At 40.6% G+C, this 288,358-nt stretch overlaps 4 protein-coding genes across 11 annotated transcripts in view; 2 read left to right on the top strand and 2 right to left on the bottom strand.

Annotated features, from left to right (window-relative positions):
* LOC139169065 (perilipin-3-like) overlaps nucleotides 1-27,018 on the bottom strand; it is a 46,664-nt gene extending 19,646 nt beyond the window's left edge. For 2 of the 4 annotated variants that reach the window (XM_070754867.1, XM_070754864.1), the window contains exons 1-5: nucleotides 24,689-24,779; nucleotides 22,268-22,410; nucleotides 14,267-14,350; nucleotides 3,695-3,780; nucleotides 2,832-3,027 (exon numbers count right to left, since the gene is read on the bottom strand). In XM_070754867.1, the coding sequence (XP_070610968.1) occupies nucleotides 2,832-3,027; nucleotides 3,695-3,780; nucleotides 14,267-14,315 (331 nt within the window). In that variant the 5' untranslated portion in view covers nucleotides 14,316-14,350; nucleotides 22,268-22,410; nucleotides 24,689-24,779. Of the gene's footprint in view, nucleotides 1-2,831; nucleotides 3,028-3,694; nucleotides 3,781-14,266; nucleotides 14,351-21,900; nucleotides 22,032-22,267; nucleotides 22,411-24,688; nucleotides 24,780-26,946 lie in introns of those variants that run through there. The other 2 variants (XM_070754865.1, XM_070754866.1) reach the window with 2 other exon arrangements.
* Nucleotides 27,019-27,136: 118 nt separating this feature from the next.
* On the top strand, nucleotides 27,137-39,028 carry LOC139169824 (perilipin-3-like). Its single transcript, XM_070756506.1, has 8 exons — nucleotides 27,137-27,318; nucleotides 28,248-28,320; nucleotides 30,312-30,507; nucleotides 32,365-32,447; nucleotides 33,699-33,897; nucleotides 34,132-34,319; nucleotides 36,486-36,539; nucleotides 38,311-39,028. Coding segments are annotated over exons 1-8 (1,197 nt in total). The 5' UTR covers nucleotides 27,137-27,316; the 3' UTR covers nucleotides 38,713-39,028.
* Nucleotides 39,029-58,052: 19,024 nt separating this feature from the next.
* On the bottom strand, nucleotides 58,053-193,027 carry RERG (RAS like estrogen regulated growth inhibitor). 2 transcript variants are annotated; one of them, XM_070754869.1, is made up of 5 exons: nucleotides 192,945-193,027; nucleotides 176,690-176,872; nucleotides 80,085-80,141; nucleotides 65,934-66,007; nucleotides 58,053-61,159 (listed from the first exon to the last, which is right to left on the bottom strand). In XM_070754869.1, the coding sequence occupies exons 2-5, from the start codon at nucleotides 176,748-176,750 to the stop codon at nucleotides 60,752-60,754; spliced, it is 600 nt and encodes a 199-aa protein (XP_070610970.1). In that variant the 5' UTR covers nucleotides 176,751-176,872; nucleotides 192,945-193,027; the 3' UTR covers nucleotides 58,053-60,751. The 2 variants fall into 2 exon arrangements, with proteins under 2 accessions (XP_070610970.1, XP_070610969.1); XM_070754868.1 differs by lacking the exon at nucleotides 192,945-193,027 and adding an exon at nucleotides 191,439-191,791.
* Nucleotides 193,028-215,103: 22,076 nt separating this feature from the next.
* The window catches only part of PTPRO (protein tyrosine phosphatase receptor type O), a 164,349-nt gene continuing 91,094 nt past the window's right edge, over nucleotides 215,104-288,358 (top strand). For 2 of the 4 annotated variants that reach the window (XM_070754275.1, XM_070754276.1), the window contains exon 1: nucleotides 215,879-216,028. In XM_070754275.1, the coding sequence (XP_070610376.1) occupies nucleotides 215,942-216,028 (87 nt within the window). In that variant the 5' untranslated portion in view covers nucleotides 215,879-215,941. Of the gene's footprint in view, nucleotides 216,029-288,358 lie in introns of all 4 variants that reach the window. The other 2 variants (XM_070754277.1, XM_070754278.1) reach the window with 2 other exon arrangements.

Below are 288,358 nucleotides of genomic sequence, written 5' to 3' on the forward strand. Positions count from 1 at the left end.
GCTTAACTGATTATAATGTTGAAAGCAAGATCTTAGAACAAAGAAGGATTTGTGGTTGAATTGTTCTGCAAGTGTTTTATATTGTGAATTTGAACTAAAGCAAAGATAGGCGTCAAAAGATTCAAATTTTCTAAGTTTATTTCAATCCGGCCATAAGGCCCTCATAGGGGGATTTTACACTTGTTTGTACATACGTGTTCAAAAGAATAGGAATAGGCTCAAAGTAGCTAGCTTTGAAGAACCACTGATGCCTCAAATCTCTGAGTAATGGATTCCTGGAAAATCTGAGGTTTATCATCACGAGATGAATATTTAAAGTAAGAAATTCTGCCTCACTCAACTTTCTTAGTAAGCCAGCTATTGTTTCTAGAGGGATTTTACACAATGAATATATTGTAGAGCTACACTGTTGAACATGCCTTGAAAATGATTTGGAAGATGGGCTTTAGATCCCAAGTGAGCACAGAATCTCTCCTGGGATTCATTAAAGCAGCTCAGTACAGTGGTACCTCTACTTAAGAACTTAATTATTTCTGTGACCAGGTTCTTAAGTAGAAAAGTTTGTAAGTAGAAGCAATTTTTTCCCATAGGAATCAATGTAAAAGCAAATAATGCATGCAAAACCATTAGGAAAGAAATAAAAGCTTGGGATTTGGGTGGGAGGAGGAGGAGGAAGAAGAGGAGGAGGACAGTCGCTGCTGAAGGAAGAAGATGAGGTGGGAGGAATAAAAAAAATCCAAAACTTTAAGACTTAAAAAAAAAAGAGGGACTTTGAGGCGGCGAGGAGGAGCACCTGCCTCCCATACACCCGGCACGAGGCTGCCTCCCATACACTGTGCCAGAGAGAGAAACCCAGGCAGGAGAGGGGGGAACCTCCCGTCCTTTGACCGAAAAGCACCCCCTTTTGCCTTTCCGTGCCCCGACGCTCTGGGAGGCAACCTCATGCCGGGTTTGTGGGAGGCAGCGTGAAGGAGTCACCACAGCGAAGTGGTTTATTCCCTCTCCAAGCGCCCAGAGAAAGGAAAATGCTTTGTTCGCTCTGGACTGATAAAGCCTCCTTGAGTGCCACCAAAAGGCTCCTCTGGCAGTCCAGAAAAGCCCGAGATGGCCAGGATTAAAGGGGGAATGGCAGGAAACTGGCCAGGCCTTTGTGCCGCTCTCAAATTTCCTGGGAAATGTTTCCGGGCTCGGGTTCTTAAGTAGAAAATGGTTCTTAAGAAGAGGCAAAAAAATCTTGAACACCCAGTTCTTATCTAGAAAAGTTCTTAAGTAGAGGCGTTCTTAGGTAGAGGCACCACTGTATCTTGTAATCTTCTATGCAGATACGAAGAATAATACTGCTGCTTTAAAGAACTCACTCACTGAAGTTTCACTCTTAATCTAAGGCACCTCTTTTTTTTACATTCACACACATGCTACAAAAGAAGCCGAGTTTCTTTAACAAAGACATTTTAAGGCCTTCACCGCAGTTTCTTCTCTTCTAATTTTTTTAAGGTCCCTCAAAAATCCAGAGGGATTGGTGAAATAGTAAAGAAAACCCCAGTGTAACAAATACCTACTCTTTTGCCTATTTTTAATTTTTTTCCTTTTTTTTTACCTTTTTTCTTTTATAATTTTTATGGTTTTAATAATTGTTGTTCTTTGCTTTGTGGTACCCTGCCCAGAATCCCTTGTTGGTGAGATGGGCAGCCACAGAAAAATACACAAATAAGCCAATTTTACTCTTGTCCAGGAGACACAACTGGATATTACAGTTTGAATCCTACCTAAAACTCTTCTTACTATCTGTAGATCTCTTTGTAGGAGGAGGTCAGGATGGTTGCCATTCGGAAGCAACATTTGGTGATTTGATTTACACCACCAGAGGTTTTTTTTAAAAAAAAATAATAATAGAGGAGGATATTTTTGTTACCTAAAGCTTCAGGGCAGGATGCCAGGAAATTTATTAACCATTTTGCTTCGGTACATCAGTTAAATCTACTGGCAGTTTTATGGTATTTCAGTGTGTCGAAACATATTATAATCGCTCCGTATGAAGGGAGTGGTGTTTGACTTTTATGAGGAATCATTCGCCGACCAAAAAAGACCTCTTTCCATTCTTGAATGAATTCCAAAGTACAGTAATACCTCGTCTTACGAACCTAATTGGTTCCCGGGGGAGGTTCGTAAGATGAAAAGTTCGTAAGACGAAACATTGTTTCCCATAGGAAACAACGTAAAATCAATTAATCTGTGCAACGAAAAAAAAAACCCGCAAAAAAACGCCGCCGCCCAGCTGTCACCTTTTGAAACAGCCGGGGGACTTCTCAGCGTCCTCCTGAACCTGAACGCCAAACCCGAACTTCCGTGTTCGGCGTTCGGGAGGCCGCTGAGAAGCCCCCCGGCTGTTTTAAAAGGTGACAGCCGGGCGGTGGGGCTTCTCAGTGGCCTCCCGAACCCGAACTTTTGCCGAACTTCTGGGTTCGGCATTTGGGAGGCCGCCGAGAAGCCCCGCCGCCTGGCTGTCATCTTTTGAAACAGCCAGGGGGCTTCTCGGCGGCCTCCCGAATGCCGAACCCGGAAGTTCGGGTTTGGCGTTTGGGTTCAGGAGGACGCTGAGAAGCCCCCCAGCTGTTTCAAAAAGCGACAGCTGGGCGGCGGGGCTTCTCGGCGGCGGCGGCGACTTCGTAAGAAGGAAAAAGTTCGTAAGAAGAGGCAAAAATTTTCTGAACCCTGGGTTCACATCTCGGGTTGTTCGTAAGACAAGGGGTTCGTATCATGAGGTACCACTGTACTATAGCCAATAGTATACCCAATAGAAATGCCAAATTTTCTGTGATTATTTTACTCACGTTGAGGTTCAAGACTGTTCAGAAGCGGTTGCGCCCGGCTAACAGCAGCACCTGTGAGAGTTTTCACACCTTTCTCTGCCCCATCGCACACAGTTTGAAGGTAGGAGTTTTTTCGCTTAATGGAGGTGTAGTTTGAAGAAACCAAGTCACAGACGGAGCAAACCAAGGGCAGGCTGCCGACTCTCTTCAAGATATTCTGATATCAAAACCAAGAGAAACCACATCACTGATGCATTCCCGATTGATTAAAAAGCAATGTTGAGATTCAGAAGTTGAATTTTTTTCCTTTTTTTCCTGTTTTTCCAATTTTTTCTAATTCTTTTTTCTTTTCTTTTTTGCTTTGTTTGTATGCCATTTGTTCCTTATAAATAGTGGTGGGGGTGGAGATTTGGTTTGAATGTAGCAAATAGATTGGGTGGCTATGTTTTAATGATTTGATTGGTTGGTGGAATCACATTTAGTTGAAGGATTGACATGGTGATGATTATGATATGTTTTTTTGTTTAGGGCTGGTTTCAATGTGATTCCACCAAACAATCAAATCATTAAAACATAGCCACCCAATCTATTTGCTACATTCAAACCAAATCTCCACCCCCACCACTATTTATAAGGAACAAATGGCAGTTGCAAACGAACTATATTTACAGCAGCACGAAGCTTACAACTTCAGCCTGATGATGGTGAATGTGATTTCACCGAAACGTCGCATAGACATGCAAAATATTACACGGGGCAAAACCCGAACTCAGAACAATGTACATACATATACCCGTGAAAATCTACGAAACACACACACACACACACACACACACACACACACACATATAGAGAGAGAGAGTCAAAAAAATTGGATTTGCTACCTCCTCTTCAAGGCTTTCGTCAGAGGTGTCTGAAGACATGGCTCCTTGGTCTGGTTTTGCGGAAGACATGATAGCTTCTCTGGCCACTGGAAAGGAAGGTAAAGTGTTATCTAAAATGAGAAGTAAGGGTCATATAATAGCAGTCAATTGGTCCAAAAGCAGAAGACAAATGCGACCTTCTCAGTCTAATGATGAAAAAAAATCTATCCATATATTTGCATTCCAACTATGAAACCTACTGGCTAACTTTGAGTTGTTTGCTACAATTCATTCTGAACCAGCTTAGAGGACTGTTCTGAACATAGAACGAGGAACGGCTGAGGAAACAAATTTCATTGCATTGAGCCTCTTGCAGGAATAGTATGTAGCAAATAAGGGGGAAAATATTCCAATAGCTTTGCTTTTTCATTCTGTCCATAGTTGAAAATAAAACATTTCTGACACTGCTGAATTCATAGCTATTGTACTTCCCTTCTTCTTTTGAATATTAGGAAGTCCAATGCGGCTTTTTAGAAAAAGATCCTTGAACTCATCTGTTTGGAACCCATACCGCATCTCCGACATTAACACCCTTGAAAATGTCCAAAGATACTTCACCAGAAGAGCCCTTCACTCCTCCACTCGAAACAGTGAATTTAGACTTACAATCCTGGGTTTAGAAAGCTTACAACTACAACACCTTAAACATGACCTAAGTATTGCCCACAAGATCATATGCTACAATGTCCTGCCTGTCAATGATCATTTTAGCTTCAACCACAACAACACAAGAGCACACAACAGATTCAAACTTAATATTAAGCGCTCCAAACTTGACTGTAAAAAATACGACTTTAGTAATCAAGTTGTCGAAGCGTGGAACTCATTACTAGACTCCGTAATGTCATCCCCTAACCCCCAACATTTTACCCTTAGACTATCCACGGTTGACCTCTCCAGATTCCTAAGAGGTCAGTAAGGGGCGTGCAGAAGTGCACTAGAGTGCCTTCCGTCCCCTGTCCTATTGTCTCTCCTATATCTCCTATATCTTCTATCTCTATATCTTTTGTTCTATTCTTTCTTTGATATATTTTATTCCTATATTTTCTCTTCTTTTCTTTCTTTGATATATTTTACTTCGAGTGTATCCTCTATAACCTTCATTGTGTATTATTGTGTTTTGGACAAAATAAATAAAGTAAAGTAAAGTAAAGTAAAGTAAAGTAAAGTAAAGTAAAGTAAAGTAAAGTAAAGTAAAATATAAAGTAAAATATAAAATAAATAAAATAATAAAATAAAATAAAATAAAATAAAATAATAAAATAAAATAAAATAAAATAATAAAATAAAATAAAATAAAATAAAATAAAATAATAAAATAAAATAAAATAAAATAAAATAAAATATAAAATAAAAAATAAAATAAAATAAAATAAAATAAAATAAAATAAAATAAAATAATAAAATAAAATAAAATAAAATAAAATAAAATAAAATAAAAAATAAAAAATAAAATAAAATAAAATAAAATAAAATAAAATATAAAATAAAATATAAAATAAAATATAAAATAAAATAAAATAAAATAAAATAAAATAATAAAATAAAATAAAATAAAATAAAATAAAATAAAATGAAATGAAATGAAATGAAATGAAATGAAATAAAATAAAATAAAATAAAATAAAATAAAATAAAATAAAATAAAATAAAATAAAATAAAATAAAATAAAATAAAATAAAATAAAATAAAATAAAATAAAATAAAATAAAATAAAATAAAATAAAATAAAATAAAATAAAATAAAATAAAATAAATAAAATAATGTCACCAACCTTTTGGGCATTGGGGACTGGTTCTTTGGAAAACAATTAATCCACAGATCATGTGTGTATGTTGATGGTGCTGGTTTCACATGCTACCAAGATCCTGCCCAGTAATGTGTTGCAACTGGTATGGCTGGGATCAGGGTTCTGGCAGTGGAAATGGAGATGTGCATGGATCTCCATGCCCCCAACATGAGCATGCACGCTCCCGCATGAGTTCTCTAGAACTGGTAGTGGGAATTTCCCCCCGCTTGCTGAACTGGCAGCGATGGCCGCTGGCCACACCCTTGAACCAGCTCTCTCGGTGGCGCCATATGCCCTGCCATCTTGTTTTTATGTTTCAGTGCTTATACAGAAGCTGGGTTTTTGGCAGTGCGCATGGCGGCACAGGAGGAAGTGAACCAGCAGCGAGGCAAGTGAGAACGCACCCATGTTAGTGGGTTTGCTGGCCAAGGGGGTACAGTGAAGGGCTGCTCTTCTTACCTGCTACCGGAGCTCCCTCGGAGGCCTGCACGGGTGTGCCCATTAGTCGTGCGCATGTCTAGCAGCGAAGACATGCACAGCATGAGATTTCGGCTATTTTCGCCAATATTATTGCTTCCGTGCATGTTCAGAAGCAAAAAATTGGCAGAAATAACCGAAATTTTGCTTTATTTCACGCCCTCCTGCACGATTTGGCTTGTTGCATATGTGCAGAAGCCAAATCTTGCATGCGGGGGCACATTGGGGTACACAGTGTGCAGATTTTCCTACCGGAGCTGCGCACTTGGAGCATCAGCTGCTGCCCGCCACTGGGCGAGAGTCCCCAGAATCCCCTTTCAGTTTCCCACAATGGAGTAGCATAACGCCCCAGAACCAGCAGTGTTTAAACTCAACAATGAAGCTCTTACTCCCAAGTCTAGAACTGGGAGAACTTTGAATCACTTCCAATAACCTTAATCATCGCGCTTAACAACTCACAGTGTTAACATTTTGGAATGTTTCCCCTTGGCGAGGGCTCTATTGGCCCTTAGGATGATACGTCCTGTGACATGTTTCCAAACTTTATCCCCGGAGTGTAGTAGGTTGGGTTGAAGCAAGACAATACTCCTTTGTCATGGGCTAACCAGTGTCAAGTGGGGGAAGCCACCAATAGGACAAGCTATGACATTTCCATTGTTTCTTCAGTATGATAAGCCCTCACGCAGGACATGATTTCAACCAATCAGAATGCATATGTAAATTGATATCATTATGATCTCTTCCCCCATTGGTTTTCAGCAGAAGTTCAGTCTATAATCTTATGCCCATTATTTGGGAAATCATGTAATCTCACACTACTAACCAGAGCATACAAAACTTTCGCCAGATAGCTCATCTGCCTTCCATTGAGGACCTGTATACTGCACGAGTCAAAAAGAGGGCGGGGAAAATATTTACTGACCCCTCACATCCTGGACACAAACTGTTTCAACTCCTACCCTCAAAACGTCGCTACAGAGCCCTGCACACCAAGACAACTAGACACAAGAACAGTTTTTCCCCGAACGCCATCACTCTACTAAACAAATAATTCCCTCAACACTGTCAGACTTTCTACTAAATCTGCACTTCTATTCTACTAGTTTTTCTCATCATTCCTATCACCCATTTCCTCCCATGTTGACTGTATGACTGTAACTTGTTGCTTATATCCTAAGATTTTTATTAATATTGCTTCTTCATTGCTTATTTGACCCCTATGACAATCATTAAGTGTCGTACCACATGATTCTTGACAAATGTATATTTTATTTTATGTACGCTGAGAGTATATGCACCAAGACAAATTCCTTGTGTGTCCAATCACACTTGGCCAATAAAATTCTATTCTATTCTATTTCAGACATAAACACTTTAGAAAATATCCAGAGATACTTTACTAGAAGAGCCCTCCACTCCTCCACTCGCAACAGAATACCCTACGCAACTAGACTTACAATCCTAGGTTTAGAAAGCTTAAAAATACGTCACCTGAAAAACAACCTAAGCATAGCCCATAAAATCAACTGCTACAATGTCCTTCCTGTCAACAACTACTTCAGCTTCAACTACAACAACACACAAGCACACAACAGATACAAACTTAAAGTAAACAGCTCCAAACTCGACTGCAGGAAATACGACTTTAGTAACCAATTAGTTGATGCATGGAACTCACTACCTGACTCTGTAGTATCATCACCTAACCCCCAAATTTTACCCTTAGACTATCCACTGTTGACCTCTACCGATTCCTAAGAGGTCAGTAAGGGGAGGTGCATAAGTGCACCAGAGTGCCTTCCATCCCCTGTCCTAATGTTTCTCTCTTACAAGTATCATGTACATAAACATTGTTATATCTTTGTATACTACCAATATATGTACAGTACTTGACAATATAAATAAATAAATAAAATCTCTCTGTTAATCCAACGGAGCTTACTTTACATGAACTTGCATAAAATCAGGGCTTGAAAGCCATAAGATCTTGACTCCCTTAAAGAAAATTTATGGTTATCCTTTCAAACCAATGACTGTCGGATGAAAAATTTTAGTAGTTTTCTAAACATTGATGGCCAACATGCTTGGTATGTTTTTCTACATCAGATCTGTAATCACCGTTTTAAGAAAGATGTTAAAGAGCAGATCATTATAAGCAAAAGAACATTAACAAATATGTTCCACATTGGTACACATTAGTTTCCCGATATCCTAAAACAGGGGTCTTGAAACTTGATGACTTTAAGACTTGTGAACTTCAACTCCCAGAATTCTTTGCTTTGTTGGCTGAGGAATTCTGGGAATTGTAGCCAACAAGTCTTGAAGTTGCCAAGTTTTAAGACCCCTGTCTTAAGGTGATACCTTGAACAGAAAAACTCTAGTTATACAGCTAAAAGTGCATGATGCCACCTTGTTCAGGTGTGCAGAGGTATCTTTGCATTTATAAAAATGTAAGTTGATTTGCAAATGAGACATATTATCCAAAAGTGTTAAATTAACAAAGGCTCAGAGGGGCCTGAAAAACCATATCTGCTGAAATAGTATTTCATAATAATAGTATTTCAAGTCTGGTGAAGTAATACCTTATCCCACCAGACTTGAAATACTGGGATTAGACAATTTACAACTACGTCACCTCTGATCTGATCTAAATGTAGTTCATAAAATCATATACTAAAATGTCCTTCCTGTTAATGACTACTTCACCTTCAACCGCAGCAATACACGAGCACGTAATAGATTCAAACTAAATGCAAACCTCTCCAAATGCGACTGCAGAAAATACGACTTCAGCAGTAGAGTGACCAATGTCTGGAATGCACTACTTTCCTCTGGCCAATGCTGGGCACGTTTAATTTATGCATGGTATGTCTGTGTGTGTGTCTGTTAGCATATGGGGTTTTTTAAATATTTAAATATTTTAAATTGTCTGATTGCTTATGATTTGTTACTACATGTTGTGAGCCGCCCCGAGTCTTCGGAGAGGGGCGGCATACAAATCTAAGTAATAAATAAATAAAATAAATGCTGTTAATTCTCTGGAGGGCTATCCTATCTGCCACTGTGTAATTGGCAAACCATACACAGGTGCAATAAATTAAAATTATTTAGAATAGAATAGAATAGGATTTTATTGGCCAAGTGTGTTTGGACACACAAGGAATTTGTCTTGGTGCATATGCTCTCAGTGTACATAAAAGAAAAAGATACATTTGTCAAGAATCATGCGGTACAACATTTAATGATTGTCATAGGGGTCAAAAAGCAATGAAGAAACAATCAATATTAATAAAAATCTTAGGATACAAGCAACAAGTTACAGTCATACAGTCATAGGTGGGAGGAAAAAGATGATAGGAATGATGAGAAAAACTAGTAGAAATAGAAGTGCAGATTTAGGAAAAAGTCTGACATTGTTGAGGGAATTATTTGTTTAGTAGAGTGATGGCGTTCAGGGGGAAAAAACTGTTCTTGTGTCTAGTTGTCTTGGTGTGCAGTGCTCTGTAGTGACGTTTTGAGGGTAGGAGTTGAAACAATTTATGTCCAGGATGCGAGGGGTCAGTAAATATTTTCCCCGCCCTCTTTTTGACTCATGCAGTAGACAGGTCCTCAGTGGAAGGCAGGTTGGCAGCAATTGTTTTTTCTGCAGTTCTGATTATCCTCTGAAGTCTGTGTCGGTCCTGTTGGGTTGCAGCACCAAACCAGACAGTTATAGATGTGCAGATGACAGTTATATAGTGCAGCAGTAGGAGGTCACCAGCAGTTATTCATTCAGTTGTTGTTTCCTGAGAAGCCTCAGGTAGTATAAACTCTGCTGGGCCCTTTTGATCAGTGCTACAATGTGAGGACCCCAGGTCAAATCCTCTTTTATGCTAATGCCCCAAAACTTAAAACTGGCCACTTGCTTCACTTGGTCCACATTGATAGCAAAGGGCTCGATGTCTGATCTATTCCTTCTATAGTCCACTATAAACTCCTTGGCCTTACTGGTGTTAAGGACCAAGTTATTGTCTCCACACTATAAAAGCAGCGGGGCCACCTAATTTGGGAGCGATACACGATCCCAGTCTGTAGCCTTCTCCATGGCTAACCATCTGCATCAGCTATCACAACAGGTTGAAATTGGTGGGCTAACTAAATTGCTATCCCTAGTAAATCTTGCCTGATACATGTTGTGTTTGGGCCTGAGCCAGCTGTTGCTCCCACAAATGGGAGAGATGCGGCACAAAGTGAATGTGAAAGCCTGGCTGACAGCCAGGAAGATGTAGTAGACAGCCAGGAAGATGTGGCAGACAGCCAGGAAGATGTGCAGAGAGCCAGGAGGATTCAGCAGACAGCCCAGGGGATTTGGCCTGCAGTCCCTCGGACAGTTTGTCCTCGCTCAGTTCGTCTGCAGAGCAATATATTGATTTACGTAACCGAAGAGCTATGCAACGAAGGGATCGCTTTAAGAAGTATTATAAGTCATTGTAGGAGCACCTGGGCTGGGTGTGGTTCCCTTAATGAGGGCTAAAGGGATAAAAAGGGAACAGGGGCCAAAGCAAACTGTGGCTGTTTATCTGTGTTGTTTTGTGGTTCCTGCTTCGAAGTTTCTGTGCCGTTGGAGTTTTCAACCCAGCTTTGTCAGACAAGTGGGAGGTGAAAACTCTGGGACTTGCTGTTCGCTTCCAAAGATTCAAAAGGACTCCTGAAACGTCTTTGCTCATTCCAGGTTGTCTTTGTTTGTTTTTCCCTGTGTTTTTTTGGTATGCAGCTGAAGTAAGCCTTGCATTGTTTTCAGACATTAAGAACTGTTTTTTGAGTTTATCTATTTTTGTTTATCTAATACAAGTTTGCTGATTAGCAAAGCACGTGTGTGTGTATGATTTCTTTTCATTGGACTATTACACATTGCCGAGCCAGTCAGGCAGAACAATACATAAGCTAATGAACTCAGTCACCAGAAGACTCCAAGACTGAGAATTAAAATAGGAACATCCCAGAAGGAGGCAGTATTTAACCATGTCTGTATTGTTCCTTTAAAAAAAAAATGACATGGATATATCATCAAGAGTGACGCTTGATCCCAGGGAGAGTTTACTTTTTAAAATAATATCAGATGTGGCTTCCTACTGCAGGGAAATGTACCAGGCCGACTCTAAGCAAACTCTGGTTTAAAGGAAGTCTTGTTTATAGGAGCAGCGTTAGGTTAAGCACTTATTGACAGTGAAATGATGTCAAATTCAAAGTGTTCGGAAACTTCAGATCGTGCAGAATGCAGCTGCGAGAGCTATCATGGGCTTCCCTAAATACGCCCATGTTACACCAACACTCCGCAGTCTGCATTGGTTGCCGATCCGTTTCCGGTCACAATTCAAAGTGTTGGTTATGACCTATAAAGACCTTTATGGCACCGGACCAGAATATCTCTGGGACCGCCTTCTGCCGCACGAATCCCAGCGACCAGTTAGGTCCCACAGAGTTGGCCTTCTCCGGGTCCTGTCAACTAAACAATGTTGTTTGGCGGGACCCAGGGGAAGAGCCTTCTCTGTGGTGGCCCCGACCCTTTGGAACCAACTTCCCCCAGATATCAGAGTTGCCCTCACCCTCCTAGCCTTTCGTAAGCTCCTTAAAACCCACCTCTGTCGTCAGGCATGGGGGAATTGATACTTTCCCTCCCCCTAGGCTTATAAAAATGTATGCATGGTATGCTAGTATGTATGATTGGTTTCTAAATTGGGGTTTTAAATTAACTTAAATATTAGATTTGTTTACATTGTATTATTACTGCTGTGAGCCGCCCCGAGTCTGCGGAGAGGGGCGGCATACAAATCTGATTAATAAATAAATAAATTCTTTTAATGCAATCTTTACTTCTAAACCCACTGTGGTCTTTCAGAACAGACCTTGAGTGCTAAATGAGGTGCAAAATATTTCTAAGGAAAATTCAAGGTATTTTTCTTTTCCTTTTTTGCTTGCCAAGCTTATTAAAGGTCACGAACAATGCCGTTTGCATAATTATATCATTTCAGAACTAAGAGAAGGATGAATCATCTATTTCCCACAGAGACATGAGAAAACAGCTTGATATTCACCTCAGACCTCCCCACCCCCATTAAAATGCAAGGTAATGGTGCACCTGTTCACATATCCATCGAACGGGCCCTGAGCATATTTCCTCATTGTTGCATTCCAATGGCACTGTTGACATTTGGCTACCATTTTCCCTCACTTATTTTGATCAAATGTCCCGGGAGGGGTGAGTAATCGTGCGTGTATTAAAAAAACTGGCAAATGGAAGGATAAAAAACTCCCCATGAATCAAGAATTGGCCTGTCTCCCCCCATTACCCTGGTGGGGGATTATTGACCCCCTCAGAGAGGGTTCGCAACTTGGGCGTCCTCCTTGATCCACAGCTAACATCGGAACACCATCTTTCGGCTGTGGCGAGGAGGGCGTTTGCCCAGGTTCGCCTGGTGCACCAGTTGCGGCCCTATTTGGACAGGGAGTCATTGCTCACAGTCACTCATGCCCTCATCACCTCGAGGTTCGACTACTGCAATGCTCTCTAAATGAGGCTACCTTTGAAGAGTGTTCGGAAACTGGAACTGTGTTCTACCCCATCCTGCCTGCTTCCCAGCTAACAGACAGATAACAGACAGCATAGCCCACAGCTGGATAATGGGCAAGGCAAGAGGCTAGCCTCCCTAATTTCTCAGGGTGTAAAGCAGACAGGGAAGAATTGTACTCCAGATTTGCAAGTTGCTGGTAATGTAGTCTTATAAATCCAAATAATAAATAAAATAAAAAAATAAATAATATATAACAAGATCTAAGTATTGCCCACAAGATCATATGCTGCAACGTCCTGCCTGTCGGCGACTACTTCAGCTTCAACCACAACAACACAAGAGCACACAACAGATTTAAACTTAATATTAACCGCTCCAAACTTGACTGTAAAAAATATGACTTCAGTAACTGAGTTGTTGAAGCGTGGAACTCATTACCGGACTCCATAGTGTCATCCCCAAACCCCCAACACTTTACCCTTAGATTATCCAGGGTTGACCTATCCTGATTCCTAAGAGGTCAGTAAGGGGTGAGTATAAGTGCACTAGAGTGCCTTCCGTCCTCTGTCCTATTGCTCTCCTATATCTCCTATACCTTTCTTCTATTCCTATATCTCTTCTTCTATTCTTTCATTGATATGTTCTATTACTATACCTTATTTTCTATTATTTCTTAGATATATTTTACTATGAGTATCTCCTCTATAACCTTCATCATGTATTTTACTATTTGTATATAGATATATACCCACTAAAACCCTCATTGTGTATTGGACAAAATAAATAAATAAAAATAAATAAATAATAAAGTAGCTTTAAGATTTAAGATTTAATTGGATTTGTATGCCGCCCCTTTCTGAGGACTCGGGGCGGCTCACAGCATGTACAGAAAAACAAGAAACAGTAATAACAGTAATAATAATCCAATTAATAATACATTAAAACACAAGCTTTAAAATTCTAACTAAAAAAACCCCCTATCAATACCATTCATTCAAGAATCAAACATATCCGGGCTTGTTTCCTATCTGATCTACTTGTTAAGGTTGACAGTTCCATATCAATATTTTTCAAACTTGTTAACTTTAAGATCAGCTAAAAGAATTCCCAGAATCTGTTCCCAGAATTCCCCAGCCAGCATGAGTTGAAGTCCACAAATTTTAACGTTGACAGGCTTGCAAAAACATTGCTGCAAACTTATTGAGACGGCCTCTTCCAGAATTACCAGTCAACAGGGCTTTGGGTTAAAAATTCAATCAATTACAATCTCAATACATGTGGAGGCAGCAGAACTGAGAATAATTCACATATTGCAGTGACAGTTGTATCTAAGAATAAACATGTTAAGTATCCCTGGGAATATTTGCACTGACATTTGTTAATCATGCATGAGTTATGGATGTGATTCTTTGAATCATTTTTACCCATACCTCGCAAAGAAAAACCTCTAAGGCACCTAGCAAATTCAAAATTATCATAATTTAGAAAAGTTAAGCAGGTAAGACGTTAAAAGCAAGAACAGAATCGGAATGATTCATTTTCCAGGCGTAGCTAAGTAAAGAAGTTTTCACCAAATGCAGATCAGAGTCACTTGGGAATTCACAAAACATCCCAGAGCATCACAAGTTCAGAATACCAATTCAGGGCCATTAGCAAACACAGATGTGGAGCAGACTCATCTTAATGATGATATCATAGCTATTATATCACCTACCTGATGAGGAGTTAGTGGAGAAAGCAAACTTCTCAGGTGTAATCATCATAGCAAAGGCCTTACGCAGTTTATACAATGTTGATTCTAGAAATAAAGATTGCAACAAAGGGAAATTGATAAACCAAGGCCTTTGCAAATAGTTTGCACCCTTCTAAAAAATCTAAAAAGAACTAAGCTCTTGAGATTGTTTTTTTGTTGGTCGTCTTGACCTTCTCTGGGGAAAAAATCATCAATGACAAAATTGGAGCTACATTAGATCACCTTTATTTGAAAAAAAAAAGCTTTATTGGGCTAGAGCAGAGTGAGAATTGGGATATAAAAGTTTGATAGTTATTATAGCCTGACGTCAATACCAGGGAAGATTTCAGAAAAGATAATCGAGTAAAGAGTCAATGAATACTTAGAAGCAAACAAAGTGATAACCAAAAGCCAACATGGGTTTCTCAAGAACAGATCATGTCAGACTAGTCTTATAGCATTCTTTGACAAAGTGAAAAAAATAGTGGACTAGGGGAATTTAGATTTGTATGCCGCCCCTCTCTGTAGACTCGGGGCGGCTCACAGCAATAATAAAGACAATGTAAAGCAAATCTAATAATTTAAAAAACACTAAAAATCCCATTATTAAGAGCAAACATACACACAAACATACCATGTATAAACTGTATGTCTCAATTCCCCCATGCCTGACGGCAGAGGTGGGTTTTAAGAAGTTTATGAAAGGCAAGGAGGGTGGGGGCAGTTCTAATCTCCGGGGGGAGCTGGTTCCAGAGGGTCGGGGCTGCCACAGAGAAGGCTCTTCCCCTGGGTCCCGCCAAACAACATTGTTTAGTTGACGGGACCCGGAGAAGGCCAACTCTGTGGGACCTAACCGGTCGCTGGGATTCGTGTGACAGAAGGCGGTCCCAGAGATATTCTGGTCCGATGCCATGAAGGGCTGTCGAATGTGGTTTACTTGGACTTCAGTAAAGCTTTTGGCAAAGTAGACTATAACCTAGTGCTAAACAAACTAGAAAAAGGTGGGATGGACAGATATACCACCAGATAGATTCAAAACTGCACTCAACATGTAGTGCTCAATGGAACTACATCTATATGGAGGAGTGTATGCAGTCGAATACCCAAAGCTCTGTTTTAGGCCCAGTACTCTTCAACATCTTCATCAATGACTTGGACGAGGGGATAGATGGGGAACTTATTACATTTGCAGATGACACCAAACTGGCAGGAATAACCAATACTTCAGAAGATAGGTGCAAAATATAGACAAACTTCAACAATGGATGGTGAAAAAAGTAAGGTTCTACATTTAGGCAAGAAAAACAAAATGCACAGGTACAGTATAGGTGGTACATTGCTCAACAGTAGTAACTGTGAGAGGGAGTCCTAGTGAACAACCATTTAAATATGAGCCAGCAATGTGCAGCAGCTGTCAAAAAAGCCAACACAGTTCTAGTCAGCATTAACAGGGATAGAATCAAGATCACATGAAGGGTTAATACCACTTTACAAGGCCTTGGTAAGGCCACACTTGGAAAGATGCATTCAGTTTTGGTCCCCATGATGCAAAAAGGATATTGAGACTCTAGAAAAAGTGCAGAGAAGAGCAACAAAAATGATTAGTGGACTGGAGGTTAAAACATATCAAGAATGGTTGCAGGAACTGGGCATGGCTAGTTTAATTAAAAGAAGGACCAGGGGAGACATGATAGCAGTCTTCCAGTATCTCGGGGTTGTCACAAAGAAGAAGGAGTCAAACTATTCTCTAAAGCACCTGAGGGTAGAACAAGAAGCAATGGGTGGAAAATAAAAAAGGAGAGAAGTAACTTAGAACTAAGGAGAAATTTCCTGATAGTCAGAACAGTTGATCAGTGGAACAGCTTGCCTCCAGAAGTTGTGAATGTCTCAACACGGGAAGTTATTAAGCGGATGTTGGATAACCATCTCTTTGAAGTAGTGTAAGGTTTCCTGCCTAAGCAGGGGGTTGGACTAGAAGACCTCCAAGGTCCCTTCCAACTCTGTTGTTGTTGTTGTTGTTGTTGTTGTTATTATTATTATTATTATTATTATTATTATTATTATTATTACTACAAATCAACTGGACCTCATAGTGGTCGGCTAATACAAATCTTATGTTTATTTGGTGGACAAGTAAGAAAGTGACTTGATTTTTTCGCTGGTTATACCATTCCAGAAGAATTAACTCGGACTAGAGAGCAGTCTTAATTATTGCTGTAACATTAACAGAAGGATAGAATCAAGTTCATATGAAGTGTTAGTACCATTTTATAATGCTTTGGTAAGACCACACTTGGAATACTGCATCCAGTTTTGGTGACCGTGACATTAAAAAAGATGTGCAGATTTAGACTTTTTAGAGTGTAGAGAGGAGCAACAAAAATAATTAGGGACTGGAGGCTAAAAAATGGTTACAAGAACTGGGTATGTCTAGTTTTATGAAATGAAGGACAAAGAGTAACAGGATAGCAGTGTTCCAGAAGTAGGTTCAGTAACTTAAAAGAAGGATTTAGGGGTAGTGATTTATGGCAGTCTCAAAATGGGTGAACAGTGCGGTCAGGTGGTAGGGAAAGCAAGTAGAATGCTTGGCTGCATAGCTAGAGGTATAACAAGCAGGAAGAGGGAGATTGCGATCCGGCTGTATAGAGCGCTGGTGAGACCCCATTTGGAACACTGTGTACAGCTCTGGAGACCTCACCTATAAAATGATATTGATTAAATTGAAGGGGTCCAAAGACGGGCTACAAAAATGGTGGAAGGTCTTAAGCATAAAATTTATCATGAAAGACTTACTGAACTCCATCTGTATAGTCTGGAGGACAGAAGGAAAAGGGGGAACATGATCGAAACATTTAAATATGTTAAAGGGTTAAATAAGGTTCAGGAGGGAAGTGTTTTTAATAGGAAAGTGAACACAAGAACAAGGGGACACAATCTGAGGTTAGTTGGGGGAAAGATCAGAAGCAACATGAAAAAATATTATTTTACTGAAAGAGTAGTAGATGTTTGGAACAAACTTCCAGCAGACGTGGTTGGTAAATCCACAGTAACTGAATTTAAACATGCCTGGGATAAACATAGATCCATCCTAAGATAAAATACAGGAAATAGTATAAGGGCAGACTAGATGGACCATGAGGTCTTTTTCTGCCGTCAGTCTTCTATGTTTCTAAGATTGGACAACCATTCGTCTGAAGTGGGATAAGATCCTCTGCTTGAATAGGGGGATGGACTACAAGACCTCCGTGACCCCTTCCAACCCTATTATCCAGTTATTCTGCTGATTAAGGGACAAAAATAATGAGGCTTACAAGTTATGTAGGATGGGTACCCAGCAACAGAAATACAAATCCCGTCTCACTTTTTTTCCAAAACCTCTTCAGCTTCAGGGAGGGGCGACTCTCCTTTTCTGGCCCCCAAAGTGGCATTTCCCTTGCCCAGATAGGAGGAAGCTCTATGGTCAATTGGATTCTAGGCCCGCCCACTTCTTCCCTACTGCCTCACAAGAACACATCAACAATGCCCAGGTTTGCTGTTAGAATATTGGCAATATTCTATAGAAGGCCTTCAAAACCTCTCTCCCTTGAAGGATGTCCCATTGACTGGCCATGAAATGCTCTCGCCAGCGCTTCTGAAACTGACATTTTATGGTTGACTGATTTTTTAAAAAAAATAATAATAAAAAATTAAAACCATTCATCCTACTCTAAATCAAGTTACAGGGTGGTGCTCAAAACATTTCTGTACATTAAAAACCATACCTCCCCCTTTATTATTCTTTAAGGAAACACCCTGTTTCCCCGATAGTAAGACACCCCCGATTGTAAGACGTATCAGGGGTTTCAGGGGGGTCGGCTAATATAAGCCGTACCCCGAAAGTAAGACATATGTCTTACTTTCGGGGAAACACGGGGGTATTGCCGCCTCCCTCTCATCTAGCTGCGCGCAGCCTCCTGCCCACGTCTGCACCGTCCCCCTCCCCATACGTCGCCGCGTCTGCCACCTCCCTCTGATCTTAATGAGCGCCGCCTCCTGCCCACTTCCGCGCCACCCCCCTCTCCATACGTCACCGCGTCTGCCGCCTCCGTCTGATCCAAACGAGCGCCGCCTCCTGCCCACTTCCGCGCCGCCCCCCTCTCCATACGTCACCACGCCGTCCCCCTCTCCATACGTCACCGCGCCGTCCCCTGCACTTGTCACTGCCGCCTCCTGCTTAAAATTTATTTATTTATTTTATTTATTACTTAGATTTGTATGCCGCCCCTCTCCGAAGACTCGGGGCGGCTCACAACATGTAGAAACAAATCATAAGCAATCAGACAAATTTAAAATATTTAAATATTTAAAAACCCCATATGCTAACAGACACACACACAGACATACCATGCACAAATCAAACTGCCCCGGGGTACGGTAATGCACACAGTATTAATCATACATCAGTAAAACATACACACTGGCATACTGGGGTATCATCTGCTGTTTTGTGGTGAATACAATACTGTTCAGGTTGTTAATAAATGTTAATTTTATGGTTAAAACAAAAAATTTGACAATTTTTTTCCAATATAAGACATACCCCGAAAGTAAGACATAGTGGGGCTTTTGGGGATAAAAAGAAAGTAAAACACTGTCATACTTTCGGGGAAACACGGTATCATGGGGAAAAATTAGGAAGGCGTTGCCAACTTTTAAAAAATACATAGTTTTTTTTAAAGAAGTTGTATATCTTTCTAAAGCTAAAATGTTTTATGTTTAATAAACATTTTGGCTTTAACAAAACACTGTGTGTATTGTTTAACGACAATACACACAGTGTTCTTCCTTTTATTAATTTATAAATTGTCCTTGATTTTTTTAAAAAACAAAAAAACTAGCAAATCTGAGTGAACGTGCGGCTGTTTGAATGAGGCTTCTCGTTGGTGGTTTCTTCTCGTTCACTTCATGGCTTTGGGCACAAAAAATCAGGCCGACACGATGAATTCTAGTTAAGCTGATTTATTGTTTACATGTAATCGAGTCAACTACCATATTTTTCAGAGTATAAAATGCACCTTTTTCCTCCCTAAAAGAGGCTGAAAATTTGGTGTGTCTTATATTCGGAATGTAGTTTTTTCTAAGCTTTTTTCTTTTTTAAAATATATATATATTTATTAACTTTTTCCATTTTTTTTAAAAAAAGAGTACATAATCATATTTACAGATGAATCTACATCATATATACATTCCTATTGACATTGTCTTTTAATTGCTTTTAGATTTCTTGATATTTTATTTCAATGCTTCTTTTAAGTTTCTTTTTTTTTGTCCATTGGTACCATTTTGTCCATGTTTCATAATAGTCTGATTCTTTTCGATTATTAAGTTTCATTGTCAATCTGTCCATCTCTGCACAGTCGTATATTTTCTTGATGATCTCATTATCTTCAGGTATTTGCGGATTTTTCCAGTTCTGTGCAAATACAATCCTTGCAGCTGTTGTAATATGCAAGCTTAAATATTTTACATTTTTAGAATAGGTACCTCTCATAATACCCAGTAGAAAAAACTCTGGCGTATATTCTATTTTTGTATTTGTTATTTGACACAACCAATTATTTAATTTTTTTCCAAACTTTTTTTTAGTCCTATCTAGGTGCTAATGATCTTCCCAGCAATTACCTTGTAAGCAATTTTATTGTTACTCTCTGTGAAGAATGCTTTCCAAGCCCTAAGTATTTGCAGGCTTTTTTCCATGTTTCTTTCCAGTTCTAGCCAGGTGCTAACAATGTTTCCAGCTCTTACCAGCTTGCAAGCTCTTTCAGTGTTACTCTCTGCGAAGAATGTTTTCCAAGCCCTAAGTCTGCAAACACTTTTTTTTCATTGCTCTACTTCAGGGTTAGGCAAAGTTGGCTCTTCTGAGACATGTGGACTTTAACTCCCAGAATTCCTAAACTAGCATGATTGTCTCAGGAATTCTGGGAGTTGAAGTCCACAAGTCATAGAAGAGCCAACTTTCCCTACCCTTGCACTTGCTCCAAATGTTTCTTTCCAGCCCTAACCAGGTGCTAATGTTCCCAGCTTACTGGCTTGCAAGCAGTTGCATTGTTACTCTCTCCGAATAAGGTATTTTTAAAGCCCTCACCAGGGGATAAAATAATGTGCTAAAGGTGACCAGACTAAGGACTCTAGCCAGATGCATATCTGGTAGCCAGATTTCCCCCCTATTTTCCTACCCCAAAACTAAGATGGATCTTATATTCTGAAAAATACGGTAATAGTCAGCACTGAATTGGTGCTAGGTAAAAGTCAACACAATTCAAGAGGAATTGGACATAAACCTTTTATGAGCATGTAATGATTCCAGACTGATTCCTCTCTTGACTCCACTACCAAGCTCTGCTCGTTCATCTCCTACACTTTCCCATGCAAGTTATTTTAAGTGTTGAATCCATTCCTCTTTCATTTTTCAAAGTTTTTTGTTGACATAAAGATTATTTTAAAAAGTGGTGTAGAAATAACATTCTATGTCCTCCATGTTACACCAACACTCTGCAATCTGCATTGGTTGGCGATCAATTTCCGGTCACAATTCAAAGTGATGGTTATGACCTATAAAGCCCTTCATGGCATCGGACCAAAATATCTCCGGGACCGCTTTCTGCCGCACGAATCCCAGCGACCGATTAGGTCCCACAGAGTTGGCCTTCTCCGGGTCCTGTCGACTAAACAATGTCGTCTGGCAGGCCCCAGGGGAAGAGCCTTCTCTGTGGCGGCCCCTACCCCTTGGAACCAGCTCCCCCCGAGATTAGAACTGCCCCCACCCTCCTTGCCTTTCGTAAACTCCTTAAAATCCACCTCTGCCGTCAGGCATGGGGGAATTGGGACACCTCCCCCAGGCCTATACAATTCATGTATGGTATGTTTGTGTGTATGTCTGCTTTAATAACGGGTTTTTTAAAATGTTTTAAAATTATTAGATTTGTTGTACATTGTTTTTATTGTTGCTGTGAGCTGCCCTGAGTCTACGGAGAGGGGCGGCATACAAATCTAATAAACAAACAAACAATAAGAGTGTTTGACATTTAGAGCCTGAGGAAGTGCAAATATTCCACTTACCACTTCAACCTTACACACTCCTTCTCATAGTCAAGGGATGAGTCAACAATGTGCAGCAGCAGCTAAAAAACCCAATACAGTCCTAAGCTGCATCAACAGGGGAATACACTCCAAGACCAGGGAAGTCTTAATACCACTCTACTACGCCCTGGTCAGACCACATCTGGAGTACCGTATTCAGTTCTGGTCACCACACTTCAAAAGAGACATTGAAACTCTGGAGAAGGTGCAAAAAAGAGCAACCAAGATGATTAAGGGATTGGAAACCAAGACTTACGAAGAGAGACTGAGGGAACTGGGCATGGATAGCCTAGAGAAAAGGAGGGCCAGAGCGGACATGATAGCAGTCTACAAGTATACGAGGGGATGTCACAGAGAGGAAGGGATCACTTTATTCTCCAGGGTACCAGAGGGCCGGACGAGGAACAACGGCTGGAAGCTGACCAAGGAGAGATTCAACATGGAGATAAGGAGGAACTTCCTGACGGTCAGAGTGATCAACCAATGGAACAACCTACCAGCGGACGTTGTGAACTCCAACACTCTGGACATTTTTAAGACAAGATTTAACTGCCACTTGACTGGTGTGCTATAGGGTTCCTGCTTGGGCAGGGGGTTGAACTTGATGCCTTCATGGTCCCTTTCAACTCTAAAAATAAGTAAGTAAGTAAGTAAGTAAGTAAGTAAGTAAGTAAGTAAGTAAGTAAGTAAGTAAGTAAGTAAGTAAATAAATACAATACAATACAATACAATACAATATTGTTAAGAGCTAGCCATAGCTGTTGTGAATATTATTGCCATTATTAATCCTAAAATAGAGCCCTGATATGAAAACCTGCCTGCTATTGCTTTTGACATTAATTCTACATTTAAAAAATGACCCACAAGCTTATCTTCAATCAATACTGTTTTGAGCCAGCAAAGTATTGATCGGTGCTGTTATCAAGGCTAGTTGAGACGTTTTTATTTTTCGAGCCTCATTCTTCAATCTACGTGGAGTTGTGAGTCATCTGCTTCAGATTTCCAAGCTGGAGGGGAGAAAAGAAAAGACCTTGAAAGAATCTCAGGAGAGAAATATGCAGAATCAATTTTTCTTGGGCCGTGAAAATAATAAAAGAAACCAGGCATAATTACAAACGGCAATTTCTTCCTCTTCACTCATATCATTTATAACCAGCTGTGTACAGCAGAATGCAATGAAATTACAATCAGATCTTCCAAGGAAGCTATTGAACTCCATTGTTTGTCTTCAAAATTATCATGGTAAAAATTTGGGGATGGATTTTATATTGTTCTTAACCATTTTGCTTCTGCACAGGGATGGGGAGTTGTTTATTTAGATATTTCTAAATTTTGCTGCTGTTTGACATATTTGAGCTTCTCACAGCTATGTCCCAACCTGAAAAGCTAACGCCCAGAAAATTTTTGCTTGGTTTAGGTGGCTTTAAGCACTGCCAATTCTTGAAAAACAAAAAGGATTGATAATGTTTGAGAGTATAAAAGCTGCATTTATTTATTTATTTATTTATTCATTCATTCATTCATTCATTCATTCATTCATTCATTCATTCATTCATTCATTCATTTATTTATTCAATTTTTATGCCGCCCTTCTCCTTAGACTCAGGGCGGCTTACAACATGTTAGCAATAGCACTTTTTAAGCTACACCCACATAATCGGTAGGGAATTTTTTTGAATTCCATCCCTTGGCCTCTTATCAGTCAACAGGAGTGCTGAATTACCACCAGCTCATCAAAGGAAGTGAGGGCTTGGCAGCACAAGGCAACAACAGCCAATGACTAAACAGCCTGCCACCAACAGCCCAATAGCTTTCAAGAAAGCCAAGCAGATAGACAATATTGGGAGAAGACTATTCTAAGACATTAAGGTGATCTGTAAGAAGTTTGCCTTTGAATCTTTACCCTTTAATTTCTTATGGAGTGAGGTCCTTAAGTATCACTAATCAGGGTGGTCAGATAGGATTGGCTGATTATAGCAACAGCAATAGCAAAGCATTTATTGGGCAAGTGTGATTGGACCCACAAGGAATTGGTCTCCAGTGCATAAACTCTCAGTGAACATACAAACAAAAAAACCCATACATCATAAATCATAAGACAATCATAAATTATAAGATACCAATAGGAGAAGATATTAAGGAAGATGAGAAGATGAGAAATACAAGTAGTCCCCGGGTTACGTCGTCCCCGATGTATGACGTTTCGTTGTTATGATGACCCGGAGACAACTTCGAAGCCACCGCTGCCGCCACCGCCTCCATTCAGGTGAAGGGATCTCCATGGTGGGCGGCGGCTTTGGAGACCCCGCGGAGATCCCCTCGCCCGAAACGGAGGTGGCGGCGGCTTCAAGGGACCAACAGCTGGTCCTTCTCGGTGCTGCGTTGCTGTAGCCTCCGAGGCTGCCCACCACGGAGATCCCCTCGCCTGAATGGAGGCGGCAGCAGCAGTGGCAGCCTTGGAGGCTGCAGCAACGCAGCATCGAGAAGGACTGGCTCTTGGTTCCTTGAAGAAGCCACCGCCGCTGTGTAAGTCGGTATATTCATGTAACTCGGAATATTCCGACTTACACCAAACTCGGGTTATGACAGGCTGTGGGAATGGATCCCCATCGTAAGTCATGGACTACCTGTACTATAGCAATACAGCTTTAAACAATACAATAGCACTTAAACTTATATACCTGCACTCTCTAGGCCGTGTAAAGTATTAGCATATATTGCCCTCAACAATCTGAGCCCTCATTATACAGACCTTGGAAGGATGGAAAGCTCAGTCAACCTTGAGCCCAGTTAAAATTGAACTACAGATTGTGGGAAGAGTTTGCCTGAAATACTGCACTTTAACCAGGGCTACATGTAGGGCTTAATAACAACAGTAGGATTTTGAATTGGACTTGGGTGTTTAATGGCAGCAGGTACCATCCTCTCTATTAAAGAAACATTTAACATGTTCTGAATCTGGTGACCCAAATCCTTTCTTGCCATCTGAAGGACCCAATTGATGCATATAGTACCAGTCTATAGTTGCAAGAGTTCATCTCACAGAGAACTCTATCCCCATCTTCAAACTCTTCAAGATAAAACAAGGAAAAACAATTACTAACCCAAAAGAATTTGTGAGACAGTGACATATAATCCTTACTCAAAAAGTGAACTACTCACGTGGAGGAAGCCTAAAAGGCCATTAACTTAGTTTAAACAAGGTTCCAATTGCCCCCATTAAAAATCAAATTGCCTCCCTGTGGGAACCAGGGATTTAAATGATAAAATAATCCATCCTCTTACCTTCAAGGGGAGATTGGACTGCCATCTGTCACAAATGATGTAGGAACTCCTGCTTTGAGGGGTTGGGGTTGGACTAGATCAGTGTTTCCCAACCTTGGCCACTTGGAGATATTTGAACTTCAACTCCCAGAATTCCCCAGCCAGCATTCGCTGGCTGGGGGATTCTGGGAGTTGAAGTCCAAATATCTCCAAGTGGCCAAGGTTGGGAAACACTGGACTAGACGACCTACAAGGTCCCTTCCAACTCTAATAATAAATAAAAAATCCTTTTCAAAGTAAACTGCTGTTAACTAAATTTAATCTGGATTGGTGAACATCACTAGACCTACTATGTTGGTCTGTTTCTCTTTGCTGGAGATTTTTGCCTCCTGTCTACGGTAGGCCACAAGATCACAGGAATAACATGTTATTCAAAGCATTGGTTTACACCGAATAGTATGTTCTGAGTCCCTGCTAAGATAGCTACTGATGCCATTGTGCAGATATTGTGCAGAAGCAACATGAGAAAATATTATTTTACTGAAAGAGTAGTAGATGCTTGGAGCAAACTTCCAGCAGACATGGTTGGTAAATCCACAGTAACTGAATTTAAACATGCCCGAGATAAACATAGATCCATCCTAAGATAAAATACAGGAAATAGTATAAGGGCAGACTAGAGGGACCATGAGGTCATTTTCTGACCTCAATCTTCTATGTTTCTATATATTGTAGGCACTTGCTGAGTTCCACATCCAGCTGTGTTGCTTTTTTGAAAGGATCTTTTAAGCTTTTATTACAAATTGAGAAGCTAACATCCTGAAAAAACAATGTTCAGCCTTGAACATCATCTTGAACATTTCCAAGAATGATTCAAAGCTCTGGGGAGAAATCTTGAAAGTAAAAGTGATAGCAAACATGGCTACACATTAATAAGTGTTTGTTACTGATGGTGCCCACCATGGCAAACCCAGAGCAGGGGCGGCATTACAAATCTAATAAATTATTATTATTAAATTATTATTATTATTTAGCATTCAAGTGGTTTCAAATGCCTCAGAGTTCAAAGACCTTTGTGTTAAACCATTCTACCTCTTTATTGGAATCTGGCTTAGCATAAGATGTGAAACCAGCTACTGTGGTCTCTAAACCATGGTTTATAATTCACCTAAGATGTGGACAAAGCTAATTGTTCTACACATTGGGAAGAAGAATCTGAACTCCAAATACCAACTGAATAATCAAATTATCACAGATAATCCCCACTCGGTTAAAGACCTTGGTATACTAATAAAAAAAGATTTAAGTGCCAAAGCCCACTGCAACAATATAGCCAAGAAGGCTTCAAGAGTTGTAAACCTAACCCTATGTAGCTTCTGCTCTGGCAATCTCACACTACTTACCAGAGCTTACAAAACTTTTGCCAGACCCATCCTCGAATACAGCTCATCTGTTTGGAACCCATATCGCATCTCAGACATTAACACCCTTGAAAATGTCCAAAGATACTTCACCAGAAGAGCCCTTCATTCCTCCACTCAAAATAGAATACCCTATGAGACTAGACTTTCAATCCTGGGCCTAGAAAGTTTAGAACTAAGAACCCTTAAACAAGATCTAAGTATTGCCCACAAGATCATATGCTGCAATGTCCTGCCTGTCGGGGACTACTTCAGCTTCAGCCACAACAACACAAGAGCACACAACAGATTTAAACTTAATATTAATCGCTCCAAACTTGACTGTAAAAAATATGACTTCAGTAACCGAGTTGTCGAAGCGTGGAACTCATTACCGGACTCCATAGTGTCATCCCCAAACCCCCAACACTTTATCCTTAGATTATCTACGGTTGACCTATCCAGATTCCTAAGAGGTCAGTAAGGGGCGAGTACAAATGCACTAGAGTGCTTTCTGTCCCCTGTCCTATTGCTCTCCTATATCTCCTAAACCTTTCTTCTATTCCTATATCTCTTCTTCTATTCTTTCATTGATATGTTCTATTCCTATATCTTCTTTTGTATTATTTCTTAGATATATTTTACTATGAGTATCTCCTCTATAACCTTCATCATGTATTTTACTATGTGTATATAGATATATATCCACTAAAACCCTCATTGTGTATTGGACAAAATAAATAAATAAATAAAAATTCAACAAACCATGTCCAAACAAACCATGGCTGATAATATGATGAGACCTGTGAGACATAGTTTAAGTAGGGCTTATCCAAACCAACCATTATTATCTGGGCTATGTTACATGCTGTTACACACCATCTTTTATACACTAGGGCACATTGGGTTCACATAGCACATTCAGCCCAAACTGAACAAACTGCATTATATTTCAAGCCAATATATGAACCCAACCCCTATTGCTTTTATTATGAATTGTTGGTGAGTTGATGGTATTATGAGCAGATGTCAGTTTTTCTTGAAGAGTTCTTCCCACATTTCTTGCTTTGCTCACTTGATTGGATATGCGAGAGCAAGTAATGCTCCCATTGGTCCTCTGCTCTGTCAGTTGAAGGGCGTGGTCTTCCTTTAATGTATAAATAAGCTGAAATTGGAGCTAGGTAATTTACTACTCTACCAGAGTTTCTGTGAAGAGCTGACGACCCCCCCTTGAAACTTCCTACTAAAAATGTAAGTGTTTTCCAATGTTTTTTTGAATTGTATTTATGCTGGTAAGAAAAATGTGTTCATGTATAATATTTAGGATGATATTAGCTATGTGAATATGGAAAGCTAGTTTCACTTTCTCTTTTATCTTAAGAGTTTCTAAGAGTAAATTCATAGAACATTTATAAGCCATCATGTAGTTGGCTTTTTAAATTTAAAATTAACTATTTTTTTTAAAAAACAACCAACTTTATATGTTTGCATTTTATCATTCAATTTTACTAGATTGTATTTTTATACTCTAATGTAACATAGGACTACATGTATTTTACATAACTTCTGTATGGAACAATTGGCCATAGTTTTGCCTTGGAAATGTAAAAAGCAATGTAGCTTAATCTTAAAGCAATGTTGTGTATCCCTGCTTAGATTCCTGCCTTGTGATAAGCCATGTTTCAGTTAACTCTATAGAACAAGCCATAATTTCTGGGTTCCTACCCAGAGTTAAATTATAAACCATGACTTCCAATTAGGTACAATTGCAGGCTTATATAAGTCAAAACAATTGTGGCTTAATGGGTGGGGAAACATGTTGATTGGGTTCCTCCCTCACTTGAAGCTACAATCTGGGTTAATTGGTTTTTCCTTAAAATGGAAGCCACACACAACAATTTACTTAATTTCCAAAATTGCTGGAAAGAAAATTCTACTAAGAAGTGCTGGTAAAAAAAAAAAGTGCAATAATAAACTTATTATTTGCTCTCCTTTAGCAGGTCTCCCACACAATCATGTCTTCACTTCCTCTGTATCTCCTGTTTGTGAAAAGTTACACCTATTTCAATGGATGCAAAATGGAGGCACCAGCTCTAGAGAACCCTCAGTGTAATTCTTCAACTGCAGGTGTATCTTGAGAGTGTTACAGGTGCTACTAAGGCTTATTTTTGTTCTTCTAGGCCAAAACAGCCAGCGACTCCCATAAATGATGAAGAACAGTCTCCAGCTACGGAGAATAATGAAATGCAGCAGGTAAGTTTTCTTCTGGGGGTCTAAACTAATGAATAATATCAGTAGACATCTGAGTATAATTTAGATAGGATAATAAAATTGCAGGTCCAATTTAGACTTTAATGCCAATTAATATTTAATGCATTAGAAACAATGTTTTATAGAGAAGGCTGAACCATGCTATTTAATTTTAATTAAAGATAATTAATTTTCCTCAGCCCAGGTTTTTTTTTAAAGTAACATTCCTCAGTCCATCATTCAAAAGCCAGGGTTTTTTATTTATTTATTTGTTTATTTATTTATTGGATTTGTATGCCGCCCCTCTCCGCAGACTCGGGGCGGCTAACAACAGTAATAAAACAGCATATAATAATAATCCAATACTAAAAACAGTTAAAAACCCATTATTATAAAAACCAAACATACATACAGATATACCATGCATAAAATTGTAAAGGCCTAGGGGGAAAGAGTATCTCAATTCCCCCATGCCTGGTGGCAGAGGTGGGTTTTAAGCAGCTTACAAAAGGCAAGGAGGGTAGGGGCAATTCTAATCTTTGGGGGGAGTTGGTTCCAGAGGGCCAGGGCCACCACAGAGAAGGCTCTTCCCGTGGGTCCCGCCAAGCGACATTGTTTAGTTGACGGAACCCGACTCTATGAACTTGAGACCAAAGCACATGAAGCAACCTATTTCACCCTTGAATTAATTGAAACATGATTGACTACTTAATTTCTTATGGTTTGAAATTTTACATCCTATCATATGTAGAGACAGAACCAGTTTGGCGTAGTGGTTAAGGCACCACTATAGAAACCCAGGAGAGCAGAAGTTCTAGTCCTCATTTATGCACAGAGCCAATGGGTGGGGGTGGGAGACTTTATTTGCACTTCCATAATCTTACCAAGAAACTTCCAAAGATTAATCCAGGTGTTTACCGGGAATACTGGTTCGAAAGTGCTTAGGCTGCAAAAATTAAGCCAACCACTAGATGGCGGTAAAAATAGAATGATAATAAAAAGATGCTTGACTGCAGACATTGATGGGATTAACCATGGAACTAAAAAATAAAGAAGAAAGGGAATATGAGATTTGGAATGCATGGTGCAATTGGCTAGAAAATAGGTGTAAAGTCTGTATTTAAGAGTTATATTAAAATGGAATAATTGTATTATCACTACAAAGGTAAAAATTCGTATAAAACTTTTATATAAGGTAAAACCTATATAAATGTATATAAAAGTTATAGAATATATAAAATAAAGTGGTTGGTTGCTCCCAGTATATTGGTTCCAGTTGACATTATGTGCTTTCTGTGTCTTAATTTTTTTTTTTTTTTGTGCTAATCTATGTTGAGTATCGAAACAGTGAACAATTGGCAGGTAGTTGCGGTTTAATTAACAAATCCTGAAGTATAATATACTTGGTATAATAATATTGTATGTTTTTGTTGCCTATGCCAACGAATGCTAAAATATTGTAAATGACCAAGTGTGGTTGTGGAGAAAGATTATCCAAAGGTATTCCTGACACAATTGTGTCCAAACCAACCTTCATCTATTGTCTGCCTTGTTTGGTTCTGGATCACAACTTCCAGAATTTCTGCTAGAAGAGGTGTTAGTCATATAAGGCTGGGAGGTATAGTCCCAACACATACAGAGGATACTCAAAGAAACCTTGTCTCTGTAGGTATTAGCTATAATCACAACTGAATATTGGATATCTCCTTGCCTTTCGTAAGCTCCTTAAAACCCACCTCTGTCATCAGGCTTGGGGGAACTAAACTACCCTTTTCCCCCTAGGCCTATACAATTTATGCATGGTATGTTTGTGTGTATGTTTGGTTTTAAATAAGGGTTTTTAATTATTTTAAACATTAGATTTGTTATATGCTATTTACTACTGTTGTTAGCCGCCCCGAGTCTACGGAGAGGGGCGGCATACAAATCTAATAAATAAATAAATAAAATAAATAAATTTATTTAATAACCTCTTCTCCTATCTTACCCCACAGGATGTTCTTTCAAGAGCTACCAATCTACCTCTTGTCAGCTCCACTTATGAAATGGCAGCTTTGGTTTATACCTCGACTAAGGAGAACCACCCCTACATTAGAGTCATCTTGGATTTGACCGAGAAGAGTGTGAAGCACGTATCCGAGATGGCTATGAATAGTGCTCAACCTTTTCTGAGTAAGCTTGAGCCCCAAGGTAAGGCACTGCCTTCATTCTCAAGGTTTTCTCTTTGTGGAAAGAGGCAGCAAGTCTGTGGGGCACCTCGCAAGCTTATTTTCACAGTAGGTTTGGGGACTGGCTGACACATGTAAAGATTGTAAGGCATTCTAGCTATTGGTTTGTTGCAGGCTGGGGTTGCCACTACCACTGCTACCGGTGCGCTGTGCACACAGCTTCAGATATCTGGCATGTGCTTGTCCCAGTGAGATATTACTTCTGTGCATGCACAGAAGCAAAATCTCTCTAGAACATGCGCGTGCCAGAAATCCGAAGCTGCACATGCAGCTCCAATTTTACTACCAGTGTGGCATCCTCATCCGTACCAGTAGGAACCCAATACTGGTCCTGTTGCTGAAGACTTGCATATATAGTAATCCCTCGCTACTTCGCGGTTCATCTTTTGCAGATTCGCTACTTCGCGGGTTTTCAAATGGGGCTTAAATCCATTAAATCCATTGGAAATTTTAAATCCATTAAAAATTCATAAAATTCTTCTACAGTACTACTACTACTGTGCTGGTGGGATATCACATGTAATTCCAGCTGAGAAACATTATAGAATGACTGTTTAATGCAAAGGGAGGGTTTTAAAAGTCCAAATACTCATTAAATATATTTTTAAAGAAATCTTTCCTCTACTTCACAGAAATTCATTTTTCACGGGTGGTCTTGGAACGCCTCCCCCGTGAAAAACGACGGATCACTGTATCTCAACAGTGAGACCAATGACCCAGAAAAGTAGTTGACCCCTCTTCATTGGGACGCCTTCCAGGGCAGATTAGATAGCCAGACTTGAGAGATTCAATGATCCTTTCCGACTCTAGGATCTGGTTATCTCTACCTCCTTTCTCTCTCCTGTTCAATATGGAGGTTGTCCCAGAGAATCTGTATTTACCCATAGATATTGTAATTTCTGCCATTTCAGCGATGTAACTGAATCATAGGAATGGCTGTAATATATAAATGTGTATTAGAATATGACATTTCTTGAAAGGATGGACAGACTAGACTTTCAATCCTGGGCCTAGAAAGTTTAGAACTAAGACGCCTTAAACAAGATCTAAGTATTGCCCACAAGATCATATGCTGCAACGTCCCGCCTGTCGGTGACTACTTCAGCTTCAACCACAATAACACAAGAGCACACAACAGATTTAAACTTAATATTAACCGCTCCAAACTTGACTGTAAAAAATATGACTCCAGTAACCGAGTTGTCGAAGCGTGGAACTCATTACCGGACTCCGTGGTGTCATCCCCAAACCCCCAACACTTTACCCTTAGATTGTCTAAGGTTGACCTATCCAGATTCCTAAGAGGTCAGTAAGGGGCGAGTACAAGTGCACTAGAGTGCCTTCCATCCCCTGTCCTTTTGCTCTCCTATATCTCCTATACCTTTCTTCTATTCCTATATCTCTTCTTCTATTCTTTCATTGATATGTTCTATTACTTTATCTTCTTTTCTATTCTTTCATAGATATATTTTACTATGAGTATCTCCTCTATAACCTTCATCATGTATTTTACTATGTGTATATAGATATATACCCACTAAAACCCTCTTTGTGTATTGGACAAAATAAATAAAAATAAATAAAAATAAATAAATAAATAATATACAAATCTCAAAAAAAGGTATATCCACCTGGAATAGCTTTCTGTAAACTGCAACACACTTTAATTTGCAGAAGTCTATACCATGAGAAATTTAATGGAATGAGGGGAGAAGGAAGATTCAGTGATTATTTATAAGAATTCTAAAAATAATTAACACTTTTTGGATGTTATATCAAACATCTTGCAACCTATAACCTAAAGACTGCCTCTCTGTAGTTTCAGTAGCCAACCACTATGCCTCCAAGGGCTTGGATAAACTGGAGGAGACCCTGCCCGTCCTCCATCAGACAGCTGATCAGGTAAAGTGACCTTTCTATTCTTTCTTCCATCTTTTAATATCATTGTTGATGGGGGATAAATCTCCTAGTGTGCCCTCTAGAGGTTTGGGGGTCCAACTCCAATATGTCTTAGAATCGCCTTATATTGGGGATAGTAATCCAGTCTTCTTATTTCTGATCAAGAGCATCAGGAAAAGATCCAAAAATGCACTGGGATATAAAATTAGAAGCCACTTGAAAATTGTGAAAAATCTGATTTTATCATTGTGTTGATTTATTGGATCTGATAGCTTGGAACAGAGAACAATAGCTGGGGGAGTGAATTGAATCTAAAAAGGAATAGGGGAATAGAAGGAGTCTTCGGAGAGGGGCAGCATACAAATCTAATAAATAATAATAAATAATAATAGAAACATAGAAACATAAAAGACTGACGGCAGAAAAAGACCTCATGGTCGATCTAGTCTGCCCTTATACTATTTTCTGTATTTTATCTTAGGATGGATATATGCTTATCCAAGGCATGTTTAAATTCAGTTACTGTGGATTTACGTCTGCTGGAAGTTTGTTCCAAGGATCTACTATTCTTTCAGTAAAATAATATTTTTACAGTAAAATAATTATTTTTCTAATAATAATATTGCTTGTTTTCCAAACATGGATTCTGACAAGCTAAGACTTTGATGACCTTTTGCCTATCTGCAGTAACTGTTAAGAAAATAATGGTTAGAACCATAGTTCCCTCTAAGCTGAGCAGTGAGCAATCGCTCACTTAAAAATCATCATCAACTCAGAGTTTTCCAAACCTGCCCAGAAACCCAGAGGGAAAGAGTGAGAGGGAAGGAGAGAGAGAGGAAGAGAGGAAGAGAGAGAAACAGATAGAAAAAAGAGAGGAAGGAAAAGAGAAAGAAAAAGAATGGGAGTAAGAAAGAGAGAAAGAAAATCAAAATCTAGTTTGAAACTAGCTCAACTATTTAAGTGGCATTTTGATATTGATAGAGTTGTCCTATTATGAACTTACCGTTATAGACACACAGTACAGTATTTTATTTTGAAATTCTCCGAGGCAAAACAGGGTGGGTTTTTGTTTGTTTGTTTGTTTATTTATTTATTATTTCTGTGCCGCCCAGTCCCGAAGGGACTGCCGCTCAGACACTATACTTTTCCGCTCACCCCCCCCAAAAAATTAGAGGGAACACTGGTTAGAACCACATTACATCCAGTTCCCAAAACATTGAATGTTGCTGCTTTTGTTTAATGGTATCCCCATAGGTTATTTCTGAGACACAGGAATTGGTGTCCGCCAAAATAGCAGTTGCCAAAAAAGCCATAATCAAAACTGTCCAAGAAGGCAAAGAGATGATCATAGAAACAAGAATGGGCAAACTCGCCATAAGTGGGGTAGAAGCAGTACTGGGGAAGTCGGAAGAATTGTTGGATCACTATCTACCAATGACGGATGAAGAACTTGGTAAGAAGTTTTACCCCAACATCTCCAGTTTGGTGTGTGTGAGATTGTAAGAATTTAGCATTTGCAAATACTCCCAGTGTCGCTCGATTATGTTTTGTGAATGTTCTCAAAGGCCAGACCTTTGGAAAAGAAAATAGTTTCTGTGTGTTGACGCCTGGTCAACACAGGTTCAAAGAAGTAACCTGTGTTTAACTAGGTTCAAAGAAGTAACCTGTGTTTAACTATATTCCCCAGCTCAAATAGCACAATCGACACCCGAAGGAATACCCCTGCCACCTGAATCCCGAGGTTATTTTGTGCAACTTGGTTCCCTGTCAACTAAACTCCAGCATCGGGCTTACTGGTATGCGGTGGTAAAAATGGAAACAGCCAGGGAAAACATCCAAAAAACATTCAACCAGTTACGTCAAGCCATTGGGCAGGTAGGAGAGAATTCACTTTCAGACCTTTAAAACACAAAATTGAATATGGGATGAAATATTATTCAGCCCAACCCTTCCTTAACTATGTTACCTTTGTGGTATAAGCATCTCATACTATTGGGGTATAGGTACATAGAAAGTACATAGTACATACTGTGTTTCTCCGAAAATAAGATACTGTCTTACATTAATTTTTGCTCCAAAAGTTGTGCTACGTCTTATTTTCGGGGGGGTGCCTTATATTTCTCAAATAAGACAAATTCACAGGCAGAAAAGCTGACACCCCCAAAGAAAGTGTACACTGATTATGATACGGTACCTGTCAGTATGGCACCCACCCACACAAACGACGGCACTTATATGGTACAACAATATACTCCCGCTATTGCAGCTTCCGGCCACCAGAGGAACTACAGTCTACGCACTGTAGTGGAGACAGTAATGGCGGTGAGACAGCAGCAGACTGTGTCTGCTGTACTGTACGGTACAAAGCGATGGAAGGGGCCAGCAGGGGACGCCACATTATTACGGTACCACTATGAACAGCTTTGAATGATACCGTATGTTTTTCCACCGTACCGTATGTAAACTTGACTATGCCTTATTTTCGGGGGGTGCCTTATATTAGCAAATTCTGCAAAACCTCTGACATGCCTTACTTTCGGGGTACGTCTTATTTTCAGGGAAACAGGGTAGTACATAGAAAGTATACGTGTGTATATAATGTTGAAGGAACTTTGTGTGACACATCCAGAAGGGACCTTATATGGGAAATTCATTTATTGAATTGGAAATAAAGCAAAAGTTGAGCCAGGGTGGCGCAGCAGGTAGAGTGCTGTACTGCAGGCCACTGAAGCTGACTTGTAGATCTGAAGGTCAGTGGTTCAAATATCATCACCGGCTCAAGGTTGACTCAGCCTTCCATCCTTCCGAGGTGGGTAAAATGAGGACCCGGATTGTGGGGGCAATAGCCTAGCTCTGTTAAAAAAGTGCTATTGCTAACATGTTGTAAGCCGCCCTGAGTCTAAGGAGAAGGGTGGCATAAAAATTGAATAAATAAATAAATTGAATAAATAAAAGTGAAGCTTTGCTAGAAAGAGGATGGGAACTGGGGTGCTTAAGATTAGCTATTTAAACTTACATTTTCTTACCACGAAATGCCTTGCCTTTATTTTTATTTTTTTAAAACTTGGAAATTATCAGCCTTATTTTTTTAATCTTTGGGCCTATGTTGGTATTATTGTGAATTGTTCAAGGCGAACCATGGTTTACAGGTCACATTCAAAGAAAAAAAGGAGGGTGAGAGGAAGGCAAAAAAAAAAAGTATCTGTTTGCATTTAAGTTGGGAGTGGAGACTCCCACTGATCAACACTTGTGCATTATTTATTTAGTGCAAAGGAGAATGTAGCGGTAGTGATTTCTGACAGTCTCAAAATGGGTGAGCAGTGTGCTCGGGCGGTAGGAAAAGCAAGTAGGATGCTTGGCTGCATAGCTAGAGGTATAACAAGCAGGAAGAGGGAGATTGTGATCCCGCTATATAGAGCGCTGGTGAGACCACATTTGGAATACTGTGTTCAGTTCTGGAGACCTCACCTACAAAAAGATATTGACAAAATTGAACGGGTCCAAAGACGGGCTACAAGAATGGTGGAAGGTCTTAAGCATAAAACGTTTCAGGAAAGACTTAATGAACTCAATCTGTATAGTCTGGAGGACAGAAGGAAAAGGGGGGACATGATCGAAACATTTAAATATGTTAACGGGTTAAATAAGGTTCAGGAGGGAAGCGTTTTTAGTAGGAAAGTGAACACAAAACAAGGGGACACAATCTGAAGTTAGTTGGGGGAAAGATCAAAAGCTACATGAGAAAATATTATTTTACTGAAAGAGTAGTAGATCCTTGGAACAAACTTCCAGCAGACGTGGTTGGTAAATCCACAGTAACTGAATTTAAACATGCCTAGGATAAATATATATCCATCCTAAGATAAAATACAAGAAATAGTATAAGGACAGACTAGATGGACCATGAGGTCTTTTTCTGCCGTCAGTCTTCTATGTTTCTATGATAGCTTGCTCTGGTCATTAACTTTCTATGCCAAAGCAAATTGCAAATGCTCTAAAAACAAAGCTGTACTAAAACCAATTCTTTGTTTTGTCCACCAGATAGAACATGCCACGCAATATATCCATCAGGAAGACAAGGAAGAGCTCCAGCAGGTACAACTGGATTAAAGTCATAGGCAGCAGGGGTGGATTCCCATGCCTGCTGCTACCAGTATGGTGTGCGCACAACTTCACTTCTGCATGTGCCCAACATGTTGTTGCTTCTGCGCATGTGCAGGAAGGAAAATCTTGCCAGGGGATGCACCCATGCATGCAAGAGATGTTGGTGACTTTTTTGCATGCGCAGAAGCAAAAAATTGCCTAAATCTCACACATGTGTATACAGCGCATCTTTCGCTACTGGTGCAGCATCCTTATCTGTACTGTAAGAATTATACACCAGTAGCGAAAGATGCGCTGCATACACAGGTGTGAGATTTAGGCAAATATTTGCTTCTGCGCATGCAAAAAATAGTGAGACCAAGGAAACATGTGCTCTTGATGCAATAACACTGGGGAAGAGCAATTTCGTTGTCTTAAATCCGTAACTTGTTTCCAATTAACTTTTGGACTCTGGATCCAAACTTAACCACAGATTTTGTCTATCATGTCAACTTTTTAAGCTACAGGCAGTGAAGGGCTACCAAAATTTTATGCAGGGCACCCTGCATTTTCTTTCAACATCTTTCAATGCAAATTGGGTGCTCTGGGGTGGAGCTCCATTTTTGCTACCCCTCTGCGTCCCTCCCCAATCCGGGCAGTAGCCCACCCCTGGCTAAAGGATATCCTTAAATGTTATACAAATTGTGCATATGGTAGTCCTTGAGTTACAACAGTTGGCTTAGTATCCGTTCGAAGTTATAATAGCACTGAAAAAAATGGACATAGCCATTTTTAACAACTTGTGACCCCCAAGGTCTTATAATCAAAATTCAAAAGTGACTTAAGGCTATTCTTAACAACTTGTATACTGCACAAGTCAAAAAGAGGGAGGGGAAAATATTTACTGACCTCTCCCATCCTAGACACAACTCCTACCCTCAAAATGTCGCTACAGAGCACTGCACACCAAGACAACTAGACACAAGAACAGTTTTTCCCCAAATGCCATCACTCTACTAAACAAATAATTCCCTCAACACTGTCAAACTTTTTACTAAATCTGCACTTCTATTTCTACTAGTTTTTCTTATCCTTCCTATCCTCCTTTTCCTCCCACGTATGACTGTAACTTGTTGCTTGTATCCTAAGATTTGTATTAATATTGATTGTTTCTTCATTGTTTTTGACCCCTATGACAATCATTAAGTGTTGTAACACACGATTCTTGACAAATTTTCTTTTATGTACACTGAGAGCACATGCACCAAGACAAATTCCTTGTGTGTCCAATCAAACTTGGCCAATAAAATTCCATTCTATTCTATTATGACCATGGTGGTATCCCCAATCACATCCACATTTTCATAAGGTGTAGAGAAAAAACTTGGCGTGATAGAAGAAAACTAACTACAGTTTTGAAACCAGCATGCCCAATTAACTCTAAAAAAAGCTCAAAAATCAAACTCAACAGAAATTTTCTTTCTTTTCTTTTATTTTCTTTCTTTCTTTATTTTATTTTCTTTATTTTGTCCAATACACAATGAGGGTTTTGGTGGGTATATATCTATATACACATAGTAAAATACATGATGAAGGTTATAGAGGAGATACTCATAGTAAAATATATCTAAGAAATAATAGAAAAGAAGGTATGGTAATAGAACAGATCAATGAAAGAATAGAAGAATTCTATTTACAAATTGTGTTACAAATTGTTCCCCAGTGTAATTGTAGGGCCATTCTTGAGAAGCTAAAATATCTATTGGTTCATTCCTTTTCACAGATGGAAACTCACACCTTGGCCATGAGTTACCACATCACCGAGCAACTGCAAATGGCCTACCTCAACTTGATGGGAAGCATCCATGGTCTGCCTGGTATTTTTCAGCAGAATATTGAGTCGTCTCTCCGCAGTATTGAGGAACTTCAAGCTACCTTTACCGGAGCTGAATCTTTCCAAGATCTCTCTAGCAGCCTTTTGATTCAAAGCAAGAAGACCGCTTGCATGGCCCAGAAGTACGTAGATGAGATCTTGGACTATGTGCTGCAGAATACTCCATTATGCTGGCTTGTGGGGCCTTTTGTTCCTGCTCTCAAGAATACCTCCGGTGACCCAGAGCCTGCAAAACCCGATGAAAAGGAAGTGGAAACTCTGGAACCAGAAGCTCCAAAGGAAACTCAATGACTTAGTTATTTAGTCCAGATGGTGGCATGCTATTCCTGAGATAAAAGGGAGTGTACGAAAGCAGTTGTAGATTCTCAGGGGGGTGACATTGAAACTAACATGATTGAAATATTCCTGTCTTTCAAGTTGTATCACAGTGGAGTTGGAAGCTCAATTATTCTAAAGGAAAAAGATACGTGTTAGTTGATTTTTCTAGGGACTTCACTTTGAGAAATAAAAGAATTGATTCATGTTGTACTACATTTTTAAGCTTTCCAGGTTTACTGAATGGCACCACTGTAACTCTTTGATTTAAAATAAATGTCATTGCACAAAAGTATAGGTGATTGTTTGAAGTTTTTTTCAGTGTCCTACTATCGATAATCCACGTTATTAGATAGTGATTCTTTTGCAGTTTTCTGCAATCTTGATTTCACAAGGAGACTTTATAATTATATGCTGGAAGTGGAAGAGATGAGAGAGGAACTAGATATGTCTAGTTTAAGGAAAAGAGGGACTAGGGGAGACATGATAGTAGTGTTCCAATATCTCAGGGGCTGCTTCAAAGAAGAGGGAGTGAAGCTATTCTCCAAAGCACCTGAAGGGTAGGATAAGAAGCAATGGGTGGAAACCATCCAGTTTTGGTCACCACACTTTCTGGGAGTTGAAGTCCAGATATCTTCAAATTGCCAAGGTTGGAAAACATTGTACTAAGCAATCACAATTCGGACGTGATTTGTTATTAAATCTCACAGCCCCCAGGCCTGCGGGCAAAGCTAGGTCTCCAAGGCTTTTCGGAAGGCCAATAGGGTGGGAGCAGTACAGACATCGGGGAGTAGTTGGTTCCAAAGGGCCGGGGCAGCCACAGAGAAAAAATAATAGGCAGGATTATAAACACCCTGAGAGTATTGGTAGCATGGCCAACCATAGAAACATAAAAGATTGACGGCAGAAAAAGACCTCATGGTTCATCTAGTCTGTCCTTATACTACTTCTTGTATTTTATCTTAGGATGGATAGATGTTTATCCCAGGCATGTTTAAATTCAGTTACTGTGGATTTACCAACCGCGTCTGTTGGAAGTTTGTTCCAAGCATCTACTATACTTTCAGTAAAATAATATTTTCTCACATTACTTCTAATCTTTCCCCCAACTAACCTCAGATTGTGCCCCCTTGTTCTTGTGTTCACTTTCCTATTAAAAACACTTCTCTCCTGAACCTTTTTTAACCCTTTAACATATTTAAATGTTTTGATCATGTTCCCCCTTTCCCTTCTGTCCTCCAGACTATACAGATTGAGTTCATGAAGTCTTTCCTGATAAGTTTTATGCTTAAGACCTTCCACCATTTTTGTAGCCCATTTTTGGACCCGTTCAACTTTATCAATATCTTTTTGTAGATGAGGTCTCCAGGTATTCCAGTATTCCAAATGTGGTCTCACCAGCGCTCTACACAGCGGGATCACTATCTCCCTCTTCCTGCTTGTTATAACCCTAGCTATGCAGCCAAGCATTCTACTTGCTTTCCCTACTGCCTGACTGCACTGTTCACCCATTTTGAGACTGTCATAAATCACTTCCCCTAAATCTTTCTCTTCTGAGGTTTTTGCGAATATAGTACTCATATTGAGGATTCATTTTGCCCAAGTGCATTATTTTACATTTGGAAACATTAAACTGCAATTTCCATTGCTTTGATCACTTATCTAGTAAAGCTAAATCATTTGCCATATTACAGATGCCTCCAGGAATATTAACCCTATTGCACACTTTAGAGTCATCGGTAAAGAGGCAAACCTCCCTACCAAACCTTCCCCTATGTCACTCACAAACCATTTTGGAAGTGATCCCTTATCCAAAATTTATGGATTCCCACTTTTTTTTTATCTGTCTGTCTGTCTGGCCGTCCATCCGTCCGTCCATCTGTCTATTTATCTCATAGACTTTCTTAATTCCATGGAAAGATAATCCACTTGAAACTAGATAGAACACAGCTTATGTCTGCTGTGTCCTCTTTCTCTCTGTCTGTTCAAGATAGGTCTACATCTCAAAACCAGGACAGACATTTTCTTGGCAAAAAAAGAGTGATGCCTTAAAGCAGATGTTCCAGAACGAATCTTTTTCTTTCTTTCTGAATTTTGAACATGCTTGTATCAATGATTTCTCGAACATGAGCCAAGTCACAGTGGTAGGCTTTGGAAAGAACCGTGAGAAATAATGAAATGTTCCTCAAAGCCTGCTATGCCAACTCATTCAGGTTGGATGGAGAGCTGCAGAGAGAGAACTCTTTTGAGGAAATGTCACAAAATTACAAACTCTGCCCCAGGGCAGAAATTTGGAAGAAAATATAGCTCCTCGCTTGTTTATAGGGTTGAGTTTTCCTTGCCTTTCATGAAAAGTTTTAGAATCACCAAACCAGGGGTGGCTTCCTGCCAATTCAGACCAGATTGCCCAAACCAGTCACAACCAGTTTACAGGACCACCTCCTACTTCATACCTCCCAGAGACCAATAAGAACACACAGAGTTGGCCTCCTCCAGGTCCCATTGACTAAACAATGTAGGTTGGCGGGACTGCGGGGGAGGGGAGGGCCTTCTCTGTGGCTGCCCAAGCTCTATGGAACCAACTGCCCCCCAATATCCATACTGCTCCCACCCTACTGGCCTTCCACAAGGCCGCAAAGACCTGGGTTTGCCAGCAGGCCTGGGGGGGGGCATGAGTTGTCCATCTTTCATAGCCAAATTTTATTTTATGAATGGTGTGCATGCATAAGATTTTATATAGATGGGTTTTATCGGGGTTAGTTTATATTCAACTTCTTTTTTCTTGCTTATATCTTTTTGTATTGTTATTATGTTGTAAGCCACCATGAGTCCTTTGAGATTGGGCGGCATAGAAGTCAAACAAACAAACAAACATACATACATACGTACATACATACATATATATGTTTGTTTTCGTAGATTTTTATGGGTACAGGTATGAAGGTCTTGGTATATTCGGGTTTCTTCCCATTTAGGATTTAGAAATTTCTGGCGACGTTTCGACGAGGTCCCACTCGTCATCTTCAGGCTGGTGCTTCTGTCCTTGTTCTAGGGCAAACACAGCGAGACTTGAGCTGCCTTCCCTCTATAAATACTGGTGGCTGCTGGGTGTGGTTTGATGGCTCAGCAATTGCCTGCGGTGTAGAAATTGCTGAGCCATCAAACCACACCCAGCAGCCACCAGTATTTATAGAGGGAAGGCAGCTCAGGTCTCGCTGTGTTCGTCCTAGAACAAGGACAGACGCACCAGCCTGAAGATGACGAGTGGGACCTCGTCGAAACTTCACCAGAAATTTCCAAATCCTACACGGGAACAAACCCGAATATGCCAAGACCATCATACCTGTACCCATGAAAATCTACAAAAACATCCATGCCATCCATGCCTTCTTCCCAGATCCCCTCACGTCAAGGTTCCTACTCTGTGCTAATATGTAGATGTAAAAAAAGAAACTGAATGGCTTACATAATGGATCTGTAATCCAGCTCTCTCAAATTTTCAAAGTCAATAATTTAACAGCCCTTTAATACAGAATGGAATTACTGTGCTCTGGAAAGCATATTCAAAACTTCATTTACCTCTGCCATTTCCCTAATTTGCTGGTAAATCTTCCCCAAAGCAGCTGATTTTACATCAAGAGAAATACAAAGATATACTTATGTGTACTCTCTTCTATTGGAAAGGTGTGGGTGTGTACAAATTAACAAGGTATACAGAGGAATATGATTGAGCGGTAACCAGTATTTAACTTTCTGGCATTATTCTTGCCTCCATATTTCGTTGCCCCCTTCTCTCCACCTGCTTGGATGTAATAATATCCATGCACTGTTAGATAAAGGGGTATTTCCAACATGCTGGTGATTTTAATTCCCAGGGAAAGCCGTATAAAACCTGTTTAAAGGAGGAGGTTGGAGGAGGTTGCTGACAAGAGATTAAAATAGAAAAGCCAAGGAAACCTGTGGGATTGGGGCCAGCAAAGGATTTTTAAAAAAGTCTTTATTAATTTTCCAGCATTAGAAAACACAAATGCAAAATACAATAAAAAAACAAACAAACCCCAAGACAAAGAAAAATAAAAGTAAAAAATAATAAGACAAATTGAACAAATACAGAGTATGTACAAATATAAAAATTAAGAACACTGTACAATATATTTTACAGCATTTCATGTCAAAATATACATACTAGTTTTCTACTTCACCATTTAAGCTGGTATGGTACGTGGCTTTTGCCATTGGTAATTTCACCTATAGTTCCATATATAAACGAATGTTTTAGTTTTTTCTGTTCCTTACTTTGATTCTTAATTTCTCGCCAACTGTAAAATTTATTTCAAATTGTCTAATAGTACGATTCCTCTTTTCCTTTTAATTCCATCGTCATCCTATCCATTTCAGAACATTCTAAAATCTTACTAATCAAAGGCTTAACGGCTTCCATCAGAGCTCTCCAAAAGATGACAAATTCAAGGACTGGTTTGAAGTCTCGGAGAGGAAGGAACCTGATCTTCTCAGCGACAGAAGGAGGATGTTGTTTTGAACTTGATTAATGTGCTGATCAGCAACTTCGCAGAACGATGTAAAAAAAAAACACCTGACGCTCTCTACATGGGGCTATCTTTGAAAAGTGTTCGGAACCTTCAGATCGTGCAAAATGTGGCCGCGAGAGCAATTATAGGCTTTCCTAGATATGCCGATGTCTCATCAACACTCCGCGGCCTGCACTGGCTGCCGATCAGTTTCCGGTCACAATTCAAAGTGTTGGTTATGACATATAAAGCCCTACATGGCATCGGACCAGAATACCTTTGGGACCACCTTCTGTTGCACGAATCCCAGTGACCGATTAGTTGGCCTTCTCTGGGTCCCGCCAACAAAACAATATCATCTGGCGAGACCCAGGAGAAGAACCTTCTCTGTGGCGGCCCTGGCCCTCTGGAATCAACTCCCCCTGGAGATCAGGACTACCCCCACTCTCCTTTTGCAAACTTCTGAAAACCCACCTATGTCACCAGGCTTGGGGAAAGCGCCATACAAATTTAATAAATATAAAATAAATAAAATACCCCTAGCTGTTCCATTTCATGTATGGTTTGTCTGAACTGTATGATTGTTTTTTATAAGGGTTTTTAAATTGTTTTTATTATTGGATTTGTATCTCATGTATTATTTGTTGTGAGCCGCTCCTAGTCCTCGGAGAGGGGTGGCATACAAATCTAATAAATTATTATTATTAATTATTATTATATTTATTCATTCATTCATTCATTCATTTATTAAATTTGTATGACTCCAAAATTACATCACCAGTGGGTCACTAATGGTTCAAGTGATGTGGTCCGAACCAGGAGGAATGCACTCCTGGTTCATCCGACACCATTATGACGAGATTGCAAAAGGTCTAGGGCAGAATCTTAGCTCCCAAATCTTTCAGCTCTTGTGAGATACCAAATGAAACCACCTTATAATGAAGCCCCCGGTTCCAATAATAATTTGGTGATAATAATTTCTTCATGTGAGGCAAGGCTCACGTCCTTACTAGTTTTGAGGGGGGCGCGGGAAGAGAGATCCATCTCATCTTTCCAAAACAGCGTTTGTTAAAAATGTGTTGCTTTTTCGAAGGAAGACAACCCACTTGTATAGTTGTGTTACATGGAACATAAGCCTGGGATCCCATGCTGTCAAAAACACGGAGCTGACAACTTCGGAAATAGCAAACTGCGAACATCAGATGCTTTGCTCCCAAAAGCATCTGCACTTTTGGAGAACTGCAAAGTGTTGCCATATGGATGCCGCTTGAAAAAGATTTTCCTCAAACAGCACATTATTGACAGAATACATATATCTCTGCAGGCACACCTACAACCCAGCCAGCCATTAAAAGTGCAGTTTTATAGACACCTATTCGGAAATAAATCCCACAAAGTTTATTGCGGCTTCCTTTCCATCAAGGAAGAGGACATAGGATGAGTAGAGATCTAAATCAGCTCTCTTGGACTTAATAAATCTAGCTCGCTATGTTTCTTGGGGCAAAGCCATTTTTTGATATTGTTTTTACAACAAAACTATTCCAAAACCTGTTTCACTGTTTCTCGTTTCCTTCCATTTTTAAAAAGAACAATTTTCATTAAAAAAAAAAATTTTTTGCACAGTAAAAAACTTACAGGAAAACAAGAAAAAGTGTTGAAAAAAAAATAAATGAAAGAAAAGAGAGAAATGAAAAAAAGAGAAAAAGAAAAAACAAAATGTGCAACTTCTGATCTTTTTCGTAACAATTATAAATGCATTTGAATTTTATCTTTTCTCTCACTACGGGTTATACCATAACTCCTGTCCCTCCATAGAAAATCAAAACTACAAGCACTATCCTCCTTACGTTAAATTATCATAAGGACTTTTACACACACATCGCTATAGAGCACTGCACACCAAGACAACTAGACACAAGAACATTTTTTTCCTGAACGCCATCTCTCTGCTAAACAAATAATTCCCTCACCACAGCTTATTCACTAAGGCTGCATTACTATTAGTTTTTCTCATACTTCCTATCACCCATCTCCTCCCACTTATGACTCTATGACCGTAATTTATTTATTTATTTATTTGTTTGTTTGTTTGTTTATACTTCTATGCCGCCCAGTCCCAAAGGGACTGCCGCTCAGATACTATACTTTTCCGCCCACACCGAAAAAAATTTAGAGGGAACATTGAGTTCTGGGAGGATTGAGGAATCAGTTGAATCATCCTCCCAATGCGAACAATGGGAATAATGTTTCTGATTCTCAGCAATATGGAGATATATGAACTTCAATCTGCAGAATTCTGGGAGATGAAAGCTACACATCTTAAAAGTGCTAAGATTGAGAAATCCTGAAAGGCAGTAAATGTCATGTGTGCAAATTCCAGATCGGACCTTGTGGGCTTCTCCTAACATATTTATTAATTCGAATTATTGATTTATTTATTTGATTGATAGGCCGCCCTTCTCCTTGTGGACTGTGGGCAGCTAACAATAAACATAATTATTTATTTATTTATTATTTATTTATTTATTGGATTTATATGCCGCCCCTCTCTGTAGACTCGGGGCGGCATACAATTATGAATAATTAGAAAAGTTAAAAAGATAAAAACCCACAATCAATCATCCATCATTCATACTACTACCCTGTTTCCCTGAAAATTAGATAAGGTTTTGCAGAATTTGCTAATATAAGGCACCCCCCCCCCCGAAAATAAGGCATAGTCAAGTTTACATATGGTACGGTGGAAAAATATACGGTACCATTCAAAGCTGTTCATAGCGTAATAATGTGGCGTCCCCTGCTGGCCCCTTCCATCACTTTGTACTGTCCAGTAAAGCAGACACAGTCTGCTGCTGTCTCACCGCCATTACAGTCTCCACTACAGTGTGTAGACTGTAGTTCCTCTGGTGGCCAGAAGCTGCAATAGCGGGAGTATACTGTTGTACCATATAAGTGCCGTCATTTGTGTGTGTGGGTGCCATACTGACAGGTACTGTACCGTAATCAGTGTACCATACAGTACACTTTCTTTGGGGGTGTCAGCTTTTCTGCCTGTGAATTTGTCATATTTGAGAAATATAAGGCACCCCCCACCCCCCGAAAATAAGACGTAGCACAACTTTTGGAGCAAAAATTAATATAAGACAGTGTCTTATTTTCGGGGAAACATGGTAGGTGGAATGAGAACTATCACTCACAGCCCCAGGCCTGTCAGCATAGATGGGTTTTCAATGCGAATCTCTGGGGGAGTTGGGTCCAGAGGGCTGGGGCCACTACAGAGAAAGCCCTTCACCGTGGTCCCGTCAGTCAACATTTTTTGGACGATGGGACCTGGAGTAGGCTGACTCTGTGTGGCCTAACTGGTCGCTGGAATATGTCAGAAAGAAGATAAATGTCCATGCCCTTTCACAGGTGAAAAAAATTAAGAGATGTTACCGAAAAAACCCATGAAAGAAGCAGGTAAGCTGGCTTAATGTCCAAGACTCAGCAAGACTTCTGACCTTCAGCTTTTCTGTCTAAGAATCGATAACAACCGGTGATCTGTACTGCAAACCATGTTTCAAACCTCCTTCTCTCATTCAAGAATAAGGATAAGAGAAAAAAGTTCAATGACTGTTTGTATGATCAATATTGCTTCCTGCTTTTCCTTTGAGGGCCTTTTAAAAATACAATAAGTAGAAACAAGCTCAGCTTGAATTTAAAGACCCAAATGTAACTTTTCAATATAGCACCTAGCCTAAGGTTGGGAGGATTTTTACCCTACTCCAGCAGAATGTCAGAATTTGCAGGTTTAGTTACTATGAAAATTGGTTGAGTGAAATAATTTCACAGTATATGCCAGAGAGGGGCGGCATAAAAATCCAATCAATCAATCAATCAATCAATCAATCAATCAATCAATCAATCAATCAATCAATCAATCAGCTTTTCATGAATTGCTTCACCAATCCAGCTTTCTCTAACCTGGTGCCCTCTAACTGTCAATCTTATCAATCCCAGCCAGTATTAATAAGATACGTATGTGTTTCCATAAGATTTAGAACTATTGTAGAGGAATGGGAAAGAATATGGAACAAGAACTGCAAATTAACGTTATCAATTGCATTTAAAGAAAACCAATATAAAATGCTTTATAGGTGGCATTTAACGCTGGCGAGATTGGCAAAAATGTATATAAATATGAAGCCGGACTGCTGGAAATGCAAAAGTAAAGATGGAACCTTTTATCACATCTAGTGGCAATGTCCCAAGGTGAAGAAATATTGGGAAAGGATAAGGAGATGCCTACAACAGATAACAGGTGAACAAATAAAACTTAAACTTGAACTATTCTTATTAGGAATAATTAACAAAATGATAAAGAAACAACTCCAGTATATCATTTTACAAATAGTAACCGCAGCAAGAATTGTATATGCTCAATATTGAAAACTTGAAATTACACCAAGCGATGAAAGGATTATGCGTAAGATAATAGAATGTGCAGAGATGTAAAGCCTCACATTGGAGATGAAAGAGATTGATTTTATAAGGTGTGGAATAAGTGGTATGTTTGATTAGAAGAGAGGGGGAAAGATGTATAGAAATGAATGTAAATAATCATATGAAACATATAACACAGCACTGTTTAAAATATTTATTGATTTGTAAATAGGAAAATTTTAGAAATTAAAAAAAGCCCCTGAGATATTTATATTTATAGGCAATATGCCCAATGAGCTTATTTGGGTATATCACCTGCTTCAGTGATATAATCATTCACTGTAATTTGAACATTTTCTTCTTGAATCATGGCTTACATAATCCCATCTTCTGGTTGCTAATAAACAAAATCAAGGAACTAATTCTTCTCAGGAACAGAAATTAATCACTGAGAGATTTTGGTATCATTTTAAAACTTGGAATGTATTTGCCTAATGAGTTTAACGTTGGCCTGGCAATGTAATGTGATTCTTTTATTTTTTTAAAAAAAATTATGGTTCATTTCCTGGATAATTACTTGTGAATAACTGAATAATTTCAGTAATAACTTTTAAAGATAAAATTGGAAAATGAATTTACGCATGGTATGATTGTATTGTATGGTTCCAATGTTGGGTTTTAGAATGATTCTCATATTAGATTTGTTACACTGTCACTATTTTGTTGTGAGCCACCCCGAGTCTACAGAGAGGGGCGGCATACAAATCTAATAAATAAATAAATAAATAAATAAAATAATAATAATAATAATAATAATAACAACAACAACAACAATAATAATAATAACAACAACAACAGCAACAACAACAGCAACAACAACAACAACAACAACAACAATAATAATAATAATAATAATAATAATAATAATAATAATAATAATAATGGCAGTGGACCAATAATGGCAGTGGACCTCCGGAACTGCCTTCTACCGCACAAATCCCAGCGGCTGATAAGGTCCCACAGAGTTGGCCTTCTCTGGGTCCCGTCGACCAAACAATGTCGTTTGGCAGGCCCTAGGGGAAGAGCCTTCTCTGTGGCGGCCCCGGCCTTCTGGAATCTACTCCCCCTTGAGATTAGAATGGCCCCCACCCTCCTTGTCTTTTGTAAATTACTCAAGACCCACCTATATCGCCAGGCATGGGGGAACTGAGATACCTCCCCTGGGCTTTTATATTTTATGTTTTTGGTATCTATGTGTTGCATGGCTTTTAATTGTTGGTGTTTTATATATTGTTCTCTTTTAATATTAGATTTGTTACAATGTTATATTGTCTTGATTATTGTTGCGAGCTGCCCCGAGTCTTTGGAGAGGGGCGGCATACAAATCTAATAAATAATAATAATAATAATAATAATAATAATAATAATAATAGTTGTTATTATTATTATTAATAATAATAATTGAATCCTTTCAAAAGGAAAGAATGCTGGTTCCCAGAAGGTTTAGAGAAAAGGTAACAGGTATCCTAATGTTGGCCCTCTTGACCTTTTTGACCATGTCCTCTGGAAATGTTTTGGCTGCTTCTGCATTTAAGATGGCAAAGCTCAGATCAAAGAGACAAGTGCATCCAAAATGGATGTTTTCAGAGATAATTGCTTCTGGAAAAAATATTTATATTTGCATGCAATGCAATTTTGTTGCTATTTAAAATACGCCCATTTATTTGAGTTGCCCCTGGAGTGTTTAATTGAGTATACATTAATTAGTAATTAAGGATGATTAGCATTTTGCTGGACTGAGGTTTGATTCCTCTCTTCATATTTACATGTTTATCTGAATGTTTGTCTGATAACATAGAAGACAACCTTCCATTTAATTTGGTAAGTCGTCCTTTAGTGCAAAAAGGGGCAATCTTTTGGGCAGCATTTGGGGAGGGTGTCAGAGGGTTGGGTGGGTGCAACGAGTTATGTGCATGGATAGTTTGACTAATTTTCTTATACATTGCAAAAGTTGCATCCAATCCCTTCATCCCTGCACCAGGGAAGGGTTACATATTTTTGTGTTGAATCACCCTGGTGTATTGAAGGAACATCACAGCTCCTTTTTTGCCTCTCGGCACTGAAGGGATTGGATACTGTAGCCTAGAGGTTAATTCTCTGCCTTACAAGGCAAAGGTTGCAGGTTCAAGTCCCAGCAAAAAACATGTGACACACACACACACACACATATATGTAGATTTTCATGGGTATAGTACCTATAGGGTATTCCCATGCAAGATTGATAGAATCTTGGGGACGTTTTAACGAGGTCCCACTCATCATCTTCAGGCTGGTGCTTTCAGCTTCGTGCTAGGGAAAACAAAGTGGGGTCTGAGCTGCCGTCTTTCTATAAATACTGGCGTGTGTGTTGTAACATCCTGATTAGGAGATGGGTTAACACCTTGAGTAGTTTTTGTAGTTAATGTCTGCAGACTAGTCAGCTGTTTGTAATTTATGCCTGTGCTGTAACATCTTGGGTTTTGGTTTGGCTCTGAGTTTGTGATCTGGCTATGTGTTTATGGCATGTGTCAGTTTGCTTTCTGTGGGTGTTGGAGGGGGTGCAGCAGTTGGAGATGCTGCCGAAGGAGGCAAGGTGAAGCCAAACCATGGTGGCACCTCCAATTGCTGCACCCCTCTCCGACAACCACACAAAGCAAACTGACACATGCCATAAACACATAGCCAGACCACGCTACAGACCAATCAGTCTGATATCAATACCTGGGAAGATTTTAGAAATAATAATCAAGCAGCTCATTTATGAGCATAGATACTAAAGAAGGATGACTTAAAGGCAGTTCCAGTACCAACACAAACAGCATCATTTCTATTTAAAATAATTATAGCATTAGGAGTCCTTCTGGAATTACCATGGTGAGCCCAAGCGGCAGGTTCAGTATCCAAAATTTGACTCACAAAGGGGTTGCTTTTGTTGGTTTTAGATTTTATAGTTCTGCAACCTTTCTTTTCTCTTCTGTCCACCTGCTTTGTTTAGGCATCAGCAAGGGAAGGTTACATATTAATGAGGATTAAATGTCCAGCAGGATGCCTGCTACAACAAAAGCGGGAAATAATTATCTCATTAAGCCCAGAACTGGACATTTATCACCTCGGAATTCACAAAAGTAAATACAGCTGCCTTGTCCAAGCATCCTCTCTTCCAAATGTTAATTAAAATATGCAGGTCAGTCATAGGACAGATGAGGTTTTGTGATCTGCTCTTTTATAATCCTGCAAGCATTTCCCTCTGTATTTGTCTGAAATGTAATGGATGAAAATATGAAAAATGGCTTGTCCTTTGCTGAATCTATCTTATGCTTGTGTGACTGTATTCAAGCCAAAATGAAAAAAAAAACAAAAAAAATAGGAAAACCTGAAAGGTAATTCATTCTTAATCTGATCACGCTAGCCTAAAATGAAAAGTCATCTCTGTGCTATCATTTTTCTCAGGAGATTTCATCAATATCAAGACAGGCTTTCCTTGGCAACTTCTTCTGTCATCCATAGCAGTCTACTGAATGATCTGTCAAGCTTGATACGATGAAAAAGACAAGGCAGGGGACAAGATGGCCAGTAGCTTTGCATCCTGCTGAATGGAGATAGTCCACAGCTTTTAGAGCCAATCTTTTTTGTGATCTTCACAGAGACCTCTCTACCCGCCCACCCAATTCAATGGCATTTCGCACAGCAACTTAACAGAATAATCAAATTCGAAGGGGACTTGGAGGGAACTTGGAGGTCTTCTAGTCCAACCCTCAGCTCAACCAGGAAACCTTATACCATTTCAGGACAACTGGTTGTCCAACCTATTCTTAACAAACTCCTGCGTTGGAGCATCCACAACTTCTGGAGGCAAGTCATTTCCCTGAATAGTTGTTCTGACTGTCATAAAATTGTATTCCTTAGTTCTAGGTTTATTCTCTCCTTGATTAGTTGATTAAAACTAAAAACCAATAATTAAAAAAAACATGCACACAACATACCATACATAAACAATGTAGGCCTGGGGAAGTTATATCAGTTCCCCCATGCCTGACGGCAGAGGTGGGTTTTAAGGAGTTTACGAAAGGCAAGGAGGGTGGAGGCAGTTCTAATCTCAGGGGAGAGCTGGTTCCAGAGGGTCGGGGCCGCCACAGAGAAGGCTCTTCCCCTGGGACCCGTCAAATGACATTGTTTAGTCGACGGGACCCGGAGAAGGCCGACTCTGTGGGACCTAATCATAAGTAGATGGTTAAATTGTTTGAACAGAAATAAGGCAGTGCCTGCAAAACGGAGAGACAGTATATGCTGGAAGAAGCTGTTCTGTAGTAGTGCTGGATCCTCTCCAGCATGAGTAATGTTTAATTTAATGTTTAACACAATCTGAAGTTAGTTGGGGGAAAGATCAAAAGCAACATGAGAAAATATTACTTTACTGAAAGAGTAGTAGATCCTTGGAACAAACTTCCAGCAGACGTGGTAGGTAAATCCACAGGAACTGAATTTAAACATGCCTGGGATAAACATATATCCATCCTAAGATAAAATACAGGAAATAGTATAAGGGCAGACTAGATGGACCATGAGGTCTTTTTCTGCTGTCAGTCTTCTATGTTTCTATGATGTTCAGAATTCAGCTAAATGCCCCAAACTTTAACGTCTGCCTTTCTCCTCTCCCCCAAATGCGCAGCACAATTGTTCAGCATGATTTGCAACCCAACGTGGAATATGATTCAAACAAATGAGATCACAGGAGAGCAGAAATGTGTGAGGCTCTCCACAAACTGACACATTTATAATCTTTTCAAGAGATGGCAAAATGTCTTGACCAAGAAGATGTCAGGATAATGTGTCCTTCTCGCTTGGCCTTGGATTTTCACAGTGATGGACACCCTGGCAAAAGGGATCTCAGCATAATTGGTAGGAGTGGAGAAGGCAAAAATAAATGCTCCCCCGCAGACGGGACATAAATCCCAGAAAGAAGCATCCCCAAGAATGGAACGTGAGGCTTTGTTGCAGTGGCTTCTGCATCCGAGCCAGGATGGTTTGAAGTCAGTTCTTCACTGCTGTAAACACTGAGAATGAATAGGAAAGGAGGCTTGGCAACTTCGAGCATCTCAACATCAAAACAGGGATGAACAGCACAAAAAGAATTGTGAGACCAGAGCTTCAACTAGACCAGGAGTCAGCAACCTGCAGCTCTGGGGCTGCATATGTCTCTTTCATGCCTCTGCTGAGGCTCCCTGTCACCAGTCAGCTCCACAATTGATAGGGCTTTCAGTTAGGATAGGTAAAGAGATGTCACACTAGGAGTAGACTCTATGTAATGAAGAGCTGCAAAAAATTTTACTACCACACTTTGTGTTGTGGTTAGCTCTGGCCCAGCTCCTGCCCCAAGGACTGTGGATGTGGGGGAGACATCCACATGCTGCAGGCCTGTTTTGCCCTCGGTGGAATCTGCTGATGAAGGCTCCTCTGACCAAGAAGACATGAGTGACAGGGAGGAGGAGAGTGTGGCAGACAGCTCAGAAGGAGATCAATTATCTAGCTCCTCCTTGGATTCAGAACAAGTGTTAATGATACAGCCAGGCATGCGGAGAGCGATGCATAGGCAACAACAACTGAGAGATTATTATCAAAGAAAATGAGGCCACCTGTGGTTGGGTGTGGCTGTGGCAATTAGTGATATAAATAGCAGCCTGTGGGTTTGGCCCTTGTGGAGGATTATCTGATCGTTGTGTTTCGTGACTGCTTTACTGACTTTGACCTTTTGTGTGCTGATTTTTCCCCGCTTTGAAACTAAACCAGAGCAAAGTGTGTTTCACTTTGTGAAAGAAGAAGGATTGTGAATTGCTTCACAGCTGCAAGCTAAGTATCACAGAACTGATAAGGGACTTGTACAAATTACCAGTTTGTTTGGAGACCAGTGCTCTTTGCTATACCAAAAGAGGGCTTGGTTTAAGTCAATTTTCATTATAAAGAACATTGTTTTGAATTTTCAAACGTGTGTGTGTCTGAAATTTGTACCTGTGAATTTTTGGGAGGAGTCTACCAGAGAGCCCGACAGAACACTGTGGGCATGACTTTATGGGTGTGGCTTGCCAGTCATGTGACCAGGTGGGAGTGGCTTGACAATCATGTGACTGGAGGTGGCTTAAAGGTCATATGACTGGCTTAAAGGTGGCCAACTTGACATCACTCACGTCAAGGTTTAGGATTAGGGTTAGGGTGCCTGGCCTCTCCTCTCCTCAAAAAGATACAATTTCCCTATCTATTTACTATTACTCTTTCTTCGCATAACACAGAAGTATTTTGTCTTTCCAGCATCATGAGCTAGGAATCTAAGTTATAATTTTAAAAGTGTAATGGAATTAAAACTGTTCCATTTTTAAAAATTCATCCTCCTCACCTCCATTTCTTGTTACCAATATTGTCATGCTGTTTGCATCTCACCTGTAAATGCTCAGAATGTGTCTGACTCTGCGATAACCACAGGAAAGCAATTGCTGCTTAAATGAGAATGCACAGGAATCCTGCGAGGCGCAATGCCCAGCAATTATTTCAAATGCAAGAATAATAGAAAGGAGAGGATGGTCCATGCCTTGCTGTTAAGGAATCTCATATATATGTTAATATTGGTAGAATGTCAGCTTTCTCCAATTTGTTCTCTTAAGAGTCCTGCTGACTTGTCTCCTCTGTTTTTTTCAAGCTACTAAATTGGGAGGGTGGAATGGGCATGGGTTGAAGTAGTATTTATCTGATATCAGCAAAAAAACATCTGTGACTCTTATTACTGGGTGCATTGTGCACTGCAAAGCCCCAGGTTCCTTGAGACAGGAAAGGATTAAACTGTTTAAACCTCAGTTCACATTTGCTTTGGGAGAAGACAAATACAAACTTTCTCCCTTCTCAGCCCATCAGAAAAACAGCTGGAAACTCTGCAGCCTGGTGTTGAGGTCTCTTGTGATCCAGGGTGATCTTTTCTTCTTCTTTTGTTGGTGAGATATTCCTTAGCAATAATTCAAAACTTTATTGAGTTTGACATTTTTAAAAATTATATTTCTGCCTTGGACTCAAACTTCTTTTATCTGACTGGTAACTGTTGTGTCTCAATCTTTGATTCATATCCATGGATGATTGAATGCAGCACTTTAGGAACTGAATAGAGTAGAGTAGAATGTAGTGCAGAGTAGAATAGAGTAAAATAGAATAGAATTCTTTATTGGCCGAGTGTGACTGGACACACAGGGAATTTGACTTGGTGCATATGCTCTCAGTGTACTCAAAAGAAAATATAGATTTGTCAAGAAACTTTGTCAAGTACAATAGAATAGAATAGTGTACAGTAGAGTAGAGAAGAGTAAAGTAGAGTAGAATGCAGAGTAAAGTAGATTAAGATAGAATAGAATTAAGGGTAGGGTAGGGTAAAATAGAATAGTGTTGAGTAGAGTAGAGTAGAGTAGAGTAGAATAGAATTCTTTATTGGCCAAATGTGATTGGACACACAGGGAATTTGACTTGGTGCACATGCTCTTAGTGTACTTAAAAGAAAATATAGATTTGTCAAGAAACTTTGTCAAGTACAATAGAATAGAATAGAGTAGAGAAGAGTAAAGTAGAGTAGAATGCAGAGTAGAGTAAAGTAGAGTAAGATAGAATAGAATAGAATAAGGGTAGGGTAGGGTAAAATAGAATAGTGTTGAGTAGAGTAGAGTAGAGTAGAGTAGAGTAGAGTAGAGTAGAGTAGAGTAGAGTAGAATAGAATAGAATAGAATTCTTTATTGGCCAAGTGTGATTGGACACACAAGGAATTTGTCATTGGTGCATATGGTGCAGAACTGCCCAGCCTATTCAGAAATTGTTGCCAGAAGTTTTTTTTCCCCCAAGTTGTTTGTGTGTGGGTTCTTTGAGTGACGAGCTTGGTCAGATTCTGGAGGGATAAAAATATGTAGTCCTTTACTTATGCCATAGTAACTTGTCCTTTGTGGGTTTTTTCCTCCGGTGGGATTAAAGGCTAGGTAAAGATCAATCTGTAGTGAGCAATGATTGGGTTGATTGATTTGGACAGTAATAGCACATTAGGAAATCTAGTTCTGATCTAGTTTCTGTTTTATGCTATGGACTGGGATTTGGGCTGTGCGAATGTGTACTGTGAATGCACATAAGAGAGACAAAGAACTTGGTTAGTGGGAGAATCTAACTTTGATCAGCTTTTTCAGAGAGATGGTCTCCTGACTTGTATCTTTTCTTTTCAACTTCTAGGTCTTTGATATGTATTATGTATATGCACTATAACAACTCTTAGAATTCTTAAAGAACCAGGAAAAGTCTATTCCTCCCGAGTAAACCACTAGCAGAGAAATTTCCCTGGGAAAAAATTGAGCAGAGGCATCATACCTAGTCAGTTTTTCCAATGATGGCCAAGTATTTGTTGTTGTTATTATTATTATTATTATTATTATTATTATTATTATTATTTATTGGATTTGTATGCCGCCCCTCTCCGTAGACTCGGGGCGGCTAACAACAATAATAAAAAACAGCATGTAAATCCAATACTAAAACAACTAAAAAACCCTTATTTTAAAACCAAACATACATACAAACAAACATACCATGCATAAATTGTAAAGGCCTAGGGGGAAAGAGTATCTCAGTTCCCCCATGCCTGACGGCAGAGGTGGGTTTTAAGGAGCTTACGAAAGGCGAGGAGGGTGGGGGCAATTCTAATCTCCGGGGGGAGTTGGTTCCAGAGGGCCGGGGCTGCCACAGAGAAGGCTCTTCCCCTGGGCCCCGCCAAACGACATTGTTTAGTTGACGGGACCCGGAGAAGGCCCACTCCGTGGGATCTAACTGGTCACTGGGATTCGTGCAGCAGAAGGCGGTCCCTGAGATAATCTGGTCCGGTGCCATGGAGGGCTTTATAGGTCATAACCAACACTTTGAATTGTGACCGGAAACTGATCGGCAACCAATGCAGTCTGCGGAGTGTTGGAGCAACGTGGGCATACTTAGAGAAGCCCATGATTGCTCATGCAGCTGCATTCTGCACGATCTGAAGTTTCCGAACACTTTTCAAAGGTAGCCCCATGTAGAGAGCATTACAGTAGTCCTTGGTGTGCATTATAATCTCAAAGGTTGCAAGCATTAAGATACCTGGAAGGCACCAGAATAAATACCTGCTGCCTTTTCAACAGTTACACAATAAAGCCTCTTAAAAGGTTGCATTCTGGCTTTGCATGATTTCCACAGTCAGATGATTTGCTATCAGGGACAAGGAGGCATGCTGTCATAGGGCCCCTGAGCATGTCAAGAGTATGGTCTGTAACTTTATACGGCTTCCACAGTGAACTTTGGATGAAATCTCCAAATGAAGCCTACTGCTAATCAAATAGTTTTCAAAGTAAAACGTATAGCTGTTTAGCTTGAACTTAGAAGTATGGGGTTAGCCACTTTGTGCTAAGCTGATTGGAATAATCTTTGATGGGAAGTGTGAATAAATCACTGCAGCAACCCAACTGTTATGCACACCAAGACTCAAAATTATTCATTTGCTTCCCTCCCAAATGATTGGTCATAAACACTGCCTTAGTTGTAATGACATTGTTGCTCACAATGTGCCCAGAAAGCCAATTATGAGAAATATAAACCACATGACTATCAGCCCCCAGGAAACACAAATATTATTATTAAGGTTGGTTATAAACAGTTAAGATCTTTAACACAATACACAGTTTGTGGCATCCAAGTTTGGATTCCATTAGCGCATTCAATTTCTTGGTTATTTAGATTTTGAAGATTAATGCTGAGCACACCACGGAATGGTTGTCACCGAAATAATAATCAGAGCTGCAACGGCAATTGATTTGTCCTAATGCTGCCTCCTACATGATTAGTTATACATTTGAAAGTTATTCTTCCTTACAGCAAAAGAACAGTGTGTCTTTTGACCTGCAATCTTACGGAATTAATCAACTGACTAAATAAATTGAAGTTGGCAGTATGAATTATAGCTTGGATTTTAAATCTCTAGGAACTCTGGGGTGTCCATGTAAATGTTTATTCGTCTTTGGGAAGGAACCAACTTATTTCGGTTTCTATCTTTCCGCTGAAGCTGGTGAACCATTTAGGAGGGCAAATAACTGCCAGCCTTCAACTGCATCCATTTATGAGAAGGCCTCTGAGTCCATATCACATCCATACCACATCTCTGACTTAGACATTCACAACACAAACAAACAAACAAACATCAACCTCTGCCCTGTAAGATTAAATGTAATCTCATCACCAATTGATTTCTCACGGCTCTCTTAAAAGATGGAAACATCATTGCAAAATCCAGAGGTGTTTTTTTTAAATCACACTTTTATTATAGATTAACATTTTAAAAGAAAAATAAAGTAGGCTATGTCAAATGCCCAAGAACTTTGGTTCTATTCAAGCCCCTCTAGTTTACAAATGTTTTCTCTTAAAGATGCAGTCAGCCTCAAAACCTTCACACCTTTCTTATGATTAAAGCCAAGGTTCCCTTCCCATCAATGCAAAGACATTCAAGAAACGAATGCTTGCACAATAGCCCTCATCCCCAAAATCAATAAAAGAAAAATAACATGGATAATAATCATTACAGCACAAATGAAAGATAACAGGGGCTCCAAGTCATTTCCCGTTTGGCTGCCTGCCACCATTCTTTTGATGCCTAATCAGGAAAGTTAATGGATTGTATTGGTGCAAATGTCACTCATCTGGGATTGTCAGTACTGTACCTATGCACACACACACCAAAGAGCATCTGTGACTGTCATTTTTTTCCCTTTTATATTACAGTACCCTTATGTCACATCATTTAAAAACACAAGAATTAGCAAATTGGGCAAAAGGAGGAAAAGAAATATTTCCCTTTTGCTGCAGCATATAAGGAGATCTGAATATAAGAAACACAGAGATTATTAAAAGCAGTCCATTTTTCTCCACAATGCTTCAAAATTGCTTTCCAAGCTTACAACAATATTGCAAGATTCATTGAAATGAATCAGGGGGAAAAGGACAGCCAAAGGGCAACCAATGGATTTTTATGGGTAAAGAAAGATTTGAAGAGGCAATGCGAATGCAAGTCTATGAAACAGATTTTGTCACCTTGCCTAGAATTCGCTCACAATGCGCTGAATGTACATAGCACACTGCACTGTGATCTACCGGGGCAGCATAGTTTGTGGTTCAACATCAAGCAATCCCAGAAAAGTGGATAAATAATTCAATTAAGTTTCTACTAGTCCACAGAGACAGTGAGATCTTTTCCCAGAACATAAACCACTGTACAGTGGTACCTCTACTTAAGAACTTTTCTAGATAAGAACTGGGTGTTCAAGATTTTTTTTGCCTCTTCTTAAGAACCACTTTCTACTTAAGAACCCAAGCCTGGAAAAATTTCCCAGGAAATTTGAGAGCGGCATGAAGGCCCGGCCAGTTTCCTGCCATTCTCCCTGGGTTTCTCTCTCTGGCGCAGTGTATGGGAGGCAGCCTCGTGCCGGGTTTATGGGAGGCACGTGCACCTCCTCACCGCCTCAGAGTCCCTCTTTTGTTCTTTTTTAAGTCTTAAAGTTTTGGATTTTTTTGATTCCCCTCCCCTCACCTTCTTCCTTCCTTCGGCAGTGACTGTCCTCCCCCTCTTCTTCCTCCTCCTCCTCCCACCCAAATTATGAGCTTTTATTTCTTTCCTAGTGGGTTTGCACGCATTATTTGCTTTTACATTGATTCCAATGGGAAAAATTGCTTCTACTTAAGAACTTTTATACTTAAGAACCTGGTCACGGAATGAATTAAGTTCTAAAGTAGAGGTACCACTGTACTTTCATTTGGGTAGGGTAAAATAGGCCCAATGAAATCAATCACCCCTTTCAACTTCTAGGGATTAATGAAACCACAGATATGTTAACCAAGGGTTAGTGTGCCATGTGATCTCAGCCAGTATCTTTGCACAATGCTTAGTAGGGAGAATCATAAAGTACATGAAACTGTTTTGTTGTTTTTTTAAATCCAGTTTGTTGCATTTTTCTTTTTGAGAAAAGTTGCTAAGTAAACCAATATTTCTTCTTCATACATAGATTTATATTTTACATTTTAGGGTGGGGTTTTTTTTTGAAACACATTCAGAATAAGAAGACAGGCCTCTCATAAGAATATTGCCTTCATTAGGATTTATGTTCAGTTTTTTAACAGTGCTCCAAATAGTGATGGCAGTTGTGAAATGCATACTTCCCCAAATGCATTCTTACAAAAGTACTATAGGTTTCAACTGAAAAAAAAAAACATGTCAAGTATTCATAATATCAGATGATTTTTTTAAAAACAAAAATCACATTGGGGAAAAATTGCTTGCACAGAATTTGTATAAATGCCATCTAAAATTATATCTATTCAGGAAAGTTTCTGAAATTATGCAATTTTTTTTCTTTAGAATTGCAAATTAATGCAGATGTAAAAGAAAATGAATGCAATGTTTTAAAAAAGACAAAATTAAGTGAAATTGAAATTCAACCACTTGCACAGCCATCATTAACATGTTTTCCCCCCCCTTGCTTGGATGTGTGAACTAGATGAAGTTGTGCAGCAATGTTCATTTTCTTTGGATGTCTTATGTCCAGGGATTACGAAGTGAATGTGGTGGTGCACTTACACGAGTTTGTCAGCTATTGCACCCTATAAAGCTTTGATAGTCTCCCCTCGGACAATGATAAGCCACCATATATTAGCCACATGTGAGCATGCAAAAACAACGGTGATGGGTAAATCCCTGAATCCATTCTGACACATCTTCAACATTTTTTTTTTTGAAGATGTGATTTGGTGAGCAATAAAACTGTAGTGGAGCATGTATTACCATTCCTGAAACTTTTTTTTGCATCTCTTAACTTCAAGAATATTGAGGTGATTGTATAATAATAGTAATAATAAATGCAAAGCTTTGACCATCCTATTGACAAACACATTTAAACTTTCCGTCCATTCTTCTTGCAAAACATGAATGGAAAAACGAAGAAGATATTTTAGCTGCTGATTTTCGTAAGCATCTTGTTAATTGCTTGCTTCACATGAGTAGTGGAACTTCGCCTCCGCGTCTTGCCTTGGACCATTTTCCGGCGTCGCACTTCCCGGCAAAGCTCATAAAAAGCTTCCATAATGTTGCCTTCTCCCGTACATGCAGAGCATTCGTAAAAGGCACAAGCTAGTTCCGTGGCCAGCTTCTCCCCTTCTTCGGTGCTGACCTGCCTGGAGTGATCCAAGTCTGCTTTGTTCCCCACTAGAATCAAAGTCACGTTCTTGGGTTTTTTGACTTCATCCAACAAGTTCTTTAGGGGAAGGACTTCCTCAAAGCTGCCTCTATCTGTGATGTCATACACCAGCACGAATCCTTCTCCCCATCGTACGTGTCCTTCCTTCTGAATAACATCCTCCTAATTCAAAAAAAAAGAGACACAGAAAGAAGAAAGTCACTTTGTAGGTCTAAAGGTTGTATAGATTTTAGGAACCTTTGCACAGCACTATTTCTTATTTGATGCTATATACTGCTATAATAATAATAATAATAATAATAATAATAATAATAATAATGTTAATAATAATAATGTTAATAATAATAATGTTAATAATAATAATGTTAATAATAATAATGTTAATAATAATAATCATGTTAATAATAATGTTAATAATAATAATCATGTTAATAATAATAATAATAATAATAATACAAATCTAATATTAAAAATTTAAAAACATCACGCAGTCCTATGTGCTTGGGAAGCGCCCGACTGGTGATGAAATACGAAATCCAGCATTGTGATCTCGTTTGCTGTGTTGTACTGAAATAATAATAATAATAATAATAATAATAATAATAATAATAATAATAATAATAATAGTGGCAAAGAACTGGTGGGATCATAAGCCTGAAAAAGTGGTCAAAAATGAGCAAGCAAAACTACTGTGGGACTTCTGACTTCAGACCGACCAAATTTTGAAGCATAACACACCAGACATCCTGATTGTGGAGAAAAAGAAAGTGTGGATCATCAACATCGCAATCCCAGGAGACAGCAGAATTGAGGAGAAGCAGCTAGAGAAATTAGTGAAATACGAAGATCTAAAAATCGAGCTGCAACGACTCTGGCATAAGCCAGTGAAAGTGGTCCCAGTGGTACTTGGCACGCTGGGCGCAGTGCCAAAGGATCTCAGCGGACATTTGAAAACCATCGGAATTGACAAAATCTCCATCTGTCAATTGCAAAAGGTCGCTTTACTGGGATCGGCAAACATAATTCGCCGCTACATCACGCAGTCCTAGGTGCTTGGGAAGCGCCCGACTGGTAATGAAATACAAAATCCAGCATAGTGATCTCATTTGCTGTGTTGTATTGATATAATAATAATAATAATAATAACAACAACAACAACAAAACAACAACAACAACAATAATAATAATTATTATTATTATTAATTAGATTTGTATGCCGCCCTCTCCGAAGACTCAGGGCGGCTCACAACATAACAGCAATACAATATAAATACAAATCTAATATTAAAATTTAAAAAACTAATTTAAAATACATTATTATAAAAAACCTATCTGCTGCACAATCATACACATTTTGACTGCAAAACATATTGTACATTTTGATTAGCCAGCAGGTTCAGGGGGAGAGCAATACTGCCGATTGTAGTTTGACATTTATCTGGAGGGCTACAGGTTCCATAGGCTTTAGTTTTGCACATAAACATATTTTAATATGTAAAACACATTCAGGTTTTATTACTTCAGCTACAATTATATAAACCGCTGCAACTGAAAGTTAAGGTTCAAAAAGCTAAATGCAACGATTTAAAAAACACACATACACACTATTGATGAAAAAAGAATATGCAGCAAATGTCATACCGTTTAAAAATAAACACCGTGATAAATATTTCAATCCCATTATTGGCATAAGCATGTGACATTTCAGTAAATTCAGTGTAACCTTCATTGAATTTTGCTTTTGTATACAGATCAGACGTTCCATTTTCAGTCTGGCATTCAGCTGTTGCTAAGACAGATCTCTGGTATCTGACCTGTCTTGCAAAATCATTATCTGCTCAGAATTTTCCTATGTTTAATTGTGTGTGTGAAATGATATGAAAATGACACCATTTGTCGAATATTACTCTTCATCGTTGTAAACAGGTGGAGGGAAGAAACACTACAGGGCCTGCTGACTTCATCTTTCATGCTCTTCTGTTAGTGGTAAAAGATAAACTATTAGTATTTCTTTGTTCCAGTTGGGAAATGTTTGCCAATTCTTTCTTTTTCCATAATTTTTTATAGAGAGCCGGGCCACTAAGTTCCAGTGACAGAGGCAAGATTTCTTTATCTATCTGATTAATGTCAGTGGAAAATTATATTTCTATAATGGATGAAATTCCGTTAGAAATGATGTCATTTTTCTCCCAATTGCTTATGAGCAAAATTGCTGGAGAGGCTGAAGGAAAGAGAGAAAAATGAAAGGAGGGGGAGAGAGAGGGTGGGAGAAAGAAAGGAAAGAAGGAAAGAAGGAAGGACTGCTTTCTCTGTCCCTTTTGTTTTTCTCTAAACCAATTCCAATTTGTTTATTTTTTTTAAATGTGATCTCCAGAACGAAGCACAATTCTAAGTTCAAGAATAGCATTAACATTATTTATTTATTTATTTATTAAATTATTTATTAATTAGATTTGTATGCTGCCCCTCTCCGTAGACTCGGGGCGGCTAACAACAGTAAAAAGACAATATGAACAAATCTAATATTAAAAGTAATGTAAAAAACCCCAATTTAAGAAACCAATCATACATACAGACATACCATGCATAAATTTTATAAGCCTAGGGGGAAGAGAATATCTCAGTTCCCCCATGCCTGACGACAGAGGTGGCTTTTAAGGAGCTTACGAAAGGCAATGAGGGTGGGGGCAACTCTGATATCTGGGGGGAGTTGGTTCCAGAGGGTCAGGGGCCGCCACAGAGAAGGTTCTTCCCCTGGGTCCCTCCAAACGACATTGTTTAATCGACAGGACCCGGAGAAGGCCAACTCTGTGGGACCTAACTGGTCGCTGGGATTCGTGCAGCAGAAGACGGTCCCGGAGATATTCTGGTCTGATGCCATGAAGGGCTTTATAGGTCATAACCATAATTATATGCAAATTGCAAAATATTGTTTTGATTGGAAGACATCTATGCTCAGATGTACTCTGAGGGATGCAGTTTTATCTTTGTATTCCTGCTTTTTAAAATGCCCTCCTCATTTTATTTGATTTATATAAGATCTCCCAAGTCAATCATATATAAATCACACACACACACACACCGGACTTGATGGGGCTTACTCTCAACTGCACTGAGACAGGATAGAATCTTTAGATTCTATGGAATGAAACACCCCATAATAATATTTCTTAAAACTTTCCTAGCCCACATTTTTATACAACAGACTTAGAGGCAAAGATTCATAATCAGAGGTCCCAGAGATGTTCCTTTCTAAAAATGTATTTAAAGAAGTTGTGTGGGTACTAACTCTGCCTGAACTCTTTTAAATCTTTTTTTGCCCAGCCCAAAGATCATTTTTCCATTAGGAACAAAAAAAGGCACATAGGGAAATTTAAGACCTATATATTCTCTCCTAATAACAACCCCAGGGACCTAATAACAACCCCAGGGGCCAGTTCCACATTTTAGTTCAGGTTTAGCCCTACTCTGTCTTTCAGAAATGTATTTATTTATTTGTTGGACTATCACATCTTGTTGTCTTGGCACTATCTCTCTGTTGATGCAGTCTAGGACTGGATTGGCTCTTTTGGCAATGGGACTTATACTTAAGTGGTAGTCCATTAGGTAGGACACCTACATCCCCCTCACAGTTATTACCATTGAGTCAGGTACTACCTATTCCATAGCAGTGCATTTGGTTTTTCCTTGCTAAGTACAAGACCTCATGTTTCTCACCAGTAAACAGCATCTTGTTGGAAATGGCCAATGCACAAGTCTGTGAAGATCCTTCTGGATCTTCACTCTATCTTCTAAAATATTGAATATTAGGTGGTACTTGTGCTTTGCTACAAAACTATGTGATGGGGTTTGATAAATGGACACTGAAAGCTTGAAAATGAATAAGTAGTTAAAAAGGGACCATTGTTTCATTAGAGATGGTAAGCTACATTTCTGTTGCATACGAAGAAATGATTTGCATAGCATAGACTTTCAATTCATCCCTCAGATGAATTGCTCATGACCTCCCTGTAAACAACATTCTTGGTTTTTCTGTCTGGCTGAAGGATGACCAGGCTGTCAGGTGAACTGACTCCGGAGCATGCCACATAGAACTAGCCATGGGAGAAATGGGAAATTTCCCAACCACATCAGTAAATCTTTTCCTGCGTTTCCCCCCTCTTTCCCTTTAACTGGTGTTACCATAGAAGGAACAGATACCGAGGAGGAAAATAAAGGGAGGGGGGGATATCTGTCTCTGCCTATCAGCATCCATTGGCATTCATTTGGCTAGCATCCTGTTAGTGTGTGAGAGAGTTGAGGGGTGTATTTGCTGTGTATGCAAGAAAGTGACAGGAAAAAGTCTATGCATGGCTGAGTTCTGTAGTTCTTACTTAGTTCTTAGTAAAGTTGCTTGCTGCTGTGAAAAGCGAAACTGAAACTCCTCTGCTTGTGTTTTGCATTTGGATTAGATTTCTTTTCAGTTTGGGAGGGGGAGTAGAACTTCTTAGCATCAGAGCTTGTTATTCATAATATAAGAAATATTCATGCTCCGATTATCATTTTGAAAAATCCTTTCTTAGTGAGCCCCTAGAGGAACACATGTGGCAAATTTCAAGTTTGTAGGGTTAATAATTTATAATAATAATAATTTATTAGATTTGTATGCTGCCCCTCTCCGAAGACTGGTTCTTGTTTTGCCTGGACTAATAAGAACATAAACCAATCAATTGAGATTTCAGCCATTGTAAGAAACACTAAAAACTACCAGAAATATGAAGCTTCCTTTTCCCCCTCTCTCACAGTTGGCCTACTATTTTTTTATTATTCCCCTTTGTCCCTTTAATAATATTTCTCTTATGATATTCCACACGTAAATACCTGACAACTTTCCTCTAGTGTTAATTATAGTTTTCTGGCATTGGCATTTTGCTACAGGGATCAACAGTGTTCTTACCTGCCCAGCTGTATCTAGTATTTCCATGGAAACAACTTCATCATCAATGGTGGCTTGATGACGATAAGTGGACTCTTTAAAAAAGGAATGAGAAACACTACATTAAAAGGGCACAATCAGAAAGTATGGTGCATTTCTTTATTCCCTGCTCATTAGACCTTTCCACTACTTTTTGTTCTATGAAATGTGTTATGACTCCAACCCATTTGGTCTCTTTTGTTAGCAGGGGGAAAAAACAAAGTAAATGTTATTGACAACCACTCGTTTTGCTATTCAGTTTCAATGGAATTGAAGACCAAAAATGGAAGCAAATGGTAGATGGTCTACTGGCTTCAGGTTGCTGACTTTGGCATTACCATGGCCACAAATAAATTCAGCTGCATATTGTTCTGGTCTATGGCTTATCCAAAGGGCATTGCAAAGTGTCAGGTTCCATTTAGAGCTATGATATTGATATATATAGCGTTAGGAAGTTGATAATGGTTGTTCTGTCGGGCTCTCTGGTAGAATCCTCCCAAAAATTCACAGATACAAATTTCAGACACACACACGTTTGAAAATTCAAAACAATGTTCTTTATAATGAAAATTCACTTAAACCAAGCCCTCTTTTGGTATAGCAAAGAGCACTCGTCTCCAAACAAACTGGTAATTTGTACAAGTCCCTGTACATGGCCTGTGATACTTAGCTTGCAGCTGTGAGGCAATTCACAGTCCTTCTTCTTTCACAAAGTGAAACACACTTTGGCCTGGTTTAGTTTCACAGCGGGAAAAATCAGCACACAAAAGGTCAAAGTCAGTAAAGCAATCACGAAACACAACGATCAGATAATCCTCCACAATGGCCAAACCCATAGCAGCCTCATTAATTACCACAGCCCCACCCAACCACAGGTGGCCTCATTTTCTTTGATAATAATCTCTCAGTTGTTGTTGCCTATGCATCGCTCTCCGCATGCGTGGCTGTATCATTAACTCTTGTTCTGAATCCAAGGAGGAGCTAGATACTGTAATTGATCTCCTTCTGAGCTTTCTGCCACACTCTCCTCCTCCCTGTCACTCACGTCTTCTTGGTCAGAGGAACCTTCATCAGCAGATTCCACCGGGGGCAAAACAGGCCTGCGGCATGTGGATGTCTCCCCCACATCCACAGTCCTTGGGGCAGGAGCTGGGCCAGAGCTAACCGCAACAATGGTATTATAAAATCCATGTGAATTGAAACTAAAATTAACTCAGCTCCCAAAATTCATCACATAATTTAATTTGAATAATTACAACAGTCACAAAAGATATCGGTATCTTTGTTTGGTGCTCAGTATTTTAATAGTTGATGGCCAATATGCAATAAAATTTGGTATCTGACTGATTATGAGGTCTGGATATAAAATTTAATCATGCCCCAAATTCTCATGTTGCATTTTAAATTTCATTTTTCCCCTTTATTTCAATCTGAGTCAAATCAAGGCCCCACACTTTTGTTCATATGAAAAAAATGCAAAAAGTCATCGGTTGTTCCAAGATACTTTCTCCTTGCATTCATTATTCATCCTGAAATCTGTACCTTGAAACCAAAGATGCCTTTACTTAGAAGTTATTTGATTGCCCTGTGACGTCTTGTGGTTGAATATCTAGACTGGGGATTCAAGGCTTTTCTTGACAATATGCAAAAGATCTTATCATGAGGCTAAAATATATTTGTCATTAAGATTAGCCAGCTGGGATAAAACCTTTCCATACCCTGGATTATAAAGTGACACACCCTGGGGTTATAAATCCAGGAGCTTCTATTGTGTCGGCTTTAGCTAGTAAGAATTTCTAGAGAATCCTGAGTTAAACAGTTAGACTAGATGATATCAGTCCCTTCCTACTCAAATCCCCTAATTAATCAGAAGGAGGGATGCATGAAAAATTTTGTAAGCCAGATCGTTTATAAGTATGAATATAATGATTTGAACTTGATCTTAAACTTCTCAAGTGTAGAGAAGACTCCAGAACATAAATGCATGCTGAAATATTCATCCTAAAATGTGACTTGTAATTTGAAAAAAATGTGCAAAAATTTCTATGTTAAAGAAAAAATAGATACCAAACCGATTGTCTGAAAAATCCAAATAGTATTTCTTCCTTATGGAAAAACTGATTGTCAAAAATATGTAAAGAAGGAAAAGTTCATTAGAACACCTATCTTTGAAGAAATGTGGACAAATATATAAAAACGTGCAGAAATATTGCTATGAGTCTTTGATTTCTTTAAAAAAATTGAATTCATGCAAGCAACTAAACCCAACTTTGAGCTGATTAAATCAGAATCTTGGATATGATAAGGACAGCTTGTCCTTAGCTTCATGGAACAGTTCTTTTTCACACTGACAGATTTTATATTTTTGCCCTTTGAGTCAGCGTTGACTCTCAGGAATTGCTTAAATTAATCTCTCCTATCTTTTTGGCAAAATTTTCAGAAATCTTGGTTTGCAATTACCTTCTTCCCAGGGTTAAGACAGAGGGACTGGTCCAAGATCAATCAATGGAAAATAATTCATGTAGCTCAAGGTATAGTATATGTGGTATCTTACTCAATCATTGTAACTATGAGAGGGATATTGGAGTCTTAGTGGACAACCGCTTAAATGTGAGTTAGCAGTATGCAGCAGCTGCCAAAAAAGCCAACACAGTTCTAGGCCGTATTAATAGAGGGATAGAATCAAGATCACATGAAGATCACTCCTCCACTCGAAACAGAATACCCTACGAAATAGACTAACAATCCTGGGTCTAGAAAGCTTAAAACTACGACACCTAAAACACGATTTAAGTATTGCCCACAAGATCATATGCTGCAACGTCCTACCGGTCAATGACTACTTCAGCTTCAACCGCAACAACACAAGAGCACGCAACAGATTCAAACTTAATATTAACCGCTCCAAACTTGACTGTAAAAAATATGACTTTAACAATCGAGTTGCCGAAGCGTGGAACTCATTACCGGACTCAATAGTGTCAACCCCTAACCCCCAACATTTCTCCCTTAGACTATCCACGATTGACCTCTCCAAGTTCCTAAGAGGTCAATAAGGGGTGTATATAAGTACACTAGTGTGCCTTTCGTCCCCTGTCCAATTGTCTTTCCTTTATCTCATATATCATATATATTTTCTTCCTTTCATATATCTTCTCCTCTATTTTTACATATTATCTTTATATATATTACTTCATGTCTATTCTCTTCCATATGTATTGTGTATTGGGCAAATGAATAAATAAATAAAAAATAAATAAATAAGTGTTAATACCACTTTATAATGCCTTGATAAGGCCACACTTGGAATACTGCATCCAGTTTTGGTCATCACGATGTAAAAAAAGTTGTTGAGAGTCTAGAAAGACTGCAGAGAACACCAACAAAGATGTTTAGGGGACTGGAGGCTAAAACATATAAAATCAGTTGCTGGAACTGGGCATGTCTAGTTTAATGAAAAGAAGGACTAGAGGAGACATGATAGCAATGTTCCAATATCTCAGGGGCTGCCACAAAGAAGAGGGAGTCAAAACTATTCTCCAAAGCACCTGAGAGTAGAGCAAGAAGCAAGGTGTGGAAACTAATCAAGGAGAGAAGCAACTTAGAACTAAGGAGAAAATTCCTGACAAAACAATTAATCAGTGGAACAGCTTGCCTCCAGAAGGTGTGAATATTCCAACACTAGAAGCTTTTAAGAAGATGCTGGATAACCAGCGTCTAAGAAGGGGGTTGGACTAGAAGAACTCCAAGGTCCCTTCCAAATAAATAAATAAATAAATAAAATAAAATAAATAAAATAAAATAAACTCTGTTATTCTATTATATTATATTCTGTTGTGTTCTGTTCTGTTCTATTCTATTGTTGAACTGTGGAGTCCTTGGTGTTCTTTGAGGTTGGCTAGGACAATGTAACATCCTTAATGTTAGAGAGGAGAGGAGTTTGTTCTTTTAGTCCACCAAGCTGGCTTTGTAAATCATGGTGTCCCAATTTCTAGGTTTGTGCTACACAAATGGATTTTCAAGTTCAGATCCACAATAATCTATGAAACTCATCACCAAATGACTTTAGACTTTGTTTCTTTCTCTCGGTCTACTGTCAGCCCAGGAGGTTTTAGAACAGGGTTTCTCAATGTGTGGGCCACACACTTTTGGTGTTTCCTAAAAGAGGTCAGTAAGGGGCGAGTATAAGTGCACTAGAGTGCCTTCCGTCCCCTGTCCTATTGCTCTCCTATCTATATCTCTTCTTCTATTCTTTCATTGATATGTTCTATTACTATACCTTCTTTTCTATTATTTCTTATATATATTTTACTATGAGTATCTCCTCTATAACCTTCATCATGTATTTTACTATGTGCATATAGATAAATACCCACTAAAACCCTCATTGTGTATTGGAATAAATGAGTGAGTGAGTGAGTGAGTGAGTGAGTGAATGAATGAATGAATGAATAAATAAATAAATAAATGAATGAATAAATAAATAAATGAATGTATATATGAATTCTGGTGCAGATGCCAAAATGCAAAATTAAATGAAAATGACCCCAAATTGAGGTGATCAGTTCAACTTACAGCTTTTATCATGGAATTTGTTGGAAAAACCAAACAATTCAGCAGCCTTGCAACATTTTAACATGGTATTTTTAAAAATCATTTTTATTTAATTTGGGGATCTTGTAATAGTCAATAGCTGAAGGTGTTTCATGTACCAAAGCTTTTGTAATGCTGCAAAAATCTGCATAAAGGGGAAAAAATGGGGACTGTTATTTTACAGTAAATGGAAAGAAAGAAAAAAGCATTCCAATTTGTGTCCCTGTATAGATGGAAAAAGGATATAATTGTAATTCATTATAGATTAGGAGAAGGTAATGCAATACATGTGACTTTTTCCCTGGCATTAGTTTGGACCTTCTGCCACTGTCATTATTCAAATGATGGACTTGCATTTGATTATGTGTTGGTCTTGTTCCCTGACTGGCCTAAGAGCCAACATTCTGGAATATGTGAAAGCCTACACTTCATATGTTTAGACCCATATCTTAGATATTTGGTTTTCACTTAAAAGCAGCAACAATAATGCAGGATGGAGAATTGTGCATCATATAGCCTCACGCCTCTCTCTTTCCCGCTGACCTCATTAATTTACTCTAAATTGCCAGTTGCACAGCATTGACATAAAACAAAAGCAAGAGGAAAAAAAATTAAAACGAGACTGGGGAAGAGAAAACAGAGAAATCTCCACTACACTGCTGTGAATTGTCTGGTTAATGAATTTGTTGCGGAATAAATAACATAAATAACAATGGAGTCTTCTGTGACTCTCCTCCATGTTATTCTGTGCTAATAGGAAAAACACCTAGAGCTGGTTTTGAGTAGAGAGCCATTGAGACCTTTTGAAGGTTTATCTGTGTCCTCAGGGTCACTTTAGTGCAAATAGGTGCAGAACCTTCTTGGAACTGCTGATAGGACTGAGTTGTAGACTGGAGACAGATGGTGCCATATCTCTCCTCTTGTGCAGAGAGAATTCAGTTTTGATATATTGGCCTCATTGACTGCTCTTTTCAACCCAGTGGTCCTCTCTCTCTCTCTCTTTATTTATTTATTTATTTGCTTGTTTGTTTGTTTGTTTTGTCACGTACTCAAACAAACAAACAAACAAACAAACAAACAAACAAACAAACAAACAAAAGTCATGGTTTCGCACAGCACAACCCTGAGTGAACTGGCAGCAAAAGGATCTGGAACCCACTCGTGCTCTGCATGGATCAGATCCTACTTCAAGGACTGTGACTAGTTTTGGGTACATCTATCTATCTATCTATCTATCTATCTATCTATCTATCTATCTATCTATCTATCCATCCATCCATCCATCCATCCATCCATCCATCCATCCATCCATCCATCCATCCATCCATCCATCCATCCATCTATCTATCTATCTATCTATCTATCTATCTATCTATTCAATTTTTTATGCCACCCTTCTCCTTAGACTCAGGGCGGCTTACAACATGTTAGCAACATGTTAGCCCTTTTTAACAGAGCCAGCCTATTGCCCCCACAATCCGGGTTCTCATTTTACCCACCTCGGAAGGATAGAAGGCTGAGTCAACCTTGAGCCGGTGATGAGATTTGAACCGCTGACCCACAGATCTACAGTCAGCTTTAGTGGCCTGCAGTACAGTACTCTACCTGCTGCGCCACCTTGGCTCTATTTAAAGAAGGATTTGAACAAATGAGAAGATAATAAATGTCAGTCTGGCCACTGAGTTGAGCAACTCAAGCTACTCAACTCCAGCAGAGGGGCTGCTTTACAGAAGCCAGAACCATCTCATCCCTTCACAAACTAGGTTTCACCTTCTGGTATCTGTGTAGTAGTATCTCTGAAAGCCACAAGAATCTCCTGGATGACTACAGCTATTTGCCACTCCATTTTGTAATACTTGCAGTTATAAAAGTCAAGGGGACATTTCAAGCTGACATTTAAGAAAACAACACATACATATACTCACTGTACATATCGTTGCCAAAAAAAGAGAGCTCTTGTTAGCTTAAATATTGGCTTATTTCTAGTGACCCTGGCAGCCTTTCACAAATCAGTTAAATTATACTTAGTTTGTGGGTGTCAGTGCCATATGCTTGGAGTCTAAAAGAATTTCCAGGAAAAAAAGTATGAGACAAGTTGTGACTACAATTGATTACTCTAAGCCACTATTCATTTTCAAGCAGACCACAATTTCAAGAGCCAATTCATTTGGGTTTTAGAGCAACTTGGAGAATCTGAGTCATCAATTGGGGGGGGGGCATATAAGTTTTTAATATACAGTGGTACCTCGAGATACGAGTTTAATTCGTTCCGGACCTGGGCTCTTAAGTCGAGCAGCTCTTATCTCGAACGACTTTTCCCCATAGGAATTAATGTAAATAATTTTAATTGGTTCCAGCCCTCAAAAAACTCACAAAGTTAGTCTAAATTATGCAGAAAGACATGTTTTTAATGAAGAAATGTACAGGTACATATAAATGAATAATGAAGTTTCTTTCACTTAACTTGTAAACTTTCTTAAACTTTTAAATTTACATATGTTCAACTTCTCTGCCACCCAATCCTGTAGGACAGAGGTCCCCAACCCTTTTTGCACCAGGGACCGGCTTTAAGCGATCAAGAGAGGAATGGGTGAATGAATGGACGGAGGGTGGGAAGGAAGGAAGGAAAGAGGGAAGGGACAGGAACAGAGGAAGGAAGCAAGGAAACTTATGAAAGGGGAGAGTAAGAGAGGAATGAGTGAAGGGAGGGAGGGAGGGAAGAAGGTGGGAAGGAGAAAGAAAAGAAGAAATAGAGGAAGGGAAGGTAAAAGAGAGAAAGAAAAAGAGCAAGAAAGAAAGAAAGAAAGAAAGAAAGAAAGAAAGAAAGAAAGAAAGGGGGAAGGGACAGGAACAGAGGAAGGAAGCAAGGAAACTTATGAAAGGGGAGAGTAAGAGAGGAATGAGTGAAGGGAGGGAGGGAGGGAAGAAGGTGGGAAGGAGAAAGAAAAGAAGAAATAGAGGAAGGGAAAGTAAAAGAGAGAAAGAAAAAGAGCAAGAAAGAAAGCTGCAAGCACCCCCCCGAGCCCCCCAGGCCGGCTGCAACCTTTTAAAACACGCGCGCCGCTTCGCAGCTGTCTCCTGAAGCCGAACGCGGAAGTTAGCGTTTGGCTTCAGGAGACAGCTCCTTGGCGCTTGTATCTCGAATTTGGGCTTGTAAGTAGAACAAAAATATCTCTCCCCTCCCAGCTCTTATCTCGAGTTGCTCTTAAGTAGAGCAGCTCTTATGTCGGGGTTCCACTGTATATATATATATATATATATATATATATATATATATATATATATATATATATATATTTGTTTTCGTAAATTTTCACGGGTATATGTATGTAGATTGTTCTGAGTTCGGGTTTTGCCCTGTGTAATGTTTTGCATGTCTATGCGACGTTTCGGCGAAATCACATTCACCATCATCAGGCTGGAGTTCCAATCTTTGTGTTTTTGCAAATGAATATTAGCAACTGACATTTCTTCTTAGCATGTAGTGTGGGGGTGGAGATTTGCTTTGAATGTAGCAAATAGATTGGGTGACTATGCTTCCGTGATCTGATTGGTTGGTGTAATCATGGTTATAGAAGGAATGGCATGAAGATTATGAAGTGTTTTGTTTAAGTCTGATTTCCAAATATAAAATTCTAAAATCATAATAATTAAAGGATTGACATATTGATTATAATGAAGTGTTTATTTTGTTTAAGGCTGGTTTCCAAATCTCTGGCAGGCGCGAGGTATCATCCCTTTTATTTAAACAAAAAGATCTTTTTTCAATTTCGATAGCTTCTAGAGAGATTCTTTTATATAAATTCTCTGTTTTGTGGAGTAATTTAGTTTTTTCAAAGTCAATTTCGTGCCCTGTTCTTTTAATGTGCTGGACAAGGGAGGAGGTCTTCTCCTGTTTCTTGACTGCATTCATATGTTCTGCCATGCGCTGGCTCACTCTTCGGTTAGTTTGTCCAATGTATGTGGCTGCACATGTTTTGTCCAGCACATTAAAAGAACAGGGCACGAAATTGACTTTGAAAAAACTAAATTACTCCACAAAACAGAGAATTTATATAAAAGAATCTCTCTAGAAGCTATCGAAATTGAAAAAAGATCTTTTTGTTTAAATAAAAGGGATGATACCTCGCGCCTGCCAGAGATTTGGAAACCAGCCTTAAACAAAATAAACACTTCATTATAATCAATATGTCAATCCTTTAATTATTATGATTTTAGAATTTTATATTTGGAAATCAGACTTAAACAAAACACTTCATAATCTTCATGCCATTCCTTCTATAACCATGATTACACCAACCAATCAGATCACGGAAGCATAGTCACCCAATCTATTTGCTACATTCAAAGCAAATCTCCACCCCCACACTACATGCTAAGAAGAAATGTCAGTTGCTAATATTCATTTGCAAAAACACAAAGATTGGAACTCCAGCCTGATGATGGCTACCCCTTAGGGATGAATTTATTCTGTATCACACTCCAAATTTAACTATAATTGCCTTGTTGGGGTTACATCAGTTCAACGTTGTATTGGCTAGTGTACCAGCAGGGAAGAATACTTTAAGAGCATGTGGCTTGGATATCTACAGAAAAAATTGGGATGGTTTCCATTACAGTGTCAGCTTATGGCATTGTTAGTTAGATTGGATGTTGTATTCTGCTCTTAAAAAATTGAGCAAAATCATATGCCGAGCCAACTTTGGGTCAACAAAAATTGTTCTTCCACATTTATACTAGACTGATACCATGCTTTGCTACAAAATTATGTGATGGGGCTTGGTCAGTTGACACTTAAAGCTTGAAAATTAATGAGTATTTACAAAGAGGACTGTATTATTTAATTAGAGATGGTAAGCTAAGTTTCTGTTAAGAGATGAAGACATTATTTGTATAGCACAGACTTTCAATTTGTCCCTCAGATGAATTGCTCAGGACCTCCCTGTAAACAACATTCTTGGTTTTTCTGGCTGGCTGGAGAAAGACCAGGCTGTCAGGTGAACTGACTCTAGAGCATGCCACATAGAACTGGCCATAGGAGAAAAAGGCAGATTCCCTTACTTGTGTTTTCCTAATAGCTCTGTAAATCTTTTCCTGTGTTTTTTTGCCTCTTTTCTCTTTAACTGATGTTTACAGTAGAACGAACAGACTCATTTGAACTCAGGAGGAAAATAAGAGGGGGAAACTGTCTCTGCCTACCAGCATCCACTGATATTCATCTGGCTAGGGTCCTGTTAGTGTGTGAGAGAGTTGAGGGGTGTTATGGAAAGTCAAACAGTATTTGCTGTATGAGCAAGGAGATAGGAAGGAGTCTGTGTCTGGTTTAGCTCAACTGTTCTGTAGTAAAGCTGCTTTGAAGGCAAAAGTGAAACTGAAACGCCTCTGCTTCTGTTTTGCATTTAGATCAGATTTCTTTTCAGGTTGGGAGAGGGAGTAGAACTCCTTAGCATCAGAGCTTGTTAATAATAATATAATAAATACTCATGCTCCGATGGTCATTTTGAAAAATCTTTTCTTATTGAGCACCTAGAAGCCAAAGGAAACATATGTGGCAAGTTTGTAGGCTTCATGGTTTTTCATATAGATATGGATATTGATGATATAGATATAGATGATATATAGATATAGATAGATAGATATACAGTAGATATAGATACATAGATATACAGTAGATATAGATACATAGATATACAGTAGATATATATATATATATATATATATATAGATGATATAGATATAGATAGATATACAGTAGATATAGGTATATGTGGTGTGCCAGTTGCACCCATGCCTGGTTCATGTTCACTCACAGTTACTCATGCCCTGGTGACCTCAAGAATGGACTACTGGGACACACTTTATATGTGGCTTCCTTTGAAGAACATTTAGAAGCTTTCACTAGTGCAAAATGCAGCAGAACAAGTGGTTATGTGTGTGTGTCTAGAACAATACATGTTAAATCTCTGCTTTGTAACTGTATTTATTGCCCTGCTGGTTCTGGGTTCTTTGAGGTCCTGCTTTTGACTTTTAAGCTTCACATGGCAAGGGGCACCTCTCCACAATTACATCAGGTCTTATGGGTCTCTTTTGCTAAATAATTCCTATCTTATGGGGCTCAAGAGGCAAGCCTTTTTCTGTCATAGCACCCACCCTTTGGAACAAGGAGTCTTCAAGGAATCCTTAAAAAATAGTTTTTCAAGCAGGCCTGGGGATCCCATGGAAATAGGAAGCCCGTGAGATAACTAGCCTGTTTCCCCCAAAATAAGACATCCCCTGATGATAAGCCCAATTGGGCTTTTGAGTGCATGGCAATAAGGCCAAGTGCTTATTTCAGGATTAATATATATGTATATAAAAGACAGGGTCTTATTTTGGGGGAAACATGGTAATTTAGAAACATAGAAGATTGATGGCAGAACAAGACCTCATGGTCCATCTAGTCTGCCCTTATACTATTTCCTGTATTTTATCATAGGATGGATATACTGTATGTTTATCCCAGGTATTTATTGTTCCACAGCCTTATTTGTTTTTGTATTTGTTTTCAATTGTTGTTTAGGTTTAATTTTAACTGTTTCATTGTATGCTGCCCAGAGATAGACAACTTGTGAAATAGGCAGGTACATCATTTTAATCAAATAAATAACTGGAGTTATGAATTAAGCTTATGTTCACATATTGGTTCTCATTGGCCCTGTGCTGCTTTTAGTCAGGAGGAAGATGATTTGCATCTAAGTACAGTCATTGATTTACAATTTCACTTTTGAATTTTATGACCAGCAGTGAAAATTGCAAAAATGACAAAGGTATTCCACTGTAGACATTTCAAAGGATTTTTGAAGAAAGAGGAAAGAAGTTCACAGCTACAAGAACAGCAATAGCAACAGCTTTTTAGAAACATAGACTGACTGACGACAGAAAAAGACCTCATGGTCCATCTAGTCTTCCCTTATACTATTTCCTGTATTTTATCTTAGGATGGATATATGGTTTATCCCAGGCATGTTTAAATTCAGTTACTGTGGATTTACCAACCACGTCTGCTGGAAGTTTGTTCCAAGCATCTACTACTCTTTCAGTAAAATAATATTTTCTCACGTTACTTCTAATCTTTCCCCCAACTAACCTCAGATTGTGACCCCTTGTTCTTGTGTTCACTTTCCTATTAAAAACACTTCCCTCCTGGACCTTATTTAACCCTTTAACATATTTAAATGTTTCAATCATGTCCCCCTTTTCCCTTCTGTCCTCCAGACTATACAGATTGAGTTCATGAAGTCTTTCCTGATACGTTTTATGAAAGACTTACTGAACTCAATCTGTATTTTTTTCCTTCTTCTTCTTCCTAGAACCATATCTGCTAATATGAATACACAATTTAAAAGAGATCTTAAAGAAAAAATACATAAGAGGCAAAGAAGAATAATTTGAATGCCAGAAAATAAAATAGAAGTTTTGAGCTATAACCCAGAGATGAAGACTAAAGTGGGAATACAAATGATAAGCCAAGAAATGAAAAATGACCTGGATAATGGTCCATTACTGGATTTACAAAAGACAGAGCTGTTAAAGCTAGGAAGATATTCCCAAGAAAATTTGGATGGAGATCAGATCTTATGACAGCATTTTAATGAAGCAAAGATTAAGAATGATGGGAGGAGAGAGAATGAGTATGAAGTTGACCTGCCTGATCAGGGTAAAAACAAGAAATACATTTATAATGTTCGGAGAAACTTTTATGGACTTTTTGCTCATCCTGGACGGAAACATTAATAATTGGGGAATGGTTGATGGATAAGACTTGCGACATGAGAAAAACTAATTTATGTAGTGTCATATCAAAGGAGAAAGACCAGTGATGGCGAACCTTTTTCCCCTCGGGTTCCGAAAAGCATGTGTGCACACGCCCATAATTCAATGCCTGGGGAGGGCAAAAACAGCTTCCCCCACGCTGGAAATGGCCTGTTTCCCAATTTATGGTGGGCCCAGTAGGCTCGTGTTTCACCCTCCCCAGGCTCCAAAGGCTTCCCTGGAGTTGGGGGAGGGTAAAAATGCCCTCCCCATCCCCCTGGAGGCTCCGTGGAAGCCAAAAACGTCCTCCCAGAGCCTCTGTGCAAGCCAAAAATCAGCTGGCCAGTACACACATGCGCGTTGGAGCTGAGCTAGGGCAACGGCATGCGTGCCAGCAGATATGGCTCCGCGTGCCACCAGTGGCACCCGTGCTATAGGTTCACCAATACTGAGATAGACTGATACTAAATTTGCTTGCTTTTTAAAATAAAGAAAATCAGAAGTCACTTCTTTAACCATTCTTTTTTCCCCATGTGTACTTTTTCCTTCCCTTTCTTTCTATTCTTTTGTTTATTTATTTTTTACTATTGTTAAAACATTCCATAGAAAAGTAATTTTTTAAAAGATGCAGTCAAGCACAAGCAGTTGATTGACAGTTGGATCGGCCTCCCAGGGATCGTCAAAGCCCATTGGTGCCTCGTCGCATGGCATTTTCACCCTCCGCATGCCCCATTTTTGTCCTCTGCATGTCGCATTTTCAGCCCATTCCAGATGGCGGGGTTAGGATTAGGGTTAAACCAGCCAAAGACACAACACATGGAAATGAAAATTGTGGGTACAGGGCCCTAAAATGCAATGCATTGAGGCCAAAAACGCAACATGCAGAGGCCAAAAATGGAGTGTGCAATCGGTGGTGATGTGTTATGGTGATCCCCGCCGCCTGGAAGTGGCCAGAAACGTAATGCACAGAAGCCAAAATTGGCCAAAGGGTAAAGGGTGGGTGGGGCTTCGGCAATGTTCACTGTATAAGATGCACAGACAATTCTACCCACTTTTAGTAGGGGAGAGGGGAATTGCATTTTATACTCTGAAAAATACGGTAAATAGAATTCTTAAATTGTCCTGCAGTGAGTTGTTCAGTGATGAGTTAGTTACAGTAAGTTGTCCTGCAACGACTTGGCCATGATGAGTTGGCCATGTCGAGTCAGCCATACTACATGCAAAAGTTATATTTCAAGACTCTTCCAACGGAGAAGCATGTATGCTTGTGGTGGTATACAGTGATCCCTCGTTTTTCGCTGGGGATGCGTTCTAAGACCACCCATGAAAAATGAATTTCCGTGAAGTAGAGAAAAGATTTTTTTAATGTATTTAACAAGTATTTGGACTTTTAAAACCCACCCTTTGCATTAAACAGTCATTCTATAACGTTTCTCAGCTGGAACTACATGTATTATCCTACCAGTTTCTTTAATAGAGTACAGTAGTACTGTAGAAGAATTTTATGAATTTTTAATGGATTTAAAACTTTTTATGGATTTAATGGATTTAAGCCCTCTTTGAAAATCCATGAAATAGTGAATCCGTGAAAGATGAACCGTAAAGTAGCGAGGGATTACTGTATTATTTTTATTTATTTAAGAACATTTACATCTGTGGCCATCCAACTCAACTCTCAGTGACGCTGGGCAGCTTAACAAAGATAGTAATAGTAGTATAAGACATAAAAGTAAGGGAAAAAAAGCTCACCAAGGGTAGGGTCATACTCCCATATGAATCGTTTGGTCAGAAAACGTACGACGAGAGCTATAGGAAAGAAAAATATATCTGGTGAGTTCGTGACACATAATAGCTTAAAGGAGTACAGTTAAAATAAATTCTCAGTCCAGCTTATTTCTTCAATCAAGTTGCAATAACGTGCTGAAACTGACCAGGCTGTTTTCTGTTAGGACGCTAGGCAGATAAATGCCGATGGATGCTGGTAGGCAGAGGAAGAATGTTTTTTCTTCTTTTCCTTCCCAAAAACTAACGTGTGCCTTATATTTTGGAGCATCTTATACTTTGAAAAATGCAGTAATTATTTAAAGTAAATAAAAATTATTTTAATTTTTGCTATTCCCATTTCATTCTGTCCCTCTGTTTGCATCCTTTCTTTAATTATTCTATTCCACAATTTCTTTAATATTAGTGTAACTCTTGTCCTGCAGCGAGTTGTCCTGCAACAAGTTACAGTAGCTGTGGCAAGTTGGTCCTAGTGAGTAGATTGTGATGAGTTGGTCGTGGTGAATTGACCATGATGAATCCATGGTGAGTTGGCCATGGTGAATTGTCATAGACCCTAGCATGTAGGTTCAATCTCCAGCATATTTCCATTCAAGAAGCCACTAGTAATTGGGGAAAAAACACTTACCCAAAATTCTAGAGATCTAGCAACAAACTGAACAAACAGCAATATGAACCAATAGCCTGATTTTTATGCTGGCATTTAAGACTCTGTTTTCATTTTGGCAGTCAAATTGCAAAAACTAAGTCTAACGTGAGCAGACTTCATTATCCATAAATATATAGTTAACATAACAAAGCAACATAACCAACCAATTTCATGAAAAGACAACTACCCTAAAATTCAGAGACTTTAAACATTTTGAGCCAGTCTTTGGACTGTAGAACTACCACACTTGACTCTAATGCAATCTCTTCAATATTATTTTAAAAAATTAGAGTACTGTATAAAATATGTTTGGTGCAAAATAATTGCTTTGGACAGGGGTGAGTGAAATACTCCCTGAAATCATCTTAAATTTTTTTTTTGGAGAGGGTATGGAAAATATTGATTGCATTTTAATATATCAAACCGGAACACAAAGATGATTCAGGCTGTTAAAATTCAACAGATTAGGGAAATAAACAGGACTTTATGGATAGAAGCATGTTTTTAAAGACACAATTTTTAAATCAAACCATTAATGAACCATAGAAGATAGAATAGACTGCCATACAAATCTGCAGTCAAATTTATACTTTTAGAATTTGTTTTGAATGGTTTCCATGCTAAACTAAGCATATGACAAATGCGCTTTGGATCTATTCTCACATAAATTGCAGTTTCAATTGCGTTTTGCAAAAATCTCAACTAGGGACATGTACTGGATTAGAGATTTGACAACTGATCCTTTTGAATTTTGCAAACAACATTTAAAATCAACAGAAACCATAATTGGTTCTGTAAAACTTAATTTAGGGAAAATATACATTAAATTTAAAGAACAAAAATTCAAAACCATGTAAGGAAATTCATAGAAACATAGAAACATAGAAGTCTGACGGCAGAAAAAGACCTCATGGTCCATCTAGTCTGTCCTTATACTATTTTCTGTATTTTATCTTAGGATGGATATATGTTTATCCCAGGCATGTTTAAATTCAGTTACTGTGGATTTATCTACCACGTCTGCTGGAAGTTTGTTCCAAGGATCTACTACTCTTTCAGTAAAATAATATTTTCTCATGTTGCTTTTGATCTTTCCCCCAACTAACTTCAGATTGTGTCCCCTTGTTCTTGTGTTCACTTTCCTATTAAAAACACTTCCCTCCTGAACCTTATTTAACCCTTTAATATATTTAAATGTTTCGATCATGTCCCCCCTTTTCCTTCTGTCCTCCAGACTATACAGATTGAGTTCATTAAGTCTTTCCTGATACGTTTTATGCTTAAGACCTTCCACCATTCTTGTAGCCCGTCTTTGCACCCGTTCAAAACCGTTCAATTTTGTCAATATCTTTTTGTAAGTGAGGTCTCCAGAACTGAACACAGTATTCCAAATGTGGTCTCACCAGCATTCTATATAGCGGGATCATAATCTCCCTCTTCCTGCTTGTTATACCTCTAGCTATGCAGCCAAGCATCCTACTTGCTTTCCCTACCGCCTGACTGCACTGTTCACCCATTTTGAGACTGTCAGAAATAATAGCAGTTAATTAGGTTATCACACCCCCCCCCCCAATAATACAGTCTCACATTTTATTTTATTGCTAGATTTCCCCAGGATAATATATACTATTTCCCCCCCCCCCCCATTTTCTCCTGACAACAGACAAAATTGACTTAAATCCTTACTGACAGTGATTTAACACTTGGTGTATTTAATTTGTTTTTTTAAAAAAAAGAAATGAAAACATATCATAGCTCTCAGCTTTTAGCAGCATCAAAGAAAGAACCGATAAACTCTCATAAGAATGTTTATTCACGCATTATGATCGGTTCATCCATCAGCAGCAGGAGATGTAAAATCTTGTTAAGAACATTTTGGTTGAATGAATCATTAACTCTCAAAGAGTTCAAATAAATACTCTTAATATTAGACCCCACATTCACTTCAAAACCTTCTACAGCTTCCAGAGAAAACTTGAAGATACAATGAACAAAGATAAAAAAATAATAATAAATTCAGGATTTGAATATTTTCTTAAGAGGATATATGGAACATGTCTAAAGAGATTGTACAAATTGCTTGTTAGATTTTCTTCGTGCTGCCTTTGACTTTTCAATGTTTGATGGAGATTTATCAATCCTACTCACTAGTTCATAATTAAACAATCCCAGAGTTTCTTTTGCAAATCAGGGGTTTACGTCCCTGTTTAGGACACGGTTTTTCAAAAATATTAATTAAAAAATTCTTTGCGGGTTTTTTCCCTATACCACAGTTTTTCCCACCAGATGACATCATATGTAATCGCCAAACTTTCGTCTGCCATTAATAATTTTTTTTAATAAACTTTAATAAATAAACATGGTGAGTAATAATCTGAATGGTTGCTAAGGGAATGGAAAATTGTAATTTAGGGGTTTAAAGTGTTAAGGGAAGGCTTGTGATACTGTTCATAGCCAAAAATAGTGTACAGTATTTACTTCCGCATCTCTACTTTGCGGAAATTTGACTTTTGCAGGTGGTCTCGGAACGCATCCCCCGCGAAAAGCGAGGGAACACTGTTATCTGAAAAGCAATAATACATTGTGAAAATTTTTCCAAAGTACATAGAAGAGCAACATTAAAAAAAAGATATAATGGGAGAAAAGGTGAAAAATCAGTTATTAGCCCCAATAACTGATTATTAGAAACTCTGCCCTTTTCTTTGCTGCTTCACCTGTTGGGTCTATTTAGTATTATTACTAAATAGTAATATTCAGTAATAATAATAAATTGGTGCAATCAGTTTTATTTGGCCAGTTCTCCCATTTCTGGTTTTTGATTCAGAAAAATCTTGAACGTGCACGTACTGCATATCTATTCCATTTCTAAAAGTAGACACCTATAAGTATTTTCATCTGTTCTATCTAGCTCTGAAGCCCTCAATCCATAACTCAATACAGCTGTCAGCATCACATGCTTGGGTGAAATTATCCACGGTTTCTTACTGAAATGGAACAAGAATCCATTTCAGAAACACAGCACAATCAATAAATCAAAATTCCAAATGACAGGTGGATTTTTTCGTGGTCTGGATGACAAAATGCTACTGTTACTTTCTTTTGTGGCTTTGACATGTCAATCTAAATCATGCTGTTGTCAGTGTGTGCGCTTAGTAGTAGTAAAAATATTATAAATGGGGGAGGGCTCAGTTCCTCAGATACATTTTTGTAAAAATGTTCCTTCAGAGCTGAGTCTGAAGGAACACGGCTGGATTGTGATTGTTCATTCATATCAATAGTGGGAGCAGAAGCTTCCTCATTGCGGGAAGTCATATTTTTTGGATTGGATGCATCTGTCAGTCTCGGCATATCCTGTGGCTCGGGGCTGCCATTATGGCGGGTGGTGGCAGGAATGTGAGCTGGCACCAAATCTCAACTAGCAAATGCTCTGTCCTACACATTGGGAAGAAGAATCTGAACTCCAAATACGAACTGAATGATCAAATTATCACAGATAATCCCCACTCGGTTAAAGACCTTGGTATACTAATAACAAAAGTGCCAAAGCCCACTGCAACAACATAGCCAAGAAGGCTTCAAGAGTTGTAAACCTAGTCCTGCGTAGCTTCTGCTCTGGCAATCTCACACTACTTACCGGAGCTTACAAAACTTTTGCCAGACCCATCCTCGAATACAGCTCATCTGTTTGGAACCCATATCGCATCTCAGACATTAACACCCTTGAAAATGTCCAAAGATACTTCACCAGAAGAGCCCTTCACTCCTCCACTCGAAATAGAATACCCTACGAGACTAGACTTTCAATCCTGGGCCTAGAAAGTTTAGAACTAAGACGCCTTAAACAAGATCTAAGTATTGCCCACAAGATCAAATGCTGCAACGTCCTGCCTGTCGGCGACTACTTCAGCTTCAACCACAACAACACAAGAGCACACAACAGATTTAAACTTAATATTAACTGCTCCAAACGTGACTGTAAAAAATACGACTTCAGGAACTGAGTTGTCGAAGCGTGGAACTCATTACCGGACTCCATAGTGTCATCCCCAAACCCCCAACACTTTACCCTTAGATTATCTACGGTTGACCTATCCAGATTCCTAAGAGGTCAGTAAGGGGCGAGTACAAGTGCACTAGAGTGCCTTCCGTCCCCTGTCCTATTGCTCTCCTATATCTCCTATACCTTTCTTCTATTCCTATATCTCTTCTTCTATTCTTTCATTGATATGTTCTATTACTATATCTTCTTTTCTATTATTTCTTAGATATATTTTACTATGAGGATCTCCTCTATAACCTTCATCATGTATTTTACTATGTGTACATAGATATATACCCACTAAAACCCTCATTGTGTATTGGACAAAATACATAAATAAACAAATAAACAAATAAAGCTATAATTTTATGACCCTCAATAGATCGGTGCAGCCTCAGGACATTCTGAAGACGTGAAGAAAGACAAAAGAAGCAAATGAAGGAAAGGAGGGTTTTTAATTGTACTATTTTGATGCTGCAGACTTCAGGCGTGCTGCTGCTGACTCACACCAGCCAAGGAAATAAAAACGTTGGAAGGACGATTCTCCTTCATTGATTTCTAAAAGAGAGGCGAATTAGTTACACTAGCTGCATTGCTGACATAATTCAGAGCTCTGTCTTGAGTCCTCATCTACAAAAGGAACCAGTGGATGGCAGCCTGCTTCTGGCTCATTTCTAGATGACTAATTGGTGATACACTACTGGTGAGAGATTCATTGGCTTTTCCCTGAGCCTGATCTGGGCAAAGCTCCTCTCAACAGCAGGACAAAGCCTCTCCCCAGCCACTATTTACTGCACTTTGGAAAATCCCACGAAGGCTGCGAAATTCTGCATATTAATCTGGAAAGCTTTCACTAAATGCAATGCAATAAATACTACCTCCGGAACCACCTGCTACCGCACGAATCCCAGCGACCGATAAGGTCCCACAGAGTTGGCCTTCTCCAGGTCCCGGCCCTCTGGAATCAACTCCCCCCAGAGATTAGAACTGCCCCCACCCTCCTTGTCTTTCGTAAATTACTCAAGACCCATCTATACCGCCAGGCATGGGGGAGTTGAAACACCTTTCCCCCAGGCTTTTTTATATTTATGTTTGGATATGTATGCGTTGCTTGTTTTTTAAATATGATAGGGTCTCTATGTGCTTTTAATATTAGATTTGTTTCTGCTAGAATATTGTTTTTATTGTTGTTGTGAGCCGCCCCGAGTCTTCGGAGAGGGGCGGCATACAAATCTAATAAATTATTATTATTATTATTATTATTATTATTATTATTATTATTATTATTATTATTACACGAGAGAGTAACGCTGAATAATGCTGCCTGTTTAGGTTCCTTTCTTTGCATTTCTTTATACAGATCATCCTTGACTTTATAAACTTAGAAACAATAAATTTGAGATGAGATAGTTCATAAAAGATTGCAATGGTAAATGTATAATGGATATATTGATGTCAAGGAAGCCAATATTACTGATAAGTAATTAATATTGTTAGATTCCCCCCTCTTTTTATCTTATTCGTATTATTGGTATTGTATTGTTTTTTGTTGCTTTATTTTTTATATTTTTTCTTTTTGTTGTATGTACTTATTTCATTGCTTTCTGTTTTTATGTTTGTCTGTAAAACTTTTGAAAATTCAAAATAATTTTTTTTAAAAATCCTTGGTTTACAGCCACAATGGAGAGAATAATTTTCATTGCTAACCAAGGCAGTTGTTATGTGAGTTGTGTCCAATTTCATGACCTTGTTAGAAGAAATATCCAGAGCCAGTTTATTTATTTATTTATTTATTTATTTTGTCCAATGCACAATACATATTGAAGAGGATAGACATGAGTTATTATATATAAAGAAAGGATATAAAAGTCCAATACACAATGAGGGTTTTAGTGGGTATATATCAATATACACATAGTAAAATACATGATGAAGGTTATAGAGGAGATACTCATAGTAAAATATATCTAAGAAATAATAGAAAAGAAGATATAGGAATAGAATATATCAATGAAAGAATAGAAGAAGAGATATAGGAATAGAGGAAAGGTATATAGGAGATATAGGAGAGCAATAGGACAGGGGACGGAAGGCACTCTAGTGCACTTGTACTCGCCCCTTACTGACCTCTTAGGAATCTGGATAGGTCAACCGTAGATAATCTAAGGGTAAAGTGTTGGGGGTTTGGGGATGACACTATGGAGTCCAGTAATGAGTTCCACGCTTCGACAACTCGGTTACTGAAGTCATATTTTTTACTGTCAAGTTTGGAGCGGTTAATATTAAGTTTAAATCTGTTGTGTGCTCTTGTGTTGTTGTGGTTGAAGCTGAAGTAGTCGCCGACAGGCAGGACGTTGCAGCATATGATCTTGTGGGCAATACTTAGATCTTGTTTAAGGCGTCTTAGTTCTAAACTTTCTAGGCCCAGGATTGAAAGTCTAGTGTCATAGGGTATTCTATTTCGAGTGGAGGAGTGAAGGGCTCTTCTGGTGAAGTATCTTTGGACATTTTCAAGGGTGTTAATGTCTGAGATGCGATATGGGTTCCAAACAGATGAGCTGTATTCGAGGATGGGTCTGGCAAAAGTTTTGTAAGCTCTGGTAAGTAGTGTGAGATTGCCAGAGCAGAAGCTACGTAGGATTAGGTTTACAACTCTTGAAGCCTTCTTGGCTATATTGTTGCAGTGGGCTTTGGCACTTAAAACTTTTGTTATTAGTATACCAAGGTCTTTAACCGAGTTGGGATTATCTGTGATAATTTGATTATTCAGTTCGTATTTGGAGTTCAGGTTCTTCTTCCCAATGTGTAGGACAGAGCATTTGCTAGTTGAGATTTGGAGTTGCCATGTGTTAGACCACTCAGAAACAGCATCAAGGTCTTTTTGGAGAGTAGTTGTGTTATCGGTGGTGTTGAAGAGTTTTACATCATCGGCAAAGAGGACACAGTTGCTTGTGATGTAATCGCAAAGGTCATTGATGTAGAGAATGAAGAGCGTTGGTCCCAGTACACTACCTTGGGGAACACCGCTTTTAACTGGGACGGGGGTGGATATGGTGCTTCCTATTTTGACCACTTGTTGTCTGTTTGATAGGAATGCTGTAATCCAGCTGTGGAGGGATCCTGAGATGCCATAGGATTTGAGTTTTAGGAGTAGTTTGTCATGGACCACTGAATCAAAGGCTTTGCAGAAGTCAATATAAATTGCATCTGTAGATTTCCCTTGATCTAGATGAGTTGTCCATATATTTTTGCAGTGGAGGAGCTGCAGGTTGCAGGATAGTTTTTTTCTGAAACCAAATTGTTTATTAGAGAGCAAATTATTAGTTTCTAAATGGAGAGTAATTGATTTGTTTATAATTGATTCCATGACTTTGCATGGGATGCAGCATAGTGAAATTGGTCTGTAGTTATCTACAAGAGAGGGGTCTCCTTTTTTGAAGATGGGGATGACCATTGCTTTCGACCATAGCTTAGGAAGTGTGCTGGTTCTGAAGGATTTTTCAAAAATTATGCTTAGTGGTTCAGCTATGGCAGAAGAGAGCTTTTTTAGAAAGTATGCACATAGACCATCTGGTCCAACTGATAGAGAAGGTTTAAGGTCACGTAATGCTTTTTCAACTTGGTCTTCAGTGAAGTCTACTTGGGTTAAATCATTGAGGGAGTTTGAGGTGCGATTGATGAAATTGGGGGATGAGCCATTGCTGTTAACAAAGACAGAGCCAAAGAAAGAGTTGAAGAGGTTGGCTTTGGATGAATCATCATGGTATTCTCTGTTGTTGGGTCCTTTGAGAGGTGGGATTGGTCTAGAGTCTTTGAGTTTATTGTTGACAAAGTTGTAGAAAGCTCTATTAGATTTGGTGCGTAGGAGGTTTTCCTCTTGTTTGCTGTAGTAGTTAAGGCATTCTGCTTTTATTTGATTGCAAATGCTTTTATATCGGCTTTTGAAGTTGGAAACTTGTCCTTTTTTGTTTTTCCTCCAGAGAGATTTTTTCTTGTTTGTAATTTTCTTATTGAGATGGGGAGGTTATTTTTTTTGTTTATGGTACATGTTAGAGGTACATGAAGTCTGATGATAATTTTCATTTCGAGTAGGAATGTGTTGTAGAGCCATTCCAAGCCATGCATGCTGCCACATTTATTTTTTCTAATTATCAGCTCTCTCGGCATGTGTGGAAGTAAAATTGTTCCTCTGAGCATACGCGGAAGTGAAACCGTGCAAGGGGCAGTGTTCCCTCTAATTTTTGGGGTGGGTGGCCGGAAAAGTATAGTGTCTGAGCGGCAGTCCCTTCGGGACTGGGCGGCACAGAAATAATAAATAAATAAACAAACAAACAAACAAACAAATAAAAAACCCACCCTGTTTTGCCTCAGAGAATTTCAAAATAAAATACTGTACTGTGTGTCTATAACAGTGAACTCATAATAGGGCAACTCTATCAATATCAAAATGCCACTTAAATAGTTGAGCTAGTTTCAAACTAGATTTTGATTTTCTTTCTCTCTTTCTTACTCCCATTCTTTTTCTTTCTCTTTTCCTTCCTCTCTTTTTTCTATCTGTTTCTCTCTCTTCCTCTCTCTCTCCTTCCCTCTCACTCTTTCCCTCTCGGCTTCTGGGCAGGTTTGGAAAACTCTGAGTTGATGATGATTTTTAAGTGAGCGATTGCTCACTGCTCAGCTTAGAGGGAACTATGGCAAGGGGACGTGTGAAACATCACGATGGCACTGGTAGGAAAAGATAAAAGGAACCCACCCCTGCCAGAATCACATGTGCTTGGTGGTTCTGCTCCATCAGTAAATGGACCCTCTTTCCAATCAGCCTCCAGTCTCCATTTTGTTTCCAGAGAAAGGCATTAGAAACAAAATGGAGACCTAACTCTGGGGGCCCTTACCATTTATTTCTGGAATGAATGAGTTCAGCAATTTGGGGATGAATCTGCCTGAAACAGTAGAGCCCGTGAGCAGTTACTCCGTAGATGGCATTGGTAGCACCCTCCAAACAGAACAGCAGTTGCATTGCATCAGTGTCGGCTTTTAATGAGATTTCCTTGCAGCCTGAAAATTGAAAAGGGATACCAGGCAGTTCCATTCATTCAAAATAAAACTCCCACAACACTGTCTCTTTAATGTCATGGAATTGTTGTTTGGGTTTGTTTGTTTCCCCCCCCTTTAGGATGAGTCACTCCGCACTTGATGGGGCCCCAGAGGTTCATCAACAGTTGCTGTGGCAGAAACAGATAGAATTGAGAAGGAGGGGAGGCTCTCCTCTAACGACACAGTGACGCAGAGATGCTCGCAGGGAGCTGCAGTCAGCCATGGCTTTTGGGTGCACATCTGCTGTGCATCTGGCTGCCCACATTTTCTTGTGCGCATTTAAAATAAATGTGAGTGTTTATTTCAAGAAGTTCTTGAAAGAAATTAAAAAAAAGATTTTATTGTTCCATTTGATGCAATCAAAACTATGCTGTTGTCAACAGCACGTCTAGTGAATTTCTGAGTGCTTAACAGTGGCCTCTAAACTCCATATCCCATTGGCTCCATATCCCATACTTATGAAAGATATGTATGGTTTTTTTAATGGGTTTTAAATTGTCTTTTTAAATTACTCTTTTTTAGATGTTTTAGCCCTTTATGGCATCGGACCAGAATATCTCTGGGACCGCCTTCTGCCGCACGAATACCAGCGACCGATTAGGTCCCACAGAGTTGGCCTTCTCTGGGTCCCGTTGATTAAACAATGTCGTCTGGCAGGACCCAGGGGAAGAGCCTTCTCTGTGGCGGCCCCGACCCTCTGGAATCAACTACCCCCCAGAGATTAGGACTGCCCCCACCCTCCTTGCCTTTCACAAACTCCTCAAAACCCACCTCTGTCGTCATTCATGGGGAAATTGATTCCCCTGGGCCATTTCCGCTTTATGTATGATCTGTATGAGATGTATGAGTGTTTTTATATTAAGGGTTTTAATTTGTTTTAAGTATTGGATTTGCACTGTTTCTTGTCAGCTGCTCCGAGTCCTCGGAGAAGGGCGGCATACAAATCTAATAAATAAATAAATAAAATAAATAAGTATTGTATCATTGTTAAATTGATTCCCCTGGGCCGTTTCCGTTTTATGTATGATCTGTATGAGATGTACGATTGTTTTTATATTAAGGGTTTTAAATTGTTTTTATCATTATATTTGTACCGTGTTTTGTGTTGTGAGCCGCTCTGAGTCTCCGCAGAGGGGCGGCATACAAATCTAGTAAATAAATAAATAAAATAAATAAATATTCAATAACACTTTTTTAAAAAATATCAAGAATTAGTATTTTTGGATATGCTGAAATCTCAAGACAGAGGCAGTGAGTGATTCATCTGCAATTGAGACAAAATGCAACATGAACTTGAAGTGTTTCTTTATAAAGCGATATTTTATTTGCATTTGATCTCTTCTTTCTCTTCATTTAAATGTGTCATCCACATTTCTGCATTAACAAAAGCATGTACCCAAAGCCTTCTAAATCCAGCATGTATACTTACCCCTCAGGATATAAGCTACCACGATTTGTTTATAATGCTAAATTAATTCAACAGGCATTCTGTGCTGTGAGTACAAGAGGTTTAGAGAAGCAATTGTAAGAATGGCAAAAATAATTCCTGTGAGTCACTATAAATAGGAGGAGGCTAGGCTCCTACCTTGCTAAAGTCTTTGAGAACACACAATGTTCCATTTTAAGCAAAGGGTGGGGACCCTGTAGCCCCAAGGCTAGATGTAGTTCGTGATCTCTCCAGATTTGCACCTTCTGAAGCCTCTCCAGTAACTGAATAGAAGCCAAAATTTCTCACTGGGTTAAGGCAGGACACAACCCAAACCTACAGAACGAACATTAAAAGAACAGTATCCCGACTTGGAGTAAAACATAACCCCCCAAGACAGGGATGCGGACTTCTGTAATGACCTTAGGAGACAGAAGGAAGAGCTGAAGACTAGACAATGGTCAGACAAGCCGCAGTTTATTAGAGTTTGTTGCAAAATCAAAACCAGAAGCATACACTGATGACTGATTCAGCTGGATTCAATAACTTCTTTGTAAACATAATAAAATATGAACTTACAAAACCATTAGCCGATTATTTCTTCAAGTAGCTTCTGGTTCAGAGTACAGAGACTACAGAGTGGACCCAGTGCAGAGTGGACTGAACCACACCCAGCCTTAAGCGTAAGCTTTCAGTTTCAATTCTCTGCACAGACTCAGAAGTGGTTAGCTCCCATTGGCTGACTTAGTTGCTATGCCTATTCATTGGCTAACCTTGTTAACATAGCTCTCCATGTTATGAACATCTTAACACAGCTGAGTCTGCAGAATGAAGGAGGACATGGCAAACATATCACAATGGACCTTCACTGGGGGTTTTTTGGAGTGAGGGGGAAATAGATGTAATTTCAGACTAGCAAGTTGTTTTTAATAATACTTTACCATGAAGTTACAATGTGTACTTCTAGGTATGATTCTTGTCTGTATTACCTTGCAAGGTTGACACCTGCCCATTTGTTTTATCATCACACTACTGCAGCCTTCTCTCAGGCCCATCCCAAAAACAATATAGAACAATACAGTCAAAGTTCCATTCTGTATTTGCTCATACCCAACAGACAGAATCTTGCCAGACTAAACCAATATTAACTCTCATCCTGACACATTTAACCAGAGAAATTCTAGGGATTGACTATCTTAATTGTATTTCTCCATCTCTGATCTAGCTCCAAGCTATGTTGCCTCTTTCCTCGACCTCTTCCTTATCATTATCATTATCATTATCATTTATTAGATTTGGATGCCGCCCCTCTCCGGAGACTCGGTGCGGCTTACAACAACAAAAACAGTATGCTCCCCCCTTCCTGGAAAATTGTAGTCCATCGCACCACAAGTACCCTCCCTTACATTTTCAGTTGTATACAGTTTATGTGTCTCAAGCTACCAAAAGGATGCTCATTCTTAGCATAGGATGCAAATTCTTACCTTTTTGTAAAGTTTTATAAAGGTAAAGGTAAAGCATCGTAGCCACTGAGCAACCGTTTCCCTTGTAAATTACAAGCAAAGAAGAATTTCAGGGTCCATTTAAAATTTTTATATCTCCCGCACTTTGACCAATCAACATTGATTCTGATAGGCTCTTCAGAACCCAACCAGTTAAATTTCCTACAGCCAACATTTTAAATATTTTGCATGGGTGAGAAAACACCAGCAAAGCTGTTGAAGTTTGTATTAAGCTTGAAATTAGCCTTTTCCTGTTGTGTATGTGTGAACATGCACACACACTATAAATTTAAACTGTTTTAGAAATTATTTTTGGAGAAGTAATTTTTGGCTTATAGCCAGATTATTTATTTATCATGAAGGTTTTTGTTGCTTCTGTCTCCCCAGTCTGACATACAGGAACAATAAAAATGCACACACACACAAAAAAAACCCTTATTAGCACAAACAATTGTAACATGAAGAGAGAAGGAAGAAAAAGAATTAATGAGAGGATGACTTAAAATAAATTTACAATCTTATTAGTCACTGAAGCTTAAATGAGCTACTATAGAGTTTCTTTTGTTGTCACTGTTGTACTAGCAATTAGTAAACAAACAATTCAAATAAGGCTGCAACCAGACATTTCCCATCAAAAGATTCACAATGTTTTCATTCTTAGTCATTGTGAGGAAGAACACAGCTGTCTGGAATGATGTCATGGAAGAGCTGGTTGAAGAACAAATAATTGTCTGTGAAGAACACTATTTGGATGAGCACAGATACACAGTGGCGATCCTGAACATCAGAAAAAGGAAATAGATCATCTATACCAGTGTTTCCCAACGTTGGCCACTTGAAGATATCTGGACTTCAACTCCCAGAATTCCCCAGCCAGCGGATACTGGCTGGGGAATTCTGGGAGTTGAAGTCCAAATATCTTCAAGCGGCCAAGGTTGGAAAACACTGATCTATACAACAGCTTTTAACTAAATGAATGTCCACGCAACTTCGTCAAAAAGTGCCTGATCATTCAAACCAATGCAGCACAATCAACACAAGCTGTGAAAATGATAACCCTGCTATACATCTCAGAAACCACTACTGTAACCACATGGCATCATTGTAGCATGCAAACCAAAACATTCTAAGTGAACCAAAGAACCCAATAGCCCCAGAAGAAAACGCAGGACTCATCTACAACATACAACTCTATGCCACCTCTTCCTTTTGCTTCAGTGAATTAGGGGGACATCTCCCTGAGCCACTTCTGAATATTATCTTATTGTTTTGGATTCAACAAATACTTCAGTTCCTTTTGCTCCTGTACATTTCCATCAAGGTTACCTTCCTTGGGAAGCTCAAACTGCCCAAGGAGCTGCTGATACAGTTCTACAGAGGAATCATGGAGTCTGTCATCTGCACCTCTATAACTGCCTGGTTTGGTCTGCAACCCAACAAGACTGACACAGACTTCAGAGGAGAATCAGAACTGCAGAAAAAACAATTGCTTCCAACCTGCCTTCCATTGAGGACCTGTACTGCACGAGTCAAAAAGAGGGCGGTGAAAATATTTACTGCCCCCTCGCATCCTGGACATAAACTGTTTCAACTCCTACCCTCAAAAGGTCGCTGCAGAACACTGCACACCAAGACAACCGCAACAACACAAGAGCACGCATATGACTTTAACAATCGAGTTGTCGAAGTATGGAACTCATTACCAGACTCAATAGTGTCAACCCCTAACCCCCAACATTTCTCCCTTAGACTATTCACAATTGACCTCTCCAGGTTCCTAAGAGGTCAGTAAAGGGCGTACATAAGTGCACCAGTGTGCCTTTCGTCCCTTGTCCAATTGCGTTTCCTTTATCTCATATATCATGTATATTTTCTTCCTTTCATATATCTTCTCCTCTATTTTTATATATTTTCTTTATATATATTACTTCATGTCTATTCTCTTCTGTATGTATTGTGTATTGGACGAAACAACAACAACTAAACACAAGAACAGTTTTTCCCCAAATGCCATCACTCTACTAAACAAATAATTCCATCAACAGTCAACTTTTTACTAAGTCTGCACTTCTATTTCTACTAGTTTTTTCTCATCATTGCTATCACCCTTTTCCTCCCACTTAGGACTATATGACTGTAACTTGTTGCTTGTATCCTAAGATTTTTATTAATATTGATTTTTTCTTCATTGCTTATTTGACCCCTATGACTGTTGTATCTCATGTTTATTGACAAATGTATCTTTTCTTTTATGTACAATGAGAGCATATGCACCAAGACAAATTCCTTGTGTGTCCAATCACACTTGGCCAATAAAGAATTCTATTCTATTCTATTTTATTCTATTCTATTCTATTCTATTCTATTCTATTTTTCCTTGCTCTCTATACAACATCCCCTAATCTGTACTTCTCCCATGGCAATCCTGGCTGGAATTACTAGAGCTTCAGTCCAACCCATCTGGTGACCACACTTAAAACTCTCTTCCTTATTGCAAAGTCTATCTTTCAAGTTCTTGATCATACAGATCGTGCTGCTTCAAAGAGGGATTAGCCGCATAATACTCAAAGTAGCTAAAAACGGTACCATTTTTATAGGCTCATTAAAGATTAAAGAATAGTTAATATTTTAAAAAAATGTCTTGCTAAATTGGATAGTATTCACCAGGGGTGATTCACCTCCTCATTGACATCGTTACACAAATGACTTCCCTGGCATCAATTTAGGCCATTTGAATAATGACATGATTCTGCATATGATATTATTCTGTGTGGAAAACAGGTCAGTTCAGCGGTGGGCTTCAAAACTTTTAGGAAGGAGTTCTCTTCCTGGTAGCGGGGTGGGTGTGGCCATGGTGGGTGTGGCCTAGTCAGCGTCCTGCATCATGGCGGGAATGGGGTGAGGTGTTTTTGCTTTCCTCGAGTCTCTAGGCAGGCAAAAACGGCCTCCCCAGGCTACGGAACTTCCAGTAGGCCTGTTTTTTACTCTCCCTGTGCCGCACCCTGCATTTACCTGCATCCAAAATAGGCCGCATGAGGACTCCTGGGAAGGGGGAGGCAGGGGTGGGTGGGGCCAGCCAGGAGTGGGATTTGTGGGTTCTCCAAACTGCATAGAATCTTAGCTAGAGGTTCTCCTGAACCAGTGATGGGCTTCTATGAGTACGGTCAGGTACGCAGAACTGGTAGAAAACCTTTGGTCAGGTACGCAGAACTGGTAGGAAAATTTTGATTTTTTTTTTCTTTTTTTCCCTTCTGGGCTCCGGGTGTGTTTTTCCTATCACAGTAAATGAGTTTGAATGTGAATAATTTTAGAAGAGCTGTGCGTGCACATGTGTGTGTATATACACATACAGTTTATATAGTGGATAATGTATATTTTTGTGTGCCTGTGTGTAATATGTATGTACACATATGGCATACATACATAGAATTAAATAGTATATTTTGGATGTTCAGTAATAGTAAATAGATAGGGAGATTGTATCTCTTTGAGGTGAGGAGAGGCCAGGCACCCTAACCCAAACCCTTGATGTGAATAACATCAACTTACCCACCTTTAAGACAGTCACACGACCTTTAAGCCACGCCTGGTCACATGATTGTTAAGCCACTCCAACCTGGTCACATGGCCAGCAAGCCACACCCACAAAATAAGCCATGCCCACAGCGTGGTAGTAAATTTTTTTGCAGCCCTTCACTGCCCCGAACCCCTTCGGACCCCCCAGCAGCCCACTCCTGGGTCAATTCCATTGCCATCATGTCAATCAAGGGTTTGCTGTGTCTGTTTCAAGATCGTGTATCTCCGGATACCATCTGTTGTCAGGGTCATCAAAGTCAAACATACTTGTAAACTTTCAATTCCCCAACAGCTTAATTTCCTCTGTCAATGTAAAGATGCAGTTACATCCTTAATTCACAGGAAATTTAAAACTATTGCGGCTCCTTTGCCCATGATTCAAAGGCCTTTTTGTCCTGTGCTTCATGGCCTTGAAACCAGGTCGGTGTTGACATAACTGACATCTCTTGTGATGAGTGGAACAACGTTATTGTCTTCGGTCCTTCTGTGGCTGGCAGTTCCAGGAACTGAAAGCTGGCTTAAAGAGACCTTTAGAACAGCAAGCAAAGCCTTCTTAAATAGTTCACCTTTAGATGTAGGATCATCTTTGGAGATCTTAATTAAATGAAGCTCGGTTCTTGGAAGTGGTTGCTTCTCTTCAAAACAGGATGTTTGCCATTCAGGTCACTTCTCAATATTGGAGCACACTTATTCTAGCAGAAAATGCTATTGTTGCTTTTATTAGAAAATGTAAGAAAGTAAAAAGTCGAAAGAGATCTTAGCAAGGGTGAAAAGCTCCTGGTTCGCTCGGGCCTGTCAGTTGTCGAAGAACCAGTTGCGAAGGGAGCGTGAGGCTCCGCCCACTTGCTTGGACACCACCCTTTGGGTTCTTGTACCCTCTGTGCATGAGCAAAGCATTCTGTGCATGCACAGAGGGTAAACCTTTATGGAGAAGGTTGTTGAGAAGGTGGTGGCGCTCCAACTCCAGCGGTCCTTGGAAGAAGCCGATTATCTAGGCCCTCAGCAGTCGGGATTCAGGCCCGGCTACAGCACGGAAATTGCTTTGGTGTTCGGAAACTTCAGATCGTATGCCCATGTCACACCAACACTCCGCAGTCTGCATTGGTTGCCGATTAGTTTCCGGTCACAATTCAAAGTGTTGGTTATGACCTATAAAGCCCTTCATGGCACCGGACCAGATTATCTCCGGGACCGCCTTCTGCTGCACGAATCCCAGAGACCAGTTAGGTCCCACAGAGTTGGCCTTCTCCAGGTCCCATTGACAAAACAATGTCGTCTGGTGGGGAAGAGCCTTCTCTGTGGGGGCCCCGACCCTCTGGAACCAGCTCCCCCCAGAGATTAGGATTGCCCCCACCCTCCTTGCCTTTCGCAAACTCCTTAAAACCTACCTTTGCCGTCAGGCATGGGGGAATTGAGACATATCCCCCAGGCTTATGTAGTTTTATGTATGGTATGCTTGTGTTGTATGTTTTAAAATAATGGGTTTTTTAGATTTTTTTTTAAATATTAGATTTGTTCAGTGTACACTGTTTTATTATTGTGAGCCGCCCTGAGTCTGCGGAGAGGGGCGGCATACAAATCTAATATAAAGCAAGCAAGCAAGCAAGCAAGCAAGCAAGCAAGCAAGCAAGCAAGCAAGCAAGCAAGCAAGCAAGCAAGCAAGCAAGCAAGCAAGCAAGCAAGCAAGCAAGAAAGAAAGAAAGAAAGAAAGAAAGAAAGAAAGAAAGAAAGAAAAAGAAAAGAACCCAAATGACGGCATCTGGAGACTCGGGTTCCCTTCACGATTGGCTCTCCGATGACTGACAGGCCTGAGCAAACGGAGCATTTCACCTCTGGATCTTGGACCAACCCCCTCATTGGTGCAGGGATCCATTTTTGGAGCATTCCTGGCAAATGGCCAAAGGACTTCTGTGACCCACCCAGGCTCGGCTGAGAAGGAGAACTTATATCACAGCATCTATGATTTCATTATTAAATTGCTCTCGTTCTACAGCTTTCTGAATCTCAAAATAAGGGATATAATGTAATAATCCTAAGCAAGAAGTTCATCTGCAGTGTCTTTGCTGGGATTTAATAATGTATGGGAAAACCTGAGTGAGTGAAGACCATTGGAGAGATAATTAAACTGTGAAAGATATTCATTTTTCATGAGAATGGATGTGATAAAGGTCTTTTCCTGTTTACTTTCAGGGGAGCTGCATTTGCCCTCCTTTTCCCGTCCTTAGAAGATCACTTGAGGGATGTATTTACTTCTAAGTCTTTATTTGGTTTTAGAATTTATGTATTTTAATATGGCTTTGGTGATCCTATTTTAACTCTTTCAGGCATTTCTGTATTTTTACAAAGGTGTTTGCTACCATAAGCATTCTAGGAATGAAAATAACAGAATAATAGAATTAGAAGGGGCCTTGGAGATCGTCTAGTCCAACCCTCTGCTCAAGCAGGAAACCCTACATTACTTCAGACAGATGGTTATCTAACATCTTAAAAACTTCCAGTGTTGGAGTACACAGAGAGAGAGAGAGAGAGAGAGAGAGAGACAGAGACAGAGACAGAGACAGAGAGACAGAGAGAGACACAGAGACACAGAGACTCAGAGATACAGAGTGAGACACAGAGAGAGAGAGAAGGAGAGAGAGAATGATGTAGATACAGTATATAGATTTCTCTGTAGCTGTATGTACCAGTTTATATGTATGGGTGTATTGTATGTATGTATTCACACATATAGGGAGAGCATATATAAGATACATATACATATACACAAAAACACAAACACTAATTTATACATCCATACAAATATATATCTACAATTATAGAATTATGTGAGGGGTGGCCTTAATTTTTTTTAGCAAGGGGTTCACTGCATGGTTGCTGTGTGGGCGTGGCTATGGTGGGCGTGGCTTAGTCAGCCTCCTGCACCCAGAGGGGGGATTTTTGCTCTGTCTGGACTCTGGAGGTTTTGTCGAGCCTCTGGGAAGGCGAAAATGGCCTCCCCTGGCTCTGGAGGCCCTCTGGAGGCTGGAAATGGGCCTATTTCTGGCCTTCCCAAACTTCCAGTAGTCCCGTTTTTTTGCCCTCCTCAAGTATCAGCACATACCTTTCACTTACCTGCACCCAAAACAGGCCACGTGGGAATTCCTGGGAGGGAAGGGACCAGCCAGGAGTGGAATTTGGGGGTTCTCCGAATGGCACAGAATCTTAGCTGGAGATTCTCCTGAGCCCCGAGCAGCCCATCCCTGGCAGGAGAAGTATCTACCTTCTTCTACTTGCAAACACTTCAGAGGCTTCCGAATGGCCACAGTGAGAAACAAGATGCATGGACTGAGATCTAATCCAGCAGGATTCTCTTTTTATGCATTAAATATCTTGAATTGCTCTTGCTTTCAAAATGAAATTGTTTCAGATTTCATGTGAGCACAAACCGTCTTTATTCTTCTCTATTCTTTCATAGATATATTTTACTATGAGAATTTTACTGCACAAACATAACATCAAAACTTCATTTTGCACCAACCAAAAAATATCTAATATCCTAAGGAGCCCCAAAGATAAAATCCAATTGGAATACCAAGGAATCTATGAAATCCCTTGCAAAACATGTGCAGCCACATACATTGGACAAACCAACCGAAGAGTGAGCCAACGCATTGCAGAACATGTGAATGCAGTTAAAAAAGAAGAAAAGACTTCCTCCCTTGTCCAGCACATTAAAAAAACAGGGCACGAAATTGACTTTGAAAAAACTAAATTACTTCACAAAACAGAGAATTTATATAGAAGAATTGCTCTAGAAGCCATAGAAATTGAGAGGAGCCCCCTTTGCATAAATAAAAGAGATGACACGTCCCGCCTACCAGAAATTTGGAAACCAGCCTTAAAGAAAAAAAAACACTTCATAAAAATCACCATGTCAATCCTTCTAATAATTATGAATTTGGAATTTTGAAATTTGGAAACCAGCCTTAAACAAAAAACACTTCATAAAAATCACCATGTCAATCCTTCTAATAATTATGATTACACCAACCAATCAGATCACTGAAACATAATCACCCAATCTATTTGCTACATTCAAACCAAATCTCCACCCCCACACTATATACTAGGAAGAAATGACAGTTGCAAACATTCCATTTTACAACAGCACGAAGCTTGGAAACTTCAGCCTGATGATGGTGAATGTGATTTCACCGAAACGTCGCATAAACATGCAAAATATTACACAGGGCAAAACCCGAACTCAGAACAATCTACATATATATATATATAGAGATAGATAGATAGATAGATAGATAGATAGATAGATAGATAGATAGATAGATAAGGAGAGAATATATATGATATATACATATATAGAGATATAGATAGATAGATAGATAGATAGATAGATAGATAGATAGATAGATAGATAGATAGATAGATAGATAGATAAGGAGAGAATATGTATGATATATAAGATAAGGGAAGACAATTGGACAGGGGATGATAGGCACATCAGTGCACTTATATACGCCCCTTACTGGCCTCTTAGGAACCTGAAGAGGTCAATCGTGGAGAGTCTAAGGGAGAAATGTTGGGGGTTGGGAGTTGACACTATTGAGTCCGGTAATGAGTTCCACGCTTCGACAACTCGATTGTTAAAATCATATTTTTTACAGTCAAGTTTGAATGAATGCCTTTTGTGGATTCATCTTTGGCAACAAAATTGGCTTTGCCATTTCCTAGTTTATCCCTCATCTGTTGATAGGCTGGTTTAAAAAAAAAATGAAAGAGCTGCTTATCTCATACTTATGCCCCCTACGAGCAGCCTAGGGTGAATGAGTCATAATATATTCGCAACACAATACACAAGAGGGAAGTGGGCATAGCAACAAAAGTACTTAGTTTTGAACATTATGAGTGGTATAAAAGCAGCTCGCCGAGATCACAGTACTCTGCTAGATAGTGTGCCTTCCATAAGCATGTGAGTGTGGAGGTGGGTGGGAATTGTTAAAGGTTTGACCACGCAAAAAGTAATATTTCTCAGGGAGACAATGAAGAGACACCTGAATGGTGCTTTGTACAATAAATCTAGTGTTCCAAAGCCGTCTCTCATGAATTAATAGCCCATGGCGTGAGAAGATGCATATTTTACTTTTTGCTCTTGGAGATAATTTAGATCAGTGCTTGTCTTCACTATAGAATAAGGTAACCAGACGTCCTGCTTTTGGTGGGACAGTTCCGATTTTTAATTTGTCCCACATGGTTTTTAAAAAGTCCCGATTTTCCTTTCTCTGGACTGCCCAGAGTGAATAAAGTGTTTCCTTTCTCTGGGCGCTGGGAGAAGCTTCCTCCTCCCATTGCCCAGAGAAAGGAAACGTTTTATTCACTCGGAGCAGTTCAGAGCGAATAAAGTCCAGGCTATGGGTTGCTATAAGGAGTTATTTTTCTCTTTGGAGCTAAACATAAACAATGCCCAGGAAAGCCGCCAAACAGTCATTTATCATTTAAGCATATGAATTTGCTCACCGAAGTCCTGGGCGACAAGCCCCCAAGCGTCTTTTATTGAGGCAGAAATTATGGTTTTAAAGCCTTATTCAACCACACACCCAGTCTCACATTTATTCCATTGAACAACGTTGAAACCTTGCATCCAATTTCCTAAAATCCTTTGCCTTTATACTCCCTGGAAGTGACATCACACACCTGGCAACTTCAAATATCAACCAACAAATGCTCTAACCTTCACATTGGCAAAAAGAATCCAAACCGCATATACGAACTGAGTAAACAATCTCTCACGGCCAACCCACACTCAGAAAAAGACCTTGGAATACTAATATCGAATGACCTAAGTGCTAAAGCCCACTGCAACAATATCACCAAAAAAAGCTCCTAGAGTTGTTAAGCTGATCTTAAGCAGCTTCTGCTCAGGCAATCTCACACTACTCACAAGAGCCTACAAAACCTTTGCCAGACCCATCCTGGACTACTGCTCATCTGTCTGGAACCCATACCACATCTCAGACATCAACACCCTTGAAAATGTCCAAAGATATTTCAGCAGAAGAGCCCTTCACTCCTCCACTCGAAACAGAATATCCTACGAAAATAGACTAACAATCCTGGGCCTAGAACTGCGGTGCCTAAAACATGACTTGAGTATTGCCCACAAGATCATAAGCTGCAACGTCCTACCGGTCAATGACTACTTCAGCTTCAACAGCAACAACACAAGAGCACGCAACAGATTCAAACTTAATACGAACCGCTCCAAACCTGACTGTAAAAAATATGATTTCAACAATCGAGTTATCGAAGCATGGAACTCATTACCGGACTCAATTGTGTCAACCCCAACATTTCTCCCTTAGACTCTCCACGATTGACCTCTCCAGGTTCCTAAGAGGCCAGTAAGGGGTGTACATAAGTGCACTGGTGTGCCTTTCGTCCCCTGTCCAATTGTCTTTCCTTTCTCTCGCTTTTCATATATATTTTCTTCCTTTCATATATCCTCTCCTATAAGTTCACTTTTCCCCTTATTTATATTACTACATGTTTATTTTTCTTCCTATGTTTTTATGTATTGGACAAATGAATAAAATAAAAAAAATAAAAAAATAAAAAAAGGCTAGGGCTGTACTCTAATACCTTTTACTCCTCTCGCCTTCTCAACAATCTCCTATAGCGAGGGTCTATCCACTGACTTTCCACTCTAATGTCTTCCTCATCCTCTGACTGGGACCACTCCTCCATTGTCACATCAGCCCCCTCTAGTGGTTCCTCAGGTTCACTCAGGTCATTTTCTCCCTCATTCTCACTGCCCAGGGTATCCAGAGGGGCCTGGCTCATCCTCCTCAGAATCTGACATGATCTGAGGTGGACAAAGAGCCGTCACAAAAACATCCCTTTTGGCCCTTAAGCAAGAAAAGGTTTGCCATCACTGCACTAGAATATGGTAAATGATTTAGCTTTACTAGATAAATGGTCAAAGCAATGGAAACTGCAGTTTAATGTTTCCAAATGTAAAATAATGCACTTGGGGAAAAGGAATCCTCAATCTGAGTATTGTATTGGCAGTTCTGTGTTAGCAAATACTTCAAAAGAAAAGGATTTAGGGGTAGTGATTTCTGACAGTCTCAAAATGGGTGAAGAGTGCAGTCAGGCGGTAGGGAAAGCAAGTAGGATGCTTGGCTGCATAGCTAGAGGTATAACAAGCAGGAAGAGGGAGATTATGATACCGCTATATAGAATGCTGGTGAGACCACATTTGGAATACTGTGTTCAGTTCTGGAGACCTCACCTACAAAAAGATACTGACAAAATTGAACGGGTCCAAAGACGGGCTACAAGAATGGTGGAAGGTCTTAAGCATAAAACGTATCAGGAAAGACTTAATGAACTCAATCTGTATAGTCTGGAGGACAGAAGGAAAAGGGGGGACATGATCGAAACATTTAAATATATTAAAGGGTTAAATAAGGTCCAGGAGGAAAGTGTTTTTAATAGGAAAGTGAACACAAGAACAAGGGGACACAATCTGAACTTAGTTGGGGGAAAGATCAAAAGCAACATGAGAAAATATTATTTTACTGAAAGAGTAGTAGATCCTTGGAACAAACTTCCAGCAGACGTGGTAGATAAATCCACAGTAACTGAATTTAAACATACCTGGGATAAACATATATCCATCCTAAGATAAAATACAGAAAATAGTATAAGGGCAGACTAGATGGACCATGAGGTCTTTTTCTGCCGTCAGACTTCTATGTTTCTATGTTTCTTTCATAAATGGTCCACATACTTCAAGCACCAGGGCATAATTCACAAGAATGTAAGTTAAAATTATGGGAAGCTGCCTTATATAAAGAACTATGCCTTATATTTTTGAGCTCAGCAGGAAAAAAAAAATCTTCACATCACCTGCTATATTATAATCTTTATAAATGATCCAGGCTTGATCCCAGAGCCTTTGGCATACGAACCAAGTTACTTTAATACTGAGCTATGACGCTTCTTCAGACGAAACGATGTACACAAGTCCAATGAGGATTTCAATCAGTCAGATTCATCCTTTCCCTGTGGGAGCACTTGGCCCTTGCTTGTGCTAAACTCACTTCTGGATAAGGGATAAATTTGGAAGTTTCCAAACACTGCAGTGAAATGATAGAGTGCCGGTAACATTTATAACCAGTTAATAATTCTTCTTTACCAGTGATTTATCTGTCTCACTTGCCTTCATTTGAAATCGGCGGATAGCCAAATGCACGGGAGGGAGTTTTTTGGGGGGGGAGACATTAAAAAAAAAATTGAAGTCAATCCCTACCAGAACTTCTTCCCCTGACTAGTCTTCAGAGATTTAAAATATTTAAAGTTCCTCGTGAAGGTACGCTAATGGGAGTCGCATACAGAATGTATAAGACAGAAGGAACTGAACAGAAATCAAATGAAAACCATCTGCTGGAATGGAAAAGGGATTCTTTCTTTGAAAAGCCGCGTTGGTTTTTATGCCAAGGGGGCTGGGAAATATTTTCCTTATGGAGGCTGCAGGAGGAGATCCCCAGACAAGAGAGCTGCAGCTGGACGGGAAGGATGCTTGAGTTCAATACATAACTGGGTAACCTTAGGTCATTCCTTCTCCAGTAAGGATGAACAGGCCGGCATCACTGCTGCTTCACTGTTTTAGGAGTGCAGTTAGGATCACTCTGCTAAACAACTAATTCCCACAACACTGTGAAACAAAGATTTTGCATTATTGTACAGTGATACCTAGTCTTACAAACTTAATTGGTTCCGGGATGAGGTTCTTAAGGTGAAAAGTTTGTAAGAGGAAACAATGTTTCCCATAGGAATCAATGGAAAAGCGATTAATGCGTGCAAGCCCAAAATTCACCCCTTTTGCCAGCCGAAGCACCCGTTTTTGCACTGCTGGGATTCCCCTGAAGCTCCCCTCTATGGGAAACCCCACCTCCGGACTTCTGTGTTTTTGTGATGCTGCAGGGGAATCCCAGCATCGCAAAAACGAGCGCTTTGCTTGCAACGGAAGTCCGAAGGTGGGGTTTCCCAGTGAAGGGAGCATCAGTGAAATCACAGCATCACAAAAACACCGAAGTCCTCAAAACCCCACCTCCAGACCTCTGTGTTTTTGCGATGCTGCGATTTCACTGGGGCTCCCCTCGCTACTCCACCTCCGGACTTCCGTTGCCAGTGGAGCACCCATTTTTGCACTGCTGGGATTCCCCTGCAGCATCACCGCCCCGAGTCTTCGGAGAGGGGCGGCATACAAATCTAAGTAATAAAATAAAATAATAAATAAAATCACAAAAACACAGAAGTCCGGAGGTGGGGTTTCCCATGGAGGGGAGCCTCAGGGGAATCCCAGCAGTGCAAAAACAGGTGCTTCGCTGGCAACAGAAGTCCAGAGGCAGGGCATCCCAGCAGCAGCGGTGGGTTTGTAAGGTGAAAATAGTTTGTAAGAAGAGGCAAAAAAATCTTAAACCCCAGGTTTGTATCTCGAAAAGTTTGTATGATGAGGCGTTTGTAAGACGAGGTATCACTGTATTATTCTTCTCATCTTTCCTATTACCTATCTCCACCTACTTATGACTATAATCTTGTTGCTTGTATCTTTACGATTATATTGTTTTATTTAGTTTCCTAGTATGATTTTGATTGCTTATTTGGTATCCTATGAATATTACTAAGTGTTGTATCTTATGATTCTTGGTGAATCTATTTTTATGTACACTGAGAGCTTATGCACCGAAGACAATTTCCTTACATGTCCAGTCACATTTGGCCAATATATTATTCTATTCTATTCTATTCCATTCCATTCCATTCCAACCCATTCCAACCCATTCTAATCCATCCTATCCTATCCTATCCTATCTCTACTCCACTCTACTCTAGAGATGAAAGAAGACATAGAAGAAGATGGGGAAGAAGTAGATTACTTCAGAGCTTTAATATTGGCAGAGCAGTTCTCATTATTATTATTTAAAAGTGTGAAAAAAATATTACAATGTTATGGTTTTAAGAACCCAGCTTTTCTGATACTTCCTGGACAGGACAGGAAATTGCAATAAAGAGATGGCATGCTCATATTTATTCCATATATTAATAATTATTCTCAAATTATTCCTGCCAGAAGTTTTTTTTCTCTCTTCAGGGAAAAAAAACCCCAATTGCTTTTTGAAAAAGCACCTTTGAGGCAACTATAATCTGGATGACTGAGAATCTCCACAGAGATATTGCCAGAAAAGAACTTGTATTTTAAAACACATAAACAAATGGAAGGAGTATTTGCAAACTGTTCTAAGTTATACTTACTTTTTTAAAAGTATGCATCATATGTGTGTCAAGGAACAAAAATAGGATAGTTACAGTACATTAAAAAATTTCTTGAGCAATTTACATTCACAGATCTAAATTTTAGCTTAAAGAAAATGTTAAAACATTTTGGTTAATCTAAATATAATGTAGCTGTTAATTTAAAGGGAAAATGCATACAGAATGCATGTTATGAATGTAAATGGTTACAAGTTGTTATCTTTTTTTAGGAAAACCCCACACACAACTCTATAGAAAAATGTTGGACTGCAATATTAACAAAGTTGCCAAAGTAACAAATAACATTGGACAAAATACCTGGCACCCTATAGATTCCCACGAATGTCTGGCTTTTTGGGTTTCCTAACCTAGCTTGGAGACCAGGCTCAACCACATTTCTTTCAACTAAATTCTATTTCATAATCCATAATACACCAATCTGGGTTTTAAAAAAAAAAATCATGCTTTTTCAGTGCATCATGTGAATCCCATCTCTTGTCTTGGAGAGATTGTGAAGTTTGTTTGCTTATTTGTTTGATTTATACCTCTATGCCGTTCTTAACCAACCCAGGATAGCTTCCATACAACATAATAAATACAGTACAAAGTGTATAAGAAATCTAATATTAAAATATTAAAAATCTAAAAATTTCTAAAACCTCAATTTATCTTAACACAATCATCCACATTTATCCAACTGGTCTAGCTATTCATAACAATGGCCAGAATTAGCTCCCAAAACTCATGGTCCCCAACTAAAGTTCATACCTTAATTATCTGATTGGGGAATTCTAGGAGCTCAAGTGCAAACAACTTAAATTGCTGGGATTGAGGAACACTGGTCTGTTGGCTTAAAGAAGAGCAAGCTAGGGTTATTTGCACAAAAACTAATATTTCTCAGGATTTGTGGTATGTCAGGATGGATTTTCCCCGTCCCCTAAACTTTTATGAAACATAAACATTTCCTCTGACATAGATGTTTACCTTGGACAGAGGAAAATTATTGTTTCCTGGCCTGAGCAGAATTAGGAATGTGGCTGAAATATGTAATTACATACTACAGCATTTCAGATCTCTCCAACTCCTGCCAGTGCCAAAGAAACACCATTTTTGTCTGCTAAGAATAGAAAATAAAATGAAAAAGACCAAAAGTTAAAACATCTGGCCAAAGAATGTAAGAATCCACATGTTCAAAAATAAGGAACATTTTAAATCAAAGGAAAAAGAACTTTAGGTTGGCGAGTCCATTGGATGTTAACAAGTAATATCTCTGCAAAACTTCACACATTTGCACAGTGCTCATAGCTGCTGTGAAAATAGGTTTTGTTATGTTTTATGATTTACGATGAGTGTATTTTTATCATGGCTATCATCATGATTTATCATTTGTTGCTTGTATGTATACTGAGAGCATCTGCACCAAAGACAAATTCCTTGTGTGTCCAATCACACTTGGCCAATAAAGAATTCTATACTTCAGTAAGAGACCAAGAATTGAGACCCCAAAAGAAACAGACATACTTAAGAAAATTTTAGAATGATGATGAGAAGGTTAAACAACCAAGAAGAATCAGAATGTTATGATGTTTGGCAAAAGGTATACATCTGGTGGGATACAAAGAAAAAGAGATAACTTTATTGTTATACTATTTTAAATATACTAGTACCTAGTAGTCATATTGTATTAGATGGTGATTATTTACAATATAAATGTAAACTCCTTTTTTCTTCTTCTACTTTTTTTCTTTCTCTTTTTTTTCTCTTATTTTAGTTCAATTTAAGCTATAATTTTAAAATTTTTATATATATTCTTAAATACATTAGAGGTGTTTTCATTACCTTATAATTGATATATTTAAGTATTTTATAGATGGTGTTAAACAAAGACAAAATATTTTCTTTTTACTTTTTTTTTTCAAATATAAAGATGACTTCTACTCTGAGCGGAGCGACTGTAGCTCCGCTAAGTGTTGCATGTTATGTATGTCATGTCTGTCTATGCAATTTAATAAAAATATTTTTTTTAAAGAATTCTATTCTATTCTATTCTACCCATTATATGGCTTTTTGCTATGCCTTCTCTTATCTGACTCTTCCCTAAGCAGCTTCTCTCTGCCCCCACATCCCAAGATCTTTCCCATATACATTGTCAACTTGAGAAAACTATTTTTTAGGAAGTCTCAGAAATTTTAAAAAGTATAAACCTGATCCTTAACGCCAAGAACATACAAAAAGAGGAGGCAAAACGTTTGACCCTACCCAGTTGTGAGGGACTCTGGAAAGCTACCAAAGTTATGTTCTAAAAGTCAGGCAACCACAATCTGGGCGTGGGGGTAGGAGTAATCCCATAATGGATTTTGTAGCACTGGCTCCTGAGAAGGGATACAATTATCAGATTAAGAACAATCTCCTTTTTATTTGCCCCTTCCCCCTCCCCTTACACACACACACAAAAAGTATTAACAGATGAAGCAGCTGCATTAAGGATAGTAATTCTTTTCTTCACGAATCTGGGCAAAACTCTCTTAGCTACAATGGCCTCCCAAAATTATAACAACAAGACAAACTGCTGCTAAACTAACTTGCAAAGATGAAAAGAGAAGGAGAAAGAAAGTCAAAATGTTTTGTGTGTAATGTGAGTAAAAATTCTTATATACTTATTCTTATATACTTATTCTCCAACATACACGCATTTTCCAACAGCCTGAATGAATCAAGGCACAGTGCTCTGGTTATTTTCTGATGCTGTAAACAAAGGCAACTCTTTTCGTTGCAAAATCAAACTATCTGAAGCATTTCAAATGTTTACTGCATGGTCGGGTCTTCAGAAGCTGCTGTGTCTTGCTTCTTGGAAGTTGAACTTTGGGTATTCTATTTCCCAGAACAACATTTTTTTGGATTTCAAATCTCAGTATCCACCAATTTAGCCAACGATTTTTACAACAGTCCTGCACTCGTACCAGTCAAGAGTTATTGTAAAGCAATTTTTTTACTACCGGTTCTGTAGGCGTGGCTTGGTAGGCGTGGTGTGGCTTGATGGGCGTGGCAGGGGAAGGAGACTGTAAATTCTCTATTCCCACCCCACTCCAGTGGAAGGAGACTGCAAAATCTCCCTTCTGACCCCATTCCAGGGGAAGATTACTGCAAAATCCCCATTTCCTCCTGATCAGCTGGGACTCGGGGGGCAGAGAATAGATGGGGGCTATCAGTTTTCCAGAACTGGTCAGAACCTGCTGAATCCCACCTCTGTTGTAAAGCTCAGTGGTTTTCATTGTGCAGTTGCTCCACATTATCCAAGGGATTTTATGGCCGGTTAAGACATATTCCATATCTACTTTGGAATCTTATTCTGCTTTCCAAAGTTTTTTCCACTGTTTCCTCTTCAACAATAAAATCCATGAAAAGGGATGAAATAGCCTGTGTTGAAATGCTTTTAAGAGGTATAGATCAGAAGGTTTTTAAACATTTTCAGACTGAAAAACCCACCAAAAATAGAATTATTGTTTTCAAGAAGCAAAGTTTCAGGGGAAGAAAGTTGGCTGTGTCCTAGTGAACTTGGAGAGTAAGGATGTCCTCATAGAACCTTGGGCTTCCATGGAACATAGTTGGAAAAACCCTGCCCTAGATTACTCCATCTGAACATGCCTTCTATGGTATTGGAGATGTTTCCTAAATGTGCAATCTTCTTTTCTCTGCTTGTTATGGAGTTTAGGAGCTAGCAAGTTTCAGATGGGAGTTTTAGCAATTTTATAATTGAATTTCTTTCTCTTTTATTCTTTGCTTTATAATCTTCCAAAAAGCCCACCATGAACCATCAAGTTCACATTGGACTACATGAAATTTTTGTCTGATATCAAACTGACCTTAAGTAGCAACTTACTGTAGCATTCCACTCATTTCCAAATGTCAGTAATTACAGAACAATACAGAATAATTTGTTTCAGCAAGCGGTCTGCTTATTTTGAATTAAATGCAGGCTCTTATATGGGAGAATGTCATGTCACATTACAATATTTCCCTTCCCTTTGCAGGTTTTTAGAAACTTATAGATGTAGGGAACAGCGAAGGTTTACAGCAGAGATAACTTTTAAATTTCAATTTAGAGAGATTCAGCAAAGGGCTTATTCACAGGAACAGATTTATAACAATAAAATAAGGTTGCACCTAATAATGGACTATAATTACCTGTCTTCCTATGCAGCTTTTAAAAGTCATCTCGCTATTGTAAATGATCTTTTGAATATGTCCCCAACCAACATAAGATGTGTCAATGAATATATAACAATGGCTTGCTATGTAGTGGAATACAATGTCTCTTCATTATTAGGATACATGTTTCATGCTTGTAGGACAAATGGGGGTGTTATTCTGACCATGATTTGACCCCTGCAATCATGTCCAGCTAATTGTAAATTCAGGAGATAGTTTTCCCTAGTTAGAAGAGCAATACACCAGCAAGAGACAAATGTGTAGCTTGGCTGGGGTAGAAGATGAAAGTAAGAAGTTACTTTAAGAATTGAATGATTATTTTACTATTGAATAAATTCAGGAGATATCTACTGGACTTGAATCCAGAGATTTTTATGGCTGCCTTTTAACTGGAGATGCCAAAAATGTACTTTTCCACATAGCAAGTATATGATCTTTCACTGAATTATATGCTCTACATATTCCAGATATTCCATATGCTCACATGCTCCTTTTATAATAAACCCACCAGAATGAATGGCATTTTCTGCAGAGCACCAGTTTATAGAAAGAATTCCTGGGCACATCTATTTATTTATTTATTTTATTTATTTTTATTTATTTAGTCAAGAATGAGTAAGATTGTAGACAAAGTATAAACATTTATTTATTTATTTATTTATTTGTTTGTTTGTTTGTTTGTTTGTTTGTTTATGTATGAATGTATGTATGTATTTATGTATGTATGTATGTATGTTGAAAGGGACCTTGCAGGTCATCAAATCCAACCCCCTGCTTAAGCAGGAAATCCTACAGCACCCCAGCCAAATGACAGTCCCATCTCCTCTTGAAAATGTCCAAAGTTGGGGAGTTCACAACCTCCGCTGGCAGGCAGTTCCATTGGTTGATCGCTCTGACAGTCAGGAAGTTCTTCCTTATTTCTAGGTTGAATCTCTCCTTGGTCAGCTTCCAACCATTGTTCCTCACCTGGCCCTCTGGGTGCCCTGGAAAACAGTGTGACCCCCTCCTCTGTGGCAACCCCTCAAATACCTGTAGACTGCTATCATACCCCGCTGGTCCTTCTTTTGTCTATCCATGCCCAGTTCCAGCAATCTCTCTTCATAATCCTTCGTTTCCAGTCCCTTAATCATTTTGGTTGCTCTTTTCTGCACCTTCTCCAGAGTTTCTATGTCTCTTTTGAAGTGTGATGACTAGAACTGAATGCAGTACTCCAGATGTGGTGTGACCAGGGCATTATAGAATGGTGTTAATACCTCTCTAATATGAATGCATAAGAAGTACAAGCATGGTTATGAGTAGTGATGGGCGAACCGAACCCGCACAATTTGGGTCCGTACCGAATTTTGTGGTGTTCAGTATGCTGAACACGAACCTGAATTTTTTTCAAACTTCGGGCAAAGTTCAGAGTCATGTTCGGCGTTTGGAGCTTTGACGTCACCGGCAGGTTGCTAAGGACGCCAAGGTGATCACTTCCTGGATTCCATGGAATCCAGGAAGTGATCACCTTGGCGTCCTTAGCAACCTGCCGGTGACATCAAAGCTCCGCCCCCGGAATCTCTTCGTGGGAAGGATTCCCCATTCAGGTTCCAGTTCGGGTTCGGTTTGGTTCAGCCGAATTTTGCGTAAAGTTCGTCCGAACTTGCCGAACCTGAACACCATTGGGTTCACCCATCACTAGTTATGAGTACAGGAAATTTTACAAATACATGGGTAGATTAGGACAGGGACAGTAGGCACACTGGTGTGCTTAATGCATGCCCCTTACAGATCTCTTAGGAATGGAATGAGGTCAACAGTAGGCAGTCTAAGATTAAAGTTTTGGGGGTTTGGGGAAGGAGCTACAAAGTCAAGTTTTGGGGATTTGGGGAAGAAACTACAGAGTCAGGTAATGTATTCCAGGCACTGACCACTCTGTTGCTGAAGTCGAATTTTTTGTAATCAAGTTTGGAGCGGTTTACCTTGTATCTATTGTGAACTCGTGTATTGTTGCGGTTGAAGCTGAGGTAGTCATTGATAGGTAGCACATTGTAGCAGAAAATTTTGTGTGCTACACTTAGGTCAGATTGAAGGTGGAGGAATTCTAAATTTTCTAGGCTCGAAATTTCAAGTCTGGTGGCATAAGGTTCTCTGTTGAGAATGGAGGAGTATAGTACTCATCTCGTGAAATATCTCTGGACATTCTCAAATGGTATTAATGTCCAATATGTAGTGTGGAATAACATAAAGTAGATGCAGCACTCAAGTTCCCCTTTGTTTCACCCCAACCAATAAATAAAGGAGAGAATTCCGTATGCAGCTTAAAGAATACGGTGGTGAACTAATCTTCCTAAATGATGCACCAGGAAAGAATTTTCTCTAAACCATTTTGGCTTCTGACGCTTGAGTTTGTTTTACTAACCATTTGGCCCAGAAACACTCTTTTGATCTATTGAAAACCAGTGTGGCAATGTGGGTAGAGTGTTAAGTGTTGTGACCCATGGCTTGGGTTTGACTCGTTGTTTGACCTAATGCAGCTCATATAACTTCAGTCAAAGAAATCTTCTAAAGTTGGAAAAGGGAAATTCTACAAATGGTCTTTCTCAGTTGCTAGGACAAAGTAGTCGTAAACAACTATTACAACAACAACAGCACAAGCCCTGATGGATAAATATTAGTGTAGTTTGAGGAGGACAGACACTATTTTCATCATTTCTTATCTACTATGACATTTAACTCCATCAACATAGTGAACTTGGCAGAATTGTCTTCTCTGAACAGCTCTGACTTTTCAAAGTCTCCTAAGACTACTTGGTTAGTTCAGCACTGCTAGAATAGGATAGCTTTCTAAAGGCTAAAATGTATGAATGAATGGTTCAGGGAGCTAGATATACAGTGATACCTCATCTTACAAACGCCTCGTCATACAAACTTTTCAAGATACAAACCCGGGGTTTAAGATTTTTTGCCTCTTCTTACAAACTATTATCACCTTACAAACCCACCGCCGCCGCTGGGATGCCCTGTCTCCGGACTTCCATTGCCAGCGAAGCACCCATTTTTGCACTGCTGGGATTCCCCTGAGGCTCCCCTCCATGGGAAACCCCACCTCCCGACTTCTGTATTTTTGTGATGCTGCAGGGGAATCCCAGCAGGGGAATCCCAGCAGGGGAATCCCAGCAGTGCAAAAACGGGTGCTTCGCTTGCAACGGAAGTCCGGAGGTGGGGTTTCAATGACTTCAGTGTTTTTGCGATGCTGCGATTTCACTGATGCTCCCTTCGCTGGGAAACCCCACCCCCGGACATCCGTTGCCAGCGAAGCACTCATTTTTGCGATGCTGGGATACAAAAACACAGAAGTCCAGAGGTGAGGTTTCCCATGGAAGGGAGCCTCAGGGGAATCCCAGCAGCACAAAAACAGGTGCTTTGGCTGGCAAAAGGGGTGAATTTTGGGCTTGCACGCATTAATCACTTTTCCATTGATTCCTATGGGAAACATTGTATCGTCTTACAAACTTTTCACCTTAAGAACCTCGTCCCGGAACCAATTAAGTTTGTAAGACAAGGTATCACTGTACCTAGCCCAGGGGTAGGCAAAGTTAGCTGTTCTATGACTTGTGGACTTCAACTCCCAGAATTCCTGAGCCAATCATGATAGCTGAGGAATTCTGGGAGTTGAAGTCCACATGTCATAGAAGAGCCAACTTTGCCAACCCCTGACCTAGCCTATGGAAAAGAAGCATTGGGGAAACATGATAACAGTTTACTTGACATACTATCACAGAGAAGAGGGGACTGACTTGTTCTACACAACACCAGAGAGCGAGACAAGAAGTAGGAAAAATGTCCCGGTAGGAAAAATGGAGATGTGCACACATCTCTGCATAACCAATGCATGCATTTGCACACAGGTGCGAGATCCAGCTTCTGTGCATGTGCAGGAAGCGAAATTTCATACGAGAAAATTCATGCATGCAAGATTTTGCCGGGTTTTGACAGGTTTTTTGCTTCTGTGCATGCGCAGAAGCAAACAAATTGCTGAAAATTGGTGAAATTTTACACACGCTAGCATCTTTGCGTGAGATTTCACTTCCTGCACATGCACAGAAGCAAAATCTCATTCCAGCGCATCACCAGGAGCATACCAAGACAGTGACAGGGAGCCCTTCACTGGCTTGAAAGATCTTGCCCCTTTGACCAAAAAATATGATGCATGGTGTGATTGTACTGTATGATTGTGTATTACATAGGGATTTTAGTCATACTTTTTAATATACAGTGATACCTCATCTTACGAACCCCTCGTCATACGAACTTTTTGAGATACGAACCTGGGGTTTAAGATTTTTTTTGCCTCTTCTTCCGAACTATTTTTACCTTATGAATACAAGCCGCCTCCGGAGTTTCATTGCCAGCCGAAGGCTCCCCTCGCTGGGAAGCATCACAAAAACATGGAAGTCCTCAAACCCTCACCTCTGGACTTCCGTGTTTTTGCGATGCTGTGATTTCGCTGAGGCTCCCCTCATTGGGAAACCCCACCTCCGGACTTCCATTGACACAATGGGGCAGTCACGTAGAACATATAATATGGAATAATAGGGCTGAAAAGGACCTTGGAGGTCTTCTTGCCCTCCTGGTGCTCCAGAGGCTCCCTGGAGGCTGGAAATGGGCACGTTTCCTGAACTTCTCGAACTTATGGTAGGCCTGTTTTTTGCCCTCGCGACAATACTGGTACTGTAAAGGACGGAGCACCAGTAATGGTCGCTATGCTGCACGCTCTGCTTCAGATCTCTTGCATGTGCGTACCTGCGTCCCAGCATGCACAGGAAGCAAAATCTCGCGAGGGGACATGCACACAAAACAGATTTCAGTGATTTTTTTGCTTCTGCACATGCACAGAAGAAAAATATTGCCGAAATCTCTTAGCCCACCCCCGGGTATGAATATTGTTGAGTAAAAATTGATAGCGGCTAAGGTGCCAGATTTGCCTTTGGATTTAAGAAAAGATTTCTGCAATGTGGCATTTATATCATGACAATTGAACAAGTACTATTATTATTAACAAATATTAACCACTCCAAACTTGACTGTAAAAAATATGACTTCAGTAACCGACTTGTCGAAGCATGGAACACATTACCGGACTCCATAGTGTCATCCCCAAACCCCCAACACTTTACCCTTAGATTATCCATGGTTGACCTATCCAGATTCCCAAGAGGTCAGTAAGGGGCGAGTACAAGTGCACTAGAGGTGCCTTCCGTCCCCTGTCCTATTGCTCTCCTATATCTCCTATACCTTTCTTCTGTTCCTATATCTCTTCTTCTATTCTTCCATTGATATGTTCTATTACTATACCTTCTTTTCTATTATTTCTCAGATATATTTTACTATGACTATCTCCTCTATAACCTTCATCCTGTATTTTACTATGTGTATATAGATATATACCCACTAAACCCCTCATTGTGTATTGGACAAAATAAATAAATAAAATAAATAAAATAAATAAAATAAATAAAATAAATAAAATAAATAAAATAAATAAAATAAATAAAATAAATAAAATAAATAAAATAAATAAAATAAATAAAATAAATAAAATAAATAAAATAAATAAAATAAATAAAATAAATAAAATAAATAAAATAAATAAAATAATAAATAAAATAAATAAAATAAATAAAATAAATAAAATAAATAAAATAAATAAAATAAATAAAATAAATAAAATAAATAAAATAAATAAAATAAATAAAATAAATAATATAAATAAAATAAATAAAATAAATAAAATAATAAATAAAATAAATAAAATAGAAACATAGAAACATAGAAGTCTGACGGCAGAAAAAGACCTCATGGTCCATCTAGTCTGCCCTTATACTATTTCCTGTATTTTATCTTAGGATGGATATATGTTTATCCCAGGCATGTTTAAATTCAGTTACATAAATAAATAAATAAAAGTACTCTCTTGCAACTTGCAACAATCTAGAGCAGTGATGGTGCCGAAAGAACATGCACGAACATTGTCACACACACGTGAGTGCCCACACCCATAATTCAGTGCTTGGGGATGGTGAAAATAGTGCCCCAGAGGCCCTCCGGAGGCCAGAAACGGCCTGTTTCCCAACTTTTAGTGGGCCCCGTAGGCTTGTGTTTCGCCCTCCCCAGGCTCCAAAGGCTTCCCTGGAGCCGGGGCAAGGTTAAAGACGCCCTCGCCCATCCCCTCAGAGGCTCTCTGGAAGCCAAAAATGCCCTCCCAGAGCCTTTATGCGAGCCAAAAATCAGCTGGCTGGCACACACACATTGGAGCTGAGCTAGGGCAACAGCTCATGTGCCAGCAGATATGGCTCCATGTGCCACCTGTGGCACCCGTGCCATAGGTTCGCCATCACTAGTCTAGAGACATTAATTTATTTGAATCACTTTTTACAATTTTTATTCCAAATATTCTCTAAGATACTAGGTGGAGAACAATTATATTCACATATGAAGCTACTCGGTGGAGAACAATTATATTCACATATGAAGCTACTCGGTGAAGAACAATTATATTCACATATGAAGCTACTAGGTGAAGAACAATTATAGTCACATATGAAGCTACTAGGTGGAGAACAATTATTTTCACATATGAAGGCCCAAGAAACCATGACTGTAAAAAATATGACTTTAGTAATCGGGTTGTCGAAGCATGGAACTCATTACCGGACTCTGTAGTATCATCCCCTAACCTCCAACATTTTACTCTTAGACTATCCACGGTTGACCTCTCCGGATTCCTAAGAGGTCAGTAAGGGGCGTACATAAGCGCACTAGAGTGCCTTCCGTCCCCTGTCCTATAGTCTCTCCTATATCTCGTATTTCTTCTCTACTATATCCTCTATAACCTTCATTGTGTATTATTGTGTATTGGACAAAATAAATAAATAAAAATAGATTCAGATCATTTAACTGAATAAAATCAAAGCTGTAGTAGCTTTCTACATATGTGCCAAATAAAAAGAAGCAAACTCTGTCGAGACCAATATTGCTTACTATACGTAAATACCTATGTATACATTTGGGGCAAAGTAAAACAAACAGTGAACGAGTTTTCCAGATCATTAGGCAAATGAAAGTGTACTAACAGGATAGAACAATTGCAAAGAAGAGAACTGTTTATTTCCCTCTGTCTTCACTGTGAAACAGATGGTGAACAGATACCTAGAACTTTCCAAGATAAATAGCTGAGTAATTCAGTCAACTAAAAGTTAAAAATTAACTAAATTATATTCCCACCTAGAGCTTATCAATGCAGCAATAAAAGAACCAAATTATTATTTCCAGATTTAAAATGTGAGACTTGGGTTTAGGTGTGAGATCATTCGGGTCATCAAAGAATGAATGAAGATTACAAGCTGTGTACATCCTTCTCTGCTTATATTTCTAATTTTGTTGTGAAATAATTCTTGCTCTCCATCCAAACATTCTTACTTCTTTTTAAATGTAGCTCACCCTCATTTTACTACTGCAATCGGGACTAGAATTTCAGGTGCTAAGCAATGCTGTCTTTAAGTGAATCATCACACCCAATTTTGCAACCATTTTTTTACTGTGATCCTTATTAAGTCATTAAGTGAATCAAATGGACATTAAGTAAATCTGGCTTTCCCCATTGATTTTGCTTGTGGGAAGCTGGCTGGGAAGGTTGTAAATCACAATCATGTGACTGCAGGATGCTGCAACCATCATATAATCCTGGAGCATACAGGTGATGCCATGGTTACAACTTCAAGGATGAATTGTAAATCCTATTTCTACTTCTGCTTCCTGCCGGGCTGTGTGCAATTTGGCAGTTCAAATCTCACCAGACTCAAGGTTGACTCAGCCTTCCATCCTTCAGAGGTCAGTAAAATGAGGACCCAGATGGTTGGGGGCAATTTGCTGACTCTGTAAACTGCTTAGAGAAGGCTGTAAAGCAGTATATGTTTAAGTGCTATTTACATCTCAATATAGGAAGTTATTTTTATTCATTCATTCATTCATTCATTCATTCATTCATTCATTCAGTTAGTAAGTTAGTTAGTTAGTCCAATACATAATACACATTGAAGAGAATAGATATTTAGTAATATAACTACAGAAACAAATAGAAGAAAAGATATAAAAGTATTGGTGAACAAATTTGAAAGGAAGAAAAGATAAATGAGATAAGGAGAGACAATTGGACAGGGGGCGGAAGGAACACTGGTGCACTTATGCACGCACCTTACTGACCTCTAAGGAACCTGGAGAGGTCAATCATGGATAGTCTAAGGGAAAAATGTTGGGGGTTAGGGGTTGACACTACTGAGTCAGGTAATGAGTTCCATGCTTCGACAACTCGGTTGCTGAAGTCATATTTTTTACAGTCAAGTTTGCAGCGGTTAATATTAAGCTTGAATCTGTTGTGTGCTCTTGTGTTGTTGCGATTGAAGCTGAAGTAGTCATTGACAGGTAGAACGTTGCAGCATATGATCTTGTGGGCAATACTTAGATCGTGTTTTAGGCATCGTAGTTCTAAGCTTTCAAGGCCAAGGATTGATAGTCTGCTTTCGTAGTGGAGGAGTGAAGGGCTCTTCTGGTGAAGTATTTTTGGACATTTTCAAGGGTGTTGATGTCCGAGATGTGGTATGGGTCTTAAACAGTAAATCGAGGGCTACTCTCATTATTAACTCAGGAAACATGGAATGTTAATTTATTCTCTTGACTAAATGTTTATGAAGGCTACATTGTATATATTTTGCAATTGCTTGGGTGAAATCAAGCGTTTTGTAATTACTGGCAGGTTATGCAAACTTGATGGGACAGATTTTTAGTTCAAAGGACCATAATTCACACTTAATTTCATTGTATTGAGTTTGTTCCCTCTCTTGTACAATAGCTGACTCATGTTAGCCGCACTGTTTCTGTCAGAAGCATAAAACATAGAAACATAGAAGACTGACGGCAGAAAAAGACCTCATGGTCCATCTAGTCTGCCCTTATACTATTTTCTGTATTTTATCTTAGGATGGATATATGTTTATCCCAGGCATCGTTAAATTCAGTTACTGTGGATTTAACAACCACATCTGCTGGAAGTTTGTTCCAAGGATCTACTACTCTTTCAGTAAAATAATATTTTCTCATAGAAATATAGAAACATAGAAGTCTGATGGCAGAAAAAGACCTCCTGGTCCATCTAGTCTGCCCTTATACTATTTTCTGTATTTTATCTTAGGATGGATATATGTTTATCCCAGGCATGTTTAAATTCAGTTACTGTGGATTTATCTACCACGTCTGCTGGAAGTTTGTTCCAAGGATCTACTACTCTTTCAGTAAAATAATATTTTCTCATGTTGCTTTTGATCTTTCCCCCAACTAACTTCAGATTGTGTCCCTTTGTTCTTGTGTTCACTTTCCTTTTAAAAACACTTCCCTCCTGGACCTTATTTAACCCTTTAATATATTTAAATGTTTCGATCATGTCCCCCCTTTTCCTTCTGCCTCCAGACTATACAGATTGAGTTCATTAAGTCTTTCCTGATATGTTTTATGCTTAAGCCCTTCCACCATTCTTGTAGCCGTCTTTGGACCCGTTCAATTTTGTCAATATCTTTTGTAGGTGAGGTCTCCAGAACTGAACACAGTATTCCAAATGTGGTCTCACCAGCATTCTATATAGCGGGATCATAATCTCCCTCTTCATGTTGCTTTTGATCCTTCCCCCAACTAACTTCAGATTGTGTCCCCTTGTCCTTGTGTTCACTTTCCTACTAAAAACACTTCCCTCCTCGACCTTATTTAACCCTTTGACATATTTAAATGTTTTGATCATGTCCCCCCCTTTTCCTTCTGTCCTCCAGACTATACAGATTGAGTTCATTAAGTCTTTCTTGATACGTTTTATGCTTAAGACCTTCCACCATTCTTGTAGCCCGTCTTTGGACCCGTTCAATTTTATCTTTTTGTAGGTGAGATATCTTTTTGTAGGTGAGATCTCCAGAACTGAACACAGTATTCCAAATGTGGTCTCACCAGCACTCTATATTGCGGGATCATAATCTCCCGCTTCCTGCTTGTTATACCTTTAGCTGTGCAGCCAAGCATCCTACTTGCTTTCCCTACCGCCTGACTGCACTGTTCACCCATTTTGAGACTGTCAGAAATCACTACCCCTAAATCCATTATTTCTAGGACTTTAATTGCAGCAACATGGAAGGTTTTTTTAAAAAAATGGTGTTTATTTGCAAGCTGTTTGATCATTACCAATGCTGAAATATTTCATCTTCTTGCTTGTATTCCATACCGGATCTCACTGCTGATTAAACTGTCTGCTGCAACTCTTTATGTCTGATTATCTAATGAGTACTAATGACAAAGTTTTGATTCCATGCTACCAAAATGCCTGTCGGTATGATTCACAATGTGTTCATGGGGAAACCAGATGCATAGATTGCAAAGAATATGTTTTGCGCTGCCAATTATAGGCACAGCCAGCTTCAGATAATGAACTCAAGATATTTGCTGCGGTCATAAACCTTTCAGCAAAGAAACACCAAACATACTCCAAAGTGTAGAAAGGGGGCATAGCTTACTTACCAAAGAGGCCTGAGAGACTAATCTCACACTCAAAAAGATTGGGAGATTACTTATGCAGTAGATTAGATTAGATTAGATTTGATTTCTAAATTTCCAAATTTCTAAATGTTTGGCCTACACAGCTTGAAAACAAAGGAGGAATCTCCACTCACTGATATTTTCAAACCAGTCTTTTTATATATAAAGTCCAATTATTACAAGCCAAAGTCATGCATGTGATATAATCTTGGCAAGTTTCTCGGTGAGGGTAATTAAGAGATATCAGTTCCGCAGCGAAGCTGCTGCCAAAGATAAAATCTACTGGTGTATTCCTTCGTGAGATAAGAAGTCTACAGTTTCACAGACTTACTAATTACAGCTGCCCTGCCTCTCAGCAGATGGGGAACTTTTTCTCCAAGGATTTTTAGCAGGAAAATAACAGGTGGCTAGCATAACCTGGCTGAGATCTCAAATCATCATCCAACTCCATTGAAAAAAGTTGTAACTCCACCCCAAATTACACATATGCCATCCTTAAATACCTATGAGGAGTGGACAACAATTCCCTAGAGTTAACAGACTACAAACTACTTCCTTTTTCCATACAAGTATCTTTGTCTTTTTCTTAACCTTCTAAAGTGGGCATCTAGCAAAGGCTCCAGATCTTCCTCCTCTTCTAAGTCAGACCCCACCCCTACTGTCATTGGCATCTGTGCCACCTCTGGTGGTCCTTCAGGTTTATCCAGGTCTATTTCTCCCTCACTCTCACTCTCTGCATCAGCTGGCAAAACCACTGGCCCAGGTTGCCAAGATGGGCCTGGGTCATCCTCCTCAGAATCTATCATTACCAGAGTTGGACAAGAAGCACTCACAATGGATAGATAGATGGATGGATGGATCTATAGATGGATAGATAGATAGATAGATAGATAGATAGATAGATAGATAGATAGATAGATACTGTAGATAGATAATTTTTTTGCCATAAAGAACTATCCACAAAGTTCAGCTCTTTTACCTAGCCCTGTTTATCTGTTTGACTAACTTCTTTCTTTCTTTCTTTCTTTTTCCTCCCTTCCTCCCTTCCTCCCTTCTTTCTTTCTTTCTTTCTTTCTTTCTTTCTTTCTTTCAGACCTTGATCTCCTTTGTTCTTCTTAATTTGCAATGTGTGGATAGGTTTAGGCAGGTTCTAGGTCAGTTACTCATCCTGCTTCTATGTCAGTGTTGGTGAACCATTTTTGGCTCATGTGCCAAAAGGGGTGAGTGTGTGCATGCCCACACCCATAATTCCATGTGCCCCCATGCACATGCATGCGTGACTCTTCCCCCCATTCCCGGCACGCGATGTCACACCTATTTTTTGATCTCCCCAGGCTTCTGAGCCTTTCTAGGAGCCTGGGGAGGTTGAAAACGGCCTCCATCATGGAGGCCCTCTGGAGGCAGAAAATGGTCTTTTGCCAAGTTCCAGTTGAACCGGAAGGCCCTTTTTTTTTGCTCTCGCCAAACTCCAGAGCCTTGTGGGGAGCAAAAAAAATCCGGAACTTCTGGTTGAATGGAACGTTTCCAGCCTCCAGAGGACCTCCGGGGGTGGAAAACCTCCCCAGGCTCCTAAAAAGGCTCGGAAGCTTTGGGAGAGAAAAGAAAAGGGCTTTCCTTACCCTCTGCGGAGGCTGAAAACAGGCTGTTTTCCAACTCTGAGTGAGGCCATGCATGCGTGCCGGACCTGAATTCATGTGCCTGCCAATATGGCTCCATGTGCCTCTTGTGGCATCTGTGCCTTAGGTTCACCATTCTAGATCCTCTCAGATGGCCACGTTCTCCCACAACTTCCTGTAGGCAGGCTGAAGCTCAGACTAACCAAGCTTCTTCATTTCTAAATCTGAAGGCTCAGACTGATACTTAACAGACACCCTCATTGTAACATTTTGTGATTATAAAGCTGAAGGGCGGAAGAAAAGAGTGGGAGGAAAGCTATTCATTCTTTTCTTTTCTCAGGGAAAAAAAAATGCCTTAGAAGCAGTAGCAATTTCCTAGAATAGCCTAGTTTTTGAACACGCAAGTGTCAAATTGAATTGCCAAGTTCAGGGTGGAGTAACTTTTATGTAATCAAGTGGAAAACTTTTTAAAAGAAAAAAGGACTCAGAGGCTGAAAGGGGGGAATCACTGGCCCCCACAGAGAAGGTTCGCAACTTGGGCGTCCTCCTCAGTCCACAGCTCACATTAGAGAAACATCTTTCAGCTGTGGCGAGGGGGACGTTCGCCCAGGTTCGCCTTGTGCACCAGTTGCGATCCTACTTGGACCGGGAGTCACTGCTCATGGTCACTCATGCCCTCATCACCTCGAGGCTTGACTACTGTAACGCTCTCTACATGGGGCTACCTTTGAAAAATGTTTGGAAACTTCAGACCGTGCAGAATGCAGCTGCGAGAGCAATCATGGGCTTCTCTAAATATGCCCATGTTACACCAACACTCCGCAGTCTGCATTGGTTGCCGATCAGTTTCCGGTCACAATTCAAAGTGTTGGTTATGACCTATAAAGCCCTTCATGGCACTGGTCCAGATTACCTCAGGGACCACCTTCTGCTGCATGAATCCCAGCGACCAGTTAGGTCCCACAGAGTGGATCTTCTCTGGGTCCCGTCAACTAAGCAATGTCGCCTGGTGGGACCCAGGGGAAGAGCCTTCTCTGTGGCGGCCCCGGCCCTCTGGAACCAACTCCCCCCAGAGATTAGAATTGCCCCCACCCTCCTCGCCTTTTGTAAACAATTTAAATCCCACCTCTGCCGCCAGACATGGGGGAATTGAGATCCTCTTTCCCCCTAGGCCTTTACAATTCTATGCATGGTATGTATGTATTTATGTATGTTTGGTTTTTATATTAATGGATTTTTAATCATTTCTAATACCAAATTACTATTGTACACTGTTTTATTGTCACTGTTAGCTGCCCCGAGTCTCCAGAGAGGGGCGGCATACAAATCCAATAAATAAGTAAGTAAGTAAGTAAGTAAGTAAGTAAGTAAGTAAGTAAGTAAGTAAGTAAGTAAGTAAGTAAGTAAGTAAGCTGACTGGGCCTGTAATTTCTGGCCGTTTTAAAAATGATTATTTGCTGGGACAAACCATAAAGCAGGAGTATTAAAAGTGGTCTGACTTGCTGGCTTCCTGTTCTGAGCCCAGGCGGCGGTTCCTACTCGCACAGAAGCAAAAAAATCGCCAAAATCTCATGTGCGCAGACATGTCCTCTCACGAGATTTTGTTTCCTGCACATGCGCAGAAGCAAAATCTCACTGGGACACATGTGCCCATCCGCTGGTCACCCAGAGCTGTGCGTGCATTGCTGGTTTTATTACCGGTGCACAATGTGGCCCGTACCGGCTAGCGACACAATACTTTCTGAGTCATATAGTGTTGTGGTTGGCTCTGCCCCAGCTCCTGCCCCAGGGAACGGGGAGGTGGATGCAGGGGAAAATTCAACATGTCACAGGCCTGTGTTATTGCCGACAGAATCAGTTCAGAGTTTAGTTTCCTCGGACGAAGAAGAAGGTGGGAGTGACTCGGCAGAGGAGGGCTTGGCACACAGCCAAGGCAGTCAATCTTCCTTATCTTCTATTGCTTCAGATGATGACATTTTGGACCCACGCAAGTGCAGAATTATGCGTAGAAGAGACCAAGTAAGAACATATTACAGGAAATAAGGGAGGCCACCTGTGTTTGGGTGGGGCTCCAGTAATTAGGGCTGCTGCTATAAATAGCAGCATGTGGGTTTGGTCATTGTGGAAGAGTATCTGTTCACAGTTCATCAGGAATCTTGTGTGCTGGACTTTGTTGCTTTTTCACGCCTCTAAAAGCAAAGCAGAGCAACGTGTGTGTGTATCTCACTTCGTTGGAAGAAGAAGGGGTGTGAAGTTTCTCCACAGCTGCTGGCTAAGTACTTAATGACTGCTTAAAGGAAAATTGTACAGACTACCCGGTTGTTTTGGGAAGAGTGCCCTTTGCAATACAAAAAGAGTGCTTAGTTTATTTTGACTTTTGTGATAAAGAACATTGTTTTGAATTTTCAAATGTGTGTATGTCTGAAATTTGTACCCTTGAATTTTCAGGAGGCTCCTATCAGAGAGCCTGGCAGAACATATAGAAAGTGCGCATGTGGCCTGTATATCAGGTAGGAACTCGATACTGTCACATAGTCAAAATTGAGACATTTGGAACTGAAAAAGCTGGTGAAATAGGATTAGGGCAGGGATTCTGAGATGTATCATTGTTTTTACATTAAGGGTTTTTAAATTGTTTTTAACTATTGGATTTGTATTGTTTTGTTGTTATAAGCCGCTCCGAGTCTCCGGAGAGGGGCGGCATACAAATCTAATTAATGATGATGATGATAATAATAATAATAATAATAATAATAATAATAATAATAATAACAACAACAACAACAACAACAACAACAACAACAGCTGTGGCGAGGGGGGCGTTTGCCCAGGTTCGCCTGGTGCACCAGTTGCGGCCCTATCTGGACCGGGACTCATTGCTCACAGTCACTCATGCCCTCATCACCTCGAGGTTCGACTACTGTAATGCTCTCTACATGGGGCTACCTTTGAAAAGTGTTCGGAAACTTCAGATCATGCAGAATGCAGCTGCGAGAGCAGTCATGGGCTTACCTAGGTATGCCCATGTTTCACCATCACTCTGCAGTCTGCATTGGCTGCTGATCAATTTCCGGTCACAATTCAAAGTGTTGGTTATGACCTTTAAAGCCCTTCATGACATCGGACCAGAATACCTCCGAGACCGCCTCCTGCTGCACGAATCCCAGCGACCGATTAGGTCCCACAGAGTGGGCCTTCTCCGGGTCCTGTCAACTAAACAGTGTCAGTTGGCGGGCCCCAGGAGAAGAGCCTTCTCTGTGGCGGCACCGGCTCTCTGGAACCAACTCCCCCCCGGAGATTAGAACTGGCCCTACTCTTCCTGCCTTCCGTAAACTCCTTAAAACCCACCTTTGCTGTCAGGCATGGGGGAATTGAGACATCTCCCCCTGGGCATGTTTAATTTGTGCATGGTATGCTTGTGTGTGTGTCTGTTAGTATATGGGGTTTTCTTTTAAATTTTAAATGTTTTAAACTTACTCGGATTATTTATGATTTGTTTTTTTCTGTTGTGAGCCGTCCCGAGTCCTCGGAGAGGGGCGGCATACAAATCTAAATAATAAATAAATAAATAAATAAATAAATAGTAATAGCAATAGCAACAGCAATAACAATAACAATAACAACAACAACAAAACAACAACTATTATTATTATTATTATTATTATTATTATTATTATTATTATTATTATTATTATGGGTTTCAACTTCCAGTTGAGAAGTGAATTTTGGGAGACCCCGAGAATGATAATCAAACCAGAAATACAAACCTTTTGATATTTTTTTTTCCCCCTGCACTATTTTGGACGTTTGCATTCCTTGGAGATTGGCAAGCTTGTACGTGTATTATTTTAAGCTTTTCCCAACCATTCCTTTTTGTACGGCAAGTCAGAATCTGCTGAGTATAAGACTGCTGTCTCGCCTATAAACCTGGACAGCCATTGCAATCTGTCTGGCCAAGGACCCGCTTCCATCAAAGCTCTTCGCTTGGGAGAGGCTGGGAACCAGTCTGTTCCCACACAACCTGGCATCCGAAAGAGTGTTAATGAGCTGGCAGGGAATGGCTGTCCTAGACTTACATAGCAGGGACACCTCGGACTAACGTACAAGGGGGTTATTCAAGTTTAGAGCAGGGGTGTCCAATGAATGGCTGGCTGGGGAATTCTGGGAGTTGAAATCAGGGGTGAAAGCTCTCCAACGACCTAGAGATAATAACAATAAATTTATTGTCATTGTCAAAAACAATGAATTGTCATTGGCAACGAAGGTCATGTGACACCCAGAGACCAGTCCTACCATACATAAAATCAGAATAGGTAAATTTAAAAATAGAATAAAGAATAGAATAAAAAATAGAATAAATGTCCCACCCACTACAAATTCCCACCCTGAACCACTCAACCATCTACATGACAAACTGAGTAATATTGTCCAACAGTTCACTGATGGAGACCCTTTAGTTCGTTGTTAAGTGCGAGTATAGCTCTGGGATAAAAACTATTCAGGAAATGTGTGGTCCAAGTTCTAGTTGTTCTATATCTTCTGCCAGAAGGCAACAATTCAAAGAGATTGTAAGCAGGATGAGAAGAGTCTTTGAGAATAGTATGCACAGCGAGATGTGAAGATGTCATCCAGGGCAGGTAGCTGGAGCCCAATGATGTTCTGGGCAGTTTTAATAATTCTCTGTAGAGCTTTTTTGTTCGCTACAGAGCTGCTCCCATACCAAGCTAGAATGCCGTATGTCAGGACACTCTCAATGGTGCTGCGATAGTAGGACAACAGTAGATGCTGAGATAAATTTATCTTCCTGAGCATTCTCAGGAAGAACAGCCTCTTTTGTGCCTTCTTCACAAGCATATTAACATTCATAGTCCATGAGAGGTCTTCTGAGATATAAGTGCCCAGAAATGTGAAACTACCAACCCTCTCCACCTCCTCGCCATTTATGTGCAATGGTGAATATACATCTTTCTTCCTCCTAAAGTCAATTATCAGTTCTTTAGTTTTTTTGGTGTTAAGTGTAAGATTGTTTTCTTTACACCATAATGTCAGCCCTTATACTTCATTTCTATAAGCAGACTCATTGTTCTTATTAATGAGCCCCACCACTGTCGTATCGTCTGCAAATTTAATAATTGCATAGAGATATCAGCGAGCCAGGAACATTTCACTTCTGGTCCACAGATCTTAAAGAAAAGATTAGGGGGAAATCTCCCTTGGTTTGGAGGAATTCTGGAAGTTGAAGTCTCCAGGTTAGTGATGGTGAACCTAGGGCACGGGTGTCACAGGTGGCACGCGAAGCCATATCTGCTGGCACGCGAGCCGTTGCCCTAGCTCAGCTCCAACATGCATGTGTGTGCCGTCCAGCTGATTTTTGGCTTGCACAGAGGCTCTGGGAGGGCAAAACATGAGCCTACTGGGCCCAGCTGAAGTTGAGAAACAAGCCGTTTCTGGCCTCCAGGGGGTGGGGGAAGGTGTTTTCGCTCTCCCCAGGTATTTAATTATGAGTGTGGGCAGTGTTCCCTCTAATTTTTTTGGGGGGTGGGCGGAAAAATATAGTGTCTGAGCGGCAGTCCCTTCGGGACTGGGTGGCACAGAAAAAATAAATAAATAAATAAACAAACAAACAAACAAACAAACAAATAAATAAATAAACAAACAAACAAGCAAACAAACAAACAAACAAATAAATAAACAAACAAACAAATAAAAAACCCACCCTGTTTTGCCTCAGAGAATTTCAAAATAAAATACTGTACTGTGCGTCTATAACAGTGAGCTCATAATAGGGCAACTCTATCAATATCAAAATGCCACTTAAATAGTTGAGCTAGTTTCAAACTAGATTTTGATTTTCTTTCTCTCTTCCTTACTCCCATTCTTTTTCTTTCTCTTTTTCTTCCTCTCTTTTTTTCTATCTGTTTCTCTCTCTTCCTCTCTTCCTCTCTCTCTCCTTCCCTCTCACTCTTTCCCTCTCGGCTTCTGGGCAGGTTTGGAAAACTCTGAGTTGATGATGATTTTTAAGTGAGCGATTGCTCACTGCTCAGCTTAGAGGGAACTATGAGTGTGGGTACTCGTGCATGCGTCATAGCGCGCATGCATGCTCTCTTGGCACCCGAGGGAAAAAAGGTTGCCTCCCATACACTGTGCCAGAGAGAGAAGTCCCGGTGGGCGCGAAGGGGGAATCTCCCGCTCCTTTGACCGAAAGGCAGCTGCTGCTGCTACCTGCTTCCTTTTCCTTCCCATGCTGAAGGGCTCCCCTTTCCTCTCGTTTGCTTGCTTTGTAGCTGGCACCTCTCCTTCACAGTGGTGACTCCTCAGTTTGGCTGAAGCCAAGTTGATCTGGCCATGGTGAAGCGCCCCCTTTTGCCTTTCTACACCCAGATGCTCCGGGAGGCAACAAAATGCTTCATTTGCTCTGGACTGCCAAAGCCTCCTTAAGCGCCACTGAAAGGCTCCTCTGGCAGTCCAGAAAAGCCCGAGATTGCTGAATTAAAGGGGGAATGGCAGGAAACTGGCCAAGCCTTCATGCTGCACTCAAATTTCCTGGGAATTTTCTCTGGGCTTGGGTTCTTAAGTAGAAAATTATTCTTAAGAAGAGGCAAAAAAATCTTGAGCACCCAGTTCTTATCTAGAAAAGTTCTTAAGTAGAGGCGTTCTTAGGTAGAGGCACCACTGTACTTCCGCCATGGTGCAGGAGGTCAACTAGGTCACACCCACCATGACCAAGCCCACCCAGGACCCAGGCAGAGAACCCCTTTCTAAAATTTTTGAAGCCCACCTCTGGTTACATTTGGTGGTATCCTGAAATAAGCTGCTTTCTGGATTAGCAGAGATTTAGTCTTGAAGAGCTCTTGGCTCAGGATTAATTCAAATATAAGTTCATTTTTAAAAAAAAAAAATGTGAGCCACCCAGGGTCGTTTGTTGAGATGGGCAGTTAAAGAAATCAAATAAATAAATAAATAAAAATAAATATCTAAACTATTCTTTATATTCTGGGTTCACTAGACTGCATTGTGCAATTGCTTCCCTCACAATATGGGAAATCTGGAAATATAAATTTGTGATGAAACAATTCCTAGATTTGTGGAATTGTGGGGGTTGAAGTCCATAGATCTCAAAGTTGTCAAGTTTGGACACCCCTGGGATATGAAGAGAAACCAAAAATGACCCATTTGGGAGACTGTAGTAAATTTTGAACCTGGCTAGGTGGCAGCAATTATTTGATTTTGGCTGAATTTAAAAAATAATCCCAGTGAAACTTGCTTAGTATTTGGATTAGGTCATCTCAGAACACTAAACTAGAGGAGAATATATATATATTTAAAATATCCTGGTAATAGGCCATTGCTCTTACTTTCTGGATAATTGCCAATTACGTAGATATGTCCCTAAAGCCACTTGTTGAGGTGGATTTGAACAAGACATCAAATTATAGAAAACTTTGAAAGGGGGCAGTTACAGCAGGGCCTGCCCAACTGTGTATGTTTTTAAATTTTCATTGCTTTCGATAGAAACTTTGTCGATAACTTAAGTATCACTTTTCACTGAGTTTGAGAGGAATCCCATGGTGGCAAGAGCTCTTAAATGAATCTCTCCTGGCACTCTGCACAAATTAACCCTGCTCTTGTTGGAGCCATATATTGTTCCATCTTATTCTTTGTTGCTGAGTAATATTTATTTATTTATTTATTTATTTATTTATTTATTTATTTATTTATTTATTTATTCATTCATTCATTCATTCATTCATTTATTTTGTCCAATACACAATGAGAGTTTTAGTGGGTATAAATAAAAATAAATATTCTTTATATTCTGGGTAAAATACATGATAGTAAAATACATGATGAAGATTATACAGGAGATACTCATAGTAAAATATATCTATGAAAGAATAGAAAAGAAGATATAATAATAGAACATATCAATGAAATAATAGAAGAAGAGATATAGGAAAAGAAGAAAGGTATAGGAGATATAGGAGAGCAATAGGAAAGGCAGCTTTACTTGGAACAGATTACATCCTGGGACAATAGCTGTGACACCATCAAATATCTACATCTGCCTATCCCAGATCCTTGGAAAGGACTAGATAGGTAGGCAAAAATGCCAAATCTAGGCTCAATATCTAGGAACAAACAATACAATATCTGCAAAAATACAGCCAGAATCCTTTGATCCTTAATATTAGGACAATTTTTTTTTTGCATTGTGAGGCTGCTCTGTAGAACTTGTGTGGTTTACTTCTGCAGAGCACAAACACAATATGCAGCCAACTCAGAAAGAGTCCCACCCTTTTAAACACTAAAATACCCGCTTTGGCCTCTGAAAACTTAGAAGTAAACTGAATAAGGCCATTGCCAATAAGAAAGCTGCCAGCTATGGTGTGTCATTCCAAAGATCCAGAAATGAATTCATTCCCTCTAATTGTACTCTTGAGCAAACAGAAATTGCCTGTGATGCTGTAATTCAAACAGGGCATGACTTAAGACAACAAATTCCATATACCCAGGTGTGGGCAGCAGGCAGGACGGGGTGGAACGCAGTTCCACCGGTGGAAATGAAGATGCGTGCGCAGCTCCAGCTGATCGGCTGCTGTCACTTCCTGGATTACTGGTTTGGGCTCAGCGCTCCTTTTTTCCCCTTCTGCTGACTCTGCGCTCCTTGCTTTTTTCCTCTTTCCTCCTTTCTGGCCTTGAACGAGATTCCCTCTCTCCTGCCCGGCTCCCCTCCAGCCTCATGTGGCCACCTCCCGCCTGAGATGCAAGCAGAAGGTGTGGGTAGAAGCGGCGTGGCAGCATTTATGTTTCTGGCAGCACCCGTTCACCTAGCTAACCAGCCTGAGGTGGGGGGGTGACCCAGGAAGGAGAGCGCGGGAAACGCAAAGCAAATTGTCACCCCAGCGAACAATACTGGTAATGTTGTAAGTCGAGGACTTAACAGTTCACTTGAATAATGATGATCATTCAAGCCACTCCCACCTGATCACATGGCCAGCAAGCCACTGCTACCCAGTCACATGACCATTAAGCCACACCCACAAAATAAGCCACACCCATTACTGGAGCAGCCCCATTGGGCCAGATCTAAACACCCTGCTGGCTGAGAGCCTTGAATTTGACCCCCCTGATTTAGACCGTTGTTTCTCAATCTTAGCAATTTTAAGGTGTGTGGACTTCAACTCCCTGAATTCTTCAAAATGCTGGCTAACATACTCTGAAAATTGAAATCCACCCACCTTAAATTTGCCAAGGTTGAGAAACACAGATCTAGATTAATTGATCAACTCTTTCATAATGAATGGCATTTCTGGGAATGTTTTTCCCTTTTGCTACAAGGAGGTGGGTTTTTTAAAAAAATTATTTAGCCTGTTTCAGAGCATAATAGATTTGCTCCCTTAAAATGCTGGGAAATCATGCCATAGATTTCCAGTAACAGTAGCCTGAAAAGGCTGTAGGTATCACATAAATTTGGACTCCTGAAATTTAGGGATGCTGGCTGTTTACTTCTGCTTTCAAAAAACCCTTGCCTGTCAAATAATCACTAAACTTCTTACCTTACAAGCAATGCTGTATTTATTTTTTAAAAACACTCTATGATTAAGGTTTGCAAGAGTCAACAGGAATCAAGTAACATCTCTGGAGGTTAGTGCTTTGCCTTCTGCTTCTGAGTCACTAAATAAATCTACATGTAGCCTTCAAGAATATCGCAGTAGATGAAGCAGCCTTAGAGATTTTCCAATAGGAACTTGGAACAAATGCACATTTTGGGAAGCTTCGTGCAAAATGTCAGGGAACTACAATTAGTCCTTGACGTATGACCAGATATGCCCATGTTACTCCAACACTCCGCAGTCTGCACTTGTTGCCGATCAGTTTCCGGTCACAATTCAAAGTGTTGGTTATTACCTATAAAGCCTTTCATGGCATCGGACCAGAATATCCCCGGGACCGCCTTCTGCCGCACGAATCCCAGCGACCGGTTAGGTCCCACAGAGTTGGCCTTCTCCGGGTCCCGTCGACTAAACAATGTCGTCTGGCGGGACCCAGGGGAAGAGCCTTCTCTGTGGCGGCTCTGACCCTCTGGAATCAGCTCCCTCCAGAGATTAGAACTGCCCCTACCCTCCTTGCCTTTCGTAAACTCCTCAAAACCCACCTCTGTTGTCAAGTGTGGGGGAACTGAGATATCTCCCCCTGCCTATGTAGTTTTAGTGCATGATATGACTGTATGTACGGTATGTTTTTTATATTGGGGTTCCTTGATTTTAGATTTTTTAAATGTACAATTGCTATTTTAGATTTTAAATTATTAGATTTGTTAATATATATTGTTTTTTATCACTGTTGTGAGCCGCCCTGAGTCTGCGGAGAGGGGCGGCATACAAATCTAATAAATAATAATAATAATAATAATAATAATAATAATAATAATAATAATAGAAGCCAGAATTTATGATGCTAAGTGAGAATTTTTTAAAGTGAATTTTGCCCCATTTTATGACTTTAATAGCCACTGTACATTTGTTACGTGAATCCCTGTTGACTTTGCTTGTCAGTTCAAGCAGCAGCAGAGGGAAAAAAAACCCTTCCAAATAGTAACAAATTTGGAAAGAAAAAAAAAGGCAGCGCCCATGGACTGGCACCGACCGAACTGGATCCATGATACCATTGTGACATCACTAGTGGATCGCTACCAGTTCCAGTAATCTGGTCCGAACTGGGAGGAACCCACCCCTGGCAGAGAAGCTGTTCCAATCCCTTAATCATTTTATTTGATTTCCTCTGTACCTTCCTGTTGTGGTTAGCTCTGGCCCAGCTCCTGCCCCAAGGACTGTGGATATGGGGGAGACATCCACATGCTGCAGGCCTCTTTTGCTCTCGGTGGAATCTGCTGATGAAGGCTCCTCTGACCAAGAAGACATGAGTGACAGGGAGGAGGAGAGCGTGGCAGACAGTTAAGAAGGAAATCAATTATCTAGCTCCTCCTTGGATTCGGAACAAGAGTTAATGATACAGCCACGCATGCGGAGAGCGATGCATAGGCAACAACAACTGAGAGATTATTATCAAAGAAAATGAGGCCACCTGTGGTTGGGTGGGGCTGTGGTAATTAGTGAGGTTGCTATAAAGAGCAGCCTGTGGGTTTGGCCATTGTGGAGGATTATCTGATCATTGTGTTTCCTGCCTGCTTTGCTGACTTTGACCTTTGTGTGCTGATTTCCCCCCGCTTTGAAACTAAACCAGAGCAAAGTATGTTTCACTTTGGGAAAGAAGAGGGACTGTGAATTGCCTCACAGCTGCAAGCTAAGTATCACGGAAGTGATAAGGGACTTGTACAAATTACCAGTCTGTTTGGAGATGAGTGCTCTTTGCTATACAAAAAGAGTGCTTTGTTTATTTGCATTTTCGGTATAAAGAACATTGTTTGGAATTTTCAGACATGTGTGTGTCTGAAATTTGTATCTGTGCATTTTCAGGAGGATTCTACCAGAGAGCTCGACAGAACAACTTCCACTGAATCCTTTTTGAGGTATGGTAACCAGAATGTCAGAAAGAAGAGAGGATTTAGCATATTTTTAAAAAACTTGGCCTGCCTAGGATACCACGCACATTAAACCTTAGGTTGAGTTAAATGTGCGTGGGTAGGAGTGAATGGCTACATGATTAAGTCATCTGTTTGACCTTAATCAAATATCTTGTTCTTCCTTCCTACACAATTTCAGATAAGAGAGGATTTGGAGAATGGCTGTTGGTGAGCATACAACAAGAGAATAAGAATTTCAATGACCTTTGGTCAGTAGAAAATGGCTTAAGAGCCGTTTTCTAAAATACATGGGACCAGTAAAGCAGTTAAATTAAACTTAATTTACATTGGTTAATTCAACTGAATTAATCCCTTACATTTCATATGATTACTACCCATAAAATGTTTTTCTTCTCTGTCAGGTTAAAAATTAAGAGTTTTGTGATAGGTTCTAGAAGGCCTCTAGATTTGAGGGACAACATGGATTCTTTACTGGTAGCCCAATTTATTTATTTGATTTTTTTTTAAATGCTTACAACATGTTAACAATAGCACTTTTTAACAGAGCCAACAGGGCCAGAAAAGGCGGAGAGAAGCCTCCGTGGGGTCTCTCTAGGAATCTCCTGGAAGGAAACAGGGCCGGAAAAGGTGGGGAGAAGTCTCCGTGGGGTCTCTCTAGGAATCTCCTGGGAGGAAACAGGGCCTCCACCCTCCCTGTGGCTTCCCAAATCGCACTCATTATTTGCTTTTACATTGATTCCTGTGGAAAAAATCACTTCTTCGTACAAACTTTTCTACTTAAGAACCTGGTCAAGGAAAAAAATAAGTTCGTAAGTAGAGGTACCACTGTATTAGGGTTTTAACATTTGTATTGTTTAATATTTGACCTGTTCTCTGTATTATTTTATATGATGTAAGCCACCCTGAGTCCCATGAGATTGGGCGGCAATTAAAAAATTAAATTAAATTAAATTAAATTAAATTAAATTAAATTAAATTAAATTAAATTAAATTAAATTAAATTAAATTAAATTAAATTAAATTAAATTAAATTAAATTAAATTAAATTAAATTAAATTAAATTAAATTAAATTAAATTAAATTAAATTAAATTAAATTAAATTAAATTAAATTAAATTAAATTAAATTAAATTAAATTAAATTAAATTAAATTAAATTAAATTAAATTAAATTAAATTAAATTAAATTAAATTAAATTAAATTAAATTAAATTATTAAATTGTATCAAAATGAATTAAAATTAAATTAAATTGTATCAAAATGAATTGAACAAATTTTTTGTGTAAATGGAGATCTTGCTCTATAAAGGAAAAGGTTCCCCTTGCACATCTGTGCTAATTGTTCCTGACTGTAGGGGATGGTGTTTCAAAACCGAAGAGCCAGCAATGTCCAAAGAGATCTCTGTGGCCATGTGACTCATATGACTAATTGCCAAAGGCTCACAGAACACTGTTACCTTCCCACCAAAAGTGGTCCCTATTTTTCTACTTGCATTTTTTACGCTTTCGAACTGCTCGGTCGGCAGAAGCTGGAACAAATAACGGGAGCTCACCCCATTACACGGCACTAGGGATTCGAACCGCTGAAGCGCTGACCTTTCGATCAAGAAGCTCAGCATCTTAGCCATTAAGCTATCACGTCCCTCTACGTCTGTACGTGAAACTCTTGCTCTCATAGACAATGGCAATCAGGACAAGTGAGACTTCAAATATCTTTTCTCATTTACTGCAAGTTATATTACCAGCTTAAAACTTCCATTAAAAGCTCAGCAATAAAGCACACTAAAAATCAAAGGATGTCATAAAAACTCCAGGATAAATAATAATGGGAGGGGGGAGGAAATACAGCGGCAGTAATTCCAATAAGACCTCAGCTCGGGATGAAGTAGAACAGAAAAAGATTTGTGTGTCTCCAAAGGCTCAGTGGAACAAAATAGTTTTAACTGAGCTCTTCAAAAGCCAATATCAAGACAGCTTTCCAATCTTCTCAAGGAATGTTTATTAGTGTGACATGAAATATCCCCTGCATATAGAAAGCATGCATCAAATGAGATGTACTGAAATGAGTCCTTCATGGCATCTTTGCCAATTTCCACGGGAGATTAACAGGGGTTATTTGAAATTCTCCTGGCCTCTATGTCTTTGGCTTTGACATTTTTGTGGCATTAAACCAATTCCCCTTCGGCGGGCTTTATTTGCTTGCTTCTCTCGGTGTCTGGGCAGTGTTGAAACAAGCTTTACAAGATAATCAAGTTTGTTTAAACAGTAATGTGACATATAATGTGGAAACAATGATCTCTCCTACCACGGCATGAGATCTTCAGAAAAACACACTCTTCTTAAATGAGGATGAAGAGATAAGCAAGCAGTTTTCCAACTTGGATTTATTCGAACGGAACAGTAGTCCTTTGTTTCCACTTTCCAAGAAAAGAATTGGTGGCTTATTATGGCCCCTCACTAAATCATCACTAATTGGTTCACTTGCACCATTGCGAACTTGGCTAATTTGTTTTCCTTCAGGAATCAATAAGCCAACAGAGATCAGGATGAGAAAGAGGAGGCACTAATGAAGCTGTCTTCCAAGACCTTCTCAGGTCCTTCCTGGTGGAGCTCCCTGGTTCTGTGAAGCTAAACATTAACTAAAACTTGGATTTTTCCAGAAATCTTCATGCTATCCAACAAATACTTGAGTATATCTTTGCATCTTGCAAACTTAAAGTAAACCGCTCTATACTCGACTGCAGGAAATACGACTTTAGTAACCAAGTAGTTGATGCATGGAACTCACTAACTGACTCTGTAGTATCATCACCTAACCCCCAAAACTTTACCCTTAAACTATCCACTGTTGACCTCTCCCGATTCCTAAGAGGTCAGTAAGGAGCGTGCATAAGTGCATCAGCGGGCCTTACATCCCCTGTCCTAATGTTTCTCTCTTACTAGTATCATATATACAAACATTGTTATATCTTTGTATACCTGCAATACGTACTTGACAAAACATACAAATAAATTAATCTTCCACAATATGGTTCTCTGCAGTGTTGTGGTTATAAGAATTTCTTGCCAACTTGATCGTTGGAGAACGTTACAAGCAGCTTCTGGAGAACCTTGTGTGAAAAATGCAGTAGATGAATTGTCTCATCTCCCTTATAAAATTGGGAGGGGGGGAACCAGGAAATATAATGAAGTGAGTTTACCAGGAGCAAGGAACCACTTGGCCTCCAAATGTTGTAAGCAGCATCTCTATAGATCAATAAGTTGTGTAGCCAGTGGTAAGGAATGTTAAAGTTGTTGCTGACCAGTATCAAGACAACTGGTCTATAACTAGAAAGTTATATTAACTGGTTAACTGGTCTATGGCCTAGAAAGTTTAGAACTAAGATGCCTTAAACAAGATCTAAGTATTGCCCACAAGATCATATGCTGCAACGTCCTGCCTGTCGGTGACTACTTCAGCTTCAACCACAACAACACAAGAGCACACAACAGATTTAAACTTAATTTTAACCGCTCCAAACTTGACTGTAAAAAATATGACTTCAGTAACTGAATTGTCGAAGCATGGAACTCTTTACCGGACTCCATAGTGTCATCCCCAAACCCCCAACACTTTACCCTTAGATTATCTACAGTTGACCTATCCAGATTCCTAAGAGGTCAGTAAGGGGCGAGTACAAGTGCACTAGAGTGCCTTCCGTCCCCTGTCCTATTGCTCTCCTATATCTCCTATACCTTTCTTCTATTCCTATATCTCTTCTTCTATTCTTTCATTGATATGTTCTATTACTATACCTTCTTTTCTATTATTTCTTAGATATATTTTACTATGGGTATCTCCTCTATAACCTTCTTCATGTATTTTACTATGTGTATATAGATATATACCCACTAAAACCCTCATTGTGTATTGGACAAAATAATTAAATAAATAAAATAAATAAATAAACTGGCCACATTTATCAAGCACTCTTTTTCTGCATAGTGATCAGTCAGGTTATTGAATTCAAAACATGATGAGCTGAGATACTTGTTGTAGCCTGTCCACGGCACACGTAGTTGGTCACGGATCCCGAGGATCGAGAGACAGGTGTGGCATGGTAGCCTAGGCCCATGTACCTAGCACCCAAGTCCAATAGCAAGGAGGTTGGAGAGGATGTGATGTCAGAAGCTGAAAGCTAACCACGGCCTTCTGTACCTCCCAAGGTGCACATGAGTGATTCAGGAGAAGAGGAGGAACCTCTTCTTGATGCTAGGGTACACAGAGCTGTCAGAAGGCAGGAATGGCTAAGCAAGAGGAAGTCTCTGTGTGAATAAATCTGTAGAACAATTGGCCACGCCCTTAGACTATTTAAGGCTTAGCCACGCGATGCTTCAGTGAAGAAATCAACATTGTTCTGTTCCATATGTGGTTTTGGGTTGTGTGTGTCTCTTTCTCTTGGACATTCTGGTTCAGCTTGTGATGTTAAAATTCGGCTTTCCTGATTTTTTGCTGGTGAGCTCCGGGCTTTCTACCAATCTTGTGTAAGTTCCAGGGAAGGATATCTGCTTGGACTTTGGCCAGTTGTTAAGACATTCATTAGCAGCTGTGTCACTGAACAGCCTTCTTTACGATTTCTTGAACTTTTAAAAAGACCCAATTGCTAAGAAAATATTAGGAGTAAATGATTAGTGTTAAATCCGTGTGTGTGTCTGCCAATTTCCTGGTTGGGGGGTGGGGGCTTGTCACTGGGACAGAACAATACTATGATGCTTTTTCGAATTCCTTGGCAAACCATAGAAATGAGGAGTGGGTTCTACTTACCTTCCCCACCGGTTCACATCATGACATTTTGTATGTGTGTACTTGCTCCACGCGCATTTCCGTGCATGCTCAGAAGGAGGATTCACCCCAAAACACAGCTGAAGAGCTGATCAGCTGTGCTTTGGCTGAAGAGATAAAGGTTAGGATTAACTCCGTGGCAAGTGTACAGGCTTTTTTCAAAGCACAGAATAAGGACAAATCATCCAAACACAGGAAAATCGGCCAAAAATTTAGGGGAAAAAAGATGGCGGTGAGCACGGACCTGCACAGAGAGAACCAGATCCATGATGCCAAAATTACATCACCAGTGGGTCACTAACAGTTCGGGCGATCTGGTCCGAACCAGGAGGAACCCAACCCTGATATTTTCCCTCCTGCCAGTGCTTCTTCAACCATCAATTGCTGTGGTGATACAGGCATAAAAGGAGGGAAATCTAGAAAGGAAAGAAGGAAGCATTCCTTTAGCTTCTCCACCGTCTTTTCCATAGATCTGGACAGCTGGGGAGTGTAGTTCTCCTGAAATGCAAAATTTAGTAACTGATGCGGAACAAACATGAAAAGAAATATTTTTCTGCAGCTCGGTCTGACTCAACTTTGGAGACAGTTCCCTTCCAAAATTAAAGCTCAATTCGTCACCATTACCTTTTCAGTAGCAGACACTTTGAGTATTAAGGGAAAAAAATGCTTTTTCCTGTGGAAGCCTTATTTTAGGATGTTTGTACTGATCCACTGATAAGCTACCTGATAATGCAGGACTCGAAAGGATAATATTGATTGTTAGAAACGCACCTAGCAACCTTGCGAGTTTCAAAAATGTTCCATGGCAAAATGCCAGTTCTTGATGTATTAATATGTTTATTTGCTTTGGATTTTGTCTTTGAATATTTGCCAGAAGCCTTCATCCAGTTTTTTTTTAAATGTTATTTTGTTCCTAAGGGATTCACTGCAAATGGAAATTACAGGTTTCTTAGGTCTAAATAAACATCCCCCCTCCATCGTCCATGTTTTCCTTAGTAAGTCGGTCCTAATGATTCATTTTTCTCTTAAAATATCAGAATTCTCCCCTAAAAGTGCATCCTTTTCCAATGTTTGGACTAAGGGTGTTACCTAGCTGGTTTGCTCTAGTTTGTGAAAACCAGTTGCTATTCTCCCCACACACACACACCAGGGGGAAGCACACCTCTCCATTAGGCCTTTGGTAAGGTAAGATGGAGAAGAGAAGAGGACAGATGATTGTTCTGTCGGGCTCTCTGGTAGAATCCTCCCAAAAATTCACAGGTACAAATTTCAGACACACACATGTTTGAAAATGCAAAACAATGTTCTTTATAATGAAAATTCACTTAAACTAAGCCCTCTTTTGGTATAGCAAAGAGCACTCGTCTCCAAACAAACTGGTAATTTGTACAAGTCCCTTATCAGTTCTGTGATACTTAGCTTGCAGCTGTAAGCCAATTCACAGTCCTTCTTCTTCCACAAAGTGAAACACACTTTGCTCTGGTTTAGTTTCAAAGCGGGGAAAAATCAGCACAAAAAGTCAAAGTCAGTAAAGCAGTCATGAAACACAACGATCAGATAATCCTCCACAATGGCCAAACCCACAGGCTGCTATTTATAGCAGCCTCACTAATTACCACAGCCCCACCCAACCACAGGTGGCCTCATTTTCTTTGATAATAATCTCTCAGTTGTTGTTGCCTATGCATCGCTCTCCGCATGCGTGGCTGTATCATTAACTCTTGTTCTGAATTCAAGGAGGAGCTAGATAATTGATCTCCTTTTGAGCTGTCTGCCACACTCTCCTCCTCCCTGTCACTCATGTCTTCTTGGTCAGAGGAGCCTTCATCATCAGATTCCACCGGGGGCAAAACAGGCCTGCAGCATGTGGATGTCTCCCCCAAATCCACAGTCCTTGGGGCAGGAACAGGGCCAGAGCTAACCACAACAATGATGAGGCTTGATGAGATTAGCCTAGAAGGATTAGTGGCAGGCAGAAGAAAAGAAGGAAGAAGTTGTGTGGGTTCCATCACTGTAGGTTTTTTAAAAGAGTCATACTTTAGGGCAGTGATGGCGAACCTATGGCACGGGTGCCACAGGTGGCACGCAGAGCCATATCTGCCGGCACACAAGCCGTTGCCCTAGTTCAGAGGTAGGCAAAGTTGGCTCTTCTATGACATGTGAACTTCAACTTCCAGAATTCCTGAGCTTGCATGATTGGCTAGGGAAGCCTCGGGCCCACCAGAAGTTGGGAAATGGGTCTTTCTGGCCTACAGAGGGACTCCATGGGGGGTGGATAGGGGAGGCAATTTTCACCCTCCACAGGCATTGAATTGAGTGTGGGAAGTCACACAGGCATAATAGTGTGTGTGCATATGCTTTCGGCACTCGAGGGGAAAAAGGTTCGCCATCACCAGTTCCCCCAGGAAATATGTGTTAATCATGAATGTTAATAATGTAAATCTCAAACATTTTATAGCATACTCGGAGAGGGTCTGCGACTTGGGCGTCCTCCTCGATCCACAGCTCACATTAGAGAAACATCTTTCAGCTGTGGCGAGGGGGGTGTTTGCCCAGGTTCGCCTGGTGCACCAGTTGCGGCCCTATTTGGACCGGGACTCACTGCTCACTGTCACTCATGCCCTCATCACCTCGAGGTTTGACTACTGTAACACTCTCTACATGGGGCTACCTTTGAAAAGTGTTCGGAAACTTCAGATCGTGCAGAATGCAGCTGCGAGAGCAGTCATGGGCTTCCCCAAATATGCCCATGTTACACCAACACTCCACAGTCTGCATTGGTTGCCGATCAATTTGTTGGTTATAACCTATAAAGCCCTTCATGGCACCAGACCAGAATATCTCCGAGACAGCCTTCTGCTGCACGAATCCCAGCGACCGATTAGGTCCCACAGAGTGGGCCTTCTCCGGGTCCCGTCAACTAAACAATGTCGATTGGCGGGCTCCAAGGGAAGAGCCTTCTCTGTGGTGGCCCCGACTCTCTGGAACCAACTCCCCCCAGAGATTAGAACTGCCCCCACCCTCCTTGCCTTTCGTAAACTCCTCAAAACCCTCCTTTGCCATCAGGCATGGGGGAACTGAGATATCTCCCCCGGGCCTATACAATTTATGTATGGTATGCTTGTACGTATGTCTGCTTAATAATTGAGTTTTTAAAATATTTTAAATTGTAAATTATTAGATTTGTTAGGAAATGTTTTATTCTGTTGTGAGCCGCCCCGAGTCTACAGAGAGGGGCGGCATACAAATCTAATAAATAAATAAAATAAATAAAATAAATACTCCATTGTTTCTCAGCCTTGGCAACATTAAGATGAATGGACTTCAACCCCTACAATTTCCCAATCAGCATAGCTGTTTGGTTGTTGAAGTCCATTCATCTGCGCCAGCTCAGGAAGCTCAAACTGCCCAAGGAGCTGCTGATTCAGTTCTACAGAGGAATCATTGAGTCTGTCATCTGCACCTCTATAACTGTCTGGTTTGGTGCTGCAACCCAACAGGACCGACACAGACTTCAGAGGACAATCAGAACTGCAGAAAAAACAATTGCTGCCAATCTGCCTTCCATTGAGGACCTGTATACTGCACGAGTCAAAAAGAGGGTGGGTAAAATATTTACTGACCCCTCGCATCCTGGACACAAATTGTTTCAACTCCTACCCTCAAAACGTCGCTACAGAGTACTGCACACCAAGACAACTAGACACAAGAACAGTTTTTTCCCGAACGCCATCACTCTACTAAACAAATAATTCCCTCAAAACTGTCAGACTTTCTACTAAATCTGCACTTCTATTCTACTAGTTTTTCTCATCATTCCTATCACCCATTTCCTCCCATGTTGACTGTATGACTGTAACTTGTTGCTTATATCCTAAGATTTTTATTAATATTGCTTCTTCATTGCTTATTTCACCCCTATGACAATCATTAAGTGTTGTATCACATGATTCTTGACAAATGTATATTTTATTTTATGTACGTTGAGAGCATATGCACCAAGACAAATTCCTTGTGTGTCCAATCACACTTGGCCAATAAAAATTCTATTCTATTCTATTCTATCTTAAAATTGCCAAGGTTGAAAAACAATGGCCTTATCTACCACCAACATTCCAATGTAAGTCATGGACGAATCAAATTTATTTCCACTCAATGTTCAACACTTTTATTCCGAAATAGGTCCAGCACTTTCCTGCCTTAAAAGTTTAGACCAATCTTCTCCAATCGTGAACCCATTCTGTCGAATTATGGCAATGGACCTCCTTACAATTTTAATGTTAGCAGCCTGGTCAAACCTGAAGATGTCCAATTTGTTACTTGTTCCTCATTTGCAGTCGTTTCCTTATGTTATAAATCTTTTATACTTTTGCCTTCTAGGTTGTTTATTCCGGTTTTCTTAATCCTTTTAATGCTATTTGAGATGCGCTTATTATTCTTTGAGCTGGTTTTAATGGTGGGCATATGGCTATTCTTTATGTGTGTGTGTATGTGTGTGTGTGTGTGTGATTTGCTTTTCTCTCTGTCACACATACACACAGAGAGACAAACTCAGAAATCCAAAAGCTGCTAAGAATATCTAACATAGAAACATAGAAGACTGACGGCAGAAAAAGACCTCATGGTCCATCTAGTCTGCCCTTATACTATTTCCTGTATTTTATCTTACAATGGATATATGTTTATCCCAGGCATGTTTAAATTCAGTTACTGTGGATTTACCAACCACGTCTGCTGGAAGTTTGTTCCAAGGATCTACTACTCTTTCAGTAAAATAATATTTTCTCACATTGCTTTTGATCTTTCCCCCAACTAACTTCAGATTGTGTCCCCTTGTTCTTGTGTTCACTTTCCTATTGAAAACATTTCCCTCCTGGACCTTATTTAACCCTTTAACATATTTAAATGTTTGATCATGTCCTCTCTTTCCCTTCTGTCCTCCAGACTATACAGATTGAGTTCATGAAGTCTTTCCTGATACGTTTTATGCTTAAGACCTTCCACCATTCTTGTAGCCCATCTTTGGACCCCTTCAATTTTGTCAATTTTCTTAGAGTTTGGGTATTTTAAGATACTCACAGCCACCCCATAACCTGTAAGTAGTTTATTAACTTCAGATGGTTAGAAAAGCCTACATACCACAAATAATACATAAATATTTGGCAAGTAAGTCATCTTATAGTCTTCTGCAAAATTTGAAAATTGGTGTATATGGTACTTTTTTGTGCATTATAACTGAATTACAGAGATAATTCCTAATGTTTAAGAGTCCTAAGATGAGACCCAGAGATTGACTTGCCCACTTCTGCAGAAACCCCATTGCTTCAAGGATCACAGCAGAAACATTTTAAGGGCTAAGCTTCAAAAGTGAGTAGAGCCATGGCCCTGTGGGGAAGGGGAGAGATGGGTTTTCAGAAGTTAAAAGCTGAGAAATTCAGTTCTGCAACCATTTCATCTTTAAAAGACCTCAAATGATTGAAATGGACATAAAAGTGTTGTACCTCACGATTCTTGACAAATATATCTTTTATGTACACTGAGACCATATGCACCAATGTCAAATTCCCTGTGTGTCCAATCACACTTGGCCAATAAAGAATTCTATTCTATTCTATTCTATTCTATTCTATTGCCGCCCCGAGTCTCCGGAGAGGGGCGGCATACAAATCCAATAAATAATAATAATAATAATAATAATAATAATAATAATAATAATAATAATAATAATAATTCTATTCTATTCTATTCCATTCCATTCTATTCTTTTTTTGAATTTTTTTTATTTACAATTATAATACAGAAAGAGAAAAAAAAAGACAATACAAAACACAATACATCAAAAACACATGTTAAAATGTAGGCGAGTACAGGACTAGTCTATGTATTCTTCTAAAACTGTGTATATTTTCTTTAGCCCAGTTATAGTTATTGTCAGAAATCAATTTATCTCTTTTATATAACACAAAAAGAAAATAGAAGCAAAACATATAAGTAACATGGAAAACAAATAATAGTCTAACTTGATAGTTCATAACTTTATCTTGTTTGCTCTATTAAGCTTTCATCAGGTATAATTTTTTTACATATTTAAGTGTTCACAGTGTACTTAGCAAGAATATTTTCTATTTTCTAACCAATGGTAGAGTAAATTCCAACAATCATAAAATTGTGATTCTTCTTTGCCTTTGATTTCAAGGGTCAATTTAGACATTTCTGCACATTGAGTGATTTTTTTCTAATACTAACTCATATTCTATTCCATTCCATTCCATTCCATTCCATTCCACTCCACTCCACTCTACTCTACTCTACTCTACCCTACCATACCCTACCCTACCCCACCCTACCCTACCCTAAAAGAAAGATGATAGCAAGCCAAAATTTGCTCTGGGCTGAACTGTTTGTTCTCCACAACCTTCTCAAGTTTGGTTCCATAGCATCTCTATTCTACTTTGAAGAAACTCCTTACATTTTTTTTTTGAGTGGTTGCAAGATTAATATGGCAGGGTAGGACTTTGCCCAAAGACTAGCAGCTGTTCTGAAATTTCTGTACCATAATCCAGGCTATAACCAAAACCCATCTCAATAATCCTGAAAGAGATCGTGTGTAATCTTGGGGTTCTTACACAAGACTTGGGTATTTCTCTAAATTATCTTGTTTTGCAAAAAGCAGCAATACTTTTGGGGATGCAAAAATACGCCATCCATTGAATGGCCCAACAGGAATCTGTATTCATTAGTTAGTCTCCCCTATGAAACGTCTATCCTATTTCATAAGAACAGGCACAGTAAGGGAATTCAGAGATATCCCTTTCCACCACTGTATGAGCTTTCATGCAGAGCAAAAAGAAATGTGTGGCCCAAACAAGCAAGCTTGTCAAAGGAAAGTTACAGATATCTCATGTTGCTGCTAAGTAGCTTCTGCATCAAAAGGAAGGGAGGAAGCCAAAGGATCAGGCTTCTACCAAGGATGCAGTTGTTTATTCTGCCCCCTCGCATGCTGTCCTTGAGCAAAGGAAAATTGAAAGAGAAACAATGATAATGTAGATTTGGCTCAGTAGTTTTGTTTTTAAGCACGTTGTTGAATCAACTATAGTACTGTCTCTTGGGTAGGCAAACGGAGAAGGAAATGGGCGATCTCTCTCTCTTTCTCTCTCTCCATCCACCCATCCATCCAGTGATGGGCTACCAAAATGTTTACTATCACACTGTGGGCATGGCTTAGGCATTTGGTTTCAACATCTTTCAGTGCAAATTGAGTGTTCTGGGGTAGAGCTCCAAACTTTGCTACCGGAACTGCTTTCCTGACCGTTCTCATAGGAGCCCATCACTGCATCCATCCATCTCTAATCTAATCTAATCTAATCTAAATCTAAATCCAAATCTAAATCCAAATCTAAATCCTAATCTAAATCCTAATCTAAATCCTAATCTAAATCTAAATCTAATCTAATCTAATCTAATCTAATCTAAATTTAATCTAAATCCAAATCTAAATCCTAATCTAAATCCAAATCCAAATCTTAATCTAATCTAATCTAAATCTAAATCTAAATCCAAATCCAAATCCAAATCCAAATCCAAATCCAAATCCAAATCCAAATCTAAATCTAAATCCAAATCCAAATCCAAATCCAAATCTAAATCTAATCTAATCTCTGGGGTAGAGCTCCATTTTTGCTACCCCACTGCGTTTCCCCCTGTCCGGGCAGTAGCCCACCCCTGCATATGCCTCTTTCTTTAGATGCATGGTATGCAGACAGTGAAGGGCTCCACTTACTTTTCCCTACCAGTATGGGATCCTGAGGCCGATCCCATCTCATCACTGAACAAGGGGACGCAATCTGAGGTTACTTGGGGGAAAGATCAGAAGCAACGTGAGAAAATATTGTTTTGCTGAAAGAATAGTAGATGCTTGGAACAAACTTCCAGCAGACGTGGTTGGTAAATCCACAGTCACTGAATTTTAAACATGCCTGGGATAAACATATATCCACCCTAAGATAAAATACAAGTAATAGTATAAGGGCAGACTAGATGGACCAGGTCTTTTTCTGCCATCAATCTTCTATGTTTCTGTGTTTCTACTGTAGGCAGAATTCTTTATTCCTATGTAATAGCTGAGTCTGAAATACAGTACAGAATTAAGCAAGCTCTTAGTTTAGTTGCCAAAGGGTTATACTTTATTTATTTATTTATTAGATTTCTGTGCTGCCTTTCTCGAGGCGACTCAGGGCAGGGTCCTTGGTAGGACATCCATGGGGGGGTTTCCCCCTTATCTTCCCTTCACTGAACCTTGAAAAACAAATGCTCTTTAACTCTGAGATGGTCTCCCTGCCACCTGGTATAAACAAAGGCTCCTCAGCCTTGATGGTTTCATTTTTGGCAGAGCTTAACAAAGCACGCCTAGCACAAGATAAGGTGAACCTGACCTTGGCAATCTCCAGCAAAATGTGGCCTTCAAAAAGGAGGTTGAGTAACGGTGGTTCAGAGCCTATATAAGTTAGTCGGGATTCCCATGGGCTGAAACCTGGAGGCAAAACTAACTTGTAGTGCTTGCTATTTTGGGAGGGATCCAACAGCTGTCCTCTCTCTATGGTTCCCTGACCAGCAGAATGGAGCATAAGATCTATTTTTCTTTGTCACTCTATTTCTCACCAATCTGGAATATTATCTCTCCTATATCTCGTATTTCTTTTCTTCCACTCATATATCGATATATCTCCCCCTCTATCCTCCATTGATGTATTGTACTTTATTCTTATATCTTCACTCCTATTCTTTCTTTCTTTCTTTCTTTCTTTCTTTCTTTCTTTCTTTTTTTCTTTCCACCTGGCTCAGGAATTCTGGAAGTTGAAATCCTCAACTCATAAAAGGACCATCAGTCCCCATCTCTACCTTAGACAGTAATCCAGAAAAAGACAATTTCTAAAGAACTGTCCTCCAAATTGGAATTTGTTTGTTTCTTTGTTTGTTTGTTTCTTTGTTTGTTTGTTTGTTTATTCGTTTATTTGTTTATTTGTTTATTTGTTTATTTGTTTAGTCCAATACACAATGAGAGTTTTAGTGGGTATAAAGTGCTGTAAAACTTTAAAACTTAAAACTTCAGCCTGATGATGGTGAATGTGATTTCACCGAAACGTCGCATAGACACTCAAAATATTACACGAGACAAAACCCGAACTCAGAACAATCTACATAAATATACCCGTGAAAATCTACTCGGTTACTGAAGTCGTATTTTTTACAGTCAAGTTTGGAGCGGTTACTATTAAGTTTAAATCTGTTGTGTGCACAGTTATTCTCAAAATGATACAGCTTGGTTCGTTCATAATGCTGACCCATAATGCTGATGTCGGTGACCTGAAGTCCCACGTGTTAGGCTCATACACTAAGTTGCAGTTTAATAACTTAAGCATCTACTCCAGGGCTGTCAAACTCCTGACCTGCAAGACAGATTCATCACAAGCTGGCCACGCGTACGCCCGATTTAGTGAAGTGTGGGGTGGAATCTGATGATGCGCTTAACGCTGCTCCCCAAAGCGTAAGCTCACATCTGACATGTTTCCCATTAAAATTCAGATGGGGTTTTGAACTTGCTTTCCCCATTCTTTGCTGACTCCCTCATCCAAAGCTGGGGGAATCCATAAATACATTGCAATGACCTCAGTGTCTCGATTCTCTTTTTTGCTAAGCTACTGGATGCCAGAGTCCTGGAAAATTCATCCTCCAGATTTTGCGCAACCATCTTTTCCATTAGTTAATTCAAGAGCCTCCAGAGACCCAAGTTTAACTTTGAACATGAGCATAGCTCTAATTTGAACACAAGTAACTGTGGAGTGGATTTTGACCCTGTTATTTAGCATTTAGTCTTCCCCAACAAAACTGTGTTAATTTTTGGGTCCTTAGACCAGTGATTTTCAACCTTGGCAGCTTGAAGATATTTGGACTTCAACTCCCAGAATTCCCCAGCCAGCGAATGCTGGCTGGGGAATTCTGGGAGTTGAAGTCCAGATATCTTCAAGTTGCCAAGGTTGGGAAACACTGCCTTAGACTACATTCACTATAAATAAACTCTCTACATTTCCAGACTTTTTATTGGAAACATGGGCTTGGTTCATAAAACACGCTAAACCATCCTGTTCATTCTCATTTCTGACTTAACAAGTTTCATTCTCGCTTAACGTGTTAAATGAACTCAAGCATTATCATTTGTTTAACAAGCTATGTATTTTTTTTAATTTATTAACCCAGGTTACCAACTGGGCTCATATATTATTTGAGTCTAATCACTTTCAGGTCAATGCTCTGCCTGGAAGTTTTGCTTGTGGTTTAGTGCAATGCTTCTCAAAATTAGCAACTTTAAGGTTTTTTTATTTTTTTATTTATTTTGTCAATCTCATATTAAATAATACATATATGTGTATACATACATGAAATGAATAAAAGTAAAAGGGGACATTAGGACAGGCATGTCCACTCAGGTCCACTTATGCACACCCCTTACAGACCTCTTAGAACAGTGATGGCGAACGGTTTTTTTCTCGGATACTGAAAGAGCATGGGCACACGCTATTGCACATGCACGAGTGCTCACACCCATAATTCAATGCCTGGGGAGGGCGAAAACAGCTTCGCCCACCCTCCAAAGGCTCCCTGGAGGCCAGAAATGGCCTGTTTCCCAACTTCTGGTGGGCCCAGTAGGCTTGTGTTTTGCCCTTCCAAGTAACAAATGCTTCCAAAACCCCCCCTCCCCAATCTCTCCGGAGGCTCTCTGGAAGCCAAAAATGCCCTCCCAGACCTCTGTGCAAGCCAAAATTCAGCTGGACGGCATATACATGCATTGGCTGCCGATCAGTTTACGGTCACAATTCAAAGTGTTGGTTATGACCTTTAAAGCCCTGCATGGCATTGGACCAGAGTACCTCCGGAACCGCCTGCTACCGCACAAATCCCAGGGACCGATAAGGTCCCACAGAGTTGGCCTTCTCCGGGTCCCGTCGACCAAACAATGTCGTTTGGCGGGCCCCAGGGGAAGAGCCTTCTCTGTGGCAGCCCCGGCCCTCTGGAATCAACTCCCCCCAGAGATTAAAACTGCCCACACACACCTTGTCTTTCGTAAATTACTCAAGACCCATCTACACTGCCAGGCATGGGGGAGTTGAGACACCTTTTCCCCAGGCTTTTTTATATTTATGTTTGGGTATGTATATGTTGTTTGCTTTTTTAAATATGACAGTGTTTTATGTGCTTTTTAATATTAGATTTGTTTTCACTGGAATATTGTTTTTATTATTGTTGTGAGCCGCCCCGAGTCTTCGGAGAGGGGCGGCATACAAATCTAATAAATTGAATTGAATTGAATTGAACAGCTCGTGTGCCAGAAGATATGGCTTCGCGTGCCACCTGTGGTTTGCCATCACGGTCTTAGAAATGGGGTGAGGTCAACAGTAGACAGTCTAAGGTTAAAATTTCGGGGGTTTGGAGATGAAACCACAGAGTTGGGTAGTGCATTCCAGGCATTGACCACTTTGTTGCTGAAGTCGTATTTTCTGCAATCACGTTTGGGGCAGTTCACTTTAAGTTTGTCTCTATTTTGTGCTTGTGTATTGTTGTGGTTGAAGCTGAAGTAGCCATTGATAGTAGGACATTGTAGCGGATAATCATATGAACTACCAAAGGCGACGTAGTTCTAAGGTGTCTAGTGTTCTGTCGAGCTCTCTGGTAAAATCCTCCCGAAAATTCACAGATACAAATTTCAGATACACACATGTTTGAAAATTCAAAACAATGTTCTTTATACCGAAAATTCAAATAAACTAAGCACTCTTTTTGTATAGCAAAGAGCACTCATCTCCAAACAAACTGGTAATTTGTACAAGTCAGTTCTGAGATACTTAGCTTGCAGCTGTGAGGCAACTCACAGTCCTTCTTCTTTCACAAAGTGAAACACACTTTGGTTTAGTTTCAAAGCAGGGAAAAATCAGCACACAAAGGTCGAAGTCAGCAAGGCAGGCACGAAACACAACGATCAGATAATCCTCCACAATGGCCAAACCCACAGGCTGCTATTTATACCACAGCCCCACCCAACCACAGGTGGCCTCATTTTCTTTGATAATAATCTCTCAGTTGTTGTTGCCTATGCATCGCTCTCCGCATACGTGGCTGTATCATTTACTCTTGTTCCAAATCCAAGCAGGAGCTAGATAATTGATCTCCTTCTGAGCTGTCTGCCACACTCTCCTCCTCCCTGTCACTCATGTCTTCTTGGTCAGAGGAGCCTTCATCATCAGATTCCACTGGGAGCAAAACAGGCCTGCGGCATGTGGATGTCTCCCCCACATCCACAGTCCTTGGGGCAGGAGCTGGGCCAGAGCTAACCACAACATCTAGGCCCCGAATTTCAAGTCTGGTGGTATAACATATTCCGTTGCGAGCAGAGGAGTGTACGACTCTTCTCATGAAATATCTCTGGACATATTCAATTGTATTAATGCCTGATATGAAATGTGGGTTCCGGACAGGTGAGCTGTATTTGAGAATTGGTCTAGCAAATATTTTGTATACTCCGGTTAGCAGTGTACTATTACCGGAGAAGAAGCTATGCAAGATTAGGTTTACGACTCTTAATGCCTTTTTGGAGATGTTGTTACAGTGGGCTTTGGCGTAGGTACACTTCAATCCCCATAATTCCACCGGTCAGTATAGCTGGCTGGGTCATTCTTAGACCTGAATCCACATGTCAGAAAGTTGCCATAGTTGAGAAACACTAGCCTAGTGTGTTATATCAGGTCAGAGGAATTTAAAATAATTACTTGAATAAATTCCATCTCCCTCTCTGAAAAAAAACCTGGCAGTATATATTTCTGTCTTCTTTCCCTTGAGGTGTTTTTGACTTGCTGATGCTTTCTGTGGACCTTCCCCAAGGAATGGTGGTCTTGGCCCATGAATGCAATAGAAGAGGCCTTTGCTTCCAAGTTATCTGTCAGTTTCAAGGTAATGTGGGAATATTGCTGGAAATATTTGGGTTTTGCAATGTAGAGAGGAAGCCAATATTAAATGTTGGCTCCCTCAGCGAAAGATGTTGACTATAAATCAAAAAAAGGCTTCTCTGTGTGTCTTAAACAAGAAAACTCCACATCTTGGCTGCCGAAATGATAAGAAATGTATTTTCAGAGAGTGTTTGCTTTTCTTTTTCATTTTTTTTCTCCTCCTTCAGTTATTTGTCTGAATCCTCAGAGAACCTTTGCAAAGTTCCCAGTGCAGCTCCTTTCAAACACACAAGTAGCAGACCTATACGGAAGGTTGCTATATCTGGGCTGTAAAAAAAAATCCAGATGACCAAGTGCAAGTTAAGAAGGTAGGGAAAGCAAATAGAATGCTTGGTTGCATAGCTAGAGGTATAACAAGCAGGAAGAGGGAGATTATGATCCCGCTATATAGAGTGCTGGTGAGACCACATTTGGAATAATACTGTGTTACATTTATTTATTTTATTTATTTATTTATTTATTGGATTTGTATGCCGCCCCTCTCCGTAAACTCGGGGCGGCTAACAACAATAATATAAAACATCATGTAAATCCAATACTAAAACTAATACTAAAACAATTAAAAAACCCTTATTTGTGAAACCAAACATACACACAAACAAACATACCATGCATAAATTGTAAAAGGACTAGGGGGAAAGAATATCTCAGTTCCCCCATGCCTGATGGCAGAGGTGGGTTTTAAGGAGCTTACGAAAGGCGAGGAGGGTGGGGGCAATTCTCAACTCTGGGGGGAGTTGGTTCCAGAGGGCCGGGGATGCCACAGAGAAGGCTCTTCCCCTGGGGCCCGCCAAACGACATTGTTTTGTTGACGGGACCCGGAGAAGGCCCACTCTGTGGGACCTAACCGGTCGCTGGGATTCGTGTGGCAGAAGGCGGTCTGATAGAGACCTCACCTGCAAAAAGATATTGACAAAATTGAACGGGTCCAAAGACGGGCTACAAGAATGGTGGAAAGTCTTAAGCATAAAACGTATCAGGAAAGACTTCATGAACTCAATCTGTATAGTCTGGAGGACAGAAGGAAAAGGGGGGGACATGATCGAAAAATTTAAAAATGTTAAAGGGTTAAATAAGGTCCAGGAGGGAAGTGTTTTTAATAGGAAAGTGAACACAAGAACAAGGGGACACAATCTGAAGTTAGTTGGGGGAAAGATCAAAAGCAACATGAGAAAATATTATTTTACTGAAAGAGTAGTAGATCCTTGGAACAAACTTCCAGCAGACGTGGTAGATAAATCCACAGTAACTGAATTTAAACATGCCTGGGATAAACATATATCCATCCTAAGATAAAATACAGGAAATAGTAGAAGGGCAGACTAGATGGACCATGAGGTCTTTTTCTGCCGTCAGACTTCTATGTTTCTAAGTGAAAATTAAGTCTCCGAAATGCCCGTATTTTCCATGGGGCCTTTCATGACAACTTTTAATGTACAGGCAGTGATAGGCTGCTGTCCCCACCAGAGGGGGGGATGCAGTGAGGGTATTAAATTTATGAAATATTTATTGAATACTTAATAGTTTTTTTTTATTGTCCTTCCTTCTCTAGTACCTTAGTATGATCCTTAATTACTTTTAAAGTAGGAAATAATTAAATAGTATATTTTACCCATAAACGATTTTATGATTTTAATCATTATCTAGAACTGAACTTTTACAGCAATTAAAGGAAATTGAGCTACTTGCCCAATCTGTTATCATACTGAACTTTATGGATCCAGTACAAAACATTAAAATGTTACTGTGCTACAAATAATGCTGTCTATCGTTTGTCCTTTTTGTGGCTATTCAAATAATGTGACTTAATCAACTGAAAAAAGAGTCCAAGTACTTATTTGAAAACTTATCCGGGTCGGTAAGCCACTCCCACCTGATCACATGGCCAGCAAGCCACTCCTACCCTGTCACATGACCAGCAAGCCACACCCACACAATAAGCCACGCCCACAGTGTGGTAGTTAAATTTCTTGCAGCCCTTCACTGCGTACAGGAATAGCAAAGCAACCCACTTACTGCACGAGTCAAAAAGAGGGCCGGTAAAATATTTACTGACCCCTCGCATCCTGGACACAAATTGTTTCAACTCCTACCCTCAAAACGTCGCTACAGAGTACTGCACACCAAGACAACTAGACACAAGAACAGTTTTTTCCCGAACGCCATCACTCTACTAAATAAATAATTCCCTCAAAACTGTCAGACTTTCTACTAAATCTGCACTTCTATTCTACTAGTTTTTCTCATCATTCCTATCACCCATTTCCTCCCATGTTGACTGTATGACTGTAACTTGTTGCGTATATCCTAAGATTTTTATTAATATTGCTTCTTCATTGCTTATTTGACCCCTATGAAAATCATTAAGTGTTGTATCACATGATTCTTGACAAATGTATATTTTATTTTATGTACGTTGAGAGCATATGCACCAAGACAAATTCCTTGTGTGTCCAATCACACTCGGCCAATAAAAATTCTATTCTATTCTATTCTATTATCCAAAGTCTACAAGTGGAATGGAAAATCTGCATATCTCAATTTAAAGCTGGAATTCTGCCATTCACCTTTCAACGAGGGGTCCAGATGTTTCCTCTGGCCATAATGTAATTAATTTGGGTTTTGTTAACATGTTGTCTGAACTGTGGTTTATATACTGTGATTTATGGCTATAGCAGGATGTCTGCACCCTGTTCTCCTTTGTGTACATAGAGATTTCATTCACACGAGATCTTGTCAAATAGCTTTGGTTTTGACTTAGCACATGTGCAGCTATGTCAAGAAAGAAACCATTCATTATTTTCAACCAATCAGAATTGAAAACTTTGGCTTTGCGTAGGTTTGCAAATCTTGGCTGTATCTATTTATTAGAGAGGAGATCTCACATTTCTTCCTAGAAAGCAAGTTGACCAACAAAGCTCTCCCTAACAACAGTTTGTTCCCTACAACAAACACACAGTGAAATAGATTGGATAGAATAAGACACACTATCTCAAATGAATCCTGTGAGCTTCTGTAACTGAGATGGACATGATCCAGTCTCCCAGGCCCTAATCCCACCCCATATCTACAATACACAGATGCAATAAACCATGAGCAATTCTATTTCCTAGTTTGAAGATATTTTGATCAGCAGTGATGGCGAACCTATGGCACGAGGGCCGCAGGTGGCACATGGAACCATATCTGCTGGCACAGGAGTTGTTGCCCTAGTTCAGCTCTAATGTGCATGTGTGTGCCATCCAGTTGATTTATGGCTCACACAGAGGCTCTGGGAGGGCGTTTTTGGCTTCCAGAGAGCCTCCAGGGGAATGGGGGAGGGAGGGAAGCCTTTGGAGCCTGGGGAGGTCGAAACACGAGCTTACTGGGCCCATCAGAAGTTGGGAAACAGGCCGTTTCCAGCCTCCAGAGGGCCACTGGGGGAGGAAGCTGTTTTCGCCCTCCCCAGGCATTGAATTATGGGGGTGGGAAGGGAAGGGCTACCAAAATTTTAACCATCACACTGTGGGCGTGGCTTATGCAGGACACCCTGCATTTTCTTTCAACATCTTTTAGTGTAAATTGGGTGCTCTGGGGTGGAGCTCCATTTTAGCTACCCCACTGTGTTCCCCCCCCATCCGGGCAGTAGCCCACCCCTCGGTGTGGGCACTCACACATGCGTGATACTGCAGGCGCAATCTATATATTCACTATACATGCAATTTTAGCAGGCCACGATATTTCAAATCTGGCATACTTTGGCTGAAATTCTACTGTAGGTTTTTATATTACCCGTATTTTTCAGACCATAAAATGCACCAAAATTTTGAAGAGGCAAGAAAAAAAAGTTTTTGTCATCCCTGGCACCCTGTTTTTCATAAAAATGGTCCTGTTTTTGCAAAAAAAATGGGGCACACAGAGTGTTTGGGAGCCTTGCAAAGTGCTTCTTGGGGGCAGGGGAGAAGGCAAACATGCCTCCATTTTTGCAAAAAACCCTGACCCGCTTTTCACTCATTTTTTACAAAAACAGGGGTGTTTTTGTCTTTTCCCAGTCTCCGGGAGTACTACAGGCCTCCCAAACCTTCTGCACACCCTGGTTTTGTGAAAAATGGGCTCATTTTTCTCAAAAATGGGATGCAGGGGCAGGTTTTGGGAGGCCAAAAATGGCTGCATTTTTTTAAAATAATTTTTTAAATTAAATTTTATTACAACAACAAAAAAAATACTTAAAAGAAAACGTGCCCAACACCAATAAAACCCCACCACCATTTAGGGGGTTAAATTATTTGCAATAAGTTTCAATTTCTTCCTTAGCTCCGGTTTACATTTCTTTACATGCAAAAAGTGATTGGAATTTATTTTTCACATTGTCGTCATAAATTCTACTTAAGATATAATTTTTCACCTTATTCCATCATGCCATCAGCTTCTCCAATTTATTTTCATCAAAGTTATTTAATCTTATTTCCATAATTTCGAAGTGGATGTGGTCCACCATGTACCAGTACCAATTCTGGATTGTCCATTTATTGCTATCCTTCCACCCTAATACCACTACTGCTTGAGCGCTTTCCAAAGCTGCTGTTTTGATTTCTTTAAATTCTCGTAATTCCCCATATTTAACTACCGGTGGTATTGCTAATTCTTTTGTAATGGCTGCATTTGGTGCATAACACGCCCCATTTCCACTCACGTTTGTGGAGGGAGTGCCTCTTATACAGTACTCCCAAAAATATGGTAATTTCCAGGAAGAAAGAAAGGTAGTTTATATTACTCTCCTTCCAGATTAGAATGTTTCATCCTTGTTGTCACACTTCTTTTTCCAGTGTAAGAATAAACGTAACAAATTATAGTACATACAATTTTAGAGCCCACACCTCCTGTTCAGTAATCCTGGCTGTGTATCATCCTTCTGAGGAGAAGGCCTAGTATTCCCATTTTCAAAATAATAATAATAATTAGAGGCCGAAGGGCAGGGAGAAAACCATGTGACTTTGAATTGTGTTGAATTCCCTCTCTTCTTTTTTTTTTTTAGTTAGCACAGCCAATCTTCTTGGGTGGCCATACCGCAAAACCAGTCCAAAGAATGTAGCACCTTGGAGCAAACCAGGCTCAGTTGTGCTTTATTATACAGTGTACCAAATGCATTTTCTTTGGTGTATAGGCAGTACGTTTATGCAGTATTTATTGGAAACTTAATAGTTTTTTTTCATTGTCCTTCCTTCTCTAATATCTTAGTATGATCCTTAATTACTTTAAAAAGAAGAAATAATTAAATAGTGTAGTGGTTAGCTCTGGCCCAGCTCCTGCCCCAAGGACTGTGGATGTGGGGGAGACATCCACATGCTGCAGGCCTGTTTTGCCCCCGGTGGAATCTGTTGATGAAGGCTCCTCTGACCAAGAAGACATGAGTGACAGGGAGGAGGAGAGTGTGGCAGACAGCTCAGAAGGAGATCAACTATCTAGCTCCTCCTTGGATTCAGAACAAGAGTTAATGATACAGCCACGCATGCGGAGAGCGATGCATAGGCAACAACAACTGAGAGATTATTATCAAAGAAAATGAGGCCACCTGTGGTTGGGTGGGGCTGTGGTCATTAATGAGGCTGCTATAAATAGCAGCCTGTGGGTTTGGCCATTGTGGAGGATTATCCGATCGTTGTGTTTCGTGACTGCTTTACTGACTTTGACCTTTTGTGTGCTGATTTTTCCCCACTTTGAAACTAAACCAGAGCAAAGTGTGTTTCACTTTGTGAAAGAAGAAGGACTGTGAATTGCCTCACAGCTGCAAGCTAAGTATCACAGAACTGATAAGGGACTTGTACAAATTACCAGTTTGTTGGGAGACCAGTGCTCTTTGCTATACCAAAAGAGGGCTTAGTTTAAGTGAATTTTCATTATAAAGAACATTGTTTTGACTTTTCAAACGTGTGTGTGTCTGAAATTTGTACCTGTGAATTTTTGGGAGGAGTATACCAGAGAGTCCGACAGAACAAATAGTATGTTTTTACCCATAAACGCTTTAATCATTTTAATCATTATCTAGAACTGAACTTTTATAGCAATTAAAGAAAATTGAGCTACTTGCCTAATCTGTTATCATACTGAACCTTGTGAGTTCAGTTACTTGTGAGCATATTAGGGTGCTCCTCAACAAATAATGCTCTCTATCATTTGTCCTTTTTGAGGCTATTCAAATAATGTGACTTAATCAACTGAAAACTAGTCCAAGCACCTATTTGAAAATTTATCCTCATCAGTAAGCCACTCCCACCCAATCACATGACCTTTAACCCATCCTGGTCACATGATTGTCAAGCCACTCCAACCTGGTCACATGGCCGGCAATAACCACGGCCACAGTGTGGTAGTAAAAAGTTTTGCAGCCCTTCTCTGTGTATAGGTACTTTCTCTCTCTCTCTCTCTCTCTGGTCAACATGTTAAATGCAAAAACACCACAGTACATACGAGTCTGAAACCAAAGTCACACTTTGAACTAAGCTGCGGCTTGTCGAATAAAGCATAACGAGCCTGCATTGCAAAACATAGGAAAACAAAACTAAACCAATGCTCAATCAAAAAATGCTCTGTCCTACACATTGGCAAAAAGAATCAGAACACCAAATACAAGCTGAATAAACAAGACCTTACAGACAACCCTCACTCTGTAAAATACCTTGGAATACTCATATCAAATGCCCAAAGCCTACTGCAACAACATCGCCAAAAAGGCTTCAAGAGTTGTTAACCTAATCGTACGTAGCTTCTGCTCCGGTAATCTCACACTACTAACCAGAGCATACAAAACTTTCGCCAGACCAATCCTTGAATACAGCTCATCTGTCTGGAACCCTCACCGCATTTCGGACATAAACACTCTAGGGAAATGTCCAGAGATACTTTACTAGAAGACCCACCACTTCTCCACTCGCAACAGTATACCCTACATAACTAGACTTACAATCCTAGGTTTAGAAATCTTAGAACTACATCGCCTTAAACATCACCTAAACATAGCCCATAAAATTTCCTGCTACGTTTTTCCTATCAATGACTACTTCAGCTTCAACCACCACAACAAATGAGCACACAACAGATACAAACTTAAAAGTAAACTGCTCTAAACTTGACTGCAGGAAATACGACTTTAGTAAATGAGTAGTTGTTGCATGGAACTCACTACCAGACTCTGTAGTATCATCACTTAACCCCCAAAACTTTACCCTTAGACTATCCACTGTTGACCTCCTGATTCCTAAGAGGTCAGTAAGGGGCATGCATAAGTGCACCAGATTGCCCTCTGTTCCCTGTTCTAATGTTTCTCATTCATTCATTCATTCATTCATTCATTCATTCATTTATTAGATTTGTATGCCTCCCCTCTCCGTAGACTTTTACTAGTATCATGTATATAAATATTATTATATCTTTGTATACCACCAATACGTACTTGACAACACAAATAAATAAAGTAAAATAAACAAAATAACTTTTCACAAAGGGTGAACCTTCTTCGTCGGTATGCAGAAACACACTGGAGATAAGTTTGGAGAACAATGCTAGGATGTGGCTAAAATTGGAACTGGTAGTTTGTGGTTCTGAGTGCCATGGAACACCCAGCTAATGACTGACAACGCCGAAGAATCCACATCACCGCATTTCGCTGTAAAAGGATTTTGTTCAAAGCCAGCACTTGTGTTTTGTTCACCTATTTAGGGTGAGGGTTGTTACCAAAAAGCAAAGATCAAAATGTTACATTGCTTCATATGCTCTGTCTTTTCCATTAATCATTTTCATTCTTGTGGAACTTCTGCTGGGAAAGTCTGGTTTGCGAAAGTGTCATCAACCCCCTCCGCCCAAAATCCCATAATAAATAATTATATTATTTATTTCCATCTGGCTAGAGTTGAGTTCCTTTGACCGGCAGAAGCTCTCAAAGGGTTTCAGACAGAAGCTCTTCTAAGAAAGAACTGGAAAACTCAACGGGAAGAATGCCTTGTAACAAACCATGCACTTCGCTGATGAGTTATAGCCTCACCGAAGGAGGGAGGGTTTCCTCCAGGCTCAGCTACAGCTTGCCTGCCAAAAAGGTTGGCTACCATTGCCTTAATTTCATCCAGATGTAGCTGCTCCTGCACTGGCTGGCTGAGAAATGGATGAAAACTAAAGCACAGGCAATACAGACAGTCTCTCTCTCTCTCTCTGGTTGACTTGCGTTCCTTTTCCTTTCACCCAGAAGATGTTTTGGAAACTTTCAGAGAATTTCCAAGAATAACCTCGCTTCCTTCAGTCTGATGAAATGTCACTCCTGGCTCTCAGAAAGTGGGAAACGACCAGGGGTGTGGTGGGTGGAGAAGCCCTGTCTGGGTTATTATAAACCATTTGGCCTCTCAAGATGCAACTAGGTGTAGAGGTGAGTTCCTCTTGGTTTGAGCTGGTTCACTCGAACTGGTAGCGACCCGCTGGTGAATCAAAATAACATCACAGAACATAAGAACATAAGAAGAGCCATGCTGAATAAGGCCAAAGCCCATCGAGTCCAGCATTCTGTGTCAAACAGTGGCCCACCAATTGTCCATGGGGATTGTGAGCAGAAAGAGAAGGCAAAACCCTCCCTTTCCCCTGACCCCCAACAAATGGTCCTCAAGGGAACCCTGCCTGCCTCAACCAACATAGAGGTGGCACATGGACATCCATTTCAATAACCACCATGGATACACTTGGTATCCATGAATCTGTCCAATTCTGCCTTGAAGCTATCCAGGCTGTCACAACCTCTTCTAGAAGTGAATTCCATAAACCAAGGACCCTCTGGGTGAAGAAATATTTCCCTTTATTTGTCCTCACTCTCTAACCTATGAGTTTTGGGGAGTGCCCCCTTGTCCTAGTATTGTGTGATAGAGGAAAGGATTTTTCTCTATCCACCTTTTCTGTCCCATGCATGATTTTATACACTTCGATCAAGTCACCCTTTAAACGCCATCTTTCAACGCTGAAGAGACCAAGGCGTTGCAACCTGGTTTCATAAGGGAGGTGCTCCATTTCCTTGATCATACTTGTTGCCCTTTTTTGCAGAACTAGTACAGTTGGTGCCGGTCTGTGGGTTCCATCATCTTTTTTAAAAAATTCTTTTTACATCAAAAACTACAGGTTACATACCACCATGACAAGGTTCCTGCCACACGCATTATATGATTGTATACAACAGATGAACCAGGATTTAGCTTCAAGCTAAAAACGTACAGTAGCAGGTAAACAAAAGGTAAAAAGAGGGCAATAAAGAACAAATTATTCCATAATTACCATTAACTTTTTTATCTTTGGTGATGATAAGACATAAGTGAATTTTTTAAAAAAAAATTAATGGTGGAATTTTTTTTAAAAAAAGATTGTGAATATGATTGACTTTATTATGCTCAGAAACTTATGTTCCATTCAGTTAATGCTCTTTCTGTTCTTCGCAGTCACACATACCTAAATAAGTGGTTTATTTTTCCTTTTTTCAACTCTGACCATGGTCTGCACCGAGAGGCTGGAGCCAAATCTCATTAAAAATCAAACAAATCACCTTCTTCTATCTCTTCTATCCTCTCACCCAGAGGTGTCAAACTCAAGGACCCAGGGGGCACGGATCCATCTTGTGGGTGATCTGGCCCGCAGGGCCAACCTGAAAACAAGCAGAGGACCAGTCTGCACTGCTTTTCCAGTGAAAACAAGCTCCCGAGCCCCGTTTTTGACTACCACGCCCTCCTGCAACCCTCCGCCAGTGAAAATTGACCTCGCGGCCCTCCCAAGTTCCATTTTCACTGGCAAAGGCTTGCGGGAGGCCATGGCACCTGAAAACAGAACTCGGGAGCCTGTTCTTGCTGGCAAAACCCTCAGGCCACCATAGGCACCTCCGACAGGAGTGACATCAAGCTGGCCACTCCCACCTGGCCAGGCCACGCCCCCCTGAGTTCAAACACTTGATGTGGCCTTCAATGAAATTGATTTTAACACCTCTGCTCTAGGTAATCTTTCTAACTGATGGCAGCCATGGACAACTTTATCAGTCTGTCCAAAAGATTGAGGCAAATGCAGATCGAAAGGCTTCCGCTGGAAATGTTGACTAAAGCTTTTATTTGACAAATGAAAGAAGGGAAAAGAGAAAGACAAACAAGCTGGGTCATCAAGGATGTCAGAAATCCAGCACTATCAAAGGACTCTTTGTTGAGCCTAGAAGTGCATAATTTACAGGGTTCAAATGGACAAATATGAAGCAATTGTGTATTTTGTCTTGCAGGGACGGAGGCATTTTTCACACTGCAGGAGGGGGGCACTGAGAAAAAAGTGTTGACAGAGAAATAAAATTCCCGGAATTGACTGGAACAAGCAGTGCTATAGATCTTAAAAGGCTGGTTCTGACGAGTCAAAAAAGGTCTTGTTTTGGAGCTGGGACACATTTGTAGATGGCGTTGAGAAGTAATGTTCTCTGTGTCTAATGCAGTTTTGCAAAAACGGAGCAGCTTCCTTTTTCTAAGAGGAGGAAAAAATTCCAAAACTTTTTAATTGTAGAACTTTTAAGCCAGAGTGGAAACTGGAATGAGTCCTTGTCAAAACCCATTGGAAGAATGCATAGCTGTTTGCAGGCCATTCGTAATCTCCCCAGGGTAATAGCTTGTTGCAGAAAGCACCAAAATGTTGGTTTGCTTGGGAATATCTCTGGGTTTGTGTGCATGGCTTAAGTTATGCAAGGGCACAAGTGTGGTTGCTGCTGCTGAATTGCGAATATTTCGTTATTTCATCGAGATCGGTTACTGTATTAATGAACCTTATTAATACATTGGAAAGCAACCTAATGCTCAGTTATTAACTTAAAGCTCTCGTTGCTGCATACAATTACTGTACTTAAAATCTCCACTGTGAGCTCTGCAGAAATAAAATGTGACCTTTTAAAAGCAGAAATGGACACTCTTCGTGCAAGGGTTGTGCAGAACCCATCGAGGTGAAAAAGAGAGCAACCAGGATGATAAGGGGACTGGAAACTAAAACATACAAAGAGAAGTTGCAGGAACTGAGCATGGATAGTCTAGCAAAGACTATCTTTTCTTTCTATGTCTTCAAAGATTGCAAACATTTGAGCATGGCATCATGACATTAGCGGACTGAATGGTTCTCATAATTTCAAGCCATTTTCTTGAGGAGGCCTTAAAAGGCTTACGTATTAAGTGAAAAGAAAAGAATTAAGCGATGGAACAAAATGGGGCTTAAAAGACAAAATTAGGGTCTTCTTTGTGCTTTTGTTCCAGAAATCCCTGCAAATCGCCAACGAAAAAGGGGTTCTCTAGAGTAGCGTTTCCCAACCTTGGCAACTTGAAGATATTTGGACTTCAACTCCCAGAATTCCCCAGCCAGCATTCGCTGGTTGGGGGATTCTGGGAGTTGAGGTCCAAATATCTCCAAGTTGCCAAGGTTGGGAAACACTGCCCTAGAGAATCTGGGTATCAAATGATAGTTGCCCAGTTCTGTCAAGGATTTTATGAATGTGGATCCCTGCCTCTGGCCATTGAATCTGTAGGATGGTTGTAGTTTGTACTTGATTTTTAAATGTTTAACTTTTTAGAATATTTTAAACTAATTATTTATGTTAATTGGATTTTGATGTATTTATATATTGCATTTTCTATTGTTACATTGTGAGCTGCCCCAAGTCCATGGAGAGGAGTGGAATACAAGCCATACATACATACAGTAATACCTCGTCTTACGAACTTAATTGGTTCCCGGAGGAGGTTCGTAAGGCGAAAAGTTCGTAAGATGAAACATTGTTTCCCATAGAAAACAATGTAAAATGAATTAATGCATGCAAGAAAAAAAAACGCAAAAAACCGCCGCCCCCCGGCTGTCACCATTTGAAACAGCCGGGCGCTTCTCAGTATTCTCCCAAAAGCTCGGGTTCGGGTGGCCGCCAAGAAGCCCTGCCGCCGGGCTGTCACCTTTTAAAACAGCCGGGGGGCTTCTCGGAGTTCTCCCGAACCCGAACGCCAAATCTGAACTTTTGCCGAACCTCCGGGTTTGGCGTTCGGGAGGCCACCGGGAAGCCCCGTCGCCCGGCTGTCACCTTTTGAAATAGCTGGGGGGCTTCTTGGCGTTCTCCTGAACGCCGAACCCGGAAGTTCAGCAAAAGTTCGGGGTCAGCGTTCGGGGTCAGGAAGACGCTGAGAAGCCCCGCCGCCCAGCTGTTAGCTTTTCAAAAGAGCCACGGAGCTGTCGGGCTGGTCGGGAGGCTGGAAAGGAGGTGGGGAATCCCAATAGGGAATTCCATGGGTGGAGCTTTGACGTCACAAAGGTACCACTGTACATGCATACATACATACATACATACATACATACATACATACATACATGAACGAACAAACAAACAAACAAACAAATAAATAAATTCCTAACATTTCTGAGACCATTCTCACCATACTTTGAAGAAAAAACCAAATCCTACATAAGTTCTAAATGTGAGTTTTATACTTTCTTAAATTATATAATAACATCATCCTCTACTCCACAACTAGAGGCATCTTGAAACAACAGATGTCAGAAAAAGCAGCTATAAAAAACCCCACGTGTCAGGATAATTGGATAACTATTTCATGAGATCAAGCCAGTTGTCAGCAAAATTGAGATCGAGTTACAGATCAAATGCAATAATGGAGAAGTCAAACTGGTGCCATCAATAATGAGAGGGACAGAAATAGGCATGTAATGAAATAGGATAGGAGAAGAAATGATACACAGATAGGTCTAAGATTAAGACCAGAGAAGTGGTTTAGACACAGATCTAAAGCCCTGAAATCAAAGTGATTCAATTAGGCAATGGATGTTTCAGAGAAGTTTTAGACCAGTAGGACATCAGATGTTCAGCCTGTGATTCTACCAAAGTTCCACCAAGGGATCAATAAAAAGTCAGACATATTATCGAAAAAGGCAAGGAAGTCAAACCATAACTGTATATCATTTGAGATACAAGACGGTGTGGCAGTACTCCAAGTGTAAGGGGCGAGTACAAGTGCACTAGAGTGCCTTCCGTCCCCTGTCCTATTGCTCTCCTATATCTCCTATACCTTTCTTCTACTCCTATATCTCTTCTTCTATTCTTTCATTGATATGTTCTATTACTATATCTTCTTTTCTATTACTTCTTAAATATATTTTACTATGAGTATCTCCTGTATAACCTTCGTCATGTATTTTACTATGTGTATATAGATATATACCCACTAAAACCCTCATTGTGTATTGGACTAAATAAAATAAAATAAATAAAATAAATAAAATAAATAAAATAAATAAAATAAATAAAATAAATAAAATAAATAAAATAAATAAAATAAATAAAATAAATAAAATAAATAAAATAAATAAAATAAATAAAATAAATAAAATAAATAAAATAAATAAAATAAATAAAATAAATAAAATAAATAAAATAAATAAAATAAATAAAATAAATAAAATAAATAAAATAAATAAAATAAATAAAATAAATAAAATAAATAAAATAAATAAAATAAATAAAATAAATAAAATAAATAAAATAAATAAAATAAATAAAATAAATAAAATAAATAAAATAAATAAAATAAATAAAATAAATAAAATAAATAAAATAAATAAAATAACTAAAATAAATAAAATAAATAAAATAAATAAAATAAATAAAATAAATAAAATAAATAAAATAAATAAAATAAATAAAATAAATAAAATAAATAAATAAAATAAATTGTTTGTTTGTCAATCAAGTATAGGATAGTAGTTTATATACCTTTCTTCTATTCCTATATCTCTTCTTCTATTCTTTCATTGATGTGTTTTATTACTATATCTTCTTTTCTATTACTTCTTAGATATATTTTACTATGAGTATCTCCTGTATAACCTTCATCATGTATTTTACTATGTGTATATAGATATATAGCCACTAAAACCCTCATTGTGTATTGGACTAAATGAATGAATGAATGAATGAATGAATGAATGAATGAATGAATGAATAAGTGTGGTCTCACCATCGATTTGTACAGAGGCAAATCTTAACACTAAAATTCCATTGGGGCCCAGATCGGAGAGTTGGTGTTTACGTCTTCCTAGGGTGGGTCTAACAGAAAATAATTGAGAAGTACTGGACTAGACATACCCAGTTCCATTCATTGTATGTTTTAGCCTCCAGCCCCCTAATAATCAAAGCCAGGGAGGGCAAACTGGAAAAAAACAAATGGAGCACTTATGGAAATTGAACTAAGTTATGTGCATTATACACTAATGGTCCTGATGCATACCGTATGTACCATTTCAAGTCAATTGTTGATTTAAATGTTCCCTTCCTTTGTTTTATAGACTGCCTCTGGGAAAACAATCCAGATTTCATTCATTTTCTTATATTGTGACCCCCACCCAAATCCGACAACCCTAAAACCACAACCTGCCTTCAAATGTGCTATGAGCAGCCTTAAGGCAAAGGGTGGGGAAGCAATATTGAAAAGAACAGTACTTAAGAGAAAGCCTGACTTCGGGCACCACCAGAACTTCGTTGGATAGCGGATTGGTTTTGTTTGATTTTTTTCAAAAGAAAGTGGAGAATTAAATCTTTCTAACATGACACAGAGAAAACAATCCATTTCCATCCCAAGAACTGCATTCGTTTGGACATTGGGATTCGCTGATTTGATAATGTATGTTTGTTGTTGTTGTTGTTGTTATTATTATTATTATTATTATTATTATTATTATTATTATTATTATTAAGATTTGTATGCCGCCCCTCTCCGTAGACTCCATAGACTGTTACAGAAATAGCTAGTATATACTAAATATGAAAAGTAAAATGTTGAGGCCTTTATTGTAGTCTAATACAGTGTTTTTCAACCAGTGTGCCGTGGCACACTAGTGTGCCGCGAGACATGGTCAGGTGTGCCGTGAAGCTCAGAGAGAGAAAGAAAGGGAGAGAGAAAGAAAGCAAGAGAGAGTGAAAGAAAGAAAGCAAGAGAGAAAGAGAACAACAGAGAGAGAAAGAAAGCAAGAGAGAGAGAAAGAGAACAAGAAAAAGAAAGCAAGAGACAGAGCAAGAGAGAGCAAGAAAGCAAGAGAGAGAGAAACAGAGGGAGGGAAGGAGAGAGAGAGAAAGACATAGAGGGAGGTAGGGAGGGAGAGAGAGAGCAAAAAAGAGAAGAAGGAAGGAAGAGAAAGAAAGAGGGAAAGCGGGAGGGAGAGAGAAATAATGCGAAAGGGAGGAAGAGAGAGATAATTTTTTTGTCCAAACTTTTTTTAGCGCCCCCCCCCCCCCGGCTCAATGTGCCCCAGGGTTTCGTAAATGTAAAAAATGTGCCGCGGCTCAAAAAAGGTTGAAAGTCACTGGTCTAATACATTGAAAATTATTGAGAGCTAATGCTTTTTTTTCTTTTTTCCCTTTACCCCACACTTTTATTTGTTGTTTCTTTGCCAATCAAGTATAGTCTGCGGAGAGGGGCGGCATACAAATCTAAATAATAAATAAAATAAATAAATAAAATAGGATAGTAGTTTATATAGGATCGGATACCTATACAGAGCGCTGGTGAGACCACATTTGGAATGCTGTGTTCAGTTCTGGAGACCTCACCTACAAAAAGATATTGACAAAATTGAACGGGTCCAAAGACAGGCTACAAGAATGGTGGAAGGTCTTAAGCATAAAACGTATCAGGAAAGACTTAATGAACTCAATCTGTATAGTCCGGAGGACAGAAGAGAAAGGGGGGACATGATCGAAACATTTAAATATGTTAAAGGGTTAAATAAGGTTCAGGAGGGAAGTGTTTTTAATAGGAAAGTGAACCCAAGAACAAGGGGGCACAATCTGAGGTTAGTTGGGGGGAAGATCAGAAGCAACTTGAGAAAATATTATTTTACGGAAGTAGATGCTTGGAACAAACTGTGAACAGACATGGTGGGTAAATCCACAGCTTAAAGTTGCCAAGGTTGGAGACCTCTCTCTAGTAGTCTGGATATCCTACAGAGCTCCAAAATAGTTCTGAGGCTTTGGGACCAGCTGTTTCACTTTAGAAAAAAGACATTTTCAAGTACACCCAGATTTGCTTGGCTCAGTATCCAGATATTATCCAAAATGGATGGACATCCACAATTCAATCCTCACATTTACCTGCTGAGTGGAGGGTGGGGGGAAGAAACCAAAGAAGAGCAAATCTCATAACAAAACTCTTGTTAAGAACTTCTGGGAACCATGTATTACCGCCTTTGTTATGTGTTTGATCAGAGACTTCTTCAGGTCTTGGCAAACTTTTCAGTTAATATTACTTGGCATGGACTTGTAACTGTCTGGCCAGGATGGCAGCCTAACATATTTAGCACAAACCACAATTCCAGAAGTAATTGTGAGGGATATGCTTTCTTTCTGGCAGCTTTACCAGAAGGTATGGTCTTCCCATCTCTATAGGTCAGAGAAAGAGCAGGCCATCCGTGATCCATCTCCTTGGACCCTGGCTACTTCAGAGAGATACCTGTTGGCCTTGTGAGATAGTCAAGAAGGCTTCAAGAGTTGTAAACCTAATCCTACGTAGCTTCTGCTCTGGCAATCTCACACTACTTACCAGAGCTTACAAAACTTTTGCCAGACCCATCCTCGAATACAGCTCATCTGTTTGGAACCCATATCGCATCTCAGACATTAACACCCTTGAAAATGTCCAAAGATACTTCACCAGAAGAGCCCTTCACTCCTCCACTCGAAATAGAATACCCTACGAGACTAGACTTTCAATCCTGGGCCTAGAAAGTTTAGAACTAAGACGCCTTAAACAAGATCTAAGTATTGCCCACAAGATCATATGCTGCAACGTCCTGCCTGTCGGCGACTACTTCAGCTTCAACCACAACAACAGATTTAAACTTAATATTAACTGCTCCAAACTTGACTGTAAAAAAATATGACTTCAGTAACCGAGTTGTCGAAGCGTGGAACTCATTACCGAACTCCATAGTGTCATCCCCAAACCCCCAACACTTTACCCTTAGATTATCTATGGTTGACCTATCCAGATTCCTAAGAGGTCAGTAAGGGGTGAGTACAAGTGCACCAGAGTGCCTTCCGTCCCCTGTCCTATTGCTCTCCTATATCTCCTATACCTTTCTTCTATTCCTATATCTCTTCTTCTATTCTTTCATTGATATGTTCTATTACTATATCTTCTTTTCTATTATTTCTTAGATATATTTTACTATGAGTATCTCCTCTATAACCTTCATCGTGTATTTACTATGTGTATATAGATATATACCCACTAAAACCATCATTGTGTATTGGACAAAATAAATAAATAAAATAAATAAATAAATAAGAGAAATACCCAGAAGTACTAACTATCTTACATTAAAATTATACTAACAAAATCTTGAAATCTAAAAATACCACTCCCCCCACCCCCACCCCCACCCAACATACACACCTTTGAAGGAAGTCAAGGAGGGTTCCTCCTGAAACATTTGTCATGCCCCCCACTCCTAGTCTGTCTCTTCCTCCTGTCTCCCAAGGCCATTTCCCCATTACATCACTGAGTGCTGACTGAGTAATTGAGATATATCTGTGCTCTGGAGTAAGCATCTGGCTTCTTTAAGAAAAAGAAAACTCTATTGAGAGAGTGAGTAGGAAAGATGAAAACCTAGGAGAAGATGAAGAATAGCTCACTGAAGCACAAGAGCTGGCAAATGACTTTAGCCAATACAGTGGTACCTCTACCTAAGAACGCCTCTACTTACGAACTTTTCTAGATAAGAACCGGCTGGTCAAGATTTTTTTGCCTCTTCTCAAGAACCATTTTCTACTTACAAACCCGAGCCTCCGAAACTGTAACTGGAAAAGGCAGGGAGAAGCCTCTGTGGGGCCTCTCTAGGAATCTCCTGGGAGGAAACAGGGCCTCCACCCTCCTTGTGGTTTCCCCAATTGCACGCATTATTTGCTTTTATATTGATTCCTATGGGAAAAATTGCTTCTTCTTACAAACTTTTCTACTTAAGAACCTGGTCACGGAATGAATTAAGTTCGTAAGTAGAGATACCACTGTATGGCTGAATGGTTATAATGACATATGAAGATCCAGGTTAAAATCCAGGCTCATCTATACAAGCTCACTGGGTAACTTTGCCCATACACTCTGTGGTTCTTAAACTGAGGGTAAAAGGACATATTCTGGGGGTAATGCATGTCAACTTTAGCAGAATTCAATTACAGTAATCCCTCGCTACTTCACGGTCCATCTTTCACGGATTCGCTATTTCACGGGTTTTCAAAGGGGGCTTAAATCCATTAAAAATTCATAAAATTATTCTACAGTACTACTGTACTCTATTAAAGAAACTGGTAGGATATCACGTATAGTTCCAGCTGAGAAAAATTAGAGAATGACTGTTTAAGGCAAAGGCTGGGTTTTAAAAGTCCAAATACTCGTTAAATACATAAAAATATCTTTCCTCTACTTCACAGAAATTAGTTTTTCACGGGTGGTCTTGGAACGCACCCCCTGCGAAAAATGAGGGATCACCGTATATATAAGAAAATGTCTTTATGTACAATACCATACAGCAGAATCCAGAATCAATTGTCACATAAATAATATTCACAGAAACAAAGTAATACAGAGACTACTACAGTTCCCTAAACATTGTCAAACTACTTGCTAAGTCTGCTACTAATCTTCTCATCATTCCTATCACCCATCTCCTCCCATTTATGACTATATGACTTTAACTTTGTTGCTTGTATCTTTACAATTTATATCGACTGTTTCCTAATATGATTTGATTTCTTATTTGTACCTGGACTATCATTAAGTGTTGTACCTTATGATTCTTGACGAGCGTATCTTTTCTTTTATGTACACTGAGAGCATATGCACCAAGACAAATTCCTTGTGTCCAATCACACTTGGCCAATAAAAAATATCCTATCCTATCCTATACTATACTATCCTGGCCTGGCCTGGCCTAGCCTAGCCTAGCCTATTCAATATATATACAGATCAGAGAACCTAAGCCATACCTAGCTCTTACGGCTTCATACAAACTAATATTGTTTCAGTTTCCAAACAGTCCCCATTGGCTGACCTGCAGCTATGCCTATACATTGGCTGATCTTATTACTAAGCCCCTTTACCACTTCATGAATATACACTGACAACACAGAAATGTATTTTTCAGAGGCAGCTCTTGCAGCTATATGATGCCTCTATTTTCCTTTTTATTTCAGCTACTCTTTTGCCTTTTAACTCTCCCTCAATATTCTTTGGCTTGTAGAATGTCTACTACCACAGGGCCTAAATTAGCAAAATTATATGTAATTTTTCATGGAAGCAAGCCATGAGAGAGACGAGTGCCTTTTTTCTCCACACCAGATTCTCCCCCAAAATGACAATGCTCTGAATACAGTAAATTGCTACACAATCAGGTCTTTTCAGAAATTCTCATGGACCTCGTCAAGGAAAGCAGCTTAGTTCTCCCCAGTGCTACTGACATGCTACAGTAAAACTGAAGTACTTAGCAGAGCAAACTGGATTCATCCACTTTTCAAAAGAAAGTGGGTGGGTTGATGTTGGTAGCGATCTGGATTATTAATTTACCAAAGGAGTGCCTCAAGATGAGGTTACCCCACCTTTGCTGTAATATAGTAATTAAAACAATTTTCACCCAGAACTTTTCTTTTCGTGCATGGTACAGGATGTGCATATGATAATCCACAGAATGGATTATCATATGAAAAGAGACATTGAAACTCTGGAGAGGGTGCAGAAAAGAGCAACCAAAATGATTAGGGGACTTGAAACCAAGACTTACGAAGAGAGATTGCGGGAACTGGGCATGGATAGCCTTGAGAAAAGGAGGGCCAGAGAGGACATGATATCTGTATACAGGTATACGAGGGGTTGCCACAGAGAGGAGGGGGTCACTCTATTCTCCAGAGCACCAGAGGGCCGAACAACGGCTGGAAGCTGACCAAGGAGAGATTCAACCTAGAAGTAAGGAAGAACTTCCTGACGGTCAGAGTGATCAACCAGTGGAACAACCTGCCTGCGGAGGTTGTGAACTCCCCAACTCTGGACACTTTGAAGAGGAGATTGGACTGCCACTTGGCTGGGGTGCTTTAGGATTCCTGCTCAGGCAGGGGGTTGGACTTGATGACCTGCATGGTCCCTTTCAACTCTAACAATCAATCATTAAATAAATAAAATAAATAAAATAAATAAAATAAATAAAATAAATAAAATAAATAAAATAAATAAAATAAATAAAATAAATAAAATAAATAAAATAAATAAAATAAATAAAATAAATAAAATAAATAAAATAAATAAAATAAATAAAATAAATAAAATAAATAAAATAAATAAAATAAATAAAATAAATAAAATAAATAAAATAAATAAAATAAATAAAATAAATAAAATAAATAAAATAAATAAAATAAATAAAATAAATAAAATAAATAAAATAAATAAAATAAATAAAATAAATAAAATAAATAAAATAAATAAAATAAATAAAATAAATAAAATAAATAAAATAAATAAATAAAATAAATAAAATAAAATAAATAAAATAAATAAAATAAATAAATAAAATAAATTAAATAAATTAAATAAATAAAATAAATAAAATAAATAAAATAAAATAAAATAAAATAAATAAAATAAATAAAATAAATAAAATAAATAAATTAAATAAATTAAATAAATTAAATAAATAAGATAGATAGATAGATAGATAGATAGATAGATAGTTAAATGCATGCTTGAATAACCTTGTTCTACTAATATAAACCACATTTTTCAGAGAGTAAGATGCTCCAAAGAATAAGACCCACCTACCATTTTTTGGAGGAAAATGAGGGGGGGGGGAAATCTGTCTCCACCTCTGCCTCCCAGCAATTTGCCTCCTTGCAGCAAACAGCAAAGAGCCAGTTCCAGTTTCAGTTTCAGTACGGCCTGATTAGCACAAGGGGGGGAAATTTTGCCTCTGCCTCCCTGCAGCCTGAAACAGCTGGTGTTCAGAGGCCAATCCAACCGACAATCAGCAGTGGGTTACTCCCAGATCAGCCCAGTTCTAAGGAGCTTCTGCACATGCACAGAAGTGTCGCGTGCATGCACAAATTTATGTATGTATGTATGTATGTATGTATGTATGTATGTATGTATGTATGTATGTATTTATTTATTTATTAGATTTGTGTGCTGCCCCTCTACGAAGACTCGGGGCGGCTAACAACAACGAAAAGACAATGAAAACAAATCTAATATTAAAAATAATCTTAAAAACCCCAATTTAAAGAACCACTCATACATACAAGCATACCATGTATACATTCTATAAGCCTAGGGGGAAGGGAAATTTCAATTCCCCCATGCCTGATGACAGAGGTGGGTTTTAAGGAGTTTGCGAAAGGCAAGGAGAGTAGGGGCAACTCTGATATCTGGGGGGAGCTGGTTCCAGAGGGTCGGGGCCACCACAGAGAAGGCTCTTCTCCTGGGTCCCAGCAAACGACATTGCTTAGTCGATGGGACCCGGAGAAGGCCCACTCTGTGGGACCTAACCGGTCGCTAGGATTCGTGCGGCAGAAGGCGGTCTCGGAGATATCCTGGTCCGATGCCATGAAGGGCTTTATAGGTCATAACCAACACTTTGAATTGTGACCGGAAATTGATCGGCAACCAATGCAGACTGCGGAGTGTTGGTGTAACATGGGCACATCTTGCGAAGCCCATGATTGCTCTTGCAGCTGCATTCTGCACGATCTGAAGTTTCCGAACACTTTTCAAAGGTAGCCCCATGTAGAGAGCATTACAGTAGTCGAGCCTCGAGGTAATGAGGGCATGAGTGACTGTGAGCAGTGAGTCCTGGTCCAGATAGGGCCGCAACTGGTGCACCAGACGAACCTGGGCAAACGCCCCCCTCGCCACAGCTGAGAGATGGTTTTCTAATGTGAGCTGTGGATCGAGGAGGACGCCCAAGTTGCGGACCCTCTCTGAGGGGGTCAATAATTCCCCTCCCCAGGGTTATGGACGGACAGATGGAATTGTCCTTGGGAGGCAGAACCCACAGCCACTCTCTCTTATCCGGGTTGAGTTTGAGCCTGTTGATACCCATCCAGACCCCAACAGCCTCAGGCACCAACACATCACTTCCACTGCTTCGTTGACTGTACATGGGGTGGAGATGTATAACTGGGTATCATCCGCATACTGATGATACCTCACCCCATGCCCCTGGATGAGAAGCAAAGGGTTTTAGATCCCACTACTGCCGACAATCACCTGCTTGTGCTCATTAGGATGTGCTGAAACTGAAACAGAAACTGGAACTGAAACAGAAACTGGCTGTTTGCTGCAAGGAAGTAAATTGCTGGGAGACAGAGGCCAAAGGGAGGCTGGTAGACCGGGCTACATTCAATATATAAGGCGCACCCAATTTTCCGCCCTCTTTTTTTGGGGGGGGGCGTCTTATACTCTGAAAAAAAATGGTACATTGATTTGCAACAGCCTCTGTCAGAAGAAAGTTATTTAGTACAATTATGTTTTATACCTTCTTTACTAGAATGTAGGAATTAAAACTGCAAGTTCGACATTGCAAAATTGCATGCTATTGCATCGATTTTTTAAAAACTTACAAGTTCTAGAAAGGAATGTGATTATTCCTTCTCCCCTCCTCCCTCTCCCCTCCTGTGCTTTTCTTGACAAGTTTTCAGCAGTGGTTTGCCTTGGGTTTCTTTTCGCTAAGGCAGAGAGATAGGAACTGGCCCAAGGTCAACCAGCTGGCTTGCAGTCTGATAGTTTCTAGCCTGGTGCTTCAAGCAATGCATCAGACTGCTCAATTTCACCTAGAGAGAACAGTCTAAATGGGTAGAAATGCTACCAATTTGCAAGATGTTATTCACTAATGCCTACCTGACATTAGCAGGTAATTCAGAGGCAATTAGAGATTCAGTAACCTCAAGGATAATGGACAATCTTAACCCGTGGTTCTCAACCTTTCTAATATCACAACCCCTTTTAATACAGTTCATAATAATAATAATAACAATAATAATAATAACAATAACAACAACAACAACAATAATAATAATAATGTTGTTGTTGTTGTTGTTGTTGTTATTATTATTATTATTATTATTATTATTATTATTTAGATTTGTATGCTGCCCCTCTCCGCAGACTCGGAGCGGCTCACAACAACAATAATAACAATACAACAATGTAGCAAATCTAATATTTAAAAAACATCTACAAAAAAACGTCATTAAAACCATACAACACAAGCATCCCATACATAAAACTATATAAGCCTGGGGGAGGTATCTCAATTCCCCCATGCCTGGGGATACAGGTGGGTCTTAAGAAATTTACAAAAGACAAGGAGGGTGGGGGCAGTTCTGATCTCTGGGGGGGAGTTGATTCCAGAGAGCTGGGGCCACCACAGAGAAGGCTCTTTCCCTGGGCCCCGCCAGACAACATTGTTTATTCGACGGGACCCAGAGAAGACCAACTCTGTGGGAGCTTATCGGCTGCTGGGATTTGTGCGGCAGAAGATGGTTCTGGAGGTATTCTGTGGTGTATGTTGTGGTGACCCCCAAACATAAGTCTAGCGTCGATTCTCCAAACAGAGCTTTAAGCTGATTGTCAGTAAGGTCAGAGGGACACCCCACTATAAATGCCTGATTTGTCAGATTGTAAAAATATGTTCCAAGATGCCAGAATAGAAGCTTTAGTTCCTAACACCATGGGAAATTTGTCTTTTCCCCTGGTCTTAGGCGACCCCTATGAAAAGGTCATTCGACTCCCCCAAAGGGGTCCCGACCACCAGGATGAGAACTACTGATCTTAACCCCAAAGGTGCTTTTTCAAGAGGCAACTGGGCTTCCTTTCTTTTTCCTTGAAGATGTTTTACTTCTCATCTGAGAAGCTTCTTCAGTCCACTTGTAGAAAAGACCCACCAAGCCACAATCTGGATGACTGTCAATCTCCATAGCCAAAACCTAAATCCCAACTCATATTTTTTAAAGAAACACACTGAATAAGCTCCAGATGTTTGCAGGTAACAAACCAAGGAGGAAAAAAAAGAAACTTACCTGACTTTCCTACTCCAGCTCGGCCAAAGATGGCCAGTTTTACCTCTGCGCTTTTAGCCATGGCAAGGGGACACACCGCAGGCTGGTAGCTTCGTCACTGTTGTGTCTGATCTGATGTGAAGGATGACTTGCCCAACCCAGCCTTCAACCTCATCGTATCATCATCACGTTTTCCAAGGAGATCTGTGAGAAAAGACGCACCAATGAGAATTAAAGCGCTCGCAAGGGGAAGGGGGATGATGCTCACAAATATAGGACAATTTTTGAATGCAACTTTCATAGCACATCAGAAAATCCTTTCAATCGGTTACTGTACCGTCATCTGCATTGAATACCCAGTGGCTGAGTTTCCATACCGCCAAAAGATCCAGATAAAATGGGCTGAGTAATCGGTCGTTCTGCATATTGCCGTAACATGTTAAAGAGCTGGGGTGGCGCAATGGTTAGAGTGCAGCACTGCAGGCTACATCAGCTAACTACTACTACTACTACTACTACTATTACTACTACTACTACTACTATCACTACTACTACTAATAATAATATTATTAGTAATAATAATAATAATTATTATTATTCATTCATTCATTCATTTCTTTCTTTCTTTCTTTATTTATTTATTTATTTATTTGATTGTTTAATTGTTTAATTGCTTAATTGCTTAATTATTTGATTATTTGATTATTTGATTATTTGATCATTTGATCATTTAACTATTTAACTATTTAACTATTTAACTATTTAACTATTTAACTATTTAATTGTTATTTAATTATTTATTTGATTATTTGATTATTCGATTATTCAATTATTCAATTATTCAATTATTCAGTTATTCAGTTATTCAGTTATTCAATTATTCAATTATTCAATTATTTAATTATTTAGTTATTTAATTGGATTTATATGCCGCCCCTCTCTGAGGACTCAGGGCGGCTCACAGCATGTACAGAAAAACCAGGAAACAATAATAACAATCCAATTATACCTTAAAAAACAATCTTAAAATTCTAATTAAAAACTATCAATATCATCCATTCAGCAGTCAAACTAAGCATTCATCGGTCAGGGGGGAAGGTCTAAGGAACCCCAGGCCTGGCGGCAAAGGTGAGTTTTTAAACTTTTTCGGAAGGCAAGGAGGGTGGGGGCAGTGCAACTCTTTGGGGGGAGCTGATTCCAGAGGGCCGGGCCCCCCACAGAGAAGGCTCTTCCCCTAGGTCCCGCCAACTATTTCTTTTTTTAAACTCCACTTGTCTGTCCCATTGTTCAGCGAGCCAAGAGAGCTTCAGTTATTGTTCCCAGCATCTGGCCTTGAACAGTAACTTTTGAAGCATTATCTGTAGTTGCTTAATGTATGAAATAATAATAATAATTTATTAGATTTGTATGCCGCCCCTTTCCGAGGACTCGGAACTATTAGCTGTAGTTCAGCAGTTCAGATCTCACCACCAGCTCAAGGTTGACTCAGCCTTCCCAAAAAAAAAATTTCAGTCCTAAGCAGGGGATAAAATAATGTGCTGAATCTGATCTGACTAAGGACGCTAGCAAGATGAATACCTGGTAGGCAGATTTTTTCCCCCATATTTTCCTCCCCTAAAACTAAAGTGTGTCTTATACCCCGAAAAATACAGTAAGTCAACTGCTATTGCTGTGATCCCCGCAACATTTATGCAGAGATTTAGGAAACCCTTCAAAACATGTACACTATTTTTTTTTAATGGACAGACTAAGTTTTGCTTGGTTTTTTTGAGGAGAAATGTCTAATGTTTTCTACTTTCAAAGGACTCAACCCAGACAAGACGGAGTGGCTGTGGGTCTTGCCTCCCAAGGACAATTCCATCTGTCCGTCCATTACCCTGGGGGGAGAATCATTGACCCCCTCAGAGAGGGTTCGCAACTTGGGCGTCCTCCTCGATCAACAGCTCACATTAGAGAAACATCTTTCAGCTGTGGCGAGGGGGGCGTTCGCCTGGTGCATCAGTTACGACCCTATTTGGACCGGGAGTCACTGCTCACAGTCACTCATGCCCTCATCACCTGGAGGCTCGACTACTGTAATGCTCTCTACATGGGGCTACCCTTGAAAAGTGTTCGGAAACTTCAGATCGTGCAGAATGCAGCTGCGAGAGCAATCATGGGCTTCTCTAAATATGCCCATGTCACACCAACACTCCGCAGTCTGCATTGGTTGCCGATCAATTTCCGGTCACAATTCAAAGTGTTGGTTATGACCTATAAAGCCCTTCATGGCACCGGACCAGATTACCTCAGGGACCGCCTTCTGCCGCACGAATCCCAGCGACCGGTTAGGTCCCACAGAGTTGGCCTTCTCCGGGTCCCATCGACTAAGCAATGTCGTTTGCTGGGACCCAGGAGAAGAGCCTTCTCTGTGGTGACCCTGGCCCTCTGGAACCAACTCCCCCCAGAGATTAGAATTGCCCCCACCCTCCTTGCCTTTCGTAAGCTACTTAAAACCCACCTCTGCCGCCAGGCATGGGGGAATTAAAATTTCTTCTCCCCCTAGGCTGTTACAATGGTATGCATGGTATGTTTGTATGTGTGTTTGGTTTTGTATATTAAGGGGTTTTAATTTACTTTTAGTATTGGATTATTATTGTATACTGTCTATGATTGCTGTTAGCCACCCCGAGTTTTCGGAGAGGGGCGGCATATAAATCCAATAAAACTTGAAAACTTGAAACTTTAACTTTTCAACATCAAGGAAAGAATGGCATAATGGTTTTATTTGCTCCCGATAAAATATTTATTTTCTATATTTGGAGAGATTTGCTCTTAGTGTACACCTACGTAATTGAATAAAGTATTCAGATGCATCAAGGTTCAACTAATAGTGTTGCTATTTCTTTTTTTAAACTCCACTTTTCTGTCCATTGTTCAGCGAGCCAAGAGAGCTTCAGTTATTGTTCCCAGCATCTGGCCTTGAACAGTAACTTTTGAAGCATTATCTGTAGTTGCTTAATGTATGAAAGATACATGAAACCTTTGGCAAAGCACTGAAAAAAACCCGGAGTTTACAGTAACCCCCTTTTTATTAGTCAGCAGGAATTACTTTAAAAGCTCGACTAGTGGGGGAAATGAAGCTATCTTGACATTTCTCCTAAACAAAGTTTTGCGCTAAAGGTATTCAGAAGCTTTTTGGATAATCAGCATCAGATGCCGAAGGCAGGACGGGAGAAATCTGGAAATGTTTGGTTGAAAATATGTTCCCTTGAAGGAGCACAAAGCTTATCCCCTCACTGTCTAATTCTTCCCCATCTGTTGGATGGAGATATGATGATCCAGAAATGTACGAAGGTCACCCAGAAAGTGATTGGAATCACTTTATAATATGTAAATAGATACTTTGCTCTTGGGTTAAAATGGTTTATACAAGAAACACCCCCGATTTGGTGGTGGGGTATGAAAGTTTGTCTGGTGGTAGGCACAATACACAAAACACTTGTTTTATGTTGTGTGAGTCTTTATATCTCCGGGACTGCCTTCTGCTGCACGAATCCCAGCGACTGGTTAGGTCCCACAGAGTTGGCCTTTTCCAGGTCCCGTCGACTAAACAATGTCGTCTGGCGGGACCCAGGGAAAGAGCCTTCTCTGTGGTGGCTCCGACCCTCTGGAACCAGCTCCCCCCAGAGATTAGGATTGCCCCCATCCTCCTTGCCTTTCGTAAACTCCTTAAAACCCACCTCTGCCGTCAGGCATGGGGGAATTGAAACATTTCCCCCTTGCCCATGTTGTTTTGGTGTATGATTGATTGTGTGCTTGTTTTTTATATATATTGGGGTTGCTTTTATGAACTTTTTAACCTAAAACTGTATTTTAGATTGCTAAATATTAGATTTGTTACTATGTACTGTTTTTGCTATTGTTGTGAGCCGCCCCGAGTCTGCGGAGAGGGGCGGCATATAAATCCAATAAATCTAATCTAATCTATATTGTAAAAAATCAATAAAAATATTTAAAATTAGATACTAAAAACAACAACAAAAAAGGTCACCCAGAAAGTAATGCACCACATTTTTTTTCCTTCAACAATTATTTATTGAAACTTACACACAAGAAAGAATGATGTTTCTCCTACACTTCCTATTTTTCCACGTAATGTCCATCCCATTCTATGGCGAGACACAAGGGTGTGTATGCCCTGTCGGTACCACGTCATAAAGCCATTTCTGCAACAGTTTTTTTCTCCGCAGTGAGAAATTCAATGACGACCCACTGCTTGTAACATACATCAGTTACAGACGCCATTTCGAAACAGTGCTGCAGCTACGCTATCTGTCTGAAGAAACGCAACATTTACACACGCACTACTGACAATTCAAATAATGTACATCTAAAGTTTTGCATTTGTACCATTACTGTAGGCTGAGAAAAAAAATGTGGTGCATTGCTTTCTGGGTGACCCTTGTACAAGTCTGGCATGGGTTCTGACTTCCTCATGCATTGCATGGGCATGTGTCTTCGGAGAGGGACGGCATATAAATCTAATAAATTATTATTATTATTATTATTGTTGTTGTTGTTGTTGTTATTATTATTATTATTATTATTATTATTATTATTATTATTATTATTATTATGTGTGCATTGTGAGCCACGCGGGCACATGCAAAATGCTAAAAGCCCAACTCCTGCACATGTGCAGAAGCAAAAAATACCTTCTGCACATGCGCAGAAGCAAAAAACAAGATGGCAGCACCCGAGAGAGCCAATTCAGGGGAGGGGTGTCCAGCCAGCTATCAGTGACCGATAGGCGAGCAGGGGGAAATTCCTGCTACCAATTCTATAGAACCAGCCCAGAGGCACAGCGAAATGAACCCCTGTGCATCAATGCTGAATCCAAGGTTTTTATTTATTTATTATTATTTATTATTTATTTATTACTTAGATTTGTATGCCGCCCCTCTCCGAAGACTCTTTTATGCCTCTTAATCCAGGGAAAAAGATATGACATATTGATGTATTTATTTTTGCTGCACTCCTTTACTATTGTTTATAGTTCTGCTGTTTTACTTCAGTTCTGTTTACATGCCTTTCATTTTTATTCCTTTTTATTACTGTAAGCTGCCTAGAGTAGCCCCACAATGAGATATAGGCAGCAAGTAAATTTAACAAATAAATAAAAAGGGTTTTGATATACAAGGTGTTTTTTTTAATGATATGAAACGGCTGTCTCTGCAAGCTTTTTGGCTTCTTCCATTTAATAGGGACCACTCTTGGGAGACTGCCAGAATAAAGCATGCTCTTCAGTGCTCAGGGTCACCACATTCTGTGCCAGTTGAAGCTTGCAGGTAGTATTCAAGAGCAGCCCCATGGAGAACACATTACACTAGTCAATAGTCCAAGACAGGGAGAGAAAAAAAAGTCAAAAAAGTCGTTCAACATAGGTAAAAAGTGGACAGGACTTTGATCTTATGGTTATGGCTACCATCTTGACCTTTTTTTACATAAATACCCCACAGATACCTCTGGTCTAATATGTTAGCCCCATGATGGCGAACCTTTGGCACACGTGCCACCTGTGGATGCGATATTGGAGGGCACATGAGGCATTGCCCTATGCAGTAATGGCCAGCCAAAATTTTTACTGCCACACTGTGAGTGTGGCTTATTTTGTGGGTGTGGCTTAATGGTCATGTGACTGGGTAAAAGTGGCATCCTGGCCATATAACCACGTGGGAGTGGCTTGAACCATCATCATCGTTCAAGTGAACTGTTAGGTCCTCAACTTACAACCTTACCAATGTCGATCGCTGGGGTGACAATTTGCTTCGTGCTTCCCATGTTCTCCTTCCTCAGTTGCCCTCACAGCACTGCTTCCACCCACGCCTTCTGCTTGTACCTCAGACGGGAGGTGGCTGCGTGAGGCTGGAGGGGAGCCAAGCTGGAGAGAAGGAAGCTCGTCCGAGGCCAGGAAGGAGGAAAGAAGAAAAAAGCAAGGAGTGCAGACGCAGCAGCAGCAGCAGGGGGGAAAAGGAAGAGCTGAGACGAGACCAATAATTCAGGAAGTGACACCCACCAATTAGCTGGAGCTGCGCACACATTTTCATTTCCGCCAGTGGAACTGCGTTCCACCCCGTCCTGCCTGCTGCCTACCCCTGGCCCTATGATAGTCCCAGCGTGCATGTGTGCTGGCCAGATGATTTTGGGCCTTGGGGAAGGCTGTTTTTGCCCTCTGGATGCTTCAGGAGGCTTTCCTGAAGCTACCGGAGTGCGAAAAATGGCCCAACTGGCAAACCGGAAATCTGATTTTCCGAACTTCCGTTTGGCCTGTTTGCCTATCTTTGACTGTCCCCAGGCTTCAGGAGGCTTCAGTGAGGCCTATGCACATGAGTAAGGGTTGGGGCAGTGGAGGGGTGTTGTGAGCATGTGCAAGGGTTGTGCACATGCACGGGAGAGGACATGAGTGTGGGTACGCAAGCCAAGAAAGTTTCGCCATCACTGTGTTAGCATGTGACAGTTTTGAATAAACTAGGAAAATGTGAGGTAGATGGATTCCCACATTGGTGCATTCTTTCTCTCACACATTCATATTGTAATATAGAGAGGGGTTTAGAAGAAGCCGGAACCTGCTATAAATGGCTGCCAAGCGCATGACCTACCATTATCGGTCATTGTCATTATCAGCCACACCCTCCTGCCAAAAAACACCCTGGGAAAAAATTAAAATGAGAGGGCTAGAAAGCCTGCACGCATCATATCGCCATCCCTTTATATTATTTAATACTGTATATAGCAGTGGTTCACAAACTTTGTAATGCCGCGACCCCTTAATACAGTTCCTCATGTTGTAGTGACCCCCAACCATAGGTCTAGTGCCAATTCTCCCATCAGAACTTTAAGTTTTGATTGGTCCTCTTCATCACTGCCACCATTTTGTGAACAATCAACCTTTTCCCACTGGAAGCCATTTTGTGAGAAAGCCATCATTTTTCTTCAAAAATCCCAAAGATCTCATCGGTCCTAATTAACTACTCTAAATTTTATAATGCCGGACTTAATTGTAACTCACTAAACTCAAAAGCGTCCAATTTGTTCTTTTCTTATTCCAGAGAGGTGGAACTGCTCTGGTGGTGGCCTGCCTCACCAATTTTGGCAAAAGCAGGTCATTTAAAGCTGTTGCAACAATGCCCCTTTTCTCTCAAATTTTCCCAAAGAACAGAAAGAAAATTCATGGTAAACCACGGATCCTACGGAGAGCACAGAAAAGGCTGGCAAAATTCTCTTCTATTGTGTTGCACCTATCATTACAGGAAAATGTTCTAATTTGTTGAAGCAGTAACGGTCCATTTGCAGTATATCCAAGCAGAATAGAATAGAATAGAATAGAATTTTATTGGCCAAATGTGATTGGACACGCAAGGAATTTGTCTTTGGTGCATATGCTCTCAGCGTACATAAAATAAAATATACATTTGTAAAGAATCATGTGGTACGACACTTAATGATTGTCATAGGGGTCAAATAAGCAATGAAGAAGCAATATTAATAAAAATCTTAGGATACAAGCAACAAGTTACAGTCATACAGTCAACATGGGAGGAAATGGGTGATAGGAATGATGAGAAAAACTAGTAGAATAGAAGTGCAGATTTAGTAGAAAGTCTGACAGTGTTGAGGGAATTATTTGTTTAGCAGAGTGATGGCGTTCGGGAAAAAACTGTTCTTGTGTCTAGTTGTCTTGGTGTGCAGTGCTCTGTAGCGACGTTTTGAGGGTAGGAGTTGAAACCTATGACTGTAACTTGTTGCTATCAAGCAGGTAGGAATATATTAAGGGATGGGTTGGCTAAGATGCTTAGCTTGTCGATCAGCGGTTCAAATCTTCAGTGCCATGTAATGGGGTGAGCTCCTGTTACTTGTCCTAGCTTCTGCCAACCTAGCAGTTTGAAAGCACATTAAAAACGCAAGAAGAAAAATAAGGACCATCTTTGTAGGAAGATAACAGTGCTCCATGTGTAGTGATGGGCGAACCCAACGGTGTGTTCGACAAGTTTGGACGAACTTAACGCAAAATTTGGCCGAATCCGAACCGAACTCGAACTCCGAACGCTGCGTGACATCAAAGCTCTGCCCCTGGAATCCCATCGCCTTTTATTTTTATGGATTTTTTATTTTTATTTATTTTTATTTTTATGAAAAAGGACGCTGCAGTGGCGCTGCAAGCAAAGGGCGGTCCTTTTCCGTAAAAATAACAATGTTTATTTTTACGTGAAAAGACCTCCCTTTGAAGGAGCTGGGGAATCCCTCCCACGAAGAGATTCCGGAGGCGGAGCTTTGACGTCACTGGCAGGTTGCTAAGGACGCCAAGGTGATCACTTCCTGGATTCCACAGGAAATATTAATTTTTGTGTTTCTCTGGGTGGAAGTGTAATATAGCAACAACCGGTAATCATCAGGTTATAACACAATTGGGACCAGAATTTCTGTTGCTAAGCGATGTGATTGCAAAGCATGACATCGTACAACTAAATTGCCTAGTGATGGAAATCTCCATAGTCCCAGTTGCCATTGTAAGCCCAGGACTACGTGAGTCATTAAGTGAGGACCTCATGCGGTTATGATGATTATGATACGTGATTATGATCAGATCATCATCACACGGGGGAAGAGGAAGGAAATCTAAGCGAGCAGCCTGGTGGGTGGGAGCTGAAGGTAAAAGCTACAAGTTTATTTATTTATTTTTTATTTATTAAATTTGTATGCCGCCCCTCTCTGCAGACTTGGGGTGGCTCACAACAGCAACAGAAAAACAGTGTAAAATACAAATTCAATAATTAGAAAGCTAAAAACCCATAATTTTAAAAAAACATTCACACAACATACCATACATAAACAGTATAGGCTTGGGGAAGATATTTCAATTCCCCCATGCCTGACAACAGATGTGGGTCTTAAGGAGTTTGCGAAAGGCAAGGAGGGTGAGGGCTGTTCTAATCTCAGGGGGGAGTTGGTTCCAGAGGGTCGGGGCCGCCACAGAGAAGGCTCTTCCCCTGGGACCCACCAAACGACATTGTTTGGTTGACAGGACCCGGAGAAGGCCAACTCTGTGGGACCTAATTGCTTGCTGGGATTCGTGCGGCAGAAGGCGGTCACGGAGATATTCTGGTCCGATGCCATGAAGGGCTTTATAGGTCAAGAGCAACACTTTGAATTGTGACCGGAAATTGATCGGCAGCCAATGCAGACTGCGGAGTTTGGGGAAGCCCATGACTGCTCTCGCAGCTGCATTCTGCACGATCTGAAGTTTCTGAACACTTTTCAAAGGTAGCCCCATGTAGAGAGCATTACAGTACTCGATACCATGCACAGGCAGGTGAATGTTAAGTGCAGGTGCTAAAGTGCAGAAGAGGCGGGGTATGGGTGCCCCACTCTTGATGGGTGCCACAGAATGTGGGCAGGCAAAAAAGCAGCAGGAGCAACTTTTGACTTCCTGCTGGCTTCCCCATTGACTCGGCTTCGCCATTTGACATTATTAATCGCAAGCTGGATAATGAATGCTCAGTTCAGAAGCACATGGCCACAGGAATGCTGTAATGATCTGAACTCCAAAAACCAGTTATTAGTCTCATCGCTCATCCCCAGTGTAACTCTGAGTGGTCACTAACAATACAGTGGTACCTCTACTTAAGAACTTAATTCGTTCAGTGACCAGGTTCTTAAGTAGAAAAGTTTGTAAGTAGAAGCAAGTCTGCCGCACGAATCCCAGCTTAGGTCCCACAGAGTTGGCCTTCTCCAGGTCCCGTTGACTAAACAATGTCGTCTGGCGGGTCCCAGAGGAAGAGCCTTCTCTGTGGTGGGGCCCCAACTCTCTGGAACCAGCTCCCCCCGGAGATTAGAACTGCCCCCACCCTCCTTGCCTTCCGTAAACTCCTTAAAACTCAACTCTGCCATCAGGCATGGGGGAATTGAGGCATACCCACTCCCTCCCCCGGGTCTATATAATTTATGTAGGGTGTGTCTGTCTAGTTTAACAATGGGGTTTTTAAAAGTTTTTAAAATTAATTAGATTTGTTATGAATTGTCTTATTGTATACTGTGAGCCGCCCAGAGTCTACGGAGAGGGGCGGCATACAAATCTAATAAATAATAATAATAATAATTTTTCCCATAAGAATCGATGTAAAAGCAAATAATGTGTGCAAGCCCATTAGGAAAGAAATAAAAGCTCAGAATTTGGGTGGGAGGAGAAGGAGGAAGAAGAGGAGGAGGAGGAGAGTCGTTGCCAAAGGAAGAAGGTGAGGTGAAGGAAATAAAAAATATGCAAAACTTTAAGGCTTAAAAAAAAAAGAGGGACTCTGAGGCGGCTAGGAGGAGCATGCACCTCCAATACACTCGGCAAGAGGCTGCTCCTATACACTGCCTCCCATACACTGGCTGCTGCTGCTGCTACCTGCGTCCTCTTCCTTTCCATGCCGAAGGGCTCCCCTCTCCTCTCGCTTACTCGCTTTGTAGCTGGTGCCATTCCTTCACTGTGGTGACTCCTCGGCTGCCCAGAGCGAAGGGAGCATTTCTTTTCTCTGGGCGCTGGCGGAGGTTTATTCCCTGTCCAAGCACCCAGAGAAAGGAAAATGTTTTGTTCGCTCTGGACTGAGAAGCCTCCTTAAGCGCCACCAAAAGGCTCCTCTGGCAGTCCAGATGGCTGGGATTAAAGGGGGAATGGCAGGAAACTGACCGGGTGTTCGTGCCGCTCTCAAATTTCCTGCAAAATTTTTCCAGGCTCGGGTTCTTAAGTAGAGGCAAAAAAATCTTGAACACCCAGTTCTTATCTAGAAAAGTTCTTAAGTAGAGGTACCACTGTACATGTAACCAGAGGACTACAGTACCTGTAGCTTATAAAATGTATTTACTTATTTATTTATTTACTTCTTTACTTAGATTTCTAGGCCGCCCTTCTCTGCAGACTCAGGGAAGCTTACAACATTAAAAAAACCCGGGCTCGGCTCGACTCTCCTTTTCCCCCCTGCATTGTGGTACTAAAACTTTTGGCTGCCCATTACTGTCTGAAATGCTATAGCTTTGATGGACCACTGTACAGATAGTCCTCAATTTGGAACAGTCCATGTAGGGACCATTTGAGGTTACAATGGCACTGGAAAAAAGCAACTTATGATCGTGTTTCACATTTACAACCACGGCAGCATCCCCAAAATTCAAAATTCAGATGCTTGGCAACTGATTCATATTTACGACGGTTGCAGTGTCCCGGAGTCATGTGATTCCCCTTTTATGGATCCTTCTAACAAGCAAAGTCAAGGGTGGGAATCAGATTCAATGAACTATCACATCATCATCATCATCATCATCATCATTATTATTATTATTATTATTAGAGCCGGGGTGGTGCAGCAGGTAGAGTGCAGTACTGCAGGCCACTAAAGCTGACTGCTAGATCTGCAGGTCAGCAGTTCAAATCTCATCACCAGCTCAAGGTTGACTCAGCCTTCCATCCTTCCAAGGTGGGTAAAATGAGGACCCGGATTGTGGGGGCAATAGGCTGGCTCTGTTAAAAAGTGCTATTGCTAACATGTTGTAAGTCGCCTTGAGTCTAAGGAGAAGGGCAGCATAAAAATCAAATAAATAAAATAAATAAATAAAATAAATTATTATTATTATTATTATTATTATTATTATTATTATTATTATTATTAATTAGATTTGTATGCTGCCCTTCTCCATTGACTTGGGGCGGCTCACAAGTTACAATACAAACAATGCAACAACAAATCTAATCAATTAAAAAAATTACAAACTAAAATCCCAATGTATTAAAATCAGTGAGACAATTCATTCACAACCACACATCTCATTTAATAAATGGGGGGGGGCTTGATCTAGCTGCCCCATGCCTTGCGACATAAATGAGTCTTAAGGCTCTTGCAAAAGGTGAGGAGGGTGGGGCCAGTGCGAATCTCTGGAGGGAGTTGGTTCCAAAGGGCCGGGGCCGCCACAGAGAAGGCTCTTCCCCTAGGCCCCACCAGATGACATTGTCTGGCTGACGGGACCCGGAGAAGGCCAATTCTGTGTGACCCAACCGGTCGCTGGGATTCATGCAGCACTTGGCCTTATACTAACTTGATATCTGCAGCAATTCATTTAACAACGGTGGCAAGAAATGGAACAAAACCTATTTTAACTCTCTTGTTTAGCAACAGAAATTTTGGGCTCAAATTGCGGTGGTGAAGTTGAGGATTACCTGTAAACGGAAGATTAGAAGTCAGCAACCAGGAGCTAAATTTGTCACCCCAGCTTTCAACCTGAAAGAGAACAGTGTGGAGCTTTGCAGACTATGAAAGAGCCATATTATTACCAGAAAGTTGTATGTAATTTAGGATGCTGCTTAAAATAATTTGTTCTTTATACTACAAGTCTGTTCAGGAACCAGATGGAGTCGAGGTAAGATTTTTACAGTACGTGCAGATTTTTCTAATCATTCCCAAGTTTTCTGAAGAGATGGCAATAAACATTTCCAGGAACAAAATATGGTATGGTATGTCAAGTTAGTTTTACCAATAACGTTTAAGAAAATGATTTTTAAAAAAAATAATAATAACAGAGTCTGTTATAACACATACAGAATTCTGGCTTTCTGTTGGATTACATTTTTTTCTCAACCTCAATAACTTTTAAGCTGCCGGCTGGAGAATTCTGGGAGTTGAGGTCTAGATACTTTAAAGTTGCAACTGGCGAGAAACATCAGATATTACATTAAGCAATAAAGGCGTCACCAACTCATCCAAGATCTTTTTAAACTCCAAATGGTGAAAACGTGCAATCTGAACAACCTTTAACCACATCGCTCTTCAAAAATGGCAAAAAAAAAAGAGAGCAAGGGAAAAAATTACAACCCAAAAGTTTGGATTTCTAAAACGGTGAAGTGGAAGATTCGGTTCCAAACCTAGCAACCTGGTCAACCTCTTTGCAATACCTGTAGAATATGTAGAATATTCACCATGACTGGGTAGTTTTACATTGTTAAAGTTATACAATTCTTTTCTCTTTCTGCAATTTGGGATATTGCATCAAGTAGGCTACAGTCTTGACACACAGCAGTCCACTAATATCTGGTGTGAAGACAACCCCTGCCTCTAACTGGAATACCTGCCCCCTCCCCAACCGTTTTCCACTTGGGATACCCCCTTCTCCCATCTCACGTTTCCTTACAGATAGGGACCGTTTGAAGTTACAAAGGCACTGAAAAAGGGCAAGTTATGACCATTCCCCACACTTATGACCGTTGCAGCATCCCCATAGCCACATAATCAGAAGCTTGGTAATCCTTATTTTATTTTATTTTATTTATTATTTGGATTTGTATGCCGCCCCTCTCCGAAGATGATGGTTGCAACATCCAAGGGTCATGGTGATCCCCTTTCGTGACCTTTTGACCTGCAAAGTACCATGAGGAAAAGCCAGATTCCCAGAAAACGTGTGTTGACTGACTCAACAACCACATCAAATTCTCTTAAGGTCATAAAAACGGTGCGAAGCTGATTTCCACCAATGTCTCACTGAACGACATAAATCTGGGTTCAGTTGCGGTCACAAATCGAGGACTAGCCATGCTTAGTAATCGGCCCAAATGCCGAACTGAACGGGATTTTTTTGCATCTGTGGAGGAACAGTTAGAAGCTTCTTACAATCCAAGGTTTAGAAACCTTATGTTGCCTTAAATACGACCTAACCATAGCCCATAAAATCACCTGCTACAATGTCCTTCCTGTCAATGACTACTTCAGCTTCAACCACAATAATACACAGGCATACAACAGATGCAAACTTAAACAATTCCCAACTCGACTGCAGGAAATACTTTAGCAACTGAGCAGTTAATGCATGGAACTCACTACTTGACTCTGTGGTATCATCACCTAACACCCAAAACTTTACCCTTAGACTACCCACTGTTGACCTCACCTGATTCCTAAGAGGTCAGTAAGGGTTGTGCAGGTGCACCAGCGTGCCTACCGTCCCCTGTCCTCGTGTTTCTCTATTATTAGTACCAATATCATGTATACTGCTCAAAAAAAATAAAGGGAGCACTCAAAGAACACACCCTAGATCTGAATGAATGAAATATTCTCATTGAATACTTTGTCTTGTACAAAGTTGAATGTACACAACAGCAGGTGAAATGGATTGTCCATCACTGATGCTTCCTAAGTGGACAGTTTGATTTCCCAGAAGTTTGATTTACTTGGAGTTATATTGTGTTATTTAAGCGTTCCCTTTATTTTTTTTGAGCAGTGTATATAAACATTGTTATCTCTTTGTATACCGCCAATAGGTACTTGACTAAGAAAGATAGATAGATAGATAGATAGATAGATATCGATTGATTGATTGATTGATAGATGATAGATAGATAGATAGATAGATATTGATTGATGATAGATGATAGATAGACAGACAGACAGACAGACAGACAGAGTCTTTGTATCGTTCTTCCCCAAGGCAGCACCCTCAGAAGGGGGGGGGGAGAATGATTAAATTATTATTTTCTGTCCCTCTGTGGCTCCCTCCGGCCCCCTCCGCCCCGGTTAGGCAAGGATGATCTCCAGGAAAGGGATCCACCGCTTCTGGGTTAAAGAGCCACTCGCCTTTCTCCAAACGACCCGCAAAGTCGTCTTTGGTTGCGCTTCTTCCAACCCTCGGCCAACCCCCACCGCTGCACTTGGAAACCCCTCCCCGCCTCCCCTGAGCTTTCCCCTCGGGGCTCCTTCTGGGCTCTCACCTCGCCAGGCGTCCCGGCCAGCCGCGGGATTTGGGAGCGCGTCCGCTTCCCTCGGGTCCTGCACCAAGAGATGCCGACTGCGCAGAGGAATCCGACGGGAGAGGCAAGCGCTCGTGTGCCTTTAAGCCAAAGTACCGCAGAGAGAAAGGACGGGTGGCGGGGAGAAAGAGCGGCCGGCGACGGGAGAGATCCGAGCGGAGTTTATCACCGCCTCTGCCGCGGCTGACATAGAAACCCCCGCGGTGGCAAAGCACAGCCCGGCTATTTTTCCCCCCTTCCTTTCCTTTTCTTTCTTTCTTTCTGTTTTTTTCTTAAAGGAGGCTCGGCGGCGTCACCTGCCGGCCGCCAGCCTGAACTGCAGAGCGGGGGGGAGAGAGATGCGACCCGAGGCGAAGGGGGTGGCGCGGGGAGCGACCCGGAACCCTGCAGGCGAGCAGAAACGGACGCGTAAATGGATACGCGCGCGCTGAAAAGTTCACTTCGTTCCCCAAAGGCCGCCGGTCTCTCCCTTGGGCGCACGGATGCAGATGGCCTTTTTGGCTACTGTTAGGGAGTAACGGCGCTCAGCAATCGCCAGGCAAGATGTGTGTCCGTACGCACGCACAAACGGGCACACAAACGGGCAGAGAGGGGGGGGGGGAGACAGACAGACAGACAGACAGACAGTAGGGGGGAGAGAGAAACAGAAGGAGAGAGAGAAAGAGTTTACTTCGTCCCTTGGGCGCACGGACGCCAATGCCCTTTTGGCTATTGGCGACTAACGGCGCTCAGCAATCGCCAGCCTGGTTGGATGTGCGTCCTTAGGCACGCACAAACGGAGAGAGAGACAGAGAGGAGAGATAGAGAGAAGGAAAAAGAGAGAAAGGAGGAGGAGAGGAGATAGATAGTTGGATAGAGAGAAAGAGAGAGAAAGATAAGAAGAGAGAGAGAGGAGAAAGGGAAAGAAACAGAGAGAAGGAGAGAGAGAAGGAGAGAGAGAGAAAGAAATACATGAGAGAGAGAAACAACGAGAGAGAGAGGAGAGAGAGAAAGACAAAAGGAGATAGAGAGATAGACAGGAGAGATGGAGAAAAACACAGGAGAGAGAGAGAGAAAGACAAGGAGAGAGAGGAGAGAGAGAGAAAGAAGCAGACAGAAAGAAAGAGACAGAGACAAGGAGAGAGAGAGAAACACAGGAGAGAGAGAAAGACAAGGAGAGAGAGAGGAGAGAGAGAGACAAGGAGAGGGAGAGAGAAGGAGAGAAAGACAAAAGGAGATAGACAGACAGACAGAATGAGAGAGAGAGAGAGAAACAAACACAGGAGAGAGAGAGAGAGAGAAAGAAACACCACAGGAGAGAGAGAAAGACAAGGAGAGGAGAGAAAGACAAGGAGAGGGAGAGAGAAAGAGAGAAGGAGATAGACAGACAGAATAAGAGAGAGAGAGAGAAACACAGGAGAGAGAGAGGGAGAGAGAGAGAGAAAAAGACAGAAGGAGATGGGGGGTTACTTCGTCCCTTCGACTCACGGGTGCCGATGCCCTTTTGGCTACTGTTAGCGAGTAACGGCGCTCAGCAATCGCCAGCCTGGGAAAAGGAGCTGTTTTTTTCTCACAGGAGCTGTTTCGTCGCAGGCAGGGTGAGCGAGCACAGACGAGGCTCGGGGGGATCTTGGCTTTGCCTTGCTCTGAGGCTGGTGTTGGGATGGTGGTGGGGTCGTTGTCGCCCTTCTCAGGGAAGGGGAGGATTCCCCAGCCGGGGATGAAGGGAAGGGGAAGCAAAAGGTATCTGGAGGGCGCTAACTTTGGAGGGGGGGATTGGAGACGGAGCGAGGCGCGTGGGAGTGGAGCTTTCAAGGTCGCCGCGCCGCGCCAGATCTGCGGATTTCGTCGCCTCGTTGTGCCGTTGAGTAACCGCCCGTTGAAAGATGGTGCGAGTTGCTTAAACTTTTATTGCAGGTTTGAGCTGACAGGCAAATGAAACGCTGTCGTTTCCTTTAACCTTCCGGCGTACAAAAAGCACATTGTATTGTCTTCTTTTTTCTCCCCCTTTCTCTGGTTCTTTAATCCGATTCTTTAATCCTTTTAATACATTTGGGAACGTTCCCACAACAAACGTGGGCTTGCCATGAAGACAAATGGCGCCCTTGCTTAAAGGGTTGGATTGGAATTTGGGAAAATCCCAGGTTCGTGTCCCCCCATCAACCGTGAAAAGTCCCTGGTTGAGCCCAGCATGTTCTCTCAGCTCAACCCTACCCTACAGGGTTGTTGTGAGGATAAACCTGGAGGTGGGAGCCAGAATCCCTGTTGATGAAAAATTAACTGGAAATGCAAGACTCTCCACTCCAACCCCAGTTATAACCAGTCTCTGCTCTCCTACAAATGCCCAGTTTCTCTTTTTAAGCTAAACTGCTAAAAAAAACCAAAGGGAACACTCAAAGAACACATCCTAGATCTGAATGAATGAAATATTCTCATTGAATACTTTGTTCTGTACAAAGTTGAATGTGCACAACAGCAGGTGAAATGGATTGTCCATCAGTGTTGCTTCCTAAGTGGACAGTTTGATTACATAGAAGTTTGATTTACTTGGAGTTATATTGTGTTGTTTAAGTCTTCCCTTTATTTTTTTTGAGCAGTATAGTATCCCTTTTTTCATTATACGCTTGGATATTATACACTTGCACTATACACTTCGTTATACACTTGGATCCAGAGGTGGGCAACAGGCAGGATGGGTAGCTTGGCGAACGGGTGCCAATCAGCTGTTGAGAAAAGAGGGGGGAGGAAACAGGCCCCCTGCGTTCCACCAGTGGAAAATTATTTATTTATTTATTGGATTTATATGCCGTCCCTCTCCGAGGACTTGGGTGGCTCACAACAGAAGTGAAATTGTGTGCCCAGTTCCAGCTGACCATCCCCACCTCCCATCCTCTTCCAGGAGTTGCAGGGGGCCCATTTCCTCCCCCCTCTTTTCTCTCTTTTTTTTAATAAGTTTTTTTAATTAAATTTTTCCACAACAAACAAACAAACAAACAAACAAAAACCTTAAAGAAAAAGTGCCCAACACCGATAATCCCTCCACCATTAGGGGGTTCAGTTATTTACAGTAAATTTCAATTTCTTCCTTGGCTCCGGTTTACATTTCTTTACATACAAAGAGTGATTGAAGTTTGTTTTTCACATTGTCGTCATATATTCTACGTAAAATATAATCTTTCACCTTATTCCATCGTGCCATCAGCTTCTCCAATTTATTTTCATCGCAGTTAATTAATCTTGATTCCGTAATTTCAAAGTGAATGTGGTCCACCATGTACCAGTACCAATTTTGGATTGTCCATTTATTGCTGTCCTTCCACCCTAATACCACTACTGCTTGTGCACTTTCCAAGGCTGCTGTTTTGATTTCTCTAAATTCTCGTAATTCCCCATATTTAACTAGTGTTGCTAGCAACACTCCCCCCTCTTTTCTCAACAGCTGATTGGCACCCATTCGCCCAGCTACCCAGCCTAAGGCGGGAGGGCAACCCAGGAAGGAGAGGGCGGAAAACACGAAGCAAATTGTCACCCCAGAGAGCGACACTGGTGAGGTTGCAAGTCGAGGACTTAACAGTTCACTTGAACGATGATGATTATTCAAGCCACTCCAACCAGGTCACATGGCAAGCAAGCCACTCCTACCCAGTCACATGACCATCAAACCACACCCACAAAATAAGCCACACCCATAGTGTGGCAGTAATAATTTTGGCTGCCCATGACTGCTTGGATCCAATACATGGATGGATTGCGATTACCTTCTGCTACCAGTGCGCTGCGCATGCAGCTTTGGTTGTCTTGTGCACATGCGCACCCAGCATGTTTTTGCTTCTCTGCATGTGCAGAAAGCAAAACCACATTGAAATCTCACGACGGGATGCACACGCAAGAGAGATTGGGGATTTTTTTTGCTTCTGTGCTTGCAAAGCTGGCTGAGGAATTGTGGAAGGTGACGTCCACAAGTCTTAAAGTTGCAAAGGTTGGAGACCCCTGCATTAGGTGGGGTTTCGACGACTTCCGTGTTTTTGCGATGCTGCAATTTCGCTGAGGCTCCCCTCGCTGGGAAAACCCACCTCCGGACTTCCATTGCCAGCGAAGCACCCGTTTTTGCACTACTGGGATTCCCCTGCTGGGATTTCCCTGCAGCATCACAAAAACACGGGGGTGGGGTTTCCCATGGAGGGGAGCCTCAGGGGAATCCCAGCAGTGCAAAAACGGGTGCTTCAGCTGGCAAAAGGGGTGCATTTTGAGCTTGCACACATTAATCGCTTTTCCGTTTATTCCTATGGGAAACATTGTTTCATCTTACAAACTTTTCACCTTACAAACCTCGTCTCGGAACCAATTAAGTTCGTAAGAGGAGGTATCACTGCATAAATTAACTCAAATGGATTGTAAACATTACAAGGAGCAGAGTGAATATAGAACGATGTGAGAGGAGTGATATCTTTGGTGTGAGAACCTAGCCTGCTTGCACCATCTACTGGCCATTATTTATTCTCAAAAAGTGATTCAAATACAGTGGTACCTCTATCTAAGAACGCCTCTACTTATGAACTTTTCTAGATAAGAACTGGGTGTTCACAATTTTTTTGCCTCTTCTCAAGAACCATTTTCCACTTACAAACCCCAGCCTCCAAAACTGTAACCAGAAAAGACAGGGAGAAGCCTCCGTGGGGTCTCTCTAGGAATCTCCTGGGAGGAAACAGGGCCTCCACCCTCCCTGTGGTTTCCCCAACCCCTCGCGTTATTTGCTTTTACATTGATGTCTATGGGGAAAATTGCTTCTTCCTACAAACTATTCTACTTAAGAACCTGGTCACAAACGAATTACGTTTGTAAGTAGAGGCACCACTGTATTGCTCTGGAAACCATCAGCCTTTTCTGTTATTTTTGCTCAATAGTTAACATTAACTATTAACCACCACCACCCCAAAAAAGGAGGGACACTATACAGATGTTGGTTTGAGCTCCAAGCTTGGCAATTTGCTTGTAAATGTTTTGAAGAGACATGCAGGAAGCAAAAACGCACTGAAATCTTGTGAGGGGATGCACAGACGTGTGAGATTTCGGCAATATGTTGCTTCTGTGCATGCGCAGAAGCAAAAAAATCACCAAAATCTCAAACACGCACATCCCTTCATGAGATTATGCGCACGCTCCGAGTCTCCGGAGAGGGGCGGCATACAAATCTAATAAATAATAATAATAATAATGCGCTAAGCAAAAAATATGAAAAATAGATGATGGTGCCCATAGGACTGCCACTGGAGCAGTCACACTCAAATTGTGCAATCTGGCAGCCACTACCAGTGCGCAATCCGCTACCACACCTGTAGCAACCCACCACTGTCTTCAGGGCGCTTTGGGTTGTACAAGAGTAGATAAAGTTGGCTCTTCTATGATATGCAGACTTCAACACCCAGAATTCTTGATTTAGCATGATTAGCTCAGGAATTCTGGAAATTGAAGTCCACAAGTCACAGAAGAGCCAACTTTGCCTACCCCTGGTCTATGGGAGCATTGGGATTAGGGTTGTGGCTTCAGCTAGGGTTAAGGTTAGGGTTAGGGCTAGGGCTAGGGTGAGGGCGAGGGCTAGGGCTAGGGTTAGGGTGAGGGCTAGGGCTAGGGCTAGGGTTGGGTTAGGGTTAGGGTTAGGGTTAGTTAATCCTAACCTTAATAGTATGCTGTGAACTAGAAGCTGCTTGTATTTTGCTTGTAACTGCTACATTGGAGAAATAATCTACTTGTGATATTGTATTATTATGCTTTTAAAGGAGTTAATGAATCCAGCTGAATCAGATATCTGTGTGGAAATTGATTTTTTTTTCTCCAACAAACTGTGATATGTAATGCTCATTTGGCCTTTTGCAATTAACAGCTGTTTTGCAGTAACATTCTCAAGAGACGGAAGGATCGAAACTGGTGGTATCGCCAGAAATACCATTTCTTTGGTCAATACTCTGATGCTGCTGAATTAAATTCATATTAAAATAATTTTCTAAGTGTCAAATTTTCATGAGATCCCTAAATCCTACAGATATTTCTGTGAGTTCATCTAAGACTTCAGAGCGAAGTAATTGAGATTAAATCATTTGAGATGTCGTGACTTTGCAATATTTTAAAAAGTTTTTGACAGGAAATGCTTCTGACCTCTGGCCTGCAGTGGCCTTTCCCAACCTGACGTCCTCGTGAGGAAAGGCTGAATTAAATTGCATTTCAATCCATCTATAAGGGACCCGAACGCTGTCAAGGCAATCCTAAAATAGGCAGCTTTTTTTTTTCAAATCGTCACCTGTCCATCTAGACAAGCAGATTACATTTTCAGAGATTGAGGAAAGGTAGCTAAGCATATCTTAATGCTTCACTGATGGCATCTGTTTTGCAGAGAAATCTCTAAAGGGGATTAGTTTTTAACACGAACCCTATAGTGCAGGGATGGCGAACCTTTTTTTCCTTCAGGTGCCAAAAATGTGCACGTGTGCCCACACCCATAATTCAATGCCTCCCCCATGGCCTGCACATGTGTGTGCAACACCCCTGCACTGACCTGCCCCCTGCACTCCTCTATGAATGATCCTTGTGCCCAATAATGGGCAGCCAAATTTTTTACTGCCACACTGTGGGTGTGGCTTATTTGATGGGTGTGGATTAGATTAGATTAGATTTATTGGATTTATATGCCGCCCCTCTCCGCAGACTCGGGGCGGCTCACAACAATGGCAAAAACAGTACATAGTGACAAATCTAATAATTACCAATCTAATTACAGTTTTACGTTAAAAAATTTATAAAAGCAACCCCAATATATATAAAAAACAAGCACACAATCAATCAAACACCAAAACAACATGGGCAAGGGGGAGATGTTTCAATTCCCCCATGCCTGACGGCAGAGGTGGGTTTTAGGGAGTTTACGAAAGACGAGGAGGGTGGGGGCAATCCTAATCTCTGGGGGGACCTGGTTCCAGAGGGCCGGGGCCACCACAGAGAAGGCTCTTCCCCTGGGTCCCGCCAGATGACATTGCTTAATCGACGGGACCCGGAGAAGGCCAACTCTGTGGGACCTAATTGGTCGCTGGGATTCATGCGGCAGCAGGCGGTCCCGGAGATATTCTGGTCCGGTGCCATGAAAGGCTTTATAGGTCATAACCAACACTGTTTGCGTATGTGTTCAATGGATGCACAGGCCCACATGGCATGGCTACACTGCATGCAATATGCACAAAGCCACACAGCACGGGAGGAAGTGAATCGGTTGCGAACTGTCATGGGTCTGCCAAGATATGCCCATGTCTCGTCAACACTCCGTGAGCTGCATTGGCTGCCAATTAGTTTCTGCACATAATTCAAAGTGTTGGTTATGATCTATAAAGCCCTACATGGCTTAGGACCAGATTACTCACAGGACCATCTTCTGCCTCATGTATCCCTATGGCCAGTTAGGTCCGACAGAGTTGACTTTCTCCAGGTCTCATTTGCCAGGCAAGGCTGCCTGGTGGGGCCTAGGGGAAGAGTCTTCTCTGTGGTGGCCTCCGAAATCAACTTCCTGCAGGGATTTGTACCGCCCCCACCTTCCTGGCCTTCCGCGAGGCCTTAAAAACTCATATCTGCTGGCAGGTTTGGGGCAGTTAAATGTTATGTCTAGCTCTGGACAATGTAGATGGAATTAATGTGGATGACGGTTTTTAAGTACAGTAGTACCTCTAGATACGAGTTTAATTCATTCCAGAACGGAGCTCGTATGTCGATCAACTCGTATCTGGAACAAATGGCTTTAGACTTTGTTTTTCCCTGCGGAGATAACCAGAAGCAAGGATTCTTGTGCCACCTAGTGGAAGCTCGGCTCATATCCCGAATTTGAGCTCAGGTCTGGAACAGAAATTTCCCTCCCGTCGTGGCTCGCAACTTGGAATACTCGCATGTGGAGCAGCTCGTATCTAGAGGTACTACTGTATTGGGTTTTAGAATTGTTTAAAATTAGATTTCTTATACATTGTATTTTTGTATCTATTTTGCTGTGAGCTGCCCTGAGTCTGCGGAGAAGAGCAGCATAGAAATCTAACAAACAAACAAACAAACAAAATTAGAACCTACTCCTGAACAAGGTACATGTGATTGAGCTTTAATCCTTCTCTAGCAAAGCTTCATCTTTTTCTTCCTGGTACCTAGTAACCTCACATGACCAGGATTTCACTGAGTTTTAAAGGCCTGCACAAATACTTTACAATGGATCTAACTTCTTCAAAACCAAGCCCAAAGTCTCCAGCGGGGCTAGTTAATAAAGCAATCTGAAGACACTTAGCCGTGTTACCGTAAATTGAATAAATTTCCAATGCATTAAGTAATGCTACTTAAAACTGCTGTGAGTGGTTAACGAGAGTCTTATTCCTGTGGGTGAGATACATTTGCCAAAAGATCCTGTTCCCCATTCTTTCTCACAATAGACTACTAAGCACTGAATGTATTTTTAATACTGATTTAATTAATTCCATTGCAAGAGTGCTAATTTATTCAGCAGAAATTGTCACCAATTAAATATGCCAGATACAGTATGGAATTGAATGTTTGGTGTAATCTGGGGCTGTTCTTATTTAATGCAATGTATTGACATCAATCTTCATTGGGCCTTTTTTTAAATCAACATTGCGGATGATATCCTGAAATAATTAACAGACCTTTTTTTGGTGAATAAAACCCTTGGTAACAAGAGAACGAGTAATTACTATTGCACCCAGTAATCGAGAAGCGATGCATGAGTTTTACCCCACCTCTCCACAGCTTTTTCTATCCATAGTAAATTTAATTTATTTTTATTTATTTATTTATTTTGTCCAATACACAATAATACACAATAAAGGTAATAGAGGACACCTTCGAGGAAATAGAATTAGAGAAAGAATGGAAGAGAGAGTATAGGATAAAATAAATCAATGAGAGAATAGAAGAAAGATATAGGGATGGAAGAGAAGATATATAGGATATAGGAGAGACAATGGAACAGGGGTCGGAAGGCACTCTAGTGCACTTATGCACGCCCCTTACTGACCTCTTAGGAATCTGGAGAGGTCAACCGTGAACAGTCTTAGGGTAAAATGTTGGGGGTTAGGGGATGATACTATGGAGTCCGCTGATGAGTTCCACGCTTCAACAACTCTATTACTAAAGTCGTATTTTTTACAGTCAAGTTTAATATTGAGCTTGAATCTGTTATGTGCTCTTGTGCTGTTGTGGTTGAAGCTAAAGTAGTCGTTGACAGGCAGGACATTGCAGCATATAATTTTGTGGGCAATACTTAGATTACGTTTAAGGCATCTTAGTTCTAAGTTTTCTAGGCCCAGGATTGTAAGTCTAGTTTCATATGGTATTCTGTTACGGGAGGAAGAATGCAGGGCTCTTCTGGTGAAGTATCTCTGGACATATTCGAGGATCTGGTTTTCAAATGTTTCCATTTCCTTCTTGTTTTGCCTTGTTTTGCCAATATCCCTCTGCTCCTTTGTCCCCTGACTCTTTCGGGGAGGGGGGCTTAAAAATAAAGTTAGTGTTAACTATTTCGTTTCAGCAAAAAATCTTTTGCAGAACATACAAAGGTTCCATTCTAAAAATACAAAAACAAGCCAACCATCCAATCTCATTTCTTGGATGCAGTGTTTAGAGTTAGCGCTATAGCAATAGCACTTAGACTTATATACCACTTTGTAGTGCTTTGCAGCACACTCCAAGTAGAATCAGACTGTTTTGTGACATATTTGGGTCCTGTTTTACCAACCTTGGAAGGATGGAAGGCTTGAATCAACCTCAAACCAGTCAGAATCGAACTCCTGGCAGTGGGCAGAGTCAGCTCACTGTGCCACTATGGCTTCTACAGTTAAAGATTAACTCCACTATCAATGAAAGCTAAGAGATATTCAGTACGAATTCAGGAAGAAAGACTGTAAGAAAGTTGAGGTGCCCTTGGTCCTGTTCTTATAAACTTACAGAATCACAATGCAGAAGTCCAATTTATTTGACTGGATCAGAATTATACTTTGATAAAGTACTGGTCCTCATGATGAAGTTGTGGGCGTGGGGATGTAGGATGAACCTTAACCTGGGTTGGATACTGGGAAGACGTTAGTATCGGAATTTGATGTAAACGCCCCAAATAGCATCTGAGAATTAAATCATATTCCAGTCCAATACTCTCACTCAAGGTTCGATTTATTAACCGAACCATGTTGGTCACGTAACCATCATTCCGATACTAACGTCTTCCCAGCACTGTTCCCTCTAATTGTTTGGGGGGTGGGCGGAAAAGTATAGTGTCTGAGCGGCAGTCCCTTCGGGACTGGGCGGCACAGAAATAACAAATGAATAAATAAATGAATGAACAAACAAACAAACAAACAAACAAACAAATAAATAAAAAACCCACCCAGTTTTGCCTCAGAGAATTTCAAAGTAAAATACAGTACTGTACTGTGTGTCTATAACAGTGAGCTCATAATAGGACAACTCTATCAATATCAAAATGCCACTTAAATAGTTGAGCTAGTTTCAAACTAGATTTTGATTTTCTTTCTCTCTTCCTTACTCCCATTCTTTTTCTTTCTCTTTTCCTTCCTCTCTTTTTTCTATCTGTTTCTCTCTCTTCCTCTCTTCCTCTCTCTCTCTCTCCTTCCCTCTCACTCTTTCCCTCTCGGCTTCTGGGCAGGTTTGGAAAACTCTGAGTTGATGATGATTTTTAAGTGAGCGATTGCTCACTGCTCAGCTTAGAGGGAACTATGCTTCCCAGTACCCCGCCCAGTTCATCCTACATCTCCACATCCACAGGTTCATCACAAGGACCAGTCCAAGTGCAGGGGTTTCACCAACTTCCTCTTTACTTCAGTTGATGCAGAGCAAAAGATGACCTTGGACTCCAAAAAAGGAATTTGTTGTGGCTAGTAACTTTCCCTCTCACTCACTGCCTCTCCCAATCCCCCTAATACTGTGGCAGGCCAAAGTCTCTAACTCCACATTATGGCTCCGGCCTGGCAGACTCTGAAGATTATGTACAAGAAGTAGCAACCTCAAACAATACTTACTTACTTACTTACTTACTTACTTACTTACTTACTTACTTATATGCCACCCAACTCCCAAAGGACTTTGGGCGGTGTTCTGCCGGCGTGTTTCAACCGCCCGTAATTACAGGGTAATTAGTCCAGTAAGACACACACCACACGATGAAAGGAAAACCCAAAAATTTTTATAAACAGAAAAACAGAAACAGCTTCCTTTTTAAATGTCAAAGGGATTTTCTGGTACACAGAAGGCACGGGTTAAATGCAATCCAATTGCTCACCCAATAACTGGGAAATTGATTCCAATTCTAAAGTCCAGAGAGTCCACACACAATCTTGAACAGCACAAAAACCACGATCTTGACGAAACAATGAATCAGATAAACTGCCATGAGGCTAAAACACCAGGTTGCACTTTTATCTGTAGCATTAATTACAGCAGCCCCACCCAACCACAGGTGGCCTCATTTTCTCTTGTAATAATCCTTCAGTTGTTGTCTCCTATGCATCACTCTACGCATGCGTGGATGTGTCATTAATTCTTGTTCAGAATCCAAGGATGATACAGATGACTGATCTCCTCCTGGGCTGCCTGCCAAACTCCCCTCTTCCTTGTCACTCACGCTTCCTTGGTCAGAGGAGGCTTCGTCAACAGATTCCATCAGGAGCAAAACAGGCCTGCGGCAAGTGGATGTTTCCCCCACATCCACCTGCACATTCCTTGGGGCAGGAGCTGGGCCAGAACTAACCACAACAGGCGGCTTACAGCAGAGCTAAAAAAGAACATTTTTAAAAGATAATTTAAAACCCATATTAAAACCATTGATATCTCTTTTGGCCTTATCACTTTGTTTTCATTTTTCATTTTTCTTATTGTTTTTCTTTTCTTTTATGTACACTGAGAGCATATGCACCAGAGACAAATTCTTTGTGTGTCCAAACACAAGTGGCCAATAAATTATTCTATTCTATTCTATTCCATTATTCTATTCTACTCTATTCTATTCTAGTCTAGTCTATTCTACCTTACCCTACCCTATCCTACCCTACTCTATTCTCTATTCTATTTTTTTATTCTCTATTCTCTGTTCTGTTCTATTCTGTTCCATTATGTTACGTTCCATCCATTCTATTCTATTCCTCTCCTCTCCACTCCACTCTAGTACATTAGATCGGGAAGCTGGGGAAAAAAAGGAAAATTCGGAAGGAAGGGATGGCAAATCAGTTCTGTATGGTTGCTGAAACAAATTCCATTAACCGGCTCAGGATATTCACTGTCAGTTGAACTAATTCAAAAGAGTATTTACATTTTTACGAATCATCATATGCTTGGGGGAATTTGAATGCTTACAGGAAGTCAAGCGTATATATTTTACTACTGCTGGCATTTGTTGTAATTACTGAGTATACAAAATCTCTGGATTTGGAAATAATTTCAAACAATAAGGTGAGATCAGTGATCTGGTTCACGAATGGCTTTACGTTTTAAAATTGTTTGATTTGGCATGATGTGTTGCCTAAACCCAAAAAATTGGGCATTCAATAAACTGCAATTAAACCAAGCATGGTATATCCCAGTGTGTGTAAAGCTAGTCACTGTGTGAGAGGTCAGCCTACCCATATGGTAGAAATATTTTCGGTTGTCTGTCCTTTAATACATGGATGAATAACATATACAGTGGTGCCTCCACCTAAGAACGCCTCTACTTACGAACTTTTCTAGATAAGAATCGGGTATTCAAGATTTTTTTGCCTCTTCTCAAGAACCACTTTCTACTTACAAACCAGAGCCTCTGAAACTGTAACCAGAAAAGGCAGGGAGAAGCCTCCGTGGGGCCTCTCTAGGAATCTCCTGGGAGGAAACAGGGCCGGAAAAGATGGAGAGAAGTCTCCATAGGGCCTCTCTCCTGCGAGGAAACAGGGCCGGAAAAGATGGGGTGCCTCTGTGGGGCCTCTCTAGGAATCTCCTGGGAGGAAACAAGGCCAGAAAAAATGGGGTGCCTCCGTGGGGCCTCTCTAGGAATCTCCTGGGAGGAAACAGGGCCAGAAAAGGCGGGCAGAAGCCTCCATGGGGCCTCTCTAGGAATCTCCTGGGAGGAAACAGGGCCTCTACCCTTTCTGTGGTTTCCCCAATCGCACACATTATTTGCTTTTACATTGATTCCTATGGGAAAAATTGCTTCTTCTTATAAACTTTTCTACTTAAAAACCTGGTCACGGAACGAATTAAGTTCATAAGTAGAGGTACCACTGTATTTGAGAATACCTGTAAAGAACTTAAGAGACCCAGTTTGCCTATTGATTAAAACAATGGGCTAGAAGACCATGAGTTCTAATACTGCCTTAAACATGAAAGCCAGTTGGGTGACTTTGGACCAATCACCAGGAGACTGTGAGTCCTAGTCCCACCCACCTAGGGTATGAAAGTTGACTGGGTGACTTTGAGCCAATCACCAGGAGACTTGAGTTCTAGTCCTGCCTTAAGCATAAAAACTGGCTTTGGGTGACTTTGGCCCTTGATCAACTCACCTCACTGGGTTGTTGTGGGGAAAACAGGAGGCAGAAGGAGTATTAAGTACTGTCACCTTACTTATAAAAACAATAAAGAGGGACTTAATGAGTTAATTAAAAAGCTTTGATTAACTAAAAACATAGAAATACTAGGGCTTCAAAATGATTCCTGATTCCTGAGTCCTGTGCATAAATGAAAGATCAGATTTCTCAAATATGTCTATTTGTACCACATGATTCTTGACAAATGTATCTTTTTCTTTTATGTACACTGAGAACATATGCTCCAAGACAAATTCCTTGTGTGTCCAATCACACTTGGCCAATAAAGAATTCTATTCTATTCTATTCTGTTGTGGTTAGCTCTGGCCCAGCTCCTGCCCCAAGGACTGTGGAGGTGGGGGAGACATCCACATGCTGCAGGCCTGTTTTGCCCCCCGGTGGAATCTGCTGATGAAGGCTCCTCTGACCAAGAAGACATGAGTGACAGAGAGGAGGAGAGTGTGGCAGACAGCTCAGAAGGAGATCAATTATCTAGCTCCTCCTTGGATTCAGAACAAGAGTTAATGATACAGCCATGCATGCGGAAAGCGATGCATAGGCAACAACAACTGAGAGATTATTATCAAAGAAAACGAGGCCATCTGTGGTTGGATGGGGCTGTGGTAATTAGTGAGGCTGCTATAAATAGCAGCCTGTGGGTTTGGCCATTGTGGAGGATTATCTGATCGTTGTGTTTCGTGCCTGCTTTACTGACTTTGACCTTTTTTGTGCTGATTTTTCCCGGCTTTGAAACTATACCAGAGCAAAGTGTGTTTCACTTTGTGAAAGAAGAAGGACTGTGAATTGCCTCACAGCTGCAAGCTAAGTATCACAGAACTGATAAGGGACTTGTACAAATTACCAGTTTGTTTGGAGACGAGTGCTCTTTGCTATCCCAAAAGCGGGCTTGGTTTAAGTGAATTTTCATTATAAAGAACCTTGTTTTGAATTTTCAAACGTGTGTGTGTGTGAAATTTGTACCTGTGAATTTTGGGGAGGAGTCTACCAGAGAGCCCGACAGAACACTATTCTATTCTATTCTATTCTATTCTATTCTACTCTATTGTGTGTGTTTGTCTCATTGAGCATCTCTGATTGGTGCAGAGTAGAATGCAAAGCAGAAAATGATTTTGTCATTGTCTTACAATTAATTTAAGGAGCAATGTAGTGCCACTAAAATTTAAGGGGTAACCTATTTTTCCAAGTCATTTAGCAATAGCAATAGCATTTAGACTTATATACCACTTCACAGTGCTTTTAGAGCCCCCTCTAATCAGTTTACTGAATCAGCATATTGCTCCCAACAATCTGAGTGTGCATTTTACCGAGCTCGGAAGGATGGACGGCTGAGTCAACTTTGAGCCTGGTGAGATTTAAACTGCTACCGTGTTTCCCCGAAAATAAGACACTGTCTTATATTAATTTTTGCTCCAAAAGTTGTGCTACGTCTTATTTTCGGTGGGGGGGGTGCCTTATATTTCTCAAATAAGACAAATTCACAGGCAGAAAAGCTGACACCCCCAAAGAAAGTGTACTGTACGATACACTGATTACGGTACGGTACCTGTCAGTATGGCACACACACACACAAACGACGGCACTTATATGGTACAACAGTATACTCCCGCTATTGCAGCTTCCGGCCACCAGAGGAGCTACAGTCTATGCACTGTAGTGGAGACTGTAATGGCGGTGAGACAGCAGCAGACTGTGTCTGCTGTACTGGACGGTACAAAGCGATGGAAGGGGCCAGCAGGGGACGCCACATTATTACGGTACCGCTATGAACAGCTTTGAATGGTACCATATTTATATATGGTATGCTTGTGTGTGTGTATGTTAGTATAGGGGTTTTTCTTAAATTTATAATATTTTAATTAATTGGATTATGTATTGGATTGTCTTTTCACTTGTTGTGAGCCGCCCCGAGTTTTCGGAGAGGGGCGGCATACAAATCCAAATAATAAATAAATAAATAATAATAAATATGTTTTTCCACGGTACCGTATGTAAACTTGACTACGTCTTATTTTCGGGGGGTGCCTTATATTAGCAAATTCTGCAAAACCTCTGACATGCCTTACTTTCAGGGTACGTCTTATTTTCGGGGAAACGGGGTAAATTGCAGACAGACAGCAGTCAGCAGAAGTAGCCTGCAGTACTGCACCCTAACCACTGTGCCACCACGGCTCTTCACCACAGTTCCCAAACAATTGTCTGTTTCTTGCTTGCATTATTTTGTAATGGCAGGTCAAAGAAATAGAAGACAGATTGCATTAGGCAGAGAAACTGCCCTGATTGTTAAAAGATAATCGGCAAAAATATCAAGATAATGGGTATGAGAAAATAGCACTGGAATGACAGGATATTATCAGCATATGTATAGAATGAGATGTCTCAGAAAGGGAAATGGCAATTGACTATTGCTAGAATTGCAATCTGTTATAAATAGAAGTCAAGAGAAAAGTCTCATCAATAAGGAAATTGATACAGTCAGGGTATTGGTACTTATTCTGGAAAGTAAGACAAAAAAACCAGTAATGCTGTGGTTGGCAAGCAGGAAGGAAGTAGAAAAAGAGAAGTCAACAGGTAAATTGGACAGGATCAGAGGGATTATAAAACTGTCACTGGAAAATCTAAAGAATAGAATATAATAGAATTTTATTGGCCAAGTGTGATTGGACACACAAGGAATTTGTCTTGGTGCATATGCTCTCAGCGTACATAAAAGAAAAAAATACATGTGTCAAGAATCATGTGGTACAACACTTAATGATTGTCATAGGGGTCAAATAAGCAATGAAGAAACAATCAATATTAATAAAAATCTTAGGATATAAGCAACAAGTTACAGTCATACAGTCCTAAGTGGGAGGAAAAGGATGATAGGAATGATGAGAAAACTAGTAGAAATAAATTCACAGACTTAGTAAAAAGTTTGACAGTTTTGAGGGAATTATTTGTTTAGTAGATTGATGGTGTTCGGGGGGAAAGTGTTCTTGTGTCTAGTTGTCTTGGTGTGCAGTGCTCCGCAGCGACGTTTTAAGGGTAGGAGTTGAAACTATTTGTGTCCAGGATGCGAGGGATCAGTAAATATTTTCACCACCCTCTTTTTGACTCGTGCAGTATACAGGTCCTCAATGGAAGGCAGGTTGGCAGCAATTGTTTTTTCTGCAATTCTGATTATCCTCTGAAGGTCGGTCTTGTTGGGTTGCAGAACCAAACCAGACAGTTATAGCAGTGCAGATGACAGACTCAATGATTCCTCTGTAGAACTGTATCAGCAGCTCCTGTAACGCTATGGTTGGCAAGCAGGAAGGAAGTGGAAAAAGAGATGTCAAGAGGGAAAATGGACAGGATCAGAGGGATTATAAAACTGTCCCTGGAAGATCTAAAGGTTATTACTGGTGACAGGTTGAGAAGATGAGCTTTTGAGCATGGAGCCATCAGGAATAAATTCAACTTGATGGCACTTAACTAATGTTGTGGTTAGCTCTGGCCCAGCTCCTGCCCCAAGGACTGTGGATGTGGGGGAGACATCCACATGCTGCAGGCCTGTTTTGCCCCCCCCCTGGAATCTGCTGATGAAGGCTCCTCTGACCAAGAAGACTTGAGTGACAGGGAGGAGGAGAGTGTGGCAGACAGCTCAGAAGGAGATAAATTATCTAGCTCCTCCTTGGATTCAGAACAAGAGTTAATGATACAGCCACGCATGCGGAGAGCGATGCATAGGCAACAACAACTGAGAGATTATTATCAAAGAAAACGAGGCCACCTGTCGTTGGGTGGGGCTGTGGTAATTAGTGAGGCTGCTATAAATAGCAGCCTGTGGGTTTGGCCATTGTGGAGGATTATCTGATCGTTGTGTTTCGTGCCTGCTTTGCTGACTTTGACCTTTGTGTGCTGATTTTTCCCTGCTTTGAAACCAGAGCAAAGTGTGTTTCACTTTGTGAAAGAAGAAGGGCTGTGAGTTGCCTCACAGCTGCAAGCTAAGTATCACAGAACTGATAAGGAACTTGTACAAATTACCAGTTTGTTTGGAGACCAGTGCTCTTTGCTATACCAAAAGAGGGCTTGGTTTACGTGAATTTTCATTATAAAGAACATTGATTTGAATTTTCAAACATGTGTGTTTCTGAAATTTGTACCTGTGAATTTTTGGGAGGAGTCTACCAGAGAGCCCGACAGAACAACTAACTGGCTAAGACAGAAAGACAAGATGGATTTACTATAGTTTACTGGAAACATTGCAAAAAGAAATCCTACATAAAATGATCATGCAGATTTTCTCAACCAATGCACTCTACAGATGTGTGAAATCCAATTTAAAAACCCTCAGCAATGGTTGCTCTTGCTGGAGAATTCTGGGGGATGGAAGTCCACAGTTTTTCCCAGGTTGAGAAGCCAATCCTGAATGAAGGGTCAGATCAATCTAATCTTTTTTAAATTATGCTGGCTGGAGAATTCTGGGAGTTGAAGTCCAAAAGTCTTAAAGCTGTCAAAGTTTGAAGACCTCTGCTATACTTTTTCCAATTCCTTTGAAGGTACAATCTGTGTCCTGCTGTTCACCATTTTGGGGAATTGTACTGTACATGTCTGGATATGCAGAGATGCCAACTTGTTTTATTATTATTTTATTTATTTTGTCAAGTATGTATTGGTAGTATACAAAGATATGGCAATGTTTATAAACATGATACTAGTAAGAGGGAAACATTAGGACAGGGGACGGTAGGCACTTATGCACAGCCCTTATTGACTTCTTAGGAATCGGGAGATATCAACAGTGGATAGTCTAAGGGTAAAGTTTTTGGGGCTAGGTGATGGTACTACAGTCAGGTGGTGAGTACCATGCATCAACTGCTCGGTTACTAAAGGCGAATTTCCTTCAGTTCAGTTTAGAGTGGTTTACCCTAAGTTTGTATCTGTTGTGTGGTCGTGTGTTATTGTGGTTGAAGCTGAAGTACCCGTTGACAGGAAGGACTATGTAGCAGATGATTTTATGGGCTATGCTTAGGGCGTGTTTGAGGCAAGGTAGTTCTAAGCTTTCTAAACCTAGGATTGTGAGTCTAGTTGCGTAGGATATTCTGTTGCAAATGAAGGAGTGGAGGGCTCTTCTAGTTAGAAAAAAACGGGGTAGGTTACAACACATGCAGATGGATAAACAGTTGGCTGTCCAATCACATGCAACGAGTTGTCCTCAATGGTTCCAAATCCACATGGAAGAAGGTAGGCAGTGGGGTATCACAGGGTTCCATCCTGGGCCCTGTACTCTTCAATATTTTCATCAATGACATGGACGAGGGAGTAGAAGGGAAACTAATCAAATTTGCAGGGGTAGCCAAGCTGGCAGGGGTAGCCAACATCCTAGAGGACAGGCTCAAAATACAGAAAGATCTAGACAGATTAACACTATGGGCCCACACTAACAACATGATATTCAATGTCGACAAGGGCAAAGTCCTTCACCTTGGTAAAAAAAAACTAGACACACATACAGCCTGGGAGAAACCCCACTTAGCAATAGTGACTGCAAAAGAGATCTTGGAGTCTTGGTGGATAATCAACTAAACATGAGCCAGCAATGTGCAGCAGCAGCCAAAAAAGCCAACACTATCCTAAGCTGCATCAACAGGGGGATACACTCCAAGACCAGGGAAGTATTAATACCAGTCTACTATGCCCTGGTCAGACCACATCTGGAGTACTGCATCCAGTTCTGGTCACCACACTTCAAAAGAGACATTGAAACTCTGGAGAAGGTGCAGAAAAGAGCAACCAAAATGATTAGGGGACTTGAAACCAAGACTTACGAAGAGAGACTATGGGAACTGGGCATGGATAGCCTAGAGAAAAGGAGGGCCAGAGGGGACATGATAGCTGTATACAGGTATACGAGGGGTTGCCACAGAGAGGAGGGAGTCACTCTATTCTCCAAAGCACCAGAGGGCCAGATGAGGAACAATGGCTGGAAGATGACCAAGGAGAGATTCAACCTAGAAGTAAGGAAGAACTTCCTGATGGTCAGAGTGATCAACCAGTGGAACAACCTGCCTGCGGAGGTTGTGAACTCCCCAACTCTGGACACTTTGAAGAGGAGATTGGACTGCCACTTGGCTGGGGTGCTTTAGGATTCCTGCTCAGGCAGGGGTTTGGATTTGATGACCTGCATGGTCCCTTTCAACTCTAACAATAAATAGATAGATAGATAGATAGATAGATAGATAGATAGATAGATAGATAGATAGATAGATAGATAGATAGATAGATAGAATGGTATCTCTGGACATTTTCTGAAGTATTTATGTCTGAAATGTGGTGTGGGTTCCAGACAGATGAGCTGTATTCAAGGATTGGTCTGGCAAAAGTTTTGTATGCTCTGGTTAGTAGTGTGAGATTACCGGAGCAGAAGCTACGTAGGATTAGGTTAACAACTCTTGAAGCCTTTTTGGCGATGTTATTGCAGTGGGCTTTGGCACTTAGGTCATTTGATATGAGTATTCCAAGGTCTTTTATGGAGTGAGGGTTGTCTATAAGGTCTTGTTTATTCAACTTGTATTTGGTGTTTTGATTCTTTTTGTCAATATGTAGGACAGAGCATTTTTTGGTTGAGATTTGGAGTTGCCAAATGTTTGACCATTCAGACACAAAGTCAAGGTCTTTTTGGAGAGTAGCTGGGTTGTCAGTGGTGTTGAAAAGTTTAACTTGGCTTCAAAACCAAGAAAGGTCGGACTAACCACCTGTTTAATTGTAATACTTAATGAAGATGAACCCCAGGATGAAAAATACAAACTATTTCTGAAATGTAAAACAAGATGAACAGCAGGGACTGACATCTTTAAAAAATAAAACCCGCATAAACTGAGATCAGTGTTTCCCATCTAATTCAAATTATTTACTGGAAGATCATGCATTTATAACACATCAAATCTGAATTAAAGATAAAATCTCTCAGTCTAGCTCAGCTCCTGGTCATTTCACTGACACGGCCATATAATTTTCTTGACAGTATTATGGAAATATTTTTCCTAGTATCTTTTTCAAGGATTGTCTTCACATTTCCAATCTTGGATTTACCTCTTATTTCCCATCTGGACTAACTTATGTGTTGGCTTATGTGGTGTTAATGAAAACCATTGCTAATATAATTCTGGTCTTTGTAGGTGCAAAAACTGAAAATACACACAAGTAGAGAAACACAGCTTTTGATATTTTTTTAAACATTCAGCTAAGGCAACTTAAGTGTATTTGTAGGAAATATTCAGAGATATGCCCTCCAAAAGATTTTTAAAATTTTACTTTGTCTCAATTGCACACATATAGCAAATACGGAGCCATCCAGCTGAGCTTTTAATTATACAGGAGGAAATATATATTCAGAAGAGAAAGTTAAGTTTCTTAGAAGTCAACGAGACAAGTTGGAGTTCAACTCTCACAAATTAGGGTGTAGCTATTGTGTCTGAAAGCAGACCTTCATTTTTCTTTTCATGTGCAGAGTTCCTCCCACCCAAAAACAGTCAAACCCCACATTTTTTAAAACAACGGAGCAGAAATGTAGCCATTATTATTATTCTATGCCTGTGTAATTTGCTTCTGAAAAAGATAAAAGCGTTTAAGAGGCATAATCAGATACCAGGAAACTCGATCAGGCTTAAAAATCAGATATCTGACTCAAAAGATGCCCCCCCCCCCCCGTTGTTCCTCTTTGCTATGATAAAAATAACTGAAAACGTGAAAAGTACTGGTTTCATACTTCTTCATTCCTTTCACCAACACTTTGAGACAGTTGGTGAAGTCACATTCACAAGCTATTCTTAAACAGCCACCAGTTTTTTTGTCTACTCTGTTCATCTTCCAGTTAGGAAATATATTATTTTCCTTTTCATCAGCCTGTTACCTTTTCATTTTTTAGTCCAGAACAGTGTTTCCCAAAGTGTGGTACAGGAAGAGTGTGGTGGGGGTATCCGTTCAGAAAAAGTTCTGAAATACATCTTGCCTTCTCCAACTTCATATTTATGTGAAGTTGCTTTTTCAGCATTTGTAGACATAAAGTCGAAAAAAAGGAACAGACCAATGTATGGGTGACAACCCTCATTTGGGATGGGCTTCTGTAGTGATTTGAGAGGTGTTGTGGTTAGCTCTGGCCCAGCTCCTGCCCCAAGGACTGTGGATGTGGGGGAGACATCCACATGCTGCAGGCCTGTTTTACCTCGGGTGGAATCTGCTGATGAAGGCTCCTCTGACCAAGAAGCCATGAGTGACAGGGAGGAGGAGAGTGTGGCAGACAGCTCAGAAGGAGATCAATTATCTAGCTCCTCCTTGGATTCAGAACAAGAGTTAATGATACAGTCACGCATGCGGAGAGCGATGCATAGGCAACAACAACTGAGAGGTTATCATCAAAGAAAATGAGGCCACCTGTGGTTGGGTGGGGCTGTGGTAATTAGTGAGGCTTCTATAAATAGCAGCCTGTGGGTTTGGCCATTGTGGAGGATTATCTGATCGTTGTGTTTCATGACTGCTATACTGACTTTGACTTTTTGTGTGCTGATTTTTCCCCCTTTGAAAGTAAACCATAGCAAGTGTGTTTCACTTTGTGAAAGCAGAAGGACTGTGAATTGCCTCACAGCTGCAAACTAAGTATCACAGAACTGATAAGGGACTTGTACCAATTACCAGTTTGTTTGGAGACCAGTGCTCTTTGCTATACCAAAAGAGTGCTTGGTTTAAGTGAATTTTCATTATAAAGAACATTGTTTTGAATTTTCAAACATGTGTGTGTCTGAAATTTGTACCTGTGAATTTTTGGGAGGATTCTACTAGAGAGCCCAACAGAACAGGATGCTACTTAGGATAGTTGTTACTGTCAGGGCAACCCTATGAGGGAGATTGCCCCAAAAAAGACAGGCAGGGCATTGGCCACGTTTCCTAGGCAAGGAACCCAGAACTTTCTTCTAGACCAGACTTTGGTAACGCCGCATCCGGCCTGCCCGCTGTCTGTGACGGGTCCGTGGAGGTCGGGGTCCACTCCAGTGTGAGGATGAAAGAGCTCACCTAGGAAAGCAGGAACCGGAGGAGTCCTGGGAGACATGGTGAGCTTTTTCATCCTTGCACTGGAGAGAACCCCGACCTCCTACCGAGAGTGGTCGAGCACAGAAACCACGCAAACACTCCAGCGCAGTGTTGGTATATACTGTATATAAATAGTATATACAGTATTGGGTAGAACTGAGTTAATTATATTAGTCCGGCCCTCTAAAACCATCCCAATTTCTCATGCAGCCCCATGGCAAAAATGCCGGGGTGGCGCAGCAGGTGGAGTGCTGTACTGCAGGCCACTGAAGGTCAGCGGTTCAAATCTCATCACCGGCTCAAGGTTGACTCAGCCTTCCATCCATCCAAGGTGGGTAAAATGAGGACCCGGATTGTGGGGGCAATAGGCTGGCTCTGTTAAAAAGTGCTATTGCTAACATGTTGTAAGGCGCCCTGAGTCTAAGGAGAAGGGCGGCATAAAAATCAAATGAATGAATGAATGAATGAATGAATGAATGAATGAATGAATAATTGCCTACCCCTGGTCTAGACACAACCAATGCTGCCACAGCCAAGGAGAGGAAAAGGGAAAGAGAAAGAGAAAAGGGAGAAAGAAAGGGAAAGGAAAAAACAAAGGGAAAAGGAAAGGGAGAGAGAAAAAGAAAGGGAAAGAGAAAGAGAAAAGGGAGAAAAAAGGGAAAGGGGAAAACAAAGGGAAAAGGAAAGGGAGAGAGAAAAAGAAAGGGAAAGAGAAAGAGAAAAGGGAGAAGGAAAAGGAAAAAGAGATGGATCTGGTAACAGGAAGACTCGGAGGAGACGCCACCGCCTCGGCGGGGGCTTTGGAAGAACCAGTTGGAAGTAGGGCCGGGGCCAGGGTCTCACCCAAGGGGCGGAGCGCAGCCACGGGGGTGGGGGATGAACCAAGCGGGGTGGAAGGGGGCGCCGCGTCCATTCCGGCCGGCGGAGCTTGGCGTGAAGCCGACCCAGCAGTTCCCGGAGAGCGCGGAGGAGGAGGAGGAGGGAGGGCGGCCTCGCGCTCCTCGCGCCCTCCAGAGAGGCGAAGGGAGGGGGCGGAGTAGGCGCGGAAGGAGGGGGCAGCTTCGGTGTGGTGGGGGGTGGAGACCCCTCGGAAGCTGAGGCAGCACGGAAGAGAGGGAGCGCCTGAGAGGAAGAGGAAGGCGGCGCTGTGGGTCTCCGGCGCGACAGCGAAGCTGCCCAGCGGGTCTGCGCACCAGGGAGGGCTCGCCATTGTCTGACACAGAGACACACACATACACACATAGAGGGAGACACAGAGAGAGAGAGAGAGAGAGAGAGAAACACACACAAACACACTGAGACAGGCACACACAGACAGATACAGACACACTGAGAGTGAGAAAGAAAGAGAGAGAGGCACAACCAGATATACACAGAGAGACACAAACACACACACACTGAGACAGACACACTCCTCCCCCCCCCACACGCAAACACACAGAGAGAGATAGCCACACACAGAGATACACGCAGAAACACACACAGAGAGATATACACACACAGACTCTCTCACTCACAGAGAGAGAGAGAGAGAGAGAGAGAGAGAGAGAGAGAGAGAGAGACGCACACAAACATAGACAGACACAGATACAGACAGACACACACACAACCCACTTTGTCAAGGCGAGAGAGAGAGCGCGCACGCACAGACTCTGACACGCGCGCCGCCCGCCCGCCTGTCTGCCTGCCGGACTCGGCGCTGGCTCGGGGACGTCTGGGGCTCTCGGCGCTCCTCAGCCGGCGGACGGGCGAGCGACCGAGAGGGGCTGCTGGCTGGGCGGGCGTCGTCGGCCTCGCGGCCCCTTCCTCGCTCCAATGCCCGACATTGTCGGCCCGGGCGGCAGGTGCGGCGCCCTGATGAGCGGCTTCTCCCGGCTCTGGCTCTTTGTTTTACTACTGGAGGTAAGAGGAGCGAGCGCCGGTCCTGGAGGCTGAGCGGTCCCGCCGCCGACGGTTTTTCGACCGGCTGAGCGTAGAGAAGCCCAGCCCGGGGGGCTCTCGGTCCTTCTCTCCGGGAAGGGCCCGGCTTCGGGGCCAGGGCGACGGGGGGGGGGGGGAGACCATTGCGATTATTTTTGCGGGTGGCGTTTCTCTCCCTTTTGGGGGTGGTGGTGGTAGAAGGAAGCGTGGTTAATGGATGTGGGTTCGGCTTCCCAGGGGTCTTTCTCAGCCCCAGATTCCCAATTCTCTGGAAAGAAGGCCGGTGGAGAGCCGAGAAGGGAAGGAACGGAGGAGTCAAAAACCGCCCGAGAAATGGTCGCTGTTGCTCCTACTACTGGCTTGATCCAGATGGAGACAAGGAGCTGGGCTGGACGGTGGGAAGCTGAGAAGATTGGAGTGTGTGTGTGTGTGTGTGTGTGTGTGTGTGTGTGTGTGTGTGTGTGTGTGTGTAGGGGGAAAATCTTGAGCTTCTCTCCGAACTTGTTTCGCTTCCTCTGGGTCTATAGTAAGTAAGGGGGGGTGCAAATCCGTGTATACTGGGCTCAGGGAAAGCCAGTCTTGGCTTTCTGATGAGATGGATCAAAGTTTGGAATATGGCTTTTGGCCTCTTTGTGCTCAGCATCTTTTTTAGGTTGAGATCTACTGTTTAAAGAGAGGATGGATAGATAGATAGATAGATAGATAGATAGATAGATAGATAGATAAATAGATAGATAGATAAGGTAGATGGGTAGATCAATGGATCGATGGATCAATGGATAGATTATGATGGATGGATGGTGGATAGATGATAGATGATAGCAGATGGATGGATGGATGGATGGATGATAGCAGATGATAGATAAGATAGATAGATAGATAGATAGATAGATAGATAGATAGATAGATAGATAGATAGATTTGGGTGGATGGACAGATAGACAGATGAAAATTAAGGGAGACTAGGATAGATCTATTTCGGCCTTATTTTGGCCTCATCAGCTAGCCATACCCACTGGGACTTGAACCTGCAACCTTTGCCTTGTAAGGCAGAGAATTATCCTCTAGGCTACAGTATCTAATCCCTTCAGCTCTGCACCAGGGAAGGGTTACATATTTTTGTGTCGAATCACCCTGGTGTATTGAAGGAACATCACATTATATATATAATTTCTTGTTGGAGATATATATACATACATACATACATACATACATACATACATACATACATACAGACAGAAAAAGAAAGAGTGAGATGATAGTTGAATGGTTAGGTAGAGGGAGAGAGCGAGCAGGGGGGGAGATAATTACCAAGTTCTGCAAGCAGAAGTGAGGGGGGGGAGAAAAGCAAAATCCCTGGAATCAAACTCAACCCCCGAATATCAGCCTTGCAGTTTTTCTCTAGACAATGTTATGGAAGACATTTGCTGATGCCCTTTCTACCCGGTCCAGTCTACAATGGCGGGATATCTAGTAGCTTCCCTTCAAACAATTTCATTTACTTATATGGATGTGTACCTTGACTTTGAACTGCGGGTAGCTAACACAACCATCACAAAAGGTTAGAAACTCTAGAACTGAAACTTCTATATATCATGCAAAAAGACTCACAATACAATACAATCATTGGAGCATTTTGGTTCTGACTTTGGTTAGTTTTTGTTGGAGCCCTAGACAAAAGAAAGGGGGCATCCAGTTGGACAATCTGGCCACCTCCTACAAGGTTGTCTGCCAGATGTGTTGGAGTACCCTTCCCATCATCTCCAGCCTAAAATGTTATAGGAGTTTTTACAATGGCTTTTCCCCTCCCTGCTAAAACCAGACAGCTATTTATGTACATTTTCTTCCTGCTAACCACCACACCCTCAGTATTCTTGAGCAGAAAATTCTTGGAGGCTACTTCACATTTAATGAAAGAAATTCTGTCAAATGGGTGATTTCTGCTTTGCCATCTAGCATCTTCCCAGATTTCAGAAAGTAAGACAAGAAAATAGATTTATCAACAAAGAAAATAAAAATATTGGGGGTTATTTTAAGACTTGTCCTCTTTCTATTAGGTGATGCCGAAAGCAAAGGGATTGATGCAAATGTTAATCTATGCCATGCGAACCAAAATACACACCCAACTCTCTGCTTTCTCTCGGTGCTCAATTGTACATTTGTAAGTTCCAGAGTTGTTTCTTAATCTCTCCAGGATCGGCAAACATGCCAAGGGAGCTGTCAATACACTTCATTAAACACAATTACCAAAAGGCAATTCCTTTGTGATAAAAGTCAAATCTTTTCAGGAGTTGCCAGGTTTCTTTTGTTGTTGCTTACTGTTGTTGTAGAGCAAGCAATCTATGGCATGTCAAAGTGCTGAAACGGAGAGCTCCCTGATCTTAATTCCTCCTGCTGGTAGAGACACTCAATGCAATTTATCAATTCTAAGGGGTTTGCACTAGCGTTTGCCAAACCTGGATAAATTAATCAGATAGTGTTTTTTCTTTAGATAATGTTACAGGAGCCCATTGCCCATAACCGGGACATTTAATTTTACTCACATCAAGTTAAAAAAAAGGACTTTTTGATAAGCGGTTTTGGATAAGGAAGGAAAAAGAATTTGGTAAACTCTGGTTCACACATTCAGCTATGAATTCATTTTCTGCAAACAAATTCAGTTAAATTCAGTAGAAATTACTTTCTTATAGTCTGTTTGGGATGAGTTTGTGAAACTGCACCTATAAAGTCCATCTAAGAGAGAATAGTTTAGTTACAACTTTTTTGAGTTTCAGTTGGGATGGGGTATTCCTTAGCTTTACCAAGAGGCAAGGGTGAAATGTTACTGGTTTGGCCCAGCTTGGGTGTACCAATAGCGAAAAAGGTTTTGTGTGACAGCAAGGAAGGCAAGTAGATTTCACTGGTGGCAAGAGATGGTAAGGATTGAGCCTTACATTTTTGAATGCAAATCAGGTCCTCTGAGACAGGCTTCCTTTGATTATTCCAGATGAAGGAGGCAACAAAGAGTGCCCATGGAGGGGATGTAGATTGGACAAGGATTACCTTTTTCAAGTATAATCAGTTAATGCTGTTAGTGAATTCAAGTGTAAAAACTGATGTTTCTAGAAATGTAAATCACTTTGACATTTGGAATCTGGCTTGTGGCTACTTAGGTCTATTTGCCTAGTTGGTTAAGGTCTCATTAGCTTCTTGAGAAATAAGCAACCAGAGTAATAAAAATAAAACAAATGGGGAAGAGAGAGAATTCTCAACTATGGAAGTGAAATTCTATTAGAAAATATTAGGATGTGTATGGTTCAATAGAGTTGCTGTATGAAAAGTCTTTGAGGCTAAGGTTGGAGGGAATTTTCTTAGGCAGACTAAATGATTATTTATTTCAGGCTGCATTGAATCTCCTTGAGACTCGTACAATTCCTTCGTATATCAGCATATTTTTTCATGATATGACAGTTTCTTATTCGATTCCAGGAACTGTTTAGTGTGGGAGTATGGCCATTATAGACCTTGTAATCTATGGCTACCCAGCAGAAGGAACCCTTGCTTTTGACTCATCTGTCTTGTAATGGTCTCTTGATTTTGTAAAGTGCCCTTTCTCTATGCCACTTATTTTTTGGGATGGTCTCTCTAGGGAAATCAATACCAGCATTAATTGCCTTCCATTTCCCATTCAAGTTCTTTGCATGCCAGTTCCTAAACTGAGTGTTGGTGTGTGTTTCTGTGTCTTTCTTATTCTTTCTTTTATTTTAAGATGATGAAAGATACAAACAATATGGGAAATGTGTTAGAGATTGCAGCATTCTTGTTTTTGGAGCAAGCTACAGCTAAAATAAACCCAAGCATCTGAACTTTGCATATTCATAACAGTAACAGGAGTTCTGTTCTTGTAGAGGGGTTGTGTATAATCCTACAGAAATGGTCTGTCTTGGTGGCTCCATCTTTGACAATAGAGTTGCTTCTGATTCTGCCTGCTTAATTCTATGAATATGCAAAAGGATTTTGCGCACCATCAGCTACTTATTTATAGGTCCCTTGGCTGTATTTGCAGCACATATTTACACAGGTTCCTGTAAATAAACAGTGGGTTGTATGCAGTTTTTCAACCAAACTGTATACACAGATGTCAAGGATTCAGAGGCAGCTATGTAGCCACAGATCAAACTAATAATATTTATACTTTTACTCTATGGCTTTGACATTCCTTTTCTCTGCTTATAAAAAGGACTATGCTAAAAGCATATCTGGCTTGTTGTGACTGATTTATGCAATTAAAAAAAAATCATGCTCTATTTCCGTAGTTTAATTCTCCCGCAAAACACATCCATCCCTTTAAATCCTTGCGTGCAGTTTCAAGTCCATCCTGCAATAGTTACAAAGTCATATCTTTGAAAATGACAGTAGAAAAAAATTATTAATTACCTTGAGAATAATCATTGAATAGATTAAATTCATTTGCTTCAATTTAGTTCCCTTTTTAGCCTTGCCCAATTCTTTGTTCTGCCAACTGCCAGCAGTTCGATTTTGACCGGCTTAAAGTTGACTCAGCCTTCCATTCTTCCGAGGTCAATAAAATGAGGATCCAGATTTATAGAATAGGCTGATTCTGCAGACCACTTAGAGAAGGCTACAAAGCACTATGAAGTGGTATATAAGTCTAAGTGCTATTGCTATTATCTTGGACTCCATATAGCCATCTACCTGGAAGTGTTGGGGTATCTTTAATTGAGATGATAATGCCTTATTGTTTGATGAATCAGTCTTTTTTTTGTCTTGTCCTAAAATTAGTTTTCATTCTTATATCTGATTTTATTTATTTATTAAGTCTATTGGCCACAGGTAACTCTAGTATTTCTGTGGCTTGCAGTGCTAAGAAAAACTCAAAGGCCAGAATATATCAAGAACAACTGCTAAGCAAGGCGGTTATTAAGTGAGTTATTCCTCATTTTATGACTTTTCTTGACATCTCCACAGTTGTTAGGCTAATCATGGGGTTGTTAAGTAAATCTAGCTTCCCCTACTGACTTTATTTATCAGAAGCGCTGTAGGAAAGTTGCAGGTGACAGTTCGAGCATACTACAACCATCGTAAATATACTGCACATGCTGGTTGATGGCACTCAAAGTTTGATCAGGGACCATGGAAATGCTGCAACTGTCATAAGTGTGAGAATTAATCATAAGCCAATTTTTCCAGTGTGCTGTAACCATAAACAATCATTACATGAATGGTTGCAAGTCAAAGACTTCCTCAGAGGTGGGATTCACATAATGGACCTACTGGTTCATGCAGCACCAAAAATGAGTGCACGCCCCTTCCGTGAATGTGCACAGCTTTCTGTGTATGGCTTGCACACATGTGTACGGCTAAATAGGACAGCACAGCACCGGGACAGGCAGGCGGTAGGTCGCTACTATCGGCTTGCCTGAACCAATACAAACCAGCTGAATAGTACCTCTGGACTACTTGTATTATAGGATCATAGTACAGTGCTACCTCTACTTAAGAACTTAGTTCGTTCCGTGACCAGGTTCTTAAGTAGAAAAGCTGGTAAGTAGAAGCAATTTTTCCCATAGGAATCAATGTAAAAGCAAATAATGTATGCAAACCCATTAGGAAAGAAATAAAAGCTCAGAATTTGGGTGGGAGGAGGAGGAGGAAGAAGAGGAGGAGGACAGTCGCTTCCCAGAGCGAAGGGAGCGTTTCTTTTCTCTGGGTGCTGGCAGAAGTTTATTCCATCTCCAAGCGCCCAGAGGAAGGAAAATGCTTTGTTTGCTCTGGACTGCCAAAGCCTCCTTAAGTGCCACCAAGCCCAGAAAAGCCTGAGATGGCCAGGATTAAAGGGGGAATGGCAGGAAATTGGCTGGCCCTTCGTGCTGCTCTCAAATTTCCTGGGAAACTTTTCCAGTCTCGGGTTCTTAAGTAGAAAATGGTTCTTAAGAAGAGGCAAAAAAAATGATTTGGGCCACTGCATTTTTTAAAGTTAGTAACAGGATTGTTAAGTGAATCTATCTTCCTCAATGACTTTGCTTGTCAGAAAGTTTCAAAAAAATTATCACAGGACTCCAAGACATTACTAGTATCATAACTATGAGTCACAACTGTGAGTGCAGTTATTAATATTATTATTATTATTTATTAGATTTGTGTGCCACCCTTCTCTGAAGCCTCGGGACGGCATACAAAGTTGCCAATCATCCAAATTTTGATCAGGTGACCATGAAGATGTTGCCATGATCATAAGTGTGAAAAACAGTCATAAGTCACTTTTTAGAAGTGTCACTGTAACTTTTAATGGTACCTGTATAACGTGTGTATGTATGTCTCCCCTCCCTCTACTAAATCTCTAGCTCCTTCTAGCTGTGGTTCACTCACAGCTTTATTTTTCTATCCATTAGTTGTAGAACAATTATCTGAAATTCCATTACTCTTGTTGTGTGAAACTGAGGATCAAGGAGTCAACTTGTATCTTTGCTGTGTATACCTTGAGGTGTAAAACAATGGGCAGAAGAGCTGGATATATGCTGAAGCTAGCACAAAGCTCTGAGTCCAATATCCAAGCAGTCAGTGTCAAAATGATAACATGCATTTCCCCCCCATGAATAAAGTAGAAAATCTCCCCCACACACACGATGGAGGAGGCAAATGTTGGAGAATTAGAAGATGTGTGCCAAGCTCTCTTAGATGAATCAGCCACATTCTTTCAGCAGGAATGTGGAGTCAGAACATATTAAAAGAAGAAGCCACACGCCAGCAGGGAGCTTCTGAGATTTATAGTGTTTTCTTTTAATTAGTCCCAGGCCCTGATATTTGTCAGAATTGCTAAACAAACAGACTGAAAATTGAGAGAAATATTTAGCATGACTTGTTGGGTGCTCCATTTCATCTGTGTGCAGAAAGATACGAGAACAACCTGATTGACCAATGTGATGTGTGAGTGTGTGTGTGTGAGAGAGAGACAGAGATGAAGAGAAAGAGAGAAAGAGAGAGAAAGACAAAAAGACAGAGAGAAAGACAGAAGGGGTAGAGAGAGAGAGAGGTTATAAGGATATCTGAAGTACTAGCAACAGTATTCAGTAATCAAAATAAAATCAATGCCATATTTTCTAGATTGATTGATTGATTGATTGTTAGAGTTGAAAGGGACCTTGAAGGCCATCAAGTTCAACCCCCTGCCCAAGCAGCACACCAGTCAAGTGGCAGTTCAATCTTCTCTTTAAAATGTCCAGAGTGTTGGAGTTCACAACATCCGCTAGTAGGTTGTTCCATTGGTTGATCGCTCTGACCGTCAAGAAGTTCCTCCTTATCTCCATGTTGAATCTCTCCTTGGTCAGCTTCCAGCTGTTGTTCCTCGTCTGGCCCTCTGGTGCCCTGGAGAATAAAGTGATCCCCTCCTCTCTGTGACATCCCCTTGTATACTTGTAGACTGCTATCATGTCCGCTCTGGCCCTCCTTTTCTCTAGGCTATCAATGCCCAGTTCCCTCAGTCTCTCTTCGTAAGTCTTGGTTTTCAGTCCCTTAATCATCTTGGTTGCTCTTTTTTGCACCTTCTCCAGAGTTTCAATGTCTCTTTTGAAGTGTGGTGACCAGAACTGAATACAGTACTCCAGGTGTGGTCGGACCAGGGCGTAGTAGAGTGGTATTAAGACTTCCCTGGTCTTGGAGTGTATTCCCCTGTTGATGCATCTTAGGATTGTGTTGGCTTTTTCAGCTGCTGCTACTGCACATTGTTGGCTCATGTTTAGTTGATTATCCACCAAGACTCCGAGGTCTCTTTCGCAGTCGCTACTGTTTCGCAGTCATTTCTGTTGGATGTGAAACAAAGTAAGCCATAAACTTACAGCTGCAGTTGAGCTCAAAATTTCCATTGCTAAGACAGTTATTAAGTGAGTTTTTCCCCATTGTATGACCTTTTGTTGCCATAGGTGTTAGGCAAACCACTGCAGTTCTTAAACGAATCCTGCGGTTATTAAGCAAAACCTGCCTTTCCAAATTGACTATGCTTGTACAAAAACTGTGAAGGTTAGAAATGATGACCACATGACTCTAGGACAGTGTTTCCCAACCTTGGCAACTTGAAGATATTTGGACTTCAACTCCCAGAATTCTGGCTGGGGAATTCTGTGAGTTGAAGTCCAAATATCTTGAAGTCCAGATATCTTCAAGTTGCCAAGGTTGGGAAACACTGCTCTAGGACCCTGCAATTGCCACAAATATATCCCAGTTTACAAGTGCCCAAATGGAGATCGTGGAACCATGGGGATACTGCAATGGTCTTAAATATGAAAACTGGCAATAAGTCATGTATATATAGCAAGGATTGGCAAAAGAAAGCTCTGTATAGATTGGAAATAGGTAGAAGGGGTTTTCATTCAGCAGTGGATAGGCAGTGGCTAAAATGATGAGGACATACTGTCTCTCTTTCTCTTTCTCTTTCTCTCATTCTGTAATATATATAAAGCTAATTACAGGAGGATGCAAGGGCATATAAGAGCCGGGGTGGCGCAGCAGGTAGAGTGCTGTATTGCAGGCCACTGAAGCTGACTGTAGATCTGAAGGTTAGCTGTTCAAATCTCATCACCAGCTCAAGGTTGACTCAGCCTTCCATCCTTCCGAGGTGGGTAAAATGAGGACCCAGATTGTGGGGGCAATAGCCTGGCTCTATTAAGAAGTGCTATTGCTAACATGTTGTAAGCCGCCCTGAGTCTAAGGAGAAGGGTGGCATAAAAATTGAATAAATAAATAAAGGGTGTGGGCATATTACACGTGCAATGACTAAATTGATCAGCAACACATAAAAAGCAAGCATTTCTTTGATGGTGGTTTTATATTCTGACCATGTCAGCAGGGACTGATGAAAGCTTAGGATAATCAATTTTTAAAAGTCCCAGAGATTGTGATGTCTGTTGTTTCTTCTATAATTACTACCCCTGGAACACACACACATATTTACACACACACTATGTGTGTGTATATGTGTCTATGTGTATATATATTTAAAGCTCTTACAAAGAACATAAAAATTAACACAACTAATAAAGAGCAAAAGAAGCAAAGAAAGGACGGAGGGAAGGAAGGAAGGAAAGAAACAGTACAGACTATATATCACATATTAATTAAATTAATAATAATAATAATAATAATAATAATAATAATAATAATAATTTAGATTTGTATGCCGCCCCTTTCCAAGGACTCAGAGCAGCTCACAACAAGTAAAAGCATCATATACAAATCCAATATTAAAATATTTTCCCTTTCCCTTGCTCCCTTCTCTCTAAGATTTCTTTTGGCTTTTTTAAAAAAAAAATCCCTTCTCAAGACTTCCCTAAAGAGCTTTTTTGTTTTCCTTTCAACTTATTTCTTCAGGAGACTGAGAGTGCCTTTACAAGAGATTTGATTAAGCTTTTTCATGAGAGTCAGAAGTCTTCCTATATTCTTTCTATCAATCAAATCCTGCCTCTCCCGATCTTTCTGGAACTAGACAAATTAGATGTCCTTTATACCGGGACTTGTTGACAGCCCATAAAATAGATTTTCCCAGCATTATCATTCCAGTGATACCATTTAACATCAAAACTGAAACCGTTATCAATCTTATAATCAACAGCAGGCTTTGCAAAAATGCTCCGGGATTGGCAGCGGTCAATATCATCTGTCTAACCATTTCTAACTTACCCTGGGTAGAGTAAGAATAGTTTTGCTGGAGTGAAATTGGTACGTCCTGTGTCTTATCAGCTGCTAGACAGTGTTCTGCCCAGGTGTGCCAACCGCCCTTAATTACAGGTTACTTAATCCAAGCAGACACACAGACACGATAGAAGGCAAATAAATGCTCTTTATCAACAGAAGAGAAGAAAAAAACTCCCTTTTAAACTTCAAAGGGATTTCTTGTAGCAACAAGGCACAGTTGGAATACAATACAAGAACGAAGTCCAATTATTAACTCAGTAACTGTGAAATTAGGTCACAGCTACTGTTGTCCAAACAGTGATAAACACTCACAATGAAGTATAATCCAAAGTCAAGGAATCCAGGAATCCAAACACAGTCTTGAATACAACCAGGAAACAACAATTCACCTTGACCAACTACAATCAGATAATTTTCCACAACGGCCAAGCCAGCACGCTGCTATTTTATCAGCAGCTCTAATTACTGCAGCCCCACCCAAACACAGGTGGCCTCTCTTATCTCCTGTAATATTTCTTAAGTTGTTCTCTCCTATGCATAACTCTATGCATGGGTGGGTCTGTCCTAGGTCTAGAAAGCTTAGAACTACGTCGCCTAAAACATGATCTAAGTATTGCCCACAAGATCATATGCTGCAACATTCTACCTGTCAATGACTACTTCAGCTCCAATCGCAACAACACAAGACCACGCAACAGATTCAAACTTAATATTAACCGCTCCAAACTTGACTGTAAAAAATATGACTTCAGCAACCAAGTTGTCGAAGCGTGGAACTCATTACCTGACTCAGTAGTGTCAACCCCTAACCCCCAACATTTTTCCCTTAGACTATCCACGATTGACCTCCTCAGGTTCCTTAGAGGTCAGTAAGGGGCGTGCATAAGTGCACCAGTGTGCCTTCCGTCCCCTGTCCAATTGTCTCTCCTTATCTCATTTATCCTTTCTTCCTTTCAAATATGTTCACCTATACTTCTATATCTTTTCTTCTATTCTTTTCTTTACTTATATGATTACATATCTATTCTCTTCAATGTATATTATGTATTGGACAAAATAAGTAAGTAAGTAAGTAAGTAAGTAAGTAAGTAAGTAAGTAAGTAAGTAAGTAAGTAAGTAGGTAAATAAATATAAATAAATAAATAAATACATTCCTGGTCTGAATCCAGTGAAGATAAAGATGATTGATCTCCTCCTGAGTTGTCTGCCAAACCCCCCTCTTCCATGTCACCCACACTTCCTTCGTCAGAGGATACTTCACTGGCAGACTCTGTCGGGAGCAAAACAGACCTGTGGCATGTGGCTGTTTCCCCCACCTCCACCTCCACACTCCTTGGGGCAGGAGCTGGGCCAGAGCTAACCACAACAGACAGAACTCAGCATTCCCCACTCACACACCTGTCCAGGTTTCTTTGCATGTTTGGAGAGCTACACCTTCTCTACTTCATTCATTCTTATAACATGGCATCTTTTAATGAAAAAAAAAAACCCTTCTGTGTCTTTTTATGCAAAAGGAAGTGATTTATAATATGTGTCACTGGAATGTTGCCATGCAGGGAGAAGATTAAAATGCATAATTTCAGGAGCAACAGTATTTAGAATTCAGAATGGCCCATTTAATGCTAATGTTCTGACTTAAATACTGTGCTTTGTCTTAATTAGACAAAATAATCCTTCAATGCTCGGATAGTTCAGTAAATTGCTGGCTGGCCTACCTCCTCCATATTCGTGAACATGCATTGCTTAATCCTTGTGGATTTTGAAAAGACTGGGAAATGGAAAGAGATTAATATATTTGCTCATGCTCATACTCTGGGCCCATTTTTGCATCTGTGTTTAAATCATATTGCATAATCCAGATTAAGAAGGGTAAAAAAAAAGATCTGATTTAGGAGGCCCATCCAGAGGGAAAATGCTTACTGAATTCCTACTACCACCCAAGCTGCTTATGACAGCCTGTGAATTATTGGTGACTATTTAAGGAAGGGGTAAAGAACAGTGATCCATCTCCAAGGTTTGAATATTAATGAAATCATGATAGAACTGCATCAATTTATTTTTCATTTTGACCTTTACAATAGATATACAAGTAAATTATTTATATGAGACGTATGTAAGCATTTGTTTAAAATTGGGATAAATTCTCCCCATTTATTTTCTCTGTCTCCTTCCTAGGTTGCTTTTTTTTTTTTTGCCTTCTGCCATTCAAAATCCAATTTTAAAATGAAGATAATTATTTGGGCTAAGTGAAAGTGACACATGGTAATTTAAGACAGAGGTGGAAAGGAATGAGTTGCAGATGAATGAATTTGGAGAAAAGTTGAATTAATTTGTACTTAAATTTGTGTTTTTTTTAAAACAAAACAAAACAGAGCATCGGAAATAAACATAGAAACAAAGAAGACTGACGGCAGAAAAAGACCTCATGGTCCATCTAGTCTGCCCTTATACTATTTCCTGCATTTTATCTTACAATGGATATATGTTTATCCCAGGCATGTTTAAATACAATTACTGTGGATTTATCAACCACATCTGCTGGAAGTTTGTTCCAAGGATCTACTGCTCTTTCCGTAAAATAATATTTTCTCACGTTGCTTTTGATCTTTCCCCCAACTAACTTCAGACGTGATCTTTCCCCCAACTAACTCCAGCAGACATGGTAGATAAATCCACAGTAACTGAATTTAAACATGCCTGGGATAAACATATATCCATCCTAAGATAAAATACAGAAAATAGTATAAGGGCAGACTAGATGGACCATGAGGTCTTTTTCTGCCGTCAGACTTCTATGTTTCTATGTTTCTATGTTCAGATTGTGTCCCCTTGTTCTTGTGTTCACTTTCCTATTAAAAACACTTCCCTCCTGAATCTTATTTAACCCTTTAACATATTTAAATGTTTCGATCATGTCCCCCCTTTTCCTTCTGTCCTCCAGACTATACAGATTGAGTTCATTAAGTCTTTCCTGATACGTTTTATGCTTAAGACCTTCCACCATTCTTGTAGCCCGTCTTTGGACCCGTTCAATTTTGTCAATATCTTTTTGTAGGTGAGGTCTCCAGAACTGAACACAGTATTCCAAATGTGGTCTCACTAGCGCTCTATATAGCGGGATCACAATCTCCCTCTTCCTGCTTGTTATACCTCTAGCTATGCAGCCAAGCATCCTACTTGCTTTTCCTACCACCCGACCGATGATAAATGATGAATTTGGGAAGAAAAAACCCAATGACTCAAAGCCCAGCCTTATGCCATTATGCGCTAAGGCCACATTCCTTCTATGCACCTTATTCTGAATGTGTGAAAAAGATAAGGACCTTGCTAGTTGGGAATTAAAGTGAAATCTGAAGGCCAGGAGAGAGTTCAAAACCAGGATAAAGTTTATTTCATGTTACCTATACACATGAAAATGAACTATTAACAGTCAAGGTGAATTGGTGTCACAATAAGAGTCAGCTTACTGGATTTAGGTCTCTTATGGGGATGTAGAGATTCCAAACTAATGATGCATTTGATCCCACCCTCAGGTTCAGTCTAATCATCTTTACATCCAGAATTACAGTCCAGGCTGGGCAAAAACAGTAAGGGATTCAAAGGAGAATTTTCAAATGTAGATGATATTTATTTGGACCGGGAGTCACTGCTCACAGTCACTCATGCCCTCATCACCTCAAGGTTCGACTACTGTAATGCTCTCTACATGGAGCTACCTTTGAAGAGTGTTCGGAAACTTCAGATCGTGCAGAATGCAGCTGCGAGAGCAATCATGGGCTTCCCTAAGTATGGCAATGTTTCACTAACACTCCGCAGTCTGCATTGGCTGCTGATCAGTTTCTGGTCACAATTCAAAGTGTTGGTTATGACCTATAAAGCCCTTTATGGCATCGGACCAGAATATCTCCGGGACCGCCTTCTGCTGCACGAATCCAAGTGACCAGTTAGGTCCCATAGAGTTGGCCTTCTCCGGGTCCCGTTGACTAAACAATGTTGTCTGGTGGGACCCAGGGGAAGAGCCTTCTCTGTGGTGGCCCCGACCCTCTGGAACCAGCTCCCCCCAGAGATTAGGATTGCTCCCATCCTCCTTGCCTTTCGTAAGCTCCTTAAGACCCACCTCTGTCATCAGGCATGGGGGAATTAAGACAGCTTCCCCAGGCCTATATAATTTATGTATGGTATGTTGTGTGTATGTTTTTAAATTATGGATTTTTAGCTCTTTGAAATATTAGATTTGTATTTTACATTGTTCTTTGTCATTGCTGTGAGCCGCCGCGAGTCTACAGAGAGGGGCGGCATACAAATTTAATAAATAAATAAATAAATAAATGTATTGGATGACCATAGAACAGTTATCTAGCTTACAAACAGATAACACTGAAAAGGGTGAAGGTACAATCCAGACATACCACCTTCTCAAAGATCATAAAAGATAATCCACTGATGAAATAGTATCATTGGAACAGGCATGGTTGAATCAGATTTGATCTGTTTTTAGCTTTCTCTGGTGGTTTTAAAGATGAGGGTAAAGGGCAAGAGATATTAGGAGACAAGATGCTTACTTTTATATCTATAAAGCCCTTTGAAAGCTTGAAAAAATAGTTATGGATGAAAATTGTTTCATTTTGTTGTCAAAATTCTGTGAGGTGACCTTGGGATGCAGGGCAGGACAGAGTACTGGTGTATACGATATGCACCGGTAGTTCAGGATGTGATTGATTGCTCAGTTGTAGTATATCCATAAACAAACTTTCAGAATTGTAGTCCTCTATGCCATTAGTCCAAAGACAGGCTACAAGAATGGTGGAAGGTCATATGCATAAAACGTATCAGGAAAGACTTAATGAACTCAATCTGTATAGTCTGGAGGACAGAAGGAAAAGGGGGGACATGATCGAAACATTTAAATATGTTAAAGGGTTAAATAAGGTTCAGGAGAGAAGTGTTTTTAATAGGAAAGTGAACACAAGAACAAGGGGACACAATCTGAAGTTAGTTGGGGGAAAGATCAAGAGCAACATGAGAAAATATTATTTTACTGAAAGAGTAGTAGATCCTTGGAACAAACTTCCAGCAGACGTGGTTGGTAAATCCACAGTAACTGAATTTAAACATGCCTAGGATAAACATATATCCATTGTAAGATAAAATACAGAAAATAGTATAAGGGCAGACTAGATGGACCATGAGGTCTTTTTCTGCCGTCAGTCTTCTATGTTTCTATGTTTCTATTATTCTTTCTACCCTTGTGGCCTTCTACATTTTGGGGACCATTTTGGGGGGATGAAATGTACCACCAGTGAAGGATTTGAGACTATTAAGTGTTCTCAGATGTTTAAATTGTTCAGGGAATATAGCTGGCTCTCCACTGCATTCATTTGGAATCTACTCTGTGAACGACTGTGGAAACAGATAATAAACAGAGCTGAAGCCATCAAATTAATCTCATTTGAGTATGAAATTTTAATTATGGCTAGTCCAATCTCCTAAACAGCTTTAACTGTGGTCTGTGAAGTGGGAAGGTCAGGCAGGCCACTGTAGAATTGTGGTTGTTAGATGATCCAGAGACTCTTGTGACAAATTACAGTCTATCATTCCAACACAACTGGAGGGCAATAATTTGGGGGGAATCTAATTTAAGTCATCATTTTGATAGATTGCCAACCGGAAGGCAACTATGCCAAGTGCTGTAGTTCTTAAAATATAGGCCATGGCACTTCCCGGTAGATAGACCCATTTACTTTCAAATAACCACACAATAAATCTGACATTGTTATGCAGCCTGAGTTGAAGTTGATCTCATTGCTTGGAATAACCCATCATGTTTCATTGTTTCCAATCAGATCTTCCGAGGGTGCTCATTTGTGGATATAAACAAAAGGTTTCCCGTGACACTTATACCCCTGATACTCCCTTCGGTGCTGAACCACTAAATTGCCTGCTTGCAGAAAACATAAGTATTTCACATTTTGTATGTGAAACAACTATCTCAGATATACAGAGCTATGTGATTTCCCAGTAATGACTGCTTAACAGCAGAAGAGCTACACAAACAGTATATCAGAAGACTATTATCTCATATTCAGACTGTAATGTGATTGTCTGTTTAGTGCTCTCCTAGTTGATTGATTCACAGGGTGAGTCAAGAGTATTTCCACTCTCCATTATTGCTAATAATCCTCAAGTATACTTAACATCCAATACAAGGTATTTGAGATGGGGGTGGGTGAGGAAGAATGTTGCTTTGACCTCTATCTTCAACAAGGGTTTTTGTTTTTGTTTTTTAAAAACATTTTGCAGGTATATTTTAAAAAAAATATTTTTGCAGGTATATATTGGGACCAGATTACCTCCGGAACCGCCTGCTACCGCACGAATCCAAGCGACCGATAAGGTCCCACCGAGTTGGCCTTCTCTGGGTCCCGTCGACTAAACAATGTCGTTTGGCGGGCCCCAGGGGAAGAGCCTTCTCTGTGGCGGCCCCGGCCCTCTGGAACCAACTCCCCCCGGAGATTAGAACTGTCCCCACCCTCCCTGTCTTTCGTAAACTACTCAAGACTCACTTATGCCGCCAGGCATGGGGAAGTTAAGATATTACAAGTTATACATGGTATGTTTGTGTGTATGTTTGGTTTTATTATAAGGGTTTTTAGTTGTTTTATTAATTGGATTTTTACATGCTGTTTTTATCATTGTTCTTAGCTGCCCCGAGTCTGCGGAGAGGGGCGGCATACAAATCCAATTAATAATAATAATAATAATAATAATAATAATTATTATTATTATTATTATTATTATTATTATTATTATTATTATTATTATTATTATTATTATTATTTAGTAGAGCATCCTATGAATTACTCATTGTCTTTAAATGACAAAAACAAGTTCAATTAACTGTTAGGACAGAATTATTGCCGAAGAATGCAAAAAGTATTATATTGCATAGCTTGGTTCCTACAGCGCACCTAATCTGGTTAATGGGTTGAATAGAATAGAATAGAATAGAATATGTTCTGTCGGGCTCTCTGGTTGACTTCTCCCAAAAATTCGCAGGTACAAATTTCAGACACACACACACACGTTTGAAAATTCAAAACAATGTTCTTTATAATGAAAATTCACTTAAACTAAGCCCTCTTTTGGTATAGCAAAGAGCACTCATCTCCAACCAAATTGGTAATTTGTACAAGTCCCTTATCAGTTCTGCGATACTTAGCTTGCAGCTGTGAGGCAATCCACACTCCTTCCTCTTTCACAAAGTGAAACACACTTTGCTCTGGTTTAGTTTCAAAGCGGGGAAAAATCAGCACACAAAAAGTCAAAGTCAGTAAAGCAGTCACGAAACACAACGATCAGATAATCCTCCACAATGGCCAAACCCACAGGCTGCTATTTATAGCAGCCTCACTAATTACCACAGCCCCACCTAACCACAGGTGGCCTCATTTTCTTTGATAATAATCTCTCAGTTGTTGTTGCCTATGCATTGCTCTCCGCATGCGTGGCTGTATCATTAACTCTTGTTCTGAATCCAAGGAGGAGCTAGATAATTGATCTCCTTCTGAGCTGTCTGCCACACTCTCCTCCTCCCTGTCACTCATGTCTTCTTGGTCAGAGGAGCCTTCATCATCAGATTCCACCGGGGGCAAAACAGGCCTGCAGCATGTGGATGTCTCCCCCACATCCACAGTCCTTGGGGCAGGAGCTGGGGCAGAGCTAACCACAACAGAATAGAATAGAATAGAATAGAATAGAATAGAATAGCATCATTATTGGCCAAGTGTGATTGCACACACAAGGAATTTGTCTTTGGTGCATATGCTCTCAGTGTACAAGGCGTGCATAGAGAGGAAAGCTTGGAGCATCTTACAAATGTCTTACAATGTCCTTGTGTAAGCAAAGAACTATTGATAGCAACCACAGACAGAGATGGAGTTAATAGAGATTTGCAAAATGCTAACTAGAGATTTTGCTTGAGTGGAGATTAAATTTAATAACACTGTTTGCCTTGCTCTAGCCGAACAAAGCAATCATGACAACTCTTCACCCACTTACCATAATTGTGGGGTTCCAGAACCTTGGATAAGGAGACCTGACTAGGTTCATGGCAGACTATCTTACAAGTGGTCTCAATTTATGTCCATTTGCTCAACATTGAACTGGAATTACGATGATCACTGCAAAATGTTGCACCACTACCCCCATGGTTACATGGTCCAGCAATTTGGGTGCCTGGCAACCTGTTTGCGTTGGTTGCTAAGCACCCTGCAATCATGTGATTGCCATTTGCAATTTTCTGTGCCAGCTTCCCCAGAAAGATGCTGTTGGCAGCCATCGAGTCAAGATTTCCTTCTGGCAGGCAGCTCTTTATGAGAATCTCAGCCAGAAGGAAATCTCTGCAGCCATTAAAGTACTATGGACGTTAAGCAAATTTCGTGTCCTCTATTGAATTTGTTTGTCAAAAGCCCCCTGCAAAGTTTGCAAACAGTGATCACAGGCTGGGGTGGGCAGCAGGCAGGATGGGGTGGAATGAAGTTCCACCGGTGGAAATGAAGATGTGTGTGCAGCTCCAGCTGATTGGCGTCTGTCACTTCCTGGATTAATGCTCTCGGCTCAGCTCTCCTTTTTTCCCTTGCTGCTGCTGCTGCGTCTGCACTCCTTGCTTTTTTCCTCTTTCCTCCTTCCTGGTCTTGGAGGAGCTTCCCTCTCTCCTGCCCGGCTCTCCTCCAGCCTCCCACGGCCACTTCCCGCCTGAGATGCAAGCAGAAGGCGTGGGTGGAAGAGGCACTGACAGCATTTATGCTTCTGGGAGAACCCGTTCACCTAGCTACCCAGCCTGAGATGGGGGGGGGATGACCCAGGAAGGAGAGCGCGGGAAACGCAAAGCAAATTGTCACCCCAGCGAATGACACTGGTAAGGTTGTAAGTTGAGGACTTAACAGTTCACTTGAACAATGATGATCGTTCAAGCCATTCCCACCTGATCACATGGCCGGCGAGCAACTCCTACCCAGTCACATGACCATTAAGCCACATCCCACAAAATAAGCCACACCCACAGTGTGGCAGTAAAAATTTTGTCTGCCCATTACTGATCACAGGACTTGAGGATACCACAACCATAGTAAATACATGCTAGTTCCCAAGCACCAAAATTTTGATCACATGGCTGAAGGGATACTGTGATAGAAGTATGAGGATCAGTCATGAGTCAGTTTTTTCAGTGCTCTTATGACTTCAAACCATCATTAGATACATGTGTTGAAAGATAGCACCCGCCCTCTCGTAAAAGAATGAAATATTTTAGGAAATATTAAAAAGGCAGAATATCACATTTCCCTGGACAAGAAATGCAGAAACATGTTTTTCTTAAAAAAAAACCTTAAAGCAGACTCAATCTCTCCCCTCCCCCAGCAGATTTTTGTGCCCATTGAGAAAGATTGGGACCAGCCCAGTTACAAAACAAAAGACTTTCAGTTCCAGGGTGAAGGGATTAAGACAGGACATAATAGGATTAACCCACTCGGTAGCAGAGCTCACCACATTGCACAATCACCTGGGGACATAGCATCAGCCCAAACTTCAACCAAACTTAAGCTCAGACAAACATGACCCCTACAGGCCACCATGGGAGTCTGACGACAGCTAATAGAATACATGTTCTTGGACAGGAACAGGAAGCTCAAGTTCAAAGCCCAAGAGAAGGTATACAAATCCCTCACTCTCAACTCTGTGTGTTCAGCTGCTCAGAACCACCCATTTAGTTCTGCTTCACCATTAAACCATCTTTACTATTGTGGTTAGCTCTGGCCCAGCTCCTGCCCCAAGGACTGTGGATGTGGGGGAGACATCCACATGCTGCAGGCCTGTTTTGCTCCCGGTGGAATCTGCTGATGAAGGCTCCTCTGACCAAGAAGACATGAGTGACAGGGAGGAGGAGAGTGGGGCAGACAGCTCAGATGCAGATCAATTATCTAGCTCCTCCTTGGATTCGGAACAAGAGTTAATGATACAGCCATGCATGCGGAGAGCGATGCATAGGCAGCAACAACTGAGAGATTATTATCAAAGAAAATGAGGCCACCTGTGGTTGGGTGGGGCTGTGGTAATTAGTGAGGCTGCTATAAATAGCAGCCTGTGGGTTTGGCCATTGTGGAGGATTATCTGATCATTGTGTTTCGTGACTGCTTTACTGACTTTGACTTTTTGTGTGCTGATTTTTCCCTGCTTTGAACCTAAACCATAGCAAAGTGTGTTTCACTTTGTGAAAGAAGAAGGACTGTGAATTGCCTCACAGCTGCAAGCTAAGTATCACAGAACCCATAAGGGACTTGTACAAATTACCAGTTGGGTTGGAGACGAGTGCTCTTTGCTATACCAAAAGAGGGCTTGGTTTAAGTGAATTTTCATTATAAAGAACATTGTTTTGAATTTTCAAACATGTGTGTGTCTGAAATTTGTACCTGTGAATTTTTGGGAGGATTCTACCAGAGAGCCCGATAGAACAACTATCGTCCTCCATGTTTCCAGTGTTTTTCTCCTAGCTTGTAACTGAAACATAGAAACATAGAAACATAGAAGTCTGACGGCAGAAAAAGACCTCCTGGTCCATCTAGTCTGCCCTTATACTATTTTCTGTATTTTATCTTAGGATGGATATATGTTTATCCCAGGCATGTTTAAATTCAGTTACTGTGGATTTATCTACAACGTCTGCTGGAAGTTTGTTCCAAGGATCTACTACTCTGAACCAGATGGATATTTTTTTTCCCAACACATGGTTCTAAGTCCAGGATAATTTTATTACTTTTAGTTTGGGGACAACCTGCCTCTAAATACTGTAGGAAGGCAACTTTGGAAAAGAATCTCTCTCTCTCTCTTTCTCTTATTTTACGAAGACCTCAGAGACATCTGGATGGCTATTGTGAAAAATAAAATGTTAGTCCAAGACTCTCTAAGCCAGCAGGGTTACTTTAAATGTTCTTATTAACTTGAAAATGCACTAGAAATCGACATGATGAAAGAAAAAGCTTATTTAATGTACTTCTGAGATAGAGTGTAAACCAAAGACATTCCAATTAATTATCCCTCTCAGTTTTGTGGCAATACAAAAGGTCTATCTCAGAGAATCCATTACTCAGTAGATTCTGATGTGAAATTACTGTAGTAGTGGATAAGGAATGCCCAGAAGAGTAAATTGTAGCTTTTCAGAAAAGAAACATTTAAAGATTGGTTTGCTTCATTTCCTGCTAGTTACAATTCGACTGAAAAGCGTACAAAAACATCTGGAACTAGTGGGAATCAAGCAAATTGGTTTCTTTGAATTCCTTACTACGACTCAAGGAAATCATTGCCATTAAAATTGGAATTACTGTTGCGGCTTTTCCTAAACAAAATCGACACATTTTCCCCCTGATTTTTATGTTCAGGTTTGATACTTCCATAACCTATTGGAATTGGGTTACTGCTGTGTTACGGCCCTCAGTTCACCTTCTTAACAGGTGAATTCTAAACAATTCATCTTCTAAACTGAGAGCATCGAAACATAGAAACGTAGAAGACTGACGGCAGAAAAAGACCTCATGGTCCATCTAGTCTGCCCATATACTATTTCCTGTATTTTATCTTACAATGGATATATGTTTATCCCAGGCATGTTTAAATTCAGTGACTGTGGATTTACCAACCACGTCTGCTGGAAGTTTGTTCCAAGGATTTACTACTCTTTCAGTAAAATAATATTTTTTCACGTTGCTTTTGATCTTTCCCCCAACTAAGTTCAGATTGTGTCCCCTTGTTCTTGTGTTCACTTTCCTATTAAAAACACTTCCCTCCTGAACCTTATTTAACCCTTTAACATATTTCAATGTTTCGATCATGTCCCCCCTTTCCCTTCTGTCCTCCAGATTATACAGATTGAGTTCATTAAGTCTTTCCTGATAGGTTTTATGCTTAAGACCTTCCGCCATTCTTGTAGCCCGTCTTTGGACCCGTTCAATTTTGGTGCATGTGCACCAAAGACAAATTTCTTGTGTACCCAAACACACTTAGCCAATAAAGAATTCTATTCTGTTCTGTTCTATTCTGTTCTGTTCTACTCTACTCTACTCTACTCTACTCTACTCTACTCTAATCTAATCTAATCTACTCTATTCTATTCTGTAGAATGGAAAAGACAATAAGAGCCCTACTTGCTTCTCAGTTCAAAACAGGAGGCACAAAGGCATATGAATGACTTGGAGTATATAAATGCTGAAATAATAATCGGCAAAGCAGAGTGGAAGAGACAAATGTATATGTCGCTTTCTCTCTCTCTCTGTCTTCTTCCCACCTTACACACACACATTTTCCAAAGAGCGGTGGTGGTGGGGTGTAGGGTGGAGAAATCTTATTAAAAAGGTACTGTCTGCTGATCAAATATTTATACAAGGCAGACTTCAGCCATTGGGTAAAGCTTTCTTTGACTAGACAATGAGATTTTGCTGCAGTGGAAAAGGATGAAAAAAAAACCCTAAATAAGGGGACTGAAATGAAGAGAAAGTACAGACTGAAATCTAACTAAAACCAAATTAATTTAGAAGGTGACAACCTAAGGCAGCATTGATTCCCTACTCTTTGGTGTATTTTTTATCAGCAGAAATGAATATCTTATCCATATTTGCTCCCCACCAAACAAGTCAGTAACTAGAATCAAGATGCTTTGGAAATTATACCTTGATAGAACATAATTATTCATAAAACTAGTTCACTACCCGTATATCAGTGCTTATCAATGTTGGCAAGTTTAAGGCCACCTATCTTAAATTGCTAAAATTGAGAAGCACTGATCTAGATCCTTTTGACACCATTTTGTGGGTCAGGAGAAAAATAATTAAGTACAGTGGTACCTCTACCTAAGAAAGCCTTTATTTAAGAACTTTTCTGGATAAGAACTGGGTGTTCTTATCTAGAACACAAGAACAAGGGGACACAATCTGAAGTTAGTTGGGGGAAAGATCAAAAGCAACGTGAGAAAATATTATTTTACTGAAAGAGTAGTAGATCCTTGGAACAAACTTCCAGCAGACGTGGTTGGTAAATCCACAGTAACTGAATTTAAACATGCCTGGGATAAACATATATCCATTGTAAGATAAAATACAGGAAATAGTATAAGGGCAGACTAGATGGACCATGAGGTCTTTTTCTGCCGTCAGTCTTCTATGTTTCTATGGTTCTATGTGTCCAAAATGTTTTTGCCTCTTCTTAAGAACCATTTTCTACTTAAGAACCCGAGCCCGGAAAAATTTCCCAGGAGATTTGAGAGCAGCACGAAGACCCGGCCAGTTTCCTGCCATTCCCTCTTTAATCCCGGCCATATTGGGCTCTTCTGGGCTGCAAGAGGAGCCTTTCAGTGGCTCTTAAGGAGGCTTTGGCAGCCTAGAGCAAACGGAGCATTTTCCTTTCTCTGGGCGCTTGGAGAGGAAATAAACTTCTGCCACCGCCCAGAGAAAAGAGATACTCCCTTTGCTCTGGGCAGCGACTGTCCTCCTCTTCCTCCTCCTCCTCCCAGCCAAATTCCGAGGTTTTATTTCTTTCCTAATGGGTTTGCACACATTATTTGTGTTTACATTGATTGCTATGGGAAAAATTGCTTCTACTTATAAACGTTTTCTACTTAAGAACCTGGACATGGAACAAATTAAATTCTTAAGTAGAGGTACCACTCTATATGCCATAATCGAATAGCAGGTAGATTTAGGTTCAAACAATCCTGGGAGAATTTAGAGCTACACCACTATTCTTGATCACCACTATGGTCTGTATGTCATGCAGACCATAATAGATGGTCTTTCTTTAGGTAGCATAAAGTCCTAAAGCAGCTCTGTAAAAATGTATTGCTTCTAGAAATTCCTCTTGCTCCCCTAACCTTTCATTACCCCTGCAGCCATGCAACTGTGAGAGATTTTTTAAAAAATAAATCAATTGGTTGCCTGTCCATGATGGAATCTATCAGTGTTGGACTCTCATAGATTTTTGTTCCTATACGCTAATTTTTAAAGAGGGAAACAAATTATTTATTATTATTATTATTATTTATTGGATTTGTATGCCGCCCCTCTCCGCAGACTCGGGGCGGCTAACAACAGCAGTAAAACAGTACAACAAAATCCAATACTAAAAAAGCAGTTAAAAACCCATTACTATATAAAAACCAATCATACATACAAACATACCATACATAAAATTGTGAAGGCCTAGGGGGAAAGTGTATCTTAGTTCCCCCATGCCTGGTGGTAGAGGTGGGTTTTAAGCAGCTTACGAAAGGCAAGGAGGGTGGGGGCAATTCTAATCTCTGGGGGGAGTTGGTTCCAGAGGGTCGGGGCCGCCACAGAGAAGGCTGTTCCTCTGGGTCCCGCCAAGCAACATTGTTTGGTTGACGGGACCCGGAGAAGACCCACTCTGTGGGACCTAACTGGTCGCTGGGATTCGTGCGGCAGAAGGCGGTCCCTGAGATATTCTGGCCCGGTGCCATGAAGGGCTTTATAGGTCATAACCAACACTTTGAATTGTGACCGGAAACTGATCGGCAACCAATGCAGGCTGCAGAGTGTTGGAGAAACATGGGAATATTTGGGAAAGCCCATGATTGCTCTCACAGCTGTATTCTGCACGATCTGAAGTTTCCGAACACTTTTCAAAGGTAGCCCCATGTAGAGAGCAACTTAAGCCACATTTGTAATCTCTGCAGGGTCTCTCAGAGGTAATTATTGATAGTTTTAGCAGGACATCCCTGAGTGTGCTCCATCACAGCACAGGAGTGAACATTTAGTTGGAGAGTTATTAACTATATCACTTAAATACAGCCGATTGATTGATTGATTGATTGATTGATTGATTGATTGATTGATTGAAACATAGAAGATTCATGGCAGAAAAAGACCTCATGGTCTATTTAGTCCTCCCTTATACTATTTTCTGTATTTTATCTTAGGGTGGATATATGTTTATCCCAGGCATGTTTAAATTCAGTTACTGTGGACCAACTACGTCTGCTGAAAGTTTGTTCCAAGCATCTACTACTCTTTCAGTCAAATAATATTTTCTCATGTTGCTTCTGATCTTTCCCCCAACTAACCTCAGATTATGCCATATTGTTCTTGGGTTCACTTTCCTATTTAAAACACTTCCCTCCTGGACCTTATTTGACTTGTAGGTCAGTTGGTGGGAATGCTGCAGGTTTTTAGGTTTTTCGGCTTTCTAGCATGATTCACTCAATTTTACGGCAATTTTGCGGTGATCATTAAGTGAGTAACACAACCATGGGTGTATTTTTGCCAGAAATAGGCAAAAAAAGGTTGCAAGCTACAGTCCCTTGACTGCAGGGTACTTCAACTAGTTAGAAATGTTGCCGTGCGCTCCAATTACAATTGTAAGTACAGGTCATAAATCACTGTATCAAATGCTGTCATAACTTTGAACCATTGTTAAACTAATAGTCCTAAGTTGAGGTCTACCTTTATGAGGTTATTGTCTGTTGCTGGCAAGGGACCAATTTGGGTTTTATTGACTCTCCATTTTAACTTAGGAAGAAGGGCTGTTTTTCATTCTCTCCTCTGTCAATCCATCAAGCTTTGTGACTGCAGCTGTTGTAGCAAAAAATTGCTTAGGGAAATGGAAAAGTGATTCTAGATGACATAAGTCATTGAAGCTAACATGCATTGTGGCCTTCACAAGTTTAGTTCATAGTGTTGTTAAATTTCAGGATGATACAGAATTCTTTTTTTTTTTTTGGTTGGGCTGCAATTTTTTTCTTTGCAACTGATAAGCGCCTGATTTGGTTTTTCTAGTGTAGGAGAAAAAGGACATTATGATGGTGCAATCAGGGTTCAGAGTAATCATCAAAATAAACTTACCATTTACCGCCCTGTGTTATTACCATTAAGGTAAAAGTTCCCCTCGCACATATGTGCTAGTCGTTCCCGACTCTAGGGGGCGGTGCTCATCTCAGTTTCTAAGCTGAAGAGCCAACTGGCCAGACCTTCGTGCTGCTCTGAAACTTCCTGGGAAATTTTTCCGAGCTCGGGTTCTTAAATAGAAAATGGTTCTCAAGAAGAGGCAAAAAAAATCTTGAACACCCGATTCTAATCTAGAAAAGTTCTTAAGTAATAATAATAATAATAATAATAATAATTTATTGGATTTGTATGCCGCCCCTCTCCGTAGACTTGGGGCGGCTAACAACAATGATAAAAACAGCATGTGACAATCCAATAATAAAACAACTAAAAACCTTTATTATAAAACCAAACATACACACAGACATACCATGCATCACTTGTAATGGCCTAAGGGGAAGGAATATCTCAACTCCCCCATGCCTGGCGGTATAAATGAGTCTTGAGTAGTTTACGAAAGACAGGGAGGGTGGGGGCAATTTTAATCTCCGGGGGGAGTTGGTTCCAGAGGGCCGGGGCTGCCACAGAGAAGGCTCTTCCCCTGGGGCCCGCCACACGACATTGTTTAGTCGACGGGATCCGGAGAAGGCCAACTCTGTGGGGCCTTATCGGTCGCTTGGATTCATGCGGTAGCAGGCAGTTCTGGAGGTAGTCTGGTCCAAAGCCATGTAGGGCTTTAAAGGTCATGACCAACACTTTGAATTGTGACTGGAAACTGATCGGCAGCCAATGCAAGCCACGGAGTGTTGAGGAAACATGGGCAAATCTTGGAAGCCCCACGATGGCTCTCGCGGCTGCGTTCTGCACGATCTGAAGTTTCCGAACACTTTTCAAAGGTAGCCCTATGTAGAGAGCATTACAGTAGTCGAACCTTGAGGTGATGAGGGCATGAGTGACTGTGAGCAGTGACTCCCTGTCCAAATAGGGCCGCAAATGGTGCACCAGGCGAACCTGGGCAAATGCCCCCCTCGCCACAGCCGAAAGATGATATTCCAAGGTCAGCTGTGGATCAAGGACGACGCCCAAGTTGCGAACCCTCTCTGAGGGGGTCAGTAGTTCCCCCCCAGGGTAATGGACGGACAGATGGAATTGTCCTTGGGAGGCAAAACCCATAGCCACTCCGTCTTGTCTGTAGAGGTACCACTGTATAAGTCTAAATGCTGTTGCTAAATGCTAACCTACTGGTTCAGGAAATCTTTTGCGAGACCAAAGCCAATAAACTGAACTTCTTAGCTAAGCAAACAGCAGCAATACATGGAGCAAAACAAGAAATTTGGCTACAGGAAACAATTGCCCTGCCTATTAAAAGAAGCCTTTATGGGGGAATGCAGCCCTGCATTCCACCTCCAACATAGCTTGAGAGGGTTTTTTTGCCATTTCTGCCTTTTAAAAAAGATTAAAGGCATCCTCCTCCAGTGACCCAACAATAAGAAGTAATTAGCTCCCCTAGCCACTGTTGAATCACAGGAGCATTTTGCATGCAATGGCTGCTCGGCCAACAGAATGACAAGCTCGGTTGAAGGCAAACATTCAAGGCGATAATGGAATGTCACCAGCCTGGTCAGCAATCCCTTTGGCAGGCTCAGCATTCCGCAGGATTAGGTCCTTACCAGAGACGGGAGTGGGAGCCATCCGAGGAGAGGGAGGGGGCCAGCTTTCAACAGCTCCTCCATGATTCCATTTCAGCTTTCTTCCCCTCCTCCCTCTCTCCCCCTCTGTCTCCCTCGCCCCTCCCCCTCTCTCTCTCCCTCTCTTTCACCCTCCCTCTCTCTCTTTCACCCTCCCTCTCTCTCTTTCTCTCTTTCTCCCTCTCTCTCTCCTTCTCCCCCCCTCTCTCTTTCACCCTCCCTCTCTCCTTCTCTCTCTCTCTTTCCCTTTCTCCCTCCCTTCCTCTCTCTCTTTCACCCTCCCTTTCTCCTTCTCTCTCTCTCTTTCACCCTCCCTCCCTCTCTCCTCTCTCTCTTTCCCTCCCTCTCTCCCTCCCCCTCTCTCTTTTACCCTCCCTCCCTGTCTCCTTCTCTCTCTCTTTCCTTTTCTCTCTCCCTCCCTCTCTTTCTCTTTCACCCTCCCTCTCTTCCTCTCTCTCTCTATTTCACCCTCCCTCCCTCTCTACCCCCTCTCTCTCCCTCTCCTTCTCTCCCCCTCTCTCTCTCCCTCTCCCCCTCCCCCCTCTCCCTCCCTCTCTCTCTCTTTCACCCTCCCTCCCTCTCTCTCTTTTTCCCTCCCTTACTCCCTCTCTTCCTCTCTACCTCTCTCTCTAATTTGCCCACAAGACAGCTGTGCCTGCCTTTGACATGTATCTAATTCTTGCTTCTTTCTCCTTCATTCCATTTCTACCTGATTGCTCTGGACAAAGAGCACAGCGAAAGGCCATTTAACACGGTTGTAAGAGAAGAATAATCCTGGCAAAGTAGAGGAGCTCTGCTCAATATAAACCACACTGCAATTTCCCCCCCTTTGTTTGAAAACCCGTCCAAACACCAGTTAATTGGTTTGCCAATGTCCCCCTCTTCCTTGTGAAGAAGATGGATGGTTGCCTCTGAGGGTCTGAGGCATTGTGTTGGGACTCTCAGAGAAAGGAGATCCGGTGTGGGATCACTATGCAGATTCTTGGTCTCTTACTGAAGTATAGAATTCTTTATTGGCCAAGTGTGGTTGGACACACAAGGAATTTGTCTTTGGTGCATATGCTCTCAGTGTGCATAAAAGAAAAGAGACATTTGTCAAGAATCGTGTGGTACAACACTTAATGATTGTCATAGGGGTCAAATAAGCAATCAGGAAACAATCAATATTAATAAAAGGATACAAACAACAAGTTACGATCATACAGTCATAAGTGAGAGGACAGGGGTGATAGGAATGATGAGGAAAAAACTAGTAGAAATAGAAGTGCAGACTTAATAAACATTTTGACAATGTTGAAGGAATTATTTGTTGAGCAGAGTGATGGCGTTCGGGGGGAAACTGTTCTTGTGTCTAGTTGTCTTGGTGTGCAGAGCTCTGCAGCAACATTTTGATGGTTGGAGTTAAAACAATTTATGTCCAGGATGTGAGGGGTCAGTAAATATTTTCACATCCCTCTTTTTGACTTGTGCAGTATACAGGTCCTAAATGAAAGGCAGGTTGGCAGCAATTGTTTTTTCTGTAGTTCTGATTCTCCTCTGAAGTCTGTGTCGGTCTTGTTGGGTTGCAGAACCCAACCAGACAGTTATAGAGGTGCAGATGAAAGACTCAATTGGGAGAAACCAAGGTTTCTAAGTGTGAAAACAGCATGGACATTCCCATTTGGGTTGAAGAATGGGTCCATCTCATCTGTCATTCTGTTTCCAGTCATCTTATTATATGTCCTTGAGAAGCCTAAGAACTATTAACAGGAGTTCTAAACTTTCCATCCAGAAGTATTCATTTCAACCTTTAATGTCAATGCACAACGTGTGTACAATGAGATTGGCTAAGCCTCCCTTCATGCACTACACCCCCTCCTCACCCAACATATATTGCTTATAAGCGCAAGAGTATTGTTGACTATTCTCTGTACAAAAGTAGGGAAAGATGTTCTGTTTTGGTGACCCCATCCATCCACCCACTAACCCAGTGTTTCCCAACCTTGGCAACTTGAAGCCTTCCATCCTTCCGAGGTGGGTAAAATGAGGACCCGGATTGTGGGGACAATAGGCTGGCTCTGTTAAAAAAAGTGCGATTGCTAGCATGTTGTAAGCCGCCCTGAGTCTAAGGACAAGGGCGGCATAAAAACCGAATAAATAAATAATGAATAAAATAAATCTGTAAAGGACTATTGTGTTGTATATAAATTTTAACCTGTAAAAATTAATAAATAAACTTTTTTTAAAAAAAGATAGGGCTGTAAACTTTACAATGTGAAAGCTAATCTATCTCTCCCTCTCAGTATAAGTAACACAGACTTTCCCTCGCTAGCTGGTATCTCTTACAATTTATTTATTATTTATTTATTTATTAAATTTGTATGCCGCCCCTCTCCGCAGACTCGGGGCGGCTCACAACAGCAACAGAAAAACAGTGTAAAATACAAATTCAATAATTAGAAAGCTAAAAACTCATAATTTAAAAAAACATTCGCACAACATACCATACATAAACAGTATAGGCCTGGGGAAGATATTTCAGTTCCCCCATGCCTGACGACAGAGGTGGGTCTTAAGGAGTTTGCGAAAGGCAAGGAGGGTGGGGGCTGTTCTAATCTCAGAGGGGAGCTGGTTCCAGAGGGTCAGGGCCACCACAGAGAAGGCTCTTCTCCTGGGACCCACCAAACAACATTATTTGGTCAACGGGACCAGGAGAAGGCCAACTCTGTGGGACCTAATCGGTCGCTGGGATTCGTGCGGCAGAAGGCGGTCCCGGAGATATTCTGGCCCGATGCCATGAAGAGCTTTATAGGTCAAGACCAACACTTTGAATTGTGACCGGAAACTGATCGGCAACCAATGCAGACTGCAGAGTGTTGGTGTAACATGGGCATACTTTGGGAAGCCCATGATTGCTCTCACAGCTGCATTCTGCACGATCTGAAGTCTGGACAGCAAAGTGCTGCCTTTTACAGAGGCAGGTCAGGTGTCCTTGGGGACCAATCCAAGCCATGCATACTGCTGGCCAATGAGTGATCAGCAAGATCTCCCAGGCTTTCATTTATCTTGAAATGAAGAGACCGCATGGCTTCAGGTAAGAAGAAGGCTGTCCATTGGTTCACCGCTTCACCAAGTTGGCCGAACTGAACCCAAACTTCGGCATGGATTTTTTAAAAAAAATCGGGTTCGGGTTAGGGATACCGAACACCGCAAAATTCGGTACAGACCCGGATTGTGTGAGTTTGGTTCACCCATTACAATGTAAAGCACTGTGAAGCAGTATATAAGACTAAGTGCTATTGTATTGCTAACAGCCACAGGAAAAAGTGCTACTGAATTTTGTCCAAATCAGTCCCTTAGATTTTGAAGCCATAATTTTCTTTTTCTGCCTGGATCTCGTTTGCCTTCAATCTTCCCCTAAAGGATTATGTGAAGTATGCCGTATTATTCCGAGTGTTCAGGGGATTTGAACTGTAAAAACAGCAATATGTAAAACGTTTCCCCAGCCTTTAAAAAAAAAAAGTTCAGTTCTTTAATAGCAAACCGCAGAGAAAATATTGGTATTTGTATTAAAATAATGGATAAGTTAGTTCATTTATTTGTTATCATTCTACGCCACCCATCTTACTGCTTAACGACTTTGGATGTTTCAGAATATAATATAACATTGAAAAGTGCTAAAAATAATTAAAATTAGAATAAAAGGATTGAAAGTCAAAGTTAGCTGATTAGAGATAAACCTGAAATATTTTTTTTCAAGTCAGTTTTTGACTCAGCTGTAAAAAAAAAAGCAATTTCTCTGCCCTATTTTATTTGAAATCTCTATGTGTAGCGGAATTTGCTCTTTAACAATGCGTGATTACAACTGCAGCTCTTGACATAAGGATTTAAGAGGATTTTGGAAATAATATCTTGGCCATGGTTACTTTATACTGAAAGAAAATGATCTATTGGAAACTATGAAGGAATTTTTAAAAAATGGGTATGCCTTGAGGGGGAAGCAGAGATAATAAAGGGAATAAAATTAAAGTTTGCAGTAGGGATTAAATCTATCGGAAGCTATGAGTCACACTGCAGAAACAAAGCCATAAGGGATGGTGGCAGATTTAGCAATAAATTGGACTCCTCCATCATATGTAGGCTTCTCAGTTAAAATTTAATGAAAGCAGGAAGAAGAGAAAGATAATTTTGCTTCCTTTCTCCAACCAAGTTCAACATATACAGGGGGTGGACAAGAAAATGGAAACACTTGACTTTTTGGCATTATAATGTTTGAACATATTCAAATCAATCAAAACTTGACATATTTTAATGGTTTTTTTGTTTGTTAAAATTCTGTTATTTGATATGTTTTTTAAACTACCTTTTTGAACTGCTGAACTACAGCTAGCAGCTAGCTAGTAATATGGCTGTTACTAATACAATGCTTTCCCATTGACTTTGTGTTGTGATTCCGTCTGAGGCCCCTCTGGGAACGGCTGATCCTCTGCCGGCTTCCTGCTCAGAGGGGGAGGATGAGGAACAGGAGGTTCAGGCAGACGGGGAGGAGGAATCTCAGGCTGAGTGAGAGGGAGGACAGCCAGAGTCCCCCGAGAGGGAGCTCTCCCCAGCAAGCAGCCTGGATTCCTTAGATGAAAATGCACAAGCAATAATCGATCTCCGGCAGAGAAGAGCAACACAACGAAGGGGACAATTAGCCAGGTACTTTCAGCACTAAAGAGGCAACAGCTGGGTTTGGGTGTGGTGCTCTCTGGAAAGGCTGAAAAGGCAGACCCACCTTTCCTGGCTTGTGGAGTATTATCTTTGGGAGTCCTGGGACCTGGCTGTGATCTTTGGCGTCTTGGAATTCTGGTTTGTGACTTTGAATACTGAAACCTTGGGGGGGAAAGGTGTGGGTCTTATTCTCTACAGTGGTGGGTGTGCCAGCAAGAAGTCTGCTGTATTGTCTGGCCATCAGGACTCTGCTGTGAAGTCTCATAGCCTGCCTGTTGGGAAGAACAGGTTTTTCTCTGTGTTTATTTTTCAAACTATAAAGTGCTTTTGCTTTTACCAGCGTGTCTGGCTGCTTTTTCCAGTTGGTGTTGAAGTCTGGGGGCACCCAGACAGAACACTTTGCTTGTCAGAAGGTCATGAAAAAGGATCCCATGACCCCTGGGCACTGCCACCATCATAAATATGAATTTTGATTACATGACCATGTGTATGCTGTTACCAGCATAAATGCGAAACATAGTCGTAAGTCACTTTTTTGAAAGCTATTGTCTCTTTGAATGGTCACTAAATGAACCGTTCCAAATCGAGGACCGTGTATGGTGGGTTTAAAAAAAATCTACCTGCAGAGAACGTTTAATTCCCAAAAAGAAACTACCCGCAGCCATCTCCATTCAGTACCCATCCTTATTCAGATTGAGGAAACATGGCAGAAAGAAATTTATGAGCTTTGTGCTTTTTCTTCTGTAACATGGCTTGAACCTAAGCAACTTCTTGATTTGTGACCGCAGAGTGGATTTTGTTCCTGGATTGTTTCAGTAAAAATTAACTTTCCTCTAATTAACTGAAGCCAAATGCATAAAATCTTAGGCGGCGTCATTTGGCTTTCAGCTCAAGTAATTCCCAGCACAAGAATATTCAAGATTGTTGTTTTTAATTAGAGGAATGAAATACAGCCTTTCCCATTTCTATTTTTCATCTAGACTGTGTGTAACCTTTCCATTCGATCTGTTGCTCCTCCTCAATTCCCATGCACATCCCTTATAGAGTTACCACCCACATCGGTTTTGCATCAGATAATGAGTTGGGTTAATGACCTTGATTCTCAGAAGCAATTGGAGACTTTTTGCCAGCATGGTGGGTAATTAAGAAGCTCAGCTGTTGTAAGCGCGATGAGCTTGAACTGTCAATGAATCAGATCCGAGGAAAAAGTAATTACAATTTGGTGCCACCAAAGTGCAGAGCTATGTGCTATAATTATATTCTACTCCAAGTTGTAAGCCTTCCTTCTTTCCTTCTTTCCTTCCTTCCTTCCTTCCTTCTTTCCTTCCTTCCTTCCTTCTTCCCTTCCTTCCTTCCTTCCTTCTTCCCTTCCTTCCTTCCTTCTTTCCCTCCTTCCTTCCTTCCCTCCCTCCTTCCTCCCTCTCTTCTTTCCTTTTCTTTTCTCTACTTTCTTTTTTAACTTTCCTTTCTTTCCTTTCCTTTCCTTTCCTCTTCTTTCCTTTCCTTCCCTTCCCTTCTTTCCCTTCCCTTCTTGCTTATCTGAAACTGAAGATAGGCTGGCAGAGGGGAAGAGGTCAAGAAAAAAAAAGACTTTTTTTGCAATCAAAGCAAAATGCTCCAGGATATTAAAGAATGCATTTGCAACTTTGGGTATGTGGGTTATGGCAGTCATCACGTTCACACGCAGATGTCCAGTTGGGCAGTCAATCAATTTAAACAAACAAAGAAGCATATATATATATATATATGTACATTGTTAGGGAGTACATATATTCCCTAACAATAAAAAACAGTTGGGGAGGGCTCTCCCCCCCCAATCAGTCCCTCAAAGATGGGCTGCTCTTCATTGCATGAGATCAAGGCAAAGCTAGACAATTCAATTTATATTTCTTCATTGATTTGATTTGATTTGATTTATTAGATTTGTATGCCGCCCCTCTCCGCAGACTCTGCAGATTGATCAGGGAGCTGGTCTTAACCCCTAAATGATCCTTTTTGGACTATAATTATAAGGTTGGTAGTATATAGGGACCAAAGCCCAGAGAAGCTTTGTTCTTCAAACCAGACAATTATCACCCGAGGGATATTTCCTTAGGGTTAGGACAGGAGTAGGCAAAGTTGGCTCTTCTATGACATGTGGACTTCAACTCCCAGAATTCCTGAATATTATGAATTTTATTTTTATTAATTCCACCTCTATGCCGCCCACTTCCAATGGGACTCAGGGCGGCTAGCATGATTGGCTCAGGAATTCTGGGAGTTGAAGTCCACAAGTCATAGAAGAGCCTACTCTGCTTTCCCATGGGTTAGGAGAAGATCTTCTTCTGAAGGAGATGAGGGGAGGAAAGGGTTAAACTTCATCTCTGCCACCTGCAAGGCAAATCTTCCCTGGGTTATTTTTTTTTTTAAATGTGCCATTTCCATTCCAATGTAAATGTAGCTTCCCATCTATGTTGGCCCTTACTTCAATGATATAGGAAGGTGTAAAAGATGAATGCGCCCTCAGAAGTAGCTGTTTCCTAGTCAGAGGCAACTCTACTAACTTAGCAAGTTTCACTCCCTGCGGTGGGAGATGCCCTGCTCTACAATTAAAGATTCAACCGGGGCTCAAATTCCAATGTGCAGTCATGCTTATCTCGGCTCCAGCTGTCGGGCTTTTCAGCTGCAGGTGCCTTTGTGCAGATACCAGACAATTACACGTTATCATCTCTGTTAAGATATGACAGTTTGGCTGAAATACAGTTCTGCAACAGATTCTGCAACATCCTCCTAATGTAAAGCATATTGGTTTGACAGATCATGGAAGGGCTGATTAAGTGCTGATCTTTGACAAGGGTCCGGGCTGTCGCGAAATAATCAGCCTCCTGGGTTTTTGGCTTGTCAATCCCTTTGCAATGTATTGACCACAAGGAAAAAGCACTTTGGAAAAGAGCAGCCCCCAGCAAGTAACTGGTACAGCCGAGCCTAGGATTTAGACTAGAATAGAATAGAATAGACTTTTTATTGGCCAAGTGTGATTGGACACACAAGGAATTTGTCTTGGTGCATATGCTCTCAGCATACATAAAATAAAATATACATTTGTCAAGAATCATATGGTACAACACTTAATGATTGTCATAGGGGTCAAATAAGCAATGAAGAAGCAATATTAATAAAAAGCAACAAGTTACAGTCATACAGTCAACATGGGAGGAAATGGGTGAAAGGAATGATGAGAAAAACTAGTAGAATAGAAGTGCAGATTTAGTAGAAAGTCTGACAGTGTTGAGGGAATTATTTGTTTAGTAGAGTGATGGCGTTCGGAAAAAAACTGTTCTTGTGTCTAGTTGTCTTGGTGTGCAGTGCTCTGTAGCGACGTTTTGAGGGTAGGAGTTGAAACAATTTGTGTCCAGGATGTGAGGGGTCAGTAAATATTTTCCCCGCCCTCTTTTTTTTAGGAACTCCTTGTTTCAAATTTCATACAAGCCACCAATTATTTACCCATTGCAATTAATTCAATGCAATTCAATTTATTAGATTTGTAATGCCGCCCTTCTCCAAAGACTCGGGGCAGCTCACAGAATAAATATAAAACAAAGCATATAGAACAAATCTAATATATTAAAAAGTACAACTAAAACCCTGTGAAATACACAATCATACAGCACAATCACACCATGCATCACATCTTGGGTCTAATTGCCCCAACCCTGGTGACATAGGTGAGTCTTAAGGCTCTTGCAGAAGGTGGGGAGGGTGGGGGCAGTAAGAATCTCTGGGGGAAGCTGATTCCAGAGGGTCGGTGCCCCCACAGAGAAGGCTCTTTCCCCTGAGCCCCGCCAAATGACATTGTTTAGTTGATGGGTCCTGGAGAAGGCCGACTCTGTGGGACCTAACCGCCCGCAGGGATTTATATGGCAGAAGGCGGTCCCATAAGTGTTGTGGTTATAGATAAGATATATGCATGTGTAGAGATGGACGAATTCACGAACTCAATTAAGGGAAATAAATTAATAGAATCAAAAAGAACATGGCAAAAATGGCACGAATGGGTTCAAAAGAGAACATAAAAGCAACATAATATGAAACAACAGTACAATTGAAACGACCTACAGTTACCGTGTATAATTAATGAACGTAATAGATTTTAGAATTTAAAAATATAAAATACAATGTATATAATGAAAGGAAACCGGTCAAAACTTACTGTCAGAATGTTAACTGAGAATATGTATAATATGTAATTCAAAATAATATGTGATGGGAATGACATAAGAAAAATTAATAAAGAGATTTAAAAAAAAAAAGTGTTGTGGTTAGCTCTGGCCCAGCTCCTGCCCCAAGGACTGTGGATGTGGGGGAGACATCCACATGCTGCAGGCCTGTTCTGCCCCCGGTGGAATCTGATGATGAAGGCTCCTCTGACCAAGAAGACATGAGTGACAGGGAGGAGGAGAGTGTGGCAGACAGCTCAGAAGGAGATCAATTATCTAGCTCCTCCTTGGATTCAGAACAAGAGTTAATGATACAGCCACGCATGCGGAGAGCGATGCATAGGCAGCAACAACTGAGAGATTATTATCAAAGAAAATGAGTCCACCTGTGGTTGGGTGGGGCTGTGGTCATTAGTGAGGCTGGTATAAATAGCAGCCTGTGGGTTTGGCCATTGTGGAGGATTATCTGATCGTTGTGTTTTGTGCCTGCTTTCCTGACTTTGACTTTTTGTGTGCTGATTTTTCCCGCTTTGAAACTAAACCAGAGCAAAGTGTGTGTCACTTTGTGAAAGAAGAAGGACTGTGAATTGCCTCACAGCTGCAAGCTAAGTATCTCAGGACTGATAAGGGACTTGTACAAATTACCAGTTTGTTTGGAGACGAGTGCTCTTTGCTATACCAAAAGAGGGCTTAGTTTAGGTGAATTTTCATTATAAAGAACATTGTTTTGAATTTTCAAACGTGTGTGTGTCTGAAATTTGTACCTGTGAATTTTTGGGATGAATTTACCAGAGAGCCCGACAGAACAGTAAGTAATCTAGTCCGATGCCATGTAGGGCTTTATAGGTCATTACCAACATTTTGAATAGTGTCCGGAAACCAATCGGCAACCAATGCAACTCCAACACTCCAGTCTCTCCAACACTCCAGTCAACCATGTCTCTCCAACACTCCAGTCCGCAGAGTGTTGGAGAGACATGGGAATATCGAGGGAGACCCATGACCACTCGCTCGGCTGCATTCTGCATGATTTGAAGTTTCTGAATACTCTTCAAAGGTAGCCCCATGTAGAGAGCATTGCAGTAGTCGAATGTGTAATAGTGGTTTAAATAACACCAACACTTATACACCTTTGTGTTTCCTGATTAGAATGCCTGAATTGGACTTCAGTAAAACCATTGCCATGGTCTGAATGGATACATAAATTCTGCTAAACTGTAGTGAGCTTTGTTGGGTTTTAGCTTAGCACAGAAGACAGGAATTAGGGGCTTTGGGCTGGCAAGGCATCCACAGCAGCAACGCCGCCCCCCCAGATAATAACACTGTGCAAAACATTTGGAAGGATAATAGCTGCTCAAGAGCAAACTATTCAAACTAATGCGAACAAGGCCAGAATTGAAAAATCATCCAGTGATTCAAAGTGCAGATTGTGCAAAGAAGCAGAGGAAAGAGTAGGCCATACGCACAGCTCCTGCAAAATAAAACATAAAAAGGATTGCACAAACTGATTATACACAATGATGTAACATAGCTGCCAAAATGACTCATTGTAGAAAAATCTGTTAAACTTTTTTTGTGTGTGTGTACCAGGAATAATAAGTTGGTGGGGACATACAATTGAAAAGGTAGTTGAAAATGAGCAGGTTAAAATACTGTGGGATTTCTGAATGCAGAAATCTTGGTGCATAGTGCGCTGGAGTTAAGAAGAAAGTGTGCATAAGTGATGTGGCAATCCCAGGATATAATATAAGACAGAGAATTGGAAAAGATCACAAAGTATTAAATTCAGAAAACTGAAGCTGAATGATCATGGCATAAAGCTGCCATAGTGATCCCACTGATTATCAGCATACTGAGTACATTGGGAAAATTTCCATCTCTTGATAGCAAAAGGCCACACTGCTTGAATCCACACAGATACTATGCTGGGACATTACAAAATCTTAGATTCCATCAGTGACGAGGAAGAAAAGGAGCAGCTTCTTCTCAATGCACGGCCAAGCAAAAGGCAGGAATGGTTCCTTCGGAAGAGATCTATTTGGGAGTAAGGCTTGGGGCTAATTCGCTGCCCTCCTAGCCTATTTAAGAGATGATTAGAAAAGAGCCAATTTGCAGGAAACAACATTGTTCCTATTGCTTTGTGTCTTGACTCCAGGAATGTCTGATCAGCTCTTGTTCTCTCTCTTGGCATTTTTCCTGCAAATAACTTCTGGGCATTTTGCCAGTCACCATAAGATTGTTGTTATCTACAAGACTGTTTACTCAGAATTGAATAATTATTTTGTGGACTTATGATGGCTGTTAATGAAGTTGAATTAACAGCCGGTGTTCAGAAAAGACTCCTTTAAACTGGATTTATGTTTGACAACAATAATTAGTAAACTAAGGTTTGTACAGCCTTTGTGTGTACTGCATTCTTTGTAGCTGGGGCACAACATGCCCTAGCCAACTTGCCATGGCCCACTCACTGTGGGAGAACCTGCCATGACCAATAATCAAGTTGAATTGCAGCTCACCAGTGATGGCGAACATTTTTTCCCCTTGGGTGCTGAAAGAGCATGTGTGTACATGCCTGTGTGCTATCGTGCATGTGCAAGTACCCACACTCATAATTCAATGCCTGATGAATGCGCAAACACTTTGCCCCACCTCCTGGAGGCTGGAAATGGCCTGTTTTTCAAATTCTGGTAGGCCCAGAAGGCTCGTGTTTCACTTCCCTGGAATTGGGAGAGGGTAAAAATGCCCTCCCCCATCCCCCTGGAGCTCTCTGGAAGTAAAAAACACCCTCCCAGAGCCTCTGTTGAGCCAAAAATCAGGTGGCCAGCACACACATGCACATGGGGGTGAGTTAGGGCAATGGCTCATGTGCCATCAGATATGGCTCCGTGTGCCAACTGTGGCACCCGTGCCATAGGTTAACCATCACTGGTTTATACAATTCTTAACCAATCAGATTGTAGCGCATTCATTATGACTCAGGAGCTTTTCCACTTTACAATAATTACAACCTTTCTACTGTAATTGGAATATTACCTCAGGAGGACAATACTAATCCTGACAACAAACTCCGTTAAAAGCCTTTTTTTTGCAGGATGTTGAAGACATCTCTACAGTATCTGGGAATCAACTTATCAATTTGTCAAATGACAAATATCATCTGAAATTCTTTATAGCATTCATGCACACAAATACGCGTCTTCTTTTTTTCTTTATCAAAAGCAGCTTGTTCCTCACTTCAATCCAAAGTCAAAGCAAAAAAAAAAAAAGCAATTGAAAACTAGCAGAGCTTATAAAGCACATCATACACACAGACTTCAAAAGTAGTAATTGCTCAGATCAAAAGCCTGGTGTTTTTTTCCCCCCTGTGTTGGGAACGAGCTGATTTGCATGTTTCCTTAATATTTGGGCATTCTCATTGCAGCTCTCAAAGTGTCACTCAAGATGAAAAGCTGTGTATAGAAATGAAAGTTCATTACTATTATTACTACAGTTGTATTTGCTGTAATAATAAGACAGGAGGACGATTAAGGGAGATGACTGGAAAAAAAATGTGACAAAAGAGAGAGATGTTCAAAATATCTCATTCTTCTACCTGAAACTTAAGTATCCTCATAGTATAAAATGCTCTTAAGCATATTTATCAAAGTACTTTTCATTTACTGAAAAGTTAAGTTTGCATTCAAAAGGACATGGTGGCTCAGTGGCTAAGATGCTGAGCTTGCCAATCAAAAGGTCGGCAATTCAGTGGTTCAAATCCCCAGTGCCACATAACGGAGTGAGCTCCCGTTACTTGTCCCAGCTTCTGCCAACCTAGCAGGACCACCTTTGGTGGGAAGGTAGCAGTCTTCTGTGCCCCTTTGGTGTTTAGTCATGCCGGCCACATGACCACAGAGATGGCTCATTGGCATTAGAAACATAGAAATATAGAAGATTGACGGCAGAAAAAGACCTCATGATCCATCTAGTCTGCCCTTATACTATTTCCTGTATTTTATCTTAGGATGGATATATGTTTATCCCAGGAATGTTTAAATTCAGTTACTGTGGATTTACCAATCCACAATCCACGTTTGCTGGAAGTTTGTTCCAAGCATCCACTACTAAGAATGGTGGAAGGTCTTAAGCATAAAACGTATCAGGAAAGACTTAATGAATTCAATCTGTATAGTCTGGAGGACAGAAGGAAAAGGGGGGACATGATCGAAACATTTAAATATGTTAAAGGGTTAAATAAGGTCCATGAAGTGTTTTTAATAGGAAAGGGGACACAATCTGAAATTAGTTGGGGGAAAGATCAAAAGCAACATGAGAAAATATTATTTTATTGAAAGAGTAGTAGATCCTTGGAACAAACTTCCAGCAGACGTGGTAGATAAATCCACAGTAATTGAATTTAAACATGCCTGGGATAAACATATATCCATCCTAAGATAAAATACAGAAAATAGTATAAGGGCAGACTAGATGGACCATGAGGTCTTTTTCTGCTGTCAGACTTTTATGTTTCTATGTTTCTATATTTTGCCTTACCATAAACTAACTATTTGTTTAGCTTTGGAAAACAGAGTGGGTTGTGTCTGCAGAATATTTAGTCAAGTCATTGTTACAGATTGCATTTCTTCTTAATTGCAAACTGACTCATTGGCTTCTAAACCAAATCCTATTATGAATTAGCATCTTCTGCAAACAGGCCATTTCACAACAGGATGCAGATTCCTTTGGACATTTAGAATAGGACTCAGTTTCTTCCCTATTGCAGTTTTTGGGTATTTATAAAAAAAACAGTGAGTTGTTTGCCTTTGGATGTGTTATAGAGCCATAAAAAGGGTAGCCTGGTTCTTCCCATCTTCCCATCTCCTAATGCCTTCTTTTGTGACATGCCAGCTAAACTTGTGTGAAGAGGCAAAACTATAGCACGATACACAGCTTGGTGGCTTGTCATCATCACAATTTGGGACTTTAGTTTATAGAGAAGAGTCAAATACACTGGTACCTCTACCTAAGAACGCCTCTACTTAAGAACTTTTCTAGATAAGAACCAGGTGTTCAAGATTTTTTTGCCTCTTCTTAAGAACCATTTTCTACTTAACCCGATCCCGGAAACATTTCCCAGGAAATTTGAGAGCTGCACGAAGGCCTGGCCAGTTTCTTGCTATTCCCCCTTTAATCCAGGCCATCTCGGGCTTTTCTGGGCTGCCAGAGGAGCCTTTCAATGGTGCTTAAGGAGGCTTTGGCACTCCAGAGCAAACGAAGCATTTTCCTTTCTCTGGGAGCTTGGAGGGGGAATAAACCACTTCCCTGTGGTGACTCCCTCACGCTGCCTCCCATATACCTGGCATGGGGTTGCCTCCTGGAGCATCTGGGCATGGAAAAGCAAAAGGGGTCGCTTCACCCTGGCTGTATCAACACAGTGAAGGAAAGGCGCCGGCTACAAAGCGAGTGAGCGAGAGGAGAGGGGAGCCCTTCAGCATGGGAAGGAAGAGGAAGCAGTAGCAGGAGCAGCTACTTTTCAGTCAAAGGAGCGGGAGATTCCTCCCTCTCACCCGCCTGGGTTTCTTTCTCTGGTGCAGTGTATGGGAGGCAGCCTCGCGTCGGGTTTATGGGAGGCGTATGCTCCTCCTCGCCACCTCAGAGTCCCTCTTTTTTTTTAAGCCTTAAAGTTTTGGATTTTTTTTTATTTACCCACACCTCACCTTCTTCCTTTAGCAGTGACTGTCCTCCTCCCACCCAAATTCCAAGCTTTTATTTCTTTCTTAATGGGTTTACACACATTATTTGCTTTTACATTGATTCCTATGGGAAAAATTGCTTCTACTTACAAATGTTTCTACTTAAGAACCTGGTCACGGAACGAATTAAGTTCTTAAGTAGAGGTACCACTGTACTTCTGATTCTACTGGCTAGAAAAAATAAATTGGACACAATCTAAAGCCCCCTTTCATCTCTCCAGGTTTTTATCCTTTATGGAAATGCTTCTAAGAAATTTCATCGTGATGTTCAGTGATAGCCCTATCATAGAATGTTTGTTTTGCTTCCTTCTTCTCACTTGTTATTTCACGAACAAAGTTGCTCATGTTTTTATGGCAAGTTATTCAGGGTTTGTTGAAAGTGTAGAAGATTTTTTTTCCATTCTGACCCCCCCCCACCACCACACACACACACTTTTCAAGCATTGATGGGTTTTGGCTAGCACAGGCTCACAGATGTACTCTTAAGTATTTTACAGTTGGGAATGGTTTGATAGTTCGGTGTGAAACCTAGGCTCTCCTTGTTGGCTGACAAACAAGCACTGACTGTCTAAGACTCTTCTGTGATGCTCTGCTGACAAAACTGGATCAATTTTTGATTGATTGTTGCTTCTCTGCCAGGACTGTAGAGACATATAAAAGTAGACATGCCTGTACCTATAGCCAGAGGAGCATAGTTAGTTAGCCTCCTTTGTTTTAACTGTAAATCCAGAAGATTATTATTATTATTATTTATTGGATTTGTATGCCGCCCCTCTCCGCAGACTCGGGGCGGCTAACAACAATGATAAAAAACAACATGTAACAATCCAATTTAATAAAACAACTAAAAACCCTTATTATAAAAACCAAACATACACACAAACATACCATGCATCACTTGTAATGGCCTAGGGGGAAGGAATATCTTAACTCCCCCATGCTTGGCAATAAAGGTGGGTCTTGAGTAATTTGCCAAAGACAAGGAGGGTGGGGGCCGTTCTAATCTCTGGGGGGAGTTGATTCCAGAGGGCTGGGGCCGCCACAGAGAAGGCTCTTCCCCTGGGACCCGACAAACGACATTGTTTGGTCGACGGGACCCGGAGAAGGCCAACTCTGTGGGACCTTATCGGCCGCTGGGATTCGTGTGGTAGAAGGCGGTTCCGGATGTATTCTGGCCCAATGCCATGTAGGGCTTTAAAGGTCATTACCAACACTTTGAATTGTAACCAGAAACCGATCGGCAGGCAATGCAGGCCATGGAGTGTTGCAGAAACGTGGGCGAATCTAGGGAGCCCCACGATGGCTCTCGCAGCCGCATTCTGCACGATCTGAAGTTTCCGAACACTTTTCAAAGGTAGCCCCATGTAGAGAGCATTGCAGTAATTGAACCTCGAGGTGATGAGGACATGAGTGACTGTGAGCAATGACTCCCTGTCCAAATAGGGCCGCAACTGGTGTACCAGGCGAACCTGGGCAAATGCCCTCCTCGCCACAGCCGAAAGATGATGTTCTATTGTCAGCTGTGGATCGAGGAGGATGCCCAAGTTGCGAACTCTCTCTGAGGGGGTCAGTAGTTCCCCCCCCCCCGGGTAATGGACAGACAGATGGAATTGTCCTTGGGAGGCAAGACCCACAGCCACTCCATCTTGTCTGGGTTGAGTTTGAGTTTGTTGACACCCATCCAGGCCCCAACAGCCTCCAGGCACCGGCACATCACTTCCACTGCTTCACTGACTGGACATGGGGTGGAAATGTATAACTGGGTATCATCGGCGTATTGATGATACCTTACCCTGTTTCCCCAAACATAAGACCCAACTGGAAAATAAGCCTTAGCATGATATTTTTCAGCATGCTCGTAATATAAGCCCTACTCCAGAAATAAGCCCCACTTAAGATCGGCAGCCAGACGGACACATTTAGTACTGTATTTTCCTGAAAATAAGAACAAACTAGAAAATAAGCCCTAATGCAGCTTTGGGAACAAAAAATTATACAAGACCTGGTTTTATTTTCAGGGAAACACAGTAGTAATGAAAAGGCTGATAAGTCTCCAGATCTACAACAAACGCAGATGGTTGAGATGTCTACAGGAAATTAAACAAGATAATTGCATCCTCCCAGTACACACAAATATAGGATATCCTAGGTTCTTTTCATTTACAACCTTCTTAAAAAGTTTTTCAGCTTTGCATATGTTGTAGTTGGCTTTAGGCCAGCTCCTATTGCAGCTGATTTTGACTCAGAGGAAATGGGGTCGTCCGATCACAGAAGACATTTCTGGCTTGATGAGGAGTCAGACAGTGAACCAGAAGGAGAAAGGGATGAGGAAGGGGCTGGAGAGGCACAGAGGGCAGTAGAGCCAGTCAGATCTCCAGTCAGAGTCTCATCTGAGTCAGACAGAGAGGACATGATGGGCGATCCTATTCTAAATGTCCAAGTCAGGAGAATGATGGGAGGTCAAGAGCAGCTGCACAGATGCAGAAACAGATTATAGGTCACAGCTGTTAGGAATGAAAGACACTGCCACAGCGTTAAAAGGGTTTGCAGTTGACGTTGTATGAATATCGTTCAGTTTTGGAGAGAGACTTTGATGCATCGTGGTTTCGTGTTTGCTTTGGATATCTTTGAAGATTCTGACACTCAATCAGTGAGTAATTGGCTGACATAAGCCAGGAAGGCTTCTGTGCTGACTTGAGTGATTAACTATGACCTTTTGGACTCATAAACTAGCATTGCTCTTGCAGACATTGAGGCATGCAGCCTTCTGTACATAAAGAAAACCTTTTGCTTTTTTCCAAGCCTGTGAGTGTGTGTGTGTGTGTGTGTTTGCTTAATTGCCTCATTTTTGGGTGGCCCTGAGGCCAGGCAGAACAGCATAGCACTAAATGGCATGGGTGATCTTGAGTAGAGGAGAGAAGAGATGCCACTTAGAATAGAATGGGACAACTTGCCAGAGCCAACTCATTGCGACCAACTCATCACGGTCAACTCATTGTGAGACAATTCGCCACAGCCAATTTTTTGTGGGGCAACTCACCACAGGACAATTCAACAGGTACAAAAGTTAAATTAATTTAGACAGAGTTAAATTAATTTAGACAGTTGCTTAACTTTTACAAGAAGAAACTAAAGAAGGACCTGTCTTAATGGAGCAAGCAGTTAAGGGTGGAATCCTGGAAGTTTGCATTTCTAGGCTTGTAAGATCCTTGTAATAAAGTAGAATTAACTCGTTTAGACAAGTTTCCTGTCTGGTTTACACAGGAAGGCCCATAGCTATTTTCTAAATTTATATTTATCTGTCTTAGTGGTATCTATGTTGCTAAGTAGCATGTATAATCTCTAGCATCACCTCTTTTGCATCCAATATACTAGAAAACCTCTGAGGAGGTTCTCTACAGAATCCTGCTATAGTTGGGGATGTTCTTTAAATCAGGGGCAGAAGTGAGTTCCTACCAGTTCGGACCGGTAACTTGGTGGCCTGGGTCTCTAGAACTCGCAGCAACCCAGGCCTGCTATGCCCCCAACCCACTTCTTATCCTTTTTTTTTTTTGCTTCTGCACATGCACAGAAGCTTCTTTAAAAGTACTTTTCAAAAAGCACTTCTGATCAGGGGTCTCCAGCCTTGGCAAATTTATGACTTGTGGACTGCAACTCCCAGAATTCTTCAGCCAGCATTCTGAGCATGAAGTCCACAAGTCATAAAGTTGCTAAGGTTGGAGACCCCTGCTTTGGATGGCATGAAGGAAAAATGCTAAGCCCTTCAAGGCCCGTGATGGACATACAAACCTTGAAGTGAATGATGAGTGATGTTTCACAGTTTAACCGGCAGTATGAACAGTTGACATTTAATTACTAAAGCAGCATGTCTACCCAATTTATGGTAAATAGGAATAAATAATGCAGAGGGTTTCAAAGGACTTGGCCACCGTCTTCCTGAGGTCTACAATAGATAAAGCAGATTTTTTAAAAATAAAAATCATGCAAAGGATGGCATCAATAATTAAACCCATGAAGGGGAAAAACCTGTGGCCTTTGGACTGCTTCTTGCTGTTAGACTTGGGGGACAAAGAGTAAGAGCTCATTACTTAAGTAATTTTAAGTAAATAAAAATGAATTCTATGGTTTGGAGTCTGTTTTGATTCCTTGGCAACTGTCTGAATACATCTCTGCAGTTTACTTGCCAACATTTTTGAAGTAATTAGCATTCTTGGGACAAAGTCACCCAGCTGGATAAGGCAATACAACTTGAACTTCTGCTATCTAGCCCAGTGATTATTACAGGAGATAAGTGAGGCCACCTGTGGTTGTGTGGGGCTGCTGTAATTAGTACTACAGATAAAAAGAGCAGTGTGCTGGTTTAGCCTTGTGGAAGTTTATCTGATTCATAGTTTCGTCAAGATCGTGGTTTGCTGTTTTCCTGTTCAAGACTGTGTATGAAATTTCTGGACTTTGGAATTGGACTCAATTTCCCAGTTACTGGGTGAGAAATTGGATTGCATTTAACCTGTGCCTTGTGTGTGCCAGAAAATCCCTTTGACATTTAAAAAGGGAGATTTTTCTGCTTTTCTGTTGATAAAGACCTTTTGTTTTCCTTATATCGTGTAGTGTGTGTCTTTTTGGACTAATTACCCTGTAATTACAGGCAGTTGGGACACGCCGGCAGAACAAATAACAGTGTAACAAATCTAATATTAAAACATCTAAAAGGTGAGAAGGTGTTCAAAATTAACACCGGTACTGCATATCCAGGCCATAGGAGACCATTAAATCCATCCCCTAAAATTATTTCAATGCTTCACTTCTAAGTTAAATGCAGAAAGCATTAAATTGCCAGATTTCCTATTAATTCCTATTAATAGATATTAATTTCCTATTAATAGATATTAATTTACTATTAATAGATATTAATTTACTATTAATAGATATTAATTTACTATTAATAGATATTAATTTACTATAAATATCAAATCATGAGGGTCATTTTGTGCCCTTTGTCCTCTAACTTAATATTATTAATGAAAGGGGTCCATAGATCAAAAGATTTAGAAAGCGGGCTCACAGGTCCAACACCAATTGTAAAATAACAAAAATAAATAAATTGTATTGTAAACGATAACAAGGGACAATGTAACTGTCTGTTATACTTTCTTTGGTATTTCTCTTTGTCATTCTTTTCAACAAGAGGTGAAATCATGTCTCATTGATTATCGTATGGTCTAAAATGCAAATACATGTCAGCCTGCATTAAGCTAATATCGTTCCTTACGCTATTCCCACCGGGGCCTTCTCTGTTGCAAGTAGGTCACTAGAGATCTAAACATTGCATTTCCTTCCCTTTCTTCCCTTTTCTTTTCCTTCTCTTCCCTTCTGTTACATCTGCCTGGAGTTGGAATGTATGTGTTTACACTCAACAAAGGGTCAAAGCTAGGCTTGGTATTTTGCCCTAAGGATGAATTATTTTTCTAGCCTTCTTTCATCAGTGCCAAGTAAGATATTCTCCTTTGAGATGGAGAAGTAAATAAATGAGCTGAAGCTGTCTTTTCATCATTACCTGAATGAGGATTTTCTACCTAGTCTATACGCCAGGCAGATTGCACCATAAATCATTAAATAATGTAAAATCAGACATGAAGCTACATTTATACCGAGGCAAATTATAGGCCTGTTAGCTCAAAATTGCCTATAATTACTCTGGATGGTGCCCATAATTTAGATCACACAATTCTTGAAATATAAAGCAATTCCTGAAACTGCGTAGGGTGGGGGGAACGTATTATAGAGTACGTTTCTAATATGGGAAGATGTATATGAAGTACAAGACAAAATCTTCTGTGAAATATTAATGTTCATGAAGTTTTTGAAAGGTGCAGAAATGGTTCAATTATGAGATGAAATTAATTTATGATATACTGTATGTAAACTTGTAGCTTGACAAGTCCAAGAAATATTATCTGTTCCTAGACTAGAAAATTATCCCAAGTCATGCTACAAATTTGGGTTCGATTCCACTAATTGAATTAGACATTTTAACTTGCAATTCATTGTATATTGAACAAGAGAGACTTAGCAGAAAGAAAGGAAAGAGTGGCAAAGCTTCTGCCTATTTGACAGAGAAGCTTCCTAATAAGTCCACACATTATATGTCACCACTGTCTGGTAGGAAAACATTGTGGCTGTTTTTGTAGAACTGCCCAAAGATACTTCACCAGAAGAGCCCTTCACTCCTCCACTCGAAATAGAATACCCTATGAGACTAGACTTTCAATCCTGGGCCTAGAAAGTTTAGAACTAAGATGCCTTAAACAAGATCTAAGTATTGCCCTCAAGATATTATGCTGCAACGTCCTGCCTGTCGGCGACTACTTCAGCTTCAACCACAACAACATAAGAGCACACAACAGATTTCAACTTAATATTAATCGCTCCAAACTTGACTGTAAAAAATATGACTTCAGTAACCGAGTTGTCAAAGCGTGGAACTCATTACCGGACTCCATAGTGTCATCCCTAAACCCCCAGCACTTTACCCTTAGATTATCTACGGTTGACCTATCCAGATTCCTAAGAGGTCAGTAAGGGGCGAGTACAACTGCACTAGAGTGCCTTCCGTCCCCTGTCCTATTGCTCTCCTATATCTCCTATACCTTTCTTCTATTCCTATATCTCTTCTTCTATTCTTTCATTGATATGTTCTATTCCTATATCTTCTTTTCTATTATTTCTTAGATATATTTTACTATGAGTATCTCCTCTATAACCATCATGTATTTTATTATGTGTATTTAGATATATATCCACTAAAACCCTCATTGTGTATTGGACAAAATAAATAATAAATAAATCAGAACTAAGAGGAAAGAAGAAAGCCAGCTCTGCAATACAAGCTAGGCCAGGGGTCGGCAACCTTAAGCACTCAAAGAGCCATTTGGACCCATTTCCCACAGAAAAGAAAACACCGGGAGCTACAAAAACGCTTTTGACATCTCAAATGAAGACAACACTGAATATATCGGGGTTGGGTTTTTTTTAACCTTTATGCTATGTATAAAAAGAAACTGTAATGTGTTGCATTTATAAAATTAATGACTTGCTACAGAGAAAATATATTTTTATTTCTTCATGCAACAAAAACATTTTGAACTCCGGAAAAAAAAGGATGGGCCAAAAAACTCAATAAATCACTTGCCAGTAGCACATTGGTGATTGTGACACATATTTTGAGCAACAAGGAGCCACAGCAGAGGGCTGAAACAACCGTATGTGGCTCCAGAACTCAGGTTACAGACCCCTAGGCTAAACTAAATTGTAGTTGAGTTGTAGGGTTGTGGCGGGATGCTTCAGATTTAATTTTTAAAAGTTGCTTTGGTCTCTACAGCCTTGAGAGACGGCGTTTAAGGGGTGACTTGATCAAAGTGTATAAAATCATGCATGGGATAGAAAAGATGGATAGAGAAAAGAATTTTTCTTTTCTCTATCACACAATACTAGGACGAGGGGGCACTCCCTAAAGTTCATAGATAAGAAAGTGAGGACAAATAAAGGGAAGTATTTCTTCACCCAGAGGGTCATTGGTTTATGGAATTCACTTCCATAAGAGGTCGTGACAGCTGTCAGCCTAGATTGCTTCAAGGCAGGATTAGACAGATTCATAGATGCCAAGTGTATCAGTAGTTATTGAAACGGATGTCAAAGTGCCGCCTATCTATGTTGGTTGAGGCAGGCAGGATTCCCTTGAGTACCATTTGTTGGGGGTCAGGGGAAAGGGAGGGTTTTGCCTTCTCTTTCTGCTCAAGATCTCCATGGACAATTGGTGGGCCACTGTGTGACACAGAATGCTGGACTCGATGGGCTTTGGCCCAATTCAGCATGGCTCTTCTTATGTTCTCATCCATCTACAATTCATTAAAACAGTCACGTCTTCTTTCCCATGGCAAATACAAGAATGTTGCAGAATCCTAGGAAATAAAGCATAGCTATTTTAATAAATTATAGACATATGTTTTATTCATATTCTGCATGCTCTAAAGCATTTCCCCCCACAAACAGTATTTGCAAAATGTTCTGCAGATCCACTAGTAGTTTATAGCTAAATGTGTTGTGGAAAAGCAAGTCATTGTGTTAGCTTGTTATGAGAATCAGGCATCACGGTGAGTTATAATATGATTTATTTCTTTGGATATAGCATATTGTACAAGCACAATCCAGTATGTTAGCAAGACAAAGCTCTGATGTCAAAATAATACAATTACATCCTTCCTGGCTGAAGCTCCTGGATTATTCACAAAGAAATAAACAGGGAAGAACAGTCTTTTAAGACTTGTTTATTCTGATTTAAATGCTGATTGTGTGTGAACTCCTAGCAGCTTTTTGGCAATATAGAAGAAGAGCTGAAAGGAGTCGAAGCATAGGAAGAAAGAAGGCCTCTGTTGGAGGCCTGATGAGAATACAGGTAATTAAATTAAATCAATCTACAAATAAATAAATAAAATATAGAAACATAGAGGACTGACGGCAGAAAAAGACCTCATGGTCCATCTAGTCTGCCCTTATACTATTTCCTGTGTTTTATCTTAGGATGGATATATGTTTATCCCAGGCATGTTTAAATTCAGTTACTGTGGATTTACCAACCACGTCTGCTGGAAGTTTGTTCCAAGCATCTACTACTCTTTCAGTGAAATAATATTTCCTCACGTTGCTTTTGATCTTTCCCCCAACTAACTTCAGATTGTGTCCCCTTGTTCTTGTGTTCACTTTCCTATTAAAAACACTTCTCTCCTGAACCTTATTTAACCCTTTAACATATTTAAATGTTTCGATCATGTCCCCCCTTTTCCTTCTGTCCTCCAGACTATACAGATTGAGTTCATGAAGTCTTTCCTGATAGGTTTTATGCTTAAGACCTTCCACCATTCTTGTAGCCCGTCTTTGGACCCATTCAATTTTGTCAATATCTTTTTGTAGGTGAGGTCTCCAGAACTGAACACAGTATTCCAAATGTGGTCTCACCAGCGCTCTATATAAGGGGATCACAATCTCCCTCTTCCTGCTTGTTATACCTCTAGCTATGCAGCCAAGCACCCTACTTGCTTTTCCTACTGCCCGACCACACTGCTCACCCATTTTGAGACTGTCAGAAATCACTACCCCTAAATCCTTCTCTTCTGAAGTTTTTGCTAACACAGAATATATATAGCAATGCCTAAGTAAGTTTGGCAAAGGGAAAATCATAAACAATGAGATTAGAGCAAATGAATGACAATGGTCATTATGCCAAATGATGCCATTTGCAAACATTGCTCCTGATGTTATAGAATTCCTGACATTAGACAATACATGCCGAGGATAAATTATAGTTCTACCAATGATGGACTCAAGCTTCTTGGTAAATAGTAATCAACCCAACAATATATGCAACTTCCTTTGGAATTTCTTTTGTTTCACATTAGCTGCATTTAGGACAATGTGTCAGGGGAAGCCAATGCTAATATTTCTGAATATTGTCATTTCTCCTATTGGATGTGGGGGGGGAGTGGGGTTGTGTTATTTTGCATCACATTATTTTTCAGGCTGGTCTATTTGTTCTATGCCCTAAGCCAGTGTTTCCCAACCTTGGCAACTTGAAGATATTTGGACTTCAACTCCCAGAATTCCCCAGCCAGCGGATACTGGCTGGGGAATTCTGGGAGTTGAAGTCCAGATATCTTCAAGTTGCCAAGGTTGGGAAACACTGCCCTAAACAATGGCAGCACCCAGACAGTTTTCAACTATCTTTGTTAAGCAAATTCGGAGTTGATTAATAGTGGATAGAAATACACACAATATTAGAAAAATAATGCAATACCACCAGAAAATATCTGTCTCCGTTGACTAAGCAATGCAGGTTGGCGGGACCACAGGGGAGGGCCTTCTCTGTTGCCACCCCGGATGTATGGAACAAACTTCCCCCCGATATCCATACTGCTCCTACCCAGCTGGCCTTTCGCAAGGCCACGAAGACCTGGCTGTGCTGGCACGACCGGGGGCCATAAATTTACATCTTCGATGGCCACTTGTATGAGTGGTGTGTATGTATATGAGTGTGACCGCCATTTCTTACAATAACTTTTTAATGGGGTTTTAGTTTGTTAATGTTTTAGCCTTAGATAATGTTCGACTTCTTTTACTGTTTTGTATCTATTTATATTATACTCATACTGTTGTTGTAAGCCGCCTTGAGTCCTTCGGGATTGGGTGGCATATAAATTGAATGAATGAATGAATGAATGAATGAATGAATGAATAAATAAATAAATAAATAAATAAATAATAAACACAGTTACAGATAAAATTTATAAATGTTCAGAAATAGATAGGCTTAGTGAAGGGCTCCATTACCTTCTCCTACCGGTACCAGGTTTCTGACGCTGGTGCGGGCACACCTGGCATATGTGTGCAGGCCCCCATGCGAGACGTTGCTTCTGCGCATGCGTCCGAAAAATAGAATACAACAAGATTGTGGGTTAGTTTAGAAGTGAATTCCCCAGCTAGACTGGAGGGAAGTGTTAAGAGGGGACCAAGCTTAAAGTCCTTGCGCTGCAAAAAAGTGGCACAGACCGGATCTCCTCCAGAATCCCTGAATCCTATCGTTTGCAAGTAAATGCAATCAGGTCTGGTGAGTTTTTTCTAACATAAGTGACTAATAATAAAGCTGTTGCTTGAGACTATCGATGGGTGGTTCTGGTTACTTGCACCTGACATGAAAAAATAAAATAAAATTTTAAAAACTAGGAGACTAATTATTTAGCTTTTTTTCAGTACATTTTCACAAAACTGTCTTAATTTAACTTAATTTATTAGACTTCTATGCCAACCAATCCCATGGGACTCCCCTTGCTATCTCTAGGTGTCAAGTCAAGGGAATCTTCATTTTAGAATGACATTGCGGCCTATCATATGTCATACGTGTTTATTTAGCTTCAGTGCTGTGGCTGACATTATTAGAAGGCCTGAGCAGACTCAGAATTGGCCTTGTGTTGGTTTGTTTCATGTTATCACCACCGTGTTTGTGCCTTTATAAGATACCTTGATTTAGTTGGTGAATCACAATTTTAGGAAGCAGAGTATCTTAACTATGTTTATGTTTATGTTTATTAGATTTGTATGCCGCCCCTTTCCGTAGACTCGGGGCGGCTCACAATACAATAAAAACAGTTCATGACAAATCTAATAATTTACAATTTAAGATATTTAAAAAACCCCATTATTAAGCAGACATACATACAAGCATACCATACATAAATTGTATAGGCCCAGGGGAGATATTTCAGTTCCCCCATGCCTGACGACAAAGATGGGTTTTAAGGAGTTTACGAAAGGCAAGGAGTGTAGTGGCAGTTCTAATCTCTGGGGGGAGCTGGTTCCAGAGAGTCGGGGCCGCCACAGAGAAGGCTCTTCCCCTGGGGCCCGCCAACCGACATTGTTTAGTTGACGGGACCCGGAGAAGATCCACTCTGTGGGACCTAACCGGTTGCTGGGATTCATGCGGCAGGAGGCGGTCTCGGAGATATTCTGGTCCAATGCCATGAAGGGCTTTAAAGGTCATAACCAATGCTTTGAATTGTGACCGGAAATTGATCGACAACCAATGCAGACTGCGGAGTGTTGGAGTAACATGGGCATACCTAGGGAAGCCCATGACTGCTCTCGCAGCTGCATTCTGCACGATCTGAAGTTTCTGAACATTTTTTAAAGGTAGCCCCATGTAGAGAGCATTATAGTAGTCGAACCTCGAGGTGATGAGGGCATGAGTGACTGTGAGCAGTGAGTCCTGGTCCAAATAGGGCCGCAACTGGTGCACCAGGCGAACCTGGGCAAACGCCCCCCTCGCCACAGCTGAAAGATGGTTCTCTACTGTGAGCTGTGAAATTATCAAAGGCATCCATCTTTGGAAACATAATGAATCAAATGAGGTTGTCCTAAATGACTTCCTTATTGTTGAGCTGCTCAATTGAACTGGCTTTGGCTCACCCAACAAGCAACCAAGCCAATACCAGGACTCTGTCAGGAACAGGTTCATGGATGTGTTGTGATCAGTCACACTAGTTGCCCTTATCTTCTATTAGCCTCTTTCTAACTTGACTTTTCCTCTAAAAAACCCCAGATTTTTTCCCAACTTGAGTTTGCAGGCTTTCGATTTTTAGTGTCTCTAGCAAGCAGCCTCATTTTACTTCGTCTACTATTAAATGATTTGTTCTTCTTGCATACCAAATCTGTCTCCATAACCTCCTCCATCACCATAATTCAAAGCATCCATTTGTCTTCATTCAGCCTTTCTGGTGGTCCTGCTTTCAAACCATATGTAACAGCCAAGAAATATGGCCTTACTTTCCCCCTTTTACCAAGGAAACAAATTCGATCTTTGGTATCGAGCTACAGTAGAGTAAAAGCATATTTCCATCACAGACCCAATTTGGGCTGCAATCCAATGCTTATGTATTAGAAAAAAAGCTCAGCAAAATATTCCGAGTACAGCATTCCCTGAGCACAGTGAAACATACTTGTGAACAAACATATCTACAAGCATATTCTCAAATACAGTAATACCTCATCTCACGAACTTAATTGGTTCCCAGAGGAGGTTCGTAAGGCAAAAAGTTCGTAAGACGAAACTTTGAATTAATGCATTAATGAATTAATGCGTGCAAGAAAAAAACCCGCAAAAAAACACCGCCGCCCGGCTGTCACCTTTTGAAACAGCCGGGCGCTTCTCAGCGTTCTCCCAAAGCCAAACCCGGAAGTTCGGCAAAAGTTCAGGGTCGGCGTTCGGGTTCAGGAGGACGCTGAGAAGCCCCACCGCCCGGCTGTTAGCTTTTCAAAAGAGCCGTGGAGCTGTCGAGCTGGTCGGGAGGCTGGAAAGGAAGTGGGGAATCCCAATAGGGAATTCCATGGGCGGAGCTTTGACATCACAAAGACGTCCTTCCTGGCCGGCCGAAACGTGGCCAGCCAGGAAGGACATCTTTGTGATGTCAAAGTTCCGCCCATGGAATTTCCTATTGGGATTCCCCACCTCCTTTCCAGACTCCCGACCAGCTCGACAGCTCCACGGCTCTTTTGAAAAGCTAACAGCCAGGCAGCGGGGCTTCTCAGCATCCTCCTGAACCCGAACGCCGACCCCGAACTTTTGCTGAACTTCCGGGTAAGACAGAAAAAGTTCAGAAGAAGAGGCAAAAAATTTCCGAACCCCGGGTTCGTATCTCGGATTGTTCATATGGCGAGGGGTTTGTATCACGAGGTACCACTGTACTTGAAACATGCACAGAAGTCCATTCTTAAATACTTTAAGGATATTTATCTATGGAACTGATACCATGCCATTATACCTTATTCTTGCCAAAATTGGGTTCACCCCAAAATAGGTTACTAGCTTCTTAATAACTTCAGGATATTATGTTACTGTTTCTATTGTATAAGACTTGGCAGTCAACACTGGATTGAACCCAGTGCTGCTAGGCATAGCTGACTATAATATAAAAATTATGCAAAGCTGACAACTAAATTTCCTAAGGAAAAGAAGATCTATGTGCAATTAACTTGCTAAAGGAATTACACAGACAATTATCTTATATTTGGGGTAATGAGGAAATACTGTCTCACTAAATTGATGTCTTGAAGAAAGTAAACAGCTACTTTCCGTTTGAACCTCATTTATGTAATGAATTGTATCTGGATGTGTAATATATTTTGAAGTTTGATGGATACCCTCTAGGGCATGTGCCAATTTAAAATGTGTCTATAGTTAAAAGCTTCCATTTAAAGGGCAGTGTTGACACAATGGACATATTCCCTCTTGGGAATAATTTGAATGTTAATTGCTGTAGGACTGCACTCTAAGATCTTGTATTGTTTTTTCGCTGTCTGTTCTGATGCCAGCAAGAAGTACATTTCTGAGCCACAAATCCAACAGAAGTTGTTATCCGGTGAAACAGTCTTGAAAAATTTGGTACCAATTATTCTCTCTTGTAAATCTCAGGTCTCAATGGTATTCAACCTTCTTTAGATGTTGGGGTAAGGCCATGCTGAAAATGGTCTTGAAGTTTCTCAAAAATGTTCTGGTACTTCAAAGGGTGCCTTTGGATTCTCCTCCTCCTCCTCCTCCTCCATCCTAGTGTATTCTCACAGGTGCAGGTTCAGCTTTTTGGATCATCGAATGCCACTTTGCATGTTCAGCTGTGCGTCCAGAGTTCATGGTCACGGCTTTCATATATTTGTTGTTGGTGTCTTGCCACCTCTGTTTTGGATACCTGCGAGGTTGCCGGCCACTGACTTCTAGTTAGTTGGCAGTCTTGGTGCTGCTTTCTAGATATACAGTGATCCCTCGATTTTCGCGATCCCGTTCTTCGCGAAACGCTATATCGCGATTTTTCCACCCGATGACGTCACTCTCTTCCTTCCTTTCTCATCTTTCTTTCTCTCTCTCTTTCTCTATCTTGCTTCTTCCTCTCTCACACTCTCTTCCTCCCTCTCTCATCTCTTTCTTTCCTTCTCTCTCTTTCTCTATCTCTCCCCCTCTTGCTGGCAGGCGGCGGGCGGGCGGGCGGGGTGAGCGGGGGCATCAGCGAGGAGCCGGGGTTTCCCCTTTGCGTGGGCGGCGGGGAAACCCCGATCTTCGTCTGCTCGCTGCTGCCGCCGAGCAGATCAGCTGCTGGGTGGCCGCAGCAGCAGCGAGCAGACGAAGATCCGGGTTTCCCCGCCGCCCACGCAAACTCCACCATCTGCGCATGCGCGGCCATGGAATAAGGGTGCGCATGCGCAGATGGTGTTTTTACTTCCGCAACCCTACATCGCGAAAAATCGATTATCGCGAGGGGTCTTGGAACGGAACCCTCGCGATAATCGAGGGATCACTGTATTCATACCAGCCTTCTCTCATCTGACCCCTCGCATCCTGGACATAGTCTGTTTCAACTCCTACCTTCAAAACATCGCTACAGAGCACTGCACACCAAGACCACTAGACATAAGAACAGGTTTTTCCCCAAACGCTGTCACTCTGCTAAACAAATAATTCCCTCAACATTGTCAAACTATTTGATAATATAAAGCCCTTCATGGCATCGGACCAGGATACCTGCGAGACCGCCTTCTGCCGCACGAATCCCAGCGACCGGTTAGGTCCCATAGAGTTGGCCTTCTCCGGGTCCCGTCGACTAAACAATGTTGTCTGGCAGGACCCAGGGGAAGAGCCTTCTCTGGCTCCGACCCTCTGGAACCAGCTCCCCCCAGAGATCAGGATTGCCCCCACCCTCCTTGCCTTTTGTAAACTTCTAAAAACCCACCTCTGCCGTCAGGCATGGGGGAATTGAAACATCTCCCCCTTGCCTATGTAGTTTTTGTGTAAGATTTGATTGTGTGTTGTTTTTTATATATTGGGGTTTCTTTTTTGGACTTTTAATCTAAAACTGTAACCTAGATTTTTAAATATTAGATTTGTTACTTCACCATTGTTGTGAGCTGCCCCGAGTCTGCGGAGAGGGGCGGCATATAAATCCAATAAATCTAATCTAATCTAATCTAACTAATTCTGTACTACTATTACTACTAGTTTTTTCTCATCATTCCTATCACCCATCTCCCCACCTATGACTGTATGATTGTAACTTGTTGCTTGTATCCTTAAGATTTTTATTAATATTGATTGTTTCCTGATTGCTTATTTGACTCTTATGACAATCATTAAGTGTTGTACCTCATGATTCTTGACAAATGTGTCTTTTTTTAAAGATGTACACTGAGAGCTTATGCACCAAGACAAATTCATTGTATGTCCAATCACACCTGGCCAATAACAAATTCTATCTATTCTATCTACCTATAATTGGTGCTACAGCAAAATGTTGTCAAATGGTGTCATTTGTGATGTGGTCAACACCCAGTTCTTATCTAGAAAAGTTTGTAAGTGTTGTGGTTAGCTCTGGCCCAGCTCCTGCCCCAAGGACTGTGGATGTGGGGGAGACATCCACATGCTGCAGGCCTGTTTTGCCCCCGGTGGAATCTGATGATGAAGGCTCCTCTGACCAAGAAGACATGAGTGACAGGGAGGAGGAGAGTGTGGCAGACAGCTCAGAAGGAGATCAATTATCTCTCTCCTCCTTGTATTCAGAACAAGAGTTAATGATACAGCCACGCATGCGGAGAGTGATGCATAGGCAACAACAACTGAGAGATTATTATCAAAGAAAATGAGGCCACCTGTGGTTGGGTGGGGCTGTGGTGATTAGTGAGGCTGCTATAAATAGCAGCCTGTGGGTTTGGCCATTGTGGAGGATTATCTGATCGTTATGTTTCGTGACTGCTTTACTGACTTTGGCTTTTTGTGTGCTGATTTTTCCCTGCTTTGAAACGAAACCAGAGCAAAGTGTGTTTCACTTTGTGAATGAAGAAGGATTGTGAATTGCCTCACAGCTGCAACCTAAGTATCACAGAACTGATAAGGGACTTGTACAAATTACCAATTTGGTTGGAGATGAGTGCTCTTTGCTATACCAAAAGAGGGCTTAGGTTAAGTGAATTTTCCTTATAAAGAACATTGTGTTGAATTTTCAAATGTGTGTGTGTCTGAAATTTGTACCTGTGAATTTTTGGGAGGAGTCTACCAGAGAGCCTGACAGAACAGTATGTAGAGGCGTTCTTAGGTAGAGGTACCACTGTACATTGGAGAACAACAACTCTCAGAATTTGGATTCTGTCCATTGCGTTACAAAGATCTATGCATCCCTTTTTTCCCCCAAGAAGACCACTTTACCAATTTTCTCCATTCAGTTCGAATGATCAAGAGTCCATACATGGTGCCATTTCCCATGTGATCATCTTGAGCGTGCTTTACCATCCCTTCTGATAACCAACCTTTTGATTAATGATTCTTTCTCAGCACAGACTTCATTAAACAGGGCCATCTTTCTTGTAGGATTTTTAAAGAAACACAATACTTAGAATTCTCCAGTGAGTCAACCAGATTTTTTTTTTCCTTTTTAATGCATTCACTGAAAAAGCCGTACTATGTGAAGAAAATTAATGTTACTGGCTCAGGGCACTATTGGAAGCATTTCAAGGGAAAGACTTCAGATTAAATGTCCTTCCGTTCCATTGCCTTGTTCTTGCATGATAAATGGGAGGCATTTGTGCATTTCTTTTCCAGAGAATAGCTGATGAAATAGAGATAAAATATGGAGAAACAAAGGTGTAGCAATAGGGGTGGGTAGTGGATCCTTTTGCTGCTGGTTCAGTCAGGATTGCACCGGGCGCACTCATGCAACAATCAAATAAAAACCTCTGCACATGCGCAGAAGCACAAATGAGCTTCTGCACATGCGCAGAAGCAAAATCCAAGATGGTGGTGCCCCACAGACTAGCACCAACAGAAGTGGCCGAAAAGACAGTGGAGAGAAAAGACGGAGCAATAAGAAGCGAAGAGGGGATTGTTTTGGGTATATATTAGTACCAGTATGATGATGATGATGATGATGATGATGATGATGATGATGATGATGATGATGATGATCAATGAGACTGGTTAAGTTTTTGAAGTACAAAAAGATAATAATACATATAACTTCATAAGTTGGACAATGAGTATTGATATATGAAAGGAAAATATGATAGAACTGTGGTGTTTTTCTCTTTCTAGTTTAAGTATGCAGAGTTGTAAATGTACATACATATATGCATACATATTATTATTATTATTATTATTATTATTATTATTATTATTATTTATTAGATTTGTATGCCGCCCCTCTCCGTAGACTCGGGGCGGCTCACAACAATAACAAGAACAATGTAAGAACAAATCTAATAATTTAAAAAACACTAAAAACCCCATTATTAAAAGCAAACAAACACACAAACATTCCATGTATAAACTGTATAGGCCCGGGGGAGATACATACATACATGCATTCATGCATATAAACCAACATATATACATACCTGTATATATGTTTGAGAGTTTTTTTCTTGTTCTGTTTTTTGTTAACTATTTATTGTTTTCTTTTTTGTATACATCATAAGCATCAGCTTTTAAAAAAAACTTTCAATAAAAAACTGTTTCTTAAAAAAAGGTTTTGTGTAATTTGAGGGGGAGAGTGAGAGACCAGGCGTCTTTGGCTTGAAATAGTTGCCAGCCTCTGTTCTATGGGCTTAGAGTTGGCATATACTGCCATGTCTTTGCCTGATTTTGTCATTTTCCCTTAGGGTAATGTCAATTTCTCCCCTTCTTCTCCCATTGTGAAACAAGAGCATGGTCAAAACCCTTTTTTTTTTCATTGCTATCAAAGATGATAGTTTTTTAATGCATGTCTGTTTATCCTTTTCCTATTTTATTTAGCAATTAATTGATTTCCCCATATAGGAAACAAAGAGAGGATCTCTCATTGACGAGCCTGAAGATTATTAAAAGTGATTGGTGGTATTATGTTGTGAAAAGAATGGATCCCATTAATCCACTTTTCTTCAGCCCTCTCCTCGTTCTTTTTGCTTTGCATCTAGCAGAAGACCTGTTTTGAAAATCCAAGGAATGTAGGGCAAGTCTATTATTAAAACGATTTCCTTGATGGAACTGGGCACACACATTTAAAACTGATAGGAAATGGTACCATTATTCTTTCTGACAAAGAAACATTTCAATAGCAAGCCAATACAAATAAATTGTCTCTCGTCCATTGTGTTAATTTATTTCTATTTTATATTGGTTTCTGGCCATTAGTATAGAACATGTAATCAAAGCAAGACATTTTATATACAGTAATACCTCATCTTACGAACTTAATTGGTTCCAGGACGAGGTTCGTAAGGTGAAAAGTTCGTAAGATGAAACAATGTTTCCCATAGGAATCAATGGAAAAGCCAATAATGCGTGCAAGCCGATTAGGAAAATCCAAAACATTAAGGCTTAAAAAAAAAAAAAAAGCTGCCGGCAGACGAAGCTGAGGCGAACGGAGTGGGGGGAGGGAAACCCATGGAGATCCAGAGGGGAGAATGGTGCAAGACAGGGTGGGGGAAAACGGGAGGAACCCATGGAGATCTAGAGGGGAGAATGGGGCAAGACAGGGTGGGGAAAAACGGGGGAAACCCATGGAGATCCAGAGGGGAGAATGGGGCAGGACAGGGTGGGGAAAAATGGGGGAAACCCATGGAGATCCAGAGGGGAGAATGGGGCAGGACAGGGTGGGGAAAAACGGGGGAAACCCATGGAGATCCAGAGGGGAGAATGGTGCAAGACAGGGTGGGGAAAAACGGGAGGAACCCATGGAGATCTAGAGGGGAGAATGGGGCAGGACAGGGTGGGGAAAAACGGGGGAAACCCATGGAGATCCAGAGGGGAGAATGGTGCAAGACAGGGTGGGGAAAAACGGGAAGAACTCAAGTCTGGAGGTGGGGCATCCCAGCGGCCGGCGGCAAGTTTGTAAGGTGAAAAAAGTTCGTAAGAAGAGGCAAAAAAATTCCGAACCCTGGGTTCGTATCTTGAAAAGTTCGTATGACGAGGGGTTCGTATCATGAGGTACCACTGTATATATCAGGAGCATTTAAATGCAATTTTGCCTCCCTATTTGAAATTTTGGTCTATATGGTTATAATGGTTTATACGTAATACAGTGACTTTACTGTTGCTTTTTTTATTATTATTTAATTGGACATATCCAGTGCTATGTTTTTCATGTATTTCCCCATGCCTTTAGAGCAGTACAGTAAGCTAAAATTAAAAGGCAACCTGTGGCTACTCAGACATTTAATTAGAGTTCCCAGGTGTTACAATTCAGTTAAAACGGAAGACAAAGAAGATATGGCTCCTCTCGTTTCTTCTTCAATCCAATTATCTGCTCTATTGCTTAATCTCTTACATGCCACATGGAGAGACAGGCAAGGGTAAGAGTCACAGGACTGCAGGAGGAATCAGAGCTTTTCAAATTGTTAGCTTTCTGTTGAAATGGCAAGCCCAGATTTAATGAAGCAGAACAAAGAAGGCTATCTCCAAAATTCATATTGTTGCCCACAGATTGAACTATTTTCACGTCTTGCCTTGCACATCCCGGATCCAAGTGTCTCTGGAGATTCTTAGTCATCTGGGTCATGGTTGTCCCAAAGGTGCTTTTTTGCAAAAACAAAAAACAAAACCCAACTTTGGGACATCCAGCAGGTTCCGACAGGTTCTGCAGAACCGGTAGCTGAAAGTTTGAGTAGTTCATAGAACTGGCAAATACCAACTCTGACTGGCTCCAGGAAAAGCTGGGAATGGGGATTTTGCTGTGTCCTTCCCCTAGGAGTGGAAAAGGAATGTAGATTGTGCAGTATCCTTCCCCTGGAGTGGGGAGAGAATGGAGATTGTGCAGTATCCTTGCCCTGGATTGGGGTGGGAATGAGGATTTTGCAGTATCCTTCCCCAAGGGTGGGAATGGAGATTTTGTAGTATGCTTCCCATAGGAGTGGAAAGGGAATGTAGAATGTGCAGTATCCTTTCCCTGGAGTGGGGAGAGAATGTAGATTTTGCAGTATCCTTCCCTGGAGTGGGGTGGGAATGGGGATTTTGCAGATTCCTCCCCTGGAATGGGGTGGGAATGGGGATTTTGCAGTATCCTTCCCCTGGAGTGGGGTGGGAATGGGGATTTTGCAGTATCCTTCCCCCAGGAGTGGGCGAGGAATGGGGATTTTGCAGTATCCTTCCCTTGGAGTGGGGAGGGAATGGGGACTTTGCAGTATCCTTCCCCCAGGAGTGGGCGAGGAATGGGGATTATAGATAGGTAGGTAGGTAGGTTGGTAGGTAGGTAGAAATAAAATAAAGTAAAGTAAAGTAAAATAAGTAAAGTAAAGTAAAGTAAAGTAAAGTAAAGTAAAATAATAAAATAAAATAAAATAAAATAAAATAAAATAATAATAAAATACAATAAAATAAAATAAAAATAAATAAAAAATACAATACAATACAATACAATAAAAAATACAATAAAATAAAATAAAATAAAATAAACTCCCAGAACCCTGGAAGTTGAAGTGCACAAGTCTTAAGTTTGCCAAGGTTGGAGACCCCTGCTTTAAGACAGAAGTGGCCTGGCCCTGGACCTTAAACCCACCAGGAACTGCGCCATGCAAGTGAACAAAGCCCCATCTGCACATGTGCCTGATTCAGGCAGTGTATGATGAAACCACACATACCCTCCAGTCTGCAGAAATAAACACACACAACCTCCACAGAATCAATTCCTGGCGCCAAAAACGTCGGGGGCGGTAGGTTTAGAAATTAGAATTTTATTCTCAGCTAGCAAAAAACCCAAGACATTGATCTTTTCTGTTTTAATATTAATATAGGGTATTCACCCATGTAAGGCAACTAACAAGCCGGGAATGCAGAATGCTTTCTGATGCTGCAATTAATTACAGTTGTCTCCGAAGCGAGGCATGTACAAAGAGATATAAGACTCGATCTGCCAAGCAAGGGAAAAGCAGGAAGCAGGACCAACTTATCACAATAAATGGGCTGTTCAATCAGGTGCAGACAGAATGCCCAGCTTCGCTCTTAGTGGGGGAGGCTCAGGAAATAAAAAATCAAACACCAGTCTCCATTTTGGGCTCCAAGTATTTGTTTCATTTAGTGATGTACGATTGGGGGGCTATGTTGTGTGATAAATTATGCATTATGAGTAGGACATTTTCTTTCTGTTTTTATGCTATCCCCCAAGGGTGACCGGGCGGTTGGGGCGGAGGCCAATCAGAGCTGGTACAGTGGTACCTCTACTTACTAAATTAATTCGTTCCGTGACCAGGTTCTTAAGTAGAAAAGTTTGTAAGAAGAAGCAATTTTTCCCATAGGAATCAATGTAAAAGCAAAGAATGTGTGCGATTGGGGAAACCAAAGGGAGGGTGGAGGCCCTGTTTCTTCCCAGGAGATTCCTAGAGAGGCCCCATGGAGGCTTCTCCCCACCTTTTCTGGCCCTGTTTCCTCCCAGGAGATGCCTAGAGAGGCCCCACGGAGGCTTCTCCCTGCCTTTTCCGGTTACAATTTTGGAGGCTCGGGTTTATAAGTGGAAAATGGTTCTTGAGAAGAGGCAAAAAATCTTGAACACACAGTTCTCATCTAGAAAAGTTCATAAGTAGAGGTGTTTGTAGGTAGAGGTACCACTGTATTTGCAAGTTCTCCAAACAAGGTAAAAATTTTGTTACCAATTAGCCTGAACTGGTTGAATACTACCTCTGATCCTCCCTGATACTGTAGCAATAGCCGAGGAGCCGGGGTGGTGCAGCAGGTAGAGTGCTGTACTGCAGGCCACTGAAGCTGATTGTAGATCTGAAGGTCAGCGGTTCAAATCTCATCACCAGCTCAAGGTTGACTCAGCCTTCCATCCTTCCGAGGTGGGTAAAATGAGGACCTGGATTGTGGGGGCAATAGCCTGGCTCTGTTAAAAAGTGCTATTGCTAACATGTTGTAAGCTGCCCTGAGTCTAAGGAGAAGGGCGGCATAAAAATCCATCAATCAAACAAACAAATAAACAAATAAACAAATAAATAGCATTTAGACTTATGTATCACCCTCTCTAAGCAGTTTACAGAATCAGCCTATGGCCCCCAACAATCTGGGTCCTCATTTTACCCACCTCGGAAGGATGGAAGTCTGAGTCAACCTTGAGCCGGTGGTGAGATTTGAACTGCTGAACTATAGCTAGCATTTAGCTCAAGTCGCCCGCAGTGCTGCACTCTAACTACTGTGCCACCCCGGATCTAAGCCCAGGACTCCCAATCCACTTTGGCTGGAGTCTAGTGATCATTGTATAAGCATCTTAATGAAGAAAAAGCAAATGGCTCTTATTTTAGCAGAGTGAATTTTTCTTCATGACAATCTGCTTCTATATTGTTGGCAAGAAAACAGCATGAAAGCATCCGTGCGATTACTAAATCCCAAGTTTGACTCAAGGGAAATGTTCTTTTATTGCTTTATTTCTTAATCACATTTGTAGGCCACCTGCTTGGAATAACTCTTCCATGACTGATGTTCTTGCCCTGACTTCCATCCTTAATGTGAGTCTACATAAGCCATCTCCATCTGGCGCCATTAGAAAGTTCTGGGACTGCAACACAGAATTCTTCAGATGCTGGCCAAAAAGCTACCTGGTGATTATTAATGCATTTCATGGTCCAATCACTACCCAATGATTTAGCCGTGGCTGGGGATGTTGAATATCCCTGACATATGTGTTGTGGTTCAGCCTGAGGCTGCTCAGGGACCGGCTGTATCTCTGCTGGCTCCATGCCCGGAGGAGGATGACAGCGAAGAGGAGGGGGCTGAACAGTTGGACGGGGGAGAGGAAAGTCAGGAATGGGACGAAGGAGAACATCATGAGAGCCCTGGGGGGGGGCTCTCCCCAGCCAGTAGCTTGGAGTCATTAGGTGATGAAGCACAAGCCATCATTGACATGCGACAGAGACGTTCAGATCAAAGAAAGGAGCAATTAAAGAAGTATTATCAGCACTGAATTAGGAACAGCTGGGCTTGGGTGTGGTCCTCCTTAGCAGGGTTTAAAAGGCAGGCAAGCCCTTGAAGCCATGTGGAGTGTTATCAGTTGGAGTTACGGTGTCCTGCTTTGTTCTCGGCGTCTCTGTTCCTGGCTTGTGGCCCAGCAGTTTGGAAGACCCATGGGAGGTTTGGGCCTGCTATCTACAGCCTCGTCTTGGCAGCAAGAATCCTGTATTGCTGCATGGACTTTTGCCTTTGTGGATACATTTGAAGATACAGCATTTTCCTGTTTGTAAGGACATTTTCTGTTACCTGTGTTTTTCTTGAATTTTATAAACTGCCTTTGCCTTTTACCAGTGTGTCTGGCTTCTCTTTTTGGGTTGGTATTGGCTTCCGGAGTGACCCAGACAGAACACATATGAGAACAAAGGGAGCATTGGCTAAGATTTCTTAGTAGCGGCCCATATTTTAAGGAAGCGATTCTGATTCAGAAAACTGCTTTTTTCAAAAAGCAACTGGACTTTGTTTTTCCTTGAAGACATTTTGCTTCTCACCCAAGAAGCTTCTTCAGTTCTGACTTGGATGAGAAGCAAACCATCTTCAAGGAAAAGCAAAGTCCAGTTTGCCTTTTGAAAAAGCATTTTTGGAAGAACCATGGCAGAAGATGACTGGGAATATCCATAGACACCTCTCTCTCAAAGTTTAGAGCAGCATCAATCCTTGAATTTTTACACAAAGCAGTGAAGAATAAACTATGATGGCACAGTGGTTAGAGTGCAGTATAGCAGGCCAACTCTGCCCACAGCCTGAAGTTTGATCCTGGCTTGAGCTTGACTCAACTTTCCATCCGTCCGAGGTTGGTAAAATGAGGACCCAGATTGTTGGGGACAATATGCAAATACTTCTTCAACATTGTAAACAGTCCAGAGAGTGCTACAAAGTGCTACGGGGCAGTATAGATGTCTAAATGCCATTCCTATTTCAGACTGATGTTGCAGTGCTGAGTGGTATCCATGGTGGTTATAAAGTTTATCATTGGATTTTTATAATTTATTATTATTATTTATTAGATTTGTATTATTATTATTATTATTATTATTATTATTATTATTATTATTATTGGATTTGTATGCCGCCCCTCTTCGCAGACTCGGGGCGGCTAACAACAATGATAAAAACAGCATGTAACAATCCAATTAATAAAACAACTAAAAACCCTTATTATGAAAACCAAACATACACACAAACATACCATGCATAACTTGTAATGGCCTAGGGGGAAGGAATATCTTCACTCCCCCATGCCTGGCGATAAAGGTGGGTCTTGAGTAATTTGCGAAAGACAAGGAGGGTGGGGGCCGTTCTAATCTCTGGGGGGAGTTGATTCCAGAGGGCCGGGGCCGCCACAGAGAAGACTCTTCCCCTGGGGCCCGCCAAACGACATTGTTTGGTCGACGGGACCCGGAGAAGGCCAACTCTGTGGGACCTTATTGGCCGCTGGGATTTGTGCGGTAGAGGGCGATTCTGGATGTATTCTGGCCCAATGCCATGTAGGGCTTTAAAGGTCATTACCAACACAGGGCTTTAAAGGTCACTACCGGAGACTTGGAGCGGCTTACAACACGTAATAATACAAATCCAAAAATTAAAACAGATTTAAGACCCTTAATATAAAAAACAATCATACATCTCATACAGATCATACATAAAGCGGAATGACCCAGGGGAATCAATTTCCCCATGCCTGACGACAGAAGTGGGTTTTGAGAAGTTTGCGAAAGGCAAGGAGGGTGGGGCAGTTCTAATCTCCGGGGGGAGTTGATTCCAGAGGGTTGGGGCCGCCACAGAGAAGGCTCTTCCCCTGGGTCCCACCAGGCGACATTGTTTCATCGAAGGGACCCGGAGAAGGTCAACTCTGTGGGACCTGACCGGTCACTGGGATTCGTGCAGCAGAAGGCGGTCCTGGAGACATTGTATTTTTATTTAAATATGAATATATAAATCACTTCGGCCAAGGCAAATGTTTCTTTTTTTGAAAAGCGTAGCAAAATTGTTTAGATGTTCTGATTTACTCTTGATAAGGTCTCCCAGAGTTAGTAAGATGATTTAAAACAGACTTAATCCAATAGTCTGTTCCTGCACAATAAAAGGTATTGCTATATGACTGAAGACAAAAGATATATGTTGGAGAAATGGAGCCAACCATACTGAGAACAAGGGCTTCAAAGTGCTATATATGTACTTACTAAATTCATCGTTTTCACTAAAAATACCATTCATGATATTTGGCTCGGGAATTGTTTTACAAAATAGAGGTTGGAAAGGGGGACAGATTACAATAGAATGAAACTCTAGAGATTCCCACCATAGGGACCAATTATATCCTGGCAAAAAAATCCAAGAGATGATGTAATAATTACAGTTCAGTTCAAGATGCAATTGTTCTTGCACAGGTGTGGGAAAGCAAAACATTTTTATCACAAATTGTAATGTTTCATTTTACCCTGATATGAGACAATGGAAATCATCAGGTGGGGCTTTGAACCCACTCCTGGATCAATGCTATTCATCTGTGATCCCATAACATCATCAATATTGGAAGAAGGAGCTTTCCTCTGGCTGAACTGAGAGTTGGATGAGGTTGTAGGTAGGTCGGGCTCCTATTGACAACAATTCTGGTCAAGCTCCACCTTCCGTGTCTTTGGCTCTTTCATCTTCCTACTGCTAGGACAACATATTTCTCCAACACTCCGTGGTCTGCATTGGTTGCCAATTATTATTATTATTATTATTATTATTATTATTATTATTATTATTATTTGGATTTGTATGCCGCCCCTCTCCGCAGACTCGGGGCGTCTAACAACAATGGTTAAACAACATCCAATTTGATAAAACAACTAAAAACCCGTATTATAAAAAACCAAACATACACACAAACATACCATGCATAACTTGTAATGGTCTAGGGGGAAAGAATAATTGGTTTCTGGACCCAATTCAAAGTGTTGGTTATGACCTATAAAGCCCTACATGGGACCAGAATACCTCTGAGACCACCTTCTGCCGCATGAATCCCAGTGACCGGTCAGGTCCCACAGGGTTGGCCTCCTCCAGGTTCCGTCAACCAGACAATGTCGTTTGTCGGGACCCAGGGGGAGAGCCTTCTCTGTGGTGGGCCCGGACCTCTGGAATCAGCTCCCCCCAGAGATTCATACTACCCTCACCCTCCTTGCCTTCCATAAGAGTCTGAAGACTCACTTATCTCACCTGGGGCCACTAGATCTTTGCCCCTTGCCCAATGAAAGTGTTGAGAGAATGTGGAGTGAATGGAATGATTGTTTTGTATGGTTTTTGGGGTGTTTAAAAGATTTTTAATTAGTTAATTGGATTAAGATATTGCATAGCTGCAAGCTGGCAGCTGGGGTAGGGAGGGGGGAGGATGGGTATATGTTTGATGTGACTGAAATATGATGATTGTACTCACATTCCTTGACCAATCTGTTATGTCAATGTATTGTTTTATATTTCTGTAAATACTCAATAAAAATTATTTTTTTAAAAAAGATATTGTGTATTGTATATTTATATGTTGTGAGCTGCTCCGAGTCCTCAGAGAGGGGCGGCATAGAAATCCAATAAATGAATGAATGAATGAATGAACGAACGAACAAACAAACAAACACAAACAAACAAACAGGAATACAGTGGTCCCTCGTTTTTTGCGGGTTCCAACTTTGCGAAACGGCTATACCACAGTTTTTCAAAAATATTAATTAAAACATACTTTGCTGTTTTTTTCCCTATACCACGGTTTTTCCCACCTGATGACATCATACGTCATCGCCAAACTTTCGTCCACCTTTAATAAATATTTATTTTAATAAACTTTAATAAATAAACATGGTGAGTAATGATCTAAATGGTTGCTAAGGGAATGAGAAATTGTAATTTAGGGGTTTAAAGTGTTAAGGGAAGGCTTGTGATACTGTTCATAGCTGAAAATAGTGTATTTACTTCCGCATCTCTACTTCGCAGAAATTTGACTTTTGCGGGCGGTCTCGGAACGCATCCCCCGCGAAAATCGAGGGAACACTGTAATAGTATCCTCGTGCTGGGCTTCAGAGCAGATTTGTAGCTAATGGCTTTGATTCTTTTTTTTTTAAGCACCCTGTTTCAGGAATGCAGAATGAAGTAAAGATGGATGAGGCGCCATAAAGACACCTGAGCCTCACCTAGAAGTAATTACAGCTGGAACGCGCCTATATTTCCACCCAAGTCAAAACCTTTGTTCTCTGTCCATGGTGCTGAAATATTCCAAAACATCAAGGGCTGATGCATTTCAGTAACCCCTCCTGGAAGTTATTGGGAATGGCCAGAGAAAAAAGCGACAGTATTATAGCCATTCCTCAGAAGCCTCAAACAATATTGTTTGTGCATGAATTAAAGGACTATATTATTGAATTATTTGTACTCATTGTTAGCAGGGAAAGAGTAGATTTCCTAGGTTTATCTACAAGAGCAATTATATGTGTGTGTTCAATTAGTATAGGTACAAAGAGACACCTAGACATGCTTGGATACACTATGACAAAGAATAAACTTGACATACAGTTCTGGTAGCAGATAGCACTCAAGAACAGCACTACAGGGATTACTCTTGTTCTAGTAAGGCGATGCATTAGATGATGTAATCTGTATTCTCTGTTTGTATCGTCCTGGGTTTTCAGCAAGACCTGCGTGGGTAGGAACATTTCAGCCGAACTGTATAATTCATCTTGTACTTATTTGTGTATTCATATGTACTGAAGAACAGCTTCACTTTAATTGTCAGTGCTTCATAAGTAGCTGAGTAGGTGTATGCCCACGGAGCTGATATCATGCCCAAATGGATTGATTCCATTCAAGATAGATTCCTTGGCTGATCTGGCATTATAGTTTAATATATTTTTTTCTTAATTGCTTGAATGAATGCTTCACATTTGTATAACCCGTTTTTATAAACCATGCAATCTATATTGCAGGCATTGTCTCATTTGTAGAAGGAGAGCTAAAACTATGGCAGCCAAAAGTCAGGAGATTGGTAGCATCTTTTTAGATTAATACATTTTCATTTCATTTCATTTTATTGGATTTGTATACCGCCCCTCTCCGTAGACTCGGGGCGGCTAACAACAGTAGTAAAAACAACATGCGACAATCCAATAAGCTAAAACCCCTTATTTTAAAACCAATCATACATACGAATGTACCATACATAAATTGTGGAAGCCTAGGGGGAAAGAATATCTTAATTCCCCCATGCCTGACGACAGAGGTGGGTTTTAAGAAGCTTGCGAAAGACAAGAAGGGTGGGGGCTATTCTAATCTCTGGGGGGAGTTGGTTCCAGAGGGCCGGGGCTGCCACAGAGAAGGCTCTTCCCCTGGGTCCTGCCAAATGACATTGTTTAGTTGACGGGACCCGGAGAAGGCCAACTCTGTGGGACCTAATTTTATTTAAAAGGGAAAAGCTTTGTGAGCTACCAGTATTCTTCTGGTGTGTTATCACAGCAATGTTGATAATGACCTTGTGAAGCAAGGAACATTATTCCACCTCCCTTTATTAGTGTGAATGTATGTGGGAGTACATTGGGAGGGAGAGAACAGTAATAACTGCATGCAGGAGACCATCTAATTAATTGGTGAAGAAGAGAATTTTGAGTGGAATATGATACAGGACTGTCACATAATATTTCTGGTTAAATTCCTGGCATATTGGTTTCTCTAGTACTTTGGCCTATTTGCATGTTTGGCATAGTGCAGTGATGGTGAACCTTTTTATCCTTGAGTGCCGAAAGAGCGTGGGCATGCGGTATCATGCATGCTTAAGTGCCCACATCCATAATCCAATGCCTATGGAAGGCAAAAACAGCTTCCCCAACCCCCTGGTGGCCCTCTGGAAGCCAGAAACTGCCTGTTTCCCAACTTCTGGTGGGCCCAGTAGGCTCATGTTTTGCCCTCCCCAGTCTCCAAAGGCTTCCCTGGAGCCGGGGGAGGGTAAAACACCTTCCCACATCCCCTTGGAGGCTCTCTGGAAGTCAGAAATGCCATCCCATAACCTCTGTGTGAGCCAAAAATCAGCTGGCCGACACACACATGCCTGTTGGAGCTGAGCTAGAGCAACAAGTTGTGTGCCAGCAGATATGGCTCCGCGTGCCACCTCTGGCATCCATGCCATAGGTTCACCATCACTGGTGGTATCAGGTATTAAGGTATCAGGCTAGAAAGTGGAAAATCGTGCATTCAAGTCTTGTCTTAGCCATGAAAGCCAGTTGGGTGACTTTGGGCCAGTCATTCTCTCTCTCAGCCCGATCCTCACAGGATTGTTGTTGAGAAAATAGGAGGATGAAGGTTTGTTGTATATGATTGCCACCTTCAGTTATTTGTGAAAACAATAAAAGCAGGCTACAAAAAAAAATAAAACATTTAGTTGACAAAATGTTAAGGTAGCAGTTGAATTGAGTTATTTCTTTCTCTACAAGGGATTCCTTTTTTTAATTTTTTTAAAATAATTTTTCTTTACAAGAATATATATACAATAAACACAACAACAATACAAATAACAATACAAATATTTAGATGAAAAAAATAAAAAGACATCTCCCCCAGGCTTTCTTATATTTTATGTTTGATATGTATGTGTTGTATGGTTTTTAAATTGTTGGGGGTTTTTAATGTAATTTTATTATTAGATTTGTTCCATTGTTATACTGTTTTTATTGTTGTTGTGAGCTGCCCCGAGTCTTCGGAGAGGGGCGGCATACAAATCTAATAAATTGAATTGAATTGAATATTGCTATCACGAGTGAAGGAAAGGGATGAACACCTTCAACATTAAGACTTCACTTTTTGCAATGCGTCTAAGATTTTATTCACCTTCTTTCTAGGAACGTAATTTCATACGAAGTTTTGTAATAT

This window comes from Erythrolamprus reginae, chromosome 6, assembly GCF_031021105.1.
Source record: "Erythrolamprus reginae isolate rEryReg1 chromosome 6, rEryReg1.hap1, whole genome shotgun sequence".
NCBI classification, from domain to species: Eukaryota; Metazoa; Chordata; class Lepidosauria; order Squamata; family Dipsadidae; genus Erythrolamprus; species Erythrolamprus reginae.

Bases quoted from the DNA above. Each gene is read 5' to 3' on its own strand.
- LOC139169824 (XM_070756506.1), top strand. The intron at 28,321-30,311 runs GTAAGTTTTCTT...CTTACCCCACAG, and splicing joins AGAATAATGAAATGCAGCAG to GATGTTCTTTCAAGAGCTAC. The intron at 32,448-33,698 runs GTAAAGTGACCT...GTATCCCCATAG, and splicing joins TCCATCAGACAGCTGATCAG to GTTATTTCTGAGACACAGGA.
- RERG (XM_070754869.1), bottom strand. From the start codon at position 176,750: ATGGCTAAAAGCGCAGAGGTAAAACTGGCCATCTTTGGCCGAGCTGGA. The intron at 80,142-176,689 runs GTAAGTTTCTTT...TCTTTCCTATAG, and splicing joins AGCTGGAGTAGGAAAGTCAG to CTCTCGTCGTACGTTTTCTG. The intron at 66,008-80,084 runs GTGAGCTTTTTT...CCTTTTTTAAAG, and splicing joins GGAGTATGACCCTACCCTTG to AGTCCACTTATCGTCATCAA.